We start from the raw sequence: 286,090 nt of genomic DNA, 5'->3' as shown, positions 1-286,090 counted from the left end.
TCAGAAGCTCAAAAACATTTACTCATTATTATTGTGTGGATGTTGAAAACAAGTGCTTTGACTGCACAGGGACAGATGACCACACGCGGCAGCTGATCCGGTGGAGAGCCCGGAACAGCAATCTGTTCACCGGACAGCGGAACGCTGCAAGGGTTTCGAGTAACTTATACCATTTGCATGTGTAGATTTCATGGATAGGTGCTGTCGAGAGCTACGACAGGCTATATGGGCTCACAATCTATACTATTTTGCCTTAACAGTCAATGTCAGTGCTATGTCGTGTGATGATCTAACTCGAAGATAATCTTAAAGGTGATTTTATCCTGGTATTAACCCATTACAATTACACTACACTTCTCATTAGAGCATGTGCAAAAGAGATGGGGGTGGAGGGGATAGTCCCCGTCCTCGCCCTGAAGAAGAGGTGGGAGAATTTGAAGCAGAAGTACAAAGTATGTAACTCATACAACTTGCACATTACATGATCAAGACTGACATGCCATTTATTTGACCATTCATGCATGTGTGTGTGTGTGTGTTATAGTCGATTAAATTCATGGTTGGCTTTTGGTAAGTTGTATCGTTATTTTAAACTGATGGTTTCATTTCCCAATTTAGCCTTTTAGCTTGTGTAAAACTGAGGTTAGACTACTTAATAAATGACTGACTTCTTTCTCTTTTATCTAGTCGGGGCAAAATGGCAGAACAGTGAGTACCTCTGTCTTTGTTAAACCAGTTTACAATATCCCAACTTTATAAAGAAATCATTTTAAGTTGGAAGTTTCAGCACTTCTTCATACTGTTAATGCTTTTTTTTTTTATTCTACAGACCGATCATCACCAAGGTAAAATACTTCACGTCTTACCACACATCACACCACATTTTTGCGGCTGGAGAGATAAGAGAGAATAAACAGAACAAACAAATTAACTTTGTTCTCTAGATGCTTATTATCCCCACCAGTGGTGAGGACAGCTAGCTTTGTGCACCTTTACTATCCAAACCAACCCTCTTTGTTCTCCTTTCCTTCAATCCTTAAAAAAAAAGGAATAGGAAGACACGCTTTGTATTGAAAGGACATTTTCAGTGTCCAATGTTTTGTTCTCTTTGTTCTACTAGATGTTTAATATCCCAACCAGTGGTAAAGTCAAAAAAACGTTCTTTGTAACATCAGCTTTATTCTTGGGCTCATTTCATGCTTATGCTATACCTCCCAGAGCCCTCAAGACAATCTTGAGCTGGTCTTCATGGTGTATTGTTTTACACATTTCATTTTTCTTAGCTTTTGTTTGTTTGTTTTCTGCCAGGTGTTTAATGATCCCATCCATGGTAGCATAGAGTTACACCCACTCCTCATCAAGATCATTGACACACCTCAGTTCCAGAGACTTCGATTCATAAAGCAGCTTGGAGGTGTCTACTTTGTTTACCCTGGAGCGTCTCACAACCGCTTTGAACACTCGATCGGGTAACTCAGCAAGTTTTCAGATTTCAGCCCACAGGTGACCTCAGTCCAAATAAGGAGAAGACTCATGGTTTTCACATAAGCACCTTGTAAAACCAATAAAGGCAGAAAACAGTGCCTGTCTTAGTATGGATCGAATAAAAAATATGAATAAAAATATATATAATAAATTGTGATAACTGCGTTATAATTTTAAAAAATGTTTTCTGTGGTCTAAAAAGGGTGGGATACTTAGCAGGAAAACTTGCTGAGGCTCTCAGGTCAAGGCAGCCGGATCTCAAAATCGATGACAGAGACGTCCTTTGTGTTCAGATTGCTGGCCTCTGTCATGACCTGGGTGAGTAATGCATCCCTTTTCAATATTACATATAATAGTTTATAAATTATGTTATTGGGTATGAAAAGAGTAAAATGAAAGTGAAATGATCCAGAAATAACCCTTCCATCTTTCAAAAAAGCAAGGGCTTCTGCATTAATAAATAAAAAATACGAGGGTGGGGTGAGGTGGTGGTAGCTCGGTCTGAAAAGGGACTCTGATAAAAACTGGAGGGTCTGAATCTTTAAAAATAATATTTAGACTCAGAAAACTTTAACCCAGAGGGCGTTTCGGTACCACAGTCCACCCAGACCATGCATACATTTACAAACACATAACAGTCTTTCTTGTAAGCAATATTCTCAAGTTTAGATTCAGGAGTAATCCGTTCAAACTCAACAAGACATACTGACTGTATAATCTGTACACTATCAGTGGATTACGCCTGTATTTATCTATCCATTTCAAGGTCATGGACCCTTTTCCCATCTGTATGATGGACTGTTCCTCCCCAAAGCACTGGAAAAAAAGAGGAAATTAAAGAAATGGAAGGTAAGAAGTTTTTATTTCTGTTGTAATATGACAAATGAAATACAGAGGAACCGCAAAACTGAAGCACATGTACCTTTCCCACTGGCTTGTTCTTTTGAAACAAAATCCAGGATGTTCTTTTTTATTTGCCTTCTCAGGTAGAATGTGATTATGCACATTTCCAAGGATGTTGATCTATTTATTTAATAACAATGAACGGTGTAGTTTGTGTTGCTAAATGACCCTCATTATTCTCTTTGGTAATATTATGTCAACTTTTTATCTGACATGTTACCGCTTTTCAGAAGCTCTATGAGATTTTACTAAATGTTTATTTTTTAACCATTAATCCTGGTGATTCAGAGATTTAGATACAACAAACAAAGATAATAATTGAATTCATGGTTCATGAGAGGTAATTCTTTATGACAGGGACCTCTTTTAAAAGCAGAAGGGATTTCTAGATCTGTTTATGTCTCTTTGTCACTCAATAAGAGAAGATAACCTTTATTTATCCTACAACGGGCAGCAAAGAGCAAGGATAGCCAAAAAAGAGTACACAGTGCACCATTCAATAACATTAGATCAAAAGACTGCGATTGTTGTGTTTACATCCAAACAAACCGGGCTAAAGGGGAAACGCCCCTTTGTTTCAGAACAACTTTTCCAAACTATCCAGGTGTGAAAAAACAAGCATGATTACCTTCCCAAAAACTCTTATGCTTAACAGTTTGACATCGGGTTGAGTTCAGCTAGCTAAATAACCCTGATAAAGACTGTTAGGATGTTGTATACAGTATATTGGCTGACATTAAGTGGCTCGTCAAATTCTGAAGAGCTTTAGGAACTCTGACATTGTAAGTTGTTTTACATACATACGTTTGAGATATACTCTTCAAATGTGGGGGAAATTAAAGTATGTGGGATTATTGTATTTATGTATTAAATCTTGTGTTGACACATTTATGAGTCTGTGTGTCTCGCAGCATGAAAAGGGCTCTTGTGACATGCTAGACCGCCTGCTGAAAGAGAATAATCTTGAACCAGTGATGAAGAAGTATGGACTGAAACCTGAAGAAGACATAACATTCATCAAGGAGATGATTGCTGGACCTCTACAGGAATCTAAAGACCAGAAGGCAAGTTCACCTCATTATGTTATTCAGAAGTCGGATAAGATACTGTATGAATATAAGATAAGAGAAGATAAAACTTTATTCATCCCACAACGGGCAGCAAAGAGCAAAGATAGCCAAAAAGAGCACACAGTGCACCATTCAATAAAAAAATAGATCAAAAAAGTTGAGGAGCCAAAATAGTGTGATTGCTGTGTTCACATATGTCTGAACAAATCGGGCTATGGTTTCAGAACAACTTTTCCAAACAACCCAGGTGTGAAAAAACATTTGGAGGGAAAACTGAGCTGCATGATCACCTTCCCAAAAACTCTTGTGCTTAACAGTTTGACTCTGGGTTGAGTTCAGCTAGCTAAATAACCCTGATAAAGACTGTTAGGATGTTGTATACAGTATATGTCCACAGAAAATTGGCTGACATTAAGTCACTTGTCAAATTCTGAGGAACTTTAGGAACTCTGACATTTAAAGTGTTTCTTACATACACACGTTTTGAGATCTTCTCTGCAAATGTTGGTTGTGCTATTTGTGTTGTTCCTTGTCTTCTTGCAATATTTTTCATGATTTGATGAAAGCGAAGCATGGATTGAACCCTTAACATGCAAAAAACATTAAGGTGATGATTGCTGAAGACCAGAAGGCAAGTTCTCATCTGTGCATAAATCAGTCTGTGTCCTACAGCAATGTCACTAATGTCACTATTTTGTAACATCTCCTTAGTATAAAGGCGGACAAGAAGAGTGACAAAAAGTTTTTCTTCTGCCTAGAACTCAGATCTTAAAATTTAACCGTTGTTTTGTTTGTCATGCTTTTCCATGTACATAGTTTATTGTGTTCATATTTTAGCTTTATCTCTGTTTTGTGGAATGGTCCTACATATGTTTTCTATGCAGTGTAAATTTATTGACAACAACATACGTGTCAATAAAACTGGTCCTGATTCGCTTTGTGTCGTCATCCCTGCAGTTGGATTTCAAAGGGCGCCCAGAAGAAAAGTCCTTCCTCTACGAAATTGTGTCCAACAAAAGAAACGGCGTTGATGTGGACAAGTTTGACTACTTGGCCAGGTCAGGTTTTAATGAAGTGCTGTAAAATAATTCTTAACCCTGAACAATGCATTATTCTCATGATTTATTTTAAAATGATACAGCACTCAACAGTAAATTCAGTTTCCCTCTATACACCTATTTTCTTCACATTGCCTTAATCTGTCTCTACGGTAATGGAAATATTTCCCCCGTGAGAATACAAACAAAGACTAAAACCCCAATCATCTTTGTGAGGTTTTATTCCTACAAGAAGCTGTAGGAAGAAGAAACTGTACAGAGTGTATCATGGTGACCACACTGCAGAGTAGCTCAAATGACATATAGAATGAAGTCTCCTTTTATACATGTCAAAGAGGAAACAACAACATTGACAAGCTCCTGTTGTAGGAGATAAGCAGTTTAACACAATCAACCTGAACAGAGGAATGTTTAGTCCATGTAGAGTCATCCTTGTAGAAATCAAAGGTTATCCAAACACATGATGCTTAATCTAAACCAGCATTTCATGAGATGTCACACAGTTCACATTAGAATTACTCTAACACATCTGCTAAATATATTTTTCCCCATTACTCTACTCAGGGACTCTTCCTACCTGGGAATCAAGAACAACTTTGACTTTCATCGCTTCCTGCAGTTTGCCAGAGTGTGTGAGGTTGATGGCAGGAAAACTATCTGCACCAGAGACATAGTATGACAAACTTGAGCTTGTAAACAGATAATTGAAAGCAAACTGATAATGTTGTTATTTATGACTAAACTACAGTCCTAACCTCAACAGGAGGAGGACAATATGTACGACTTGTTCTACATAAGACACCGTCTCCACAAAAGAGCCTATCAGCACAGAGTAAACAAAGTCATTGAACATATGTAAGTGTCTACCTTCAGATCTTAGTACTCCAAATATAAGATTTCCATTATTTGATCTGCGTCATGATTCACTATCTCATCAGTAATAATATGTTTGATATGAACATACAGGATTGCAGAGGCTTTTTTGAAAGCAGACGGTCACATTGAGATTGAAGGATCAGGAGGGAGGATGTTCACTCTCTCTACAGCCTTTAAGAACATGGAGGCCTACACAAAGCTCACAGGTGTGTAGATTTAAATGTGTGCTGTTAGCTCATGTTTAACATTGAAGCAAATTCAGACTTCAGAAATATCAAGACATTGTTTTAAATAATGCACTACACCCAACAATCTGAAAAGGAAATTGATGTAGGCACTTTTTAATTATGCACATGTAAATGAACCAGATCATGTTAAATAATTTGTAATGACTTATAAATTAATATGCCAAGTCTTACAATTTATTGAGTGTGTTTGAATTAAATTCACTAATGTTTTTGTGTGTATAATTATTAATCGTTTGCTTGTTGCTCTGTTACTCTTTTAGACAACGTGTTTGAGCAAATACTGAAGTCTTCCCGTCCTTCCCGAGTTACAAGAGGCAAGAGAGATTCTGCAAAACATTGTCTCTCAAAAGATCTACAAGTTTGTTGGTGAGAGAAAGCCAAAGACCATCAAGGATTGGAAAGTAAGTCTGTGTTCTTGTGTTTCATTACATTTATTACACATGATCTCATGCACCATTATCATACAATTATAATATCGTTGTCATACAAATCTAAAACCCTCACTGAACTAATGCTGCATGATATTGGGGAAACTGCGTTTTCTTTTCATGTTCATACTATTACAATTTTTATTATTATTTGGGTCTTCAAGTTTATTTTCTTTTACAAATAAGAACCCCTTATACATTCAAAGCTACATTTAATTTGCATCAAGAGCCCTGTGACATTAACTTCTAAGCAAAGAACAGTTCATCTTCATACACTGCATGTGATCCCTTCTCTCTCTCTCCCTCTACACTTTATGTGCTCATGGACTAACACACGTCCTGGGATATTACCATGGCACTTACACACATAGCAAAATTAATGCTTAGATCATACCATGCAGCCCTACAGTCAAACGCATTTACACTAAGTTGGTGCAGTTTTTTGAGTGAATGTGAATTGAATTCCAAGTTGCTTACATTGTCAACTTAAAATGCAAAAAATCTTGAATCTATATCCTTTTCCACAATTTTTTTTCTGATTCCTTGTCAAGAGCCAGATTACTGGCTGGAAAGAAGTATTGGCTCAACCCCTCCCTGACGAGGAAGAAAACAACCTGAAACCAGAGGACGTTGAAATCCTGGTGAGTTTTCTTTTACTTTCTTTCATCTGACCTTTTTTGTAAAATCTTCAGTTTTGCTGATTCTTTGATTTGTAAGATGTTGCAGAGTTTGTTATGGCACACATTTTACTCTCGACCTTCTTTTTAGGTCATTAACATGGACTACGGCATGAAAGACGAGAACCCTGTTGGACATATGCATTTCTACAGCAAAAAGGAGCCTGACGTGGCAAAGCCAATGTCCCCAGAAAATGTCAGAACTAATTATTGATTAAAACATTTTTTTCACAATCATTCAATAGTTCTTCTGTCTATTATTTGTAAGGCAGCTTATGTCACCATAACTCTCAAATTAAAGCTGCTGTCAATCTTTACAGGCATCCAGGATTCGCACAATGATCTTTTCTGAGCAGCTGATCAGGGTCTTCTGTAAGAAGATTGATGAACAGAGTGTGGAGGCTGCCAGACAGCAGTTTGAACAGTGGTACAATGATTTTCCAATCCTTTGATAATAGTTGAATATTAAGATGTTAAAGGATACAATATCAACTAACTTGCTGTTGATTGAACATAAAACCAGTTGATTTGGCTAAAGTAAATAGAAAACAGTCCACACTGAGTACAGTTTATTTAATATGGTTGAACATGTGATCTACAATCTGCTGAGTGTGGAAAACATTAGCTGTGCTAGCATCCTCAGCCTTCGGTCTTCCTTTCAGGTTAACGTATGCTTACCTGTGCTGGTGAAGCTCTACTCTAATAGATTTGATACTTTAACTTAACAAAATACTGCCAAAGTGAGCAACACTCCAACATGTTATTGGTCCTTTGTCCTGGTTTGCATCCAGGTTAGACAGCAAGTCTAGACAGTCAGTCAGGTTTCTGTACTGAAACAATTTTACTGACCTGTATTGGAACCGTGCAGGACTCTGGTTTGGGGCCCTCAGGTTAAGAGAGGTAAGCAACAGCAGCATGGGAGTGAAACCAAAAGATTAACCAACCCTCTGGTTTCTTCAACTTTCACTCAGGAGCAAAAATCAGCTTTTAAATTTGAAAATTTGAAAGTAAAAATGATTGACAATTATTGTGATAATTATGTCCACTGATATGACATTTTGATAACATTTTTAGTTTTTTTTAGCCCAGGCCTATAAGCTACGGGTCTTATTGTGAATAACGCGTATCCTTCATTAAAAGAAAAACGGACATGTTAAAAAAAAAATCCCTCTTCATACAGTGTGTGCTGATTGAGACATGAGATAATCAGACCAATTTGGTTTTTTGAATCGGGCTGTAAACATGTTTATTTCTGCTGTAAAAATTGGCTTTTCTGAATGGGTGTGTATGTGACGTATTAATATATGCAGTTAGTGGTTTTATTACATTGAAAGGCTGTTTTGATATATGAGCATTAGAATGGAACAATGAACAGGGAGGGAATGATTGCATAGTGAAACAAAACTTCAGGATTCTTTTTTTTTTTTGCATATATATGATTTTGATCTTTTTTTGATGCTAAATTAGCATTGGTGTCTTCAAACTTTTGTATTTTCCTACCAACGGACAAAAACTTTGAAATAATGTATTTTATTACTTGAGATTTACAAAAACTGAAAGTTCTCACCAGCGAGATGTTGGATCTGCATGATGAGTGCATTGTTTTGATTTAAAATAAGTTGAATGTTGGATTGTTTGTTAAATAGAATAATTTCTTCTTCAGTTTATCTCTCACTAGGTTTACTCTGCACTGCTTTCTTTAAAACAGATGTACTTTTGTGTCTGTATTAACATGCAGGTTAAGGATGGAGCCAAATCTGGTTGGACCTGAGGGTAATTAGAGCGATCCTCCTGAAGTTGACACCAAGGAAATTACCAAACAACATAAATAACACTGAATAATATTTGCATTCAGACCTAGCACTCATGTTTTTTCTCGCTTTTATCATATACATGCTGTATCATTCTTTTAAATTGATTGTTTAAAAATCAGTTCCAACAACATACAACATGTTTTTATTCTGAGGACAAAGATAAATCATAATATATGATACCACTCTGTACAATTACGGGGCCTGCAGTCAATATGAAACAGTATCATTGGCCCATTTAATTCACTGTGTTACGGTTCTATCGACTCACACAGAAAACCCATTCAAAATTTGATACAGAAAAAATTGGATACTTTTTTTTAACATTAAGGAAAATATATATCAGTTATAAATCCATATCTCAAAGATCACTGGATCTGGATCGCTTCTGGATTTGAATTTCTGATCTCTAAACTGATACATAGACACACATGACACTGGATACTTACACAGCTAGCAGCTGTATGGCTGTTGAATACCATTTAGGTAAAGAAAGCCATTATTGAAATCCAACAATCATTGTCTCAAACTGAATATATAAACTGCATGTTTCTGAATTGATTCAGCTTTTGTTCACATTTATGCTTCTAAGTAGGTTGTGAATTATTTTTGGTCGGGGAACGATGTAAAGCACTCCCAACATGTGTAATGGAGTGAATATTTCACTTGTGGTTTTATTTAGGGATTTATAATACTCAGTGGTGTTTTAGTTTTGATGTTAATCGTTTGAAGATTGAGGACATGAGATTAGATTATTTGTCTTTGAGTGGTGTTTAATGAGAGATGATCATGAGTGATGTTTTGGTTACTGGTATTATCTTATATTATAATACTTTGTATCTGCAGCAATTATTATCACAATACAATTTTAACCTGTTTTAAAATGAGTCTTATTTTGGGCATGTTTTATAATGTGCTCTTCTTTTGAGTTTATGATTCTTACTTTAAAAACTGGAACTTGTGAAAACCTTTATTTGCATCTAAAAACTTGAAATTCGAATTAAACAATACATTTTTAAATGTATCCATCAACTACCTTTCTTCAATGGATGATGAATGTGTTTAAATGTATAACACACTTTAAGTGAAGCTATAATTGTTTGACGATTGGTTCTTACATAATGCATCTATGAGAACCTTTCAAGTGTATTCCTGTTGTGATGGGTTCATATCTGATAAAATCTGCATGTATTCAAAATAAACATCAGAGAAAATCCTGAGTTCAACATTGTGTAATCTATCAAACCATATGCATCTATATATATATGTATATATATACACTGTATATATCACCTGTGGTACAAATCTAATTGCAGTTCAAAGTCCTTTACAAAGGAGCGGAAAAATGACTGACAAAAGGTAGTTTGTAAAATATAACAGCAATAAGAAATAAAATCAGCACAATGATTAATAAATATAAATACTAAAAACCTAAAATCAAACACTAAAATGTAAATTTAAAAGTAGAGATGAATAATATTGATTAAAATATAGTAAATTAAAAGCCTTAAAATGATTAAGTCATATAGAAAAGCCAGACTGAATAAATGAGTTTTTTAAATTGTTTTTAAAAATCTCAATATTCTCTGATCCTCTGAAGTCTGTTCCAAAGTCTCAGAGCAGCAAAACGCAGAATCACAAAAGGTTTTTGTTCTGCTCTGTGGAACAACTAAAAGAAGAACCATAGAAGAACAAGAAGACCTGAGGGGTCGTCCTGGTTCATAAACTAAAATCAACTCTGAAAAGTTAATCTGGTGGGAGGCCAAGTGCTTTAGACAATAATAAAATCAATATGAAGACAAAGAGGCAGCCAGTGTCAAGACTTTCAAAGATAGTGTAAGATGGAGATGAGATTTATTTTTGTGAAGTATTATTTTATAGATCTTTATTTTGATTAGGTTGAGATAATATACATTATTTGATTTAATGCTAATTTCATTTATATTTACAATTTGCACTGTACAAGAGTATCTGTTTGATATGATGCACTATGCCTTTAAGGTTACCCATGGTTACGGTTTGAGGAGTGATATTGCTTTAGGACAAGTAAGGTGTCACTGTTGTTGTTGTTCAGTCTGGATATGTCATGCTCTGTTACAGACGGACATTAAACGTATGAGACGCACAGCAGAAGTTGTTCCCGTGCTTTTACTTACCCACACCCGAATATACAGTAGAAATATATATATAAAAATATATTGTCTTGCAGCCTTTTCTTCTTCATGAGTGGAGAATTAAAACAAAGTGTGAATAGTAATTTGCCTATGTTTGATTAAAGAGTGGAAGGTACCGCACATCAATTTGCAATTTGGGACCTTCTCTATTTTGAAGATCATTTTTGATGAACTTAACTTTCGCCCTATTTTATAAGCTCTCCATAAACATTTAGAAGCTGTTTTTAACTTTCTAAAATAAAGTGCCAAGACGTTATTAAGATTTCAGTGTATTAGTATTAGTCAACAAATATAAATTCTTCTGTAAAGATGTTAACACTCATTCATTACTTCATCATAACTGCCAACTACTTGATATTGTTTTAATCTGTCCTTTAGAAGTTTTTTGACTGCCCTCACATGCTTCACAGGTTGAGTTTATATATTATTTCACCACACATTAAGTGTTGTATGCAGAAGGTGTAATTCTAAATCCCAAATGTTCATGCTGTGAGAGACTGATAATACTGTTAATGTGTTGTTATTTTGTGTGTGGGTGTGTAGGGCGAGGTAGGTAAATAAATTATGCAAAGCTGAATACTCTGCCTGTTTTTCTTTCTGCTGGTAGAACAGGGAGCAGCAGGAGATGAGCCATAGAAAAAAATCACAGCTTTTAAAAGAGATATGTCATATGATGAAACAATGACAAATCATGATTGTTCATACAATTTTAACACAAATGTTCACATTTATACAAGTGTTGTAAAGGATGCAGGAGATATCATTCTAAATCCCTAATGTTCATATTGTGAGAAACTGATAATTTGTGTGTGTGTGTGTGTGTGTGTGTGTGTGTGTGTGTGTGTGTGTGTGTGTGTGTGTGTGTGTGTGTGTGTGTGTGTGTGTGTGTGTGTGTGTGTGTGTGTGTGTGTGTGCGGGGTAGGTAAATAAATTATGCAAAGAGCAGAATACTTTGCATGTTTGTTCTGCCGGTACAAAAAGAAGCAGCAGGAGATGAGCGAGAAACTGTTGGAATCACTAGATTCCAATAGTTTATTGGAATTAATCACATTATTACTTGCATGTTTGAAATTCCATTATTTCGCATTCTCCATTTATTTCAGAATCAGAAATACTTTAATAATCCTGGAGGGGAGGGGGGGGGGGAGTGATAATGTGTTATAAAACGCATTGAGAGGTGTCTTGCTCAAAGGCACCTCGACAGTGCTCAGGAAGTGAATTGGCGCCTCTCCAGCTACCAGACCAATCTCCAGACTTGAACCGACAACCCTCCGGTTCCCAACACAAGTCCCTGCAGACTGAGCTACTGCCACCCCATAGAGCTTTTAGTCCAAGAAATAAACAACTTAAAACACAACCTGATCCAGGTATTTATAGATTTCAGAATCTTGAAAGTATACTAAGTACTGATGTTGTAGTGAGGACCACACTAACCGAGACCAAGACATATGTGAGACCAGAGTGATATGAGACTGAGACAAGACCGAGACATTTAGGGATCGAGACCAAGTCAAGACCAAGACCATAAATATCACTTTTAAAATCATCATGTGTGCAGCGGGCGTGTCACTCACCACTCATCAGTAACACCAGGAAGGTTGCGGTGGTAACCAAGAGATAAAAATCAAACTACAAATGAATTGAAGTCATTTGTTCTTTTAGAAAGGAGCATCGGAGGTGGTCTTGACTGGTCTTAATCTAAAATCAGGAGTCCGCCCAGTCTGAGACAGAGACAAGACAGAGTAAAAATACTTTCAAGACGAGACCTTCAAACAGTGGTCTCGAGACCGGCCTTGATTTCGATTACTACAACACTAGTGTGTACATTTGAAAAAAAGAAAGAAAAATATCCTAAAATAACCAGTAAATACTCTGTTCATTGCATTGGAAAAGAAACTTAATTTTGAAGTAAGCATATTAAATTAAGGATTAACAATTGTACTGGAGGTTAAAATATGAATGTTGGTATCATAGAGGCTGATAAAAGCTATGTATTCCTCCCTTTGGTTAAATTATAAGTCCACCGAAGAATATCCTACAATTTGGCCCTCTGACAGTGAGAATTAAATATATGTGGCCCTTGCTGTGACCAAAGTTGCCCTTTCCTGGTCTAGATCAACACCAATGGGTTACACCATCCAATTTGCATCCCAATATCTGACTTCTTTGCCACACCTGTTTAAGCCACAACCACAACTTTATAAAAGCCTGCGCTCAGGTCTGTTACTTCCTCTTCCATCCAAACCAAGCCTGACCTGCTATAGAGAACAACAAAAACCTCCATGTGAGTGTAAAATGGATCTTTCACCCTACTTCATTCTTATTTTGTTGATATATTATGAATTATTTCCAATAAAACACATGTATTAATGATAGTTTAAAAAACAATTTTAGAAACTTACTTAATTATTCTGATTGGTTTGACATTATTTATCAAGATCTGTAATATTCCTATTTGTCATCAGCTAAAATCATTCACAACATCTACAAAGAGGATCAACTTTTGAAACAGTATCAGATCCTGTGTACGAACATGTGAACTCCATTTTGCGTTCCTTTGTCCTTACGTTAGGTTAATTTGCTTTATGTTGATTTGTGTTTTTTTTACGACTGATTTGTGAATTTGTGAATATGTCAAAATAAGTAGCCTAAAAAAGTACCAGATATTACAGTTTTAGTACATCATTGACTTTTTAAAAAATCAATAGTGATACTAACATGAGATTACAATTTGTCATTAAGTTTGATCTGTGTTGCTGCACGGAGAATCAGTTTGACTTTGACATCCTTCTTTCAGTTTAAAACAAAACTTAAGCCTCAGCAGAAATTAGATGATAAAAATGGATATTTATAAGCCCTATAAAGATACCTGACCTGGGAATAAAGTCATATCTTTGTGATGAAATTAAGAAAACCAACTATTTATAGAAGTAAGATAACAAAGTGAGATATGTTAACATAGATATTATCTTTAAACAACTTTCTATGTCTGCAATCAGAAGTAATCTCAGAAGAAAAAGTAGGAGATGTCACATTGATAAAAACACATCTGCAATGTGCTCATTCTGGATGTTACTGGAGGTCATATATTATAGTCTCATCTTTTATTTTTGGATAGAATGATGACAGACAGATGTTCACCTCCTTTACATGCTTCTGGATACATCATGAGGCTGAACATCTTTGTCATCATAGAATGAGAAAATCTTTTACAGTCTGGGGGTTTCTTACGTTTCCTTTCTGAAAGTTATGACAAAAGCAACACAAAAAAGATTAGTACCTGTTTAAAATTTCTCCTTCAGAGCATTCTTCAAATGGTCAGGGCACACTTTACCATAGAGAGTTCAGCAACATTCCCATCTTGTGGCCATTTGATGTAATTGCAGTCCTCAAATACAGTACACTATAAATCTCTGTCTAAAGAGCAGGTTAAACATGCAACATTCCTCTAAATGTTTCTTCAGAAGTAACTTCTAATACTGATTTATTTCTAACATCCTGTCATTTCTTCACTTCTTTATACGTTTAGATTTGTTAATTTGACTTAAGAAATTCTGATGCACTTTCAGTTTTGTTTTCTGAAATGTTTGGTATATCAATAAAAGAAGAGGATCATTATGAGGGTAAAGACCAATGACATGGGTGTGGTGGAGATATAAATGTCAGATGTTTTAAAACCCTGAGCGTCATAAAAAAAAAGCCTTAAGCAGCTATGGCTATATAAATGACATTTGACACTTGTCAGATCAGCATCAGAAACATTAGCTTGATGTAAATGCAACGTCTTACGGCTTCAAAACATTAAAAACTATATAGATAGATTTGATCTTTAAGTCACAGGTAGCTGAGGAAATGAGTTGGTACAAAAAGAAGGACGATTGGAGGAAAATTTAGAGGTCGGTTTTCTAGTTACAGTCGACTAAATTCATGGTTTGTTTTCTGGTTTGGTAAGTTGTATCCATGGTTATTTTAAACTCATGGTTTAACTTGACAATGTTGCATTTTAGCTTGTGTAAAACTGAGGTTACTTAATAAATGACTGAAGACTAACTTCTTGCTCTTTTATCTAGAACAAGTCGGGGCAAAATGGGAAATAAGTGAGTACCTCTGTCTTTGTTAAACCAGTTTAAAATATCTCAACTTTATAAAGAAATCATTTTAAGTTGGAAGTTTCAGCACTTGTTCATACTGTTAATGCTTTTTTTTCTAAATTTTACAGACTGATCACCAAGGTAAAATACTTCACGTCTTACCACACATCACACCACATTTTTGCGGCTGGAGAGATAAGAGAGAATAAACAGAACAAACAATGACGACTTGTAGAATAAACCGCACACAAACACACCTCCACAAAGTTAAGCCTGTGTACATGTGTTATCCATTATCAGTCTAAATTAAAAATCGAATTAACTGGGAGGACTTTGTTCTCTAGATGCTTATTATCCACACCAGTGGTGAGGACAGCTAGCTTTGTGCACCTTTACTATCCAAACCAACCCTCTTTGTTCTCCTTTCCTTTAATCCTAAAAAAAAGGAAGAGGAACACAGATTGTAGGCTATTGAAATAGGACATTTTCAGTGTCCAATGTTTTGTTCTCTTTGTTCTACTAGATGCTGAATATCCCCACCATTGGTGAGGACAGCTAGCTTTGTTCACCTTTTCTATCCAAATCAACCCTCTTTGTTCTCCTTTCCTTCAATACTTAAAAAAAAGGAATAGGAAGACACGCTTTGTATTGAAAGGACATTTTCAGTGTCCAATGTTTTGTTCTCTTTGTTCTACTAGATGTTTAATATCCCAACCAGTGGTAAAGTCAAAAAAACGTTCTTTGTAGCATCAGCTTTATTCTTGGGCTCATTTCATGCTTATCCTATACCTCCCAGAGCCCTCAGGCAATCTTGAGCTGGTCTTCATGGTGTTGTTTTGTTTTTGGCATTTCATTTTTCTTAGCTTTTGTTTGTTTGTTTTCTGCCAGGTGTTTAATGATCCCATCCATGGTAGCATAGAGTTACACCCACTCCTCATCAAGATCATTGACACACCTCAGTTCCAGAGACTTCGATTCATAAAGCAGCTTGGAGGTGTCTACTTTGTTTACCCTGGAGCGTCTCACAACCGCTTTGAACACTCAATCGGGTAAGTCAGCAAGTTTTCAGATTTCAGCCCACAGGTGACCTCAGTCCAAATAAGGAGAAGACTCATGGTTTTCACATAAGCACCTTGTAAAACCAATAAAGGCAGAAAACAGTGCCTGTCTTAGTATGGATCTTATAAAAGTATATATTTTCATTTTGGTAGCAGCATCCTATTGTGATAACTGCGTTATGACTTTAAAAAAAAAAGTTTTCTGTGGTCTAAAAAGGGTGGGATACTTAGCAGGAAAACTTGCTGAGGCTCTCAGGTCAAGGCAGCCGGATCTCAAAATCGATGACAGAGATGTCCTTTGTGTTCAGATTGCTGGCCTCTGTCATGACCTGGGTGAGTAATGCATCCCTTTTCAATATTACATATAATAGTTTATAAATTATGTTATTGGGTATGAAAAGAGTAAAATGAAAGTGAAATGATCCAGAAATAACCCTTCCATCTTTCAAAAAAGCAAGGGCTTCTGCATTAATAAATAAAAAATAGGAGGGTGGGGTGAGGTGGTGGTAGCTCGGTCTGTAAGGACTCTGATAAGAACTGGAGGGTCTGAATCTTTAAAAATAATATTTAGACAGATATTTTTTTTTTAACCCAGAGGGCGTTTCGGTACCACAGTCCACCCAGACCATGCATACATTTACAAACACATAACAGTCTTTCTTGTAAGCAATATTCTCAAGTTTAGATTCAGGAGTAATCCGTTCAAACTCAACAAGACATACTGACTGTATAATCTGTACACTATCAATGGATTACGCCTGTATTTATCTATCCATTTCAAGGTCATGGACCCTTTTCCCATCTGTATGATGGACTGTTCCTCCCCAAAGCACTGGAAAAAAAGAGGAAATTAAAGAAATGGAAGGTAAGAAGTTTTTATTTCTGTTATTTCTTTACTCATAGTTTTTCTTTCTTTTTCTTTTTATATCTATTTATATCTGCACCTTATTTTTATTTTTTATATGTAAATACATGCTGCTGTTTTTTATCCTGCACTACAACGAGCCAAATGCAACGAAATTTCATTCTTATCTGCACTGTAAAGTACAAGTTTGAATGACAATAAAGAAAGTCTAAGTCTAAGTAATATAACAAATGAAATACAGAGGAACGGCAAAACTGAAGCACATGTACCTTTCACACTGGCTTGTTCTTTTGAAACAAAATCCAGGATGTTGATTTTTGTTTGCTTTTTCAGGTGTAATGTGATTATGCACATTTCCAAGAATGTTGATCTATTTCTTTAATAGCAATGAACTTTGTAGCTTGTGTTGCTAAATGACCCATACCCTGTTCTGTTTGGTAATAATATGTCAACTTTTTATCTGACATGTTACCGCTGTTCAGAAGCTCCATGAGATTTTAATAATGTTTCTGTTTTAACCATTAATCCTAGTGATTCAGGGATTTAGATACAACAAACAAAGATAATAATTGAATTCATGGTTCATGAGAGGTACTTATTTATGACAGGGACCTCTTTTAAAAGCAGAAGGGATTTCTAGATCTATTTATGTCTCTTTGTCACTCAATAAGAGAAGATAACCTTTATTCATCCTACAACGGGCAGCAAAGAGCAAGGATAGCCAAAAAAGAGCACACAGTGCACCATTCAATAACTTTAGATCAAAAGAGTGCGATTGTTGTGTTTACACCCAAACAAACCGGGCTAAAGGGGAAACGCCCCTTTGTTTCAGAACAACTTTTCCAAACAACCCAGGTGTGAAAAAACGCTTGGTGAGAAAACTGAGCTGCATTATCACCTTCCCAAAAACTCTTATGCTTAACAGTTTGACATCGGGTTGAGTTCAGCTAGCTAAATAACCCTGATAAAGACTGTTAAGATGTTGTATACAGTATATTGGCTGACATTAAGTGGCTCATCAAATTCTGAAGCGCTTTAGGAACTCTGACATTGTAAGTTGTTTTACATACATACGTTTGAGATATACTCTTCAAATGTGGGGAAAATTAAAGTATGTGGGATTATTGTATTTATGTATTAAATCTTGTGTTGACACATTTATGAGTCTGTGTGTCTCGCAGCATGAAAGGGGCTCTCGTCTCATGCTAGACCACCTGGTGAAAGAGAATAATCTTAAACCAATGATGAAGTATGGACTGAAACCTGAAGAAGACATAACATTCATTAAGGAGATGATTGCTGGACCTCTACAGGAATCTAAAGAGCAGGAGGCAAGTTCACCTCATTATGTTTTTCAGAAGTCGGATAAGATACTGTATGAATATTAGATAAGAGAAGATAAAACTTTATTCATCCTACAACGGGCAGCAAAGAGCAAAGATAGCCAAAAAAGGAGCACACAGTGCACCATTCAATAAAAAAATAGATCAAAAAAGTTGAGCAGCTAAAAGAGTGTGATTGCTGTGTTCACATATTTATCAAACAAACCGGGCTATGGTTTCAGAACAACTTTTCCAAACTATCCAGGTGTGAAAAAATCCTTAGAGAGAAAACTGAGCTGCAGTATCACCTTCCCAAAAACTCTTATGCTTAACAGTTTGACTCTGGGTTGAGTTCAGCTAGCAAAATAACCCTGATGAAGACTGTTAGGATGTTGTATACAGTATATGTCCACAGAAGATTGGCTGACATTAAGTCACTCATCGAATTCTGAGGAACTCTGACATTTAAACGGTAAAAAAAGTTTTTCTTCTGCCGAGAACTCAGATCTTAAAATTGAACAGTTGTTTTGTTTGTCATGCTTTTTCATGTACATAGTTTATTGTGTTCATATTTTAGCTTTATCTCTGTTTTGTGGAATGGTCCTACATATTTTTTCTATGCAGTGTAAATTCATTGAACAACATACGTGTCAATAAAACTGGTCCTGATTCGCTTTGTGTCGTCATCCCTGCAGTTGCAGTTCAAAGGGCGCTCAAAAGAATGGTCCTTCCTCTATGAAATTGTGTCCAACAAAAAAAAACAGCGTTGATGTGGACAAGTTTGACTACTTGGCCAGGTCAGGTTTTAATGAAGTGCTGTAGAGCAATTCATTTTGTGATGAAGACCGCGACAGCACCTCTTTTCTTTTTACCGTGAACAATGCATTATTCTCCTGATTTATTTTAAATTATAGGCTACAAAACTCTCCAGTAAATTCAGTTTCCCTCTGTACACCTATTTTCTTCACCTTGCCTCAATCTGCCTCTACTCAGGGACTCTTCCTACCTGGGGATCAAGAACAACTTTGACTTTCGTCGCTTCCTGCAGTTTGCCAGGGTGTGTGAGGTTGAAGACAAAGACTGCAAAGAAGGAAAAAGGAAAACTATCTGCACCAGAGACAAGGTGCTGACACACTTGAGCTTGTAAACAGATAATTGAAAGCAAACTGATAATGTTGTTATTTATGACTAAACTACAGTCCTAACCTCAACAGAAGGAAGACCATATGTACCACTTGTTCTATACAAGACACTGTCTCCACAAAAGAGCCTGTCAGCATAGAGTAAGCCAAATCATACAAGAAATGTAAGTGTCTACCTTCAGAAGTTAGTACTCCAAATATAAGATTGGTCTCCTTCTGTTTTCGATTATTCAATCTGCATCATGATTCACTATCTCATCAGTAATAATATATTTGATATGAACATACAGGATTGCAGAGGCTTTTTTGAAAGCAGATGATCACATTCAGATTGAAGGATCAGGAGGGAGGATGTTCACTCTCTCTACAGCCTTTAAGAACATGGAGGCCTACACAAAGCTCACAGGTGTGTAGATTTAAATGTGTGCTGTTAGCTCATGTTCAACATTGAAGCCAATTCAGACTACAGGAGTATCAAGACATTGTTTAAATAATGCACTACACCCAACAATCTGAAAAGGAAATTGTGTGTAGGCACTTGGTCGGTTTTGATGTTTGGCCAAGGACAAGGTTATCTGGTAGTTTGAGGAGTTCACAAATCCAGTCTCAAACATCCTGAACAACTGGCTGTCCTGATCATTTGAACTTGTTTGATATTTAGGATGTTTATTTATGAAGTAACAGAAATATGACATATTTCAACACTTTTTGGAAACAAACTTTGTTAGATGCTGCTTTCTGTCAGATGGCTCTGTTCCTAGGTCATTTACAGTTATGCTACTTTATCCATTTTTTTTATCGTGCATTTGTTAAAGATAAATAAACCACATCCTGTTAATTTACTTGTGATTACTTATAAATTAACATGCCATGTCTTACAATTTATTGCGTGTGTTTAAATTAAATTCACTAATTTTTGTGTGTGTTATTATCATTTGTTTGCTTGTTACTCTGTTACTCTTTTAGACAACGTGTTTGAGGAAATACTGAAGTCTTCCTGCTCAGAGCTAGAAAAGGCAAGAGAGATTCTGCAAAACATCATCTCTCGAAAGAGCTACAAGTTTGTTGGTGAGACAAAGCCAAAGGACCCCATCCAGGATTGGGAAGTAAGTCTGTGTGTTCTTGTGTTTCATTACATTTATAACACATGATCTAATGCACTGTTATCACAAAGCTGGATAATGTGCTCATTTTCAGTTAATAGAATATGTACACATCACATTATTTACTGTCTCCAGCATTTTATCTTGCCCGTGTTGTTATTACATTTAACATGAACAGCAACACTATTGAACAGTTCTCTTTTTGAAATGGATAGCAGCTTGAAATGTCTTACAATACAAAATCCCTCTGTCAACTAATGCTGCATGATATTGGGGAAACTGCAATAACCTTTGAGGTTCATACAATTATAATTTGTATTATCATTTGGGCCTTCAATTCTATTTTCTTTTTCAAATAAAAACCCCTTATATGTTCAAAGTTACTTTTAATTTGCATCAAGAGCCCTGTGACAGTAAAGAACAGTTCATCGTCACACACTGCATGTGATCCCTTCAACTCTACATCTTATGTGCACATAGACTCTGCCTGCACAGAAGTCACTTCTCTTTGTGATCAGGAAGAGGATCAGACAGACTGATATTGTAGATCAGTCATGGAAAGAGAGAAACTGAAGGCTTTTTGCTTTTTCAAAAGCAAAAACAACAAAAAATGGCATGAAATGACGCATTTCAGGACATATGATTGATATTATATATTCTGTAATGTTATCATAGCACTTGTACACATACGCAAAAATGATGCTTAAATCATACCATGCAGCCCTACAGTCAAAAATATCTACACTAAGTTGGTGCAGTTTTTTGAGTGAATGTGAAATGAATTCCAAGTTGCTTACATTGTCAACTTAAAATGCAAAAAACCTTTTCTATCCTTTCGCACTCTTCTCAACGTTTCTGCTCCATTTTCAAGAGCCTGATTCCTAGCTGGAAAAAAGGACTGGCTGAGGGAGAAAGAAACCTGACACCAAAGGACTTTGAAATCCTGGTGAGTTTTTTTGACTTTCTTTCATTTCACCTTTTTGTAAAATCTTGGGTTTTGCAGATTTTTTGATTTGTAAGATGTTGCAAAATTTGTTACTGCAGACATACTTTTACTCTCAACCTTCATTTTAGGTCATTGAAATGGACTATGGCATGGACGACAAGGACCCTATCCAACATGTTCATTTCTACAGCAAATCTGAGCTTGACAAGGCAAAGCTAATGCCCGAAGAAAAGGTAAGAACTAAATATTGATTAAAACATTTTTTATCGCAATATTTCTTCTGTTTATTGGGCTCCATTGTTTACACCCGTGAACAGCTGGTTGCGCTGTGCCAGCCTCGGTTACATCCAGCCAAAAGACCGGATATCCCGGCAGAACTACGGAGGAAGAGAAGGGGATGCAGAGCCGGAGTGAAGTGCCGGGAAAAGAAAAGACGGTACAAACCATCCGTGCCGTCTTTAATTATGGGGAATGTAAGATCTCTCCCTAATAAGATGGAGGAGCTGACGGCGCTCACCCGGCTTCAGAGGGAGTACCGAGAGTGTAGCATCATGCAGTTCACGGAGACATGGCTGAATGAACTCACTCCGGACACGCTCGTGACTTTGGACGGCTTCCAACTCGTCAGAGCGGACCGGAGCGCGAGGGAGAGCGGTAAGAAGAAAGGCGGGGGAATAGCGATGTATGTGAATGAGCGGTGGTGTAACTCTGGGCACATCACCGTTAAAGAACAGCGCTGCACTAAGGATGTGGAGCTGCTGGCTGTAAGCATTCGGCCATATTACCTGCCGAGGGAGTTTTCACACGTCATCGCGGTGACTGTTTACATCCCCCCCCTCGGCAGACGCTGCTGCAGCCTGTGAACTCATCCACAGTGTAGTGTCTCAGCTACAGACATCACACCCCCAGTCTCTTACTCTCATCTCAGGAGACTTTAACCACGTTTCCCTGTCTGCCACTCTCCCTACTTTCACTCAGTATGTTGACTGCCATACTAGGGACAATAAAACTTTGGACTTACTGTATGCAAACACCAAGGCTGCATACAGATCATCACCCCTCCCCCCTCTGGGCCGCTCAGACCACAACCTGGTGAGACTGCAGCCCATTTACATACCTATGGTGAAAAAACAACCCCCCACAACCAGGTATGTGAAGAAGTGGTCTAAGGAGGCCACTGAGGCGCTGCAGGACTGCTTCGACACCACTGACTGGGAGGTGCTGTGCAGCCCACATGGGGAGGACATCGACGGTTTAACCCACTGCATCACAGATTACATAAACTTCTGTGTTGAGAACACTGTACCCACCAAAAAAATACAGTGTTTCTCCAACAACAAACCCTGGGTGACCCCTGAGCTGAAAACCCTGCTCAATTAAAAGAGAAGGGTTTTTAGATCTGGAGATAGAGAGGAGCTGAGGAGGGTGCAAAAGGATAGCTCAAGATTAAAATCAAGGAATTGAAAGCCAGCTATCGGGAAAAGATGGAGGAAGATTTACAACATAAAAATGCAAGAGAAGTCTGGAGGGGCCTGAATAACATCTCAGGTCACAGCAGAAGGCGTGGGAGGGGCCCTGAAGCAGGAGACAGGGAGTGGGCAAATGAACTGAATCTGTTCTTCAATAGATTTGATTCTGCTCCCAACCCCACCCCCACCCACCAGAGCGCAGACCAGCCCGCTTCTCCATCTGAGTACCCTGAGTACCCTGCCACCCCCCTCAACAGCCCTCTCCTTCTCCTCCTCCTCCTCAGACGACCCCCCAACAACCCCCTCCTCTTCTTCATCCTCCTCCTCCGACGGCCTCTCCATAACAGCTGATCAGGTGAGAAGCCAGCTGAGGAAGATCAAGGCGAGGAAGGCCACAGGTCCCGACGGCATCAGCTCCAGACTCCTGAAGGACTGTGCAGACCAGCTCTGTGAGGTCCTTCTGCACATCTTCAACCTGAGCCTGAGACTGGAGAGGGTACCGACTCTGTGGAAGACTTCCTGCGTGGTGCCAGTCCCAAAGACATCTCACCTCAGGGAGCCTAACCACTTCAGACCTGTGCCCTCACCTCTCACCTGATGAAGACCATGGAGAGGATCGTCCTCAACAACCTCCGCCCCCTGATGACTTCAAATCTGGATCCTCTGCAGTTCGCCTACCAGCCGAACATCGGGGCGGATGACGCCGTCATCTACCTGCTGCAGAGATCCTGGACTCACCTGTAGAACACCGGCAGCACTGTGAGGGTCATGTTCTTTGACTTCTCCAGTGCCTTCATCACCATCCAGCCTGCACTGCTCAGGGGGAAGCTAGAGAGGGCGGGAGTGGACTGTCACCTGGCTGCATGGACAACGGACTACCTCACCAACAGACCACAGTACGTGAGGCTTCAGGACTGTGAGTCTGACATGGTGGTCTGCAGTACAGGGGCCCCGCAGGGGACAGTTCTCTCCCCTTTTCTCTTCACCCTGTACACCTGACATCCATCATGGACAACCCCTCTCACCCCTTGCATGACACTGTGGGGGCCCTGAGCAGCTCCTTCAGCAGCAGACTGAGACACCCACCCTGCAAGACAGAGCGCTACCGCAGGTCGTTCATCCCATCTGCAGTCAGACTGTTTAATCAGACTCTTTAACAACATCACCACCTCATGCTACACACTGTGTGAGTGTTTTTTTAAGAGCAATCCCTTAATTACTGTGTAATTTTAAATTATTGTATATTTTATTTTATTTAAATGATGTAAATATGTTTGATTTGATTTTAACGTCTAGTTTCATTTTTAATAAGTATATTCCCGTCCCCTGTTTTCTGGAGCTGCTGTAATGCACAAATTTCCCCCACAGGGGATCAATAAAGTTTATCTTTCTCTTTATCTTTAAATTATTTGTAAGGCAGCTTATGTCACCACAACTCTCAAATTAAAGCTGCTGTCCTTCTTTACAGGGATCCAGGATTCACACAACGTGCTTTTCTGAGCAGCTGATCAGGGTCTTCTGTAAGGAGATTGATGACGAGAGTGTGGAGGCTGCCAAAAAGCACTTTAAACAGTGGTACTATGATTTTCTAATCCTTTGATAATAGTTGAATCTTAAGATGTTAAAGGATACAATACATATCGACTAACTTGCTGTTGATTGAACATAAAACATCAAATATAAATTCAGACCAGTTGACTTGGCTAAAGTAAATAGAAAACAGTCAACATTGAGTACAGTTTATTTAACATGGTTGAACATGTGATCTACAGTCTCAAACAGACTTTTTTTGAATGGGTGTGTATGTGGCTTCCAGTGTTTCTCTAGCCAGCTTCAGGTGGGGTCTCCCCAAGAAAATGTTAAGCACCAAACATTTCTTTTCCTGCATTCTCATCCTGATTTTGTCTCGTTTAAAGAAATGGAATAAAGATGTGCGCATGAGAGAGAGAGAGAGAGAGAGAGAGAGCGTAAAACCAGATATGCCTTGCTGATGGAAATAATTGATGGACCTCAGCCCCTTGTTTTGTCTCGCAGAATTTATGAAACCTTGCCAACAGTTTGCTAGTCCGTAGCCACGCTTTACAAGTCCATTGTACTGATTAGCAGACATCATTTGATTTTTTTTAACTGAGCCTTCATGGGCTCTGTGCAACACAACAAAACTCACTCTTTAAAGAGTTGATCTAGCATCTCAGTTATTACAACAGGTGAGCATGATGTGAAGGCCTGTTATCAAGATTCAGCAAAACCAAGAGAGAGCATCATCACATCGGCAGCAAGCAGCTTCACAAACATAATAAAACTAAGTCATGAGAAGCTTCAGTTTTGACATGTCAGGAGGGCTGGACCTCAGGTGCATTAACAGGAGGGAGGAACAAACAGCAGCCCTCTTTTTGTCTCTCTCTCTCTCTCGTGCGGACGGCAATTTTATGAATAATTAAAACATATAGTTTTAAAATATAGGCTACTTGGGCAGCTATACATGTACCTGGGTAGCCCGAGTATTGTCTGTGTGGGAAATACTGACGCGAGTGCAGCGTAAGTGCAGTTTGTGAAGGAAAAAGGAGCAAGAGAATCGGCATCACGCAGACATGACATCGCAACTATGTGAGAATCGAGACTGGGATTCTTTCTGACCTGAGGGATCTTTTTTTGTTTTGTTGTGCTTCAGTTTGCACATGTCTTGGCTCCAAAAGAAGTCACCGGCACAAAATGTTGGCCGGTATTTTGTCTTTGCTCTTTATACAACAGACCAAAACTCATTGTCCATATTAATATATGCAGTTTGTGGTTTTATGACATTGAAAGGCTGTTTTAATATATGAGCATTAGAATGGAGCAATGAGCAGGGAGGGAATGATTGCATTGAACTTCAGGATACTGTTGCCTTTTCTTTGCTTTTATATGATTTTGATCCCTTTTTTGATGCCAAATTAATGTTGGTGTCTTCAAACTTTTGTATTTTAGTACCAAAAGACAAAAACGTTGAAAATATTTTTTTTTACTTAAGATTTTAAAAAACTGAAAATCCTCACCAGTAAGATGATGGATCTGCATGATGAGTGCATTGTTTTGCTTTAAAATAAGTTGAATGAGAGATCGTTTGTTAAATAGAATCATTTCTGCCTCAAACATTAGCTGTGCTCAGCCTTCAGTCTTCCTTTCAGGTTAAGGTGCTGGTTAAGCTCTACTCTAATTCTGCAAAACATTGTCTCTGGAAATATCTACAAGTTTGTTGGTGAGAGAAAGCCAGCGGACCCCATCGAGGATTGGGAAGTAAGTCTGTGTTCTTGTGTTTCATTACATTTATAACACATGATCTAATCACCTTAACCTAGTTATTGAAAAGGTTGTTGCTGAACAACTGGTAGCCCATCTTAATATTGAAAATCTACTGCACCCTATGCAATTTGGGTTTCGAGCAAACCATTCCACTGAAACGGCATGTTGCTACTTCCTTGAAGTCATTAAAGGTAGCCTTGATAAAGGAGGGGTGGTGGGTGCTGTATTTCTTGACCTGCGCAAGGCTTTCGATACAGTTAATCATTCAGTACACATCTCCAAATTGTCTAAATTTAAACTCTCTGCTAACGTTGTTAATTGGATTCAGTCTTACCTACTTGGTCGCTCCCAGTGCGTACGGATAAATGATAAAATATCATCACTAAAAGCCTGCGTTATGGGAGTGCCACAAGGTTCCATCTTAGGACCGTTGTTGTTTAGTGCATACATCAATGATCTCCCATCTGTGTGTGATGATGTGGGGACCTTGATGTATGCAGACGACACGGTCCTATATGCATGTGGGAAAGACCCTGAACAAGTAGCTGCCAAACTGTCATTAGCAATGGAACAAGTCATAGAATGGTTACGTTATTCATACGTTACGTTAATACTGACAAAACTGTGGTCATGTATTTTGTAAATAAACACAAAAATATGTTTTTTCCAAATATTATTGTAGGTGGGCAAATGATAAAAAAGGTTGATGAGTTGGGTTGATACTTGATACTTGGGTGTTACACTAGACCACAACCTTACTTTTAAAAGTCATATTAAAAAGATGTGCCATAAAGTTAAATATAACATAGCCAACTTTAGACATATCAGGAACTCACTTACAGTCGAAGCGTCTAAAATGTATTTGAATGCTATGATTTTTTCTTACTTTCATTACTGTATATCATGTTGGTCCCAAGCAAACAAGACTGTCTTAAAACCCATAAGGTCACTTCATAAACAAGCCCTTAAAACTCTGGACAGGAAACCACAACAGTATCATCATTGTGATATTCTTGATAAATATAAAATTCTGAGCTTTGACCATTTAATTTTTTATACCGATGTCCGCTTAGTGTACAAAATAATCCATGATGCTGCTCCCCCACCATTGAAAAGCTTTGTGAAACTTCGCTCTGAGCTGATAAGCAGATCTTCAACGTCTGCCTCTAATGGAGATTGCAGTGTTCCTAAACGTGGCTCCGCTTTAGCACAATCAGTTTTTTCTTTTAAAGCCGTTAAGGAATGGAATAGTCTTCCAACTAGTCTTAAACTTTGCACAAACTTCTGCACTTTCACCCGGGAAGTCAAAAAATGGATTTTAAGGAACCAGCCTTGTCAGCATTAATGTGTCATCTCGACAACCTTTTAGATCTCTCAGGGAAACTATAATGTTTTAATATCTGTAAATTGTTCTATGTCTTTCTTCTCTCGTGTGCGTGCGTGTGTGCGTGCGTGCGTGCGAGTGTGTCTGGTTGATTTGTATTTTGCTGTTGCCATCATCTGCCCAGGGACAACAGATGGAACTTAGCTAGCTAGCTAAATCTGGTACAAAGCATCTCTTCTCTTCTGAGACTAATGTTTTTTTTTTTGTACACTAACCCTGATTCAAATAAACGGTTAAATAAATAATGCACTGTTATCACAAAGCTGGATAATGTGCTCATTTTTAGTTAATAGAATAAGTACACATCACATTATTTACTGTCTCCAGCATTTTATCTTGCGCGTAATATTACATTTAACATGAACAGCAGCACTATTGAACAGTTCTCTTTTTGAAATGTAATGTGAATTGGATAGCAGCTTGAAATGTCTTACAATACAAAATCCCTCAGTCAACTAATGCTGCATGATATTGGGGAAACTGCGTTTTCTTTTCATGTTCATACTATTACAATTTTTATTATTATTTGGGTCTTCAAGTTTATTTTCTTTTACAAATAAGAACCCCTTATACATTCAAAGCTACATTTAATTTGCATCAAGAGCCCTGTGACATTAACTTCTAAGCAAAGAACAGTTCATCTTCATACACTGCATGTGATCCCTTCACTCTCTCTCCCTCTACACTTTATGTGCTCATGGACTAACACACGTCCTGGGATATTACCATGGCACTTGTACACATAGCAAAATGAATGCTTAGATCATACCATGCAGCCCTACAGTCAAATGCATTTACACTAAGTTGGTGCAGTTTTTTGAGTGAATGTGAATTGAATTCCAAGTTGCTTACATTGTCAACTTAAAATGCAAAAAAACTTGAATCTATATCCTTTTCCACTGTTGTAATTTTTTTCTGATTCCTTGTCAAGAGCCGGATTTCTGGCTGGAAAGAAGGATTGGCTCAACCCCTCCCTGACGAGGAAGAAAGCAACCTGAAACCAGAGGACTTTGAAATCCTGGTGAGTTTTTTTTACTTTCTTTCGTCTCAGTTTTGCTGATTCTTTGATTTGTAAGATGTTGCAGAATTTGTTATGGCACACATTTTACTCTCGACCTTCTTTTTAGGTCATTAACATGGACTACGGCATGAAAGACGAAAACAACAAAAATGTCAGAACTAATTATTGATTAAAACAATTTTTTTATCGCAATCATTCAATATTTCTTCTGTTTATTATTTGTAAGGCAGCTTATGTCACCATAACTCTCAAATTAAAGCTGCTGCCATTCTTTACAGGCATCCAGGATTGGCACAACGTGCTTTTCTGAGCAGCTGATCAGGGTCTTCTGTAAGAAGACTGATAGAAAGAGTGTGAAGGCTGCAAAAAAGCACTTTGAACAGTGGTACAATGATTTTCCAATCCTTAGATAATAGTTGAATATTAAGATGTTAAAGGATACAATATGAACTAACTTGCTGTTGATTAAACATAAAACCAGTTGACTTGGCTGAAGTAAATAGAAAACAGTCCACATTGAGTACAGTTTATTTAATATGGTTGAACATGTGATCTACAATCTGCTGAGTGTGGAAAACATTAGCTGTGCTAGCATCCTCAGGCTTCGGTCTTCCTTTCAGGTTAACGTATGCTTACCTGTGCTGGTGAAGCTCTACTCTAATAGATTTGATACTTTAACTTAACAAAATACTGCCAAAGTGAGCAACACTCCAACATGTTATTGGTCCTTTGTCCTGGTTTGCATCCAGGTTAGACAGCAAGTCTAGACAGTCAGTCAGGTTTCTGTACTGAAACAATTTTACTGACCTGTATTGGAACCGTGCAGGACTCTGGTTTGGGGCCCTCAGGTTAAGAGAGGTAAGCAACAGCAGCATGGGAGTGAAACCAAAAGATTAACCAACCCTCTGGTTTCTTCAACTTTCACTCAGGAGCAAAAATCAGCTTTTAAATTTGAAAATTTGAAAGTAAAAATGATTGACAATTATTGTGATAATTATATCGACTGATATGACATTTTGATAACATTTTTTTAGCCCAAGCCTATAAGCTACGGGTCTTATTGTGAATAACGTGTATCCTTCATTAAAAGAAAAACGGACATGTTAAAAAAAAAATCCCTCTTCATACAGTGTGTGCTGATTGAGACATGAGATAATCAGACCAATTTGTTTTTTTGAATCGGGCTGTAAACATGTTTATTTCTGTTGTAAAAATTGGCTTTTTTGAATGGGTGTGTATGTGACATATTAATATATGCAGTTAGTGGTTTTATTACATTGAAAGGCTGTTTTGATATATGAGCATTAGAATGGAACAATGAGCAGGGAGGGAATGATTGCATAGTGAAACAGAGCTTCAGGATTCTTTTTTTTTGCATATATATGAGTTTGATCTTTTTTTGATGCTAAATTAGCATTGGTGTCGTCAAACTTTTGTATTTTCCTACCAACGGACAAAAACTTTGAAATAATGTATTTTATTACTTGAGATTTAAAAAAACTGAAAGTTCTCACCAGTGAGATGATGGATCTGCATGATGAGTACATCGTTTATCTTTAAAATAAGTTGAATGTTAGATCGTTTGTTAAATAGAATCATTTGTTCTTCAGTTTATCTCTCACTAGGTTTACTCTATACTGCTTTCTTTAAACAGATGTACTTTTGTGTCTTTATTAACATGCAGGAAGTTCGAGAAGAAGCCGCATCTGCTTGGACCTGAAAGTAATTAAAAGACCATGGAAATGACTCAACAACATGAATAACACAGAATTGTTTCTTATTCAGACTCAGGACTCTTTCTAGCTTTTATCATATACATGTTGTATTGTTGTTTTAAATTGTTGACTCCCTTCTGCATCTGCATAAGTTCCAACAACATACAACATGATTTTATTGAGGACAAAGATAAATCATAATATATAATAATATAAACTGATACATAGACACACATGACACTGGATACATTACTTACACAGCTAGCAGCTGTATGGCTGTTGAATACCATTTAGGTAAAGAAAGCCATTATTGAAATCCAACAATTATTGTCTCAAACTGAATATATAAACTGCATGTTTCTGAATTGATTCAGCTTTTGGTCACATTTATGCTTCTTTGTAGGTTGTGAATTATTTTTGGTCGGGGAAAGATGTAAAGCACTCCCAACATGTGTAATGGAGTGAATATTTCACTTGTGGTTTTATTTAGGGATTTATAATACTCAGTGGTGTTTTAGTTTTGATGTTAATCATTTGAAGATTGAGGACATGAGATTAGATTATTTGTCTTTGAGTGGTGTTTAATGAGAGATGATCATGAGTGATGTTTTGTTGACTGGTATTATCTTATATTACTTTGTATCTGCAGCATTTATTATCACAATACAATTTTAATCTGTTTTAAAATGAGTCTTATTTTGGGCATGTTTTATAATGTGCTCTTCTTTTGAGTTTATGATTCTTACTTTAAAAACTGGAACTTGTGAAAACCTTTATTTGCATCTAAAAACTTGAAATTCGAAGTGAAAAATATCTTTTAAACGTATCCATCAACTACCTTTCTTCAATGGATGATGAATGTGTTTAAATGTATGACACACTTTAAGTTAAGCTATAATTGTTTGACGATTGGTTCTTACATAAAGCATCTATGAGAACCTTTCAAGTGTATTCCTGTTGTGATGGGTTCATATCTGATAAAATCTGCATGTATTCAAAATAAACATCAGAGAAAATCCTGAGTTCAACATTGTGTAATCTATCAAACCATATGCATCTATATATATATGTATATATATACACTGTATATATCACCTGTGGTACAAATCTAATTGCAGTTCAAAGTCCTTTACAAAGTAGCGGAAAAATGACTGACAACAGGTAGTTTGTAAAATATAACAGCAATAAGAAATGAAATCAGCACAATGATTGATAAATATAAATACTAAAAACCTAAAATCAAACACTAAAATGTAAATTTAAAAGTAGAGATGAATAATATTGATTAAAATATAGTAAATTAAAAGCCTTAAAATGATTAAGTCATATAGAAAAGCCAGACTGAATAAATGAGTTTTTTAAATTGTTTTTAAAAATCTCAATATTCTCTGATCCTCTGAAGTCTGTTCCAAAGTCTCAGAGCAGCTAAACGCAGAATCACAAAAGGTTTTTGTTCTGCTCTGTGGAACAACTGAAAGAAGAACCATAGAAGAACAAGAAGACCTGAGGGGTCGTCCTGGTTCATAAACTAAAATCAACTCTGAAAAGTTAATCTGGTGGGAGGCCAAGTGCTTTAGACAATAATAAAATCAATATGAAGACAAAGAGGCAGCCAGTGTCAAGACTTTCAACGATAGATAAAATAGTTTAATGGGAGTTGTGTGTGTAATTGGCAAAGTCCTTAACATTCATTCATTCAATCAAATTCATTTAATCTGTTCTTTAGATGTATGTTTACTGCCCTCACATGCTTCACAGGTTGAGTTAATGTCGACATTGCCTATTTAAACACATCATGTTAAGTTTATTTGTAGGACACAGTAATCATCAACTTACATCATTTGCTCATTTGCATCAACAGAAACAGTGTGTGGAGTTTGGATCACATGCTTTCTATCTGACTTAAGCAGAGTTCAGTTGAGATTATGGAATGTTATGAGAAAAAAAATAGGCTAATTAATGAATAAAAAACAAATAAAATGAAAAAAATGTAGCATCATTTATGGAGGTTCACATTGGTAACTCCTCATGCACAGAAAAAAATAGATGGCTAAATCTAGATCCAATGTGTTACACTGACCTGCTAAAGAGAACAACAGAAACCTTGATGTGAGTGTAAAATGGACTTTTCACCTTACTTCATTCTTATTTTGTTGATATATTATGAATTATTTCCAATACAACACATGTATTAATGATAGTTTAAAAAACAATTTTAAAAACTTAATTGAAATTATTCTGATTGGATTGACAATATTTATCAAGATCTGTAATATTTCCTATTTGTCATCAGCTAAAATCATTCACAACATCTACAAAGAGGATCAACTTTTGAAACAGCATCAGATCCTGTGTACAAACATGTGAACTCAGAGTTTGCGTTCCTTTGTCCTTATGTTAGGTTCATTTGCTTTATGTTGATTTGTGTTTTTTTTTGACTACTGATTTGTGATTTTGTGAATATGGCAAAATAAGTAGCCTAAAAAAGTACCAGATATTACAGTTTTAGTACATCATCACTTTGACTTCATCAAATCAATAGTTATACTAACATGAGCTGACATTTGTCATTTAAGTTTGATCTGTGTTGCTGCACAGAGAATCAGTTTGACTTTGACATCCTTCTTTCAGTTTAAAACAAAACTAAAGCCTCAGCAGAAATTAGATGATAAAAATTGATATTTATAAGCCCTATAAAGATACCTGACCTGGGAATAAAGTCATATCTTTGTGATGAAATTAAGAAAACCAACTCTTTATGGAAGTAAGATAACAAAGTGAGATATGTTAACATAGATATTATCTTCAAACAACTTTCTATGTCTGCAATCAGAAGTAATCTCACAAGAAAAGGTAGGAGATGACTCCTGGCATTGATAGACACACATCTGTAATGTGCTCATTCTGGATGTTACTGGAGGTCATATATTATAGTCTCATCTTTTATTTTTGGATAGAAGACAAATTCATACCAAAAAACATCCACTAAATATAAAACTACTGCAGATGTTCACCTCCTTTACATGCTGGACCTTTTCGTCTTCATAGAATAAAATAATATTTTACAGTCTGAGGGTTTCTTATGTTTCCTTTCAGTGTACAAAAAAAAAGATCAGTACCTGTTTAAACTTTCTCCAGCAGAGCATTCATTTCATCAAATGGTGAGAGCACACCAAACCATGGAGAGTTGAGCAACACTGCCATCTTGTGGCCATTTGATTTATTTGCAGTTCTCACATAGAGTATAGGTGTAAATCTATCTACAGAGCAGTAACACATGCAACATTTTTCACACTACCTCTTGTTGCTCCTTAAAGGCTTCATATGCAATTTTTTGATCCAGAAGATGTCGCCCTTGATCACCAGCATGAAACCAAAACAACTTGTGCTGCATTGTTGTGTTAGCATGCTAATGCTAGCAATCTTTATCATGCTCATATCTTCACACTGCATGTAAATTTACCTGAAATGACCGTGATCTAGAAACGCTTACGTGACATTCAATTAAGCAGTGAGTACAGAATGTTATTCTCTTTTCTCTAGTCCCTCAATTAAACAACTTTTATACGCGAGGGGATGAGCTGGCCAGCCGTCCCGGCGATGTAAACAAACTGAAGATAGGACTTGGAAAACTCGGAAAGCATCACAGACAGTGGGACTCCGGTGTTACACCCATTGTAGACAGTCATGACTCACAGAGTTATTTTCAGAGGATATCCTTGATTTCTATTGCATTTGAGTGTGAAAAATTGCATATTAAGCCTTTAATAAGCTGGTTTACAACTACTGTTGGCTAACAAACACAGGTTTAGTCAATAAGAAGTGATGACACTCTGATCATGCATGTACTTTTTAATCTCTTTAGTTGGTTTCACATTTATTTTTGTGGGGATTGTAAAAAATCTACTATTTTAAAAGTGTTTCATGCAGGATTATTTGATGTTTCATATAGTTTATAGTTTTTTTCTTTGGTATTCTCAAGTTGAGTGATGGATTCAGGTTGGATTACAAACAAAATGTTCTTAAAATTTGTATAACATTTTTCCAACTTTTAAAAAAATTTCTCACTTGAATTGCTAAATCATACAGTGACTAACAGATGAAGTAGAAATGAAGTTATTATAAAAATAGAACGATTGCATGTGCATTAAATTATCTACAACATGAAATATTTAATAAAAGCAACTATGAGGAAATTCCAATTTCTGTCAGAAATTTAAAATTCAGATTGCATTCATGGATTTATATTTTAGGTGTGCACTAAGAAAAGTGTACTCCTATGCACTTGAATGTGTGTGCTAATGTGGGCTCCATGCATAGCTTGTATGCATGCATGCATATCTTTGTGTTTTGGTCTTAGTATTGTGAAGCCACGACTTAACTTTTATGTTCATCATTTTCTTTATTGCAACTGCTGGTTTCAGAGTGAAGGTTTCATCTGTTTATGACAGATGTCAGTGAATGAACTTTCTTCATTCCAACATTAGGAGGATTGTTGTTCTGTAACAATGGAGATGTGAGGCTGATCATTAGAAATGTAATTATGGGGAAACTTTGATCACATAAGAGCTAGGAGTGTTCTTTACTGCTGCTCTTTGTTTTTAAAGGACAGGTGTGTCCAATGTTTCTTTTATTGTGTTCTGTCAGGTGTCTAATGATTCCAATAGTTTCAGGTTGAACTTGTTTACCTTCAGCTTTCTGCTTCGAATGCTCCTCACCAATGTTTAGAGCTGCTAAGAGCACATTTTACAACAAACATTAAGTAAAAAAACAAAACACCTAACCACTGAGAGAATGGGCAGCCTGGAGAGATACATTAAAATAAACTAGTGATATAAGTTTAAAGGTATACTTCACCCATTTGCATTAAGCTTTGTATCATTAGAAACCTGGTAGTATTTTTGAATGGTTGTGCATCCCGCCCTCATTTTCCCCTGAGAGTCTGAGAAGGAGCTTCCAGTGACGCAAAATGACGATTTTTGCGTCACTGGAAGCTGTTGCGGTTAGCGGGGTTAAACTACAACGCTAGTTCCTCATATTTTCAACCACTGAAGCTGCAGACCAATCACAGATCAGTGGGTGGGAACTCGCTCCCAGAATCGAAACTTAACGTCCGCCATATTGCTTGGAAGCTATGCTAACAGGCTCTATGAAGAAAGCTGATAATGGCGAAAAAATATAAATATAGCGGCGAGACGGCTGCTGCTGACAGGCCGATCTTGTGTCGAGGCTGCTGCGCCCGCCGGACGCTGGCCGCCGGGCGCTGGCCGCCGGCCGGAGCTTCCAGTGACGCAAAATGACGATTTTTGCGTCACTGGAAGCTGTTGCGGTTAGCGGGGTGAAACTACAACGCTAGTTCCTCATATTTTCGACCACTGAAGCTACAGACCAATCACAGATCAGTGGAACTCACTCCCAGAATTTAAAACCTAGTGTCGGTGCTCTCACTGTTTGCCTATGGACACAGACATACAGACCGTTTTCACATACGCACTCCGGATAATATCTAGATAATCACAGCAGGACTTCTCCGGAGATTCTCCTGACCTAGCCGTTCACATATGCTCCTCACAGCGGGGAACTATCCCTGTCAGAGGGGAGGGGGCTTGGGGGATTTCCTGAGGCAAGACGTGACGTAAATAAACAACGCGGAAGTAGCGGCCATAGCAACACAGTCCGCTACACGATGTTATAATGAGAATATTTGCCTTTATATCAATGCTATGTGTAATCCAATGGAATGACAACATTCACAAAAGAGAGGAGAACAACATACTGACGAACAGAAAACATAATGCAGCTGTTTAATCACATGCACAGAGATCGTAGTGGTCGCGGGCAGACACTTTAGCCGGTCAGTCACTGTATATAAACGTCATTCTCTTCACCTCGAGTTGAAATCTCCAGAGTATATGCGGCCACGTTCAGATATCAGCTCACTCGGATTTTCTGCAGATAAAGTACTAGGGGTCTGGCCGGATTAACTCCAGGTAAAGTCCGGGCGAAAAATGCGGCTGTTTGCGTTCACACACTAAAGAACCTCCGGGTAGCCAAATCTCCGGAGTTTTTGAGGAGATTTCCGTATGTGTGAAAAGGGTTATAGAGTCTGTTTTCTGCCAGGAATTTCCAAGATCAATTCTGAAAGAAATTTCGGAATCAGTTGAGGAAATGGCCTTATGTGTTGAAGTAAATATGTCTGTAAATGTTTTTATTACTATATTTCTACTGCTATACTGTATATTTTGGAGAAACTGTATCGATCGAATTTTCCTCTGGGATTAATAAAGTATTTCTGATTCTAAACTAGAGGACCTTAGTGGGAATGGCCTGCAGTGCTGTGCATTCTGGGATTTGGTGTCTTTCATCAACATGAGCCAGAAAGACACTTTCTGCCTTTTCACGACCAAGAAGACACCAATTTCAAAATGTATTTTACATTTCTACTACATATATGACCCAATGTCAATACAGATTCATGTTTCAACGGGTGAAGTATCCCTTTAAGAGAAAAATAAAACTTTTATTAATGTTTGAGGCACCGTAGAGTCCTATCGTTTCAGACTTTCAGCAGGTAAGGAGTCACAATAAAACTTTTCTTAAAGATGTTTTTGGGCCTTTTTGCCTTTATTAGATAGTTCAGCTGAAGAGAGACCGGAAATGTTAAAAGGAAAAAAAGAATAGGTATTGTATTGAAATTGGACATTTAAAGTGAAGTCAATTAAGACTGAAATCACATCTCCTCTTCAACAAACCAGACGATTTAATTTTGTGTGTACAAATGTCATTTCAGTCAGCACCACTTTGTCAAAAGAATACTTTGACGAAATTATTTATATTTGGCAGTATGTCTCTGTGAGGGATCTCCCTGCCCTTCCACGCGCTTACATGGAAAGCATTAGGCAGGAACAGCACACATTCCTCCCTGCTTGCATACAAGCTATAAGGAAGGGAGATAAGCAGCAAACCCCCCAGAGCAAGCATCAATGACAAGCATGACACTGATTAAGTCACAATAGCAGAAAAGGGAGGAGGTGGGGAGGAGGAGGGTTGCAAATGCACTTGCAAATGCTGCTCGCAGAGGGAGCAGCAAAAGGAGGCAGGCTAGAGCAGTTTAAATAAGGCGGCATATGTACTATTTGGCCGATAGGATGCTTCGAAGCAAATCAGCTGGCCATCAGCTGATGCGACTTGCGTGAGATCAGCTGTTACTGAAACTCTGGCATGATAACAGATCGTGACTCTGTGGCCTGCCTGAACTAACGCTACGCTCCATTTCTGGGAGAGAGGGTCAATATTTTCAGTATTTATCCTTTATCAAGACTCTAAATGTTTCTTCAAAAGTAACTTCTAATACTGATTTATTTCTTAAATCCTGTCATTCTAAACTTTTATCTTAAGTATAATAATATTGTGTTGCAGATCACAGCAGGGGTTTTATGCCAACATGAGTAGAGAATTAACAAAGTGTTAATAGTAATTTGCCTATGTAACTATGTTTGATTAAAGAGTGGAAGGTACCACACATCTATTTGCATTTTCTATTCCAGATTTTCTCAAGATCTGTTTCAATTTGAGCTTTCAGATAAAAGAGTTCAGATAAATATCATATCATGAAACAATGACAAATCGTTGTTAACAGCACCATTTTCTCCTTTTTGTTCAAAACCCAATCCACAGAACTTGAGGAAAGATGTTTATGAAAGACCAAAAGTTTCTCAATATATTTACTACAGAGAGTCCATAAACACAGAGCTGTATTTTCAGATCAGACTGTTTTCATTATCCTTCATGAACTTAAATAGAAAATACATCTGAAAGAAGAAAACACTCAGCAGGAGAGGATCAGATAAGACTTCATGAAAAACACTTTATTACTGTTGTAATTAATGTCACTTAACTTCAGAGTAAGTTCACATTTTATTCAGGGCTGTCAAACGATTATTTTTTTTTTAAATTGTGATTAATCACTAGATTCCAATAGTTTATTGGAATTAATCACATTATTACTTGCATGTTTGGAATTCCATTATTTCGCATTCTCCATTTATTTCAGAATCAGAAATACTTTAATAATCCTGGAGGGGGGGGGGGGTGTGATAATGTGTTATAAAACGCCTTGAGAGGTGTCTTGCTCAAAGGCACCTCGACAGTGCTCAGGAAGTGAATTGGCGCCTCTCCAGCTACCAGACCAATCTCCAGACTTGAACCGACAACCCTCTGGTTCCCAACACAAGTCCCTGCAGACTGAGCTACTGCCACCCCATAGAGCTTTTAGTCCAAGAAATAAACAACTTAAAACACAACCTGATCCAGGTATTTATAGATTTCAGAATCTTTGCCGTTTTAAGGGACTGCTTATCATTCTCAACACTTGTTGAGTCATTCTGTTGTCATTTACAATCAGAGAAACAAAACATGTTTTGTTGACAAAATACTGAGCAGAAAAAATCATTTAGAGGTGCTTGTCCTTTACTTAAGTGTTCATCTTTATGCTTTACATAAGAGTGGAAGATTGTGCTTTTTATCTCCCCAAAATGTATTTGAAAACTACATTTTAAACTTTCCTTTTTCACCTAAAAAACAGGAGTCAATGAATAAAGTGCGGTGTACATTCAATTCTTACCTTAACGTTATCCCTCACAAAATAACAACTCATGTCGGCACATTCTCACATTTCTGATGTCACTGAGTTGTTAGATGTCTCAATATTTTTACCTTTCTAAATTGGCATGATGTGCTCAGTTATAATCATCTCAGGGCCTCTGAGATGTCTCTTATAACTCAGGTAACTAATCTGAGTATCTGACCACTGCTGAGGTCAAGATGCTGCTTACATTGGGAATGAATCCTATCAGTCCCATGGGGAGTATGTGGACAGTAAGTTTGAATAACTCTTTCTTTATTTGACCTTTTTGTGACATATTAAATGCTAAAGGTTGATTTTTAGTTTGAAAGTTGAGTCCTGAACAGTAAGCTGTATGATAATGCTGTCCTTCACGAGAAGCTCAGGAAGCTGCAGCTTTAAGCATTTAGGTTGTGTGTGGGCCTTCTATCAATCTCATCGACTTTTTCCCTACACAGCATGGACTCACACACCAAACGCTTTATACTAAAGGGAAAGTATTCCAAGTATCTGCAAGAATTACTCATGCAATCCAGGGAAAGAGTCTTGCAGGCCAAGAGGCTGTTCTCTCTGGTTCCTCACGTGTGGATGAAAGTATAGTTGAGTGAACAAAACCAGCTAGACTTAACTGGGATTTTAGGCTGTTTACTGGGGCTCAGGCGGTTGGGGAAGGGCAGGGACGTTATGATGGAGAAATCCTTTCATACCCTTGAATTTGTTTTCATTTTGTTTGTGCAAGTGTCAACGCCAAAATACTATAAAGCGCCTTTATTTTGATTCCTAGAATGAGGCTACATTCAAATTATAATCTAGAATTCAGGGGTGGGCCACATGCAGTTGAGATATAATTGACTGTTAGCGTTTTTGTAAAACTCTTATATGAAAGTATACTAAGTACTGATGTTGTAGTGAGGACCACACTAACCGAGACCAAGACATATGTGAGACCAGAGTGATATGAGACTGAGACAAGACCGAGACATTTAGGGATCGAGACCAAGTCAAGACCAAGACCATAAATATCACTTTTAAAATCATCATGTGTGCAGCGGGCGTGTCACTCACCACTCATCAGTAACACCAGGAAGGTTGCGGTGGTAACCAAGAGATAAAAATCAAACTACAAATGAATTGAAGTCATTTGTTCTTTTAGAAAGGAGCATCGGAGGTGGTCTTGACTGGTCTTAATCTAAAATCAGGAGTCCGCCCAGTCTGAGACAGAGACAAGACAGAGTAAAAATACTTTCAAGACGAGACCTTCAAACAGTGGTCTCGAGACCGGTCTTGATTTCGATTACTACAACACTAGTGTGTACATTTGAAAAAAAGAAAGAAAAATATCCTAAAATAACCAGTAAATACTCTGTTCATTGCATTGGAAAAGAAACTTAATTTTGAAGTAAGCATATTAAATTAAGGATTAACAATTGTACTGGAGGTTAAAATATGAATGTTGGTATCATAGAGGCTGATAAAAGCTATGTATTCCTTCCTTTGGTTGAATTATAAGTCCACCGAAGAATATCCTACAATTTGGCCCTCTGACAGTGAGAATTAAATATATGTGGCCCTTGCTGTGACCAAAGTTGCCCTTTCCTGGTCTAGATCAACACCAATGGGTTACACCATCCAATCTGCATCCCGATATCTGACTTCTTTGCCACACCTGTTTAAGCCACAACCACAACTTTATAAAAGCCTGCGCTCAGGTCTGTTACTTCATCTTCCATCCAAACCAAGCCTGACCTGCTATAGAGAACAACAAAAACCTCCATGTGAGTGTAAAATGGATCTTTCACCTTACTTCATTCTTATTTTGTTGATATATTATGAATTATTTCCAATACAACACATGTATTAATGATAGTTTTAAAAACAAAAATTAGGAACTTACTTGAAATTATTCTGATTGGTTTGACATTATTTATCAAGATCTGTAATATTCCTATTTGGCATCAGCTAAAATCATTCACAACATCTACAAAGAGGATCAACTTTTGAAACAGCATCAGATCCTGTGTACAAACATGTGAACTCAGAGTTTGCGTTCCTTTGTCTTTACGTTATGTTCATTTGCTTTATGTTGATTTGCGTTTTTTTGTGGTTTTGTACTGATTTGTGAATTTGTGAATATGGCAAAATCAGTAGCCTAAAAAAATACCAGATATTACAGTTTTAGTACATCATTGACTTTTAAAAAAATCAGTAGTTATACAAACATGAGATTACAATTTGTCATTTAAGTTTGATCTGTGTTGCTGCACGGAGAATCAGTTTGACATCCTTCTTTCAGTTTAAAAGAAAACTTAAACCTCGGCAGAAATTAGATGATAAAAATTGATATTTATAAGCCCTATAAAGATACCTGACTTGGGAATAAAGTCATATCATCCTGAACAACTTTCTATGTCTGCAATCAGAAGTAATCTCACAAGAAAAAGTAGATTAAGATTAACTTTATTGATCCCTGCAAGGGGAAATTTCTGTTTTTACACTCTGTTAACCATGCAACACACACATGCACAAACAGGATCCTATGGACAAGCACTAATGGAGAAATGTCAGAGTGACGGAGCTGCCCACAGCGGGCACTCCTGAGCTGATGGTGGGGAGAGGGTTTGGTGCCTTGCTCAAGGGCACCTTGGCAGTGCTTGGGAGGTGATCTGGCACCTCTCCAGCTACCAGACCAACTTCCATATTTGGTCCACACTGGGACTTGAACTGGCAACCCTCTGGTTCCCAACCCAAGCCCCTACAGACTGAGCTACTGGCACTAATAGACATACATCTGCAATGTGCTCATTTCTGGATGTTACTGGAGGTCAATATATACATATTATAGTCTCATCTTTTATTTTTGGATAGAATGATGACAGACAGATGTTCACCTCCTTTACATGCTTCTGGATACATCATGAGGCTGAACATTTTTGTCATCATAGAATGAGAAAATCTTTTACAGTCTGAGGGTTTCTTGTGTTTCCTTTCTGAAAGTTATGACAAAAGCAACACAAAAAAGATCAGTACCTGTTAAAACTTTCTCCAGCAGAGCATTTATTTCATCAAATGGTCAGGGCACACTTTACCATAGAGAGTTAAGTAACATTGCCATCTTGTGGCCATTTGATATATTTGCAGTCCTCAAATGGAGTACACTATAAATCTCTGTCTAAAGAGCAGGTTAAACATGCAACATTCACGCTACCTCTGAATTTTTCTTCAGAAGTAACTTCTAATACTGATTTATTTCTAACATCCTGTCATTTCTTCACTTCTTTATACGTTTAGATTTGTTAATTTGACTTAAGAAATTCTGATGCATTTTCAGTTTTGTTTTCTGAAATGTTTGGTATATCAATAAAAGAAGAGGATCATGAGGGTGAAGACCAATAACATGGGTGTGGTGGAGATATAAATGTCAGATGTTTTAAAACCCTGAGCGTCATAAAAAAAAGCCTTTAAATTTAAATGACATTTACCACTTGTCAGATCAGCATCAGAAACATTAACTTGATGTAAATGCAACATCTTACAGCTTCAAAATATTAAAAACTATATAGATAGATTTTTCAAAGTTACAGGGAGCTGAGGAAACAAGTTGGTACAAAAAGAAGGACTTGGACAATTGGAGGAAAATTTGGAGGTTGGTTTTCTAGTTATAGTCGATTAAATTCATGGTTGGCTTTTGGTAAGTTGTATCGTTATTTTAAACTGATGGTTTAATTTACCAATTTTGCCTTTTAGCTTGTGTAAAACTGAGGTTAGACTACTTAATAAATGACTGACTTCTTTCTCTTTTATCTAGTCGGGCAAAATGGCAGAACAGTGAGTACCTCTGTCTTTGTTAAACCAGTTTACAATATCCCAACTTTATAAAGAAATCATTTTAAGTTGGAAGTTTCAGCACTTCTTCATACTGTTAATGCTTTTTTTTTTAATTCTACAGACCGATCATCACCAAGGTAAAATACTTCACGTCTTACCACACATCACACCACATTTTTGCGGCTGGATAGATAAGAGAGAATAAACAGAACAAACAATGACGACTTGTTGATAAACCGCACACAAACACACCTCCACAAAGTTAAACCTGTGTCCTTGTATTATCCATTATCAGTCTAAATTAAAAATCTAATTAACTGGGAGGGCTTTGTTCTCTAGATGCTTATTATCCCCACCAGTGGTGAGGACAGCTAGCTTTGTGCACCTTTACTATCCAAACCAACTCTCTTTGTTCTCCTTTCCTTTAATCCTAAAAAAAAAAAAAGGAATAGGAAGACACGCTTTGTATTGAAAGGACATTTTCAGTGTCCAATGTTTTGTTCTCTTTGTTCTACTAGATGTTTAATATCCCAAACAGTGGTAAAGTCAAAAAAACATTCTTTGTAGCATCAGCTTTATTCTTGGGCTCATTTCATGCTTATGCAATACTTCCCAGAGCCCTCAGACAAACTTGAGCTGGTCTTCATGGTGTATTGTTTTATGCATTTCATTGTTCTTAGCTTTTGTTTGTTTGTTTTCTGCCAGGTGTTTAATGATCCCATCCATGGTAGCATAGAGTTACACCCACTCCTCATCAAAATCATTGACACACCTCAGTTCCAGAGACTTCGATTCATAAAGCAGCTTGGAGGTGTCTACTTTGTTTACCCTGGAGCGTCTCACAACCGCTTTGAACACTTGATCGGGTAAGTCAGCAAGTTTTCAGATTTCAGCCCACAGGTGACCTCAGTCCAAATAAGGAGAAGACTCATGGTTTTCACATAAGCACCTTGTAAAACCAATAAAGGCAGAAAACAGTGCCTGTCTTAGTATGGATCGAATAAAAAATATGAATAAAAATATATATAATAAATTGTGATAACTGCGTTATAATTTAAAAAAATGTTTTCTGTGGTCTAAAAAGGGTGGGATACTTAGCAGGAAAACTTGCTGAGGCTCTCAGGTCAAGGCAGCCGGAACTCAAAATCGATGACAGAGACGTCCTTTGTGTTCAGATTGCTGGCCTCTGTCATGACCTGGGTGAGTAATGCATCCCTTTTCAATATTACATGACTGGTGTATTAATTGTAATTATTTGGAATGTTAAGAGTAAAATGAAAGTGAAATGATCCAGAAATAACCCTTCCATCTTACAAAAAAGCAAGCGCTTCTGCATTAATAAATAAAAAATACGAGGGTGGGGTGAGGTAGTGGTGGTAGCTCAGTCTGTAGGGACTCTGATAAGAACTGGAGGGTCTGAATCTTTAAAAATACTTACACATAACAACCTTTTTTTGTAAGCAATACTCTCAAGTTTAGATTCAGGAGTAATCCATCCTCAACTCAAACAGATTTATTAAGACATACTGACTGTATAATCTGTACACTATCAGTGGATTACGCCTGTCTTTATCTATCCATTTCAAGGTCATGGACCCTTTTCCTATCTGTATGATGGAATGTTCCTCCCTAAAGCACTGGAAAAAAAGAAAGAAGAAATGAGAAAAAATGGGAAATTCAGAGAAATGGAGAAATTGGAGAAATTGGAGAAATGGAAGATCAGAAGTTAATATTTTTGTTGTAATGTGAAAAATTAAATACAGAGGAACTGCAAAACTGAAGCACATATACAATTTTACTGGCTTAGTTCTTTTTTTTTTTTTTTAAGGTTTATTTTTGGGCTTTTGATTGAGAGATGGGATAGTGGACAGAGTTGGAATTCAGGGATAGAGAGTGGGGAATGACATGTGGGAAAGGAGCCACAGGTGGGATTCAATCCTGGACCACCCGCTTGGAGGACAACAGCCTCCATACATGGAGCGCGCACACTAACCATTGCGCCACCAGCGCCCCTGGCTTTGTTCTTTTGAAACAAAATCCAGGATGTTCTTTTTTGTTTGCTTTCTCAGGTGTAATGGGATTATGCACATTTCCAAGAATGTTTAACTATTTCTGCAATAACAATGAACTTTGTAGCTTGTGTTGCTAAATGACCCATACCCTGTTCTCTTTGGTAATAATATGTCAACTTTTCATCCGACATGTTGCCGCTTTTCAGAAGCTTTATGAGATTTGATTTCATGTTTTTTTTATGAACATTAATCCTGGTGATTCAGAGATTTAGATACACCAAACAAAAATCCTAATTGAATTCATGGTTAATGAGAGGTAATTCTTTACGGAAGGGACCTCTTTTAAAAGCAGAAGGGATTTCTAGATCTGTTTATGTCTCTTTGTCACTCAATATCCCAAAAAATGTTAATCAGAAGTCAGATAAGATACTGTATGAATATAAGATAAGAGAAGATAACCTTTATTCATCCCACAATAAGCAGCAAAAGAGCAAGAATAGCCAAAAAAGAGCACACAGTGCACCATTCAATAATCAAAAAAGTGCGATTGCTGTGTTCACATCCAAACAAACCGGGCTAAAGGGGAAACGCCCCTTTGTTTCAGAACAACTTTTCCAAAAAATCCAGGTGTGAAAAAACCCTTATATTATATATATAAAAATTCCTTACCAAGAAATGTATTCACAAATGTGTTCATAAAGGTGTCTTATAACACATATAAAAATATTTAAATCCAACTCCAGTAGGAAAATCCTTGAGAGCTACTCAAAGTTGGGGTACATGTACCTGGAACCTTATTAGTTAAAATTTGAAAATTTGGATATACAACATTAAATAAACAGACGCTCAGGTGAAGTATGTGTGTATTTTCATTCGTAGGGAGCAACAGACACCTGCATTGTTTCACTTGTGTGAAAACTTACATTTAAAGAGTTTTTAACCATCTCTTTCATTTCAGCAAAAATCTTACTTTGCCACTATAATTGCTTTTAAAATTCAAATACATTTGTATGTTTTTTTCACAATAATGGGTAAAATATGCAATTTTATATCGTTCAACTTTTTTATTTGGTAATGGAAGGCATCTCGCAAACCACCTCTTAGTGTCTCATGAGCCACCAGGGGTCCCAATAACTACTTTAAGAACAGTATAGAGTCTGGAGAAGACTTCGACCTGGACCCCTCAGACATTTGAAAATGTGGTGCAGTATTTTTTTAAACTAGTATTCGAGATATTGAAATCTACGGAAGAGGATTAGGGCCACTGAAAAAAAGAATGTTGGTTCTGGTTTTTTGGGGGGAATTCTGACCTTTTTCTCAGAATTCTGAGTTTAAAGTCAGAATTAAAAAAAAAAAAAATCAGAACCAATTTTATTTTTTCAGTGGCCCTAATCTTCTTCCGTAGAGATCAACATATTTAACTACTTTAAATGTACAATAAAAATGGGTGTGGCCATGTTTCCACCAAGGATATGTTATAAGACACCTTTATGAACACACTTGTGAAGAAATTTCTTGGTGAGGAATTTATTCCCATGTTTTTGCAATATTCCCTTACTATTAGAGAGAAAACTGAGCTGCAGTATCACCTTCTCAGGCAAAAACTTTTGTGCTTAACAGTTTGACTCTGGGTTGGGTTCAGCTAGCAAAATAACCCAGATAAAGACTGTTAAGATATTGTATACAGTATATGTCCACAGAAAATTGGCTGACATTAAGTGGCTCGTCAAATTCTGAGGAACTTTAGGAACTCTGACATTTAACTTTTTTTTTTAATATACACAAGTTTTGAAATATACTCTTCAAATGTGGGGGAAATTAAAGTATGTGGGATTATTATATTTATGTTTTAAATCTTGTGTTGACACATTTATGAGTCTGTGTGTCTTGCAGCATGAAAAGGGCTCTTGTGACATGCTAGACCACCTGCTGAAACAGAAGTATCTTAAACCAGCGATCCCTGAAGAAGACATGGAAGTAGACAGAAGACTACAGGAATCTAAAGAGCAGGAGGCAAGTTCACCTCATTATGTTTTTCAGAAGTCGGATAAGATACTGTATGAATATAAGATAAGAGAAGATAATGCATCTCATGCTTAGTATTATATCTGGGTTAAGTTCAGCTAGTTTAATAACCCTGATAAAGCCTGTTAGGATGTTGTATACAGTATATGTCAACAGAAAATTGGCTGACATTAAGTCACTCGCCAAATTCTGAGGAACTTTAGGAACTCTGACATTTAAAGTGTTTCTTACATACACACGTTTTGAGATCTACTCTGCAAATGTTGGTTGTGCTATTTGTGTAGTTCCCTGTCTTCTTGCAATATTTACACACAGTTTTTGTCTCGTCTGTTATCTTCTCACATCTTTCATTTTCTGTCTTGGGGAAGCTAAAATGCTTCCACACCTCTGATTTAAAAGAGGGTGGTGCGTCCTCAATTTGAAAATCTTGCTCTACAGCTGCTGACACTCACGATATTATTGCGATTCATTTTTCAGAGTACTGATGTGAATCTTGACACCTTTGAATCAATTTATCACGATTTCACAATTAATCTTTACATCCCTAACTGTAAATATTACAGGAACAGAGTGAGCTTGAACAAGTGATGGAGAAATACAAAATGAACCCTGAAGATGTGAAAATCATTCAGGAGATGATTGCTGGAGACAAGGAGTCAAGTTCACCTCATTATGTTTTTCATAAGTCAGATAAGATACTGTATGAATTTAAGATAAAAGAAGATAAAACTTTATTCATCCCACAACAGGCAGCAAAGAGCAAGGATAGCCAAAAAAGAGCACATAGTGGACAATTCAATAAAAAATTCAAAATAGATTTAAAAAGTTGAGCTAAAATAGTGTGATTGCTGTGTTTACATATGTATGAACAAACCGGGCTATGGTTTCAGAACAACTTTTCCAAACTACCCAGGTGTGAAAAAACCCTTAGAGAGAAAACGGAGTTGCAGTATCACCTTCCAAAAAACTCTTGTGCTTCGTATTATATCTGGGTTAAGTTCAGCTAGTTTAATAACCCTGATAAAGCCTGTTAGGATGTTGTATACAGTATATGTCAACAGAAAATTGGCTGACTTTAAGTCACTCGTCAAATTCTGAGGAACTTTAGGAACTCTGACTTTTAAAGTGTTTCTTACATACACACGTTTTGAGATCTACTCTGCAAATGTTGGTTGTGCTATTTGTGTAGTTCCCTGTCTTCTTGCAATATTTACACACAGTTTTTGTCTTGTCTGTTATCTTCTCACATCTTTAATTTTCTGTCTTGGGGAAGCTAAAATGCTTCCACACCTCTGATTTAAAAGAGGGTTGTGCGTCCTCAATTTGAAAATCTTGCTCTACAGCTGCTGACGCTCACGATATTATTGCGATTCATTTTTCAGAGTACCGATGTGAATCTTGACACCTTTGAATCAATTTATCACGATTTCACAATTAATCTCTCTATCCCTAACTGTAAATATTACAGGAACAGAGGACGCTTGAAAAAGAGATGAAGAAGAAATACAAACTGAACCCTGAAGATGTGAAAAACATTCAGGAGATGATTGCTGTAGAAAAGGCAAGTTCGGAAAAAGAATACACATTCTGTATGGACATTACTAAATGGAAATGTTGTTAATATGTAAAAGCAATAAAGAAAGTTAAAAAAAAGAAAGAAAAGGCAAGTTCACACCATCTGTGCATAAATAGGTCTGTGTCCTCAACAGCAATGTCACTAATGTCACTATTTTGTAACATCTCCTCAGTATAAAGGCGGACAAGAAGAGTCCTTTTTTTTTAATCGTTAAAAAAAAAGTTTTTCATCTGCCTAGAACTCCATTTGAAATTGAACCTGCTGTTTATTTTGTCATGCTTTTGCTTGTACACAGTTTATTGTGTTCATATTTTAGCTTTATCTCTGTTTTGTGGAATGGTCCTACATATTTTTTCTATGCAGTGTAAATTCATTGACAACAACATACGTGTCAATAAAACTGGTCCTGATTCGCTTTGTGTCGTCATCCCTGCAGTGGCCGTACAAAGGGCGCCCAAAAGAAAATTCCTTCCTCTATGAAATTGTGTCCAACAAAAAAAACGGCGTTGATGTGGACAAGTTTGACTACTTGGCCAGGTCAGGTTTTAATGAAGTGCTGTAGAGCAATTCATTTTGTGATGAAGACCACTACAGCACTTCTTTTTTTTTTTACCTTGAACAATGCATTATTCTCCTGATTATTTTAAATTATAGGCTACAAAACTCTCCAGTAAATTCAGTTTCACTTTATACACCTATTTTATTCACCTTGCCTCAATCTGCCTCTACTCAGGGACTCTTCCTACCTGGGGATCAAGAACAACTTTGACTTTCGTCGCTTCCTGCAGTTTGCCAGAGTGTGTGAGGTTGATGGCAGGAAAACTATCTGCACCAGAGACAAGGTGCTGACACACTTGAGCTTGTAAACAGATAATTGAAAGCAAACTGATAATGTTGTTATTTATGACTAAACTGCAGTCCTAACCTCAACAGGAAGAAGACCATATGTACGACTTGTTCTATACAAGACACCATCTCCACAAAAGAGCCTGTCAGCATAGAGTAAGCCACATCATACAAGAAATGTAAGTGTCTACCTTCAGAAGTTATTACTCCAAATATAAGATTGGTCTCCTTCTGATTTCGATTATTCAATCTGCATCATGATTCACTATCTCATCAGTAATAATATATTTGATATGAACATACAGGATTGCAGAGGCTTTTTTGAAAGCAGACGATCACATTCAGATTGAAGGATCAGGAGGGAGGATGTTCACTCTCTCTACAGCCAATGAGGACATGGAGGCCTACACAAAGCTCACAGGTGTGTAGATTTAAATGTGTGCTGTTAGCTCATGTTCAACATTGAAGCCAATTCAGACTACAGGAGTATCAAGACATGGCTCTGTTGCTAGGTCATTTACAGTTATGCTACTTTATCCATTTTTTTTATCGTGCATTTGTTAAAGATAAATAAACCACATCCTGTTAATTTAGTTGTGATGACTTATAAATTAACATGCCATGTCTTACAATTTATTGAGTGTGTTTAAATTAAATTCACTAATTTTTGTGTGTGTTATTATCATTTGTTTGCTTGTTACTCTGTTACTCTTTTAGACAACGTGTTTGAGGAAATACTGAAGTCTTCCTGCTCAGAGCTAAAAAAGGCAAGAGAGATTCTGCAAAACATCATCTCTCGAAAGAGCTACAAGTTTGTTGATGAGAGAAAGCCAAAGGACCCCATCCAGGATTGGGAAGTAAGTCTGTGTTCTTGTGTTTCATTACATTTATAACACATGATCTAATGCACTGTTATCACAAAGCTGGATAATGTGCTCATTTTCAGTTCATAGAATAAGTACACATCACATTATTTACTGTCTCCAGCATTTTATCTTGCCCGTGTTGTTATTACATTTAACATGAACAGCAAAAACTATTGAACAGTTCTCTTTTTGAAATGGATAGCAGCTTGAAATGTCTTACAATACAAAATCCCTCTGTCAACTAATGCTGCATGATATTGGGGAAACTGCAATAACCTTTGAGGTTCATACAATTATAATTTGTATTATCATTTGGGCCTTCAATTCTATTTTCTTTTTCAAATAAAAACCCCTTATATGTTCAAAGTGACTTTAAATTTGCATCAAGAGCCCTGTGACAGTAAAGAACAGTTCATCGTCACACACTGCATGTGATCCCTTCAACTCTACATCTTATGTGCACATAGACTCTGCCTGCACAGAAGTCACTTCTCTTTGTGATCAGGAAGAGGATCAGACAGACTGATATTGTAGATCAGTCATGGAAAGAGAGAAACTGAAGGCTTTTTTGTTTTTTCAAAAGCAGAAACAACAAAAAATGGCATGAAATGATACATTTCAGGACATATGATTGATATTATATATTCTGTAATGTTATCATAGCACTTGTACACATACGCAAAAATGATGCTTAAATCATACCATGCAGCCCTACAGTCAAAAATATCTACACTAAGTCGGTGCAGTTTTTTGAGTGAATGTGAATTGAATTCCAAGTTTCTTACATTGTCAACTTTAAATGCAAAAAAACTTGAATCTATATCTTTTTCCACTGTTGTAATTTTTTTCTGATTCCTTGTCAAGAGCCGGATTACTGGCTGGAAAAAATTATTGGCTCAACCCCTCCCTGACGAGGAAGAAAACAACCTGAAACCAGAGGACTTTGAAATCCTGGTCAGTTTTTTGACTTTCTTTCATTTCACCTTTTTGTAAATTCTTCAGTTTTGCGGATTTTTTGATTTGTAAGATGTTGCAAAATCTGTTATTACACACATACTTTTACTCTCAACCTTCATTTTAGGTCATTGAAATGGACTATGGCATGGACGATAAAGACCCTATCAAACATGTTCATTTCTACAGCAAATCTGAGCTTGACGTGGCAAAGCCAATGCCCGAAGAAAAGGTAAGAACTAAATATTGATTAAAACATTTTTTTATCGCAATATTTCTTCTGTTTATTGGGTTAAATTATTTGTAAGGCAGCTTATGTCACCAAAACTCTCAAAGTAAAGCTGCTGTCCTTCTTTACAGGGATCCAGGATTCACACAACGTGCTTTTCTGAGCAGCTGATCAGGGTCTTCTGTAACAAGATTGATGACAAGAGTGTGGAGGCTGCCAAAAAGCACTTTAAACAGTGGTACTATGATTTTCTAATCCTTTGATAATAGTTGAATCTTAAGATGTTAAAGGATACAATACATATCAACTAATTTGCTGTTGATTGAACATAAAACATCAAATATAAATTCAGACCAGTTGACTTGGCTAAAGTAAATAGAAAACAGTCAACAGTTGTTTTGGATTTTGAAAATTTCAGAAAAATCAGAGAATCGAAAAAAAGACCAAGTACTTTGAGTTTTCTGTTGTGTCACTACACTGATTTCCACAAGTCTTATCCCCAGTACAGTTTATTTAACATGGTTGAACATGTGATCTACAATCTCAAACAGACTTTTTTTGAATGGGTGTGTATGTGGCTTCCAGTGTTTCTCTAGCCAGCTTCAGGTGGGGTCTCCCCAAGAAAATGTTAAGCACCAAACATTTCTTTTCCTGCATTCTCATCCTGATTTTGTCTCGTTTAAAGAAATGGAATAAAGATGTGCGCACGAGCGAGAGAGAGAGAGAGAGAGAGAGAGAGAGTAAAACCAGATATGCCTTGCTGATGGAAATGATTGATGGACCTCAGCCCCTTGTTTTGTCTCGCAGAATTTATGAAACCTTGCCAACAGTTTGCTAGTCCGTAGCCACGCTTTACAAGTCCATTGTACTGACTAGCAGACAGCATTTTTTTTTTTTTTAACTGAGCCTTCATGGGCTCTGTGCAACACAACAAAACTCCCTCTTTAAAAAGTTGATCTAGCATCTCAGTTATTACAACAGGTGAGCATGATGTGAAGGCCTGTTATCAAGATTCAGCAAAACCAAGAGAGAGCATCATCACATCGGCAGTAAGCAGCTTCACAAACATAATAAAACTAAGTCATGAGAAGCTTCAGTTTTGACATGTCAGGAGGGCTGGACCTCAGGTGCATTAACAGGAGGGAGGAACAAACAGCAGCCCTCTTTTTGTCTCTCTCTCTCTCATGCGGACGGCAATTTTATGAATAATTAAAACATATAGTTTTAAAATATAGGCTACTTGGGCAGCTATACATGTACCTGGGCAGCCCGAGTATTGTCTGTGTGGGAAATACTGACGCGAGTGCAGCGTAAGTGCAGTTTGTGAAGGAAAAAGGAGCAAGAGAATCGGCATCACGCAGACATGACATCGCAACTATGTGAGAATCGAGACTGGGATTCTTTCTGACCTGAGGGATCTTTTTTTGTTTTGTTGTGCTTCAGTTTGCACATGTCTTGGCTCCAAAAGAAGTCACCAGCACAAAATGTTGGCCGGTATTTTGTCTTTGCTCTTTATACAACAGACCAAAACTCATTGTCCATATTAATATATGCAGTTTGTGGTTTTATGACATTGAAAGGCTGTTTTAATATATGAGCATTAGAATGGAGCAATGAGCAGGGAGGGAATGATTGCATTGAACTTCAGGACACTGCTGCCTTTTCTTTGCTTTTATATGATTTTGATCCCTTTTTTGATGCCAAATTAATGTTGGAGTCTTCAAACTTTTGTATTTTAGTACCAAAAGACAAAAACTTTGAAAATATTTTTTTTTTACTTAAGATTTAAAAAAACTGAAAGTTCTCACCAGTGAGATGATGGATCTGCATGATGAGTGCATTGTTTTGCTTTAAAATAACTTGAATGAGAGATCGTTTGTTAAATAGAATCATTTCTGCCTCAATTTATCTCTCACTAGGTTTACTCTGCACTGCTTTCTTTAAAACAGATGTACTTGTGTGTCCTTATTAACATGCAGGCTGGAGAAGAATCCATATCTGGATGGATCTGAGGGTAATTAGAGCGATCTTCCTGCAGTTGACACCAAGGAAAGTACCAAACAACATGAATAACACTGAATTATTATTGTTTATCGTTTGCTTGTCACTCTCTTACTCTTAGAGGCAAGAAAGATTCTGCAAAAAATTGTCTCTGGAGAGATCTACAAGTTTGTTGGTGAGAGAAAGCCAGAGGAGACCATCAAGGATTGGAAAGTAAGTCTGTGTTCTTGTGTTTCATTACATTTATTACACATGATCTAATGCACTGTTATCACAAAGCTGGATAATGTGCTCATTTTCAGTTAATAGAATAAGTACACATCACATTATTTACTGTCTCCAGCATTTTATCTTGCCCGTAATATTACATTTAACATGAACAGCAGCACTATTGAACAGTTCTCTTTTTGAAATGTAATGTGAATTGGATAGCAGCTTGAAATGTCTTACAATACAAAATCCCTCAGTCAACTAATGCTGCATGATATTGGGGAAACTGCGTTTTCTTTTCATGTTCATACTATTACAATTTTTATTATTATTTGGGTCTTCAAGTTTATTTTCTTTTGCAAATAAGAACCCCTTATACATTCAAAGCTACATTTAATTTGCATCAAGAGCCCTGTGACAGTAACTTCTAAGCAAAAAACAGTTCATCTTCATACACTGCATGTGATCCCTTCACTCTCTCTCCCTCTACACTTTATGTGCTCATGGACTAACACACGTCCTGGGATATTACCATGGCACTTGTACACATAGCAAAATTAATGCTTAGATCATACCATGCAGCCCTACAGTCAAACGCATTTACACTAAGTTGGTGCAGTTTTTTGAGTGAATAAGAATTGAATTCCAAGTTTCTTACATTGTCAACTTAAAATGCAAAAAAACTTGAATCTATATCCTTTTCCACTGTTGTAATTTTTTTCTGATTCCTTGTCAAGAGCCGGATTTCTGGCTGGAAAGAAGGATTGGCTCAACCCCTCCCTGACGAGGAAGAAAACAACCTGAAACCAGAGGAATTTGAAATCCTGGTGAGTTTTTTTTACTTTCTTTCGTCTCACTTTTTTTGTAAAATCTTCAGTTTTGCTGATTCTTTGATTTGTAAGATGTTGCAGAATTTGTTATGGCACACATTTTACTCTCGACCTTCTTTTTAGGTCATTAACATGGACTACGGCATGAAAGACGAGAACAGCAAAAATGTCAGAACTAATTATTGATTACATTTTTTTTTTATCGCAATCATTAAATATTTCTTCTGTTTATTATTTGTAAGGCAGCTTATGTCACCATAACTCTCAAATTAAAGCTGCTGTCATTCTTTACAGGCATCCAGGATTGGCACAACGTGCTTTTCTGAGCAGCTGATCAGGGTCTTCTGTAAGAAGACTGATAGAAAGAGTGTGAAGGCTGCAAAAAAGCACTTTGAACAGTGGTACAATGATTTTCCAATCCTTAGATAATAGTTGAATATTAAGATGTTAAAGGATACAATATGAACTAACTTGCTGTTGACTGAACATAAAACCAGTTGACTTGGCTGAAGTAAATAGAAAACAGTCCACATTGAGTACAGTTTATTTAATATGGTTGAACATGTGATCTACAATCTGCTGAGTGTGGAAAACATTAGCTGTGCTAGCATCCTCAGCCTTCGGTCTTCCTTTCAGGTTAACATATGCTTACCTGTGCTGGTGAAGCTCTACTCTAATAGATTTGATACTTTAACTTAACAAAATACTGCCAAAGTCAGCAACACTCCAACATGTTATTGGTCCCTTGTCCTGGTTTGCATCCAGGTTAGACAGCAAGTCTAGACAGTCAGTCAGGTTTCTGTACTGAAACAATTTTACTGACCTGTATTGGAACCGTGCAGGACTCTGGTTTGGGGCCCTCAGGTTAAGAGAGGTAAGCAACAGCAGCATGGGAGTGAAACCAAAAGATTAACCAACCCTCTGGTTTCTTCAACTTTCACTCAGGAGCAAAAATCAGCTTTTAAATTTGAAAATTTGAAAGTAAAAATGATTGACAATTATTGTGATAATTATATCGACTGATATGACATTTTGATAACATTTTTTTAGCCCAGGCCTATAAGCTACGGGTCTTATTGTGAATAACGTGTATCCTTCATTAAAAGAAAAACAGACATGTTAAAAAAAAAATCCCTCTTCATACAGTGTGTGCTGATTGAGACATGAGATAATCAGACCAATTTGTTTTTTTGAATCGGGCTGTAAACATGTTTATTTTTGTTGTAAAAATTGGCTTTTTTGAATGGGTGTGTATGTGACATATTAATATATGCAGTTAGTGGTTTTATTACATTGAAAGGCTGTTTTAATATATGAGCATTAGAATGGAACAATGAGCAGGGAGGGAATGATTGCATAGTGAAACAGAGCTTCAGGATTCTTTTTTTTTTGCATATATATGATTTTGATCTTTTTTTGATGCTAAATTAGCATTGGTGTCGTCAAACTTTTGTATTTTCCTACCAACGGACAAAAACTTTGAAATAATGTATTTTATTACTTGAGATTTTAAAAAACTGAAAGTTCTCAGCAGTGAAATGATGGATCTGCATGATGAGTACATCGTTTATCTTTAAAATAAGTTGAATGTTAGATCGTTTGTTAAATAGAATCATTTCTTCTTCAGTTTATCTCTCACTAGGTTTACTCTATACTGCTTTCTTTAAACAGATGTACTTTTGTGTCTTTATTAACATGCAGGAAGTTCGAGAAGAAGCCGCATCTGCTTGGACCTGAGGGTAATTAAAAGACCATGGAAATGACTCAACAACATGAATAACACAGAATTATTTCTTATTCAGACTCAGGACTCTTTCTAGCTTTTATCATATACATGTTGTATTGTTGTTTTAAATTGTTGACTCCCTTCTGCATCTGCATAAGGTCCAACAACATACAACATGATTTTATTGAGGACAAAGATAAATCATAATATATAATAATATAAACTGATACATAGACACACATGACACTGGATACATTACTTACACAGCTAGCAGCTGTATGGCTGTTGAATACCACTTAGGTAAAGAAAGCCATTATTGAAATCCAACAATCATTGTCTCAAACTGAATATATAAACTGCATGTTTCTGAATTGATTCAGTTTTTGGTCACATTTATGCTTCTTTGTAGGTTGTGAATTATTTTTGGTCGGGGAAAGATGTAAAGCACTCCCAACATGTGTAATGGAGTGAATATTTCACTTGTGGTTTTATTTAGGGATTTATAATACTCAGTGGTGTTTTAGTTTTGATGTTAATCGTTTGAAGATTGAGGACATGAGATTAGATTATTTGTCTTTGAGTGGTGTTTAATGAGAGATGATCATGAGTGATGTTTTGGTGACTGGTATTATCTTATATTACTTTGTATCTGCAGCATTTATTATCACAATACAATTTTAATCTGTTTTAAAATGAGTCTTATTTTGGGCATGTTTTATAATGTGCTCTTCTTTTGAGTTTATGATTCTTACTTTAAAAACTGGAACTTGTGAAAACCTTTATTTGCATCTAAAAACTTGAAATTCGAATTGAAAAATATCTTTTAAACGTATCCATCAACTACCTTTCTTCAATGGATGATGAATGTGTTTAAATGTATGACACACTTTAAGTGAAGCTATAATTGTTTGACGATTGGTTCTTACATAAAGCATCTATGAGAACCTTTCAAGTGTATTCCTGTTGTGATGGGTTCATATCTGATAAAATCTGCATGTATTCAAAATAAACATCAGAGAAAATCCTGAGTTCAACATTGTGTAATCTATCAAACCATATGCATCTATATATATATATATGTATATATATACTGTATATATCACCTGTGGTACAAATCTAATTGCAGTTCAAAGTCCTTTACAAAGGAGCGGAAAAATGACTGACAAAAGGTAGTTTGTAAAATATAACAGCAATAAGAAATGAAATCAGCACAATGATTGATAAATATAAATACTAAAAACCTAAAATCAAACACTAAAATGTAAATTTAAAAGTAGAGATGAATAATATTGATTAAAATATAGTAAATTAAAAGCCTTAAAATGATTAAGTCATATAGAAAAGCCAGACTGAATAAATGAGTTTTTTAAATTGTTTTTAAAAATCTCAATATTCTCTGATCCTCTGAAGTCTGTTCCAAAGTCTCAGAGCAGCTAAACGCAGAATCACAAAAGGTTTTTGTTCTGCTCTGTGGAACAACTGAAAGAAGAACCAAAGAAGAACAAGAAGACCTGAGGGGTCGTCCTGGTTCATAAACTAAAATCAACTCTGAAAATTTAATCTGGTGGGAGGCCATGACATCAAGACTAACACTTTCATGCAAGTTAGATTCCGCTACTATCATTTATGACGAATTTAGATATTGGAAAACTAAATCACATTACCTGATGGACTCTACTTGAATCTTACGTGGAGCACTACTGCCCCCTAGTGGCAGGAGCGCTGTACCGACCTGAGTTTCAGGACGGAGGAAGTACGATAGTTATTGTGATTTTGTCATAGTTATAAATTTAGTATTTTAAGAAATGACTTTATACCCGTCATACTATATTAATGTGTTTTGTTTTGAATGTTATAATGCTGATTTCATTCCCATAGAGGCAGAAATCGTCTAACCGTCTTCAGGTTGGACGTAATGTCTATTTCATTGCATAATTGTCTGAAATGTTTAACGTCGGAAATAATTGATGTGGATTTCCTTGTTGTTGATATGTTTGACGATGAAGAAATTCGCCGTTGAGACTGACTTGCTTTCAAAGAGTATAATTTTATTTAAGCAAGAAACAGAATCACTGGTCACGTCTGACCAGGAGGATCAAGAAGCCAATAATGATCTCTCTCGAACACACAGAGACAATTGCTTATATGCATCCAAACATCCGCTTTTCGTCATAGGTCACAAAAACATCACGTTGCACAACCATATATTGCAATACTCCTATACAACACCTCATTGTAAACATTCCCCCTGAGGGGACTCCTAAATCTCCTTCAGATACTACCTCCTGATGCGCCCATTGTAAACTTATATTATCTCTGTCCTGGTTACATCAGACACTTCATAGTCCCCCCTAGCGAGACTATAGTCTCGCAAACGAGATAAATTATACAATTATGATGTTAATTAGCCTCATACGAATCACTTCTGTCCATGCTTAACCTTAGTAATATAGTAACATTTTTATTTGTGGAGTGTGAGAGCGAAAAACCCATCAGGCAGCTATCTTTCTTTATTATCCATCAAACAATCTAGACAGGAAAACTCTCTCACGGTCCCGCTGCCCCAGGCAACCACCTATAGTACTCCAAACCAATTAAAAAGAAAAGGGTTATGAAAACTTTATAGGATGATATATAAATGCACACATTTAAAACCTCAGAAATAAAATCTAAAAATTGTCCAAAGTCAGGCTGGTCGACCCATCGCACCTTCCAATGGACCTCTCCCTACCTAACACCACTTTCCCTAAGGATCGATAAAGAAAGAAAACACCTGAGGTCCCAATATATGCATCTTATACAGTTCCAGAAAAATATGTCTTGCTAAAAATATCTACTATTAAGTAAAACATACAAAAATATTTATCAACAATACAAGTTACATTGTAATAAACCTTCAATGATTTTTCAATCGAAACCCCTCATCATGATGTCTTCATTCAGGTTTCCGTTGTCCATTTCCATCCTCCATTTTCTTAAGTTTGGTTGTTTCAACTCCATTAATCTGGAAGGATCTCTGGACAATCAGCCACCCTCACATTGGTCTCCCAAATATCATCCTGGGAAGAAAAATCAACAGCCAGTATCTTTGTACATACAAAATATTAATTTTTGTATCATACTTTCACATTATTCTACTACATGATTAATATACATGATTAAAATATTCAATTCCCCCCTTTTATCAATTCACTTCCAGTTCAAAATAATAGTGAGTCAATGATGAATTCAGATATTCAAAAATTGATATTTCTCTCCAATCTCTATGACCTCCTCACCTTCACTTAGGTCATTACCACTCAGTAGCAGCATCTGAATGTTTTCTCCTGGCATCACAACTCCTACCCATCTCAATATCATAGCCTTAGCAAAGGTCAACAACAGCGTACAAAAACAAAACATCACACACAGTGATAGAAGGGTAGCCACCAAAATCTGAACCACTATAGCTCCTACTGGTCCTAATTGGTCTTGTAACCAGGTATTCGCAGACCATCCCGCTCTTTCTGATGGACCAAATGAATCCCTAATTAGTTTCAAAGCATCTATGACACTAGTCATATTGTCAGTGGCATCAGGAATCAAAGTGTAACAGGCTTCTCCAGTTAGATTCAAAGCTACACAGAGGCCACCTTGTTTGGCCAAAATGTAATCAAGAGCCATGTCATGTTTCAGCAACGTCAATCGATGACTGAGTATTTGACAAATATTCAAAACCTTTTATGGTCTCGTTTGCAAAACCTTGCAGGGTATATGTAATATTATCAATATGATCAGCTAAGTATGTAACACCATACCATGGAAACAATCCTATTCCCCATTTCTCTCCCAAACTTATCCTCCAATGATAAGACTCCAAGTTGTGAAATTGTTCCAAATCTCTTTTCTTTCTACTGCTAGAGATTTTCGTAGAGTTATCCTCATCAGACCCTTGTCCCTTCTGAATAACAAAAACATCATACGGAAGTTTCAACTGTGCCATATAACAACATCCAATCCAACCATAAGGTAAAAATAAGTATGCCTTATCGCCACAAATCCACCAGATATCTTTAAATGTTCCTATGGTAAAATTACCCGGTAAAGTTTGATTCTTTACAGAGTTTTACTCAGTCGGCGATGTGGTGCATGAAAGGTCACTGTATACATGTCATCAATAGCCCTTTGATCACGTCGTCCAAATTGCATCATATAGTTATCACATTCTGATATTCCCATAAACATACCATCTCCACCATGAGTACCATTTGAACAATAACAAGATTTAACCTTCACAGGTGTCACTTCCATAGGATCAGGGACTGCTGTCATAATATCTTCATACTGATCAAGGAGATTTATATATGATAAGTTTTTCAACCAAGCACAATTCCGTTGAGGTGTAAATAGATGCACCGACACGGCCATCCAATAATCCTTTGGTGCTTGTTGCTTAAATACCAACCACGATAGCGCATAATTTTGACATTTAGAAGTTAAAGGTTCTGGTGCTGGAACTCTCACGACACATGGACCACTCAAATTACTAGCCAATCTAACAGAGTGAGTCAACTGTTGATACCACAAATTTCTACTTGCCCACGGGTCTGCAATTTGCAACACCGAGGAATCAAACCCATAAGCTTTCCATTGGGTTTCACGCTTCTCTAATGCATGAAGATGTTTAGTCATGCCTTCTGATGTTCCGTCAGCATTTACAAAATCACCAATCAGATTCGACATAGTCATCTGAATTGTTTCAGCTGCCTTAACTAATGTAGATGTAGCAACAGATGTCAACATCATACCTACAGACTTTGTAGACACGTAAGAACTCATCATTGTTTCGTTGATAGTAGATCCCATCTTTACAGCCTCACTTGTAAAATTACTAGGAGTAACAGAAGTAGAAATTGTCATCATCGCTGTTGTAACATCCTTTTTTACCAAAGTCGCAGCTAGAGTAGTAACCAAAGTTGATACGTTAATACTACTAGTTATTCTCTGAGCTACAGTAGTAGACGTCATCTGTTCATCAGTCACCCTTAGAGTGACTAGTTGCTTTTGAACCTCTTTAGCCACCGTAACTACTTCAATAGGATCTAGGCCTTCTACCACAAGCATTATCTTACGAGTTCTATACCCTTTTACCCAATAATTGTGATATGGTACAAATTTAAACTCTGGATCCAAATAAGTGCATGTATATTCTCCCTGATCTTCCCCTGTTACATTGATTAGGACAAATGTGCAGTCGTCTACAACCCTAAACAACCTTATGTGATTATACAAAATATACTTTCTTTGATCACGAGGCACACTATTAATTTCAGGTCCTGTTAGCACTATTTCTTCACCACGAGCATTTTTCCAATTAGGGGGATTATTACCATCATTATTGCATTTTCCACATTTACATGGAAGGCGTGCTGAATTCCCTAACGTAGCTTTAATCACAATGTTTACAGGAATTTGAGTTGAAGAAATCATCTGAGGCTCAACTGTATTTAGACGCAATATCTCTGTGACGTCAGTAACCTTCAGTTTTGAAAAGGTGGATGTCTGCTTTATTTTCTCAATCAGCGGGAGAGTTGATATGGTAGTTGACAGTTTTTCTACTTCAACAACCAGGGGTTTTGCAATTCTAGTTTCATTTAGTACCACTAAAGTCACAATATTGTTTCTGTAACCTAACCCCGATTGGGCACTATGCTCTCCCATATTTACTAATTTTGGGTCATAATATGTACACTTATAGTCACCTTGATCTTCAATCTGAGATCTACGTAAATAAAGACTACAGTCTCCCTCAATCTTTGACCTTCTTCGATCATTAAGCAACACATACTTTTCTAGTGGTGATGTCCCCAATAAATCAATAACCTTACCATGGCTATCTTCCCACTTGACTCGGAATTTCCCTTTCCCCCCATTAAAGACGGCATGGATGGTTTGTACCGTCTTTTCTTATCCCGACACTTCACTCTGGTTGTGCATCCCCTTCTCTTCCTCCGTAGTTCTGCAGGGATGTCTGGTCTTTGTCTGGCACAGCGCAACCAGCTGTTCACGGGTGTAAACAATAGAGCCATGACTGAATGGGTCTCCCGAGGAAGTTTTAAAGAGTCCACAGAGAGAGAGAAAAACATCACCAATACTCCAAAAAGAAGAATATCCATGTTTGCTGTTTGGAGTTGGAGTTACTCGCGAAGTTACAGCAACAAAAAGTAAATATTAACAAAATAAAGTAAAAAACAATAACGAGGGGGGGTCGGAGCTGGGCGACCACCCAGAGCGGCGCCGGAAGACTAACTGAGACCTTTCACCTCTCCTCCCAAAGGCTTCTTCAGTTCCGAACTTTCTGCTGGACGGAGCTTGAGATTTAAGCCTCTGTGGATGAGTCACATCAGAGTGGTCGAGTCGTTCACCTAGAGTCCTTACCGCCCCAAGTCAGCTGCGGGTCGTTGGAGTCACATGTTCCAAGGTGGGGCTGGGGCTTCGGTTGTTTTGGGAGAGAATTCAAGACAGCCTTCTAGGTTAGTGAAAGATGGTGTCTCGGACCAGCACCTCGGTTAAGAGGTGGTTTTAACTGAAGACCAATCACAATGTTCACTGTGCAGAAACACGTTGCTTACAACAACATTCACAATGTCAAAGTATCACTTGTAGAAGAAGTGAATATTCAGCCTGTTGAGGCCCAGAACTTGATCAAAAGTGAGAAATTAGACTACTGTCCAAATCACTGAGTAAGCAATTTGAATTCCTGGCTCTTGATCTTGAGGTTTCAAAAAGGCTTCACATTACTGTTGCAGGCTGCTATAGAACACCTTCAGCAGTCAGTAACGCACTTCCCTCCTTTATGAACTTCATATCAAAAGTAAATACTAATGAAATTGTTCTAATTGGTGATTTTAATTGGAACTGGATGAGTCCAGAGTTTGATGATTTTAAGGCACAATGTGACTCATGGAATCTTTTTCAGATTGTTGGTAAACCAACTGGACCCTCTCTGAAATGTCCTGATAAGTCATCTTTGCAAACGGTATCAGTGAACACTGTGCTATTGCCAGAGTGAGAAACACCAAGCTCCCTAAATCCAAACCACGGATCATTATAAAAAGAAATATGAAGCGTTTTGTGGAACAGGGATTTTTTCATGATCACTTTGCCTTTGACTGGGAGAAAAGGAATCTTATTGATGATGTTGAGAGTGCATGGAAGTATTTTTGTGATGGTTTTATAGGTATTGTTGATAAACACACTCCTTTCAAAAATACAGGGTAAAAGGTCATGATACTGCATGGTTTACTCCTGACTTATCTGTGTTACTGAATGAGTGCAATGTAGCTTGGGCTAAAGCATGGGTTCTGGCCTGGACTTCGATTGTTTGTTTTATAGACGACTGCAGAATGCTTGTACATTGTGCATTTCCACAGTGAAACGTCCACTAATCTGAATAATCCCAGGTTGTTCTGGAAGACTATAAAGTCATTATCTGGAAATAGGAAAGGTGCAACACTTCCCCCTTGCATTGTCAAGGACTCTCAAAACATTGCTGACAAAAGCCACAATGCTTAATTTGTTCAATGAGCACTTTATCGCCTCTGGGTTGTTATGATTTGATCTTGTTTAGTTTTGTATTTCAGCGTTTAGGTTTCCATGTTTTAATTTCGCCTGTTTATCCTAGTGTTGCTTTTGTCTTAATGTTTCATAGTTCAGTCTTAAGTGTTTCCTGTTTTATTTTGTAACTTTGTATCCTAGTGTTTCTTTATGTTCTAGTGTGTTTTTGTTACTTTCTTGAGTTCTGTGTGTCTTCAGTGTTTCATGACTCAGTTTGTAGTCCTCAGTGTCTCTTGTATTTTATTCCTGCCTCTGTGTTTCCCAGTGTGATTGCCCTCATTATCTTCACCTGTGTTATTAGTCTCACCTGTTTTTGATTACCCCTATGTCCATTTAGTCTCTGTGTTTCTTCCCCTCTGTGTCAATTCCTTGTCAATTGTTTGTATTTATGTCAGATGTGGTATGTTAGTTGTCAGTCTCCCAGTCATTCCTCGTGGCTACCTTTATTACATTTCAACTTCTCAAGATAGTAAGTTTTAGTTTAAATAAATATTTTTCTTTCTTCATTCTGCACTTGGGTCCAGTTCCTGATTTTCTACACCTGTGACATGACTGTTTGAGACAGTTAACCATGTGCAGACTAAATCCCCTGTCCATTCTGCATATCATGAAACTGTTCCTCTTTTATTTGATTTTAGGCCAGTTAATGTTGCTGAGGTGCACAAAGCCCTCAGACTTTTAGAAATAAAGAAACCAGTAGGCCCAAAAAATTTAGAGCCTTATTTTTAAAGTTAGCTACTGATTTTATTGCATCACCATTAACTTATCTGTTTAATCTTTCTTTGGTCTCCATGGAAATTCCCGTTGATTGGAAATTTGCTTTTGTTCTGCCCCTGTTAAAAGGAGGAGACCCTCCCCTTTTAAACAACTAATGGCACTAAAGGCTGATTTCAAAACTTTCTGTCTTGGCTAAGACTCTGGAATGTCTTGTGAGTGACCAACGTAAAGAAGTTTTATTAACAAATAATATTTTATGTAAATATCAATCATGGTTTAGAAAAACACAGTACAACCACAGCGCCTTTAAAAGTAGTCAGCGATTTTGTGCAGCTCTTTTTATTGACTCCTCGAAGGCCTTTGATACGGTTGACTATGTAATTCTGAAAGATAGACTGCACACTATTGGACTGTCTGAACAATCTGTATGTTGGTTTGTGTTGGGGTTTTTATCTAGTCAAATTTGGTTATATTATTAATAATTAGATTTAATTAATTATTTAATAATATGAATAACAATGTTATTAAACTATGTATAATTGACTCGGGGGCACCACCCTGAAATCAGGGAAGAATAACCAAAATATCACTAAAATCAGTCTCAAATTAGTTACTGATTACTAATGTTATTCATAATTTATAACTGTATTTAATAAATTGAAGGAGTGGACTCCATACACAAAGCCCTCGCACACACAGCTTATATCCCAATGCAAATACACTAGTAACTACAAACAACTGCTCTCTTAAATTATAACAGAATTTATTTAAACAAAGCAACATCAATCCAAAATCAATTAACTTAATCAAACAAATAGCTATTACAAACTAATCTAAGCAAACAAACATTATCAAACAAAATTTGTGAATGAGATGTAAATGTGTGTGTGGATGGATTAGAGAGAGAGGAGGGAGAGAGACATTTTTATTTTTCAATCACTTATTCATGTATATACTGAAATATTATCCTCTCACCGAACTATGCACACTGCCTATGTAAACACTGTAAAAACTGAGCTGAGCTTTGGAAGTAAATAGAGACTGACAGATGTTGTTTGACAGTGTTGTATTCAGTTCTAAAGATTCTATAACATTACTAAACCATGATACTCGTAGCAACTGAAAACAGTTGATGTAAGTGCTGTAACATGCAAATTAATGGGAGTTGATGAAGGACCAGGGAGTGTAGTAGCTAACGTTACTCAAACAACCATGGAGGAATGTGATTGGGACTTGTGGTGCATCGTAAGGCCAACGACTTTCAAACAGTAGAACGAGAGTTTGATTCCCATCAGATTTGAGAAGAAAATTTCAATTTTCACACTGATTTGTAGCCTGCCAAACACTCACTATTCAACACCTTTTAAGCTAGGGGCTATATAGACTTGTTTCAGGATAGAATATGATTAAAAGCACAAAGTGTCAGGCTAAGTAGAGCTATAGCCGACTACAGACGTGTAGTCTTCAACATCAGTTCATTTTTATCTTATATTTTATTGTGTCAGCTTGAAACCATACAACCATGTAGTGTAGTTGAACAGGAATGTGGGGGGGGGAGGGCGGAAAGAGGAACGGGGCTTGTCCTCTCTATAAGACTACCCAGGAACGGCTGCTCGCGGATAGGTCCGCAGCGGCTAGGTGGATTCTGGACGGCGTGGAAGAGGTTGCTTGCAGTATCAACAAGGAAGCCATTGTGAGCGCATACCAAAAGGGTGTGGGGCAGGGATTGTCTGTTTCGCGGCTTGGGTCAATTCGGGGCCCTCCCTGCAGCCGACAATGCACCACTTCAGTGTTCCTTCTCACCTGCGGAGGTGTTGAGGGCGCTGAAGAAGATGAAAAGTGGCTCGCCCCTGGGCCCGATCGCATCCGCAAGACAGACCTGTTGAGGTGGGACCCGAAGGGGGTCAAACTGGCAGATCTGTTCAATGCGATCGTCCTCAGCGGCCGTCTTCCTGCCTGTCTAAGGGGTAGTCTGACTACCCTTATCCCTAAGTCCATGAGTAGCTCTTTACAGAGAGACATTAATCAATGGCGGCCCATCACCATCAGCTCCGTGATCCTAAGGACTCTGTCCAGCGTTCTGACTAGCCGGTTGACTGAAGTGTGCGCCCTGCACCCCCGCCAGAGGGGCTTCATACCAGCCCCTGGTTGTTCTGAGAACATTGTGGTAGTGGATGGCCTCATCAACCTGTGTAAGAAAGACGGCGGTTCCCTGGCATGTGTCTTCATTGACCTCTCAAAGGCCTTCGACTCGGTGAATCACTGCCACCTGGCGGAGGTGCTGGACAAGAGGGGGGTTGATGAGACGCTCAGGGAATTCATCAATGACTCCTATAAGCGCTGCTTCACTAGGATAAAGTCGGATTGTGGTCTCACAGGGAAGATCAGGTTGCGCAGGGGGACCCCATGTCTCCCTTGCTTTTCAACCTCGCAATCGACCCTCTTCTCCGCCTTCTGGAGGAGAAGGGGGCGGGAGTAACTGTAAAGGACTTGACGGTTTCATCCTTGGCCTTTGCTGACGACTTGGTCCTCCTGAGTGATTCCTGGGACGACATGTCCAGGAATCTGGCAATCCTCGGAAAGTTTTGTCAACTGTCGAGGCTCCGAGTCAACCCGGCAAAGAGCCATGGCTTCCTTATTGAGAAGAGAGGCAAGACTAAGATTTCTATCAACAACTGCCCACCCTGGTGCATTGCTGACACCCCCATCCACATGGTGGGGGTGGGGGAAACTGTGACTTATCTGGGGATCTTAAGTGTCTGTATGGTCAGAGAGAGCCAGTGGGGGCAGCTCTGGCCTCTCTAAATACAGACCTCACCCCGCCTCATGCACAGGAATATGAGGCCATTAGAGAGTGCCTGCTTGTGCTGTCCCCATTCCAACAGGCCACAGTGGAACTCTCTGAGGAGAAAAGAGTGTCTGCCTCCAAGGTTATACCGATTCTGAAAATGCTGCAGTAAACTATGAAGCACTGAACATGAACAATGACATGGCTGTCCGACAGGCTGAAAACCTGGTCAGATGCATCAGGGAAAGCTTGGCTAATGTGGAGTCCAAGAGCATAATGACTATGGCAACCATGCTGGACCCAAGGTTCAAAAGTCTTGGGTTCCTCAGCCAGTCAAAGGCCAGTGAGGCAGTTAGGCGAATGAAAATTGAGTGTGCCAGAATTATTAAAATGCCAGATGTTCCTCCATTGCCATCAGACACACCAGCACAACCTTCAACGTCAACCCAAGTTGCTGGGTCTGCAACAACCTCTGGTAATTTTATGTTTACTGCTCAGTTTCTGAATTGTTGTTGACATATAAGTCCTGGTATATTTGTATCATGTGAAGTATAATTACTGGCAATAATGTTTTTTTCTACATTTATTAGGTGGAAACCTGTGGTGCCTGCTGGACAGCAGTGTGGACCAAACCAGAAGAAGCTGCAATGTCACTGCTGATGCCACTATTGAGGTCCAGCACTACCTCAATGAAACTAACCTCCCAAGATCAGATGACATACTGCTGTATTGGAAAAGACAGAAGCACTTTTACTGCCCAATCAAACCCCCAAATGTTGTCCCTCTTTCTTTCAATCTTGCTTTTTTTCCTGGACTTGTAGTTAACATAGGTCCTCAAACTTGTTGAACAATAGATTTATATATATTATTGTTTCATAGGCTATATCTTGATAGGAAATCATAAAAAAAAAAAAAAAATCACCGAAAGATAATAGGATTATATTAACTAAGGTATGTTATAAAGTGATATCACGCAAATCCTTACTGGTTACCGCAGTAGTACAATTTGCTATAACATGTCAGTAATGCAATGGCAGGTGATGTGATCAATAATAATTTGGCTGCTCTAAATTGTTTTGACCAGTAGGTGTCACTAGTGTACATTGTGTTAAATGAGGCCTCGAGTAATGAATCTATTTGTTATACAATTGGCTGGAAAGCCTCATTGCGTCACAAAGCCACATTTCGCCATCATTAGTGGAGGCTTTATGAGCCATCATTAGTCATGAGGCTTCATCCTCTCATCTCTATTAAGTTGACCATGAAAAGTCTGCAAGTAGGTCTAAACACACAGACCAACCAGTGTGCTGTCCTCTTCCACCTTTTCTACCCCGTCACCTGCTGCCTCTGGCCAATCAGAGAGGCTCTCTGAATCAGTGTCACTCTGAGCCAGGTGAAACCAATTTCCGGCTGTATCCGAATTGACAAGTACCTACTCAATCTTTCAGTAGGCAGTAGACAGTACCTACTATCTGTGCTGTATACTGTTTAGTACCTACTATTCAGTAGGCGTGCACAGTAGACAGATATTTGTTCCTACTTCTTCTGATTCATTCAGTAAGGAAGTGGCGTCATTTACGTTTCCCGAACCGGCCGCATTCACCTGTTTTTTTTTGTTTAGCTTTATTCAAGAAGAGTAATGCACATATACAGTCAGGTAAACAAAACAATATCACAATGTAAATCAAGTAAAAGACAGATTAAATAACTAAATAACATACAGTAGCCTACATAAAGGAAAGATCAAATGAAAAACAGTAAAGTCAAAGTCAACTTTATTGTCAATTTCAAAATATGTCAGACATACAGTGGAATCGAAATTGCGTTTGTCTCCGTCCCGCGGTGCAATACAACCAAAATAAGGTAAAATAAGATAAGATAAAATGAAATGAGGTAAAAATAAGAAATAATATTTACAGTAATAAATTCTAAATTGTGCAAAAGGTACAAAATGATAAATAAAATAAAATTTAAAGAAAAAGTAAACTTGTGCAATGTGCAGTAAACTGAGTGTACTTTTGAATAGTTAACTTCAGAGTTATTAGTCCAGAGTTCTTGGTGGCAAACGGGAGGGGGTTTCAAAGTCCAGTGTTCGTGGGGGCAGAGGGGAGGGAAGGAAGAGAGGGGAGAGAGTTAAGCTTCCTGACTGCTTGGTGGAAGAAACTGTTTCCCAGTCTGGTGGAGCCGGCCCGCAGGTTGCGGTACCGTCTCCCCGATGGCAGGAAGCTGAAGAGGCTGTGTGAGGGGTGGGTGGGGTCACGCACAATGCTGGTTGCTTTGCGGGTGAGGCGGGTTCTGTAGAGGTCCAGAAGAGAGGGGAGTGGGACACCGATAATCCATTCAGAAGCCTTCACTGTGCTGCAGGGTCTTGCGGTTGGCAGCAGTGCAGCTCCCAAGCCACATAGTGATGCAGCTGGTCAGGATGCTCTCGATGGTGCCTCTGTAGAAGGAGCACATGATGGATGGGGGGCTCGTGCTCTCTTCAGCTTGCGGAGGAAGTAGAGGTGCTGCTGGGACTTATTGGCCAGTGATGTGGTGTTGGTTGTCCAGGAGAGATCCTCACTGATGTGAACCCCCAGGAACTTGGTGCTGCTCACTCTCTCCACAGCAGCACCGTCGATGGTCAGTCGGGGTTTAGGAGTGGGGACTCTCCGGAAGTCGACAACAACCTCCTTGGTCTCGACGTTCTCGACGTTCAGGAAGAAGTTGTTGTCGCTACACCACGTGCAGAGACAACGTTTAACTACGATTTAATTTCTGTAAGATACAGAATATAAAATAAACCAATAAAGACGCATTTAAATAGTGAAATCATTATTTAAATAGAGGGGGAAAGGTTTTATAATAATGCAGACATTTGTTTTATTTTCTGTTGTTAATTTAAAGTAGTGATTTCAGACGGGACTTTAACTCTAGATTAAAAATTGATTTAATTAATCCATGCTCGTTTGTTTTGATTTGGAGGTGGACGTGACGTGACGATTTACGTTTAATTTCGCACAGCATTGTGGGTGGTAAAATACAATTAATTTCCTGAAAGCATGCATACTGAATGACCACAAAAGTTCAGTATACTGAAACTCCCTACTGAATAGTACGTACTGCATACTGAACTGTGGCTATTCAGAAAGGGCCTCCCTCATCGTACTGCTCTCACGGGCCGTATCCGAATTGCCAAGTACCTACTCAATCTTTCAGTCGGCAGTAGGCAGTACGTACTATCCGTGCTGCATACTGTTAGTACCTACTATTCAGTATGCACACACAGTAGGCAGATATTTGTGCCTACTTTGTCTGATTCATTCAGTATGGAAGTGACGTCATTAGCCCGCCCCATGTTATTGACACTCCAACTCAGATGAGGGCACTAATGATCCCTCTGGCCAAGTCATGAATGGCCCCATGGCTGACAGAATAAAAGCCAGCTGTCAACATCTGAATTCTGAGTTGCATTCACCATGTGGACACCGCAGCGTGTTGCTATGGAGTTAGTGCTAGAGAGAAGAAGGCGGGCTCGGAGAAGACGCTTTTTTCTCCTCCTGGCCTTGATGGAAGAGGTGAGTTCATGTTATTTTACAGGTAGTAGTGAAAAGTCAGGTTGATTATTGAATTGGCGCTTTGGTCACTGTGTGAAGGTGCAATACAATGAGGTTACATAAGAATGAATATAAATAAAGTATCATGAAGCGAACCACATGTAAAACGTTGGAGCAGGGTAACGCTAGCTATATAGTCAGCTGATTAAGGTTCGTTATCTTATTATTTAACATAATGCAGTTAGTTATATAGTGTTTATCTTGTACTTGACCATACATGTAGCTACCGAAAACATTTCCATGTAATACACAACAAATGCACATCAAAACTGTGTGGCATCGGGAAAAACTGTTTCTAGTTATTAATAGTTTGCAATTGACAAAGAATGTAAAATAACGTCATGTGCAATTATTGTCTGAGTGAGTCCAGCCCATAGACTGTAAAAATAATGGACGGGACAAGGTCCCCGGTCTAGTGAAGCTTTTATTTTTAGAGCTCCCCCTACTGACTGGCTGCAGTATAGGTTATAAACCCCGCCTCCTCAATGATAACAGATGGGATGTGGGTCAAACTGTAAAGCTAAAATACTCATCACATAATTTTTTTCCAAACATAAACTCTGCTGTGATCATTAGTTATTATCACCCTACATTGTGTTCAAGTGCTCATTTTTCTGTGAAGTTTGTATTAAATAAGTTATTTGAGGTTGAAAAATGGGATTTTACGTCATATTTGACGATGATTGACAGCCGCCGATCTTCCGTAGCTCTCTTTGTGAATAACAAAAGTTACGTAGTGAAGGAAAGCCGAGACGCCATTGAATTTTTCCATTCAGTTTTTTCGTCTTTTTTGAGCTGGCAAAATGAGTTGTTCTGCAGTAAACTGTTCTAACCGACCTGTGGGAGCTAAGGGATCTTTGCAGTTCTTTCAGTAAGTAAAAAAGTGTGATTTATGTGTCATTGTTTGGTTAAAGTCATTATCTAGCTAGCTAACACATAAGCAGTCTAAGGTTAGCTGAAATGTTGTAACGCTAGGTTACTTATCCGGCATGTTTTATCTTTTTATTTTATTTTATTAAATGAGCAAAGCTAATAACTGACATGCTATGTTTCTTGATATTGTTATATCGTTATTGTGATTGAAATTGTATTTAAAACCAAGAATCGTAATATAAAATCTGCTCATACATGCGGTTCATTGACTGTACAGTTATTTTACAGCAAAAATAAATAAGTCTGGTAAGGTCTGAAAAGTATCTAGGGCAAAAACAAAGTCACATAATTGTAATCTGGCCTGCATCATTACTAATTTGTACATGTTTACAGTCTGAGTGATAAGTGGACTATACCGAGAGTAACAGGTTTTACTTTCACCGTGCAGGCTGAAATTCATAGGACTATATACGAGGGTAGAATATTTCTCTATGTATCCAGATAAAACTAAAGGTAAGATCTGATTTAATATAACTGTTACTGATTTAAGATCCAGATAAAACTAAAGGTAAGATGTGATTTAATATAACTGTTACTGATTTAAGATCCAGATAAAACTAAAGGTAAGATGTGATTTATTATAATTGTTACTGATTTAAGAGACTAACCGAAACGTGAACGCAAACATCAACAACCGGCGGTGGTGTAATGTAATATTAACCGAGCATCATGCTGCTTAAACTGATAAATATTCTGCATTGGCTTCCACACACGACCAATTCAACAGTCACAAGTTGATCATATTGTAAATTTAATGACACTCATTGAGAAATTGTTCTTAAAAATTGACAAAACCTGACAAACATTGAGGTGATTGTGACTGTGTCTGTATTTAACACCTTTGAAAGGAAGGTATTAATGCAGGAGACCAGTGTTACACACAACATGCTGCTGTCATGTTAGTTAGGAGGAGACAGAGGCACAATAAAAGAAGACATAAAGATCACGTTTTCCCCACGTATGTTAATATGTTTTAAATGTCATGCATTTATTTTTTATTTCGCTTCAATAATCATTAACGAAGAGAAACACCAGGATTAAACTATAGGTTATTGTTGCCTTTTTATAGCCAAAGAAAACTGAACATTCACAGCCTCTGTATTCAAAAGAATTTCAACATTGATATTTATGTTCTCCTATTTCCCTCTTTTCACCAACATTATATTTTAAACAGGGATTTCCTTTTCATCAGGTCATGCATCTCTCCCCCAGTTCGCCCCCTCCGGTGCGCTCCTCTCCATAATGCTCTTGTCTCCTCCCTCTAAAGCTGCTGCTACTCTGTAGTATAAAATACTATTTTATATTTTATAAGCATTTTGCCACCACACTGTACTTTTACTCAGTGTGTATTCATAATTATTTGTGAAGGTATCTGTTGAAAAGGTTTTCCTAAAGTCTAAAGCTTGAAGGGTACCCTTAGTCAATATTCAATTGAACTGACAACTTATTACTGAGGTAATATTGAAAATAATTATATTGTATGTGTGTTTGTTTTATATGGTTAAAATCATTGTGATTTAAATAAATTTGACATTTGAATTTAAAGAGAAGTCTTTGTGTCATACTTAATTTCATTAAGGTGTGTTTTGAGTTTAAAAAGAGGAATATTAAGTTAGACATCTAATTCTTAGTGGGATTTGCAATAAAAAGTTCATATTTCCTTATTAAGTGGAGGCACCGCCATTTATTAAAATCATAAGTTAAAAAAGGTTAAGCAATAAGTTACTTAATTTCTGTTACACAGGTAAGCACGGTCAGCCATAAAGTACCCAGGGCCCTGCCCATAGTACTATAACACCCCTTTAATATTTACTAAATCAAATAGCTACATGGGATGGGCGCTACAATAGGAATCACCGATAAGATTCCTAAGTGTCGCATCGACTCCCATCTTGTCCAAAACTTCAGCCAGGTGACCGTGACACACCGTATCAAAGGCTTTAGACTCTAGAGAGGTCGATGAAAACGCATGCTAAGGTCGCACCATCCTTTCTGCACAAGCGCCCTCAAGACCTCTGCAGGTGAGAAGGGACACTGAAGAGTAGTATAACCTTGAACAGCAATATTAACAAATATATAAGTTAATAATCTCAAAAACATTTTAATTAAAAATTTGATTGTTGTTTTCTTCTGTATTGTGGTATATTTAATTATTTCCATGTGCCAACATGTAGGTCTCAATGACATATTTTGTGTTTTAAATCTGTAACCTGCAGTTTTAAAAACTCATCTTAAGTGAAATAGATCTTTTTAATAATATGATGCAAGGATAGCATAATGATTAATGCCTGACCTGTTTTGTTACTGTTAAAATACAGTTCTCTGTACCAGTAGCTTATTTTTATTTATTTTGTAAAATAATACAGTGGCCTATATATACACATGTTTTGAGTTATAGTGATGTTGGCAAAATTAGTCCGGCCCTCTCGAAGTCTCATTTGAACCAATCAGGCCACCGACCCAATATGACTTTGACACCCCTGGTTGGAAATTACTAAACTGTTTTGTGCCTTAAGGGTTAATGCAGTGATGCAAGGTATGCCAACATATATAGTATATATAAAGTATACTCAATATATATATAAATAAATATATTTAGCATATTTTAATGCAGGTAGATCATTTTAAAAGTAGCTCACAAGCCAAAAAGTGTGGGCACCCCCAGCTTACAAGATGTTTGAAATCACATGCCCACTTGTGCAGCAGCTTCTTCACATGCTGATCCTTACACCAGCAGGTTAAGAGTCCTAATTAGTTATTGGATGCACCTGTGGAGGTAACCACACAAAGGAACTCAACATGTCTCACGTTCTACTAAAAAAAGTCAGAGATGGATTGAAATGTCTGCACAAATCATTAATGTCTGTTAGGCCCACCTATGAGTCAATAAAAATATTCTTCATGTCCTGTTTAAAGAACATTTCTCTGATACGGTGTTTTACACCTGAGGAGCTCAGTTTTACACCTGAGGAGCTCTCCAAAGGGCAAAGACACTTTGTGAATAACTTACTTACAAAGATCTAGTCCTAACTTTGAGGGGAAATTCTTAGAAAATATCCTGATTCTACAAATTTTCTTAGAATTTTGTCACTAGGAGCAACTCTTAGTACTTAGGAGGCTTTGTGAATACAGCCCCTGAACACTCACTATTAAACATCTTTTTAGCTATTTAAACTTGTTATAGGATAGAATATGATTCATATCACAAAGTGTCAGGCTAAGTAGAGCTACAATCAGACGTGTTGTCTTCAACATGAGTTCATTTTTATCTTGTATTTTATTGTGTCAACTTGAAACGATACAACCATGTTGTGTAGTCGAACAGGAATGAGCACGGTGAATAAAATCCCACACAATTCATGAACCAATAAATAACATGTCTCAATTGCACTTCATTTTATTGACCACTAGATGTCCTACTCGAGCACTGTGTCATTGACAGCCTTGAGTAATGACTCATTTTTTGAATCAAGTGTGGAGGCTTTATCAGCCATCATTTGTCATGTGGCTTCATCCTCCCATCTCTATTATGGAATATATGTGATATTCATGAGATAAAAAATAATATGTTTCTAACGTACAAAGAGAAATGGTCTGTGGATATGTGGTGCAAACCAAAACTAAGCACATACTGTCTCATAAAGGATTGCTGCAGCATAGAAGCCTATGCTAAATTTAATTTAACTAAAAGACAAAGAGCCCTCTGCGCTCAACTATGTTCAGGAACATTGCCTTTAGCTTTAGAGTTTTTGTTTTTTGTGTGAGTTGGGAAAAACTGAAAACGAGATTCACTTTTTGTTTTATTGCCCGATGTATGCTGACATCAGGGATGTTATTTTTAAAAGAATGTCTTCAAATTATGACGATTATGAAAAGTTTTAAAAAAGGAACCTTTGTTACAGCAGATTTTGTTTGTAAAGCCTGGGATAAAAGACAGAACACATTGTTTAAGACTGAACTTTGACAGGAGCTGGCAACTTCGTAATGTTATGATTCTTTGTGAACCACTGCAACTGAATTCTTTGGTGTCTTATAAGTCCATGTGGGTTGAGCACTTTGTGTGCATGACACGAAAATAAATTAACAATCAATCTATTAAATTAACCATGAGAAGTCTGCAAGTAGGCCTACACACACAGACCAACCAGTGTGCTGTCCTCTTCTACCTTTCCTACCCCGTCACCTGCTGCCTGTGGCCAATCAGAGAGGCTCTCTGAAGTGTCACTCTGAGCCAGGTGAAACCAATCTCCCTCACCGTACTGCTCTCATGGGCTGAATCAAGATATCATACCTAAACCCTAAACCAGGGGTCTCAAACTCAGACTGGCATGAGGCCACTGGGAGTACTGTCGACTTAAAGGAGGGCCACTACAAAGTTCAAGCACCACAAAAAGGACTTTATTTTTGCAAATGTACTTTTTGTTTCCGCAAAATTGTGTCTCCTAAAACCTGTGCTGAACCAAAAAATGCAGTTACTCAAAATACCAATCCTAATCCTGCATTTTATTTCTTGCCAGACACCTGGCAGCGCTTCTGCTCACACAGATGAGCCACATTTACCTTGATGGAGGTCACAGTTGAAACCCTGAGTACAGCTTCAAGGTGTGCATCACTAAGCCTGGACCTGTACTTGCATTTATTGAAGTTCATTGTCGAGAAAAGTTTCTCACACAGGTATGTGCTTCCAAAAAGGCACATTACACGACTGAACAATTTGGATAGCTCTGGGAAGGATGCAGGTAATTCTCTTAGAAACTGTCCAGTCAGGTCTGCCTTCCCCTGTACCTCTCTGAATTTATTTTTCAGTTCACTGTTAAACTGCAGGTCAACAAGTTCCATTTGCAACACACTTGGGACACTCTCAACATCAGCTGAAAAAGGGTCTGCAAATACCTGGAAAGTGACCCGGTGTTCCTTGAAGTCAACAAAACGCTGATCAAACTCCTGCAGAAGATTGTCAATAGCAGAGGCATATTCATCACCACTGAATGCTGTGCCCTGTTCCACAAGAGATCTGCATGCTGGGAAATGACTGAGGTTTTTGGCAGAGAGCTGAGTTTTCCACAATCTCAGGTTTGTGCAGAAGGCTTTCACACTTTCATATGCTGCTGTTATGAGCTGATCAGGACCCTGGAGCTTCAGGTTGAGGATGTTCAGCTGCTGTGTTATGTCCACTAGGAATGCAAGGTCCATAACCCATTTAGGATCATGCAAATCAGGAACATCCGTTCTGCCATTCTCCATAAATCTCCTCACCTCTGCTCTTAACTCAAAAAATCTCTTCAAGACGTTTCCCCTGCTGAGCCAGCACACATCAGTAAAGTAAAGGACGTCACTATATACTGACTCAATCTCCTCTAGAAAGGCCCGGAACTGGCGGTGCTGTAAACCCTTGGACCTGATGTAGTTTATACATTTCAGGACAACAGACATGACATGTTCATATTTCAGGCATTTGCTGCACAGTGCCTGTTGGTGTACAATGCAGTGCAGAACAACTGCTGGATCTACACTTTCCTCCTCTAATTTTCTCTGTACCAGCGCTACTAGACCATTTTTTTTGCCTGTCATGGACGGGGCTCCGTCAGTGGTGATGCCAACCAGTCTATTCCATGGCAAACCCGCGCGCTTAATCGCGTCAGAGAGCTGCTGAAAACTGTCCTTGGCTGTAGAGCGGCCGTGCATTACGCACAAACTCATCAACTCTTCAGTCACTTCGAATTGGTCATTGTTACCCCTGATGAAAATGGACAGCTGGGCAGTGTCCGTTTTATCCGTGCTTTCATCAAGCGCCACAGAGTATGCAGTGAAACGTTTTGCTCTGTCACATAACTGCTCATAAATGTCACTTGATAAACTGCTAATCCGCTCTGCCACAGTGTTTGCCAAAATATAAATATTGTTAAACAAACTCTTCTTTTCTGGACACAGAATGTCAGCAACTTGCAACATGCACTCCTTCAGAAACTGTCCTTCCGTGAATGGTTTCCCCGTTCTGGCAATTAATTCACTCAACACGTAACTTGCTTCAACAGCAGCATCAGCCTCCTCCTTGGATTTATGGAAAAGACTTTGCTGAGAAAGAAGTCCTCTCTGTAGCTGCGTGGCACGCTGTTTCCTCTCCTCTCCCTGGTACTTTTCATACTGCTCTCCGTGTTTAGTGCAGTAATGACGCTTGAGATTGTTCTCCTTTAAAACGACAATTCTTTCCTGACATATCAGGCAGGTTGCATGTCCACTAAACTCCACAAAAAAATACTGTAATGTCCATCGTTTTTGAAACTGTCTGTGTTCATTGTCAACTTTCCTTTTTGACGACATCTTGGTCATAAGCAGCCAAACAACAACACAAAACTTTTGCGCCAACTGCTCTCACTCCGTGAACCTCTCTGGGCATGTGCAGGTACCTTTGGCCTTTGACTTACAACCCTGTCAAAATTGAATTTTATTAATAATATAATTATTGAATTACGTTTTTTTAAATTTGAATTTCATAAGAAATTGTATTTTTAATTAGTATGAAGAAACGAAAAAATAAAATAAATACATTTAATTAAAAAAATATTTTGCGGGCCTGACTACATTATGTTTTTAACATGCGGGGCGGGCCGGGGATTGGGGGGAGGGGGGCCGTAAATGGCCCTCGGGCCGGCAGTTTGAGACCTCTGCCCTAAACTCTGAATCCTTACTGACTTTATCGACGTCACCTGGAAAGTGATTGAGTGCATGAGGCTGCGAGGGCTCTAATGGTTAAATACAAATGGGACAGCACTTTGCAACTTCTCTGTAACCATGACTACATGATGTCATGTAGCAAAAGCTTATTTTACATTTTTCACTTTACTCACTCACAGCCATGGCACTTATAAAAAGTTCTACTATAGGCCTATATGAATGTCTTCGTTGTGGGATAAATAAAGGTTTATCTTATATAAATATAACAGACTAATATGCTCTCTATCTTTCTTGTTTTTGTTTTGCCTAAAGACTCGCAGTAGAGTAGTAGTAAATATATTTATTTCGGTCCATGACCACAAAGCATAAAACATACACGAACAATAATAAAAATTTAAAAAACAATGGCCAAAAAGGTGTAGGATGAAGCCAAGGCTTATTATGCCTACACTCAAAATAATAATTCATTGGATTAACATGATTTTATCATGCCACCTATATTCCATCTAAACAAATCATGTTAAGTGAGCCAAACTTTATCATGTTATTTGAACACAATATACATGTGTGGGTTGAACATCATATTAATATTTGCACACAACTAATTTGCATCTTGTTGATTTTAAATGGTTGTTCTTAGTTATTTTGGTTAAATCAAATTGAATGTACTCTACATTGGTCAAACACCTAAGTCGAACAAAATTCAACCTTGTTGTATCAATACATACAGGGTTTGTCAGTTATACTAATGTCAGTGTTATTGAATTAACTAATGTCAATCTCGATGGTTTAATTAGTGTTGCGTTCATTCCTAGGACAAGAATGTATTGTATGTGACCAAATGTGCATAAAAATGACAACATTCAAATTCATTTGACATTTTATTTAACATTTGGCGTTAATAAACCTTTTGCCAGCATTACCCACAATGCAATTGTAGCAATTTGCTACTGAATAACATTTTTAGCAGATAACATACAGCTTCTTCTGGAGCCCCAAAAGTATATGTTTTCTTCACATAAGCAGAAATACCTTAGACATGTTAAAACATTTTAACGTAAAATTGGTGGGGTTTCCTCATGTAAGCTTAAAGTTTAGTATAAAATTTTTCCCCCAAATGCATCTAAAACATTTTCTCATCAAAACATTTAACACTACTAAACAGCATTATAAAATCTTTCAGTAAGTGCATGACTGTCATTTCAAGTTCTTACAGTCTTACTGCAGAAAGAAACCAGGAACAAACAGCTACACTAGACTGCTTACAAACACATTTCAACCTGAGACAACATTCTTGATCTCTGTCTGTTGAGCATACTGAATGCAAGTCCTTGTGAACATTTTCATGAATTCTAATTTTAAACTAAAGCAAAAAAAAAAAAAAATCTGCATTGTTGATGTCTACTTATAGTAGAGGAACTTGGGCCCCTAAAAGTTGAGAGACCCCTACCCGAGGTAGAACAAAGCACGACCATATTTTTTCATAACTTGAACATGTCTAGTTTATGAAACGGATTGTTGTATAAAAATATTTTACTGCAAAATAACTTTTTTTGGATGTTTTATGCATCTTACAAAAAAACGAAAATAGGTCAAATTAGGGCTTCTCCAAAAGGGACAGCTCTAGCCTTATCACATGTATCTCTGGGAATCAGAATCAGAATTTCACCACATTTGGACAGGATGTTCACAGATAGTTATTAGTTACAATTATGCAAAGTTTTTATCAATACCATTTTCAGTTTTTGAATTTTTCACACTTAAACACACATGTAGTTTAGGCGGAAATTGAAAATTGAAACAAAAATTCAAAAGGTATGTATATCAAAGTCTGTCATTTTTTAAGTAAGGACACCAAACATTAAAATATCTCATTTGTATCTTCTTTAGACTGTTATCTCAACATAAAAGCAAGTTATGTGACTTTTCACTTGACCCGATGCTGTCACCAGCCCCTAACAGGAAACTAGTGCAGCCAGGATTTCAGGGCGACCTGGTACAATGGGGCCTTATGGATGTTTATGTGGGAGGAGGTGGCCACAAACAATTGATTAAGACATAACAACAAGACACAATATAATTGTATTCTGTAATATATATATAATTAAACATTTTATAGTTATTCCTAATACATTTTGTATCTTACATATAATTTATATGATGACACTCAGAGTCAACCCGCTGCTTTCAACAATATTGTCACCTATGACATTGTTTCTATTTCATTCTAAAAAATTAAAGCATTGTCTTGCCATCAGTTGTGAAATATTAATGAACTAAAAAACAGTATTGATATATATAACCTTGAGTTCTTAGAAATTAAATATACTTCATATAGTCTATTTGTATATCGGCCATACAGCCTGTTGTAGTTTTTTAACGTATTTCAGTCACATAAAGATGGTGTGTAGTCACCATATCTCCTGCTTTTAAGATGAACCCTAGTTACTCCAGAGGATACACTGGATGAAGGGATAGTTTTTATAATACCCTAAGTATGATGAAGTGTTATAAAAAAACTACAATAGCTATTTTTGTTGAATGATTTCATGGCAACCAATGGAGCTGGGATACAAAACAATGATGGTGTAAATGTGTGTGAGGTAAATTAGGATAACAGTCATGCAAACATGTTTATAAAAAACTTCTTTATACACTTATTTTACCTCATTATATATAATGACATTTGATTTTAAATGCTCATTACAAAGGATGATTTCCACTTTTAGAAAAAATGACTGTGAACCTGAGAGCTTAACACCGTACAACTAAAATCCTTTGTGTCACATTAAGCATCCCCTGGGGACAGAGTTTGACCTCTTACATCACAGGAGCTTTAAGAAAACAATTGCTGCAGAAAATAACCATCAACAAAGTCAACCAACCAAACATCACAAACAAATAAAGACATCACAACCAAATCAAGACATCACAAATAATCAACACACCACAACTAAATCAAGATATCACAACCAAATCAAGACACCACAAATAATCAACACACCACAACTAAATCAAGACATTACAACCAAATCAAGACATCACAAATAATCAACACACCACAACTAAATCAAGATATCACAACCAAATCAAGACACCACAAATAATCAACACACCACAACTAAATCAAGACACCACAACCAAATCAAAACACCACAACCAAATCAAGACACCATAACCAAATCAAGACACCATAACCAAATCAATGTCAGGGTGTCTTGATTTGGTTGTGGTGTCTTGATTTGGTTGTGATGTCTTGATTTGGTTGTGTTGTCTTTGGTTGTGTTGTCTTTGGTTATGGTGTCTTGATTTGGTTATGGTGTCTTGATTTTGTTGTGTTGTCTTTGGTTATGGTGTCTTGATTTGGTTGTGATGTCTTGATTTGGTTGTGGTGTCTTGATTTGGTTGTGTTATCTTGATTTGGTTGTGTTGTCTTTGGTTGTGGTGTCTTGATTTGGTTGTGTTGTCTTGATTTGGTTGTGATGTCTTGATTTGGTTGTGATGTCTTGATTTGGTTGTGGTGTCTTGATTTAGTTATGTTGTCTTGATTTGGTAGTGTTGTCTTTGGTTGTGTTGTCTTTGGTTATGGTGTCTTGATTTGGTTATGGTGTCTTGATTTGGTTGTTTTTTATAAACATGTTTGCATGATTGTTATCCTAATTTACCTTACACACATTTACACCATCATTGTTTTGTATCCCAGCTCCATTGGTTGCCTGATAAATCATTCAACAAAAATAGCTATTGTAGCTTTTTTTAACACTTTATCATACTTAGGGTATTATAAAAACTATCCCTTCTTCCAGTGTATCCTCTGGAGTAACTAGCGTTCATCTTAAAAGCAGGAGATATGGTGACTACACACCATCTTTATATGACTGAAATACATTAAAAAACTACAACAGGCTGTATGGCCGATATACAAATAGACTATATGAAGTATATTTAATTTCTAAGAACTCAAGGTTATATATATCAATACTGTTTTTTAGTTCATTAATATTTCACAACTGATGGCAAGACAATGCTTTAATTTTTTTAGAATGAAATAGAAACAATGTCATAGGTGACAATATTGTTGAAAGCAGCGGGTTGACTCTGAGTGTCATCATATAAATCATATGTAAGATAGAAAATATGAGACAAAATGTATTAGGAATAACTATAAAATGTTTAATTATATATATATTACAGAATACAATTATATTGTGTCTTGTTGTTCAGTCTTAATCAATTGTTTGTGGCCACCTCCTCCCACATACACACCCATAGGGCCCCATTGTACCAGGTCGCCCTGAAATCCTGGCTGCACTAGTTTCCTGTTAGGGGCTGGTGACAGCATCGGGTCAAGTGAAAAGTCACATAACTTGCTTTTATGTTGAGATAACAGTCTAAAGAAGATACAAATGAGATATTTTAATGTTTGGTGTCCTTACTTAAAAAATGACAGACTTTGATATACATACCTTTTGAATTTTTGTTTCAATTTTCAATTTCTGCCTAAACTACATGTGTGTTTAAGTGTGAAAAATTCAAAAACTGAAAACGGTATTGATAAAAACTTTGCATAATTGTAACTAATCTGTGAACATCCTGTCCAAATGTGGTGAAATTCTGATTCTGATTCCCAGAGATACATGTGATAAGGCTAGAGCTGTCCCTTTTGGAGAAGCCCTAATTTGACCTATTTTCGTTTTTTTGTAAGATGCATAAAACATCCAAAAAAAGTTATTTTGCAGTAAAATATTTTTATACAACAATCCGTTTCATAAACTAGACATGTTCAAGTTATGAAAAAATATGGTCGTGCTTTGTTCTACCTCGGGTAGGGGTATCTCGAAAACTAAAGCCTTTTTTAGGGGTTTGTTCCTCTACTATTAAAGCAAATTTACTCCATGAGCTTATTTTTTAGGAATTGTGCCTTGGACGACAACCTCTGCCCATCCAGATTCAGAAGAATCTTCTGCATCACTTCAAAAGTGCATTTGAGGTCTGGCGGGTAGCTCAGGTTCAGACAGTATATTAGTCCAAATAACAAAGCACAGTCGATCCCAATGTTGCCCAAGTCATTGAGGATTTTCACACCTTCAATCAGGATACCGATGTCCTCTGGGTCATCTCCAGGCTCCGCACCCTCCTTCTGTATGACATACACTCCCAACACAGTCTGGTCCATGGAAGCGCTGACCTCGCTGTCTGTGTTCTGTGGGATATAATAAGTACATTTTGTTTTATGTTTGCTTGAATTTATGACTTATGACCCAGCTCTGCACAAAACAGATGATAAATATTGTCATGGTTGTTTAAAACTGAGAACACTAAATTTGATGTCTCTAGTTTTCAAACTCAAAGAAATTTCATAATTAGATAAAATAATAGGCAGAATTTGTATTAGGCCAAAAAGGTTTAAAATGTATGTTTTGCTGCCTAAAAGGTTCAATGTGTTATAACATGTATTTTGGCATCATCAAGTGATAAGATTTTATATGTAAACGCTCCCTTTAGGGAGAATTTACAGAAGCTACAGTGGCCTTCAAGGACAATAAGCTAGTTACTAAAGATGACATCATCCACCACTGCCCCAAGTCTTTCTACAATATAAGTGATGAGGTGAAGATGTATGTAGTTATTTATTCTATAGTAATTATTCTTATTCTAACAGGTGCATTTCCCCAGAACACCCACTATATATAAAAACACCCTGTAAGGCCGTTAACTTTGTCCCTTCTGTGCTACTGCAGAAACATGGCGCTGCTCCTCGCTCCTGTGTAGATATAAAATGCTCATTCTAAGGCCATAAAAGAAATAACTTATTTTCAAGAGATTATACCAATAAAAAAATACTTCTACTACTACTACTAACTATTAATTTCTTCTGTGAATTTATCATACCAAGCAAGTAAAGATTTGCTCTTTCCAACTGTTTTACAGCTACTTTGTCAAACATGGTGTACGTAACTCACCATATAATCCTTAACAAGTTTCTCTGGGTCTTCGTTCAAGTAGATGCACAATGACTTGAGGACACATGCACGTCTTGTATGAATTGTGTCGTCCTGAGGGAAAAAAGGGAACTCGTTTAGACAATATTCTTCATTGTTGGCAGCAGTTTGAAAAGGTAACTGTACAAATGTAAACTTTTATGCTTTTCATCACTCTCCCAATCATTCCTTTTCTCTCATGTTACGTGTCTGTAGCTTCCTTTCGTTGTGGTCAATTTATGACATTCTGTGTCTTTACTAACTTCTGGTAAACAGGAAACATGTAAAAAAGCACTATTAAAATTACAATACAAACTTTACACATGTGTAAATACTGTGTATGGGCATCATTTAGAGGCGCTAAAATAAAAAATCAGACACCAGTCTTGCAGATACAGCTGACAGTGTATTATGGCTGCTTGATTTTGGTACAAATCATGATTATTAAAGACATTGTTTGAGAACATCATGCATTTATTTAATTTTGAACACAGGTGTTTCTTTTAACACAATGAATTTGAACTTTAAATATAGGCCTAATTGAACTGAAGAACAAGAAAACTGCAAATAAGTGAAAAATATATTCAAAAAAGAATAAAATAAATGTCAAAATAAAAAATTAAACCGTTACTAATGGTGTTGATAGGGCACGTCTTTTGCTAACAGGAATGTGAGGGCATCCGTTATTTCTTTATGTAAAAACATTGCATAAGCAGAAATCAACTCTTTAATACAAACCTTGGAAATATCCACCATGACGTGTCTTATTCTTCTTCCAGGCGCTCCACCTTTGCACCGAAATATCTCCATCAGGCGCGGAGAGAACGGGTCGAAAGCAGCAAAGAATGTAGAAAGTAGAGGTACAGTTGATATGCGATGGAACTCCTTATCGATCTGGAAAACAATAAAGCGAACGTCACTAACCCTGTAAGAACATCACAAGTCAAGAAGAATGAGCAATGAACTATTAGTTGTTTAATCATTATCAGTAGAGAGAAAAATAACTGGTAATAATTAAACCTGAGCACACATAGGAGACGCACCTCTTTCGCATTGAACAGAGCTGGCCATCTGCTCTTGAAGTCTGCAACCAAAGGCTCTCCTGCAAGGATTTCTTGCCTCCTGTATGAGAAAGTCTTCTCCATTGTCAATGTCACAATATGGTCGTTGTTGTTCTTCTTATTTTCTGAAAGCAGTGCGACTCTTTCCTTCTCCAGACTCTCAGCGGTTTCTCCTTTTGGATGCTGAGGACAGTAATTAACTTCTGCCCTCCTGGGCTTTTTCACATTCAATGCTGCCAAACGCTTGTCTTGGTTCTTGTTCTTTAGTGAATTTATCATCACCTCAGGACAGCCAAGGCCCCTCAGTTTGGACCGGAAGTTGGCCATTTTGTATTTGAGGCTAATCTTCCACCCATAACAGCCATTGAAGGATCCTTGCTCCCTCAGACAAGGATGTTTTTTCACAAGTGCTTCTGCAACGTCAGTAAGATTATTGTCAGTTGGATAGGCTTTGAATTTAAGAATTTCTTCAGACAGTCGTTCCAGAATGTGAGATTTCAGCTTTGGTGGCGGGCTCAAATAAGTTCCAATCGCACTGCATTCAGCATTGGCCGTTTCAAGTTGCAGTTCAGACTCATAGTTGAAGGGAGGCACTATGAAAACACTTGGCCAACTGAACAGCCGTGCAGATGGCGATGACCCTGATGATGAAGCAGGCTCTGTATTATCCGTGTCATGAGGAATCAGTAAGGCTTTAGACTGGCAGAGGTTGAAGCATCGAGTCATCTTCTGTAGAATTTTGCAAGTAGACTGCCACAACATAGACCACCTTTAAATTCGCTTTGTCATCAATGTCAGAGATCTCTGACAGATTTATGAACTCATTTCCAAAATCAGCATCTTGATATTGAAGACGGAAATCTTGCTCTAATCCAAAACTCATCTTTATAGTCTTGTACAGTTCCTCCATGGAGCCTGGTTTACCTGCCGGCAGGATTAGCTTTCTGGCATCATCGTCACCCAGGATGACCCTCAGTCTCATAGGCTGGGTCATTGTGGAGACCTGAACACACACACACACACACACACAAACACACAAACAAACAAACAGGTTGAATATATCCCAATAAAAAAGAGGCACTTTTATGACAAACGGTGCCTTGTGATGTTTGTTTATTTGACAGGTACAATGCACAGGTCCTTGCGTGATGGTTACATGATTATGTTGATTGTGGGGGTAAATACTGACAAACGTTATTCTTATTTTCCGTGCAAGTTAGTGTGTCTCTTCAGAGAAACCAGACGCAGGCATCCCACTGAATAGGCAGCTAACGGGTAGTCATCAAGTAGCTCCCGATGCTCAATCAGAGCCACCTCTCTCACATGTGACATGTCCAGTTGAAAAGCTCTAAAGTGCTCTCTATACCAACTGGATAACTTTCTCACAATAAAATGTATCTTGGCTTGCAAAATACAAATCTGCAGAATTTCAGCTAACTCAGGAAGACCAAATAATTGCCCATGGACAAGAATCATTCCTTTGTTGTAATTCATTCCATTGTATGAAACACAGTTGGTAATGTTGACATCAGTCTCATTTGGTAATCTTAGCCTAATAGCAGCTGCAATGTCACTTTGCAAAACATATACTGGTACTGGTGAGACACTTGTTACCGCCAAAGGTGTCCTATGGTCAGGAGAGTGCAAATCAGAGGCAATCACAAGCTGATGTTTTCTCGCGAGTGTGAGAGGTATGTTTTTGAAACAGTTTGTATGGCGAGCAATCTGTTTGAAGACAGTATGTTTCGCCTCAAATCTCATCGTCCATGTATGGACAAGAGGGCCAAAAAGGTGAATCAGAACAACATAGTGCTCCAAAAAAGGATGTTTCGAGAGAAGCCTGTTGTTGGGAAAAAACTCTTGGTATCTCTGGCGATGTTCATCAATTTTACACTCGAGGAAAGATATTGACTCTTCAGAGTGGACAGGGGCTACAACAAGTTCCACTATGTCCTTGAGATCCAAAACAAAATGCCATGTAGGTTCATCCTCTGGAACAAGTGAACCAATGATAAGAGGCAACAGTCGAAGCAGAGCCCAATTCTCGTGTGCGTTTCCACCAATGCTCTTTTTTACTGAGAAAGTCTGTGGTATTGCATGAGGCCGATTTGTTTTATCTGCCCATTTATACTCGAAGGTTTGGATCAAACTGTTCAGTTTTTCTAAACTGAAATACTTTTTAGAAATGAAAAGAGAAAGACAATGAGCTAGCTCCACAGGTATTATGCCCTCAAACAGATCATGGGCAAGGTCTGGAGGGTAGCCTGCAGTAACATGAAAATGGGAGAGATTCTTACTTAACAAACATTCATGTTTAACACCATAGCATGCACTTGCTTTTTCCAGTGCACACTTCAAATGTGCATCATGAAGTTCCTGTGTTCTAAGCTCAAAGCGATTAGCTGTTAACGACTGAATTTCGGTTTTCTTAGCTGTACAGAATCTACAGATGTATTCACCAGAAAAACTTTCTACAAAACCAGCCAGGCCATGGGCTCCCAGGTTATCAGCTATTACGCAACTCACAGTGCCTTTGATGCACTCATTCAACTGACTGATGAACACATCATGTTCCTCCAGAATTACAAGATCTTTCAAAAGTGGATCCAAACTTCTTCGAAACCAAATTTCCTCAAATCGTCACTTTTACAAAGAACAGCTAAATAAATTGATGAGAGAGCAGAATGAGAGCCTGGCGGTAAATTGTCCAAGACCCAATATATCCCACAGAGTTTGTGCTTTTTGCGCAAGGTCCCAAGAGGATTACAAACCTCAAACTCGTCGATATAAAGTTTAATGGAAATTCTCAACTTAGCAACCGCTAGAAAGCTATTTATTTTATAATTTTCACCATCTCGAAAAGACCTGTAAACTCTCTGATCACAATGCAAAGCTTCTTTATGTTTTTTAGCTATGTGTTCATCAATCACTTTATCCAGTAATTTATTGTGACTCAGTACTTCCTGCAATAACTGTAATAATGGGACATATTGAAATGACCTCCTTTGTTTGACAGATAAAATATACTCAACAGCCTCTACAACTCTAAAATTTAGCTTGTAATATTGTTTTCTTTTATAGGATGTGGCAAGAGGTCCACACTTTTCAAAACTTTTAGTGACAGGGTTAGAGAGAGACACAGAATTGGCAAGTTCTTCAACAACTGCCTGACCAATATTGGGGTTATGGCTTTTGAAAATTTCTGTAATTGTACGCTTTGTGACAGGTACACTAGCTGAACTTAAAAAACGAAACTCCTCCAACAATTCATCTAATCCTTTTGCTGGAATATGAAATATATGTTCTAATTTTAACAATATTGTTGCTATTTTCCGCTCAATTACTTCTGGTATATTTTCAACTCCACTATCGTTTTCTGTCACTGTCTCAGCCTCAACCTCATCAAATGACACATCAGAACAGCCAGCTACAACAGCATCAGGGGCATCCGATCCTTGGACAGGGTTCACAAACTTAACTACACTGGTTTTAAAATCTTTTAATGTGTGTGGATGATGCTTTCTCTTTTTGTGTGTGTAAAATGTACTGTAAATATTTGTCTGGAAATAGCATCCAAGAAATACACAACCAACTGTCTCACAACTGTGCAGATGTGTCCCAATATGAATAAAAAAATCTCTCTCAGTAGAGAGGTCACTACATCCACATACCTCGCATTTAAATGTTACTGAATTTAAAGCAGTCTGTGTAGGTTGAGAGGAATGAGCTTTATAGACATGGGTGTGAAGTCCAGTCCACGTCCTGAATGTGCAAGGACAATTTACATATATGCATTGATAATGTTGGCTTCTCCCATAATGATGATGTAGTTTATAATGTTTAAGTAATTTGTACCTACTACTCTCTCTTGCCACACAATGTTTGCACTGCCACATACACGTCACTGAAAGAAAGAAGAGAAGAAGAAAAAAAAAAATTAGCAAATGATAATTTATGTACATTTTAGGGGTGGGCGATATTGACAAAAGAAAATTATCTCAATATCTTAAAGGATAATTGTCAATACATTGAGTCTTTCAAAATGTGTAAACAAAAACCCTCAATACTTATAAAAGTATTGTATTTTACTAGCTTATGGCCAATTCACACCGAGTGCGATATGGAAATGCGGAAATTCCGTGTGTGATTTTTTTCCGCAAGTTCACCTTACACACCAGGTACGGTGCAAATTTTTCGGCATGCGGCGTTCCATTTTCGTGCCGCGGAAAAACCTCAGCAGCTCCTGTGAGGCGATCGTGTCTATCCCTGTCTTGTCTATGGTCTGTCTGTGCCTGTGCCACACAGTAAGCACCGGCTGCTGGCCAAACAGCCGTAAGCCCCCCCCCCAACTAAAATAGCCAACTTTAGCTCAGCACTTGACTTAAATAAATCTTCCAAGCTAGAGAATTTTTCATGAGCCTGTACATTAGGAGTACTGTAGGGGTTATGTCCTTTGAAAGGCCAAACAAATTATAATGTTAATGCTTTAATATTGATGCAGGTGATGATGAGTTTGTATTAACAATGCAGTATCAAACATTGAAAACAGAAAACTGGAGGAAATCTGCTAAAAAGGAAGCTTCATACAAAATATGAACAAATATACCGGTATTTATCAGGCCTTGTACCCTCAGGAATTAAAGCAAATTCAGTTTGCAAAAATAATTTAACACTACATATAAGCTAAAACACTAATCCTCAATTTTAGATGTGTACACAATGCACATTTGGCACTGGATAATCAATATGATAAAAATATTAACTTACCATGTACTGCATGAGGTACATAAACATCTCAAGGCATGGGGACTGCTGAATTTCTGATGTATTTCTGGTTAATAAAAGAGAAACAGTTTTAAAATGTTAAAAACTCAAGCAATATTTAGGCATATGTTGTGAATAAACATTTCAGTATTTGTAGGTAGACACACAGACCGTTTAACTTAATGTAGAGGTGCATATATTTAATAAAACAAAAATGCAATATTATATTAACCTAAATACAGATAGTGAATCATTTTAAGAATGGCACGACTGACCAGTGAAAATCCAAGGAAACGAGCATATTCAACATGTTCTAATGTTGTTAGGTTAGAGACAGAACTATCTAATTGATTCAATTTGCTTCTTGTTGTTACCTTAACACAACTGCTGCGACACACCCGCTGTCCTCCATCTTAACTTATTTCAGTTAATGTATTTAGCCTGCTTAACTGAAATACACGCAGCTAGAGAAGCGCGGTAATCATCAGTCACCCATGAAGCCCCAGCTGAAAATAAAAGCGAGTCCGTTGATTTGAGCTGCAGCCTTGCGCTAAAGTTTGTGCTTCCTCTGACATTAAAACAACAATGCTCACGATACAGTCACGCTAGATGAACATTAACCGCTCAAAACACATTTGACTGTGGTGGCTGTGGCTGTGGCTACGTGCTGGCACTGTGGCTACGTCTATGTACTGAAACCCCCACTCCCCTCTCCACGCACAACGTGTCCCTCTAATTGCAGAACTACTTACAAACTTTGTGATATGTTAATCTATCGCCATTTGAATAGCACATGAAGTACACAAAAAACCAATAATGAGAAATACTGTAGCTACTCAGGGTGTAAATTATAGAAACCTAGCATGGCGGAGTTGAGCTACCTAGAGCTAACTGAGAAACCATTGATACAAATGATAAACTTTTCAACTGAGAAATGTGTCACAACTATAATTTATCACTCGCCAGGTTAAATTAAAACATTTATGTTTGTATATATATGAATTACTTACATGTAAGTAGGACGTCAAACATTCAGCCGCAGCGTGTGCTCGTCAGTGTCAGTCTGTCTCTGCACTCGGTCAAGGGCTTTGAGCATGCGCAGTAGCTGAAACAGTACAACAATAGTTGTTTTGATGAACCCACATCTCATTGGATTGATGTGTGTGTTTATAATTGATCTGAATTTCATTTAAATCATGTTTTATGAACAAGAATTAATCATTTAATAGAGCGAAACACAATTAATTCATGTAAACAAATTCCTAGTTTGCTAATCAAACACATGCCCTAGTTCATTTCTTTGAGTGTACTCTTTGAACATTTCATTAATACAGTATATCAAAACAAGAATATCTGCAAAAAACAAACAAACAAAGTAACCTGATTTCACAAAACAGAAAACAGTTGTAAGTTAACCAAATCAAAACAATAAAAGGAAAAAAATAAATAAATGATAAGCTTCCATAAATGATTAATTATAGTCAGATTATAGTTATAAACTATTATATGCTTTCTATATGTTTATGTTCCATATTTCATAGAGCAACAATATTACCATATGAATATACATTATACTCCAGGCTCCCTCTATACACAATGTTATACATTTACTAATGTAGATTTACACATTCAAACAATACATAGTAGAAGAAAAAAAAAAAGATAATAATAATTAAAGAAAAAAAATATATATATATGTATAGATCATGTACATAACTAGATTATATATATATTATAGAAACAGTATGAGTACTGCTGTTGGTGTCATTATCATAATGATGTTTTATATTTTTCTATTACCCTGAATTTGAACAGTTTTTTGAATTTTCTAATTGAGCTGCACATTTTTAATTCGTTGTCTAAGTTGTTCCATAGGTTAACCCCTTTAACAGATAAGCACCTACTTTTGGTGTTAGTTCTTGCCCTTGAATTTTTTAACATACATGTTCCCCTTTGCTTAAATTTACTTTCTCAAGCCCTGTACAGTTCCTGGATGCAGTATGGAAGTGCATTATTCTGTCCCTTGTACATTATAACAGCAGTGTTGAGGTCGGCTAGATCTTGTAGTTTTAAAGTGTGTAGTTTGATAGAGGATTTGTTGATTCATAGTAATTGGTGTGATTCACAATTATGATGGCTTCCTTTTGTAGTATGAAAATTGGGTTTACGTTTGTTTTATATGTGTTACCCCATACTTCCACGCAGTACATAATGTATGGAAGAATGAGGGAGCAGTACAATATATAAAGTGAGTTCTGATTCAAAATATTTTTCATACAAAAAATATACAAAATAGCAATGTGATTTCCTTTTGAGTTTATTATCTATTATGATGCCCAAAAATGTATTTTCATTTACACGTTCAATTTCAACATCATTGATCTTGAGTTTTGTCTGTTTATTAATTTTTCTATTGTCAAAGATAATACATTTTGTTTTGCTTAGGTTCAATGACAGTTTATTAATGTCAAACCACTTCTTTAGAATTGTTAATTCCTTTTCCACTGCATTCAGGAGCTGCTCAATATCTTTTCCAGAGCAGTACAAACAGGTGTCGTCGGCAAACAAAACACACTTTAGTACCTTCGAAACATCACATATATCATTAATGTAAATAATAAATAGTTTTGGGCCCAGCACAGAGCCTTGTGGGACCACATACATGACTTTTTGCAAATCAGAATCAACACTGTTCATATGTACAAACTGATTTCTGTCATCTAGGTAACTTTTAAGCCATTCATGAGCAATTCCTCTTACACCATATCTTTCCATTTTCTTCAAGAGTAAACCATGGTCAATCGTGTCAAAAGCCTTCTTTAAGTCAATAAAGACCCCCCTGTGTATTCCTTGTTGTCTATTGCAGTAGATATCCCTTCCACCCTCTCCATCACTGCCATCGAGGTGGACATATTGCATCTGAAACCATACTAGTGGTTGCTCAATAGATGGTGTTTCTCTATAAAATGATCTAGTCTTTCAACTAACAATTTTGTATTTTGTAAAAGTATTTTGGAGAACTGTGAGAGCAAAGATATTGGTCTATAGTTTGTTAATTGATGCCTGTCTCCACTCTTTAAGACTTGAATGACTTTTGTTGTTTTCATTGCATTGGGGAAAATGCCTGTGAGGAATGATTGGTTGCAAATATGTGTGAATGGTGTTACTGTGCAATCTATTATGTTTTTGACTAGCATCATATCTATATTAGCAAAATTGGTGGACTTTTTGTTTTTTCATTTATTTACAATATCAAGTATTTCATTTTCATTTACATTGCTGATAAATATTGAATTGGGATTCTGTCTAATATTTTTTGTTCATCCAGTCCTTACTTATCTCTCTGCTCTACAATCTCGTTTGCTGGGTTAGGTCCAACTTTTACAAATAAATTATTGAATTCATTTGCAATTTCCTTTGTTTTATTCATGATTATATTCTCTTTAATAAAGTAATTAGGACAGTCTACTTTGCCAGTGCCCTTTTTGATTATGCTATTTAATTATTTAATGTCCCTTGGATGTTACTCCTATGCTTTTCCAGTAGCCTGTGGTAATATTCCTTCTTATTTAATCTAATAATTCTTATTAATTCATTTTTATATGTCTTATATCTATTTTCTGCATCCTTTGTTCTAAGTTTTAAGAATAGCCTGTAAAGTAAATTTTTATTTTTACAGGCATTTTCTATGTCTTTAGTAATCCATGGCTTATCATGTCTATATTTGTTATTGGTTGCAGTCTTTCTTAGGGGACAGTGTTTCTCATATAACTTAAGTACAGTGGACAGAAAGGCCTCATAGGATTGGTTTGGGTCTTCAGTTGCATAAACCTCATTTCAGGTCTGTGTGGTTAGGTCCACCTTAAGGGCAGCGATGGCTTCTGGTGATCTACATCGACTCAGCTCATAGGTGTGATTCTTTTTTTTATTTTCCATCTTAAGAAGATGTTGGAAAATTGCAAAAACAGAAAGGTGATCGCTTATGTCATTTATGAGGAGTCCAGCTGTTACTTGACTTGTTATTGTACTTGTGAATATATTATTTATCAATGTGGCTGTGTCCTTTGTTATTCTACTTGGTTTTGTAATAACAGGAAATAGACTATTGCTATACATTGTGTTGATAAAATCAATTGTGAGGGTTAAGCAGATCAATATTAAAATCATCACATATAATATGGACCTTGTTGTTTAAGTTACCAAACATAGCATCTAATTTACAATTAAATGTATGTTGACAGGATCCAGGTGTTCTATACACACAGCTAATAATTATATTTTTGGATTTTTCTACTGTAATTTCAATAGTTAGGCATTCAAGAATATTATCTATGTTTTTTGTCATGCTTTTAAGCATGGTACATCTTACAGCTATGTCAACATAAAGTGCAACTCCTCCTCCTTTTTTATTTGTCCTGTTAGATGTAAAGAGCACATATCCCTCCATTTCCACATTTTGATCTTTCTCATTATCAAGCCAAGTCTCAGATACAGCAATTATGTTAAATGTGTTAAATTGGCACAGGTATTCCTTGATTTTGTTGAAGTTTTTGGAAAGACTTCTGCTGTTGAGATGTGTAATTGAGAAAGTACTATCCATTTTTACACTTTCAAATTGTTCATCAGTGTAGAACTCGCAATTGTTGTTTATGTTATTATAAAAGTTGTTTTCAGGATCAATTTCATTACAAATGTCATGCATTTTTTGCTCCGTGTAATCAAAGTTAGCAAAATTAAAATGTTCATGCTTGCTGTAAAGACTATATAATATATATATATATATAAATCTGTCATTTGTTTTTTAGTACAATCCACATACACCAAATACACATATCTACACAATAGTCCCTGCAGAATTTGGTCTAGGAACTGCCTAACTTTTCTAGCTGCTCAATGCTCCGGATGCACAGAACTTTAGCCTGTTCTGGTATGCCGTTCATTTTAACAAACACTGCAGTTGGAGGTCCAAGTGGCCTGAATTTTCCCTTGCTTCTTCAAGAACTTTGCTTGTCTTGCAATGTCTGCATTGATTTTGGTGAGATGCTCATTAATCTAGACATTTGTGCCCTTCAATCTGTGGCCCTGCCTGAGCAAGTCAATTTTGTGCTTTCTGTTGGGAAAGCGGACAATGACAACATGTTTGTCTTTTTGGTTCCTTGTTGGAATAATGTGGCATGCTTCAATATTGTGTCTACTTATAGAGATGTGTTTTTCATGAAGGAAGGCTGTTACCTGAGCCTCGGTTGAATCATCATGGCCAGCGCTGTCCTCCTCTCGCACATCCCCATTCAGGGCCCGGGCATAAGAGCATGGTTTGAGCATTAGTCCAGTTATAATGACATCATTTATACACGCATACTGCTCCAAATCTGATACACGTGTTTCCAAAGAGTTTATCTTGTTCTTTTGCTCCTAGTTTGCTATCTTAAGTTCCTTGATTTCGTTCATCAGATTTATTATAGTGCGCTGCTGTTTGTTTATGGTCGCCAATTCATCACCCATTATGTTCAAGGAAGATTTTAACTCCTCTATGTCCTTCTTAATTTATTTTGTGGCCATATTGTCGCAAGAGACTCAGTTGAAGCACTGACCTGCTGAAGCCTGTTTGTAGCTGTCTGCTGGTGATGGAAGGTGTAAGGTCTGGGCCTGGTGGAGCTGCTGCTGGTTAAGCCTGGGCCTGGCCTGGTGGAGCTGCCAGGTAAAAGTACTGTTACTTTGATAAAATTTTTCTTAAGTACAAGTAAAAGTACCAGTTAAAAAATGTACTCAAGTAAAAGTAAAAAGTAACTTGTTTAAAATGTACTTTAAGTAAAAGTTACTTAGTTACTTTTTTTAACAACGCATCTCTTGTGTGTTGTGAAAAAAGGATAAGAGGATATTAATCTCAAAGTTTTTTTAATTAAAGGCAAATCTTTACAAAGATTTATCTTTTCAGATAAACATTTTCTTTTCTACCTCATTGACAAAAACAAAATACACATAATGATGAATAAATAATCGAGGATTATATGTTCAAGTAATCAGCTGTTTTATGAAGGGAAATGTTTAAAGGCTTTATATACGATTTTTTGATCCAGCAGATGTCGCCCTTGAGCACCAGCATGAAACCAAAACAACTTGCGGTGCATTGTTGTGTTAGCATGCTAATGCTAGCGATCTTTATTATGCTTGTATCTTCACAATGCATGTAAATTTACTCAAAATGAGCGTGATCTAGAAACACAGTTAAGCAGTGAGTACAGTATGTTATTCTGCTTTTCTCTAGTCCCTCAATTAAACAACTTTTATACAAGTCAAGTCAAGTCAACTTTATTTATTTAGCACATTTATAACAGCCGAGGCGGACCAAAGTGCTGTACAGTAAATCAGGCAAAATACATTGCATCCAAAACATCATAAAAACACGTAAAAGCAAAAATTAAAAGTGAATTAAAACACAAAACAATAGTAAAAGTTCTAATAGACACTGCTGCAGGGATAAAACACTCAACCATAGGTAAAAGCCAAGGAAAAGAAATGGGTTTTTACCCGTGACTTAAACTGCTCAGTTGTGGCAGAAGATCTTATTTTAAATGGTCATCTGTTCCAAAGTGTCAGAGCTGCAACAGAAAAGGCTCGATCGCCCCTAGTTTTGAGCCTTGTTTTAGGTACGTCCAGGAGCAGCTGGTTGGAGGACCTTAGCGCTCTGGATGGAGCATGAACATGTAGTAGTTCACTTAGGTAATGAGGTGTTGAGCCATTTAATGATTTAAAAGCCAGAAGTAAAATTTTAAAATCAATCCTGTAGCGAACAGGAAGCCAGTGGAGAGAACAGAGCACAGGGGTTATGTGGTCCCTCTTTTTTGTGCCTGTTAGGAGGCGAGCAGCCGCATTTTGGACAAGCTGCAGGCGTTGGATGGATGACTCTTCCAAGCCCACATATAGTGAATTGCAGTAGTCCAGGCGAGATGTTATGAATGCATGTATTACTGTTTCTAAATCACTGGCAGGGAGGTATGATTTTATCTTGGCTATAAGTCTGAGCTGGTAAAAACTAGATCTCACAACAGTGGATATCTGTTTGCCAAATTTAAAAACATGATCAAAGTCCACACCAAGACTCTTTACAGATTTTTTCATATTAACAGCAAGAGGACCAAACGTTTCTACAGCACCAGGTTCTCCAAACACAATGACCTCTGTCTTATTGGGATTGAGTTTGAGGAAGTTTAGGGTCAACCAGGTTTCAATGTCTTTAAGGCAGTCAAGTAAGGGTTGTGGTGAACCCTTGCATTTCAAAGACATGTAGACCTATACATCGTCAGCAAAAAAGTGGAAAGATATATTGTATTTTGCAAAAATTGATCCCAGTGGTAGCATATATAATGAGAACAGGATTGGGCCTAACACGGATCCTTGTGGGACACCACACGTAAGTGGAGTTGTCTCTGATGAATAGTCCCCGAGGTCGACAGAGAAGGGCCTATCAGACAGGTATGACTGAAACCACTTGAGTGCTGTGTTTTTTATTCTAAACATTTTCTAAACATGATAAAAGAATTGTGTGGTCTATGGTGTCAAAAGCAGCTGATAAGTCTAAAAGTACTAAAATGGCAGAATCCCCAGAGTCGACAGTTAAAATCAAATCGTTAAAAATTCTTAAAAGAGCAGTTTCAGTGCTATGGCAGGGTTTAAAACCAGACTGGAACTTTTCATGCACGTCATGTGTAGCTAGAGAGGTTTGGAGCTGTGTCAGAACGGCCTTTTCTAGGATTTTTGACAGGAAAGGGAGTTTTGAAATGGGCCTAAAGTTAGAAAGAACAGAGGGATCGAGATTTGGATTTTTTAGCAGAGGTTGCACGGCAGCTTGTTTGAAGGCAGCAGGAACACAACCAGATACAAGACAGGTGTTTATCAATATATGAATTGAGGTGCCAACTGTACCAAATATTTTTTTAAGGAGACGAGAGGGGAGGCTATCTAAGGGGCAGTTAGTGGGCCGAAGATGGTGAACAATCTCAGATAGACAAGACATTGAAATGGGCTCTAGCTGGTCCAAAACAGCTAGGCACATAGGAGGAACAGATGGGTCAGGTTCAGTGGGTGTGATTAGGGAGGATCTAAGGACTGATATTTTTTCTACAAAAAAATTAATAAAAGCGTTACAGAGAGTAGAGGAGGGTGCAGCAGAATTATTGTCACATGGATTGTGAGAGAGAATTAATTACGCTAAACAATATCTGTGGTTTATGGCAGTTATTTGAAACCATATTTGAAATGAACACCGTTTTTGCAGTTTTAACAGCTTGTTGATAGCTCAAAAGGCAAGGCAAACATTTCGAAAGACATGCGAAGCTTGTCCTTTTTCCACCGTCTCTCAGCCTGCCGACAGGCCTGTCGGAGAGCGCGGATAGTGTCATTTAACCACGGTTCAGTGGCTGCTCTGTTACGTTTTGTCTTCAACGGAGCCACATAATCCAAAATGTTTGAGCAGGTTGAGTTAAAGAGAGTTATATGCTCCTCAGCACTTAAAGCTCGAGCAGGAGCATCCATGTTGTAAAGTGCAGAGTCTTTAAACACAGCAGAGAACTGTTCCCGAGTGTTACACATTATTGCACGGCAGCGGTGCGGGGGACAAGGTTTCTCTGTTGAGCACAGGGCTGTTACAGTGAACAAAACAGGCAAATGGTCCGATAAACAAGCATTACAGATTTCGTTTATGACAACACAAAGACCATAGGACAGCACAAGGTCTAATGTGTGCCCATTTTTGTGTGTGGGATCTGTCACCGACTGTGTGAAGTTAAAGGAGTTGAGTAAATTCATGAAGTCTTTACCCGTAGAGTTATTTTCACAGCACACATGTATATTAAAGTCCCCACAAATTAAAATAGAGTCATAATCCAGCACGATACCCGCTAGAAAGTCAGCAAACTGATGTATGAAATGTTTGTTGTATTTCGGTGGACGGCACACTACCGCGCAGAGCACGGGAGAGGGGAGGTTTAATTCAAAGAGCTGCAACTCAAAGCTTGTGTATGAGACCGGTCTATTCAAGCGACAATGAAAAGCAGATTTCATTACAGTAGCTAGCCCTCCACCTCGGCCAGAAGTACGAGGAGAGCTGAAAATTGTACAATCAGGAGGGAGAAGCTCTGAGACCTGTAGCCAGGTCTCCTTCAGGAACATACAATTTAGCTCACGGGATGTGAAAAAATCATTCAGCACAAACGTTTTGTTGGCTAGAGATCTAGCATTAATAAGAGCCATCTGAAGATTTAAATCCACACAGCCCCAGTTAGGAGCACGGCACAATGGGCGAAGATTGGCGAGGTATATGCACCGCCGATGGATCGGCTGAGACTCCTTCCTTCCAAGAGACTTGGATGTTGACTAGAGCTTGGCAATCATAAACCAGGAGAGCAGTTATATCCCGACAGCAAAAACATATAAATAACAGAGTAGCAAACATAAGGCAGAGGTTGTGAGGCGCTGCCAGACGGCTGGCCGAACATACTGGCGCCACCTTGGTCAGGTCACGTGAACGTGGCTGCAGACACAGAAAATCGAGAGGGGAGGAGTCAGCCGGCCGTCCCGGCGATCTAAACAAACTGAAGATAGGACTCGGAAAGCATCACAGACAGTGGGACTTGGGTGTTACACCCATTGTAGATATACTTGATTTCTATTACATTTAAATGTGAAAAATCACATATTAGGCCTTTAAAATATTTCAGAAAATACTAAAAGGATCTTTGTCTCAATCATAAACAGTGTAAAGAGTATTTTAGTGTTTTTAGTTTTATTATTCTGAGGCTGGTTAGTCTCAAATGCAGCATCAAAGGCTGACTTAGCTGCAACTAAACCTGAGATGAAAGAGAATCCATTTATTGTTTTAAAATGAGCCTTTATGAGTTTAAATATTAGATGTTTTAGTCACTATGTGTTTACCTATTAGCTACTGAAGCTTCTAAGTATTTATTTTCACACATCTGACAGCTTATAACACCCAACTTCCTCATACGTCTGCTTCAAAATAAAAGCACATCACAGAGATGGCAATTAGGGACTTTTATTGTGAAAAACTTTCCGAAACTAAATGTGTTTATCGCTCAGAGCTTTCGCGGAGCTGCAGCGGCGATTGTAGTCGCGAAAGCTGCAGTGAGAAAAAGCATCCTCAGCCACTTCTTTGCCCAAGATTAAGAACTACAGCCAACATATTTTAATCATCTGGACTCAAGACAATGAGACATCAGTTTATAAACACCTTCAGCAGGTAGACCCGCTCTGGTGGAGGAGCTTATCCGTGCTGCACTATACTGAAGTGGCACTGGGCCAAGAAAAGGGTCTCTCTCTCTCTCTCTCTCTCTCTGCCTCTCGTTGCTTTGGTGTGATGAAGGAAAATCATTTTTTTTACTCAGTAACGGATGTGATTTAAAATGTAGCGAATTACAATACTTAACAGAAAACCTACTGAAGTAAAAGTAAATGTACAGATTTTAAAAACGACTTAAAAAGTAGTAAGTACAGCAAAAAACTACTCAATTACAGTAAGGCGAGTAAATGTAATTCGTTAGTTTACACCTCTGGGAGCTGCTGCTGGTTAAGCCCGGGCCTGGCCTGATGGAGCTGGCTGCTGGTTAAGCCCGGGCCTGGCCTGGAGAAGCTGGCTGCTGGTTAAGCCTGGGCCTGGCCTGGTGAAGCTGGCTGCTGGGCTGTTGGTTAGCCTGGCCCTGGTCTGATGGAGCTGGCTGCTGGTTAAGCCTGGGCCTGGCCTGGTGAAGCTGGCTGCTTCTCCAGCTAAACTAAACTGGCTGTAGTCTTCTGATACTTTCCAAGTTCATCGCCAGCCTGCCACTGTGTGCACTGCTCATATGCTGCTCACTGTTTTAGTACTGTAAATAGAGCATGGTTTCACCTTCCTGCTTTTATATCGTCTCTACCTTTTTTCTGTTTTATGGCATTTGTTTACCTTTCAATTCTTGTGGGCTTCCCCGGGGAATCATATGTTTCACGTCACAATGCTATGAACTATGGGTAATTCCTTCATGTTAAGTCTGCAGATATTCCCACTTACAGACAGGGTGCATATGTGGCTTGTAGTCAGTGAGCGATCCCTCAAACACTTGAACACTCGACAGTGGGACAGCACTAAGTCCTCACAGACTTACTGGGAACGGGCACCAAAGTTGGTGAGTGTGAGGGTGGACATCGAGATTGGGCCACAGACAATGACACCAAAACAGGATTTATAAAGTTCAGGCAGACCAGTGGCCTCAGAGAGTCAAGAGGACACCTGAAAGACTCTCAGATGTGCAAATGATAGTAATGCTGGGTTGAAAGTTCAGTAAAATAATATACCATTGGATTAAGTTTATTTCCAAGAAAAGGAGGGATGTCATGTATTGGTTAGACAAGTCAGATAGTAAACAGGAAGTAAAACCGTATGGGAACATGACATTACAGCCAGAGTGCGATAAGTTGTAGGTTTGCGGTTCAGACAATAAAGCAAGTGAAAGTAGAAGCTTCATGATTCAATCTAATTCAGTATTAAGATAGGCACACTACAGGTACAGCCAACAGATTCCTTTCTATGTGGATACACTTCTAAAAGGCTAGAAAGGTGACTACCTAGACTTGTAAATGTCAGACATAGGGTTATTTCAGTCTGAGCTAACATTGTTACCTTTTTAAGCTCCCAACATATACTCTGTTCCCCTCCACATAAAGCTCTGCTGCTCTAAGACTATTATACATACTGCTACAGATATTGAGACCCAAAATAAGAACCACCCTAAGATGGTAGACAGATTGAAATATCCACAAAATCACCATGATGAAAGAATTCATGATCATATTTACACAGACAACAGGATGTGATGAAACGTCTTCATGTTTCTCCTCTCAGCTCACATTAACCTTCATGTGTCACCTGAAACAGGTCAACACATTTCAATCACAGCTTCTTTTATGTGCACAGGCTCTGATAGCAGCTCCTGTGACTGTAATGTTAGTAAACAGTGCCCTCTGCTGGCTACAGACACATAGTGATACAGTCATTCAAGCGGCACACTGGAGCCTGCTTATTCTGAAATGAGGATTACATCAAGACAAGCAGAGAATAAATATTTAACTTTAATTAAAGTTGGGCCCGTTGCTATGGTGATAAACACCATGCGGTATTTCCTGTTGATGGGACTTTTTACTTTCACTTTCTCCAGTTGTGAAGCAGTTTTGTTCTCCATGTTGAAGGCAGAGTCCTGTAAAATATTATAAGCCTCTGGTTGAAGGTAAGAGACACTTTTCATTGTTGTTAAGACTCTCTGTTTAATTTAAGCGTCAAAAGAGCTGTAAGCTAACAGTTAGCCACCAGTTTCATTAGCTGCTCTTATCATTTTTGTGGGACAATAAACGCCCTCACATTTCTAAATCACACCTGCAAAAAGATGCAAGCAGTGGCGGCTTAGGCCTTCCTGTGTTTAAGCACTATTACTGGGCTGCAAATGCAAGAGCTTTTACTTTTTGGCAACAGGGCTTCCCTGATTGTCACTGGTCTGCCATTTCCCCACTCTGGTTAAAAACTGAAGCCATGTCAGTTACAGGAATCTCTATTCCTGCGCTCCTCTTTTCTAGAGCACAGCCCTCCCAAGAGTTACTTGGTCATAATTTAATTCTCAGAAATTCCATGAAGATCTTGAATCAAATGAAGACATTTTTTGGTCTGCCAACTGTTTTAGTACAAACTCCTATAGCATATAAACATATATATATATAAACATTCTTAGTTAAAATAAATAATGAGACCATTAATGCGGTAGATTCACACCTACGATTCGAAAAACACATAGATTACACCTGCAAAAAAGCTAGATCTAATCTAAACTGCTTCAGAATCATTAGAAAATACCTCTCATTTAGTACAGCTCAGCTATATATGCATGCTATGATATTGTGACATCTATCATACTGCATCAGTTCTTGGTCTCAAGCCTCACAAACAACTTTAAAGCCAATCATATCCCTATATAACCAATCATTAAAAATCATGGACAAAACGATAAGATAGCACCATTGTCGTGTATTAGAGGTGCACAATATGTTTAGCTTTGAAAGCTTCATTAGCTACTGCAACCTCAAATTAATGTTTAAATGTCTGCATTGTCTGGCACCTTCTCTGTTTGATGAATTTGTAACGACACGTCAGGATTCAAGTTGAATCAACACCCGCGCTTCAGTAAGCGGTAACTGTTGCATTCCAATGCGAAAAACCTCATTTGGACAATCAGCCTTCTCTGTTATTGGAGCTCATTTATGGAATGGTCTACCCACTGAACTGAAAATGCTACACAGTTTAAATGTTTTTAACAAAGGTATGAAATCATGGCTGAAGGAGAAACAACACCTAAACGCACATGAGCTCATATATTTTTCTCTCTGTAACTGTATTTTATCCCTGTTGCATTCATAACTGCGATGTATTTATAACTGAACTGTTTTCTTTTTCTTACCCTTTTTATCTTTATCTCTGTTGTTTCTAAAAGCCTCCCGTGGACAGGTGTTGCAAATTTGCATTTTGCCATAAACACTAAGAACTTGTGCATGGTTAAATGTTACAGCACCAATTTTACTGTATGTCCATGTTAAATAAACAAACAAACAAATAAATAATAATTTGTTCAAGCCAGGATTAATGGACAGTGTTTTTCTGAACTGGAGGGAGAGGGGACTGTGCTGTATTGGAGATCTCTATATGGACAACAAATTTGCCTAATTTCTTCAGCTTCAAACTAAATTTAATCTCCCTCAATCACATTTCTACCGTAACCTTCAAGTCAGGTACTTTATACAGGAGTCAATCCCACAGTTTATAAACAAACCAAAGAGCCAAATATTTCATGATATCCTTATTTCAAATCCAAACTCTAAACATCTGGTCTCCCGCTTTGTATCTGTTTTTATGACACCAGTGAGTGCAAGTCATCTCAAGGAGGCCGAGGCTGAAGAACTGGGGTTTCCAGTGTCAGATAAACTGTGGGAGGAGGGCTTGTCTAGTATAAAGAACTGTTCTATAAACTCTAGGTATAGGTTAATTCAATTCAAAGTTATCCATAGACTGCATTATTCTTAAACTAGACTAAGTAACATTTTTGATTCAGTCTCCCCCTTGTGTGATCGGTGTGGTACTGCAGAAGGTTCACTATCACACTTGTTCTGGCATTGTCCAGTACTAAGTAAGTTCTGGAGTGAATATTTCATTGGTTTTCCAAAAATATGAAACAAATATTCAGCCAGACTTCAACTTGACAATTTTCGGCAGCTCTGGCGTGACAAGGCCCTTTCCCTCTCACCAAAAACATGCTCTCAATGCAGGCATGGTTGCAGCTAAAAAATGTATATTGCTAAACTGGAAGTCTACAACACCCCCATGTTTCAAAAGGTGGCTCCATGAAATGCTCCTTATTGCTAAGATGGAGCAGATTTGTTTTATCAAGCAGAACTCTGATGGTTATTTCATTAACGTGTGGAAAACCTTTCTGATGTTGTTGGATAAAACTCTATCTTGTATGTCTGTATTGTAAAAAAAAAAAGAAGCTATAAATAAAGTATTAAAAAAAAAAAAGTTTGATACCCGTCCGGCTATGTGTCGCTGTCCAGTGCTGAAGTGAAAATTTTCTATTTTCTCCAGGATGAAGAGGACCGAGGAAAGGTGAAGATGAGGCCGAAAGTGTGAGCCCTTAAGCCCAGATATTTGGCAGAATTTCTGAAGGATGCCCAGATTCCTGAAGATGCCTTCACAGGAATTGCTTAGGAGAACCAGGTCATTGGCAAAGGCCAAGGTTGACGCTGTCAAATCCTTCACTGTCACTCCCGCCCCCCTCTCCTCCAGCTGGCAAAGAAGAGGTTTGATTGCCAGGTTGAAAAGCAAGGGAGACATGGGGTCCCTCTGCTTCACTCCCTTGTGCAAACTGATCTTCCTGGTAGGACCGCTTTCCATTTTAATCCTAGTATAACACCGGTTGTAGGAATTGCTGTTAAAATTCCTAAGCGTCGGGACTTCCGGTTATGGCGGCGAGATGAGCAGTGGCATAATCTGTGAGCTCCCAGAAAGGTCTGACAAATTCCCCATTATAGAAAACTCTAAATATCTATTTAACTAAAACTCTTATGATGAAATATAAACTAAGGAAAGCTCAGTCCGCAACAAGTAAAAAGCAAAGAAAATGAAGAAATGGCAACAGGAGAGACCGAAGAAACTCTCGGCACAGGTGAAGCTATTAGGCAATTAGGGAGTCTCAAGAAATAAGAGAAATCTGGAGTAATGGGACAGAATTTAAAACATGCCTCTACGCGGATGATGTATTGATCACTCTTTCACAGACTGATTTGAGTTTGCCTAATTTATTGTCCTGTTTGAAAATATTTGGTAATTATTCAGGCTATAAATTAAATATACATAAAATCTCATATAATTATACACCTGCAATACAAATACGTAACCTTTCTAACTTTAATTGGGACAATGACATCATTAAATATCTGGGGATCAAAATACCTGTCATGATTCGGTTTTATTTAGTTTTGTATTTTCAGTGTTTGGTGTTTGTCTATGTTCTACTGGGTTTTGTTCATTCTTGAGTTCTCTGTGTCTTCAGTGTTTCATGTATTTGTTTTGTAGTTGTCCTCTGTGTTTCTTGTGTCCATTCCTTCCTCTGTGTGTTTCCCTCCATTGTGATTGCCCTCATTGTCTTCACCTGTGTTATTAGTCTCACCTGTGTTTGATTACTCCATGTCTATTTAGTCTCTATGTTTAGGGTTCCCTTCTGTGTCAGTTCATTGTATGTGTTTGTCGGTGTCAGTTGTCGGTGGCGGTTTACCCGTGGCGGTTTACCCGTGGCTTCTTGTTTTCTCCTGTTTGGATTTTTGGAACGTGAGTTTTTGTTTGCCTCTTTGTTTGATTAAATATATTTGTTGATTCTGCATCTAGGTCCTCCTCTTGGTTTTCCTGATCTGTGACAATACCAAAAGATCTATCCAATATTTATGATATGAACTACTTAAAAAGAAATAAAGGCGGATGGTCATTATTACCACTAGACCTATATAATCGCATAGACATAAGTAAAATGAACATTTTACTACTTTTTCTATTTCAATCAATACCCTTAGAAATACCCTCAAAACAATTTGTTGAGTGGTAAAGAATGATTTCAGGGTTTATATGGAATGGCTTAAAACCCAGGGTTAGACATTACAACTACCCAAAGTAAAAGGGGGTTTGTCTCTACCAGACATGGAGAACTACTACAAGGCAGCCCAACTGAGATATCTGATTTACTGGTGCAACCCGTGTTACAGTACTAAATGGAAAAACCTGGATCTAAGTGAATTGGATATACCCCTCCAGACATTACTTGGAGACAGGACTCTATACTCTCAACAAAAAAGCAACCTAAATATATGGATAAAAACGCCCTTAAACATTTGGTTTGGTGAATGCTATAAATTAAAACTGGAAAATCAAATTAAGGTTTTACGATGGGTGGCATATGATAAGGATTTTAAACCCGCCCAGATGGATGGGTGACACAAACAGTGGTCCTTCAAAGGCGTCACAACATACTGTCTCATCGCTGAGAAAGGGAGATTAGATAATTATAACTTGGAAAAGCACGATTTTTTCAGGTACCTTCAGGTCCAAACCCACTTTAAAGTAAGATAAAAAATAATTAAAGAAGGCAATACAGACTTAATTAGCATCATGATCAATGCATATGTGTGTATATATATATATATATATATGTGTGTGTATATAAACTTAACAGAAAACTAATTGCTAGACTATACTCGTGTTTACATTCATACAATAACTATTCTACACATTATATTAAAGCCAAATGGGAGAAAGAAGCTAAAATAACCATTTCGGAGGAGGATTAGTTGAATATATGTAAATCACAACTGAAAACTTCGAGTTCAGGTTATTGGAGGGAAATTATGTGGGAAAATGTTATTAGATTTTTCATCACCCCAAAAATACAACAGCATCAGAATGGTCAGCAAAGTTGTGGACAGTGCTGGAGGGAGTGTGAAGATCCACTAGCGGTTCTTTTTCCCTCATCTTCTGGGACTGACCTATTATCCATCCCTACTGGTGTGAAATGTTACAAATGATTAACTCAATAATTGGGATTCAGATTAAATATGATTTCTGTACAATATATCTTTGGAATTTGACATCCACAAACAATTCCAGGGATATGTATTTGGTTAAAATAATGTTGGCAGCCAGTAAAAAATCAGTAACTACAGAGGCCCCAACAAAAGATGATTGGATTGGAATTTTGACAGAAATATATAACATGGAAAAGCTGACTTTCTCCCTAATCTTTGTATGGCCAAATGTAATAACTACTGGAGGAAATGGACAACTCATTTCAATATGATGAACCCTCATCACAATGTTTGATTATAAAAATGCATATGTATGTTGGAGTACAACAGCCCCCTCTAGTGTATCTGAGGTCCCGACGGAAACTGAATTATTAAAAGACTATCCAACAGGAGTCTTGGGTGTTGTGTGCCTAATCCCATCAACAAATTACTTAGGGTATTGCTCTCAAAGCATGGGGTTAAGATGCAGGGGTGGGAGGGAGGGAGGGAGCATGTTCATGTGTATGTAAATATTTTATGTTTTTTTTTTTTTTAGCGTGTATCTTTTCTGTTAAGGGGTGGTCAAAAGTTGATAAATACAATGCCATATCTAGTGATGAGTAGAGATAGTACAATACATCTTGTGACTTGGAACATCAGAGGGATAAACCAGCCTATTAAAAGAAAATAAATACTGAATTTTACTAAAAGTAAAAATTGTCAAATACTATTTCTGCAGGAAACTCATACTCCAAAAAGAAGCTATGAAACTGAGAAGGGAATGGGTTGGCCAAGTTTCATCCAGCACATATAATACCAAAAGTAGAGGGGTGGTAACTCTTTTTCACAAAAAAACTGAACTTTATCATCACACAAAATACAAGTGACGCTTATGGGAGGTATGTCATTACTGTTGGTTTTCTTAACAACATCCAAATGGAATTTATTAATATTTATGCGCCCCCCCCCCCCCCCCCAATTCCGATGGTACTTTGTTCCACGAAATGAATAACCACATCTCAGCGCTGGGAGATATCCCTATCATGATGGGGGGGGGATTTTAACATTGTATTGGATAAAGTTATTGACAAATTGCCCTCTGCTCCTAGCAGGGGTAGAAATAATGTTGAAAAAGCTTTGACTACTCTGATGAAAGACCAAGCCTTAGTGGATATATGGAGATTAACACATCCGACAGAGAAAGATTACACTTCCTATTCAATACCCCATAATTCACATTCCAGATTAAACTATTTCTTGGTGAGCAAGCCTTGGGTGGACAATACTGTGACTTGCAGTATAGGGAGTCGGCATACTTGGATTTGGATTTGGAAAATCTTTATTGTCCCCGAGGGGCAATTTGGTTTGCAACAGGTCCATACAGTCAATACAGCCATAAAAAACAACACAATGACATAAATACATACATATAAAACACAAGTACCATGGATATCACCATGATGGGCGTGAGTGAGTTAAGGGATAAAGGACCAACAGTCCATAGTAAAAGTGTACAGGCAACAATGCCTACAGCTTATTTAAAAACCCAACAGCTGATGGAACAAACGACCTCAGGTATCTATTTGATTTTGACCTCCTTACATAAGTAAACCTCCGCCCTGTCGGCAGAAGTCTAAACTCTGCATACAGGGGTTGCTGAGGGTCTTCCAAGATGGCCTTTGCCTTTCGAGTGGCTCTTACTTGAAAAACATGGCCAAGATCATTCAAGTCAACTCCAACTACCTTTTGGCAAAGTTTAACAATATTTTCCAGCCTGTTTTTGTTAACAATGCTGAGGTTACCAAACCAGCAGATCATCACAAAAGTGACTCAATAAAAGATGAATAAAACATTTTCAGAAGAGATTTGTCAACATTAAAAATCCTTAGCTTTCTCAAGAAGAACAGTCTCTGATTGGCCTTTTTGCAGATGGCGTCAGTGTTCGCATCAAAGTTCAGTTTTTCATCAAGGATGGTACCCAGGTATTTATACTGAGTCACTGTTTCTACAGCTGTGCTGTTAATGAGCGTTGGTGCTTTGTAAGGTGGATTTTTGTGAAAGTCGATCAGCATCTCTTTTTTGTTTTACAGACACTGAGATGCAGGTTGGAGTCATTGCACCATTTTAAGAAATTGTCCAGAACAGGACCATGGCCCACCTCGTGTTCCTGCAGGAGGCTGACAATCACAGAATCATCAGCAAATTTAACTATGAACCTGGGCTGGAACTCACTCTGACAGTAATTTGTGTAAAACATGAATAACAGTGGTGACAAAACACATCCCTGTGGTGAACCTGTTGAACACATCAATGCTTCAGAGAAAGAGTCATTTACCCGTGTTCTTTCTGACCTCATTGTGAGGAAGTCGACAAGCCAACATATAGTGCCAAAGTCAAAGTCAGGTATTTTAGACAGCCTACGAGCAAGAATATGGGGCTGCATGCAATTAAAAGCTGATGAGAAATCCACAAAGCACAAACGAGCATGTGTATTCAGGCCCTCCAGGTGCCCAACAACAAGATCCAATAATGTTGCAGTCGCATCATCTACCCCCTTCCTTGCTTGATAAGCGAATTGGAGTGGGTCAATTATGCTTTTGGACATGTTCAGTAAGCTCCTTTTGACAATACTTTCCAGACCTTTCATGACTAAGGAGGTGAGCGCCACAGGGCGATAGTCATTCAACTTTTTGGGGTTTGTAACCTTGGCTATAGGTACTACAGTGGATTCCTTCTCATGCAGGAACTTTTTTCTGTGATAAAGAAAGCTGGAAGATGAATGTAAAAATGCCACTCACAAACAAGCCGTAGTTCTTAAGTAATCGGCCCGTGATGCAGTCAGGCCCGTGGCTTTTTCTGACACTTGTCTGTTCGAGTGTCTTCCAGACATCCATTTCGTCAATCTGTATTTGACTGCCCTCTGAAGTACCTCTGAACTCAGCCAGTTCATCAGTAAAATCATGTGAATCAAATCTCAGATAAAATGTGTTTAACTCTTCTGCCAAAACAGAATCAGGTTTATTGAGATTAAACACCTGTTTTTTTTTTTTTGTCCTGAATACCGAGCATGGATTTAATTCCCCTCCAGGCAGAGCGAGAGTTACCACTCCTTAGTTCGTCCTGTACTTTATCTTTAAATCGCATTTTGGCCAGCTTGATTTCTTTTTTCACAAACTTCTGAGCAACTCTGTATTAAGTGCTGTCTCCTTGTTGGAAAGCTAGCTTTTTCTGATTCAGAAGTCTCTTAAGGGATTTACTGACCCAGGGCTTATTGTTTGGGTACAGTGTCATTGTCTTCCTGGGAATAATCGTGTTTTCACAGAAGGTGATGTAGCTCGACATGGTGGAAGTCAATTCATCCAGGTCAGAACAAGAGTCCTTGAAGACCTCCCAGTCAGTACTGTAAAGACGGCCATTTAGTTCGCGAATAGCTCCCTCTGTCCACATAGGAACCTCTATGCGCTCAACTTTCCCTCTCTTGAGAGCCAGCTGACAGACCGGGGGCCAGAAAGACACAATTGTGATCTGAGGAGCCTAGTGGTGCTAATGCGTAGGATTTATAGGTTGTTTAATGGTGCCATAACACATATCAAGCACTTTACCATACCTTGTAGGGCATTTTACATACTGGTGATAATGAGCAAGAGGCTTCTTAAGCCAACAAGAATTAAAATCACCAAGAATAAAATGTGGAGCATCAGGGGAAATGCTTTGCAAACTATGCACAAGTTTGACAATCGTGGATGTTGCATTCACCATGCTGGCTCTTGGATGAATATATAAACCACTGTCATAAATACTTGTGTGATTTTTCGTGGCAGGTAGAAAGGGCGCAGAGAAATGGATAAGAGCTCAATGTCTGGGCTGCAAAGAGCTTCCCTAACTATGACAGTCTTACACCTGCGCTGATTTACATACAAACACACGCCCCCTCCATGTGATTTGCCAGTCAGCTGTGCGTCACAGTCCAGCCAAATAGGCTGGTGGAAGCCTTTGATTTCGTAGTCTCGGCTCAGATCGTGCTCTGTAAGCCAAGTTTCTGTCAGCACGATCACACAAGCATTTTTAAAGTCGGTTGTGCATTTCACACATGCTTGAAGCTCGTCAACTTTGTTCCTCAATGACTGTGTATTTCCGAGGATAATAGACGGCAGTGGCAAGCCACGCATCCCGAGTCTGCGTAGCCTCTGTTTCACTCCCCCTTTTCGGCCACGCTTCCTCACTCGCGCCGCTGTGTCCTGCCGGCTGGTCTGTGCAGCCGCTGTAGCTCTCCTCTTTTCCGGCATCGCCTTCTCCCCCGCTCCGCTGTCTGCTGCTCTGAGGCATCAGCTCTGCATTTAAAGATATACGACGGAATGACCACAGTCCAGTGGAACTTACCATCACACATTTTCAAAAATCCAGACAGCAGTTTAACTGGGTTTCATGGGGGTTCACTTCAAGACAAGGAGCTGTGCAAGTTTATTAATACTGAAATTGACAACTACCTTGAACATAACATGGGCTCAGTGTCCTCATCGAGTATATTGTGGGAGGCCTTAAAAGTCTACTTAAGAGGTCAGATAATGGGATTTCAAACCAGAAGGAAGAAACAAGAGACAGAGAAGAAACTCAAATTGGAAGCATTATTAAAGGAAGGTGAGACTGAAATGTACACAAATCCCATAACTGGAAATATTAGGAGGGTTACCAGTCTCAAATTTCAACTTAACTCCTTATATGCAAAGTCAGTGGAACGTGCGCTGTTCACGACACTGGCAAAATTTTATGAGGACGGTGAACTAGCTTCTAAACTCTTGGCATGCAGACTTAAAAAAGTAAAAACTAGGAACATAATTACAGCTGTAAAAGATAAATATGACAATGTCCTGACTAATGAGAAACAAATAAACAACACCTGTAAGGAATATTTTGAGTCATTATATCAATCAGAAATAACACCATCTGACCACGAACGTATTAACCACAAGATGGAGCTATTTGTTAATCATATACAAGTACCATCTATCAATGCTAAGGAAAAAAGTGTAATAGAGGGCAATATAACAGTAGAAGAAATAAATATAGCTATCCTCCAAATGGCTCCCGGCAAATCACCTTGGATGGACGGCCTCCCACAAGAATTTTACTCAAAGTTTCAACACAAACTAACAACCCTACTACTGGCACACTACAGTGAAGTTTTTCTAACTGGCGCTTTCTCCACTTTTTCAAATACAGCATCAATTATTCTTCTTCCCAAGAAAGACAAAGACCCCTTGATTTGCGGGAGCAAGCGTCCTTTGTCTATTCTAAATTGTGATATTAAGATATTGTCCAAAGTGTTGGCTAATAGGCTGGTCTCTCTCATAAAGGCACAAAATGCCCAAAAATAAAATCTTTAAAAAAAACCTCTAAAGCCCCTAAATGCTGTTTATCACGCCCTCAGATTCATCACTGGTGAGAGATTTGGCACTCATCCCTGTGACCTGTATGACCTTGTTTTACTGTGCTTGTAATCTCTACGGCATTGGAAAGGATTACAAAAAGCATGTAAGAAGTACAATGAACTATATAGAGATTAAGTCAAATACCAAACTAACATCTCTGAAATTAAATATAAGGGAGGCCAATTCTTCAGGTTCTTTGTGTGAAGGATGATGAAGTTAAAAAATAAGACTGAGATGATAAGATGATAAGATGAGTTTGAACATTGGAGCTCATCTCAAGGTACAAATCAAATCAAGAGAAGCAGAAGTGGAGATGGAGGGAGCCAAACTCTGCAATCAATGTCTCTCTGAGAAATACGTGAGAATTCCATTTGTACTGTTGTTATAAAAAATTAAGACTAAACCATCAACTGACCGTCATGACAATCATCGATAAGACAACAGTGAAGAAGACCACTGACTGCAAAATTATTATAACTCCATTCACCTACATTTGTATCTTGAATCTGGTTTATTTACTGAATAAATGAAATTGACACAACAGACCACGTATTGTTATTATCCAATTTGCTAAATTATGGAATTAGGGGAAATACACATGAATGGTTGAAAGTGATTTGGAAAATAAAAGCAGTTTGTACAGTTTGCTGGTTTTGACTAAAAAATTATGCATGGAGTCCCACAGGGGTTGGTGTTGGGCCGAACATGTATACTACAAGTTTCTGACACACACATGTATACACACTGCCATTTTGATGACAATCACTGCCTTGGTCAGGCTATTAGTAATTGATTTTGTCCCCCTAGTTCTTGACGAGTAGGATGGTCCAATCTATAGCACCTGGGCCTGTTGCTTGCAGTGCATAAAACCCCAAACCCAGGGTGGATCTTCCCTCTCTCTCTTGCCACAAATTCACATTCATTCCATGTTTGTTTGTGCTATATGGTTGTTGGTGCGTTGTGCTTATAAATATTTGTTACCTCAAGTTAAGCTGTTCTTTTTCATATTTGTCATGGCCCTGGAGCCAGGTTTTGACAGACAATGCTGCAGTGCTTCATTTTCAACACCTGAGGTTGCCGCTTGGGCGAGACGTGATGTAAAAACGATTCAGCAGAGTCCTCTACATGATGCTATATTGAGAATATCTCAATGCTACACAGAGCCTGCCCTAACCATTCTGGTGCCCTAGGCAAGATTTCAGACGTTGCCCCTTAAATTATAGCCAGTTTGACCACCAAAGACAACATTCATCCAATTTATCCACTTAAAGAAAACTGGGATACAGCTTTATATTTACCATAATTTCTTTATTTTAAAATAAAAAATACTTCTAAACAAACATGAAAAAAATGGAAATAACGCTTGTATTTCTAATAAATAACTATAAATAACTAGTGTAACAGAACAAATAATATCAAACAGTGCAGGGAGCAGAAGTGGTCACAGACGGCCCAGGGATGGCAGGGGATGGTTTTACATTTTTATGATTGCATCTGGAGAGAGAAGATGAGCATTTGTTAAACAATCTGCATTTTATAATATAGTGTGAACACAAAATAGTATTTTCTCTTCAGAGCAGTACAGAAACCTCAGCATAGTTTTTCAGGTGAGCCCAAACATTTTCCTAACCAGACCTACAGCATGCACACATATCTGTTCAGTGAGGACTTCTTGCACAAAATGCATTCATGCTCTCAGACATCAATACTCTAAAGGCAAGAGCTTAAAACTACTAATGACAACATTTTCTTAAAATGAATAATCTTTACCTTATGTACAGAGAAAATAACTGATGTTAACTTGAACTGTTGATTAGGATTTAGGAAACACGGACATAACTATCATCCATCCATAACAAGCTAGCTTAACTTCAACAGATAAATCATTGATCCGTGCAGCACGTTACCTCTGTGTCTCATTCATATTTTTCCTCCTCTTCATTATCGTCCCTGGGCTCCCGAGAGCTTTGTTTTTTTACATCACGGTCATTTATAATTGTGATATTAATCGGTACACTCATTGACTACGTTTACATGCACACCATATTCCTATTAAGGTCCATATTCTGTTTAAGACAGTATTCTGAAAAAGGTGTTTACATGCTCCGCAGAGTGCTGAGCTACTGGAATATTCCCGTTTACATGTTAATCAGCATATTCTGAATAAACCGTAGTAGAAGCGTCATGACAAGACGTCATGAAGGGGGGTTCTTTTCGCACGTAGGCCTACTGTATTGGCATTTCCACCAAATAGTCCAAGATACTTGCTTTTGCGCTGTACTGTGTTATATTTGTATCACTGCACCATCAAAGTGTGACTGGAACACTCCTTCTCATTCACCTCCTCAACCGTGGCCGACGAGAACGTGAGGAAATGGTAAACAGAGCTCTACGTGTTATATCATGGATACCAACCAGAGCCTGTTACTGTGTCATGTTTCATTAGTGTTGTCAGATACCAGGTGTTGTATGCATGCCATGACATGACATGATTGTTATAATTTCCCTCAGGGATTAATAAAGGATATCAAAAAATTATTATGTCCAGATTTATGATACTATTATGAAAAATAATCAATATATATAATCAAGAGCTCAAATAAAGTTCCTGTTCATATTCTTATCTCATTTTAGAGACCTGTGCATATAGAAGGGAAGGACATGGATTTCTTAATACTCGGAGATCCTGCATACCCACTGATGCCCTGGCTCATGAAGGGCTACCCACAGTCTCCCAGACTCACACCAGAAGAGGAGTCGTTCAGCGTCTATCTGAGCTTCGCCAGAACAGCAGTGGAGATAGCCACTGGAGAAAGCGCAGCAATTTCCATTTCTCCTTTACACCATTCATGATCGCTACTTGTTGTGCACTGCACAACTTTTGTGAGAAAGAAAAGGAACAGGTCCATCCCGGATGGATAGAAGAAGCAACAGCACTCAAGAGGCAGTTTCCTCAGCCTGTGCCACATGCCAATACTACCTGCAATACTGATGCCACATCTGTCAGACGAGCACTGACCACTTACATGGCTGCACGCTTCCCCCTCTGTAGGCGTTGTCAGGAGATTTGCAATCTTCAGAAAACTGTCACTTTTAAATTGACAGAGGGAAATAAAGACAAGAGGATACACAGCCATTCTCATAGGGAAAGGAGGTGTGGAGTTGAAGAAAATATTTAAACCATTTTTTGTTTTTTTTCCTGAAAGGGCCAGTTGTGTTTTTTTTAAATACTGTGAATATGTGTATGTTGCCCTCCAATGGAAGTGTTGTGAAATTTGGAAAATAAAATCCTGTTACACAATTGAGGTTTTGGAATATATGTATAAGCACCAGCAAGATACAGTAGGTGCACTCACAGTTAGGGGTTACCTACTTTTTAAATGTACACTTTGAAAGAAAGACAAAATATGAGTCACTGGTTAATGGCACAGCTTTATTTTAAACAGCTGACTCGTACTTCTAACTGGTGGCCTATTTCAACTACAAAGGCAAACATGAATTGTTAATATAAAATAGGCAACTCCCCTTTATCAGAAAGAAAGTGCAACTTGTAACAATGTACAAAAAGCTTGTTTACACACTTCTACACAGGCCAATACTTGTTTCAAATACAAATGAAATATAAACTGTCCTCTAATTGTCTGTTAAAATTCATCTTTAATAATCTTTCCATTTCTCATCATGACTCCTGACTCCTGATTGGCTGTTGTATAATTCTCCCTTAACATCAATCTGCCTAGTAACAACTCCTGATTGGCTCATCACCTCATTTAATACTTGAAAGCGTTTTGACTCCATGAGGTTGTTAACTTGTAGAGGGACAAGCTGAAGAGGGACAACACATTGGAGAGCTACTTCTGAAAGCTTAAAGAGTTGTCTTTAAAAGTCTTTTTGGACAGATTTACGTGGAAAGCAGTGAGTATTAATGATGAACAGTAGTGTTTGCATGAGTTTATTTTTTATTTAAATTCATTTTAAAAACTTAGTTTAAGTTGACTTTAAACATTGTTTGTATTGTTAAACAGGAAGTTGAGTTTATTTGTAGAGCACATTCACAACAGCCTCTGATGAACAAAGGCAGAATAAAGAGGTAAAAAAAAATGAAATCACAGACAAACATGATAACATTGAATACAATTAACAAAACATAACTCTTAATCAAATATTAGATTAGTTTGAGCTCATTTCACAGGCCAGGGGGGAGGAGGTGGGTCTGTACATCTGTTGAGGGGAGGCCATTGATTCCACAGACACCTGAAAAGGTGTGGACGTCAGGAGGTTGAGTAAAGGCAAGAGGATCTCTGAACCACTCTGCCCTTCAAGAAGAATGTATGCTATCAGGGGGTAAACAAAACATATGGGATCCTTTTCATACATTATCTATAAAGGACAGATGTGACCCATAATGATGATGATGTCACACCTTATAATGGCTGTAGTACCATCCTTACATTATCCCCAACCTAAATCCGGGGTCTCAAGACATCAGACCCCGGGCGACACAGGAGCAGCTAGCGTCTGGGTAGCATGTATCTATGGGGCGTGGAAAGTGCCATGGATCAGCTAACTGAGCAGACAAACGTGACAGCCGTCGCTAGCATTGTCGTGACCTAACAAGCGCCGTGACCAATGACATGTAGAACATACGCTCGCATGCCGTTACATCTAATATAAAGCACCGGAGAACATACGCTCGCACGCTGCTACGTCTGATATAAAGCACTGGAGAACATACGTTCTGTAGCATGTCCTGGACATGCATAAAGGGGTGAATAACTTTACTATAGCTAACAGATGCTCACCACCCATTATTTAACTAGTCTACTCTTTCCTAGAACTATGTGAGGGCTTGCTCCCTTCCAGCCACTAGTCTACGGTGATTGTCTTGTCCCAATGTACAAGACATCTTTTGGCCAGTCTGCTTTTAATAGAGGACTCAAACAATGGCTAATATCGAAACAACAGTGCTCACATGGATAGCTTCTGACTGGTTTATTGTTTGATCATGCTGCCTTTGCTCTACGGTTCTATTTTTTTATTCTCCCATTATTGTTTTCTCTGTTTATCGCTTTTCTCCCCATCTTAATTGTTTTCTTTTCAAAAGCCTCCTGTGGACAGGTGTTGAGAACTAGCATGCTTGCTAAAACACTTAAAAAATGCATCTGGTTTGTCCAATGTATCTGTGATGTCCATGCCAAATAAAGTCTATTATTATTACTCTTTCCTAGAACTAGAGCTATGTAAAATTACTCCGCTAACACCCTGTCGAGAAGAGAAGACTTATATAACCGCATAGTCCTAGGATTATCTGCCTGACATTGATTTCTAGGATAATTAGATTCAAGTATAATCCTTGATTCAGGACCCTAGATTAGCCCCCGGAAACTCGCACCCCCGGAGAGGGATTAACTGCAACTCTCCTCACTCTGATGCTAGGTGTGTATGAGGTGTGACGTAAAAGTCAGTAGAAGTGTGCCGTGGTCTGACTGCTCATGCTTACCTCCCGAGGTTCACGCGGGTTAGGAGAGACTCCGGTCTTTGTGGTGTGAATGATTTCAGTCAGAAAATGGTTTCAAAAACTTTCAGAAAATGTATTGAAAAAACTTCAAAAGATATTCCAAATGCAAATACAAAACAGTAAAAGTAAAAATATGAAAATGTAAAAAGCAAAATACAAAAACAAAAGTCTAAACCCGAGAGTGTAGACACTTGAGGTTTTAAAAGATCCCTAGAAAAAGTTTTTAAAAAAAAGAGCCCCGATCAGCTTTTCCACACTTAAAGTTTCCTCAAGTCAAATTTTCTCAATACGAGTAGTTAATATCATTAGGAAAATGCGGCTTGACTTAACCCTTTCAGGTGTGTGTTATCACTTGTAGAACAGAACATTGCCTCTAGTCATTGAAAGCTATAGAGTTTTAGAATTTCAAGAACACACAAAAAAACACCCTGGTAGGATTAATATTGTTTAGAAGAACAGACTTTAGAATATTTGTGACTTAAACTAGAATGCTTTTGATTCTATCAGAAAGCATCAATTGATCCTTTTAGTCTCTCTATATAACTACAACACTGGTGAAAGTGTTTTGTGGAGGGACTGAAAATATGTTCCCAAGCTGAAAATGAATAATGTCATGCAAAGAAACGTACTCCTTGTTTGTACAAATTTTCATGAATTCACACATTTTGGTAACTTTGTGAATGAACCATTTAAATCTGTATACCATCTAAGAGTAACTCTTCTCTCAGGTTCAAGATGTAACCATATATATGTAAGACATCTCATGGCAGCAGAGTTATATTTGGTTTGGAGCCAACTGTCTGTTGTAAGCAAAGAAGGTTTGCTAAGAAGTTTCTGTTACAACTGTCTGAGTTCGGCCGATTAAACCGCGTTATAATCCACAGTCTGTTTCACAATTTCACCACTGAATTTATACAGCAGCAACAACCCCCACCCAACACTCCTTTACTGGCATTAAGTTGCCAAATGACATCAGACTTAGTACACACTATGGAATCCGTAAACCATCACTGGTGAGAAATTCTAAGATGTTACCAACATACTTTTTTACCCCAACATAAAATAAAGCATTGATGGATAATCACCATCATATAATCTTAATAAAAATATAAAAAATGTGCAACAAAGAGACAGAAGTAGTTGTATTCATGTTCTGATGATTATGAGGCTAATTTCTTATTTTTATCTTTAGTTAGTGATGAATCTGTGTCCAGTCTGCAGCCGCCATATTTCCTGCATCAACAAACACCTCCAAGCAAGCCATCTGGTGACTAATGAGGATGAGTGCCGTATTTTAAAGAATATGGCCACCGGACGCATTAATGTCCGGACAGCCAAGTGTCCAGTCTTGGGCTGCAGCTTCCAAAGGAGCCGACTGGACCGCCACCTGAAGGCCCAACACTCAGAGCTGGACTCGGCAGAAAAAGAGGGGCTCTTCAGGGAGGTGAAGAGAAGGGTGGCCCTACAGCTTCTTGTTGAGCTGCGGGCCTCAAACCCCCAGCCCGGCATGGCCACCTCCTTAGACCAGGAGGAGGAGGTTTATGAAGCTCCTACCCACGACCCCCTGGTCGAGGAGGAGGAAGAGCTTTGCAGGAATGATGACTGCAAAAGGAGACAAAAAGAGGCCAAGGAGGTGATTGACAACCAGCAAAAAAAACTGGACAGCTGTTACGTCCAGATCGGGTGCCTCACTGACTGCGTTCAGTCCCTGAAGAAGAAGTTGGAAGCACTCAAACCAGGGCAGAGGTTTGGTCTCCCCCCGGCACCTCAGCAACAGCAGAAGCAGCAGTGGATCCCTGAGCTGCAGGAGGAGGAGGTGGTGGTGAGATTGCTTGTTTTGCTATATCCAGTGTGTCTACTTTTCTTAATGACTTTTTCTTAATTTCTGTGTCTTCTTATCTTTACAGGAAGTCGTGCACATGCCCCTCAGAATGGAGCCTAGTCCTGCTCGAAGGAAGGCTCAGGGGAAGGTCGCTGTGATAACTAAGAAGATGGCCTCTAAAGACTTTGCGCCCTGGAGCCAGGGATCAGGCCGGGGCAATGTCATGAGGCTCATCACCCTCCCTCTCTAATGTCACTATTTTGTAACATCTCCTTAGTATAAAGGCGGACAAGAAGAGTGACAAAAAGTTTTTCTTCTGCCTAGAACTCAGATCTTAAAATTTAACCGTTGTTTTGTTTGTCATGCTTTTCCATGTACATAGTTTATTGTGTTCATATTTTAGCTTTATCTCTGTTTTGTGGAATGGTCCTACATATGTTTTCTATGCAGTGTAAATTTATTGACAACAACATACGTGTCAATAAAACTGGTCCTGATTCGCTTTGTGTCGTCATCCCTGCAGTTGGATTTCAAAGGGCGCCCAGAAGAAAAGTCCTTCCTCTACGAAATTGTGTCCAACAAAAGAAACGGCGTTGATGTGGACAAGTTTGACTACTTGGCCAGGTCAGGTTTTAATGAAGTGCTGTAAAATAATTCTTAACCCTGAACAATGCATTATTCTCATGATTTATTTTAAAATGATACAGCACTCAACAGTAAATTCAGTTTCCCTCTATACACCTATTTTCTTCACATTGCCTTAATCTGTCTCTACGGTAATGGAAATATTTCCCCCGTGAGAATACGAACAAAGACTAAAACCCCAATCATCTTTGTGAGGTTTTATTCCTACAAGAAGCTGTAGGAAGAAGAAACTGTACAGAGTGTATCATGGTGACCACACTGCAGAGTAGCTCAAATGACATATAGAATGAAGTCTCCTTTTATACATGTCAAAGAGGAAACAACAACATTGACAAGCTCCTGTTGTAGGAGATAAGCAGTTTAACACAATCAACCTGAACAGAGGAATGTTTAGTCCATGTAGAGTCATCCTTGTAGAAATCAAAGGTTATCCAAACACATGATGCTTAATCTAAACCAGCATTTCATGAGATGTCACACAGTTCACATTAGAATTACTCTAACACATCTGCTAAATATATTTTTCCCCATTACTCTACTCAGGGACTCTTCCTACCTGGGAATCAAGAACAACTTTGACTTTCATCGCTTCCTGCAGTTTGCCAGAGTGTGTGAGGTTGATGGCAGGAAAACTATCTGCACCAGAGACATAGTATGACAAACTTGAGCTTGTAAACAGATAATTGAAAGCAAACTGATAATGTTGTTATTTATGACTAAACTACAGTCCTAACCTCAACAGGAGGAGGACAATATGTACGACTTGTTCTACATAAGACACCGTCTCCACAAAAGAGCCTATCAGCACAGAGTAAACAAAGTCATTGAACATATGTAAGTGTCTACCTTCAGATCTTAGTACTCCAAATATAAGATTTCCATTATTTGATCTGCGTCATGATTCACTATCTCATCAGTAATAATATGTTTGATATGAACATACAGGATTGCAGAGGCTTTTTTGAAAGCAGACGGTCACATTGAGATTGAAGGATCAGGAGGGAGGATGTTCACTCTCTCTACAGCCTTTAAGAACATGGAGGCCTACACAAAGCTCACAGGTGTGTAGATTTAAATGTGTGCTGTTAGCTCATGTTTAACATTGAAGCAAATTCAGACTTCAGAAATATGAAGACATTGTTTTAAATAATGCACTACACCCAACAATCTGAAAAGGAAATTGATGTAGGCACTTTTTAATTATGCACATGTAAATGAACCAGATCATGTTAAATAATTTGTAATGACTTATAAATTAATATGCCAAGTCTTACAATTTATTGAGTGTGTTTGAATTAAATTCACTAATTTTTTTGTGTGTATAATTATTAATCGTTTGCTTGTTGCTCTGTTACTCTTTTAGACAACGTGTTTGAGCAAATACTGAAGTCTTCCCGTCCTGAGTTACAAGAGGCAAGAGAGATTCTGCAAAACATTGTCTCTCGAAAGATCTACAAGTTTGTTGGTGAGAGAAAGCCAAAGACCATCAAGGATTGGAAAGTAAGTCTGTGTTCTTGTGTTTCATTACATTTATTACACATGATCTCATGCACCATTATCATACAATTATAATATCGTTGTCATACAAATCTAAAACCCTCACTGAACTAATGCTGCATGATATTGGGGAAACTGCGTTTTCTTTTCATGTTCATACTATTACAATTTTTATTATTATTTGGGTCTTCAAGTTTATTTTCTTTTACAAATAAGAACCCCTTATACATTCAAAGCTACATTTAATTTGCATCAAGAGCCCTGTGACATTAACTTCTAAGCAAAGAACAGTTCATCTTCATACACTGCATGTGATCCCTTCTCTCTCTCTCTCCCTCTACACTTTATGTGCTCATGGACTAACACACGTCCTGGGATATTACCATGGCACTTACACACATAGCAAAATGAATGCTTAGATCATACCATGCAGCCCTACAGTCAAACGCATTTACACTAAGTTGGTGCAGTTTTTTGAGTGAATGTGAATTGAATTCCAAGTTGCTTACATTGTCAACTTAAAATGCAAAAAATCTTGAATCTATATCCTTTTCCACAATTTTTTTTCTGATTCCTTGTCAAGAGCCAGATTACTGGCTGGAAAGAAGTATTGGCTCAACCCCTCCCTGACGAGGAAGAAAACAACCTGAAACCAGAGGACGTTGAAATCCTGGTGAGTTTTCTTTTACTTTCTTTCATCTGACCTTTTTTGTAAAATCTTCAGTTTTGCTGATTCTTTGATTTGTAAGATGTTGCAGAGTTTGTTATGGCACACATTTTAATCTCGACCTTCTTTTTAGGTCATTAACATGGACTACGGCATGAAAGACGAGAACCCTGTTGGACATATGCATTTCTACAGCAAAAAGGAGCCTGACGTGGCAAAGCCAATGTCCCCAGAAAATGTCAGAACTAATTATTGATTAAAACATTTTTTTTTCACAATCATTCAATAGTTCTTCTGTCTATTATTTGTAAGGCAGCTTATGTCACCATAACTCTCAAATTAAAGCTGCTGTCAATCTTTACAGGCATCCAGGATTCGCACAATGATCTTTTCTGAGCAGCTGATCAGGGTCTTCTGTAAGAAGATTGATGAACAGAGTGTGGAGGCTGCCAGACAGCAGTTTGAACAGTGGTACAATGATTTTCCAATCCTTTGATAATAGTTGAATATTAAGATGTTAAAGGATACAATATCAACTAACTTGCTGTTGATTGAACATAAAACCAGTTGACTTGGCTGAAGTAAATAGAAAACAGTCCACACTGAGTACAGTTTATTTAATATGGTTGAACATGTGATCTACAATCTGCTGAGTGTGGAAAACATTAGCTGTGCTAGCATCCTCAGCCTTCGGTCTTCCTTTCAGGTTAACGTATGCTTACCTGTGCTGGTGAAGCTCTACTCTAATAGATTTGATACTTTAACTTAACAAAATACTGCCAAAGTGAGCAACACTCCAACATGTTATTGGTCCTTTGTCCTGGTTTGCATCCAGGTTAGACAGCAAGTCTAGACAGTCAGTCAGGTTTCTGTACTGAAACAATTTTACTGACCTGTATTGGAACCGTGCAGGACTCTGGTTTGGGGCCCTCAGGTTAAGAGAGGTAAGCAACAGCAGCATGGGAGTGAAACCAAAAGATTAACCAACCCTCTGGTTTCTTCAACTTTCACTCAGGAGCAAAAATCAGCTTTTAAATTTGAAAATTTGAAAGTAAAAATGATTGACAATTATTGTGATAATTATGTCGACTGATATGACATTTTGATAACATTTTTAGTTTGTTTTAGCCCAGGCCTATAAGCTACGGGTCTTATTGTGAATAACGCGTATCCTTCATTAAAAGAAAAACGGACATGTTAAAAAAAAAATCCCTCTTCATACAGTGTGTGCTGATTGAGACATGAGATAATCAGACCAATTTGGTTTTTTGAATCGGGCTGTAAACATGTTTATTTCTGCTGTAAAAATTGGCTTTTCTGAATGGGTGTGTATGTGACGTATTAATATATGCAGTTAGTGGTTTTATTACATTGAAAGGCTGTTTTAATATATGAGCATTAGAATGGAACAATGAACAGGGAGGGAATGATTGCATAGTGAAACAAAACTTCAGGATTCTTTTTTTTTTTTGCATATATATGATTTTGATCATTTTTTGATGCTAAATTAGCATTGGTGTCTTCAAACTTTTGTATTTTCCTACCAACGGACAAAAACTTTGAAATAATGTATTTTATTACTTGAGATTTACAAAAACTGAAAGTTCTCACCAGCGAGATGTTGGATCTGCATGATGAGTGCATTGTTTTGATTTAAAATAAGTTGAATGTTGGATTGTTTGTTAAATAGAATCATTTCTTCTTCAGTTTATCTCTCACTAGGTTTACTCTGCACTGCTTTCTTTAAAACAGATGTACTTTTGTGTCTGTATTAACATGCAGGTTAAGGATGGAGCCAAATCTGGTTGGACCTGAGGGTAATTAGAGCGATCCTCCTGAAGTTGACACCAAGGAAATTACCAAACAACATGAATAACACTGAATAATATTTGCATTCAGACCTAGCACTCATGTTTTTTCTCGCTTTTATCATATACATGCTGTATCATTCTTTTAAATTGATTGTTTAAAAATCAGTTCCAACAACATACAACATGTTTTTATTCTGAGGACAAAGATAAATCATAATATATGATACCACTCTGTACAATTACGGGGCCTGCAGTCAATATGAAACAGTATCATTGGCCCATTGGCTGTGTTACGGTTCTATCGACTCACATAGAAAACCCATTCAAAATTTGATACAGAAAAAATTGGATACTTTTTTTTAACATTAAGGAAAATATATATCAGTTATAAAGCCATATCTCAAAGATCACTGGATCTGGATCGCTTCTGGATTTGAATTTCTGATCTCTAAACTGATACATAGACACACATGACACTGGATACTTACACAGCTAGCAGCTGTATGGCTGTTGAATACCATTTAGGTAAAGAAAGCCATTATTGAAATCCAACATTCATTGTCTCAAACTGAATATATAAACTGCATGTTTCTGAATTGATTCAGCTTTTGTTCACATTTATGCTTCTTTGTAGGTTGTGAATTATTTTTGGTCGGGGAACGATGTAAAGCACTCCCAACATGTGTAATGGAGTGAATATTTCACTTGTGGTTTTATTTAGGGATTTATAATACTCAGTGGTGTTTTAGTTTTGATGTTAATCATTTGAAGATTGAGGACATGAGATTAGATTATTTGTCTTTGAGTGGTGTTTAATGAGAGATGATCATGAGTGATGTTTTGGTTACTGGTATTATCTTATATTATAATACTTTGTATCTGCAGCAATTATTATCACAATACAATTTTAACCTGTTTCAAAATGAGTCTTATTTTGGGCATGTTTTATAATGTGCTCTTCTTTTGAGTTTATGATTCTTACTTTAAAAACTGGAACTTGTGAAAACCTTTATTTGCATCTAAAAACTTGAAATTCTAATTGAAAAATATCTTTTAAACGTATCCATCAACTACCTTTCTTCAATGGATGATGAATGTGTTTAAATGTATAACACACTTTAAGTGAAGCTATAATTGTTTGACGATTGGTTCTTACATAATGCATCTATGAGAACCTTTCAAGTGTATTCCTGTTGTGATGGGTTCATATCTGATAAAATCTGCATGTATTCAAAATAAACATCAGAGAAAATCCTGAGTTCAACATTGTGTAATCTATCAAACCATATGCATCTATATATATATGTATATATATACACTGTATATATCACCTGTGGTACAAATCTAATTGCAGTTCAAAGTCCTTTACAAAGGAGCGGAAAAATGACTGACAAAAGGTAGTTTGTAAAATATAACAGCAATAAGAAATAAAATCAGCACAATGATTAATAAATATAAATACTAAAAACCTAAAATCAAACACTAAAATGTAAATTTAAAAGTAGAGATGAATAATATTGATTAAAATATAATAAATTAAAAGCCTTAAAATGATTAAGTCATATAGAAAAGCCAGACTGAATAAATGAGTTTTTTAAATTGTTTTTAAAAATCTCAATATTCTCTGATCCTCTGAAGTCTGTTCCAAAGTCTCAGAGCAGCAAAACGCAGAATCACAAAAGGTTTTTGTTCTGCTCTGTGGAACAACTAAAAGAAGAACCAGAGAAGAACAAGAAGACCTGAGGGGTCGTCCTGGTTCATAAACTAAAATCATCTATGAAAAGTTAATCTGGTGGGAGGCCAAGTGCTTTAGACAATAATAAAATCAATATGAAGACAAACAGGCAGCCAGTGTCAAGACTTTCAAAGATAGTGTAAGATGGAGATGAGATTTATTTTTGTGAAGTATTATTTTATAGATCTTTATTTTGCTTAGGTTGAGATAATATACATTATTTGATTTAATGCTAATTTCATTAATATTTACAATTTGTACTGTACAAGAGTATCTGTTTGATATGATGCACTATGCCTTCAAGTAAGGTGTCACTGTTGTTGTTGTTCAGTCTGGATATGTCATGCTCTGTTACGGACGGACATTAAACGTCTGAGACGCACAGCAGAAGTTGTTCCCGTGCTTTTACTTACCCACACCCGAATATACAGTAGAAATATATATATAAAAATATATTGTCTTGCAGCCTTTTCTTCTTCATGAGTGGAGAATTAAAACAAAGTGTTAATAGTAATTTGCCTATGTGCCTATGTTTGATTAAAGAGTGGAAGGTACCGCACATCAATTTGCAATTTGGGACCTTCTCTATTTTGAAGATCATTTTTGATGAACTTAACTTTCGCCCTATTTTATAAGCTCTCCATAAACATTTAGAAGCTGTTTTTAACTTTCTAAAATAAAGTGCCAAGACGTTATTAAGATTTCAGTGTATTAGTATTAGTCAACAAATATAAATTCTTCTGTAAAGATGTTAACACTCATTCATTACTTCATCATAACTGCCAACTACTTGATATTGTTTTAATCTGTCCTTTAGAAGTTTTTTGACTGCCCTCACATGCTTCACAGGTTGAGTTAACGTCGACATTGCCTATTTCATCACATCATGTTAAGTTTATTTGTAGGACACAGTAATCAACTGTACATCATTTGCAATAACAGAAACTGTGTGTGGAGTATGGATCACATGCTTGTTTATATATTATTTCACCACACATTAAGTGTTGTATGCAGAAGGTGTAATTCTAAATCCCAAATGTTCATGCTGTGAGAGACTGATAATACTGTTAATGTGTTGTTATTTTGTGTGTGGGTGTGTAGGGCGAGGTAGGTAAATAAATTATGCAAAGCTGAATACTCTGCCTGTTTTTCTTTCTGCTGGTAGAACAGGGAGCAGCAGGAGATGAGCCATAGAAAAAAATCACAGCTTTTAAAAGAGATATGTCATATGATGAAACAATGACAAATCATGATTGTTCATATAATTTTAACACAAATGTTCACATTTATACAAGTGTTGTACAGGATGCAGGAGATATCATTCTAAATCCCTAATGTTCATATTGTGAGAAACTGATAATTTGTGTGTGTGTGTGTGTGTGTGTGTGTGTGTGTGTGTGTGTGTGTGTGTGTGTGTATGCGGGGTAGGTAAATAAATTATGCAAAGAGCAGAATACTTTGCATGTTTGTTCTGCCGGTACAAAAAGAAGCAGCAGGAGATGAGCGAGAAACTGTTGGAATCACTAGATTCCAATAGTTTATTGGAATTAATCACATTATTATTCGCATTCGCCATTTATATCAGAATCAGAAATACTTTAATAATCCTGGAAGGGGGGGGGGGGGGGGGGGGGGGGGGTGAGTGATAATGTGTTATAAAACGCCTTGAGAGGTGTCTTGCTCAAAGGCACCTCGACAGTGCTCAGGAAGTGAATTGGCGCCTCTCCAGCTACCAGACCAATCTCCAGACTTGAACCGACGACCCTCCGGTTCCCAACACAAGTCCCTGCAGACTGAGCTACTGCCACCCCATAGAGCTTTTAGTCCAAGAAATAAACAACTTAAAACACAACCTGATCCAGGTATTTATATATTTCAGAATCTTGAAAGTATACTAAGTACTGATGTTGTAGTGAGGACCACACTAACCGAGACCAAGACATATGTGAGACCAGAGTGATATGAGACTGAGACAAGACCGAGACATTTAGGGATCGAGACCAAGTCAAGACCAAGACCATAAATATCACTTTTAAAATCATCATGTGTGCAGCGGGCGTGTCACTCACCACTCATCAGTAACACCAGGAAGGTTGCGGTGGTAACCAAGAGATAAAAATCAAACTACAAATGAATTGAAGTCATTTGTTCTTTTAGAAAGGAGCATCGGAGGTGGTCTTGACTGGTCTTAATCTAAAATCAGTAGTCCGCCCAGTCTGAGACAGAGACAAGACAGAGTAAAAATACTTTCAAGACGAGACCTTCAAACAGTGGTCTCGAGACCGGTCTTGATTTCGATTACTACAACACTAGTGTGTACATTTGAAAAACAGAAAGAAAAATATCCTAAAATAACCAGTAAATACTCTGTTCATTGCATTGGAAAAGAAACTTAATTTTGAAGTAAACATATTAAATTAAGGATTAACAAATGTACTGGAGGTTAAAATATGAATGTTGGTATCATAGAGGCTGATAAAAGCTATGTATTCCTCCCTTTGGTTGAATTATAAGTCCACCGAAGAATATCCTACAATTTGGCCCTCTGACAGTGAGAATTAAATATATGTGGCCCTTGCTGTGACCAAAGTTGCCCTTTCCTGGTCTAGATCATCACCAATGGGTTACACCATCCAATTTGCATCCCGATATCTGACTTCTTTGCCACACCTGTTTAAGCCACAACCACAACTTTATAAAAGCCTGCGCTCAGGTCTGTTACTTCCTCTTCCATCCAAACCAAGCCTGACCTGCTATAGAGTACAACAAAAACTTCCATGTGAGTGTAAAATGGATCTTTCACCTTACTTCATTCTTATTTTGTTGATATATTATGAATTATTTCCAATAAAACACATGTATTAATGATAGTTTAAAAAACAATTTTAGAAACTTACTCAATTATTCTGATTGGTTTGACATTATTTATCAAGATCTGTAATATTTCCTATTTGTCATCAGCTAAAATCATTCACAACATCTACAAAGAGGATCAACTTTTGAAACAGCATCAGATCCTGTGTACGAACATGTGAACTCCAGTTTGCGTTCCTTTGTCCTTACGTTAGGTTCATTTGCTTTATGTTGATTTGTGTTTTTTTTACAACTGATTTGTGAATTTGTGAATATGTCAAAATAAGTAGCCTAAAAAAGTACCAGATATTACAGTTTTAGTACATCATTGACTTTCAAAAAAATCAATAGTTATACTAACATGAGATTACAATTTGTCATTTAAGTTTGATCTGTGTTGCTGCACGGAGAATCAGTTTGACTTTGACATCCTTCTTTCAGTTTAAAACAAAACTTAAGCCTCAGCAGAAATTAGATGATAAAAATGGATATTTATAAGCCCTATAAAGATACCTGACCTGGGAATAAAGTCATATCTTTGTGATGAAATTAAGAAAACCAACTCTTTATGGAAGTAAGATAACAAAGTGAGATATGTTAACATAGATATTATCTTTAAACAACTTTCTATGTCTGCAATCAGAAGTAATCTCAGAAGAAAAAGTAGGAGATGTCACATTGATAAAAACACATCTGTAATGTGCTCATTCTGGATGTTACTGGAGGTCATATATTATAGTCTCATCTTTTATTTTTGGATAGAATGATGACAGACAGATGTTCACCTCCTTTACATGCTTCTGGATACATCATGAGGCTGAACATCTTTGTCATCATAGAATGAGAAAATATTTTACTGTCTGAGGGTTTCTTACGTTTCCTTTCTGAAAGTTATGACAAAAGCAACACAAAAAAGATTAGTACCTGTTTAAAATTTCTCCTTCAGAGCATTCTTCAAATGGTCAGGGCACACTTTACCATAGAGAGTTCAGCAACATTCCCATCTTGTGGCCATTTGATGTAATTGCAGTCCTCAAATAGAGTACACTATAAATCTCTGTCTAAAGAGCAGGTTAAACATGCAACATTCACGCTACCTCTAAATGTTTCTTCAGAAGTAACTTCTAATACTGATTTATTTCTAACATCCTGTCATTTCTTCACTTCTTTATACGTTTAGATTTGTTAATTTGACTTAAGAAATTCTGATGCACTTTCAGTTTTGTTTTCTGAAATGTTTGGTATATCAATAAAAGAAGAGGATCATTATGAGGGTAAAGACCAATGACATGGGTGTGGTGGAGATATAAATGTCAGATGTTTTAAAACCCTGAGCGTCATAAAAAAAAAGCCTTAAGCAGCTATGGCTATATAAATGACATTTGACACTTGTCAGATCAGCATCAGAAACATTAGCTTGATGTAAATGCAACGTCTTACGGCTTCAAAACATTAAAAACTATATAGATAGATTTGATCTTTAAGTCACAGGTAGCTGAGGAAATGAGTTGGTAAAAAAGAAGGACGATTGGAGGAAAATTTAGAGGTCGGTTTTCTAGTTACAGTCGACTAAATTCATGGTTTGTTTTCTGGTTTGGTAAGTTGTATCCATGGTTATTTTAAACTCATGGTTTAACTTGACAATGTTGTATTTTAGCTTGTGTAAAACTGAGGTTACTTAATAAATGACTGAAGACTAACTTCTTGCTCTTTTATCTAGAACAAGTCGGGGCAAAATGGGAAATAAGTGAGTACCTCTGTCTTTGTTAAACCAGTTTAAAATATCTCAACTTTATAAAGAAATAATTTTAAGTTGGAAGTTTCAGCACTTCTTCATACTGTTAATGCTTTTTTTTCTAAATTTTACAGACTGATCACCAAGGTAAAATACTTCACGTCTTACCACACATCACACCACATTTTTGCGGCTGGAGAGATAAGAGAGAATAAACAGAACAAACAATGACGACTTGTAGAATAAACCGCACACAAACACACCTCCACAAAGTTAAGCCTGTGTACATGTATTATCCATTATCAGTCTAAATTAAAAATCGAATTAACTGGGAGGACTTTGTTCTCTAGATGCTTATTATCCACACCAGTGGTGAGGACAGCTAGCTTTGTGCACCTTTACTATCCAAACCAACCCTCTTTGTTCTCCTTTCCTTTAATCCTAAAAAAAAGGAAGAGGAACACAGACTGTAGGCTATTGAAATAGGACATTTTCAGTGTCCAATGTTTTGTTCTCTTTGTTCTACTAGATGCTGAATATCCCCACCAGTGGTGAGGACAGCTAGCTTTGTTCACCTTTTCTATCCAAATCAACCCTCTTTGTTCTCCTTTCCTTCAATACTTAAAAAAAAGGAATAGGAAGACACGCTTTCTATTGAAAGGACATTTTCAGTGTCCAATGTTTTGTTCTCTTTGTTCTACTAGATGTTTAATATCCCAACCAGTGGTAAAGTCAAAAAAACGTTCTTTGTAGCATCAGCTTTATTCTTGGGCTCATTTCATGCTTATGCTATACCTCCCAGAGCCCTCAGGCAATCTTGAGCTGGTCTTCATGGTGTTGTTTTGTTTTTGGCATTTCATTGTTCTTAGCTTTTGTTTGTTTGTTTTCTGCCAGGTGTTTAATGATCCCATCCATGGTAGCATAGAGTTACACCCACTCCTCATCAAGATCATTGACACACCTCAGTTCCAGAGACTTCGATTCATAAAGCAGTTTGGAGGTGTCTACTTTGTTTACCCTGGAGCGTCTCACAACCGCTTTGAACACTCAATCGGGTAAGTCAGCAAGTTTTCAGATTTCAGCCCACAGGTGACCTCAGTCCAAATAAGGAGAAGACTCATGGTTTTCACATAAGCACCTTGTAAAACCAATAAAGGCAGAAAACAGTGCCTGTCTTAGTATGGATCTTATAAAAGTATATATTTTCATTTTGGTAGCAGCATCCTATTGTGATAACTGCGTAATGACTTTAAAAAAAAATGTTTTCTGTGGTCTAAAAAGGGTGGGATACTTAGCAGGAAAACTTGCTGAGGCTCTCAGGTCAAGGCAGCCGGATCTCAGCATCACTGACAGAGACGTCCTTTGTGTTCAGATTGCTGGCCTCTGTCATGACCTGGGTGAGTAATACATCCCTTTTCAATATTACATATAATAGTTTATAAATTATGTTATTGGGTATGAAAAGAGTAAAATGAAAGTGAAATGATCCAGAAATAACCCTTCCATCTTTCAAAAAAGCAAGGGCTTCTGCATTAATAAATAAAAAATACAAGGGTGGGGTGAGGTGGTGGTAGCTCGGTCTGTAAGGACTCTGATAAGAACTGGAGGGTCTGAATCTTTAAAAATAATATTTAGACTCAGAAATTTTTTTTTAACCCAGAGGGCGTTTCGGTACCACAGTCCACCCAGACCATGCATACATTTACAAACACATAACAGTCTTTCTTGTAAGCAATATTCTCAAGTTTAGATTCAGGAGTAATCCGTTCAAACTCAACAAGACATACTGACTGTATAATCTGTACACTATCAGTGGATTACGCCTGTATTTATCTATCCATTTCAAGGTCATGGACCCTTTTCCCATCTGTATGATGGACTGTTCCTCCCCAAAGCACTGGAAAAAAAGAGGAAATTAAAGAAATGGAAGGTAAGAAGTTTTTATTTCTGTTATTTCTTTACTCATAGTTTTTCTTTCTTTTTCTTTTTATATCTATTTATATCTGCACCTTATTTTTATTTTTTATATGTAAATACATGCTGCTGTTTTTTATCCTGCACTACAACGAGCCAAATGCAACGAAATTTCGTTCTTATCTGCACTGTAAAGTACAAGTTTGAATGACAATAAAGAAAGTCTAAGTCTAAGTAATATAACAAATGAAATACAGAGGAACGGCAAAACTGAAGCACATGTACCTTTCACACTGGCTTGTTCTTTTGAAACAAAATCCAGGATGTTGATTTTTGTTTGCTTTTTCAGGTGTAATGTGATTATGCACATTTCCAAGAATGTTGATCTATTTCTTTAATAACAATGAACTTTGTAGCTTGTGTTGCTAAATGACCCATACCCTGTTCTCTTTGGTAATAATATGTCAACTTTTTATCTGACATGTTACCGCTGTTCAGAAGCTCCATGAGATTTTAATAATGTTTCTGTTTTAACCATTAATCCTGGTGATTCAGGGATTTAGATACAACAAACAAAGATAATAATTGAATTCATGGTTCATGAGAGGTACTTATTTATGACAGGGACCTCTTTTAAAAGCAGAAGGGATTTCTAGATCTATTTATGTCTCTTTGTCACTCAATAAGAGAAGATAACCTTTATTCATCCTACAACGGGCAGCAAAGAGCAAGGATAGCCAAAAAAGAGCACACAGTGCACCATTCAATAACTTTAGATCAAAAGAGTGCGATTGTTGTGTTTACACCCAAACAAACCGGGCTAAAGGGGAAACGCCCCTTTGTTTCAGAACAACTTTTCCAAACAACCCAGGTGTGAAAAAACGCTTGGTGAGAAAACTGAGCTGCATTATCACCTTCCCAAAAACTCTTATGCTTAACAGTTTGACATCGGGTTGAGTTCAGCTAGCTAAATAACCCTGATAAAGACTGTTAAGATGTTGTATACAGTATATTGGCTGACATTAAGTGGCTCATCAAATTCTGAAGCGCTTTAGGAACTCTGACATTGTAAGTTGTTTTACATACATACGTTTGAGATATACTCTTCAAATGTGGGGAAAATTAAAGTATGTGGGATTATTGTATTTATGTATTAAATCTTGTGTTGACACATTTATGAGTCTGTGTGTCTCGCAGCATGAAAGGGGCTCTCGTCTCATGCTAGACCACCTGGTGAAAGAGAATAATCTTAAACCAATGATGAAGTATGGACTGAAACCTGAAGAAGACATAACATTCATTAAGGAGATGATTGCTGGACCTCTACAGGAATCTAAAGAGCAGGAGGCAAGTTCACCTCATTATGTTTTTCAGAAGTCGGATAAGATACTGTATGAATATTAGATAAGAGAAGATAAAACTTTATTCATCCTACAACGGGCAGCAAAGAGCAAAGATAGCCAAAAAAGGAGCACACAGTGCACCATTCAATAAAAAAATAGATCAAAAAAGTTGAGCAGCTAAAAGAGTGTGATTGCTGTGTTCACATATTTATCAAACAAACCGGGCTATGGTTTCAGAACAACTTTTCCAAACAACCCAGGTGTGAAAAAATCCTTAGAGAGAAAACTGAGCTGCAGTATCACCTTCCCAAAAACTCTTATGCTTAACAGTTTGACTCTGGGTTGAGTTCAGCTAGCAAAATAACCCTGATAAAGACTGTTAGGATGTTGTATACAGTATATGTCCACAGAAGATTGGCTGACATTAAGTCACTCATCGAATTCTGAGGAACTCTGACATTTAAAGTGTTTACACACGTTTTGAGATCTACTCTGCAAATGTTGGTTGTGCTATTTGTGTTGTTCCTTGTCTTCTTGCAATATTTTTCATGATTTGATGAAAGCGAAGCATGGATTGAACCCTTAACATGCAAAAAACATTAAGGTGATGATTGCTGAAGACCAGAAGGCAAGTTCTCATCTGTGCATAAATCATTCTGTGTCCTACAGCAATGCCACTAATGTCACTATTTTGTAACATTCAGTATAAAGGCGGACAAGAAGAGTCCTTTTTGTTTTAAACGGTAAAAAAAGTTTTTCTTCTGCCGAGAACTCAGATCTTAAAATTGAACAGTTGTTTTGTTTGTCATGCTTTTTCATGTACATAGTTTATTGTGTTCATATTTTAGCTTTATCTCTGTTTTGTGGAATGGTCCTACATATTTTTTCTATGCAGTGTAAATTCATTGAACAACATACGTGTCAATAAAACTGGTCCTGATTCGCTTTGTGTCGTCATCCCTGCAGTTGCAGTTCAAAGGGCGCCCAAAAGAAAATTCCTTCCTCTATGAAATTGTGTCCAACAAAAAAAACGGCGTTGATGTGTACAAGTTTGACTACTTGGCCAGGTCAGGTTTTAATGAAGTGCTGTAGAGCAATTCATTTTGTGATGAAGACCGCGACAGCACTTCTTTTTTTTTTTACCGTGAACAATGCATTATTCTCCTGATTATTTTAAATTATAGGCTACAAAACTCTCCAGTAAATTCAGTTTCCCTCTATACACCTATTTTCTTCACCTTGCCTCAATCTGCCTTTACTCAGGGACTCTTCCTACCTGGGGATCAAGAACAACTTTGACTTTCGTCGCTTCCTGCAGTTTGCCAGGGTGTGTGAGGTTGAAGACAAAGACTGCAAAGAAGGAAAAAGGAAAACTATCTGCACCAGAGACAAGGTGCTGACACACTTGAGCTTGTAAACAGATAATTGAAAGCAAACTGATAATGTTGTTATTTATGACTAAACTACAGTCCTAACCTCAACAGAAGGAAGACCATATGTACCACTTGTTCTATACAAGACACTGTCTCCACAAAAGAGCCTGTCAGCATAGAGTAAGCCAAATCATACAAGAAATGTAAGTGTCTACCTTCAGAAGTTAGTACTCCAAATATAAGATTGGTCTCCTTCTGTTTTCGATTATTCAATCTGCATCATGATTCACTATCTCATCAGTAATAATATATTTGATATGAACATACAGGATTGCAGAGGCTTTTTTGAAAGCAGACGATCACATTCAGATTGAAGGATCAGGAGGGAGGATGTTCACTCTCTCTACAGCCTTTAAGAACATGGAGGCCTACACAAAGCTCACAGGTGTGTAGATTTAAATGTGTGCTGTTAGCTCATGTTTAACATTGAAGCCAATTCAGACTACAGGAGTATCAAGACATTGTTTAAATAATGCACTACACCCAACAATCTGAAAAGGAAATTGTGTGTAGGCACTTGGTCGGTTTTGATGTTTGGCCAAGGACAAGGTTATCTGGTAGTTTGAGGAGTTCACAAATCCAGTCTCAAACATCCTGAACAACTGGCTGTCCTGATCATTTGAACTTGTTTGATATTTAGGATGTTTATTTATGAAGTAACAGAAATATGACATATTACAACACTTTTTGGAAACACACTTTGTTAGATGCTGCTTTCTGTCAGATGGCTCTGTTGCTAGGTCATTTACAGCTATGCTACTTTATCCATTTTTTTTATCGTGCATTTGTTAAAGATAAATAAACCACATCCTGTTAATTTACTTGTGATGACTTATAAATTAACATGCCATGTCTTACAATTTATTGCGTGTGTTTAAATTAAATTAACTAATTTTTGTGTGTGTTATTATCATTTGTTTGCTTGTTACTCTGTTACTCTTTTAGACAACGTGTTTGAGGAAATACTGAAGTCTTCCTGCTCAGAGCTAGAAAAGGCAAGAGAGATTCTGCAAAACATCGTCTCTCGAAAGAGCTACAAGTTTGTTGGTGAGACAAAGCCAAAGGACCCCATCCAGGATTGGGAAGTAAGTCTGTGTGTTCTTGTGTTTCATTACATTTATAACACATGATCTAATGCACTGTTATCACAAAGCTGGATAATGTGCTCATTTTCAGTTAATAGAATAAGTACACATCACATTATTTACTGTCTCCAGCATTTTATCTTGCCCGTGTTGTTATTACATTTAACATGAACAGCAACACTATTGAACAGTTCTCTTTTTGAAATGCAATGTGAATTGGATAGCAGCTTGAAATGTCTTACAATACAAAATCCCTCTGTCAACTAATGCTGCATGATATTGGGGAAACTGCGATAACCTTTGAGGTTCATACAATTACAATTTGTATTATCATTTGGGCCTTCAATTCTATTTTCTTTTTCAAATAAAAACCCCTTATATGTTCAAAGTGACTTTTAATTTGCATCAAGAGCCCTGTGACAGTAAAGAACAGTTCATCGTCACACACTGCATGTGATCCCTTTAACTCTACATCTTATGTGCACATAGACTCTGCCTGCACAGAAGTCACTTCTCTTTGTGATCAGGAAGAGGATCAGACAGACTGATATTGTAGATCAGTCATGGAAAGAGAGAAACTGAAGGCTTTTTGTTTTTTCAAAAGCAAAAAGAACAAAAAAATGGCAATACATTTCAGGACATATGATTGATATTATATATTCTGTAATGTTATCATAGCACTTGTACACATACGCAAAAATGATGCTTAAATCATACCATGCAGCCCTACAGTCAAAAATATCTACACTAAGTTGGTGCAGTTTTTTGAGTGAATGTGAAATGAATTCCAAGTTGCTTACATTGTCAACTTAAAATGCAAAAAACCTTTTCTATCCTTTCGCACTCTTCTCAACGTTTCTGCTCCATTTTCAAGAGCCTGATTCCTAGCTGGAAAAAAGGACTGGCTGAGGGAGAAAGAAACCTGACACCAAAGGACTTTGAAATCCTGGTGAATTTTTTTGACTTTCTTTCATTTCACCTTTTTGTAAAATCTTGGGTTTTGCAGATTTTTTGATTTGTAAGATGTTGCAAAATTTGTTACTGCAGACATACTTTTACTCTCAACCTTCATTTTAGGTCATTGAAATGGACTATGGCATGGACGACAAGGACCCTATCCAACATGTTCATTTCTACAGCAAATCTGAGCTTGACAAGGCAAAGCTAATGCCCGAAGAAAAGGTAAGAACTAAATATTGATTAAAACATTTTTTATCGCAATATTTCTTCTGTTTATTGGGCTCCATTGTTTACACCCGTGAACAGCTGGTTGCGCTGTGCCAGCCTCGGTTACATCCAGCCGAAAGACCGGACATCCCCGCAGAACTACGGAGGAAGAGAAGGGGATGCAGAGCCGGAGTGAAGTGCCGGGAAAAGAAAAGATGGTACAAACCATCCGTGCTGTCTTTAATTATGGGGAATGTAAGATCTCTCCCTAATAAGATGGAGGAGCTGACGGCGCTCACCCGGCTTCAGAGGGAGTACCGAGAGTGTAGCATCATGCAGTTCACGGAGACATGGCTGAATGAACTCACTCCGGACACGCTCGTAACTTTGGACGGCTTCCAACTCGTCAGAGCGGACCGGAGCGCGAGGGAGAGCGGTAAGAAGAAAGGCGGGGGAATAGGGGACTTCCTGCGTGGTGCCAGTCCCAAAGACATCTCACCTCAGGGAGCCTAACCACTTCAGACCTGTGCCCTCACCTCTCACCTGATGAAGACCATGGAGAGGATCGTCCTCAACAACCTCCGCCCCCTGATGACTTCAAATCTGGATCCTCTGCAGTTCGCCTACCAGCCGAACATCGGGGCGGATGACGCCGTCATCTACCTGCTGCAGAGATCCTGGACTCACCTGTAGAACACCGGCAGCACTGTGAGGGTCATGTTCTTTGACTTCTCCAGTGCCTTCATCACCATCCAGCCTGCACTGCTCAGGGGGAAGCTAGAGAGGGCGGGAGTGGACTGTCACCTGGCTGCATGGACAACGGACTACCTCACCAACAGACCACAGTACGTGAGGCTTCAGGACTGTGAGTCTGACATGGTGGTCTGCAGTACAGGGGCCCCGCAGGGGACAGTTCTCTCCCCTTTTCTCTTCACCCTGTACACCTCAGACTTCTGTTACAACTCTGGGAGCTGCCACCTGCAGAAGTTCTCCGATGACACAGCCATCGTGGGGTGTGTGTCTAAGGGGAGCGAACAGGAGTACAGGCAGGTCATCATGGACTTTGTCGACTGGAGTGAGCTCAACCACCTTCAGCTCAACGCCAGCAAGACAAAGGAGATGGTGATTGACTTCCGCAGGAAGTCACCCCAGACTGCACCGGTGTACATCCAGGGCTTGGACATCGAGAGGGTGGAGACGTAGAAATACCTGGGTGTTCACCTCAACAATAAACTGGACTGGTCACACAACACCGACGTCCTGTACAAGAAGGGCCAATGTCGACTTCACCTGCTGAGACGACTGAGGTCCTTTGGAGTGTGCAGGACTCTGCCACGGACTTTTTATGACACTGTGGTGGCGTCTGCACTTTTCTATGCAGTGGTCTGCTGGGGAGGAGGGAGCATGAAGAGAGACAGAAAGAGACTGAACAGACTGGTCAGGAGGGCCAGTTCTGTCTTGGACTGTCCTCTGCACTCTGTAGAGGAGGTGGGTGAGAGGAGGATGTTAGTGAAGCTGACATCCATCATGGACAACCCCTCTCACCCCTTGCATGACACTGTGGGGGCCCTGAGCAGCTCCTTCAGCAGCAGACTGAGACACCCACCCTGCAAGACAGAGCGCTACCGCAGGTCGTTCATCCCATCTGCAGTCAGACTGTTTAATCAGACTCTTTAACAACATCACCACCTCATGCTACACACTGTGTGTGTGTTTTTTTAAGAGCAATCCCTTAATTACTGTGTAATTTTACATTATTGTATTTTTTATTTTATTTAAATGATGTAAATATGTTTGATTTGATTTTAACTTCTAGTTTTATTTTTAATAAGTATATTCCCGTCCCCTGTTTTCTGGAGCTGCTGTAATGCACAAATTTCCCCCACAGGGGATCAATAAAGTTTATCTTTATCTTTATCTTTAAATTATTTGTAAGGCAGCTTATGTCACCACAACTCTCAAATTAAAGCTGCTGTCCTTCTTTACAGGGATCCAGGATTCACACAACGTGCTTTTCTGAGCAGCTGATCAGGGTCTTCTGTAAGGAGATTGATGACGAGAGTGTGGAGGCTGCCAAAAAGCACTTTAAACAGTGGTACTATGATTTTCTAATCCTTTGATAATAGTTGAATCTTAAGATGTTAAAGGATACAATACATATCGACTAACTTGCTGTTGATTGAACATAAAACATCAAATATAAATTCAGACCAGTTGACTTGGCTAAAGTAAATAGAAAACAGTCAACATTGAGTACAGTTTATTTAACATGGTTGAACATGTGATCTACAGTCTCAAACAGACTTTTTTTGAATGGGTGTGTATGTGGCTTCCAGTGTTTCTCTAGCCAGCTTCAGGTGGGGTCTCCCCAAGAAAATGTTAAGCACCAAACATTTATTTTCCTGCATTCTCATCCTGATTTTGTCTCGTTTAAAGAAATGGAATAAAGATGTGCGCATGAGAGAGAGAGAGAGAGAGAGAGAGAGTAAAACCAGATATGCCTTGCTGATGGAAATAATTGATGGACCTCAGCCCCTTGTTTTGTCTCGCAGAATTTATGAAACCTTGTCAACAGTTTGCTAGTCCGTAGCCACGCTTTACAAGTCCATTGTACTGATTAGCAGACAGCATTTGATTTTTTTTAACTGAGCCTTTATGGGCTCTGTGCAACACAACAAAACTCACTCTTTAAAAAGTTGATCTAGCATCTCAGTTATTACAACAGGTGAGCATGATGTGAAGGCCTGTTATCAAGATTCAGCAAAACCAAGAGAGAGCATCATCACATCGGCAGCAAGCAGCTTCACAAACATAATAAAACTAAGTCATGAGAAGCTTCTGTTTTGACATGTCAGGAGGGCTGGACCTCAGGTGCATTAACAGGAGGGAGGAACAAACAGCAGCCCTCTTTTTGTCTCTCTCTCTCTCGTGCGGACGGCAATTTTATGAATAATTAAAACATATAGTTTTAAAATATAGGCTACTTGGGCAGCTATACATGTACCTGGGCAGCCCGAGTATTGTCTGTGTGGGAAATACTGACGCGAGTGCAGCGTAAGTGCAGTTTGTGAAGGAAAAAGGAGCAAGAGAATCGGCATCACGCAGACATGACATCGCAACTATGTGAGAATCGAGACTGGGATTCTTTCTGACCTGAGGGATCTTTTTTTGTTTTGTTGTGCTTCAGTTTGCACATGTCTTGGCTCCAAAAGAAGTCACCAGCACAAAAATGTTGGCCGGTATTTTGTCTTTGCTCTTTATACAACAGACCAAAACTCATTGTCCATATTAATATATGCAGTTTGTGGTTTTATGACATTGAAAGGCTGTTTTAATATATGAGCATTAGAATGGAGCAATGAGCAGGGAGGGAATGATTGCATTGAACTTCAGGATACTGTTGCCTTTTCTTTGCTTTTATATGATTTTGATCCCTTTTTTGATGCCAAATTAATGTTGGTGTCTTCAAACTTTTGTATTTTAGTACCAAAAGACAAAAACGTTGAAAATATTTTTTTTTACTTAAGATTTTAAAAAACTGAAAATCCTCACCAGTAAGATGATGGATCTGCATGATGAGTGCATTGTTTTGCTTTAAAATAAGTTGAATGAGAGATCGTTTGTTAAATAGAATCATTTCTGCCTCAAACATTAGCTGTGCTCAGCCTTCAGTCTTCCTTTCAGGTTAAGGTGCTGGTTAAGCTCTACTCTAATTCTGCAAAACATTGTCTCTGGAAATATCTACAAGTTTGTTGGTGAGAGAAAGCCAGCGGACCCCATCGAGGATTGGGAAGTAAGTCTGTGTTCTTGTGTTTCATTACATTTATAACACATGATCTAATCACCTTAACCTAGTTATTGAAAAGGTTGTTGCTGAACAACTGGTAGCCCATCTTAATATTGAAAATCTACTGCACCCTATGCAATTTGGGTTTCGAGCAAACCATTCCACTGAAATGGCATGTTGCTACTTCCTTGAAGTCATTAAAGGTAGCCTTGATAAAGGAGGGGTGGTGGGTGCTGTATTTCTTGACCTGCGCAAGGCTTTCGATACAGTTAATCATTCAGTACACATCTCCAAATTGTCTAAATTTAAACTCTCTGCTAACGTTGTTAATTGGATTCAGTCTTACCTACTTGGTCGCTCCCAGTGCGTACGGATAAATGATAAAATATCATCACTAAAAGCCTGCGTTATGGGAGTGCCACAAGGTTCCATCTTAGGACCGTTGTTGTTTAGTGCATACATCAATGATCTCCCATCTGTGTGTGATGATGTGTGGACCTTGATGTATGCAGACGACACGGTCCTATATGCATGTGGGAAAGACCCTGAACAAGTAGCTGCCAAACTGTCATTAGCAATGGAACAAGTCATAGAATGGTTACGTTATTCATACGTTACGTTAATACTGACAAAACTGTGGTCATGTATTTTGTAAATAAACACAAAAATATGTTTTTTCCAAATATTATTGTAGGTGGGCAAATGATAAAAAAGGTTGATGAGTTGGGTTGATACTTGATACTTGGGTGTTACACTAGACCACAACCTTACTTTTAAAAGTCATATTAAAAAGATGTGCCATAAAGTTAAATATAACATAGCCAACTTTAGACATATCAGGAACTCACTTACAGTCGAAGCGTCTAAAATGTATTTGAATGCTATGATTTTTTCTTACTTTCATTACTGTATATCATGTTGGTCCCAAGCAAACAAGACTGTCTTAAAACCCATAAGGTCACTTCATAAACAAGCCCTTAAAACTCTGGACAGGAAACCACAACAGTATCATCATTGTGATATTCTTGATAAATATAAAATTCTGAGCTTTGACCATTTAATTTTTTATACCGATGTCCGCTTAGTGTACAAAATAATCCATGATGCTGCTCCCCCACCATTGAAAAGCTTTGTGAAACTTCGCTCTGAGCTGATAAGCAGATCTTCAACGTCTGCCTCTAATGGAGATTGCAGTGTTCCTAAACGTGGCTCCGCTTTAGCACGATCAGTTTTTTCTTTTAAAGCCGTTAAGGAATGGAATAGTCTTCCAACTAGTCTTAAACTTTGCACAAACTTCTGCACTTTCACCCGGGAAGTCAAAAAATGGATTTTAAGGAACCAGCCTTGTCAGCATTAATGTGTCATCTCGACAACCTTTTAGATCTCTCAGGGAAACTATAATGTTTTAATATCTGTAAATTGTTCTATGTCTTTCTTCTCTCGTGTGCGTGCGTGCGTGTGTGTCTGGTTGATTTGTATTTTGCTGTTGCCATCATCTGCCCAGGGACAACAGATGGAACTTAGCTAGCTAGCTAAATCTGGTACAAAGCATCTCTTCTCTTCTGAGACTAATGTTTTTTTTTGTACACTAACCCTGATTCAAATAAACGGTTAAATAAATAATGCACTGTTATCACAAAGCTGGATAATGTGCTCATTTTCAGTTAATAGAATAAGTACACATCACATTATTTACTGTCTCCAGCATTTTATCTTGCCCGTAATATTACATTTAACATGAACAGCAGCACTATTGAACAGTTCTCTTTTTGAAATGTAATGTGAATTGGATAGCAGCTTGAAATGTCTTACAATACAAAATCCCTCAGTCAACTAATGCTGCATGATATTGGGGAAACTGCGTTTTCTTTTCATGTTCATACTATTACAATTTTTATTATTATTTGGGTCTTCAAGTTTATTTTCTTTTACAAATAAGAACCCCTTATACATTCAAAGCTACATTTAATTTGCATCAAGAGCCCTGTGACATTAACTTCTAAGCAAAGAACAGTTCATCTTCATACACTGCATGTGATCCCTTCTCTCTCTCTCCCTCTACACTTTATGTGCTCATGGACTAACACACGTCCTGGGATATTACCATGGCACTTGTACACATAGCAAAATGAATGCTTAGATCATACCATGCAGCCCTACAGTCAAATGCATTTACACTAAGTTGGTGCAGTTTTTTGAGTGAATGTGAATTGAATTCCAAGTTGCTTACATTGTCAACTTAAAATGCAAAAAAACTTGAATCTATATCCTTTTCCACTGTTGTAATTTTTTTCTGATTCCTTGTCAAGAGCCGGATTTCTGGCTGGAAAGAAGGATTGGCTCAACCCCTCCCTGACGAGGAAGAAAACAACCTGAAACCAGAGGACTTTGAAATCCTGGTGAGTTTTTTTTACTTTCTTTCGTCTCACTTTTTTTGTAAAATCTTCAGTTTTGCTGATTCTTTGATTTGTAAGATGTTGCAGAGTTTGTTATGGCACACATTTTACTCTCGACCTTCTTTTTAGGTCATTAACATGGACTACGGCATGAAAGACGAGAACAGCAAAAATGTCAGAACTAATTATTGATTAAAACAATTTTTTTATCGCAATCATTCAATATTTCTTCTGTTTATTATTTGTAAGGCAGCTTATGTCACCATAACTCTCAAATTAAAGCTGCTGTCATTCTTTACAGGCATCCAGGATTGGCACAACGTGCTTTTCTGAGCAGCTGATCAGGGTCTTCTGTAAGAAGACTGATAGAAAGAGTGTGAAGGCTGCAAAAAAGCACTTTGAACAGTGGTACAATGATTTTCCAATCCTTAGATAATAGTTGAATATTAAGATGTTAAAGGATACAATATGAACTAACTTGCTGTTGATTAAACATAAAACCAGTTGACTTGGCTGAAGTAAATAGAAAACAGTCCACATTGAGTACAGTTTATTTAATATGGTTGAACATGTGATCTACAATCTGCTGAGTGTGGAAAACATTAGCTGTGCTAGCATCCTCAGCCTTCGGTCTTCCTTTCAGGTTAACGTATGCTTACCTGTGCTGGTGAAGCTCTACTCTAATAGATTTGATACTTTAACTTAACAAAATACTGCCAAAGTGAGCAACACTCCAACATGTTGCATCCAGGTTAGACAGCAAGTCTAGACAGTCAGTCAGGTTTCTGTACTGAAACAATTTTACTGACCTGTATTGGAACCGTGCAGGACTCTGGTTTGGGGCCCTCAGGTTAAGAGAGGTAAGCAACAGCAGCATGGGAGTGAAACCAAAAGATTAACCAACCCTCTGGTTTCTTCAACTTTCACTCAGGAGCAAAAATCAGCTTTTAAATTTGAAAATTTGAAAGTAAAAATGATTGACAATTATTGTGATAATTATATCGACTGATATGACATTTTGATAACATTTTTTTAGCCCAGGCCTATAAGCTACGGGTCTTATTGTGAATAACGTGTATCCTTCATTAAAAGAAAAACGGACATGTTAAAAAAAAAATCCCTCTTCATACAGTGTGTGCTGATTGAGACATGAGATAATCAGACCAATTTGGTTTTTTGAATCGGGCTGTAAACATGTTTATTTCTGTTGTAAAAATTGGCTTTTTTGAATGGGTGTGTATGTGACATATTAATATATGCAGTTTGTGGTTTTATTACATTGAAAGGCTGTTTTAATATATGAGCATTAGAATGGAACAATGAGCAGGGAGGGAATGATTGCGTAGTGAAACAGAGCTTCAGGATTCTTTTTTTTTGCATATATATGATTTTGATCTTTTTTTGATGCTAAATTAGCATTGGTGTCGTCAAACTTTTGTATTTTCCTACCAACGGACAAAAACTTTGAAATAATGTATTTTATTACTTGAGATTTAAAAAAACTGAAAGTTCTCAGCAGTGAGATGATGGATCTGCATGATGAGTACATCGTTTATCTTTAAAATAAGTTGAATGTTAGATCGTTTGTTAAATAGAATCATTTCTTCTTCAGTTTATCTCTCACTAGGTTTACTCTATACTGCTTTCTTTAAACAGATGTACTTTTGTGTCTTTATTAACATGCAGGAAGTTCGAGAAGAAGCCGCATCTGCTTGGACCTGAGGGTAATTAAAAGACCATGGAAATGACTCAACAACATGAATAACACAGAATTATTTCTTATTCAGACTCAGGACTCTTTCTAGCTTTTATCATATACATGTTGTATTGTTGTTTTAAATTGTTGACTCCCTTCTGCATCTGCATAAGTTCCAACAACATACAACATGATTTTATTGAGGACAAAGATAAATCATAATATATAATAATATAAACTGATACATAGACACACATGACACTGGATACATTACTTACACAGCTAGCAGCTGTATGGCTGTTGAATACCACTTAGGTAAAGAAAGCCATTATTGAAATCCAACAATCATTGTCTCAAACTGAATATATAAACTGCATGTTTCTGAATTGATTCAGCTTTTGGTCACATTTATGCTTCTTTGTAGGTTGTGAATTATTTTTGGTCGGGGAAAGATGTAAAGCACTCCCAACATGTGTAATGGAGTGAATATTTCACTTGTGGTTTTATTTAGGGATTTATAATACTCAGTGGTGTTTTAGTTTTGATGTTAATCGTTTGAAGATTGAGGACATGAGATTAGATTATTTGTCTTTGAGTGGTGTTTAATGAGAGATGATCATGAGTGATGTTTTGGTGACTGGTATTATCTTATATTACTTTGTATCTGCAGCATTTATTATCACAATACAATTTTAATCTGTTTTAAAATGAGTCTTATTTTGGGCATGTTTTATAATGTGCTCTTCTTTTGAGTTTATGATTCTTACTTTAAAAACTGGAACTTGTGAAAACCTTTATTTGCATCTAAAAACTTGAAATTCTAATTGAAAAATATCTTTTAAACGTATCCATCAACTACCTTTCTTCAATGGATGATGAATGTGTTTAAATGTATGACACACTTTAAGTGAAGCTATAATTGTTTGACGATTGGTTCTTACATAATGCATCTATGAGAACCTTTCAAGTGTATTCCTGTTGTGATGGGTTCATATCTGATAAAATCTGCATGTATTCAAAATAAACATCAGAGAAAATCCTGAGTTCAACATTGTGTAATCTATCAAACCATATGCATCTATATATATATGTATATATATACTGTATATATCACCTGTGGTACAAATCTAATTGCAGTTCAAAGTCCTTTACAAAGGAGCGGAAAAATGACTGACAAAAGGTAGTTTGTAAAATATAACAGCAATAAGAAATGAAATCAGCACAATGATTGATAAATATAAATACTAAAAACCTAAAATCAAAGACTAAAATGTAAATTTAAAAGTAGAGATGAATAATATTGATTAAAATATAGTAAATTAAAAGCCTTAAAATGATTAAGTCATATAGAAAAGCCAGACTGAATAAATGAGTTTTTTAAATTGTTTTTAAAAATCTCAATATTCTCTGATCCTCTGAAGTCTGTTCCAAAGTCTCAGAGCAGCTAAACGCAGAATCACAAAAGGTTTTTGTTCTGCTCTGTGGAACAACTAAAAGAAGAACCAGAGAAGAACAAGAAGACCTGAGGGGTCGTCCTGGTTCATAAACTAAAATCAACTCTGAAAAGTTAATCTGGTGGGAGGCCTGAATTGGATATATGTATCCATGACATCAAGACTAACACTTTCATGCAAGTTAGATTCCGCTACTATCATTTATGACGAATTTAGATATTGGAAAACTAAATCACATTACCTGATGGACTCTACTTGAATCTTACGTGGAGCACTACTGCCCCCTAGTGGCAGGAGCGCTGTACCGACCTGAGTTTCAGGACGGAGGAAGTACGATAGTTATTGTGATTTTGTCATAGTTATAAATTTAGTATTTTAAGAAATGACTTTATACCCGTCATACTATATTAATGTGTTTTGTTTTGAATGTTATAATGCTGATTTCATTCCCATAGAGGCAGAAATCGTCTAACCGTCTTCAGGTTGGACGTAATGTCTATTTCATTGCATAATTGTCTGAAATGTTTAACGTCGGAAATAATTGATGTGGATTTCCTTGTTGTTGATATGTTTGACGATGAAGAAATTCGCCGTTGAGACTGACTTGCTTTCAAAGAGTATAATTTTATTTAAGCAAGAAACAGAATCACTGGTCACGTCTGACCAGGAGGATCAAGAAGCCAATAATGATCTCTCTCGAACACACAGAGACAATTGCTTATATGCATCCAAACATCCGCTTTTCGTCATGGGTCACAAAAACATCACGTTGCACAACCATATATCGCAATACTCCTATACAACACCTCATTGTAAACATTCCCCCTGAGGGGACTCCTAAATCTCCTTCAGATACTACCTCCTGATGCGCCCATTGTAAACTTATATTATCTCTGTCCTGGTTACATCAGACACTTCATAGTCCCCCCTAGCGAGACTATAGTCTCGCAAACGAGATAAATTATACAATTATGATGTTAATTAGCCTCATACGAATCACTTCTGTCCATGCTTAACCTTAGTAATATGGTAACATTTTTATTTGTGGAGTGTGAGAGCGAAAAACCCATCAGGCAGCTATCTTTCTTTATTATCCATCAAACAATCTAGACAGGAAAACTCTCTCACGGTCCCGCTGCCCCAGGCAACCACCTATAGTACTCCAAACCAATTAAAAAGAAAAGGGTTATGAAAACTTTATAGGATGATATATAAATGCACACATTTAAAACCTCAGAAATAAAATCTAAAAATTGTCCAAAGTCAGGCTGGTCGACCCATCGCACCTTCCAATGGACCTCTCCCTACCTAACACCACTTTCCCTAAGGATCGATAAAGAAAGAAAACACCTGAGGTCCCAATATATGCATCTTATACAGTTCCAGAAAAATATGTCTTGCTAAAAATATCTACTATAGAGTAAAACATACAAAAATATTTATCAACAATACAAGTTACATTGTAATAAACCTTCAATGATTTTTCAATCGAAACCCCACATCATGATGTCTTCATTCAGGTTTCCGTTGTCCATTTCCATCCTCCATTTTCTTAAGTTTGGTTGTTTCAACTCCATTAATCTGGAAGGATCTCTGGACAATCAGCCACCCTCACATTGGTCTCCCAAATATCATCCTGGGAAGAAAAATCAACAGCCAGTATCTTTGTACATACAAAATATTAATTTTTGTATCATACTTTCACATTATTCTACTACATGATTAATATACATGATTAAAATATTCAATTCCCCCCTTTTATCAATTCACTTCCAGTTCAAAATAATAGTGAGTCAATGATGAATTCAGATATTCAAAAATGGATATTTCTCTCCAATCTCTATGACCTCCTCACCTTCACTTAGGTCATTACCACTCAGTAGCAGCATCTGAATGTTTTCTCCTGGCATCACAACTCCTACCCATCTCAATATCATAGCCTTAGCAAAGGTCAACAACAGCGTACAAAAACAAAACATCACACACAGTGATAGAAGGGTAGCCACCAAAATCTGAACCACTATAGCTCCTACTGGTCCTAATTGGTCTTGTAACCAGGTATTCGCAGACCATCCCGCTCTTTCTGATGGACCAAATGAATCCCTAATTAGTTTCAAAGCATCTATGACACTAGTCATATTGTCAGTGGCATCAGGAATCAAAGTGTAACAGGCTTCTCCAGTTAGATTCAAAGCTACACAGAGGCCACCTTGTTTGGCCAAAATGTAATCAAGAGCCATGTCATGTTTCAGCAACGTCAATTGATGACTGAGTATTTGACAAATATTCAAAACCTTTTATGGTCTCGTTTGCAAAACCTTGCAGGGTATATGTAATATTATCAATATGATCAGCTAAGTATGTAACACCATACCATGGAAACAATCCTATTCCCCATTTCTCTCCCAAACTTATCCTCCAATGATAAGACTCCAAGTTGTGAAATTGTGCCAAATCTCTTTTCTTTCTACTGCTAGAGATTTTCGTAGAGTTATCCTCATCAGACCCTTGTCCCTTCTGAATAACAAAAACATCATACGGAAGTTTCAACTGTGCCATATAACAACATCCAATCCAACCATAAGGTAAAAATAAGTATGCCTTATCGCCACAAATCCACCAGATATCTTTAAATGTTCCTATGGTAAAATTACCCGGTAAAGTTTGATTCTTTACACTTAGAGTTTTACTCAGTCGGCGATGTGGTGCATGAAAGGTCACTGTATACATGTCATCAATAGCCCTTTGATCACGTCGTCCAAATTGCATCATATAGTTATCACATTCTGATATTCCCATAAACATACCATCTCCACCATGAGTACCATTTGAACAAAAACAAGATTTAACCTTCACAGGTGTCACTTCCATAGGATCAGGGACTGCTGTCATAATATCTTCATACTGATCAAGGAGATTTATATATGATAAGTTTTTCAACCAAGCACAATTCCGTTGAGGTGTAAATAGATGCACCGACACGGCCATCCAATAATCCTTTGGTGCTTGTTGCTTAAATACCAACCACGATAGCGCATAATTTTGACATTTAGAAGTTAAAGGTTCTGGTGCTGGAACTCTCACGACACATGGACCACTCAAATTACTAGCCAATCTAACAGAGTGAGTCAACTGTTGATACCACAAATTTCTACTTGCCCATGGGTCTGCAATTTGCAACACCGAGGAATCAAACCCATAAGCTTTCCATTGGGTTTCACGCTTCTCTAATGCATGAAGATCTTTAGTCATGCCTTCTGATGTTCCGTCAGCATTTACAAAATCACCAATCAGATTCGACATAGTCATCTGAATTGTTTCAGCTGCCTTAACTAATGTAGATGTAGCAACAGATGTCAACATCATACCTACAGACTTTGAAGACACGTAAGAACTCATCATTGTTTCGTTGATAGTAGATCCCATCTTTACAGCCTCACTTGTAAAATTACTAGGAGTAACAGAAGTAGAAATTGTCATCATCGCTGTTGTAACATCCTTTTTTACCAAAGTCGCAGCTAGAGTAGTAACCAAAGTTGATACGTTAATACTACTAGTTATTCTCTGAGCTACAGTAGTAGACGTCATCTGTTCATCAGTCACCCTTAGAGTGACTAGTTGCTTTTGAACCTCTTTAGCCACCGTAACTACTTCAATAGGATCTAGGCCTTCTACCACAAGCATTATCTTACGAGTTCTATACCCTTTTACCCAATAATTGTGATATGGTACAAATTTAAACTCTGGATCCAAATAAGTGCATGTATATTCTCCCTGATCTTCCCCTGTTACATTGATTAGGACAAATGTACAGTCGTCTACAACCCTAAACAACCTTATGTGATTATACAAAATATACTTTCTTTGATCACGAGGCACACTATTAATTTCAGGTCCTGTTAGCACTATTTCTTCACCACGAGCATTTTTCCAATTAGGGGGATTATTACCATCATTATTGCATTTTCCACATTTACATGGAAGGCGTGCTGAATTCCCTAACGTAGCTTTAATCACAATGTTTACAGGAATTTGAGTTGAAGAAATCATCTGAGGCTCAGCTGTATTTAGACGCAATATCTCTGTGACGTCAGTAACCTTCAGTTTTGAAAAGGTGGATGTCTGCTTTATTTTCTCAATCAGCGGGAGAGTTGATATGGTAGTTGACAGTTTTTCTACTTCAACAACCAGGGGTTTTGCAATTCTAGTTTCATTTAGTACCACTAAAGTCACAATATTGTTTCTGTAACCTAACCCCGATTGGGCACTATGCTCTCCCATATTTACTAATTTTGGGTCATAATATGTACACTTATAGTCACCTTGATCTTCAATCTGAGATCTACGTAAATAAAGACTACAGTCTCCCTCAATCTTTGACCTTCTTCGATCATTAAGCAACACATACTTTTCTAGTGGTGATGTCCCCAATAAATCAATAACCTTACCATGGCTATCTTCCCACTTGACTCGGAATTTCCCTTTCCCCCCATTAAAGACGGCATGGATGGTTTGTACCGTCTTTTCTTATCCCGACACTTCACTCCGGTTCTGCATCCCCTTCTCTTCCTCCGTAGTTCTGCGGGGATGTCTGGTCTTTGTCTGGCACAGCGCAACCAGCTGTTCACGGGTGTAAACAATAGAGCCATGACTGAATGGGTCTCCCGAGGAAGTTTTAAAGAGTCCACAGAGAGAGAAAAACATCACCAATACTCCAAAAAGAAGAATATCCATGTTTGCTGTTTGGAGTTGGAGTTACTCGCGAAGTTACAGCAACAAAAAGTAAATATTAACAAAATAAAGTAAAAAACAATAACGAGGGGGGTCGGAGCTGCGTAACAGGCGACCACCCAGAGCGGCGCCGGAAGACTAACTGAGACCTTTCACCTCTCCTCCCAAAGGCTTCTTCAGTTCCGAACTTTCTGCTGGACAGAGCTTGAGATTTAAGCCTCTGTGGATGAGTCACATCAGAGTGGTCGAGTCGTTCACCTACATTCACCTAGAGTCGTTACCGCCCCAAGTCAACTGCGGGTCGTTGGAGTCACATGTTCCAAGGTGGGGCTGGGGCTTCGGTTGTTTTGGGAGAGAATTCAAGACAGCCTTCTAGGTTGGTGAAAGATGGTGTCTCGGACCAGCACCTCGGTTAAGAGGTGGTTTTAACTGAAGACCAATCACAATGTTCACTGTGCAGAAACACGTTGCTTACAACAACATTCACAATGTCAAAGTATCACTTGTAGAAGAAGTGAATATTCAGCCTGTTGAGGCCCAGAACTTGATCAAAAGTGAGAAATTAGACTACTGTCCAAATCACTGAGTAAGCAATTTGAATTCCTGGCTCTTGATCTTGAGGTTTCAAAAAGGCTTCACATTGCTGTTGCAGGCTGCTATAGAACACCTTCAGCAGTCAGTAACGCACTTCCCTCCTTTATGAACTTCATATCAAAAGTAAATACTAATGAAATTGTTCTAATTGGTGATTTTAATTGGAACTGGATGAGTCCAGAGTTTGATGATTTTAAGGCACAATGTGACTCATTGAATCTTCTTCAGATTGTTGGTAAACCAACTGGACCCTCTCTGAAATGTCCTGATAAGTCATCTTTGCAAACGGTATCAGTGAACACTGTGCTATTGCCAGAGTGAGAAACACCAAGCTCCCTAAATCCAAACCACGGATCATTATAAAAAGAAATATGAAGCGTTTTGTGGAACAGGGATTTTTTCATGATCACTTTGCCTTTGACTGGGAGAAAAGGAATCTTATTGATGATGTTGAGAGTGCATGGAAGTATTTTTGTGATGGTTTTATAGGTATTGTTGATAAACACACTCCTTTCAAAAATACAGGGTAAAAGGTCATGATACTGCATGGTTTACTCCTGACTTATCTGTGTTACTGAATGAGTGCAATGTAGCTTGGGCTAAAGCATGGGTTCTGGCCTGGACTTCGATTGTTTGTTTTATAGACGACTGCAGAATGCTTGTACATTGTGCATTTCCACAGTGAAACGTCCACTAATCTGAATAATCCCAGGTTGTTCTGGAAGACTATAAAGTCATTATCTGGAAATAGGAAAGGTGCAACACTTCCCCCTTGCATTGTCAAGGACTCTCAAAACATTGCTGACAAAAGCCACAATGCTTAATTTGTTCAATGAGCACTTTATCGCCTCTGGGTTGTTATGATTTGATCTTATTTAGTTTTGTATTTCAGCGTTTAGGTTTCCATGTTTTAATTTCGCCTGTTTATCCTAGTGTTGCTTTTGTCTTAATGTTTCATAGTTCAGTCTTAAGTGTTTCCTGTTTTATTTTGTAACTTTGTATCCTAGTGTTTCTTTATGTTCAGTGTGTTTTTGTTACTTTCTTGAGTTCTGTGTGTCTTCAGTGTTTCATGACTCAGTTTGTAGTTCTCCTCAGTGTCTCTTGTATTTTATTCCTGCCTCTGTGTTTCCCAGTGTGATTGCCCTCATTATCTTCACCTGTGTTATTAGTCTCACCTGTTTTTGATTACCCCTATGTCCATTTAGTCTCTGTGTTTCTTCCCCTCTGTGTCAATTCCTTGTCAATTGTTTGTATTTATGTCAGATGTGGTATGTTAGTTGTCAGTCTCCCAGTCATTCCTCGTGGCTACCTTTATTACATTTCAACTTTTCAAGATAGTAAGTTTTAGTTCAAATAAATATTTTTATTTCTTCATTCTGCACTTGGGTCCAGTTCCTGATTTTCTACACCTGTGACATGACTGTTTGAGACAGTTAACCATGTGCAGACTAAATCCCCTGTCCATTCTGCATATCATGAAACTGTTCCTCTTTTATTTGATTTTAGGCCAGTTAATGTTGCTGAGGTGCACAAAGCCCTCAGACTTTTAGAAATAAAGAAACCAGTAGGCCCAGAAAATTTAGAGCCTTATTTTTAAAGTTAGCTACTGATTTTATTGCATCACCATTAACTTATCTGTTTAATCTTTCTTTGGTCTCCATGGAAATTCCCGTTGATTGGAAATTTGCTTTTGTTCTCCCCCTGTTAAAAGGAGGAGACCCTCCCCTTTTAAACAACTAAAGGCTGATTTCAAAACTTTCTGTCTTGGCTAAGACTCTGGAATGTCTTGTGAGTGACCAACGTAAAGAATTTTTATTAACAAATAATATTTTATGTAAATATCAATCAAGGTTTAGAAAAACACAGTACAACCATAGCGCCTTTAAAAGTAGTCAGCGATTTTGTGCAGCTCTTTTTATTGACTCCTCGAAGGCCTTTGATACGGTTGACTATGTAATTCTGAAAGATAGACTGCACACTATTGGACTGTCTGAACAATCTGTATGTTGGTTTGTGTTGGGGTTTTTATCTAGTCAAATTTGGTTATATTATTAATAATTAGATTTAATTAATTATTTAATATGAATAACAATGTTATTAAACTATGTATAATTGACTCGGGGGCACCACCCTGAAATCAGGGAAGAATAACCAAAATATCACTAAAATCAGTCTCAAATTAGTTACTGATTACTAATGTTATTCATAATTTATAACTGTATTTAATAAATTGAAGGCGTGGACTCCATACACAAAGCCCTCGCACACACAGCTTATATCCCAATGCAAATACACTAGTAACTACAAACAACTGCTCTCTTCAATTATAACAGAATTTATTTAAACAAAGCAACATCAATCCAAAATCAATTAACTTAATCAAACAAATAGCTATTACAAACTAATCTAAGCAAACAAACATTATCAAACAAAATTTGTGAATGAGATGTAAATGTGTGTGTGGATGGATTAGAGAGAGAGGAGGGAGAGAGAAATTTTTATTTTTCAATCACTTATTCATGTATATACTGAAATATTATCCTCTCACCGAACTATGCACACTGCCTATGTAAACACTGTAAAAACTCTACCTCATATATACTAACCATCTGTTACATATTATCATGTTCATCTCAACATTTTTTTTGCACTACTCACAACTGCACTATTGTCTTTTTTAGCTTTGTATATATTATGTTTCATGTTTAACTTTGTACATTGAGAGCAAAGTTACTGAAGACAAATTCCGTGAGTGTGTAAGCATACATGGCCAATGAAGCTGATTCTGAAACCGCTTGAGTCCCAAAACTCTTATTTCTAAGTAAAAACTCCTAACCAGTTACACAAGCACACCCACTGCCCTGTTTCTCAAGCACACCCTCTTTACCCATGAATCCCAAGATCTGTAGTATAATCTGTATTTACACCAGTCTGTGTAGAGCACGTCTTGAATGTAGCAGCACCATTTAATTGTTTCATAACATAAAATATAAGTCAAGAATATAGGTTTACAATCAGACATGCCAAATAAGTCTTTAATAGTTATTGTCATTATTATTATTATTATTATTGTATCCACTTGAAACCATACAATCATCTAGTGCAGTCCTATTTTTCTAGTTCCATGATACAGTCAGACGTGTGTGTTTTGGTTCGGAACAATCATGTGATTTATAACGTATGAACCATTTTACTGCTTCATTCGGTATCTAAACTCTGTCACTGGTTAGGTTGTGTCGGCTCTTAGGGAGAGCTGACCTGAGCTGAGCTTTGGAAGTAAATAGAGACTGACAGATGTTGTTTGACAGTGTTGTATTCAGTTCTAAAGATTCTATAACATTACTAAACCATGATACTCGTAGCAACTGAAAACAGTTGATGTAAGTGCTGTAACATGCAAATTAATGGGAGTTGATGAAGGACCAGGGAGTGTAGTAGCTAACGTTACTCAAACAACCATGGAGGAATGTGATTGGGACTTGTGGTGCATCGTAAGGCCAACGACTTTCAAACAGTAGAACGAGAGTTTGATTCCCATCAGATTTGAGAAGAAAATTTCAATTTTCACACTGATTTGTAGCCTGCCAAACATTCACTATTCAACACCTTTTAAGCTAGGGGCTATATAGACTTGTTTCAGGATAGAATATGATTAAAAGCACAAAGTGTCAGGCTAAGTAGAGCTATAGCCGACTACAGACGTGTAGTCTTCAACATCAGTTCATTTTTATCTTATATTTTATTGTGTCAGCTTGAAACCATACAACCATGTAGTGTAGTTGAACAGGAATGTGGGGGGGGGGAGGGCGGAAAGAGGAACAGGGCTTGTCCTCTCTATAAGACTACCCAGGAACGGCTGCTCGCGGATAGGTCCGCAGCGGCTAGGTGGATTCTGGACGGCGTGGAAGAGGTTGCTTGCAGTATCAACAAGGAAGCCATTGTGAGCGCATACCAAAAGGGTGTGGGGCAGGGATTGTCTGTTTCGCGGCTTGGGTCAATTCGGGGCCCTCCCTGCAGCCGACAATGCACCACTTCAGTGTTCCTTCTCACCTGCGGAGGTGTTGAGGGCGCTGAAGAAGATGAAAAGTGGCTCGGCCCCCGGGCCCGATCGCATCCGCAAGACAGACCTGTTGAGGTGGGATCCGAAGGGGGTCAAACTGGCAGATCTGTTCAACGCGATCGTCCTTAGCGGCCGTCTTCCTGCCTGTCTAAGGGGTAGTCTGACTACCCTTATCCCTAAGTCCATGAGTAGCTCTTTACAGAGAGACATTAATCAATGGCGGCCCATCACCATCAGCTCCGTGATCCTAAGGACTCTGTCCAGCGTTCTGACTAGCCGGTTGACTGAAGTGTGCGCCCTGCACCCCCGCCAGAGGGGCTTCATACCAGCCCCTGGTTGTTCTGAGAACATTGTGGTAGTGGATGGCCTCATCAACCTGTGTAAGAAAGACGGCGGTTCCCTGGCATGTGTCTTCATTGACCTCTCAAAGGCCTTCAAATCGGTGAATAACGGCCACTTGGCGGAGGTGCTGGAAAAGAGGGGGGTCGATGAGACGCTCAGGGACTTCATCAATAACTCCTATAAGCGATGCTTTACTAGGTTGAAATCGAATGGTGGTCTCACAGGGAAGATCAGGTTGCGCAGGGGAGTTAAGCAGGGGGACCCCATGTCTCCCTTGCTTTTCAACCTCGCAATCGACCCTCTTCTTCGCCTTCTGGAGGAGAAGGGGGCGGGAGTAACTGTAAAGGATTTGACGGTTTCATCCTTGGCCTTTGCCGACGACTTGGTCCTCCTGAGTGATTCCTGGGACGGCATGTCCAGGAATCTGGCAATCCTTGGAAAGTTCTGCCAACTGTCAACCTCTTTGCCGGGTTGACTCTGTCAGCTCCGAGTCAACCTGGCAAAGAGCCATGGATTTCTTATTGAGAAGAGAGACAAAAGCAAGATTTCTATCAACAACTGCCCACCCTGGCACATTGCTGAAACCCCCATCCACATGGTGGGGGTGGGGGAAACTGTGACTTATCTGGGGATCCAGATAAATCCAATTAAAGGAGTTGCTAGGCCGGACTTACGGAGCAAAGTGCTGTTGATCCTGCGGAGGATTTCTGAGGCTAAACTGAAGCCGACGCAGCGGGTCGATCTCCTTAAAATATATGGTCTCCCCCGGGTGACATATATCGCAGACCTAGGAGATGTGAGCCGGGCCCATCTGGACGTCTGTGACAGGGACATTCGTACCAAGGTGAAGTCCTGGCTCCATCTGGAGCAGTCGACCGCGGACGGTTTGCTGTACTCAAGGGCTCGCGACGGGGGTCTAGGGCTGGTTCGGCTCGGAGCGTTAATTCCGGCCCTTGGGCTCCGTCGCTTGTCGCTAATGCTGACCTCCGCGGATGAGTACACGAGGGTGGTATCCGCTGCCACCCTCCCGCCCAAGCTGTTGGAGTTGGTGAGGCTGACGGTCGAGTCTTCTGCTGGGGTCGACGGCGGCTCGGAGAGCGGTTCGCCCACCGCGAATGCTCCCCCTGTGTCTCTCTCGGCATGGCGGCATGCTGAATTCGACAGATGGAGCAAACTATGTTCCCAAGGTGTCGGCGTCTCGGTCTTCCGGGACGACCGCATAAGCAACGTCTGGTTGTGCAATCAGGCCGAACGTCTCCGGTTTGAGTCTGAAACCATCACTGCCTTGAAGCTTCGGTCTAATGCGATGCCCACATTGGTGTCTGGCGCGAGGGGCCGGCCAACGGCTCAGAACCTCCTGAGCTGCCGTCTATGCAAATCACATCGAGAAACCATGCGGCACATTGTCAGTTCCTGCCCGGGGCTCCAAAAGAATAGAATGAGTAACCACAATAAAATCTGTGAACTCCTCGCTAACGAGGCAACCCGCCGAGGCTGGTCTGTAGACAGAGAGAGGAGGATGACCACCCCGGCCGGGACAGTCGGGGTCCCTGACCTCCTTATGAGGAAAGGACCCCAGGCCATTATCGCCGACGTAGCGATCGGCTTCGAGGGCTCAGAGGACACCCTCAGCGATCTTGCAAAATGCAAGTATCACAAATACAGGCCCTTTGCCAGTGTAGTTAGGGGTCTTTACCCATCTCTAAGACGGGTCCGTGTGCAGGGTTTCCCCATCGGAGCGCGGGGGAAATGGCACGGACCTAACGGTTCTCTACTGGGAGCCCTGGGCCTCAGTAAGTCGCAGAAGAATAGCTTCGCCAGGCTCTTGAGCAAAAGAGCCCTGCTCTTTACCATAGACTTTGTCCGACAGGCTGAAAACCTGGTCAGATGCATCAGGGAAAGCTTGGCTAATGTGGAGTCCAAGAGCATAATGACTATGGCAACCATGCTGGACCCAAGGTTCAAAAGTCTTGGGTTCCTCAGCCAGTCAAAGGCCAGTGAGGCAGTTAGGCGAATGAAAATTGAGTGTGCCAGAATTATTAAAATGCCAGATGTTCCTCCATTGCCATCAGACACACCAGCACAACCTTCAACGTCAACCCAAGTTGCTGGGTCTGCAACAACCTCTGGTAATTTTATGTTTACTGCTCAGTTTCTGAATTGTTGTTGACATATAAGTCCTGGTATATTTGTATCATGTGAAGTATAATTACTGGCAATAATGTTTTTTTCTACATTTATTAGGTGGAAACCTGTGGTGCCTGCTGGACAACAGTGTGGACCAAAGCAGAAGAAGCTGCAATGTCACTGCTGATGCCACTATTGAGGTCCAGCACTACCTCAATGAAACTAACCTCCCAAGATCAGATGACATACTGCTGTATTGGAAAAGACAAAAGTCTGTCTACCCCTACCTCTACCAGCTTGCACTACAATTCTTGTGCACACCAGCCTCCTCTGTATCATGTAAAAGGGTGTTCGCTAAGGCTGGGGAAATTGTTTCCAAAAAACCTATTCCTACAGCCTACAGAAGCACTTTTACTGCCCAATCAAACCCCCAAATGTTGTCCCTCTTTCTTTCAATCTTGCTTTTTTTCCTGGACTTGTAGTTAACATAGGTCCTCAAACTTGTTGAACAATAGATTTATATATATTATTGTTTCATAGGCTATATCTTGATAGGAAATCATAAAAAAAAAAAAAAAATCACCGAAAGATAATAGGATTATATTAACTAAGGTATGTTATAAAGTGATATCACGCAAATCCTTATTGGTTACCGCAGTAGTACAATTTGCTATAACATGTCAGTAATGCAATGGCATGTGATGTGATCAATAATAATTTGGCTGCTCTAAATTGTTTTGACCAGTAGGTGTCACTAGTGTACATTGTGTTAAATGAGGCCTCGAGTAATGAATCTATTTGTTATACAATTGGCTGGAAAGCCTCATTGCGTCACAAAGCCACATTTCGCCATCATTAGTGGAGGCTTTATGAGCCATCATTAGTCATGAGGCTTCATCCTCTCTATTAAGTTGACCATGAAAAGTCTGCAAGTAGGTCTAAACACACAGACCAACCAGTGTGCTGTCCTCTTCCACCTTTTCTACCCCGTCACCTGCTGCCTCTGGCCAATCAGAGAGGGTCTCTGAATCAGTGTCACTCTGAGCCAGGTGAAACCAATTTCCGGCTGTATCCGAATTGACAAGTACCTACTCAATCTTTCAGTAGGCAGTAGACAGTACCTACTATCTGTGCTGTATACTGTTTAGTACCTACTATTCAGTAGGCGTGCACAGTAGACAGATATTTGTTCCTACTTCTTCTGATTCATTCAGTAAGGAAGTGGCGTCATTTACGTTTCCCGAACCGGCCGCATTCACCTGTTTTTTTTTGTTTAGCTTTATTCAAGAAGAGTAATGCACATATACAGTCAGGTAAACAAAACAATATCACAATGTAAATCAAGTAAAAGACAGATTAAATAACTAAATAACATACAGTAGCCTACATAAAGGAAAGATCAAATGAAAAACAGTAAAGTCAAAGTCAACTTTATTGTCAATTTCAAAATATGCCAGACATACAGTGGAATCAAAATTGCGTTTGTCTCCGTCCCGCGGTGCAATACAACCAAAATAAGGTAAAATAAGATAAGGTAAAATAGATAAAATAAAATGAGGTAAAAATAAGAAATAATCTTTACAGTAATAAATTCTAAATTGTGCAAAAGGTACAAAATGATAAATAAAATAAAATTTAAAGAAAAAGTAAACTTGTGCAATGTGCAGTAAACTGAGTGTACTTTTGAATAGTTAGCTTCAGAGTTATTAGTCCAGAGTTCTTGGTGGCAAACGGGAGGGGGTTTCAAAGTCCAGTGTTCGTGGGGGCAGAGGGGAGGGAACGAAGAGAGGGGAGAGAGTTAAGCTTCCTGACTGCTTGGTGGAAGAAACTGTTTCCCAGTCTGGTGGAGCCGGCCCGCAGGTTGCGGTACCGTCTCCCCGATGGCAGGAGGCTGAAGAGGCTGTGTGAGGGGTGGGTGGGGTCACGCACAATGCTGGTTGCTTTGCGGGTGAGGCGGGTTCTGTAGAGGTCCAGAAGAGAGGGGAGTGGGACACCGATAATCCATTCAGAAGCCTTCACTGTGCTGCAGGGTCTTGCGGTTGGCAGCAGTGCAGCTCCCAAGCCACATAGTGATGCAGCTGGTCAGGATGCTCTCGATGGTCCCTCTGTAGAAGGAGCACATGATGGATGGGGGGCTCGTGCTCTCTTCAGCTTGCGGAGGAAGTAGAGGTGCTGCTGGGACTTATTGGCCAGTGATGTGGTGTTGGTTGTCCAGGAGAGATCCTCACTGATGTGAACCCCCAGGAACTTGGTGCTGCTCACTCTCTCCACAGCAGCACCGTCGATGGTCAGTCGGGGTTTAGGAGTGGGGAATCTCCGGAAGTCGACAACAACCTCCTTGGTCTCGACGTTCTCGACGTTCAGGAAGAAGTTGTTGTCGCTACACCACGTGCAGAGACAACGTTTAACTACGATTTAATTTCTGTAAGATACAGAATATAAAATAAACCAATAAAGACGCATTTAAATAGTGAAATCATTATTTAAATAGAGGGGGAAAGGTTTTATAATAATGCAGACATTTGTTTTATTTTCTGTTGTTAATTTAAAGTAGTGATTTCAGACGGGACTTTAACTCTAGATTAAAAATTGATTTAATTAATCCATGCTCGTTTGTTTTGATTTGGAGGTGGACGTGACGTGACGATTTACGTTTAATTTCGCACAGCATTGTGGGTGGTAAAATACAATTAATTTCCTGAAAGCACGCATCTGATCCATACTGCATAAAACCAGGAAGTTAGTATCCATACTGAAATGTTCAGTATACTGAGGTTGAGACAAAATATGCATACTGAATGACCACAAAAGTTCAGTATACTGAAACTCCCTACTGAATAGTACGTACTGCATACTGAACTGTGGCTATTCAGAAAGGGCCTCCCTCATCGTACTGCTCTCACGGGCCGTATCCGAATTGCCAAGTACCTACTCAATCTTTCAGTCGGCAGTAAGCAGTACGTACTATCCGTGCTGCATACTGTTAGTACCTACTATTCAGTATGCACACACAGTAGGCAGATATTTGTGCCTACTTTGTCTGATTCATTCAGTATGGAAGTGACGTCATTAGCCCGCCCCATGTTATTGACACTCCAACTCAGATGAGGGCACTAATGATCCCTCTGGCCAAGTCATGAATGGCCCCATGGCTGACAGAATAAAAGCCAGCTGTCAACATCTGAATTCTGAGTTGCATTCACCATGTGGACACCGCAGCGTGTTGCTATGGAGTTAGTGCTAGAGAGAAGAAGGCGGGCCAGGAGAAGAGCTCGGAGAAGACGCTTTTTTCTCCTCCTGGCCTTGATGGAAGAGGTGAGTTCATGTTATTTTACAGGTAGTAGTGAAAAGTCAGGTTGATTATTGAATTGGCGCTTTGGTCACTGTGTGAAGGTGCAATACAATGAGGTTACATAAGAATGAATATAAATAAAGTATCATGAAGCTAACCACATGTAAAACGTTGGAGCAGGGTAACGCTAGCTATATAGTCAGCTGATTAAGGTTCGTTATCTTATTATTTAACATAATGCAGTTAGTTATATAGTGTTTATCTTGTACTTGACCATACATGTAGCTACCGAAAACATTTCCATGTAATACACAACAAATGCACATCAAAACTGTGTGGCATCGGGAAAAACTGTTTCTAGTTATTAATAGTTTGCAATTGACAAAGAATGTAAAATAACGTCATGTGCAATTATTGTCTGAGTGAGTCCAGCCCATAGACTGTAAAAATAATGGACGGGACAAGGTCCCCGGTCTAGTGAAGCTTTTATTTTTAGAGCTCCCCCTACTGACTGGCTGCAGTATAGGTTATAAACCCCGCCTCCTCAATGATAACAGATGGGATGTGGGTCAAACTGTAAAGCTAAAATACTCATCACATAATTTTTTTCCAAACATAAACTCTGCTGTGATCATTAGTTATTATCACCCTACATTGTGTTCAAGTGCTCATTTTTCTGTGAAGTTTGTATTAAATAAGTTATTTGAGGTTGAAAAATGGGATTTTACGTCATATTTGACGATGATTGACAGCCGCCGATCTTCCGTAGCTCTCTTTGTGAATAACAAAAGTTACGTAGTGAAGGAAAGCCGAGACGCCATTGAATTTTTCCGTTCAGTTTTTTCGTCTTTTTTGAGCTGGCAAAATGAGTTGTTCTGCAGTAAACTGTTCTAACCGACCTGTGGGAGTTAAGGGATCTTTGCAGTTCTTTCAGTAAGTAAAAAAGTGTGATTTATGTGTCATTGTTTGGTTAAAGTCATTATCTAGCTAGCTAACACATAAGCAGTCTAAGGTTAGCTAAAATGTTGTAACGCTAGGTTACTTATCCGGCATGTTTTATCTTTTTATTTTATTTTATTAAATGAGCAAACCTAATAACTGACATGCTATGTTTCTTGATATTGTTATATCGTTATTGTGATTGAAATTGTATTTAAAACCAAGAATCGTAATATAAAATCTGCTCATAGATGCGGTTCATTGACTGTACAGTTATTTTACAGTAAAAATAAATAAGTCTGGTAAGGTCTGAAAAGTATCTAGGGCAAAAACAAAGTCACATAATTGTAATCTGGCCTGCATCATTACTAATTTGTACATGTTTACAGTCTGAGTGATAAGTGGACTATACCGAGAGGAACAGGTTTTACTTTCACCGTGCAGGCTGAAATTCATAGGACTATATACGAGGGTAGAATATTTCTCTATGTATCCAGATAAAACTAAAGGTAAGATCTGATTTAATATAACTGTTACTGATTTAAGAGACTAACTGAAACGTGAACGCAAACATCAACAACCGGCGGCGGTGTAATGTAATATTAACCGAGCATCATGCTGCTTAAACTGATAAATATTCTGCATTGTCTTCCACACACGACCAATTAAACAGTCACAAGTTGATCATATTGTACATTTAATGACACTCATTGAGAAATTGTTCTTAAAAATTGACAAAACCTGACAAACATTGCGGTGATTGTGACTGTGTCTGTATTTAACACCTTTGAAAAGAAGGTGTTAATGCAGGAGACCAGTGTTACACACAACATGCTGCTGTCATGTTAGTTAGGAGGAGACAGAGGCTCAATAAAAGAAGACATAAAGATCACGTTTTCCCCACGCATGTTAATATGTTTTAAATGTCATGCATTTATTTTTGATTTCGCTTCAATAATCGTTAATGAAGAGAAACACCAGGATTAAACTACAGGCTGTTGTTGTCTTTTTATAGCCATAGAAAACTGAACATTCACAGCCTCTGTATTCAAAATAATTTCAACATTGATATTTATGTTCTCCTATTTCCCTCTTTTCACCAACATTATATTTTAAACAGGGATTTCCTTTTCATCAGGTCGTGCATCTCTCCCCCAGCTCGCCCCCTGCGGTGCTCTCCTCTCCATAGTGCTCTCGTCTCCTCCCTCTAAAGCTGCTGCTACTCTGTAGGACGCTTTGATAGGGGCACCTCACCAATAAAATACTATTTTATATTTTATAAGCATTTTGCCACCACACTGCACTTTTACTCTCCAAAGGCATATGAGTATGTGCGTGACAACTTTAACAAAGCTTTAGCACACAGTCACACCATCCACACAGCTGATCCAGGATTTACTGTAGCATCTTCTACAGCACTAAAAGGTCATGTACAGGCAAACAGAGAGAAGGGAAAAGAAACAATCTGTGCTCTCAAATAACAAAGCAGTCTCAAATTTTTTTGAGGACTTACAGCTATTTTTTTTTACTTTGCATACAGTACATCCTCTGATAAATAAAGTGAAGTACTTTGATTGTATTTCTGTGGTGTTCCTGTAGGAGACCATGATGCAGCCAGACTGAAGCAGCAGCTTGTGAAGGTGGACGCCATCATCTTGTCTTTGCAGCGCTGATTCTGAAGAGAACGCCTTCACATAGGACTCAAAGGTAAAATGATCTCTAATATGATTGGACCGTGTTATTGTAACCGCTATCGGCATCAAAGTAATTTTAGTAACAATTTATATTCCTTCTTAAAATGTAAGGAAGACTAGCAGAAGATTTTAACAGCCTCTATGGTTCTGCAAGAAGTTCATGTTTAAATTGTTCTTCTTTCTGTCTTCAAGGAAATCAATGCCCAAAGGAAACAGCAGTCCAGAGTCTGATTCCAGCTCCGGTGAGGTTCTGCACACAAATTGGCTGTCTGATTATATGAGAATATTTAACATTAGTTTAATTTATCAGACTGACCCATGTGATGACAGTTTAAAATAATCTTCAATCAAAAGTGGCAGGAACACTTTTGTCTTCAAACATAAATTCATAAAGCTGATCATATTATTGAATTCATCATGTCTTATTATATATTTTGTTTTTTCTCTTTAATAGTTCTCCTGTCTTAAAAACAAACTTTAGAAGCTGAAGTTTAGCAGAACCTGAGGACAGATCTGATTTCAGGTCTGAGACATAAACATCACAGTAAAATTCATTATACTTACATACATTTAACTCTGTGATTGTTTTTCTTTATTACAGAAGATGCTCTCAGATTCAGATCCATCAGCAATCCCTGACAACATGGAGGACTCGTCCCCTGACAACATGGAGGACTCGTCCCCTGAGCGTTTCCTGTCCTCTCTCGATGGTCTTCTTCTCTTCAGTTATTAACTCTTGAAAACAGCAGCATAAAATGCCAGACTGTTTGACAAGTCTGTGATTGAATAAAATGAAATGGAATCTCATGCATATCTTGCTATGCTTATTGGCTTTAAATGTTTAATATTAAATAAGTTTGAAGGCCATTTATCTCAGACGGCTGTGACAAACTGAGCTCGTCTGTTAGCTTTGCTGTTGTCTTAGCTGTTGTTGGTCAAGAAGAAATTAATGTCAGTTCAAAGTCTTTTCAAATGTGAGCTATAAACTTAACTGCTAAATTATTTTACTGTGACCAACACTTTGTTGTACTCCAGTTAATCAGAAACTGTCATATCAGATTTAAAAAAGTTTATTTAAACATTTTATGAAAAGAAATCTTCAATAAACAACCCCTGGCTTCATTAACCATGTGGAAAATAAGTAAGGGAGACCATCAGGTCAAACTGCTGGGACATAGGAGAAAGTATAAAACATAATTTAACAAAGAAATCCAAACAAAAATCAAATAAAGTAAAGAGATCCTGGATGATTGTTTGACTGTTAAAATATGATGGAAAAGCAAATCCAACACAACCCTCCAGCATCTGGCCTTTCAAACACAGGGCAACATCATGTTAAGAAAAATAAATTAAATGTTGACCAGGATCTCTGTGTTTTATCTGAGGATGACTATGGTAGCCTTCTCACTGTTCACTGTCACAAAGCACCAGACTCTGTCCACCTTCTTCAGACGTCGATTAGCTCCTCTGGGTGATGGCAGAGAGGACTCTTCATCTGGGAGAGCTGCTGGTGTAAGGTCATTTCTACCACAGTGGATGAGCAGGGCATCTGTAACAGGTGTGCAGATGAAGGTTGAAATGAGTCATTTTTAGGTTCTGTTGATTGTAAAATGGAAAAGAAAACATCACCTTTCTATTTAACATTTAGCTGGCGTATGACTCACTGTTATTTTTATTTTTAGAAGACTGTATTGTTAACAATAGCTTGTTTTGACAATCCTCTCACAGGATATATAACTTTTAACAGATGATTTTAGCTTACATTTCACCTCTGTGGAAGATGTCAGACCAGTAAATACAGAAAATACAAAAAACAATTGATTTACTGTTCATTTAAATATATTAGAAAAGCAGACATGAATCACATTGCAGACTATCAGTTTCTAACAGAATACAACATATCTTACCGCCCTTCCCCCCCTGTTCCCACTCAACATTCTTAAAGCCAAAATACGCCGCTTAGGGGCGCTTCCATCTTGCGGTTTTGACGTCATTTGGAGCCAGAGTCTGCGCAGCAGGAGCCCTGGTAACACGCCCCGCCCACTTAGCGTACTGCCCTGATGACTTACGCAGCCCAGCTACGCCGAAAGCGCTCTGCCGGTCTACGATGAAGAAATGTGTAAGTACAACAAACCACCGTATTCAAAGTCTATTATTTAAACACACTGTGTTTTAAAAAATCCAGTTATTTTGATCATTATTGAAAATACGTGGGCTGCTGGGTCCTCTGTTTTTGCCGAAATCGTTCTATATTTTAGCTAGGTTAGCACCACAGACCGTAGGCTACGGGCGGAAAGAGGAACAGGGCTTGTCCTCTCTATAAGACTACCCAGGAACGGCTGCTCGCGGATAGGTCCGCAGCGGCTAGGTGGATTCTGGACGGCGTGGAAGAGGTTGCTTGCAGTATCAACAAGGAAGCCATTGTGAGCGCATACCAAAAGGTGTGGGGCAGGGATTGTCTGTTTCGCGGCTTGGGTCAATTCGGGGCCCTCCCTGCAGCCGACAACGCACCACTTCAGTGTTCCTTCTCACCTGCAGAGGTGTTGAGGGCGCTGAAGAAGATGAAAAGTGGCTCAGCCCCCGGGCCTGATCGCATCCGCAAGACAGACCTGTTGAGGTGGGACCCGAAGGGGGTCAAACTGGCAGATCTGTTCAATGCGATCGTTCTCAGCGGCCGTCTTCCTGCCTGTCTAAAGGGTAGCCGTACTACCCTTATCCCTAAGTCCACGGGTAGCTCTTTACAGAGAGACATAAACCAATGGCGGCCCATCACCATCGGCTCTGTGATCCTAAGGACTCTGTCCAGCGTTCTGACTAGCCGGTTGACTGAAGTGTGCACCCTGCACCCCCGCCAGAGGGGCTTCATACCAGCCCCTGGTTGTTCTGAGAACATTGTGGTAGTGGATGGCCTCATCAACCTGTGTAAGAAAGATGGCGGTTCACTGGCATGCATCTTCATTGACCTCTCAAAGGCCTTCGACTCGGTGAATCACTGCCACCTGGCGGAGGTGCTGGACAAGAGGGGGGTTGATGAGATGCTCAGGGAATTCATCAATGACTCCTATAAGCGCTGCTTCACTAGGATAAAGTCGGATTGTGGTCTCACAGGGAAGATCAGGTTGCGCAGGGGGGTTAAGCAGGGGGACCCCATGTCTCCCTTGCTTTTCAACCTCGCAATCGACCCTCATCTCCGCCTTCTGGAGGAGAAGGGGGCGGGAGTAACTGTAAAGGACTTGACGGTTTCATCCTTGGCCTTTGCTGACAACTTGGTCCTCCTGAGTGATTCCTGGGACGGCATGTCCAGCAATCTGGCAATCCTCGGAAAGTTTTGCCAACTGTCGGGGCTCCGAGTCGACCCGGCAAAGAGCCATGGATTCCTTATTGAGAAGAGAGGCAAGACAAAGATTTCTATCAACAACTGCCCACCCTGGTGCATTGCTGACACCCCCATCCACATGGTGGGGGTGGGGGAAACTGTGACTTATCTGGGGATCCAGATAAACCCAATTAAAGGAGTTGTTAGGCCGGACTTACGGAGCAAAGTGCTGTTGATCCTGCGGAGGATTTCCGAGGCTAAACTGAAGCCGACGCAGAGGGTCGACCTTCTTAAAATATATGGTCTCCCCCGGGTGACATATATCGCAGATCTAGGAGATGTGAGCCGGGCCCATCTAGACGTCTGTGACAGGGACATTCGTACCAAGGTGAAGGCCTGGCTCCATCTGGAGCAGTCGCCCGCGGACGGTCTGTTGTACTCAAGGGCTCGTGACGGGGGTCTAGGGCTGGTTCGGCTCGGAGCGTTAATTCCGGCCATTAGGCTCTGTCGCTTGTCGCTAATGCTGACCTCCGGGGATGAGTACACGAGGGTGGTATCCGCTGCCACCCTCCCGCCCAAGCTGCTGGAGTTGGTGAAGCTGACGGTCGAGTCTTCTGCTGGGGTTGACGGCGGCTCGGAGAATGATTCGCCCACCGCGAATGCTCCCCCTGTGTCTCCCTCAGCATGGCGGCATGCTGAATTCGACAGATGGAGCAAGCTAAGTTCCCAAGGTGTCGGCGTCTCGGTCTTCCGGGACGACTGCATAAGCAACGCCTGGTTGTGCAATCAGGCCGAATGCCTCCGGTTCGAATCTGAAACCATCACTGCCTTGAAGCTTCGGTCCAATGCGATGCCCACGTTGGTGTCTGGCGCGACGGGCAGGCCAACGGCTCAGAACCTCCTGAGCTGCCGTCTATGCAAGTCACATCGAGAAACCATGCGGCACATTGTCAGCTCCTGCCCGGGGCTCCAAAAGAATAGGATGAGTAACCACAACAAGATCTTTGAACTCCTCGCTAACGAGGCAACCCGCCGAGGCTGGTCTGTAGACAGAGAGAGGAGGATGACCACCCCGGCCGGGACAGTCGGCGTCCCCGACCTCCTTATGAGGATAGGACCCCAGGCCATTATTGCTGATGTAGCGATCGGCTTCGAGGGCTCAGAGGACACCCTCAGTGATCTTGTCAACTGCAAGTATCACAAATACAAGCCCTTTGCCAAGGTAGCTAGGGGTCTTCACCCATCCCTATAACGGGTTCGTGTGCAGGGTTTCCCCATCGGAGCGCGGGGGAAATGGCACGGACCCAATGGTTCTCTACTGGGAGCCCTGGGCCTCAGTAAGTCACAGAAGAATAGCTTCGCCAGGCTCTTAAGCAAAAGAGCCCTGCTCTTTACTATAGACTTGTTTAGAACCTTTTTCAAGATTGTCCTTTCCAAACATCCGTTCATGACTCGAAAGCCTAGTAGCCCCAGATCGAGCGAGGCTTGAGCGCGCTGGGGTCCCACATGTGCGGGTGCGGCAGCTGACAGTCCTGGTGGCTGGCAGTGTGAGTCCGCATTACGCGTGTGTTCTCCAGTGGCGCCCTGTCTTTCTCAGTCCCCCCCTTGGCTCGTGGCGGGGGGGGGGACAATGGACGGTGGGGGTTTTCGGGGGAAGCCCGTTGGACCTGTATGGCGGGCCCGGCCGCTGGTAGCCTATGGCTGGCAGCGAGTCCGGGTTACGAGTGCAGGGCTGGCTGGTGCCTTTGTTCCCCCCCACCGACGACGGCCGGTTTGAGCGTTAACTTCCTTGGCTAAGCCTCTCCCTAACCTTGGCCCTAACCCCCCCCCCCCCCCAGGGCCACAAGCCATGTACTGGGCTGTGGCTGAGTGAAACCCAGGACTGTTTCTGTGGGCATTTTCGGATGTGATCTCTGCTCTCGGACGTTCTCCACTAAGGCAGGGCTATCTAATAATAGACGGTCCCAACACATGGTGGCTTTTCACTGCGATTCCCAGACAGCAACGGGCAGTGATCGGGTTTCCAAGCTGAAGTGGAGTGACGCTGAGGATAAGTATCTGTCCAATTTCCTGGCAGTGACAGGAGAAACAGCAGCGGCCCTGGATGAAGCTGTCTCTCACCTGGTAGGTTGAAGTCGTTCCCAGGTTAAAGCCAGGTGTAGGAAGCTTAAAAAGTCTTCTGTGTTGGTTGCCTCGGTAAGCCCCCGCAACACTTTAAATGCCGAGCTTCTAGCCCTCGAAGCTCCTACACCTGCGGTCCCAGCGATTTCCGTGTTGTCTCCGGTTCTGGCGCAGGCGGGTCAGTCTGCTACCACCAGGCGGGGCTTCTTTTCAAACGATATCCGTACCATAAATAGTTATGTGTGGGCCATCCAAAGATTGCTCCGGCGGCACTGCTTCAGGACCCCTTACATGGCTGTTCAACGTCAAACGCTGAGAGCTAAGGGGGGGTGTCAAAGGGCATGGCACACTTGCAACAGACGAAGCGGACAGTGCTGGACCTGTCTGAAGTGGCTGGCTGGCCGCACGTGAGGCCGAGCCCAAATCAGACTTGCATAGCAAGCATTCCCTGGCCGCCCAGGCAACTACCGAGCAAATAGAGACAAAGGGAGGAAGAGCCTTAGAACGAGTCCAGGACCTTCCCCAATCCTTCTCTGTTGAAAGACACCGGGGCTACCACCTGTAACTCTCCAAGGGAAAATCTGTCTCCCTGGCAACACCACGCTGGCAGCTCCAGTTCGGACCTAACCGGGGTCACAAGACAGGGAGGGGAGTTCAGAACTGACCAGCGGCCTGGCCCGACAGGGGGGATGCAGGCTCCAGAAGAGTCACACAAACCCCCTGCCTATGGAAAAAAAAGAAAAATGTAATTGTGAGCTGTGTATACAGAGCACCTGGGTTCCAATATTAAAACATTCAAGAATAGTATGGAAAGATTGTTTACCAAGAAGGATCACAAAGTTGTGTTCATTTGTGGGGATTTTAATTTAGATCTGTTAAATCCCAACAAGCACAAACTGACTGAATTTATCGATGTATTGTTCAGTATGAGGTTTTTTTTTCCACTAAACCAAGCAGAATAACATCTCACTGTGCAACTCTAATAGATAACATATTCACAAACAGTGGGTTACGACTAAATGACATCAGTGACCATTTGATGGTTTTTGTAATGTTTGTTTGTGATGATGTTAAGTGTTAGGATGTTAATAGGATTAGATACAGGAAAATAAGAACAGAAGAATTTATAAACAAATTTAGAAATGCATTACTAACACAAAATTGGAAACAAGTGTTTAAAGAGGCTGATACCAACAAAGCATATGAAACATTCCTGATAACATTAAAATCATTATACGATGAACACTGTCCTTTGAAACAATACAACAAGAAGCAAAAATATATAGATAGGCCATGGATGACAAAAGGACTTCAGAATGCATGCAAAAAAAGAATACCTTGTATAAAGAATTCATAAAATTCAGAACTATAGAACCAGAAAGTAAATACAAAAACAAATTGATTAGTATTATAAGGAAACTACCCTCAGTATTTTAAAGACAATGATTCAACTGTAAGCAATATGAATGACGTGGTTAATGGGTTTAACTGTTTTTTTTTTTAAGTGTGGGACCAAAACTGGCAGAAGAAATCAATAATCCACAGTCAGAAGGAGAGAGGAAGGTTGTGGATTTGTTAGACAGCAACCCAAACTCAATATTTTTGAAAGCAGCTGATGAAAATGAGATTATTGACATTGTTAGCAAATGTAAGAATAAAAGGTCTACAGACTGGAATGACATTGATATGGCTTTAATCAAGGTAGCCTTTGGTGTAATTGTAAAACCCTTAACCTATATTTGTAATTTATCTTTTAAAACTGGTGTATTTCCATGTAAAATGAAAACTGCCAAAGTCATCCCACTATACAAAGCTGGAGACAGAAATCAATTTACTAATTACAGGCCTGTGTCTTTACTCTCTCAGTTCTCTTAAATATTAGAAAAACTGTATGTCAGTAGATTGGATAATTTTATTGAGAAGCACAAATTGTTGGTTGAGAGTCAGTATAGATTCAGGTCAAACAGATCTACATCCATGGCATTAATGGAGTTAATTGAAGACATTAGCAGTTCCATAAACAATAAGAAATTTGCAGTGGTGTATTTATAGATTTGGTGGTCACAGCAGAAATGAGTGAACTAAAAACATGGTTTGATTTGAATAAATTATCATTAAATTTAAACAAAACCAAACTTACGCTGTTTGGAAAAAGCAAAATCAATACACAAGTAAAAGTAATGATAAATAATGTTGAAATAGAAAGAGTGTATGTGATTCTTGATCACAAAATCAGCTGGAAACCTCATATAAAACATGTGAGAGCAAAAGTAGCACAGAGGATTGGAGTGATGGGGAAAGCAAGGCACGTTTTGAAAGGGAGAGCACTGTATATTCTGTATAGTTCACTTGTGTTACAATATTTAAATTACTGTGTGGAAGTATGGAGCAACCCCTACAAACAACCTTACAATCACTAAGCACACTACAAAAAAGAACCATTCATATAGTAAAAAATGTAGGATATTATGAACACACCAATATAGGGTTTTAAAATTACACACCTTAAAGTTTGGGGATCTGGTAGAATTTAAGACTGCACAAATAATGTATAAAGCAAAAAATAAACTGCTACCTGTAAACATACAGGGGGGTTATAACTTTAGAGGGAAACTAAACTTGAAACAGCATTATACTTGGACCAATTTAAAAAGTATGTGTATTTCCATTTTTGGGGTGGTTTTGTGGAATAGTCTTGACGAAACAATTAAACAAAGTATGAATATAATGCAATTTTAAAAAATGTACAAAAGACATATTTTTGAAAAGTACAGAAATGAGGAAGGAGAATGTAAATCTCACAGATGTTAATGGCGCCTGTTCATTTTGTACTTTGTTTTGTTTTGTTCTGTTTTTCTTAATAGCTCGATTGGAGTATTTTTTTTGGATTGTCCGTTTAGTTTATTTTATTGGATTTTACATTTGTTAATGATGAAGAATGGGGGTAGGACTTGACAAGCCTAGGCTCCTTCCTATCCCTTTTCGAACGGGTCAAATGTGTATTATATTGGAATTGGCTTTTTTATTTATTTTTTTATTCATTTTCATCTATTTTTAATCATTCGAAAGAAAGAAAGAAAGAATTATTTCCTGTCATGTTCACAAAACACTCCCCTGTGGTTTCTAACAATAAATAGAATCCAATGAATTTCTTATGAAGAATTAAAAGGATCAACATATCTGAGACACCCTGTAAAAAGCTGGGACAGGACAAGCCAACTTTAGTAATAATTATATAGATATATATCTATTTATATAGATATATATCTATATAATTATATTATACACACACATTATTACTGAAAATGCAATTACTAAAATTATTGCTGTACAATATGTAGCGTATCTACTTTTTAATATCTACTATATATAACTCGGGGCCTTGTTAAGTAAGAAAACTAATATTACTTGTACTAATTAATGAATCTATAAATCTGTCTCATATCATTGGGATGAATTCTCAAGTAGTAAAAACCATAAAATTACACAGACAAAGAACTGAAATTTTATATGAAAGTTTAATAAAGAAAAATGATGATCAGAAGAATATAAAGGAAGTGCAAAGGTAATATCAGTATAATTACGACAGTGATATAACTAATAATAAAATTGAATGGTTTAGATTGTCATGGAGAGATCCTTATGTCAAGTTTGGAGTTTAACTATATTGTTTAAGGGATTTAACGAAGTGGGATTTTGAGAAATAAAAATAAAAAGGGAACTTAATAAATTTGATGAAGTGGACTCTGAGGCTTTGATTCGGATACCACAAGCTTGACTCAACACCCCAATGCTCCCTTACTTATGCGTAGTGTTCAATTGAACTCCGCCAAATGGTACCAAGACTTCCCGTCGAGTTCTTTCGAATCAGGAATGCCGGTGGCCCACGATAACCACCGTAGCAGGTCCAGTCGGAGTTGACAATGAGATGGGTTTGAAGAAAAACACAGCGGTCCAAGCAGTTGTCCATGGGTCCTTCTCTCAGCGGCTCAAAGAGTCTTAATTGACGCTCATTGATGGTCACTTGTAGTCAAGGGTGAGAATAGAGACGATAATGTTCTGGGGGATGAATGAGCAATACTTCAAAAAGAAAAGAAATCGGCGCTCAATCTTAGGCTGTAAGAAAAAGCCTTAGAATGCATGCGTGAAGAATCAGGGTTGGTTTAAGTTGGATTGGAGCTCTGCAGGTCCTGCAAATCCGGACTTAAATTCAAAGAGTTTCGCGTCGGCAAAACATTAAGGAACAACATGGTTCGAGAAAAGAACTAACGAGAGACGTCTATAGAGGGAAGAAAGAGTTTCAGAATACAATTTGCAAGAAGAGAAAAAAAAAGAAAAAAAAGCCCTGAGCTCCTGAGAGACGAGCTACTTATCCTGAGGATGACTTTACGAAGGGGCTGGGCCTAATATCTAACCTGCCTCCGATGTTTAACTTTTATAATAATCCACTCCGAGTTCTTTACTTATTAATAGCATTAATAGGAACTTTGATCATATGAACACCACCATGTCAATATTTGTATGTAGGATTATTTCCAACGTTAAATATTTCAGACAATTATGCAATGAAATAGACATTACGTCCAACCTGAAGACGGTTAGACGATTTCTGCCTCTATGGGAATGAAATCAGCATTATACCATTCAACATTCAAAACAAAACACATTAATATAGTATGACGGGTATGTAGTCATTTCTTAAAATACTAAATTTATAACTATGACAAAATCACAATAACTATCGTACTTCCTCCGTCCTGAAACTCAGGTTGGTACAGCGCTCCTGCCACTAGGGGGCAGTAGTGCTCCACGCAAGATTCAAGTAGAGTCCATCAGGTAATGTGATTTAGTTTTCCAATATCTAAATTCATCATAAATGATAGTAACGGAATCTAACTTGCATGAAAGTGTTAGTCTTGACGTCATGGATACATATATCCAATTCAGGGATTTAACCAAAATTATTTTATAACAGAAATGGATTATGTTGGTTAAGGCAGTTTGTTCAATGGGTCTAAAAGCTATTAAGTCCGTTTGAGATAGTCCAGATCACATCAAAGGCCTCCCCTACCGTGTTGATTAACTCGGCAGACGGCTGTCTTCCTGGGATTGTTTATTCAGAGATTCGTTCGCAGTACCCAAGTGGTCTGGTTCGCCAATTTGGATTAAAGGCTTATTGTTTTTTTTATGACGTCCTGTTCTTTACATTCCGATGCAAAGTGTCTTTCACACTTAATCGCATGAATGGCTTTTGTTATCAGTAAACAGGAAGAGTGGGGGTTTTCATTCATGTCCTGTGAGTTTTGGGTTGATTTCAGGTTAATATGTTACAAATGTGTATGTGTTTGTATCAGATGGAAGGCGAAAGTAGCAGCAAAAGCAGGGAAGACAGAAGGATCAGAGAGAGAGAGAGAAGGCACAGGTGACCAGGTAATAAGGTCAAAGAGTTAAAATGTTGTTAAGCAGGCTAAAAACATATAGTTTTAGTTATTCATAGGTGTGATCGTGTGATTTTCCTCACAGAGAGAGACTGGCTGAGAGCAGCATTCCAGTCTGTGGAGAGGTTTCAGATGAGCAGGTAAAAATGGTAATGCTCTGAATTTAAAAAAAATCAATAGTGTACTTACCCTCAATGTTCTTTCTCACTCATTACTATTAGTTCTATTTGACAAAAAGTTATCTATGTAATTGGAGTTACTTAACAGACAGTTCTTGTTTTTATAATTTCTCTATAAGATGACCGAGCCACATGAGCTGAATACAGACAACAGGGACAGACAAGTCGATAATTCAGACATTACCACCTGTACCAAGCCTGCACAACCTCATCCCAAGTTTATTGTTGTGCAGAATCGAGCCAACTATGTTTTATCCTTTCAACCTTTCATTTAGCCCGACAAGGGTTAGCTTTAAGAGGTCATGCTCAGGGAATGGGAAACCTGTCCCAGCTTCTTAAAGACAAAGCAGAAGATGATCCAGCCTTTCAAAAATGGTTGGAGACACATAAGCAGGATTACACCAGTCCGCTCATACAGAATGAGATTCTCAGCCAAATGAGCAATGACATAAACAGAGGAATAGCTGATACCATTCGATGTCATCCAGTCACTCAGTTCGCTTTAGTTGTAGATGGAACACAAGATATCTCAGGCAAAGAACAAGAGTCATTGTGTCTCAGATATGTCTTAGACACAATGACTTAATTCCTCTTGAGGAATTCATCGGATTCTATTCTGTGACAGAAACCACAGGGGAGTGTCTTGCAAACATGGCATTAGACATACTTTGCAGGTTAAACTTGCCTCTGTCAGCATTACGTGGGCAGACGTATGATGCACTGCCAATATATCTGGCAAGTACTCAGGTGCACAGGCTCTGATCAGACAGAAAGAGCCCCTAGCTGCATATGTGCACTGTGGAGCACATCGTGTAAACTTGGTCACACAAAAGGCCTGCACAGCTTAAAAAATGGTGAAAGATGCACTTGACTGGGTTCATCAGTTGGGAACCTTATGTGGACTTTCTGGTAAATATAAAGAGATGTTTCATCAGATTGCTACATCTGATCATGGTACCTCCACGCCAAACTAGATGGACTGTGAGACAAAGTGCCATCCGGTCTGTGCTCACACAGTATGACTCTGTCCTCACGTCCCTGGGGGAGATGGCAGATAACAGTTCACCTAGTGCAGCTACTGCTAATGGTCTCCAACATCAATTCATTCAATTCATTAATTCATGGGTCTTGTGGTAGCAGAAGCTGTGGATGGAGAACTAGAATGTCTGAGCACTTCTCTCCAAAGAAAAACAAAGACCATCTCTGGTATGCACAGGGCTGTTGGTTGTGTCCAATCAACTCTGAGAAGCAAGAAATGATGATGCTTTTCAAAGCCTTTTTGAGAGGGCATCTCACATGGTGGAGTCTTTGGACTTAGAGCCCATTACAGTGCCACAAATCAGAAAACCACCCAAGCGCTTACATGGAGAAGCAGATGCGTACAGGGCCAAAACTCTAAAACATGGAACACTACAGAGTAGAGTATTATAAGGTGCTTGACATTGCTGACTCACGGCTAGCAGACAGATTTCAGCGGGATGGTCTACTGACCCTGCAGAAACTAGAAAACACCCTTCCCATCTATCTGGGAAAATAGATTCTGTGGTGAATGAATATCCAGAAATTAACACCCAGTTGCTTGCAGTTCAACTACCCATGTTCAGACTCAACTCCCCATGCAGTTGCAGCACAGATGCTGCAGAGATTATTACAGGTTTGCCAGTAGAAGTGTGTGGTTTATTCACTGAGGTCGAAACTCTGGTCAGGTTGCTCCTTGTTGTACCAGTCTCATCCTCTGAAGCAGAGAGGAGCTTTAGTGCTCTTAGAAGGTTGAAGACTTGGCTACGTTCAACCATGACACAAAAAAGGCAGAACCATGTCGTAGTTTGCCATATCCATCAATATAAATTGGACCTCTTAGACAGAAAGTAAGTCTGCAAACAGTTCATTTCTGTTTCAGAGATGTAAACACATTTTTGGTGATTTTATTTAGACAAAGAATAGAAAAGTTAGCAAGTTCAGAAAATGACAACAATTTGCTGCAATGTAAAGTTCAGTCAAGTATACAATCCTGTTTGATTGTAAGGTGTGTTGTGTTGGAAAGTTGTCTTATATGTTGCTTTGAATTTTATGGTTAAAACTTTTGATTGTTGTGAATGTGATTTATGTTATATTTTCACTATGCTTGTGATCTGTCTCTCTACTGAGCGGCTCATGCAGCCTGTATGTGTTTATGTTTATTTACTTGGGCAAATAAATGAAGTTTATGTTCGTAATATTATATTTATATATATGACTATGTCTATGTGCATGGCGCATCTGAGTACCGTGAGCTGAGCGCAGCGTCGCACATGCTGTCTGTGCTCTCTGCACAGATGTTAGAAAATGTTCCGCATGGGCAAAGTGCTCCAATTGGACGCACCAACATCTCAATGCACCCGATTTGAGGGAAGATCAGATAACAACAATTGATGTCACACTTTTTTGGGCTCTTTAACACTTTAAAGACCTACCAGGACATTAAAAGGAAATTTAGAAAGGTTTTTCGATCACCTAGCAACTGATGCTGATGTGCATGCTCTTCCACTGCTCTGTGCCCTACCCTACGGTGAACACAGGGCATACCACTTCCTTTCTGAAAGCCCATTTAAGCTGCTAAACACAACTAAGTGTCAAAGATTGACATGACACAGTACTGTGTTCCTATTAGAACTTGCATGCATGACCAAAAGGAGAATTTACACTGCTCATACCAAAAGTAGCTATCCCTTTACATATCTGGCTTTACTCTACTGCGGGCAGTCGTGTTCATCACTTGGAAATGTTCGATGGGCATTATTGATAATGAATTCTTTGAGTATACACCGGTTAGTATATGACTGAATGGAAGACTTTATTTCAAACCACCATAAGATAATAAATATGGATATTGATGCACAAACTGGACACAAAATACAGGGAAAAGCATAAAAACTGAGAAACATTGAGTGCTAGAAATCATAATTTTTTTGTTTCAAAATCAGATGACCCCAATTAACATACATTTAAGTATCACCATGTTTCCAGCAAACAAATCTGAGTGTATTTCACAACACATTACAGGAAAGGTCACCTGATAAATTTAGTAGTTGTCCAAAAGCACCAATATGCTGAAGCAATTTCTAATCAGATGTCTTCACAGCTGCCTCCACAACAAGTACAAAAAGAAACCATCCAACCAAAACTTAAGGAGATCTCCATGATTTTTTTGCTGATTTCTGTTTCAGGTGTGCATTCACAACTCCTAAATAAATACACTCGCAGACCTTGGAGTTATAAAGAGAAAGAAGCAGTTTGGCGCCAGCTAGGACAGAACACTATTCTACAAAGAGATCCTGGTAAAGACCTGTGTACCAAGGCTCTTGATGTGGAACCTGTGCTCAGAAGTTGAGACTGGAAGGATGTAAAAAACAAAGTGCATAATGTCATCGCTGTCAAGGTTCGAGAAAAACTAAGAGGAAGACCCAGAGCTAACAAAAAAATGATTTATTCAAAATAAAGATCAAAAGTCCACAACGAAACACATAAACAAGGAGCCATGAAGAAGCACAAGGAGACACTAATAAACTGACAACCAGCATACACTGACAACTGACAAACGACAATGAACTGACACAGAGGGCAAGAAACACAGAGACTAAATAGACAAGGGGTTATCAGACACAGGTGAAAACAATGAGGGTAATCAAGGCAGGGAGAAACACAAGACCAGAAACATTGAGAACAATACAAAATAAATCATGAAACACTGAAGACACACAAAACTCAAGATTCTGACAAAACACAGTAGAACACAGAGATACACGAGGATAATAAATGACAAAATAAAACAGAAAACACTGAAGACAAAACTAGGAAACCATCAACACTGGGATAAAACAGGAAACTCAAATCCAAAACCAAATCATGACAATCGCAGCTAGTAAAAGGAAACGGTTATAGTTCATGTTTTTTTTTCCTACATTCCTTTTTTGGGAACAATTGGAACTGATCTGATGTGTCGAACAGCTGCATGTCAGCATCGTCTATGTGTGGTGAACGCTGCTGGATGTAACTTTACACAGTAATGATCTTGCCCCTTCTTATATTCTCCCCCTGAAGGACTTTCCAAAAAAAAAGAGGGCAGAGAGGCTCTCTCCACCTGTTGAAGACTCAGAAGGTATGAACTTAACTTCAGAATCCTTCATATCGTATCGATATTAAAGATAAAGATAAAGATAAAGATAAACTTTATTGATTCCCCGTGGGGGAAATGTGTGCATTACAACAGCTCCAGAAAAGATCAAACATATTTACATAATTTAAATAAAAAAATACAATAATGTAAAAAAATACAATAATGTAAAAAAATACAATAATGTAAATGTAAAAATTACACAGTAACTTCTTCTTAAAAAACACACACAATGTGTAGCATGAGGTAGTGATGTTGTTAAAGAGTCCGATTAAACAGTTTGATTAAACAGTCTGATGGCCTCACCAACTCCAGCAGCTTGGGCGGGAGGGTGGCAGCGGATACCACCCTCGTGTACTCATCACCCGGAGGTCAGCATTAGTGACAAGCGACGAAGCCTAAGGGCCGGAATTAACGCTCCGAGCCGAACCAGCCCTAGACCCCCGTCACGAGCCCTTGAGTACAATAGACCCTCTGCGTCGGCTTCAGTTTAGCCTCGGAAATCCTCCGCAGGATCAACAGCCCTTTGCTCCGTAAGTCCGGCCTAACAACTCCTTTAATTGGGTCCCCAGATAAGTCACAGTTTCCCCCACCCCCACCATGTGGATGGGGGTGTCAGCAATGCACCAGTGTGGGCAGTTGTTGATAGAAATCTTTGTCTTGCCTCTCTTCTCAATAAGGAATCCATGGCTCTTTGCCGGGTCGACTCGGAGCCCCGACAGTTGGCAAAACTTTCCGAGGATTGCCAGATTGCTGGACATGGCGTCCCAGGAATCACTCAGGAGGACCAAGTCGTCAGCAAAGGCCAAGGATGAAACCGTCAAGTCCTTTACAGTTACTCCCGCCCCCTTCTCCCCCAGAAGGCGGAGAAGAGGGTCGATTGCGAGGTTGAAAAGCAAGGGAGACATGGGGTCCCCCTGCTTAACCCCCCTGCGCAACCTGATCTTCCCTGTGAGACCACAATCCGACTTTATCCTAGTGAAGCAGCGCTTATAGGAGTCATTGATGAATTCCCTGAGCGTCTCATCAACCCCCCTCTTGTCCAGCACCTCCACCAGGTGGCAGTGATTCACCGAGTCGAAGGCCTTTGAGAGGTCAATGAAGATGCATGCCAGTGAACCGCCGTCTTTCTTACACAGGTTGATGAGGCCATCCACTACCACAATGTTCTCAGAACAACCAGGGGCTGGTATGAAGCCCCTCTGGCGGGGGTGCAGGGTGCACACTTCAGTCAACCGGCTAGTCAGAACCCTGGACAGAGTCCTTAGGATCACGGAGCCAATGGTGATGGGCCGCCATTGGTTTATGTCTCTCTGTAAAGAGCTACCCGTGGACTTACGGATAAGGGTAGTACGGCTACCCCTTAGACAGGCAGGAAGACGGCCGCTGAGGACAATCGCGTTGAACAGATCTGCCAGTTTGACCCCCTTCGGGTCACACCTCTTTTCATCTCCTTCAGCGCCCTCAACACCTCCGCAGGTGAGAAGGAACACTGAAGTGGTGCGTTGTCGGCTGCAGGGAGGGCCCGAATTGACCCAAGCCGCGAAACAGACTATCCCTGCCCCACACCTTTTGGTATGCGCTCACAATGGCTTCCTTGTTGATACTGCAAGCAACCTCTTCCACGCCGTCCAGAATCCACCTAGCCGCTGCGGACCTATCCGCGAGCAGCCGTTCCTGGGTAGTCTTATAGAGAGGACAAGCCCTGTTCCTCTTTCCGCCCTCCCCCCTCCCCCCCCCCACATTCCTGTTCAACTACACTACACTACACTAAAATATAAGATAAAAATGAACTGATGTTGAAGACTACACGTCTGTAGTCGGCTATAGCTCTACTTAGCCTGACACTTTGTGCTTTTAATAATTTTCTATCCTGAAACAAGTCTATATAGCCCCTAGATTGAAAGGTGTTGAATAGTGAGTGTTTGGCAGGCTACAAATCAGTGTGAAAATTGAAATTTTCTTCTCAAATCTGATGGGAATCAAACTCTCATTCTACTGTTTCAAAGTTGTTGGCCTTATCCGGAGCAACTAGACAAGATGTGAACAAAAAATTTCGGCCTACTGGGCAACACGGGGTGACCTGTCGCACCCCGTAGGGTTCGGTCTAGGCAAGCCTCCCCACTGGTTAAGGTTGGGGCCAAGGTTAGGGAGAGGCTTAGCCAAGGAAGTTGACGCTCAAACCGGCCGTCGTCGGTGGGGGGGGAACAAAGGCACCAGCCAGCCCTGCACTCGTAACCCGGACTCGCTGCCAGCCATAGGCTACCAGCGGCCGGGCCCGGCATACAGGTCCAACGGGCTTCCCCCGAAAACCCCCACCGTCCATTGTCCCCCCCCGCCACAAGCCAACGGGGGGACTGAGAAAGACAGGGCGCCACTGGAGAACACACGCGTAATGCGGACTCACACTGCCAGCCACCAGGACTGTCAGCTGCCGCACCCCCACATGTGGGACTCCAGCGCGCTCAAGCCTCGCTCGATCTGGGGCTACTAGGCTTTCGAGTCATGAACGGATGTTTGGAAAGGACAATCTTGAAAAAGGTTCTAAACAAGTCTATAGTAAAGAGCAGGGCTCTTTTGCTTAAGAGCCTGGCAAAGCTATTCTTCTGTGACTTACTGAGGCCCAGGGCTCCCAGTAGAGAACCGTTAGGTCTGTGCCATTTCCCCCGCGCTCCGATGGGGAAACCCTGCACACGAACCCGTTATAGGGATGGGTAAAGACCCCTAGCTACCTTGGCAAAGGGCTTGTATTTGTGATACTTGCAGTTGGAAAGATCACTGAGGGTGTCCTCTGAACCCTCGAAGCTGATCGCTACATCAGCAATAATGGCCTGGGGTCCTTTCCTCATAAGGAGGTCGGGGACTCCGACTGTCCCGGCCTTTGTGGTCATCCTCCTCTCTCTGTCGACAGACCAGCCTCGGCGGGTTGCCTCGTTAGCGAGGAGTTCAAAGATCTTGTTGTGGTTACTCATCCTATTCTTTTGGAGCCCCGGGCAGGAGCTGACAATGTGCCGCATGGTTTCTCGATGTGATTTCCATAGACGGCAGCTCAGGAGGTTCTGAGCCGTTGGCCTGCCCCTCGCGCCAGACACCAACGTGGGCATTGGACCGAAACTTCAAGGCAGTGATGGTTTCAGACTCGAACCGGAGGCATTCGGCCTGATTGCACAACCAGGCGTTGCTCATGCAGTCGTCCCGGAAGACCGAGACGCCGACACCTTGGGAACTTAGCTTGCTCCATCTGTCGAATTAAGCATGCCGCCATGCTGAGGGAGACACAGGGGGAACATTCGCGGTGGGCTAATCACTCTCCGAGCCGCCGTCGACCCCAGCAGAAGACTCGACCGTCAGCCTCACCAACTCCAGCAGCTTGGGCGGGAAAGCCCAAGCCGCGAAACAGACTATCCCTGCACCACACCTTTTGGTATGCGCTCACAATGGCCTCCTTGTTGATACTGCAAGCAACCTCTTCCACGCCGTCCAGAATCCACCTAGCCGCTGCGGACCTATCCGCGAGCAGCCGTTCCTGGGTAGTCTTATAGAGAGGACAAGCCCTGTTCCTCTTTCCGCCCTTCAACCCCCCCCCCCACATTCCTGTTCAACTACACTACACTACACTAAAATATAAGATAAAAATGAACTGATGTTGAAGACTACACGTCTGTAGTCGGCTATCGCTCTACTTAGCCTGACACTTTGTGTTTTTAATCATATTCTATCCTGAAACAAGTCTATATAGCCCCTAGCTTAAAAGGTGTTGAATAGTGAGTGTTTGGCAGGCTACAAATCAGTGTGAAAATTGAAATTTTCTTCTCAAATCTGATGGGAATCAAACTCTCGTTCTACTGTTTGAAAGTCATTGGCCTTACGATGCACCACAAGTCCCAATCACATTCCTCCATGGTTGTTTGAGTAACGTTAGCTACTACACTCCCTGGTCCTTCATCAACTCCCATTAATTTGCATGTTACAGCACTTAAATCAACTGTTTTCAGTTGCTACGAGTATCATGGTTTAGTAATGTTATAGAATCTTTAGAACTGAATACAACACTGTCAAACAACATCTGTCAGTCTCTATTTACTTCCAAAGCTCAGCTCAGGTCAGCTCTCCCTAAGAGCCGACACAACCTAACCAGTGACAGAGTTTAGATACCGAATGAAGCAGTAAAATGGTTCATACGTTATAAATCACATGATTGTTCCGAACCAAAACACACACGTCTTACTGTATCATGGAACTAGAAAAATAGGACTGCACTAGATGATTGTATGGTTTCAAGTGGATACAATAATGATAATAATAATAATGACAATAACTATTAAAGACTTATTTGGCATGTCTGATTGTAAACCTATACTCTTGACTTATATTTTATGTTATGAAACAATTAAATGGTGCTGCTACATTCAAGACGTGCTCTACACAGACTGGTGTAAATACAGATTATATTACAGATCTTGGGATTCATGGGTAAAGAGGGTGTGCTTGAGAAACAGGGCAGTGGGTGTGCTTGTGTAACTGGTTAGGAGTTTTTACTTAGAAATAAGAGTTTTGGGACTCAAGCGGTTTCAGAATCAGTTTCATTGGCCATGTATGCTTACACACTCACGGAATTTGTCTTCAGTAACTTTGCTCTCAATGTACAAAGTTAAACATGAAACATAATATATACAAAGCTAAATAAGACAATAGTGCAGTTGTGAGTAGTGCAAAAAAAATGCTGAGATGAACATGATAATATGTAACAGATGGTTAGTATATTTGAGGTAGAGTTTTTACAGTGTTTGCATACGCAGTGTGCATAGTTCGGTGAGAGGATAATATTTCAGTATATACATGAATAAGTGATTGAAAAATAAAAATGTCTCTCTCCCTCCTCTCTCTCTAATCCATCCACACACACATTTACATCTCATTCACAAATTTTGTTTGATAATGTTTGTTTGCTTAGATTAGTTTGTAATAGCTATTTGTTTGATTAAGTTAATTGATTTTGGATTGATGTTGCTTTGTTTCAATAAATTCTGTTATAATTGAAGAGAGCAGTTGTTTGTAGTTACTAGTGTATTTGCATTGGGATATAAGCTGTGTGTGCGAGGGCTTTGTGTATGGAGTCCACGCCTTCAATTTATTAAATACAGTTATAAATTATGAATAACATTAGTAATTAGTAACTAATTTGAGACTGATTTTAGTGATGTTTTGGTTATTCTTCCCTGATTTCAGGGTGGTGCCCCCGAGTTAATTATACATAGTTTAATAACATTGTTATTCATATTATTAAATAATTAATTAAATCTAATTATTAATAATATAACCAAATTTGACTAGATAAAAACCCCAACACAAACCAACATACAGATTGTTCAAACAGTCCAATAGTGTGCAGTCTATCTTTCAGAATTACATAGTCAACCGTATCAAAGGCCTTCGAGGAGTCAATAAAAAGAGCTGCACAAAATCACTGACTACTTTTAAAGGCGCTGTGGTTGTACTGTGTTTTTCTAAACCTTGATTGATAGTTACATAAAATATTATTTGTTAATAAAAATTCTTTACGTTGGCCACTCACAAGACATTCCAGAGTCTTAGCCAAGACAGAAAGTTTTGAAATCAGCCTTTAGTTGTTTAAAAGGGGAGGGTCTCCTCCTTTTAACAGGGGGAGAACAAAAGCAAATTTCCAATCAACGGGAATTTCCATGGAGACCAAAGAAAGATTAAACAGATAAGTTAATGGTGATGCAATAAAATCAGTAGCTAACTTTAAAAATAAGGCTCTAAATTTTCTGGGCCTACTGGTTTCTTTATTTCTAAAAGTCTGAGGGCTTTGTGCACCTCAGCAACATTAACTGGCCTAAAATCAAATAAAAGAGGAACAGTTTCATGATATGCAGAATGGACAGGGGATTTAGTCTGCACATGGTTAACTGTCTCAAACAGTCATGTCACAGGTGTAGAAAATCAGGAACTGGACCCAAGTGCAGAATGAAGAAATAAAAATATTTATTTAAACTAAAACTTACTATCTTGAAAAGTTGAAATGTAATAAAGGTAGCCACGAGGAATGACTGGGAGACTGACAACTAACATACCACATCTGACATAAATACAAACAATTGACAAGGAATTGACACAGAGGGGAAGAAACACAGAGACTAAATGGACATAGGGGTAATCAAAAACAGGTGAGACTAATAACACAGGTGAAGATAATGAGGGCAATCACACTGGGAAACACAGAGGCAGGAATAAAATACAAGAGACACTGAGGAGAACTACAAACTGAGTCATGAAACACTGAAGACACACAGAACTCAAGAAAGTAACAAAAACACACTAGAACATAAAGAAACACTAGGATACAAAGTTACAAAATAAAACAGGAAACACTTAAGACTGAACTATGAAACATTAAGACAAAAGCAACACTAGGATAAACAGGCAAAATTAAAACATGGAAACCTAAACGCTGAAATACAAAACTAAATATGATCAAATCATAACAACCCAGAGGCGATAAAGTGCTCATTGAACAAATTAAGCATTGTGGCTTTTGTCAGCAATGTTTTGAGAGTCCTTGACAATGCAAGGGGGAAGTGTTGCACCTTTCCTATTTCCAGATAATGACTTTATAGTCTTCCAGAACAACCTGGGATTATTCAGATTAGTGGACGTTTCACTGTGGAAATGCACAATGTACAAGCATTCTGCAGTCGTCTATAAAACAAACAATCGAAGTCCAGGCCAGAACCCATGCTTTAGCCCAAGCTACATTGCACTCATTCAGTAACACAGATAAGTCAGGAGTAAACCATGCAGTATCACGACCTTTTACCCTGTATTTTTTAAAGGAGCGTGTTTATCAACAATACCTATAAAACCATCACAAAAATACTTCCATGCACTCTCAACATCATCAATAAGATTCCTTTTCTCCCAGTCAAAGGCAAAGTGATCATGAAAAAATACCTGTTCCACAAAACGCTTCATATTTCTTTTTATAATGATCCGTGGTTTGGATTTAGGGAGCTTGGTGTTTCTCACTCTGGCAATAGCACAGTGTTCACTGATACCGTTTGCAAAGATGACTTATCAGGACATTTCAGAGAGGGTCCAGTTGGTTTACCAACAATCTGAAAAAGATTCCATGAGTCACATTGTGCCTTAAAATCATCAAACTCTGGACTCATCCAGTTCCAATTAAAATTACCAATTAGAACAATTTCATTAGTATTTACTTTTGATATGAAGTTCATAAAGGAGGGAAGTGCGTTACTGACTGCTGAAGGTGTTCTATAGCAGCCTGCAACAGTAATGTGAAGCCTTTTTGAAACCTCAAGATCAAGAGCCAGGAATTCAAATTGCTTACTCTGTGATTTGGACAGTAGTCTAATTTCTCACTTTTGATCAAGTTCTGGGCCTCAACAGGCTGAATATTCACTTCTTCTACAAGTCATACTTTGACATTGTGAATGTTGTTTCCCCACATCCTCGGCATCATCTACCTGCTGCAGAGATCCTGGACTCACCTGGAGAACACCGGCAGCACTGTGAGGGTCATGTTCTTTGACTTCTCCAGTGCCTTCAACACCATCCAGCCTGCACTGCTCAGGGGGAAACTAGAGAGGGCGGGAGTGGACTGTCACCTGGCTGCATGGACAACGGACTACCTCACCAACAGACCACAGTACGTGGGGCTTCAGGACTGTGAGACTGACATGGTGGTCTGCAGTACAGGGGCCCCGCAGGGGACAGTTCTCTCCCCTTTTCTCTTCACCCTGTACACCTCGGACTTATGCTACAACTCTGGGAGCTGCCACCTGCAGAAGTTCTCCGATGACACAGCCATCGTGGGGTGTGTGTCTAAGGGGAGCGAACAGGAGTACAGGCAGGTCATCATGGACTTTGTCGACTGGAGTGAGCTCAACCACCTTCAGCTCAACGCCAGCAAGACAAAGGAGATGGTGATTGACTTCCGCAGGAAGTCACCACAGACTGCACCGGTGAACATCCAGGGCTTGGACATCAAGAGGGTGGAGACGTACAAATACCTGGGTGTTCACCTCAACAACAAACTGGACTGGTCACACAACACCGACGTCCTGTACAAGAAGGGCCAATGTTGACTTTACCTGCTGAGGCGACTGAGGCCCTTTGGAGTGTGCAGGACTCTGCTACAGACTTTTTATGACACTGTGGTGGCGTCTGCACTTTTCTATGCAGTGGTCTGCTGGGGAGGAGGGAGCACAGAGAGAGACAGGAAGAGACTGAACACACTGGTCAGGAGGGCCAGTTCTGTCTTGGACTGTCCTCTGGACTCTGTAGAGGAGGTGGGTGAGAGGAGGATGTTAGTGAAGCTGACATCCATCATGGACAACCCCTCTCACCCCCTGCATGACACTGTGGGGGCCCTGAGCAGCTCCTTCAGCAGCAGACTCAGACACCCACCCTGCAAGACAGAGCGCTACCGCAGGTCGTTCATCCCATCTGCCATCAGACTGTTTAATCAGACTGTTTAATCAGACTGTTTAATCGGACTCTTTAACAACATCACTACCTCATGCTACACATTGTGTGTTTTTTTTAAGAACAAGTTACTGTGTAATTTTTACATTTACATTATTGTATTTTTTTACATTATTGCATTTTTTTATTTAAATGATGTAAATATGTTTGATCTGTTTTTAACTTTTATAAGTATATTCCCGCCCCCTGTTTTCTGGAGTTGCTGTAGTGCACACATTTCCCCCACGGGGATCAATAAAGTTTATCTTTATCTTTATCTTTATCTTTAATATCGATACGATATTAAGGATTCTGAAGTTAAGTTCATACCTTCTGAGTCTTCAACAGGTGGAGAGAGCCTCTCTGCCCTCATGCAGCTGTTCGACACATCAGATCAGTTCCAATTGTTCCCAAAAAAGGAATGTAAGAAAAAAAAACATGAACTATAACCGTTTCCTTTTACTAGCTGCGATTGTCATGATTTGGTTTTGTATTTGAGTTTCCTGTTTTATCCCAGTGTTGATGGTTTCCTAGTTTTGTCTTCAGTGTTTTCTGTTTTATTTTGTCATTTATTATCCTCGTGTATCTCTGTGTTCTAGTGTGTTTTGTCAGAATCTTGAGTTTTGTGTGTCTTCAGTGTTTCATGATTTATTTTGTATTGTTCTCAATGTTTCTGGTCTTGTGTTTCTCCCTGCCTTGATTACCCTCATTGTTTTCACCTGTGTCTGATAACCCCTTGTCTATTTAGTCTCTGTGTTTCTTGCCCTCTGTGTCAGTTCATTGTCGTTTGTCGTTTGTCAGTTGTCAGTGTATGCTGGTTGTCAGTTTATTAGTGTCTCCTTGTGCTTCTTCATGGCTCCTTGTTTATGTGTTTTGTTGTGGACTTTTGATCTTTATTTTGAATAAATCATTTTTTTGTTAGATCTGGGTCTTCCTCTTAGTTTTTCTCAGCGATGACATTATGCACTTTTTTTACATCCTTCCAGTCTCAACTTCTGAGCACAGGTTCCACATCAAGAGCCTTGGTACACAGGTCTTTACCAGGATCTCTTTGTAGAATAGTGTTCTGTCCTAGCTGGCGCCAAACTGCTTCTTTCTCTTTAGAACTCCAAGGTCTGCGAGTGTATTTATTTAGGAGTTGTGAATGCACACCTGAAACAGAAATCAGCAAAAAGAGATCTCCTTAAGTTTTGGTTGGATGGTTTCTTTTTGTACTTGTTGTGGAGGCAGCTGTGAAGACATCTGATTAGAAATTGCTTCAGCATATTGGTGCTTTTGGACAACTACTAAATTTATCAGGTGACCTTTCCTGTAATGTGTTGTGAAATACACTCAGATTTGTTTGCTGGAAACATGGTGATACTTAAATGTATGTTGACTGGGGTCATCTGATTTTGAAACAAAAAAATTATGATTTCTAGCACTCAATGTTTCTCAGTTTTTATGCTTTTCCCTGTATTTTGTGTCCAGTTTGTGCATCAATATCCATATTTATTATCTTATTGTGGTTCGAAATAAAGTCTTCCATTCATTCATATACTAACCGGTGTATACTCAAAGAATTCATTATCAATAATGCCCATCGAACATTTCCAAGTGATGAACACGACTGCCCGCAGTAGAGTAAAGCCAGATATGTAAAGGGATAGCTACTTTTGGTATGAGCAGTGTAAATTCTCCTTTTGGTCATGCATGCAAGTTCTAATAGGAACACAGTACTGTGTCATGTCAATCTTTGACACTTAGTTGTGTTTAGCAGCTTAAATGGGCTTTCAGAAAGGAAGTGGTATGCCCTGTGTTCACCGTAGGGTAGGGCACAGAGCAGTGGAAGAGCATGCACATCAGCATCAGTTGCTAGGTGATCGAAAAACCTTTCTAAATTTCCTTTTAATGTCCTGGTAGGTCTTTAAAGTGTTAAAGAGCCCAAAAAAGTGTGACATCAATTGTTGTTATCTGATCTTCCCTCAAATCGGGTGCATTGAGATGTTGGTGCGTCCAATTGGAGCACTTTGCCCATGCGGAACATTTTCTAACATCCGTGCAGAGAGCACAGACAGCATGTGCGACGCTGCGCTCAGCTCACGGTACTCAGATGCGCCATGCACATAGACATAGTCATATATATAAATATAATATTACGAACATAAACTTCATTTATTTGCCCAAGTAAATAAACATAAACACATACAGGCTGCATGAGCCGCTCAGTAGAGAGACAGATCACAAGCATAGTGAAAATATAACATAAATCACATTCACAACAATCAAAAGTTTTAACCATAAAATTCAAAGCAACATATAAGACAACTTTCCAACACAACACACCTTACAATCAAACAGGATTGTATACTTGACTGAACTTTACATTGCAGCAAATTGTTGTCATTTTCTGAACTTGCTAACTTTTCTATTCTTTGTCTAAATAAAATCACCAAAAATGTGTTTACATCTCTGAAACAGAAATGAACTGTTTGCAGACTGACTTTCTTTCTAAGAGGTCCAACTTATATTGATGGATATGGCAAACTACGACATGGTTCTGCCTTTTTTGTGTCATGGTTGAACGTAGCCAAGTCTTCAACCTTCTAAGAGCACTAAAGCTCCTCTCTGCTTCAGAGGATGAGACTGGTACAACAAGGAGCAACCTGACCAGAGTTTCGACCTCAGTGAATAAACCACACACTTCTACTGGCAAACCTGTAATAATCTGTGCTACAACTGCATGGGGAGTTGAGTCTGAACATGGGTAGTTGAACTGCAAGCAACTGGGTGTTAATTTCTGGATATTCATTCAACACAGAATCTATTTTCCCAGTAGTTTTCCCACTACTCTGTAGTGTTCTATGTTTTAGAGTTTTGGCCCTGTACGCATCTGCTTCTCCATGTAAGCGCTTGGGTGGTTTTCTGATTTGTGGCACTGTAATGGGCTCTAAGTCCAAAGACTCCACCATGTGAGATGCCCTCTCAAAAAGGCTTTGAAAAGCATCATCATTTCTTGCTTCTCAGAGTTGATTGGACACAACCAACAGCCCTGTGCATACCAGAGATGGTCTTTGTTTTTCTTTGGAGAGAAGTGCTCAGACATTCTAGTTCTCCATCCACAGCTTCTGCTACCACAAGACCCATGAATTAATGAATTGAATGAATTGATGTTGGAGACCATTAGCAGTAGCTGCACTAGGTGAACTGTTATCTGCCATCTCCCCCAGGGACGTGAGGACAGAGTCATACTGTGTGAGCACAGACCGGATGGCACTTTGTCTCACAGTCCATCTAGTTTGGCGTGGAGGTACCATGATCAGATGTAGCAATCTGATGAAACATCTCTTTATATTTACCAGAAAGTCCACATAAGGTTCCCAACTGATGAACCCAGTCAAGTGCATCTTTCACCATTTTTTAAGCTGTGCAGGCCTTTTGTGTGACCAAGTTTACACGATGTGCTCCACAGTGCACATATGCAGCTAGGGGCTCTTTCTGTCTGATCAGAGCCTGTGCACCTGAGTACTTGCCAGATATATTGGCAGTGCATCATACGTCTGCCCACGTAATGCTGACAGAGGCAAGTTTAACCTGCAAAGTATGTCTAATGCCATGTTTGCAAGACACTCCCCTGTGGTTTCTGTCACAGAATAGAATCCGATGAATTCCTCAAGAGGAATTAAGTCATTGTGTCTAAGACATATCTGAGACACAATGACTCTTGTTCTTTGCCTGAGATATCTTGTGTTCCATCTACAACTAAAGCGAACTGAGTGACTGGATGACATCGAATGGTATCAGCTATTCCTCTGTTTATGTCATTGCTCATTTGGCTGAGAATCTCATTCTGTATGAGCGGACTGGTGTAATCCTGCTTATGTGTCTCCAACCATTTTTGAAAGGCTGGATCATCTTCTGCTTTGTCTTTAAGAAGCTGGGACAGGTTTCCCATTCCCTGAGCATGACCTCTTAAAGCTAACCCTTGTCGGGCTAAATGAAAGGTTGAAAGGATAAAACATAGTTGGCTCGATTCTGCACAACAATAAACTTGGGATGAGGTTGTGCAGGCTTGGTACAGGTGGTAATGTCTGAATTATCGACTTGTCTGTCCCTGTTGTCTGTATTCAGCTCATGTGGCTCGGTCATCTTATAGAGAAATTATAAAAACAAGAACTGTCTGTTAAGTAACTCCAATTACATAGATAACTTTTTGTTAAATAGAACTAATAGTAATGAGTGAGAAAGAACATTGAGGGTAAGTACACTATTGATTTTTTTTAAATTCAGAGCATTACCATTTTTACCTGCTCATCTGAAACCTCTCCACAGACTGGAATGCTGCTCTCAGCCAGTCTCTCTCTGTGAGGAAAATCACACGATCACACCTATGAATAACTAAAACTATATGTTTTTAGCCTGCTTAACAACATTTTAACTCTTTGACCTTATTACCTGGTCACCTGTGCCTTCTCTCTCTCTCTCTGATCCTTCTGTCTTCCCTGCTTTTGCTGCTACTTTCGCCTTCCATCTGATACAAACACATACACATTTGTAACATATTAACCTGAAATCAACCCAAAACTCACAGGACATGAATGAAAACCCCCACTCTTCCTGTTTACTGATAACAAAAGCCATTCATGCGATTAAGTGTGAAAGACACTTTGCATCGGAATGTAAAGAACAGGACGTCATAAAAAAAACAATAAGCCTTTAATCCAAATTGGCGAACCAGACCACTTGGGTACTGCGAACGAATCTCTGAATAAACAATCCCAGGAAGACAGCCGTCTGCCGAGTTAATCAACACGGTAGGGGAGGCCTTTGATGTGATCTGGACTATCTCAAACGGACTTAATAGCTTTTAGACCCATTGAACAAACTGCCTTAACCAACATAATCCATTTCTGTTATAAAATAATTTTGGTTAAATCCCTGAATTGGATATATGTATCCATGACGTCAAGACTAACACTTTCATGCAAGTTAGATTCCGTTACTATCATTTATGACGAATTTAGATATTGGAAAACTAAATCACATTACCTGATGGACTCTACTTGAATCTTGCGTGGAGCACTACTGCCCCCTAGTGGCAGGAGCGCTGTACCAACCTGAGTTTCAGGACGGAGGAAGTACGATAGTTATTGTGATTTTGTCATAGTTATAAATTTAGTATTTTAAGAAATGACTACATACCCGTCATACTATATTAATGTGTTTTGTTTTGAATGCTGAATGGTATAATGCTGATTTCATTCCCATAGAGGCAGAAATCGTCTAACCGTCTTCAGGTTGGACGTAATGTCTATTTCATTGCATAATTGTCTGAAATATTTAACGTTGGAAATAATCCTACATACAAATATTGACATGGTGGTGTTCATATGATCAAAGTTCCTATTAATGCTATTAATAAGTAAAGAACTCGGAGTGGATTATTATAAAAGTTAAACATCGGAGGCAGGTTAGATATTAGGCCCAGCCCCTTCGTAAAGTCATCCTCAGGATAAGTAGCTCGTCTCTCAGGAGCTCAGGGCTTTTTTTTCTTTTTTTTTCTCTTCTTGCAAATTGTATTCTGAAACTCTTTCTTCCCTCTATAGACGTCTCTCGTTAGTTCTTTTCTCGAACCATGTTGTTCCTTAATGTTTTGCCGACGCGAAACTCTTTGAATTTAAGTCCGGATTTGCAGGACCTGCAGAGCTCCAATCCAACTTAAACCAACCCTGATTCTTCACGCATGCATTCTAAGGCTTTTTCTTACAGCCTAAGATTGAGCGCCGATTTCTTTTCTTTTTGAAGTATTGCTCATTCATCCCCCAGAACATTATCGTCTCTATTCTCACCCTTGACTACAAGTGACCATCAATGAGCGTCAATTAAGACTCTTTGAGCCGCTGAGAGAAGGACCCATGGACAACTGCTTGGACCGCTGTGTTTTTCTTCAAACCCATCTCATTGTCAACTCCGACTGGACCTGCTACGGTGGTTATCGTGGGCCACCGGCATTCCTGATTCGAAAGAACTCGACGGGAAGTCTTGGTACCATTTGGCGGAGTTCAATTGAACACTACGCATAAGTAAGGGAGCATTGGGGTGTTGAGTCAAGCTTGTGGTATCCGAATCAAAGCCTCAGAGTCCACTTCATCAAATTTATTAAGTTCCCTTTTTATTTTTATTTCTCAAAATCCCACTTCGTTAAATCCCTTAAACAATATAGTTAAACTCCAAACTTGACATAAGGATCTCTCCATGACAATCTAAACCATTCAATTTTATTATTAGTTATATCACTGTCGTAATTATACTGATATTACCTTTGCACTTCCTTTATATTCTTCTGATCATCATTTTTCTTTATTAAACTTTCATATAAAATTTCAGTTCTTTGTCTGTGTAATTTTATGGTTTTTACTACTTGAGAATTCATCCCAATGATATGAGACAGATTTATAGATTCATTAATTAGTACAAGTAATATTAGTTTTCTTACTTAACAAGGCCCCGAGTTATATATAGTAGATATTAAAAAGTAGATACGCTACATATTGTACAGCAATAATTTTAGTAATTGCATTTTCAGTAATAATGTGTGTGTATAATATAATTATATAGATATATATCTATATAAATAGATATATATCTATATAATTATTACTAAAGTTGGCTTGTCCTGTCCCAGCTTTTTACAGGGTGTCTCAGATATGTTGATCCTTTTAATTCTTCATAAGAAATTCATTGGATTCTATTTATTGTTAGAAACCACAGGGGAGTGTTTTGTGAACATGACAGGAAATAATTTTTTCTTTCTTTCTTTCGAATGATTAAAAATAGATGAAAATGAATAAAAAAATAAATAAAAAAGCCAATTCCAATATAATACACATTTGACCCGTTCGAAAAGGGATAGGAAGGAGCCTAGGCTTGTCAAGTCCTACCCCCATTCTTCATCATTAACAAATGTAAAATCCAATAAAATAAACTAAACGGACAATCCAAAAAAAATACTCCAATCGAGCTATTAAGAAAAACAGAACAAAACAAAACAAAGTACAAAATGAACAGGCGCCATTAACATCTGTGAGATTTACATTCTCCTTCCTCATTTCTGTACTTTTCAAAAATATGTCTTTTGTACATTTTTTAAAATTGCATTATATTCATACTTTGTTTAATTGTTTCGTCAAGACTATTCCACAAAACCACCCCAAAAATGGAAATACACATACTTTTTAAATTGGTCCAAGTATAATGCTGTTTCAAGTTTAGTTTCCCTCTAAAGTTATAACCCCCCTGTATGTTTACAGGTAGCAGTTTATTTTTTGCTTTATACATTATTTGTGCAGTCTTAAATTCTACCAGATCCCCAAACTTTAAGGTGTGTAATTTTAAAACCCTATATTGGTGTGTTCATAATATCCTACATTTTTTACTATATGAATGGTTCTTTTTTGTAGTGTGCTTAGTGATTGTAAGGTTGTTTGTAGGGGTTGCTCCATACTTCCACACAGTAATTTAAATATTGTAACACAAGTGAACTATACAGAATATACAGTGCTCTCCCTTTCAAAACGTGCCTTGCTTTCCCCATCACTCCAATCCTCTGTGCTACTTTTGCTCTCACATGTTTTATATGAGGTTTCCAGCTGATTTTGTGATCAAGAATCACATACACTCTTTCTATTTCAACATTATTTATCATTACTTTTACTTGTGTATTGATTTTGCTTTTTCCAAACAGCGTAAGTTTGGTTTTGTTTAAATTTAATGATAATTTATTCAAATCAAACCATGTTTTTAGTTCACTCATTTCTGCTGTGACCACCAAATCTATAAATACACCACTGCAAATTTCTTATTGTTTATGGAACTGCTAATGTCTTCAATTAACTCCATTAATGCCATGGATGTAGATCTGTTTGACCTGAATCTATACTGACTCTCAACCAACAATTTGTGCTTCTCAATAAAATTATCCAATCTACTGACATACAGTTTTTCTAATATTTAAGAGAACTGAGAGAGTAAAGACACAGGCCTGTAATTAGTAAATTGATTTCTGTCTCCAGCTTTGTATAGTGGGATGACTTTGGCAGTTTTCATTTTACATGGAAATACACCAGTTTTAAAAGATAAATTACAAATATAGGTTAAGGGTTTTACAATTACACCAAAGGCTACCTTGATTAAAGCCATATCAATGTCATTCCAGTCTGTAGACCTTTTATTCTTACATTTGCTAACAATGTCAATAATCTCATTTTCATCAGCTGCTTTCAAAAATATTGAGTTTGGGTTGCTGTCTAACAAATCCACAACCTTCCTCTCTCCTTCTGACTGTGGATTATTGATTTCTTCTGCCAGTTTTGGTCCCACAAAAAAACAGTTAAACCCATTAACCACGTCATTCATATTGCTTACAGTTGAATCATTGTCTTTAAAATACTGAGGGTAGTTTCCTTATAATACTAATCAATTTGTTTTTGTATTTACTTTCTGGTTCTATAGTTCTGAATTTTATGAATTCTTTATACAAGGTATTCTTTTTTTGCATGCATTCTGAAGTCCTTTTGTCATCCATGGCCTATCTATATATTTTTGCTTCTTGTTGTATTGTTTCAAAGGACAGTGTTCATCGTATAATGATTTTAATGTTATCAGGAATGTTTCATATGCTTTGTTGGTATCAGCCTCTTTAAACACTTGTTTCCAATTTTGTGTTAGTAATGCATTTCTAAATTTGTTTATAAATTCTTCTGTTCTTATTTTCCTGTATCTAATCCTATTAACATCCTAACACTTAACATCATCACAAACAAACATTACAAAAACCATCAAATGGTCACTGATGTCATTTAGTCGTAACCCACTGTTTGTGAATATGTTATCTATTAGAGTTGCACAGTGAGATGTTATTCTGCTTGGTTTAGTGGAAAAAAAAACCTCATACTGAACAATACATCGATAAATTCAGTCAGTTTGTGCTTGTTGGGATTTAACAGATCTAAATTAAAATCCCCACAAATGAACACAACTTTGTGATCCTTCTTGGTAAACAATCTTTCCATACTATTCTTGAATGTTTTAATATTGGAACCCAGGTGCTCTGTATACACAGCTCACAATTACATTTTTCTTTTTTTTCCATAGGCAGGGGGTTTGTGTGACTCTTCTGGAGCCTGCATCCCCCCTGTCGGGCCAGGCCGCTGGTCAGTTCTGAACTCCCCTCCCTGTCTTGTGACCCCGGTTAGGTCCGAACTGGAGCTGCCAGCGTGGTGTTGCCAGGGAGACAGATTTTCCCTTGGAGAGTTACAGGTGGTAGCCCCGGTGTCTTTCAACAGAGAAGGATTGGGGAAGGTCCTGGACTCGTTCTAAGGCTCTTCCTCCCTTTGTCTCTATTTGCTCGGTAGTTGCCTGGGCGGCCAGGGAATGCTTGCTATGCAAGTCTGATTTGGGCTCGGCCTCACGTGCGGCCAGCCAGCCACTTCAGACAGGTCCAGCACTGTCCGCTTCGTCTGTTGCAAGTGTGCCATGCCCTTTGACACCCCCCCTTAGCTCTCAGCGTTTGACGTTGAACAGCCATGTAAGGGGTCCTGAAGCAGTGCCGCCGGAGCAATCTTTGGATGGCCCACACATAACTATTTATGGTACGGATATCGTTTGAAAAGAAGCCCCGCCTGGTGGTAGCAGACTGACCCGCCTGCGCCAGAACCGGAGACAACACGGAAATCGCTGGGACCGCAGGTGTAGGAGCTTCGAGGGCTAGAAGCTCGGCATTTAAAGTGTTGCGGGGGCTTACCGAGGCAACCAACACAGAAGACTTTTTAAGCTTCCTACACCTGGCTTTAACCTGGGAACGACTTCAACCTACCAGGTGAGAGACAGCTTCATCCAGGGCCGCTGCTGTTTCTCCTGTCACTGCCAGGAAATTGGACAGATACTTATCCTCAGCGTCACTCCACTTCAGCTTGGAAACCCGATCACTGCCCGTTGCTGTCTGGGAATCGCAGTGAAAAGCCACCATGTGTTGGGACCGTCTATTATTAGATAGCCCTGCCTTAGTGGAGAACGTCCGAGAGCAGAGATCACATCCGAAAATGCCCACAGAAACAGTCCTGGGTTTCACTCAGCCACAGCCCAGTACATGGCTTGTGGCCCTGGGGGGGGGGGGGGGGTTAGGGCCAAGGTTAGGGAGAGGCTTAGCCAAGGAAGTTAACGCTCAAACCGGCCGTCGTCGGTGGGGGGGAACAAAGGCACCAGCCAGCCCTGCACTCGTAACCCGGACTCGCTGCCAGCCATAGGCTACCAGCGGCCGGGCCCGCCATACAGGTCCAACGGGCTTCCCCCGAAAACCCCCACCGTCCATTGTCCCCCCCCCCGCCACGAGCCAAGGGGGGGACTGAGAAAGACAGGGCGCCACTGGAGAACACACGCGTAATGCGGACTCACACTGCCAGCCACCAGGACTGTCAGCTGCCGCACCCGCACATGTGGGACCCCAGCGCGCTCAAGCCTCGCTCGATCTGGGGCTACTAGGCTTTCGAGTCATGAACGGATGTTTGGAAAGGACAATCTTGAAAAAGGTTCTAAACAAGTCTATAGTAAAGAGCAGGGCTCTTTTGCTTAAGAGCCTGGCGAAGCTATTCTTCTGTGACTTACTGAGGCCCAGGGCTCCCAGTAGAGAACCATTGGGTCCGTGCCATTTCCCCCGCGCTCCGATGGGGAAACCCTGCACACGAACCCGTTATAGGGATGGGTGAAGACCCCTAGCTACCTTGGCAAAGGGCTTGTATTTGTGATACTTGCAGTTGACAAGATCACTGAGGGTGTCCTCTGAGCCCTCGAAGCCGATCGCTACATCAGCAATAATGGCCTGGGGTCCTATCCTCATAAGGAGGTCGGGGACGCCGACTGTCCCGGCCGGGGTGGTCATCCTCCTCTCTCTGTCTACAGACCAGCCTCGGCGGGTTGCCTCGTTAGCGAGGAGTTCAAAGATCTTGTTGTGGTTACTCATCCTATTCTTTTGGAGCCCCGGGCAGGAGCTGACAATGTGCCGCATGGTTTCTCGATGTGACTTGCATAGACGGCAGCTCAGGAGGTTCTGAGCCGTTGGCCTGCCCGTCGCGCCAGACACCAACGTGGGCATCGCATTGGACCGAAGCTTCAAGGCAGTGATGGTTTCAGATTCGAACCGGAGGCATTCGGCCTGATTGCACAACCAGGCGTTGCTTATGCAGTCGTCCCGGAAGACCGAGACGCCGACACCTTGGGAACTTAGCTTGCTCCATCTGTCGAATTCAGCATGCCGCCATGCTGAGGGAGACACAGGGGGAGCATTCGCGGTGGGCGAATCATTCTCCGAGCCGCCGTCAACCCCAGCAGAAGACTCGACCGTCAGCTTCACCAACTCCAGCAGCTTGGGCGGGAGGGTGGCAGCGGATACCACCCTCGTGTACTCATCCCCGGAGGTCAGCATTAGCGACAAGCGACAGAGCCTAATGGCCGGAATTAACGCTCCGAGCCGAACCAGCCCTAGACCCCCGTCACGAGCCCTTGAGTACAACAGACCGTCCGCGGGCGACTGCTCCAGATGGAGCCAGGCCTTCACCTTGGTACGAATGTCCCTGTCACAGACGTCTAGATGGGCCCGGCTCACATCTCCTAGATCTGCGATATATGTCACCCGGGGGAGACCATATATTTTAAGAAGGTCGACCCTCTGCGTCGGCTTCAGTTTAGCCTCGGAAATCCTCCGCAGGATCAACAGCACTTTGCTCCGTAAGTCCGGCCTAACAACTCCTTTAATTGGGTTTATCTGGATCCCCAGATAAGTCACAGTTTCCCCCACCCCCACCATGTGGATGGGGGTGTCAGCAATGCACCAGGGTGGGCAGTTGTTGATAGAAATCTTTGTCTTGCCTCTCTTCTCAATAAGGAATCCATGGCTCTTTGCCGGGTCGACTCGGAGCCCCGACAGTTGGCAAAACTTTCCGAGGATTGCCAGATTGCTGGACATGCCGTCCCAGGAATCACTCAGGAGGACCAAGTCGTCAGCAAAGGCCAAGGATGAAACCGTCAAGTCCTTCACAGTTACTCCCGCCCCCTTCTCCTCCAGAAGGCGGAGATGAGGGTCGATTGCGAGGTTGAAAAGCAAGGGAGACATGGGGTCCCCCTGCTTAACCCCCCTGCGCAACCTGATCTTCCCTGTGAGACCACAATCCGACTTTATCCTAGTGAAGCAGTGCTTATAGGAGTCATTGATGAATTCCCTGAGCGTCTCATCAACCCCCCTCTTGTCCAGCACCTCCGCCAGGTGGCAGTGATTCACCGAGTCGAAGGCCTTTGAGAGGTCAATGAAGATGCATGCCAGTGAACCGCCGTCTTTCTTACACAGGTTGATGAGGCCATCCACTACCACAATGTTCTCAGAACAACCAGGGGCTGGTATGAAGCCCCTCTGGCGGGGGTGCAGGGTGCACACTTCAGTCAACCGGCTAGTCAGAACGCTGGACAGAGTCGTTAGGATCACGGAGCCGATGGTGATGGGCCGCCATACTGAAATGTTCAGTATACTGATGTGGACCCAAAAAATGACCACTGAATGACCACGAGAGTTCAGTATACTGAATAGTACGTACTGCCTACTGAACTGTGACAATTCAGAAAGGGCCCAGTTTAGTATGCAGTACAAACTATTCAGTATGGAGCTTTCAGCATTTTTTGGGTCCGTGCAGTATACTGAACATTTCAATGAATTGTATACTAACTCCCACAATGCTGTGCGAGAAACGTAAATATAAAACGTCACTTCCTATGGGCACTTCACGTGCGCTTCCAAAGCAAAACAAATGGCCATGGATGCAGCTGGTTCGGGCAACGTGCCTTTCAAATGTGAAGTTGTTAAATTGTTTATATGCAATGTCACGTTTTGTATTATTCACTGAACCATAGTGCATATCACGACCCTGTAATGAGTTATCAGAAGCTCAAAAACATTTACTCATTATTATTGTGTGGATGTTGAAGTGCTTTGACTGCACAGTTACAGATGACCACACGCGGCAGCTGATCCGGTGGAGAGCCCGGAACAGCAATCTGTTCACCGGACAGCGGAACGCTGCAAGGGTTTTGAGTAACTTATACCACTTGCATGTGTAGATTTCATGGATAGGTGCTGTCGAGAGCTACGACAGGCTATATGGGCTCACAATCTATACTATTTTGCCTTAACAGTCAATGTCAGTGCTATGTCGTGTGATGATCTAACTCGAAGATAATCTTAAAGGTGATTTTATCCTGGTCTTAACCCATTACAATTACACTACACTTCTCATTAGAGCATGTGCAAAAGAGATGGGGGTGGAGGGGATAGTCCCCGTCCTCGCCCTGAAGAAGAGGTGGGAGAATTTGAAGCAGAAGTACAAAGTATGTAACTCATACAACTTGCACATTACATGATAAAGACTGACATGCCATTTATTTGACCATTCATGCGTGTGTGTGTGTGTGTGTGTGTGTGTGTGTGTGTGTGTGTGTGTGTGTTATAGTCGATTAAATTCATGGTTGGCTTTTGGTAAGTTGTATCGTTTTTTTAAACTGATGGTTTCATTTCCCAATTTTGCCTTTTAGCTTGTGTAAAACTGAGGTTAGACTACTTAATAAATGACTGACTTCTTTCTCTTTTATCTAGACGGGGCAAAATGGCAGAACAGTGAGTACCTCTGTCTTTGTTAAACCAGTTTACAATATCCCAACTTTATAAAGAAATCACTTTAAGTTGGAAGTTTCAGCACTTCTTCATACTGTTAATGCTTTTTTTTTTATTCTACAGACCGATCATCACCAAGGTAAAATACTTCACGTCTTACCACACATCACACCACATTTTTGCGGCTGGAGAGATAAGAGAGAATAAACAGAACAAACAAATTAACTTTGTTCTCTAGATGCTTATTATCCCCACCAGTGGTGAGGACAGCTAGCTTTGTGCACCTTTACTATCCAAACCAACCCTCTTTGTTCTCCTTTCCTTCAATACTTAAAAAAAAAGGAATAGGAAGACACGCTTTCTATTGAAAGGACATTTTCAGTGTCCAATGTTTTGTTCTCTTTGTTCTACTAGATGTTTAATATCCCAACCAGTGGTAAAGTCAAAAAAACGTTCTTTGTAACATCAGCTTTATTCTTGGGCTCATTTCATGCTTATGCTATACCTCCCAGAGCCCTCAAGACAATCTTGAGCTGGTCTTCATGGTGTATTGTTTTACACATTTCATTTTTCTTAGCTTGTGTTTGTTTGTTTTCTGCCAGGTGTTTAATGATCCCATCCATGGTAGCATAGAGTTACACCCACTCCTCATCAAGATCATTGACACACCTCAGTTCCAGAGACTTCGATTCATAAAGCAGCTTGGAGGTGTCTACTTTGTTTACCCTGGAGCGTCTCACAACCGCTTTGAACACTCGATCGGGTAAGTAAGCAAGTTTTCAGATTTCAGCCCACAGGTGACCTCAGTCCAAATAAGGAGAAGACTCATGGTTTTCACATAAGCACCTTGTAAAACCAATAAAGGCAGAAAACAGTGCCTGTCTTAGTATGGATCGAATAAAAAATATGAATAAAAATATATATAATAAATTGTGATAACTGCGTTATAATTTTAAAATATGTTTTCTGTGGTCTAAAAAGCGTGGGATACTTAGCAGGAAAACTTGCTGAGGCTCTCAGGTCAAGGCAGCCGGATCTCAAAATCGATGTCAGAGATGTCCTTTGTGTTCAGATTGCTGGCCTCTGTCATGACCTGGGTGAGTAATGCATCCCTTTTCAATATTACATATAATAGTTTATAAATTATGTTATTGGGTATGAAAAGAGTAAAATGAAAGTGAAATGATCCAGAAATAACCCTTCCATCTTTCAAAAAAGCAAGGGCTTCTGCATTAATAAATAAAAAATATGAGGGTGGGGTGAGGTGGTGGTAGCTCGGTCTGTAAAGGGACTCTGATAAGAACTGGAGGGTCTGAATCTTTAAAAATAATATTTAGACTCAGAAAACTTTAACCCAGAGGGCGTTTCGGTACCACAGTCCACCCAGACCATGCATACATTTACAAACACATAACAGTCTTTCTTGTAAGCAATATTCTCAAGTTTAGATTCAGGAGTAATCCGTTCAAACTCAACAAGACATACTGACTGTACACTATCAGTGGATTACGCCTGTATTTATCTATCCATTTCAAGGTCATGGACCCTGTTCCCATCTGTATGATGGACTGTTCCTCCCCAAAGCACTGGAAAAAAAGAGGAAATTAAAGAAATGGAAGGTAAGAAGTTTTTATTTCTGTTGTAATATGACAAATGAAATACAGAGGAACCGCAAAACTGAAGCACATGTACCTTTCCCACTGGCTTGTTCTTTTGAAACAAAATCCAGGATGTTCTTTTTTGTTTGCCTTCTCAGGTAGAATGTGATTATGCACATTTCCAAGGATGTTGATCTATTTATTTAATAACAATGAACGGTGTAGTTTGTGTTGCTAAATGACCCTCATTATTCAATTTGGTAATATTATGTCAACTTTTTATCTGACATGTTACCGCTTTTCAGAAGCTCTATGAGATTTTACTAAATGTTTATTTTTTAACTATTAATCCTGGTGATTCAGAGATTTAGATACAACAAACAAAGATAATAATTGAATTCATGGTTCAAGAGAGGTAATTCTTTATGACAGGGACCTCTTTTAAAAGCAGAAGGGATTTCTAGATCTGTTTACGTCTCTTTGTCACTCAATAAGAGAAGATAACCTTTATTTATCCTATAACGGGCAGCAAAGAGCAAGGATAGCCAAAAAAGAGTACACAGTGCACCATTCAATAACATTAGATCAAAAGAGTGCGATTGTTGTGTTTACATCCAAACAAACCGGGCTAAAGGGGAAACGCCCCTTTGTTTCAGAACAACTTTTCCAAACTATCCAGGTGTGAAAAAACAAGCATGATTACCTTCCCAAAAACTCTTATGCTTAACAGTTTGACATCGGGTTGAGTTCAGCTAGCTAAATAACCCTGATAAAGACTGTTAAGATGTTGTATACAGTATATTGGCTGACATTAAGTGGCTCGTCAAATTCTGAAGAGCTTTAGGAACTCTGACATTGTAAGTTGTTTTACATACATACGTTTGAGATATACTCTTCAAATGTGGGGGAAATTTAAGTATGTGGGATTATTGTATTTATGTATTAAATCTTGTGTTGACACATTTATGAGTCTGTGTGTTTCGCAGCATGAAAAGGGCTCTTGTGACATGCTAGACCACCTGTTGAAAGAGAATAATCTTGAACCAGTGATGAAGAAGTATGGACTGAAACCTGAAGAAGACATAACATTCATCAAGGAGATGATTGCTGGACCTCTACAGGAATCTAAAGACCAGAAGGCAAGTTCACCTCATTATGTTATTCAGAAGTCGGATAAGATACTGTATGAATATAAGATAAGAGAAGATAAAACTTTATTCATCCCACAACGGGCAGCAAAGAGCAAAGATAGCCAAAAAGAGCACACAGTGCACCATTCAATAAAAAAATAGATCAAAAAAGTTGAGGAGCCAAAATAGTGTGATTGCTGTGTTCACATATTTATCAAACAAACCGGGCTATGGTTTCAGAACAACTTTTCCAAACAACCCAGGTGTGAAAAAACATTTGGAGGGAAAACTGAGCTGCATGATCACCTTCCCAAAAACTCTTGTGCTTAACAGTTTGACTCTGGGTTGAGTTCAGCTAGCTAAATAACCCTGATAAAGACTGTTAGGATGTTGTATACAGTATATGTCAACAGAAAATTGGCTGACATTAAGTCACTTGTCAAATTCTGAGGAACTTTAGGAACTCTGACATTTAAAGTGTTTCTTACATTCACACGTTTTGAGATCTTCTCTGCAAATGTTGGTTGTGCTATTTGTGTTGTTCCTTGTCTTCTTGCAATATTTTTCATGATTTGATGAAAGCGAAGCATGGATTGAAACCTGAACATGCAAAAAACATTAAGGTGATGATTGCTGAAGACCAGAAGGCAAGTTCTCATCTGTGCATAAATCAGTCTGTGTCCTACAGCAATGTCACTAATGTCACTATTTTGTAACATCTCCTTAGTATAAAGGCGGACAAGAAGAGTGACAAAAAGTTTTTCTTCTGCCTAGAACTCAGATCTTAAAATTTAACCGTTGTTTTGTTTGTCATGCTTTTCCATGTACATAGTTTATTGTGTTCATATTTTAGCTTTATCTCTGTTTTGTGGAATGGTCCTACATATGTTTTCTATGCAGTGTAAATTTATTGACAACAACATACGTGTCAATAAAACTGGTCCTGATTCGCTTTGTGTCGTCATCCCTGCAGTTGGATTTCTAAGGGCGCCCAGAAGAAAAGTCCTTCCTCTACGAAATTGTGTCCAACAAAAGAAACGGCGTTGATGTGGACAAGTTTGACTACTTGGCCAGGTCAGGTTTTAATGAAGTGCTGTAAAATAATTCTTAACCCTGAACAATGCATTATTCTCATGATTTATTTTAAAATGATACAGCACTCAACAGTAAATTCAGTTTCCCTCTATACACCTATTTTCTTCACATTGCCTTAATCTGTCTCTACGGTAATGGAAATATTTCCCCCGTGAGAATACGAACAAAGACTAAAACCCCAATCATCTTTGTGAGGTTTTATTCCTACAAGAAGCTGTAGGAAAGAAGAAACTGTACAGAGTGTATCATGGTGACCACACTGCAGAGTAGCTCAAATGACATATAGAATGAAGTCTCCTTTTATACATGTCAAAGAGGAAACAACAACATTGACAAGCTCCTGTTGTAGGAGATAAGCAGTTTAACACAATCAACCTGAACAGAGGAATGTTTAGTCCATGTAGAGTCATCCTTGTAGAAATCAAAGGTTATCCAAACACATGATGCTTAATCTAAACCAGCATTTCATGAAATGTCACACAGTTCACATTAGAATTACTCTAACACATCTGCTAAATATATTTTTTCCCCATTACACTACTCAGGGACTCTTCCGACCTGGGAATCAAGAACAACTTTGACTTTCATCGCTTCCTGCAGTTTGCCAGAGTGTGTGAGGTTGATGGCAGGAAAACTATCTGCACCAGAGACATAGTATGACAAACTTGAGCTTGTAAACAGATAATTGAAAGCAAACTGATAATGTTGTTATTTATGACTAAACTACAGTCCTAACCTCAACAGGAGGAGGACAATATGTACGACTTGTTCTACATAAGACACCGTCTCCACAAAAGAGCCTATCAGCACAGAGTAAACAAAGTCATTGAACATATGTAAGTGTCTACCTTCAGATCTTAGTACTCCAATTATAAGATTTCCATTATTTGATCTGCGTCATGATTCACTATCTCATCAGTAATAATATGTTTGATATGAACATACAGGATTGCAGAGGCTTTTTTGAAAGCAGACGGTCACATTGAGATTGAAGGATCAGGAGGGAGGATGTTCACTCTCTCTACAGCCTTTAAGAACATGGAGGCCTACACAAAGCTCACAGGTGTGTAGATTTAAATGTGTGCTGTTAGCTCATGTTTTACATTGAAGCAAATTCAGACTTCAGAAATATCAAGACATTGTTTTAAATAATGCACTACACCCAACAATCTGAAAAGGAAATTGATGTAGGCACTTTTTAATTATGCACATGTAAATGAACCAGATCATGTTAAATAATTTGTATTGACTTATAAATTAATATGCCAAGTCTTACAATTTATTGAGTGTGTTTGAATTAAATTCACTAATTTTTTTGTGTGTAAAATTATTAATCGTTTGCTTGTTGCTCTGTTACTCTTTTAGACAACGTGTTTGAGCAAATACTGAAGTCTTCCCGTCCTGAGTTACAAGAGGCAAGAGAGATTCTGCAAAACATTGTCTCTCGAAAGATCTACAAGTTTGTTGGTGAGAGAAAGCCAAAGACCATCAAGGATTGGAAAGTAAGTCTGTGTTCTTGTGTTTCATTACATTTATTACACATGATCTCATGCACCGTTATCATACAATTATAATATCGTTGTCATACAAATCTAAAACCCTCACTGAACTAATGCTGCATGATATTGGGGAAACTGCGTTTTCTTTTCATGTTCATACTATTAAAATTTTTATTATTATTTGGGTCTTCAAGTTTATTTTCTTTTACAAATAAGAACCCCTTATACTTTCAAAGCTACATTTAATTTGCATCAAGAGCCCTGTGACATTAACTTCTAAGCAAAGAACAGTTCATCTTCATACACTGCATGTGATCCCTTCTCTCTCTCTCCCTCTACACTTTATGTGCTCATGGACTAACACACGTCCTGGGATATTACCATGGCACTTACACACATAGCAAAATTAATGCTTAGATCATACCATGCAGCCCTACAGTCAAACGCATTTACACTAAGTTGGTGCAGTTTTTTGAGTGAATGTGAATTGAATTCCAAGTTGCTTACATTGTCAACTTAAAATGCAAAAAATCTTGAATCTATATCCTTTTCCACAATTTTTTTTCTGATTCCTTGTCAAGAGCCAGATTACTGGCTGGAAAGAAGTATTGGCTCAACCCCTCCCTGACGAGGAAGAAAACAACCTGAAACCAGAGGACTTTGAAATCCTGGTGAGTTTTCTTTTACTTTCTTTCATCTGACCTTTTTTGTAAAATCTTCAGTTTTGCTGATTCTTTGATTTGTAAGATGTTGCAGAGTTTGTTATGGCACACATTTTACTCTTGACCTTCTTTTTAGGTCATTAACATGGACTACGGCATGAAAGACAAGAACCCTGTTGGACATATGCATTTCTACAGCAAAAAGGAGCCTGACGTGGCAAAGCCAATGTCCCCAGAAAATGTCAGAACTAATTATTGATTAAAACGTTTTTTTTTCACAATCATTCAATAGTTCTTCTGTCTATTATTTGTAAGGCAGCTTATGTCACCATAACTTTCAAATTAAAGCTGCTGTCAATCTTTACAGGCATCCAGGATTCGCACAATGATCTTTTCTGAGCAGCTGATCAGGGTCTTCTGTAAGAAGATTGATGAACAGAGTGTGGAGGCTGCCAAAAAGCACTTTAAACAGTGGTACAATGATTTTCCAATCCTTAGATAATAGTTGAATATTAAGATGTTAAAGGATACAATATCAACTAACTTGCTGTTGATTGAACATAAAACCAGTTGATTTGGCTAAAGTAAATAGAAAACAGTCCACACTGAGTACAGTTTATTTAATATGGTTGAACATGTGATCTACAATTTGCTGAGTGTGGAAAACATTAGCTGTGCTAGCATCCTCAGCCTTCGGTCTTCCTTTCAGGTTAACATATGCTTACCTGTGCTGGTGAAGCTCTACTCTAATTGATTTGATACTTTAACTTAACAAAATACTGCCAAAGTGAGCAACACTCCAACATGTTATTGGTCCTTTGTCCTGGTTTGCATCCAGGTTAGACAGCAAGTCTAGACAGTCAGTCAGGTTTCTGTACTGAAACAATTTTACTGACCTGTATTGGAACCGTGCAGGACTCTGGTTTGGGGCCCTCAGGTTAAGAGAGGTAAGCAACAGCAGCATGGGAGTGAAACCAAAAGATTAACCAACCCTCTGGTTTCTTCAACTTTCACTCAGGAGCAAAAATCAGCTTTTAAATTTGAAAATTTGAAAGTAAAAATGATTGACAATTATTGTGATAATTATGTCGACTGATATGACATTTTGATAACATTTTTAGTTTTTTTAGCCCAGGCCTATAAGCTACGGGTCTTATTGTGAATAACGCGTATCCTTCATTAAAAGAAAAACGGACATGTTAAAAAAAAAATCCCTCTTCATACAGTGTGTGCTGATTGAGACATGAGATAATCAGACCAATTTGGTTTTTTGAATCGGGCTGTAAACATGTTTATTTCTGCTGTAAAAATTGACTTTTCTGAATGGGTGTGTATGTGACATATTAATATATGCAGTTAGTGGTTTTATTACATTGAAAGGCTGTTTTAATATATGAGCATTATAATGGAACAATGAGCAGGGAGGGAATGATTGCATAGTGAAACAAAACTTCAGGATTCTTTTTTTTTTTGCATATATATGATTTTGATCTTTTTTTGATGCTAAATTAGCATTGGTGTCTTCAAACTTTTGTATTTTCCTACCAACGGACAAAAACTTTGAAATAATGTATTTTATTACTTGAGATTTACAAAAACTGAAAGTTCTCACCAGCGAGATGTTGGATCTGCATGATGAGTGCATTGTTTTGATTTAAAATAAGTTGATTGTTGGATTGTTAGTTAAATAGAATCATTTCTTCTTCAGTTTATCTCTCACTAGGTTTACTCTGCACTGCTTTCTTTAAAACAGATGTACTTTTGTGTCTGTATTAACATGCAGGTTAAGGATGGAGCCAAATCTGGTTGGACCTGAGGGTAATTAGAGCGATCCTCCTGAAGTTGACACCAAGGAACTTACCAAACAATTGAATAACACTGAATAATATTTGCATTCAGACCTAGCACTCATGTTTTTTCTCGCTTTTATCATATACATGCTGTATCATTCTTTTAAATTGATTGTTTAAAAATCAGTTCCAACAACACACAACATGTTTTTATTCTGAGGACAAAGATAAATCATAATATATGATACCACTCTGTACAATTACGGGGCCTGCAGTCAATATGAAACAGTATCATTGGCCCATTTAATTCACTGTGTTACGGTTCTATCGACTCACACAGAAAACCCATTCAAAATTTGATACAGAAAAAATTGGATACTTTTTTTTTAACAGTAAGGAAAATATATATCAGTTATAAAGCCATATCTCAAAGATCACTGGATCTGGATCGCTTCTGGATTTGAATTTCTGATCTCTAAACTGATACATAGACACACATGACACTGGATACTTACACAGCTAGCAGCTGTATGGCTGTTGAATACCATTTAGGTAAAGAAAGCCATTATTGAAATCCAACAATCATTGTCTCAAACTGAATATATAAACTGCATGTTTCTGAATTGATTCAGCTTTTGTTCACATTATGCTTTGTAGGTTGTGAATTCTTTTTGGTCGGGGAACGATGTAAAGCACTCCCAACATGTGTAATGGAGTGAATATTTCACTTGTGGTTTTATTTAGGGATTTAGAATACTCAGTGGTGTTTTAGTTTTGATGTTAATCGTTTGAAGATTGAGGACATGAGATTAGATTATTTGTCTTTGAGTGGTGTTTAATGAGAGATGATCATGAGTGATGTTTTGGTGACTGGTATTATCTTATATTACTTTGTATCTGCAGCATTTATTATCACAATACAATTTTAACCTGTTTTAAAATGAGTCTTATTTTGGGCATGTTTTATAATGTGCTCTTCTTTTGAGTTTATGATTCTTACTTTAAAAACTGGAACTTGTGAAAACCTTTATTTGCATCTAAAAACTTGAAATTCGAATTAAACAATACATTTTTAAATGTATCCATCAACTACCTTTCTTCAATGGATGATGAATGTTTTTAAATGTATGACACACTTTAAGTGAAGCTATAATTGTTTGACGATTGGTTCTTACATAATGCATCTATGAGAACCTTTCAAGTGTATTCCTGTTGTGATGGGTTCATATCTGATAAAATCTGCATGTATTCAAAATAAACATCAGAGATAATCCTGAGTTCAACGTTGTGTAATCTATCAAACCATATGCATCTATATATATATGTATATATATATATACACTGTATATATCACCTGTGGTACAAATCTAATTGCAGTTCAAAGTCCTTTACAAAGGAGCGGAAAAATGACTGACAAAAGGTAGTTTGTAAAATATAACAGCAATAAGAAATAAAATCAGCACAATGATTAATAAATATAAATACTAAAAACCTAAAATCAAACACTAAAATGTAAATTTAAAAGTAGAGATGAATAATATTGATTAAAATATAGTAAATTAAAAGCCTTAAAATGATTAAGTCATATAGAAAAGCCAGACTGAATAAATGAGTTTTTTAAATTGTTTTTAAAAATCTCAATATTCTCTGATCCTCTGAAGTCTGTTCCAAAGTCTCAGAGCAGCAAAACGCAGAATCACAAAAGGTTTTTGTTCTGCTCTGTGGAACAACTAAAAGAAGAACCAGAGAAGAACAAGAAGACCTGAGGGGTCGTCCTGGTTCATAAACTGAAATCATCTATGAAAAGTTAATCTGGTGGGAGGCCAAGTGCTTTAGACAATAATAAAATCAATATGAAGACAAAGAGGCAGCCAGTGTCAAGACTTTCAAAGATAGTGTAAGATGGAGATGAGATTTATTTTTGTGAAGTATTATTTTATAGATCTTTATTTTGATTAGGTTGAGATAATATACATTATTTGATTTAATGCTAATTTCATTTATATTTACAATTTGTACTGTACAAGAGTATCTGTTTGATATGATGCACTATGCCTTTAAGGTTACCCATGGTTACGGTTTGAGGAGTGATATTGCTTTAGGACAAGTAAGGTGTCACTGTTGTTGTTGTTCAGTCTGGATATGTCATGCTCTGTTACGGACGGACATTAAACGTATGAGACGCACAGCAGAAGTTGTTCCCGTGCTTTTACTTACCCACACCCGAATATACAGTAGAAATATATATATAAAAATATATTGTCTTGCAGCCTTTTCTTCTTCATGAGTGGAGAATTAAAACAAAGTGTTAATAGTAATTTGCCTATGTTTGATTAAAGAGTGGAAGGTACCGCACATCAATTTGCAATTTGGGACCTTCTCTATTTTGAAGATCATTTTTGATGAACTTAACTTTCGCCCTATTTTATAAGCTCTCCATAAACATTTAGAAGCTGTTTTTAACTTTCTAAAATAAAGTGCCAAGACGTTATTAAGATTTCAGTGTATTAGTATTAGTCAACAAATATAAATTCTCCTGTAAAGATGTTAACACTCATTCATTACTTCATCATAACTGCCAACTACTTGATATTGTTTTAATCTGTCCTTTAGAAGTTTTTTGACTGCCCTCACATGCTTCACAGGTTGAGTTTATATATTATTTCACCACACATTAAGTGTTGTATGCAGAAGGTGTAATTCTAAATCCCAAATGTTCATGCTGTGAGAGACTGATAATACTGTTAATGTGTTGTTATTTTGTGTGTGGGTGTGTAGGGCGAGGTAGGTAAATAAATTATGCAAAGCTGAATACTCTGCCTGTTTTTCTTTCTGCTGGTAGAACAGGGAGCAGCAGGAGATGAGCCATAGAAAAAAATCACAGCTTTTAAAAGAGATATGTCATATGATGAAACAATGACAAATCATGATTGTTCATACAATTTTAACACAAATGTTCACATTTATACAAGTGTTGTAAAGGATGCAGGAGAAATCATTCTAAATCCCTAATGTTCATATTGTGAGAAACTGATAATTGTGTGTGTGTGTGTGTGTGTGTGTGTGTGTGTGTGTGTGTGTGTGTGTGTGTGTGTGTGTGTGTGTGTGTGTGTGTGTGTGTGTGTGTGTGTGTGTGTGTGTGTGTGTGTGTGTGTGTGTGTGTGCGGGGTAGGTAAATAAATTATGCAAAGAGCAGAATACTTTGCATGTTTGTTCTGCCGGTACAAAAAGAAGCAGCAGGAGATGAGTGAGAAACTGTTGGAATCACTAGATTCCAATAGTTTATTGGAATTAATCACATTATTACTTGCATGTTTGAAATTCCATTATTTCGCATTCTCCATTTATTTCAGAATCAGAAATACTTTAATAATCCTGGAGGGGGGGGGGGGGGGAGTGATAATGTGTTATAAAACGCCTTGAGAGGTGTCTTGCTCAAAGGCACCTCGACAGTGCTCAGGAAGTGAATTGGCGCCTCTCCAGCTACCAGACCAATCTCCAGACTTGAACCGACGACCCTCCGGTTCCCAACACAAGTCCCTGCAGACTGAGCTACTGCCACCCCATAGAGCTTTTAGTCCAAGAAATAAACAACTTAAAACACAACCTGATCCAGGTATTTATAGATTTCAGAATCTTGAAAGTATACTAAGTACTGATGTTGTAGTGAGGACCACACTAACCGAGACCAAGACATATGTGAGACCAGAGTGATATGAGACTGAGACAAGACCGAGACATTTAGGGATCGAGACCAAGTCAAGACCAAGACCATAAATATCACTTTTAAAATCATCATGTGTGCAGCGGGCGTGTCACTCACCACTCATCAGTAACACCAGGAAGGTTGCGGTGGTAACCAAGAGATAAAAATCAAACTACAAATGAATTGAAGTCATTTGTTCTTTTAGAAAGGAGCATCGGAGGTGGTCTTGACTGGTCTTAATCTAAAATCAGGAGTCCGCCCAGTCTGAGACAGAGACAAGACAGAGTAAAAATACTTTCAAGACGAGACCTTCAAACAGTGGTCTCGAGACCGGCCTTGATTTCGATTACTACAACACTAGTGTGTACATTTGAAAAAAAGAAAGAAAAATATCCTAAAATAACCAGTAAATACTCTGTTCATTGCATTGGAAAAGAAACTTAATTTTGAAGTAAGCATATTAAATTAAGGATTAACAATTGTACTGGAGGTTAAAATATGAATGTTGGTATCATAGAGGCTGATAAAAGCTATGTATTCCTCCCTTTGGTTGAATTATAAGTCCACCGAAGAGTATCCTACAATTTGGCCCTCTGACAGTGAGAATTAAATATATGTGGCCCTTGCTGTGACCAAAGTTGCCCTTTCCTGGTCTAGATCAACACCAATGGGTTACACCATCCAATTTGCATCCCAATATCTGACTTCTTTGCCACACCTGTTTAAGCCACAACCACAACTTTATAAAAGCCTGCGCTCAGGTCTGTTACTTCCTCTTCCATCCAAACCAAGCCTGACCTGCTATAGAGAACAACAAAAACCTCCATGTGAGTGTAAAATGGATCTTTCACCTTACTTCATTCTTATTTTGTTGATATATTATGAATTATTTCCAATAAAACACATGTATTAATGATAGTTTAAAAAACAATTTTAGAAACTTACTTAATTATTCTGATTGGTTTGACATTATTTATCAAGATCTGTAATATTCCTATTTGTCATCAGCTAAAATCATTCACAACATCTACAAAGAGGATCAACTTTTGAAACAGTATCAGATCCTGTGTACGAACATGTGAACTCCAGTTTGCATTCCTTTGTCCTTACGTTAGGTTAATTTGCTTTATGTTGATTTGTGTTTTTTTTACGACTGATTTGTGAATTTGTGAATATGTCAAAATAAGTAGCCTAAAAAAGTACCAGATATTACAGTTTTAGTACATCATTGACTTTTAAAAAAATCAATAGTGATACTAACATGAGATTACAATTTGTCATTAAGTTTGATCTGTGTTGCTGCACGGAGAATCAGTTTGACTTTGACATCCTTCTTTCAGTTTAAAACAAAACTTAAGCCTCAGCAGAAATTAGATGATAAAAATGGATATTTATAAGCCCTATAAAGATACCTGACCTGGGAATAAAGTCATATCTTTGTGATGAAATTAAGAAAACCAACTATTTATAGAAGTAAGATAACAAAGTGAGATATGTTAACATAGATATTATCTTTAAACAACTTTCTATGTCTGCAATCAGAAGTAATCTCAGAAGAAAAAGTAGGAGATGTCACATTGATAAAAACACATCTGCAATGTGCTCATTCTGGATGTTACTGGAGGTCATATATTATAGTCTCATCTTTTATTTTTGGATAGAATGATGACAGACAGATGTTCACCTCCTTTACATGCTTCTGGATACATCATGAGGCTGAACATCTTTGTCATCATAGAATGAGAAAATCTTTTACAGTCTGGGGGTTTCTTACGTTTCCTTTCTGAAAGTTATGACAAAAGCAACACAAAAAAGATTAGTACCTGTTTAAAATTTCTCCTTCAGAGCATTCTTCAAATGGTCAGGGCACACTTTACCATAGAGAGTTCAGCAACATTCCCATCTTGTGGCCATTTGATGTAATTGCAGTCCTCAAATACAGTACACTATAAATCTCTGTCTAAAGAGCAGGTTAAACATGCAACATTCCTCTAAATGTTTCTTCAGAAGTAACTTCTAATACTGATTTATTTCTAACATCCTGTCATTTCTTCACTTCTTTATACGTTTAGATTTGTTAATTTGACTTAAGAAATTCTGATGCACTTTCAGTTTTGTTTTCTGAAATGTTTGGTATAGCAATAAAAGAAGAGGATCATTATGAGGGTAAAGACCAATGACATGGGTGTGGTGGAGATATAAATGTCAGATGTTTTAAAACCCTGAGCGTCATAAAAAAAAAGCCTTAAGCAGCTATGGCTATATAAATGACATTTGACACTTGTCAGATCAGCATCAGAAACATTAGCTTGATGTAAATGCAATGTCTTACGGCTTCAAAACATTAAAAACTATATAGATAGATTTGATCTTTAAGTCACAGGTAGCTGAGGAAATGAGTTGGTACAAAAAGAAGGACGATTGGAGGAAAATTTAGAGGTCGGTTTTCTAGTTACAGTCGACTAAATTCATGGTTTGTTTTCTGGTTTGGTAAGTTGTATCCATGGTTATTTTAAACTCATGGTTTAACTTGACAATGTTGCATTTTAGCTTGTGTAAAACTGAGGTTACTTAATAAATGACTGAAGACTAACTTCTTGCTCTTTTATCTAGAACAAGTCGGGGCAAAATGGGAAATAAGTGAGTACCTCTGTCTTTGTTAAACCAGTTTAAAATATCTCAACTTTATAAAGAAATCATTTTAAGTTGGAAGTTTCAGCACTTGTTCATACTGTTAATGCTTTTTTTTCTAAATTTTACAGACTGATCACCAAGGTAAAATACTTCACGTCTTACCACACATCACACCACATTTTTGCGGCTGGAGACATAAGAGAGAATAAACAGAACAAACAATGACGACTTGTAGAATAAACCGCACACAAACACACCTCCACAAAGTTAAGCCTGTGTACATGTATTATCCATTATCAGTCTAAATTAAAAATCGAATTAACTGGGAGGACTTTGTTCTCTAGATGCTTATTATCCACACCAGTGGTGAGGACAGCTAGCTTTGTGCACCTTTACTATCCAAACCAACCCTCTTTGTTCTCCTTTCCTTTAATCCTAAAAAAAAGGAAGAGGAACACAGACTGTAGGCTATTGAAATAGGACATTTTCAGTGTCCAATGTTTTGTTCTCTTTGTTCTACTAGATGCTGAATATCCCCACCAGTGGTGAGGACAGCTAGCTTTGTTCACCTTTTCTATCCAAATCAACCCTCTTTGTTCTCCTTTCCTTCAATACTTAAAAAAAAGGAATAGGAAGACACGCTTTGTATTGAAAGGACATTTTCAGTGTCCAATGTTTTGTTCTCTTTGTTCTACTAGATGTTTAATATCCCAACCAGTGGTAAAGTCAAAAAAACGTTCTTTGTAGCACCAGCTTTATTCTTGGGCTCATTTCATGCTTATCCTATACCTCCCAGAGCCCTCAGGCAATCTTGAGCTGGTCTTCATGGTGTTGTTTTGTTTTTGGCATTTCATTTTTCTTAGCTTTTGTTTGTTTGTTTTCTGCCAGGTGTTTAATGATCCCATCCATGGTAGCATAGAGTTACACCCACTCCTCATCAAGATCATTGACACACCTCAGTTCCAGAGACTTCGATTCATAAAGCAGCTTGGAGGTGTCTACTTTGTTTACCCTGGAGCGTCTCACAACCGCTTTGAACACTCAATCGGTTAAGTCAGCAAGTTTTCAGATTTCAGCCCACAGGTGACCTCAGTCCAAATAAGGAGAAGACTCATGGTTTTCACATAAGCACCTTGTAAAACCAATAAAGGCAGAAAACAGTGCCTGTCTTAGTATGGATCTTATAAAAGTATATATTTTCATTTTGGTAGCAGCATCCTATTGTGATAACTGCGTTATGACTTTAAAAAAAAAAGTTTTCTGTGGTCTAAAAAGGGTGGGATACTTAGCAGGAAAACTTGCTGAGGCTCTCAGGTCAAGGCAGCCGGATCTCAAAATCGATGACAGAGATGTCCTTTGTGTTCAGATTGCTGGCCTCTGTCATGACCTGGGTGAGTAATGCATCCCTTTTCAATATTACATATAATAGTTTATAAATTATGTTATTGGGTATGAAAAGAGTAAAATGAAAGTGAAATGATCCAGAAATAACCCTTCCATCTTTCAAAAAAGCAAGGGCTTCTGCATTAATAAATAAAAAATACGAGGGTGGGGTGAGGTGGTGGTAGCTCGGTCTGTAAGGACTCTGATAAGAACTGGAGGGTCTGAATCTTTAAAAATAATATTTAGACTCAGAAATTTTTTTTAACCCAGAGGGCGTTTCGTTACCACAGTCCACCCAGACCATGCATACATTTACAAACACATAACAGTCTTTCTTGTAAGCAATATTCTCAAGTTTAGATTCAGGAGTAATCCGTTCAAACTCAACAAGACATACTGACTGTATAATCTGTACACTATCAATGGATTACGCCTGTATTTATCTATCCATTTCAAGGTCATGGACCCTTTTCCCATCTGTATGATGGACTGTTCCTCCCCAAAGCACTGGAAAAAAAGAGGAAATTAAAGAAATGGAAGGTAAGAAGTTTTTATTTCTGTTATTTCTTTACTCATAGTTTTTCTTTCTTTTTCTTTTTATATCTATTTATATCTGCACCTTATTTTTATTTTTTATATGTAAATACATGCTGCTGTTTTTTATCCTGCACTACAACGAGCCAAATGCAACGAAATTTCATTCTTATCTGCACTGTAAAGTACAAGTTTGAATGACAATAAAGAAAGTCTAAGTCTAAGTAATATAACAAATGAAATACAGAGGAACGGCAAAACTGAAGCACATGTACCTTTCACACTGGCTTGTTCTTTTGAAACAAAATCCAGGATGTTGATTTTTGTTTGCTTTTTCAGGTGTAATGTGATTATGCACATTTCCAAGAATGTTGATCTATTTCTTTAATAGCAATGAACTTTGTAGCTTGTGTTGCTAAATGACCCATACCCTGTTCTGTTTGGTAATAATATGTCAACTTTTTAGCTGACATGTTACCGCTGTTCAGAAGCTCCATGAGATTTTAATAATGTTTCTGTTTTAACCATTAATCCTGGTGATTCAGGGATTTAGATACAACAAACAAAGATAATAATTGAATTCATGGTTCATGAGAGGTACTTATTTATGACAGGGACCTCTTTTAAAAGCAGAAGGGATTTCTAGATCTATTTATGTCTCTTTGTCACTCAATAAGAGAAGATAACCTTTATTCATCCTACAACGGGCAGCAAAGAGCAAGGATAGCCAAAAAAGAGCACACAGTGCACCATTCAATAACTTTAGATCAAAAGAGTGCGATTGTTGTGTTTACACCCAAACAAACCGGGCTAAAGGGGAAACGCCCCTTTGTTTCAGAACAACTTTTCCAAACAACCCAGGTGTGAAAAAACGCTTGGTGAGAAAACTGAGCTGCATTATCACCTTCCCAAAAACTCTTATGCTTAACAGTTTGACATCGGGTTGAGTTCAGCTAGCTAAATAACCCTGATAAAGACTGTTAAGATGTTGTATACAGTATATTGGCTGACATTAAGTGGCTCATCAAATTCTGAAGCGCTTTAGGAACTCTGACATTGTAAGTTGTTTTACATACATACGTTTGAGATATACTCTTCAAATGTGGGGAAAATTAAAGTATGTGGGATTATTGTATTTATGTATTAAATCTTGTGTTGACACATTTATGAGTCTGTGTGTCTCGCAGCATGAAAGGGGCTCTCGTCTCATGCTAGACCACCTGGTGAAAGAGAATAATCTTAAACCAATGATGAAGTATGGACTGAAACCTGAAGAAGACATAACATTCATTAAGGAGATGATTGCTGGACCTCTACAGGAATCTAAAGAGCAGGAGGCAAGTTCACCTCATTATGTTTTTCAGTACTGTATGAATATTAGATAAGAGAAGATAAAACTTCATTCATCCTACAACGGGCAGCAAAGAGCAAAGATAGCCAAAAAAGGAGCACACAGTGCACCATTCAATAAAAAAATAGATCAAAAAAGTTGAGCAGCTAAAAGAGTGTGATTGCTGTGTTCACATATTTATCAAACAAACCGGGCTATGGTTTCAGAACAACTTTTCCAAACTATCCAGGTGTGAAAAAATCCTTAGAGAGAAAACTGAGCTGCAGTATCACCTTCCCAAAAACTCTTATGCTTAACAGTTTGACTCTGGGTTGAGTTCAGCTAGCAAAATAACCCTGATAAAGACTGTTAGGATGTTGTATACAGTATATGTCCACAGAAGATTGGCTGACATTAAGTCACTCATCGAATTCTGAGGAACTCTGACATTTAAAGTGTTTACACACGTTTTGAGATCTACTCTGCAAATGTTGGTTGTGCTATTTGTGTAGTTCCTTGTCTTCTTGCAATATTTTTCATGATTTGATGAAAGCGAAGCATGGATTGAAACCTGAACATGTGAAAAACATTAAGGTGATGATTGCTGAAGACCAGAAGGCAAGTTCTCATCTGTGCATAAATCAGTCTGTGTCCTACAGCAATGCCACTAATGTCACTATTTTGTAACATTCAGTATAAAGGCGGACAAGAAGAGTCCTTTTTGTTTTAAACGGTAAAAAAAGTTTTTCTTCTGCCGAAAACTCAGATCTTAAAATTGAACAGTTGTTTTGTTTGTCATGCTTTTTCATGTACATAGTTTATTGTGTTCATATTTTAGCTTTATCTCTGTTTTGTGGAATGGTCCTACATATTTTTTCTATGCAGTGTAAATTCATTGAACAACATACGTGTCAATAAAACTGGTCCTGATTCGCTTTGTGTCGTCATCCCTGCAGTTGCAGTTCAAAGGGCGCTCAAAAGAATGGTCCTTCCTCTATGAAATTGTGTCCAACAAAAAAAACGGCGTTGGTGTGGACAAGTTTGACTACTTGGCCAGGTCAGGTTTTAATGAAGTGCTGTAGAGCAATTCATTTTGTGATGAAGACCGCGACAGCACTTCTTTTTTTTTTTACCGTGAACAATGCATTATTCTCCTGATTTATTTTAAATTATAGGCTACAAAACTCTCCAGTAAATTCAGTTTCCCTCTATACACCTATTTTCTTCACCTTGCCTCAATCTGCCTCTACTCAGGGACTCTTCCTACCTGGGGATCAAGAACAACTTTGACTTTCGTCGCTTCCTGCAGTTTGCCAGAGTGTGTGAGGTTGATGGCAGGAAAACTATCTGCACCAGAGACAAGGTGCTGACACACTTGAGCTTGTAAACATATAATTGAAAGCAAACTGATAATGTTGTTATTTATGACTAAACTACAGTCCTAACCTCAACAGAAGGAAGACCATATGTACCACTTGTTCTATACAAGACACTGTCTCCACAAAAGAGCCTGTCAGCATAGAGTAAGCCAAATCATACAAGAAATGTAAGTGTCTACCTTCAGAAGTTAGTACTCCAAATATAAGATTGGTCTCCTTCTGTTTTCGATTATTCAATCTGCATCATGATTCACTATCTCATCAGTAATAATATATTTGATATGAACATACAGGATTGCAGAGGCTTTTTTGAAAGCAGATGATCACATTCAGATTGAAGGATCAGGAGGGAGGATGTTCACTCTCTCTACAGCCTTTAAGAACATGGAGGCCTACACAAAGCTCACAGGTGTGTAGATTTAAATGTGTGCTGTTAGCTCATGTTCAACATTGAAGCCAATTCAGACTACAGGAGTATCAAGACATTGTTTAAATAATGCACTACACCCAACAATCTGAAAAGGAAATTGTGTGTAGGCACTTGGTCGGTTTTGATGTTTGGCCAAGGACAAGGTTATCTGGTAGTTTGAGGAGTTCACAAATCCAGTCTCAAACATCCTGAACAACTGGCTGTCCTGATCATTTGAACTTGTTTGATATTTAGGATGTTTATTTATGAAGTAACAGAAATATGACATATTTCAACACTTTTTGGAAACACACTTTGTTAGATGCTGCTTTCTGTCAGATGGCTCTGTTGCTAGGTCATTTACAGTTATGCTACTTTATCCATTTTTTTTATTGTGCATTTGTTAAAGATAAATAAACCACATCCTGTTAATTTACTTGTTATGACTTATAAATTAACATGCCATGTCTTACAATTTATTGCGTGTGTTTAAATTAAATTCACTAATTTTTGTGTGTGTTATTATCATTTGTTTGCTTGTTACTCTGTTACTCTTTTAGACAACGTGTTTGAGGAAATACTGAAGTCTTCCTGCTCAGAGCTAGAAAAGGCAAGAGAGATTCTGCAAAACATCATCTCTCGAAAGAGCTACAAGTTTGTTGGTGAGACAAAGCCAAAGGACCCCATCCAGGATTGGGAAGTAAGTCTGTGTGTTCTTGTGTTTCATTACATTTATAACACATGATCTAATGCACTGTTATCACAAAGCTGGATAATGTGCTCATTTTCAGTTAATAGAATATGTACACATCACATTATTTACTGTCTCCAGCATTTTATCTTGCCCGTGTTGTTATTACATTTAACATGAACAGCAACACTATTGAACAGTTCTCTTTTTGAAATGCAATGTGAATTGGATAGCAGCTTGAAATGTCTTACAATACAAAATCCCTCTGTCAACTAATGCTGCATGATATTGGGGAAACTGCGATAACCTTTGAGGTTCATACAATTACAATTTGTATTATCATTTGGGCCTTCAATTCTATTTTCTTTTTCAAATAAAAACCCCTTATATGTTCAAAGTGACTTTTAATTTGCATCAAGAGCCCTGTGACAGTAAAGAACAGTTCATCGTCACACACTGCATGTGATCCCTTTAACTCTACATCTTATGTGCACATAGACTCTGCCTGCACAGAAGTCACTTCTCTTTGTGATCAGGAAGAGGATCAGACAGACTGATATTGTAGATCAGTCATGGAAAGAGAGAAACTGAAGGCTTTTTGTTTTTTCAAAAGCAAAAACAACAAAAAATGGCATGAAATGACGCATTTCAGGACATATGATTGATATTATATATTCTGTAATGTTATCATAGCACTTGTACACATACGCAAAAATGATGCTTAAATCATACCATGCAGCCCTACAGTCAAAAATATCTACACTAAGTTGGTGCAGTTTTTTGAGTGAATGTGAAATGAATTCCAAGTTGCTTACATTGTCAACTTAAAATGCAAAAAACCTTTTCTATCCTTTCGCACTCTTCTCAACGTTTCTGCTCCATTTTCAAGAGCCTGATTCCTAGCTGGAAAAAAGGACTGGCTGAGGGAGAAAGAAACCTGACACCAAAGGACTTTGAAATCCTGGTGAGTTTTTTTGACTTTCTTTCATTTCACCTTTTTGTAAAATCTTGGGTTTTGCAGATTTTTTGATTTGTAAGATGTTGCAAAATTTGTTACTGCAGACATACTTTTACTCTCAACCTTCATTTTAGGTCATTGAAATGGACTATGGCATGGACGACAAGGACCCTATCCAACATGTTCATTTCTACAGCAAATCTGAGCTTGACAAGGCAAAGCTGATGCCCGAAGAAAAGGTAAGAACTAAATATTGATTAAAACATTTTTTATTGCAATATTTCTTCTGTTTATTGGGCTCCATTGTTTACACCCGTGAACAGCTGGTTGCGCTGTGCCAGCCTCGGTTACATCCAGCCGAAAGACCGGACATCCCCGCAGAACTACGGAGGAAGAGAAGGGGATGCAGAGCCGGAGTGAAGTGCCGGGAAAAGAAAAGACGGTACAAACCATCCGTGCCGTCTTTAATTATGGGGAATGTAAGATCTCTCCCTAATAAGATGGAGGAGCTGACGGCGCTCACCCGGCTTCAGAGGGAGTACCGAGAGTGTAGCATCATGCAGTTCACGGAGACATGGCTGAATGAACTCACTCCGGACACGCTCGTGACTTTGGACGGCTTCCAACTCGTCAGAGCGGACCGGAGCGCGAGGGAGAGCGGTAAGAAGAAAGGCGGGGGAATAGCGATGTATGTGAATGAGAGGTGGTGTAACTCTGGGCACATCACCGTTAAAGAACAGCGCTGCACTAAGGATGTGGAGCTGCTGGCTGTAAGCATTCGGCCATATTACCTGCCGAGGGAGTTTTCACACGTCATCGCGGTGACTGTTTACATCCCCCCCCTCGGCAGACGCTGCTGCAGCCTGTGAACTCATCCACAGTGTAGTGTCTCAGCTACAGACATCACACCCCCAGTCTCTTACTCTCATCTCAGGAGACTTTAACCACGTTTCCCTGTCTGCCACTCTCCCTACTTTCACTCAGTATGTTGACTGCCATACTAGGGACAATAAAACTTTGGACTTACTGTATGCAAACACCAAGGCTGCATACAGATCATCACCCCTCCCCCCTCTGGGCCGCTCAGACCACAACCTGGTGAGACTGCAGCCCATTTACATACCTATGGTGAAAAAACAACCCCCCACAACCAGGTATGTGAAGAAGTGGTCTAAGGAGGCCACTGAGGCGCTGCAGGACTGCTTCGACACCACTGACTGGGAGGTGCTGTGCAGCCCACATGGGGAGGACATCGACGGTTTAACCCACTGCATCACAGATTACATAAACTTCTGTGTTGAGAACACTGTACCCACCAAAAAAATACAGTGTTTCTCCAACAACAAACCCTGGGTGACCCCTGAGTTGAAAACCCTGCTCAATTAAAAGAGAAGGGTTTTTAGATCTGGAGATAGAGAGGAGCTGAGGAGGGTGCAAAAGGATAGCTCAAGATTAAAATCAAGGAATTGAAAGCCAGCTATCGGGAAAAGATGGAGGAAGATTTACAACATAAAAATGCAAGAGAAGTCTGGAGGGGCCTGAATAACATCTCAGGTCACAGCAGAAGGCGTGGGAGGGGCCCTGAAGCAGGAGACAGGGAGTGGGCAAATGAACTGAATCTGTTCTTCAATAGATTTGATTCTGCTCCCAACCCCACCCCCACCCACCAGAGCGCAGACCATCCCGCTTCTCCATCTGAGTACCCTGAGTACCCTGCCACCCCCCTCAACAGCCCTCTCCTTCTCCTCCTCCTCCTCAGACGACCCCCCAACAACCCCCTCCTCTTCTTCATCCTCCTCCTCCGACGGCCTCTCCATAACAGCTGATCAGGTGAGAAGCCAGCTGAGGAAGATCAAGGCGAGGAAGGCCACAGGTCCCGACGGCATCAGCTCCAGACTCCTGAAGGACTGTGCAGACCAGCTCTGTGAGGTCCTTCTGCACATCTTCAACCTGAGCCTGAGACTGGAGAGGGTACCGACTCTGTGGAAGACTTCCTGCGTGGTGCCAGTCCCAAAGACATCTCACCTCAGGGAGCCTAACCACTTCAGACCTGTGCCCTCACCTCTCACCTGATGAAGACCATGGAGAGGATCGTCCTCAACAACCTCCGCCCCCTGATGACTTCAAATCTGGATCCTCTGCAGTTCGCCTACCAGCCGAACATCGGGGCGGATGACGCCGTCATCTACCTGCTGCAGAGATCCTGGACTCACCTGTAGAACACCGGCAGCACTGTGAGGGTCATGTTCTTTGACTTCTCCAGTGCCTTCATCACCATCCACCCTGCACTGCTCAGGGGGAAGCTAGAGAGGGCGGGAGTGGACTGTCACCTGGCTGCATGGACAACGGACTACCTCACCAACAGACCACAGTACGTGAGGCTTCAGGACTGTGAGTCTGACATGGTGGTCTGCAGTACAGGGGCCCCGCAGGGGACAGTTCTCTCCCCTTTTCTCTTCACCCTGTACACCTGACATCCATCATGGACAACCCCTCTCACCCCTTGCATGACACTGTGGGGGCCCTGAGCAGCTCCTTCAGCAGCAGACTGAGACACCCACCCTGCAAGACAGAGCGCTACCGCAGGTCGTTCATCCCATCTGCAGTCAGACTGTTTAATCAGACTCTTTAACAACATCACCACCTCATGCTACACACTGTGTGTGTGTTTTTTTAAGAGCAATCCCTTAATTACTGTGTAATTTTAAATTATTGTATAATTTATTTTATTTAAATGATGTAAATATGTTTGATTTGATTTTAACGTCTAGTTTTATTTTTAATAAGTATATTCCCGTCCCCTGTTTTCTGGAGCTGCTGTAATGCACAAATTTCCCCCACAGGGTATCAATAAAGTTTATCTTTCTCTTTATCTTTAAATTATTTGTAAGGCAGCTTATGTCACCACAACTCTCAAATTAAAGCTGCTGTCCTTCTTTACAGGGATCCAGGATTCACACAACGTGCTTTTCTGAGCAGCTGATCAGGGTCTTCTGTAAGGAGATTGATGACGAGAGTGTGGAGGCTGCCAAAAAGCACTTTAAACAGTGGTACTATGATTTTCTAATCCTTTGATAATAGTTGAATCTTAAGATGTTAAAGGATACAATACATATCGACTAACTTGCTGTTGATTGAACATAAAACATCAAATATAAATTCAGACCAGTTGACTTGGCTAAAGTAAATAGAAAACAGTCAACATTGAGTACAGTTTATTTAACATGGTTGAACATGTGATCTACAGTCTCAAACAGACTTTTTTTGAATGGGTGTGTATGTGGCTTCCAGTGTTTCTCTAGCCAGCTTCAGGTGGGGTCTCCCCAAGAAAATGTTAAGCACCAAACATTTATTTTCCTGCATTCTCATCCTGATTTTGTCTCGTTTAAAGAAATGGAATAAAGATGTGCGCACGAGAGAGAGAGAGAGAGAGAGAGAGCGTAAAAGCAGATATGCCTTGCTGATGGAAATAATTGATGGACCTCAGCCCCTTGTTTTGTCTCGCAGAATTTATGAAACCTTGCCAACAGTTTGCTAGTCCGTAGCCACGCTTTACAAGTCCATTGTACTGATTAGCAGACATCATTTGATTTTTTTTAACTGAGCCTTCATGGGCTCTGTGCAACACAACAAAACTCACTCTTTAAAGAGTTGATCTAGCATCTCAGTTATTACAACAGGTGAGCATGATGTGAAGGCCTGTTATCAAGATTCAGCAAAACCAAGAGAGAGCATCATCACATCGGCAGCAAGCAGCTTCACAAACATAATAAAACTAAGTCATGAGAAGCTTCAGTTTTGACATGTCAGGAGGGCTGGACCTCAGGTGCATTAACAGGAGGGAGGAACAAACAGCAGCCCTCTTTTTGTCTCTCTCTCTCTCTCGTGCGGACGGCAATTTTATGAATAATTAAAACATATAGTTTTAAAATATAGGCTACTTGGGCAGCTATACATGTACCTGGGTAGCCCGAGTATTGTCTGTGTGGGAAATTCTGACGCGAGTGCAGCGTAAGTGCAGTTTGTGAAGGAAAAAGGAGCAAGAGAATCGGCATCACGCAGACATGACATCGCAACTATGTGAGAATCGAGACTGGGATTCTTTCTGACCTGAGGGATCTTTTTTTGTTTTGTTGTGCTTCAGTTTGCACATGTCTTGGCTCCAAAAGAAGTCACCAGCACAAAATGTTGGCCGGTATTTTGTCTTTGCTCTTTATACAACAGACCAAAACTCATTGTCCATATTAATATATGCAGTTTGTGGTTTTATGACATTGAAAGGCTGTTTTAATATATGAGCATTAGAATGGAGCAATGAGCAGGGAGGGAATGATTGCATTGAACTTCAGGATACTGTTGCCTTTTCTTTGCTTTTATATGATTTTGATCCCTTTTTTGATGCCAAATTAATGTTGGTGTCTTCAAACTTTTGTATTTTAGTACCAAAAGACAAAAACGTTGAAAATATTTTTTTTTACTTAAGATTTAAAAAAACTGAAAATCCTCACCAGTAAGATGATGGATCTGCATGATGAGTGCATTGTTTTGCTTTAAAATAAGTTGAATGAGAGATCGTTTGTTAAATAGAATCATTTCTGCCTCAAACATTAGCTGTGCTCAGCCTTCAGTCTTCCTTTCAGGTTAAGGTGCTGGTTAAGCTCTACTCTAATTCTGCAAAACATTGTCTCTGGAAATATCTACAAGTTTGTTGGTGAGAGAAAGCCAGCGGACCCCATCGAGGATTGGGAAGTAAGTCTGTGTTCTTGTGTTTCATTACATTTATAACACATGATCTAATCACCTTAACCTAGTTATTGAAAAGGTTGTTGCTGAACAACTGGTAGCCCATCTTAATATTGAAAATCTACTGCACCCTATGCAATTTGGGTTTCGAGCAAACCATTCCACTGAAACGGCATGTTGCTACTTCCTTGAAGTCATTAAAGGTAGCCTTGATAAAGGAGGGGTGGTGGGTGCTGTATTTCTTGACCTGCGCAAGGCTTTCGATACAGTTAATCATTCAGTACACATCTCCAAATTGTCTAAATTTAAACTCTCTGCTAACGTTGTTAATTGGATTCAGTCTTACCTACTTGGTCGCTCCCAGTGCGTACGGATAAATGATAAAATATCATCACTAAAAGCCTGCGTTATGGGAGTGCCACAAGGTTCCATCTTAGGACCGTTGTTGTTTAGTGCATACATCAATGATCTCCCATCTGTGTGTGATGATGTGGGGACCTTGATGTATGCAGACGACACGGTCCTATATGCATGTGGGAAAGACCCTGAACAAGTAGCTGCCAAACTGTCATTAGCAATGGAACAAGTCATAGAATGGTTACGTTATTCATACGTTACGTTAATACTGACAAAACTGTGGTCATGTATTTTGTAAATAAACACAAAAATATGTTTTTTCCAAATATTATTGTAGGTGGGCAAATGATAAAAAAGGTCGATGAGTTGGGTTGATACTTGATACTTGGGTGTTACACTAGACCACAACCTTACTTTTAAAAGTCATATTAAAAAGATGTGCCATAAAGTTAAATATAACATAGCCAACTTTAGACATATCAGGAACTCACTTACAGTCGAAGCGTCTAAAATGTATTTGAATGCTATGATTTTTTCTTACTTTCATTACTGTATATCATGTTGGTCCCAAGCAAACAAGACTGTCTTAAAACCCATAAGGTCACTTCATAAACAAGCCCTTAAAACTCTGGACAGGAAACCACAACAGTATCATCATTGTGATATTCTTGATAAATATAAAATTCTGAGCTTTGACCATTTAATTTTTTATACCGATGTCCGCTTAGTGTACAAAATAATCCATGATGCTGCTCCCCCACCATTGAAAAGCTTTGTGAAACTTCGCTCTGAGCTGATAAGCAGATCTTCAACGTCTGCCTCTAATGGAGATTGCAGTGTTCCTAAACGTGGCTCCGCTTTAGCACGATCAGTTTTTTCTTTTAAAGCCGTTAAGGAATGGAATAGTCTTCCAACTAGTCTTAAACTTTGCACAAACTTCTGCACTTTCACCCGGGAAGTCAAAAAATGGATTTTAAGGAACCAGCCTTGTCAGCATTAATGTGTCATCTCGACAACCTTTTAGATCTCTCAGGGAAACTATAATGTTTTAATATCTGTAAATTGTTCTATGTCTTTCTTCTCTCGTGTGCGTGCGTGTGTGCGTGCGTGCGTGCGTGTGTGTCTGGTTGATTTGTATTTTGCTGTTGCCATCATCTGCCCAGGGACAACAGATGGAACTTAGCTAGCTAGCTAAATCTGGTACAAAGCATCTCTTCTCTTCTGAGACTAATGTTTTTTTTTTTGTACACTAACCCTGATTCAAATAAACGGTTAAATAAATAATGCACTGTTATCACAAAGCTGGATAATGTGCTCATTTTTAGTTAATAGAATAAGTACACATCACATTATTTACTGTCTCCAGCATTTTCTCTTGCCCGTAATATTACATTTAACATGAACAGCAGCACTATTGAACAGTTCTCTTTTTGAAATGTAATGTGAATTGGATAGCAGCTTGAAATGTCTTACAATACAAAATCCCTCAGTCAACTAATGCTGCATGATATTGGGGAAACTGTGTTTTCTTTTCATGTTCATACTATTACAATTTTTATTATTATTTGGGTCTTCAAGTTTATTTTCTTTTACAAATAAGAACCCCTTATACATTCAAAGCTACATTTAATTTGCATCAAGAGCCCTGTGACATTAACTTCTAAGCAAAGAACAGTTCATCTTCATACACTGCATGTGATCCCTTCACTCTCTCTCCCTCTACACTTTATGTGCTCATGGACTAACACACGTCCTGGGATATTACCATGGCACTTGTACACATAGCAAAATGAATGCTTAGATCATACCATGCAGCCCTACAGTCAAACGCATTTACACTAAGTTGGTGCAGTTTTTTGAGTGAATGTGAATTGAATTCCAAGTTGCTTACATTGTCAACTTAAAATGCAAAAAAACTTGAATCTATATCCTTTTCCACTGTTGTAATTTTTTTCTGATTCCTTGTCAAGAGCCGGATTTCTGGCTGGAAAGAAGGATTGGCTCAACCCCTCCCTGACGAGGAAGAAAGCAACCTGAAACCAGAGGACTTTGAAATCCTGGTGAGTTTTTTTTACTTTCTTTCGTCTCACTTTTTTTTGTAAAATCTTCAGTTTTGCTGATTCTTTGATTTGTAAGATGTTGCAGAATTTGTTATGGCACACATTTTACTCTCGACCTTCTTTTTAGGTCATTAACAAGGACTACGGCATGAAAGACGAGAACAGCAAAAATGTCAGAACTAATTATTGATTAAAACAATTTTTTTATCGCAATCATTCAATATTTCTTCTGTTTATTATTTGTAAGGCAGCTTATGTCACCATAACTCTCAAATTAAAGCTGCTGTCATTCTTTACAGGCATCCAGGATTGGCACAACGTGCTTTTCTGAGCAGCTGATCAGGGTCTTCTGTAAGAAGACTGATAGAAAGAGTGTGAAGGCTGCAAAAAAGCACTTTGAACAGTGGTACAATGATTTTCCAATCCTTAGATAATAGTTGAATATTAAGATGTTAAAGGATACAATATGAACTAACTTGCTGTTGATTAAACATAAAACCAGTTGACTTGGCTGAAGTAAATAGAAAACAGTCCACATTGAGTACAGTTTATTTAATATGGTTGAACATGTGATCTACAATCTGCTGAGTGTGGAAAACATTAGCTGTGCTAGCATCCTCAGGCTTCGGTCTTCCTTTCAGGTTAACGTATGCTTACCTGTGCTGGTGAAGCTCTACTCTAATAGATTTGATACTTTAACTTAACAAAATACTGCCAAAGTGAGCAACACTCCAACATGTTATTGGTCCTTTGTCCTGGTTTGCATCCAGGTTAGACAGCAAGTCTAGACAGTCAGTCAGGTTTCTGTACTGAAACAATTTTACTGACCTGTATTGGAACCGTGCAGGACTCTGGTTTGGGGCCCTCAGGTTAAGAGAGGTAAGCAACAGCAGCATGGGAGTGAAACCAAAAGATTAACCAACCCTCTGGTTTCTTCAACTTTCACTCAGGAGCAAAAATCAGCTTTTAAATTTGAAAATTTGAAAGTAAAAATGATTGACAATTATTGTGATAATTATATCGACTGATATGACATTTTGATAACATTTTTTTAGCCCAAGCCTATAAGCTACGGGTCTTATTGTGAATAACGTGTATCCTTCATTAAAAGAAAAACGGACATGTTAAAAAAAAAATCCCTCTTCATACAGTGTGTGCTGATTGAGACATGAGATAATCAGACCAATTTGTTTTTTTGAATCGGGCTGTAAACATGTTTATTTCTGTTGTAAAAATTGGCATTTTTGAATGGGTGTGTATGTGACATATTAATATATGCAGTTAGTGGTTTTATTACATTGAAAGGCTGTTTTGATATATGAGCATTAGAATGGAACAATGAGCAGGGAGGGAATGATTGCATAGTGAAACAGAGCTTCAGGATTCTTTTTTTTTTTGCATATATATGAGTTTGATCTTTTTTTGATGCTAAATTAGCATTGGTGTCGTCAAACTTTTGTATTTTCCTACCAACGGACAAAAACTTTGAAATAATGTATTTTATTACTTGAGATTTAAAAAAACTGAAAGTTCTCACCAGTGAGATGATGGATCTGCATGATGAGTACATCGTTTATCTTTAAAATAAGTTGAATGTTAGATCGTTTGTTAAATAGAATCATTTCTTCTTCAGTTTATCTCTCACTAGGTTTACTCTATACTGCTTTCTTTAAACAGATGTACTTTTGTGTCTTTATTAACATGCAGGAAGTTCGAGAAGAAGCCGCATCTGCTTGGACCTGAAAGTAATTAAAAGACCATGGAAATGACTCAACAACATAAATAACACAGAATTGTTTCTTATTCAGACTCAGGACTCTTTCTAGCTTTTATCATATACATGTTGTATTGTTGTTTTAAATTGTTGACTCCCTTCTGCATCTGCATAAGTTCCAACAACATACAACATGATTTTATTGAGGACAAAGATAAATCATAATATATAATAATATAAACTGATACATAGACACACATGACACTGGATACATTACTTACACAGCTAGCAGCTGTATGGCTGTTGAATACCATTTAGGTAAAGAAAGCCATTATTGAAATCCAACAATCATTGTCTCAAACTGAATATATAAACTGCATGTTTCTGAATTGATTCAGCTTTTGGTCACATTTATGCTTCTTTGTAGGTTGTGAATTATTTTTGGTCGGGGAAAGATGTAAAGCACTCCCAACATGTGTAATGGAGTGAATATTTCACTTGTGGTTTTATTTAGGGATTTATAATACTCAGTGGTGTTTTAGTTTTGATGTTAATCATTTGAAGATTGAGGACATGAGATTAGATTATTTGTCTTTGAGTGGTGTTTAATGAGAGATGATCATGAGTGATGTTTTGTTGACTGGTATTATCTTATATTACTTTGTATCTGCAGCATTTATTATCACAATACAATTTTAATCTGTTTTAAAATGAGTCTTATTTTGGGCATGTTTTATAATGTGCTCTTCTTTTGAGTTTATGATTCTTACTTTAAAAACTGGAACTTGTGAAAACCTTTATTTGCATCTAAAAACTTGAAATTCGAATTGAAAAATATCTTTTAAACGTATCCATCAACTACCTTTCTTCAATGGATGATGAATGTGTTTAAATGTATGACACACTTTAAGTGAAGCTATAATTGTTTGACGATTGGTTCTTACATAAAGCATCTATGAGAACCTTTCAAGTGTATTCCTGTTGTGATGGGTTCATATCTGATAAAATCTGCATGTATTCAAAATAAACATCAGAGAAAATCCTGAGTTCAACATTGTGTAATCTATCAAACCATATGCATCTATATATATATGTATATATATACTGTATATATCACCTGTGGTACAAATCTAATTGCAGTTCAAAGTCCTTTACAAAGGAGCGGAAAAATGACTGACAACAGGTAGTTTGTAAAATATAACAGCAATAAGAAATGAAATCAGCACAATGATTGATAAATATAAATACTAAAAACCTAAAATCAAACACTAAAATGTAAATTTAAAAGTAGAGATGAATAATATTGATTAAAATATAGTAAATTAAAAGCCTTAAAATGATTAAGTCATATAGAAAAGCCAGACTGAATAAATGAGTTTTTTAAATTGTTTTTAAAAATCTCAATATTCTCTGATCCTCTGAAGTCTGTTCCAAAGTCTCAGAGCAGCTAAACGCAGAATCACAAAAGGTTTTTGTTCTGCTCTGTGGAACAACTGAAAGAAGAACCATAGAAGAACAAGAAGACCTGAGGGGTCGTCCTGGTTCATAAACTAAAATCAACTCTGAAAAGTTAATCTGGTGGGAGGCCAAGTGCTTTAGACAATAATAAAATCAATATGAAGACAAAGAGGCAGCCAGTGTCAAGACTTTCAACGATAGATAAAATAGTTTAATGGGAGTTGTGTGTGTAATTGGCAAAGTCCTTAACATTCATTCATTCAATCAAATTCATTTAATCTGTTCTTTAGATGTATGTTTACTGCCCTCACATGCTTCACAGGTTGAGTTAATGTCGACATTGCCTATTTAAACACATCATGTTAAGTTTATTTGTAGGACACAGTAATCATCAACTTACATCATTTGCTCATTTGCATCAACAGAAACAGTGTGTGGAGTTTGGATCACATGCTTTCTATCTGACTTAAGCAGAGTTCAGTTGAGATTATGGAATGTTATGAGAAAAAAAATAGGCTAATTAATGAATAAAAAACAAATAAAATGAAAAAAATGTAGCATCATTTATGGAGGTTCACATTTGGTAACTCCTCATGCACAGAAAAAAATAGATGGCTAAATCTAGATCCAATGTGTTACACTGACCTGCTAAAGAGAACAACGGAAACCTTGATGTGAGTGTAAAATGGACTTTTCACCTTACTTCATTCTTATTTTGTTGATATATTATGAATTATTTCCAATACAACACATGTATTAATGATAGTTTAAAAAACAATTTTAAAAACTTAATTGAAATTATTCTGATTGGATTGACAATATTTATCAAGATCTGTAATATTTCCTATTTGTCATCAGCTAAAATCATTCACAACATCTACAAAGAGGATCAACTTTTGAAACAGCATCAGATCCTGTGTACAAACATGTGAACTCAGAGTTTGCGTTCCTTTGTCCTTACGTTAGGTTCATTTGCTTTATGTTGATTTGGGTTTTTTTTTGACTACTGATTTGTGATTTTGTGAATATGGCAAAATAAGTAGCATAAAAAAGTACCAGATATTACAGTTTTAGTACATCATTGACTTCATCAAATCAATAGTTATACTAACATGAGCTGACATTTGTCATTTAAGTTTGATCTGTGTTGCTGCACAGAGAATCAGTTTGACTTTGACATCCTTCTTTCAGTTTAAAACAAAACTAAAGCCTCAGCAGAAATTAGATGATAAAAATTGATATTTATAAGCCCTATAAAGATACCTGACCTGGGAATAAAGTCATATCTTTGTGATGAAATTAAGAAAACCAACTCTTTATGGAAGTAAGATAACAAAGTGAGATATGTTAACATAGATATTATCTTCAAACAACTTTCTATGTCTGCAATCAGAAGTAATCTCACAAGAAAAGGTAGGAGATGACTCCTGGCATTGATAGACACACATCTGTAATGTGCTCATTCTGGATGTTACTGGAGGTCATATATTATAGTCTCATCTTTTATTTTTGGATAGAAGACAAATTCATACCAAAAAACATCCACTAAATATAAAACTACTGCAGATGTTCACCTCCTTTACATGCTGGACCTTTTCGTCTTCATAGAATAAAATAATATTTTACAGTCTGAGGGTTTCTTATGTTTCCTTTCAGTGTACAAAAAAAAAGATCAGTACCTGTTTAAACTTTCTCCAGCAGAGCATTCATTTCATCAAATGGTGAGAGCACACCAAACCATGGAGAGTTGAGCAACACTGCCATCTTGTGGCCATTTGATATATTTGCAGTTCTCACATAGAGTATAGGTGTAAATCTATCTACAGAGCAGTAACACATGCAACATTTTTCACACTACCTCTTGTTGCTCCTTAAAGGCTTCATATGCAATTTTTTGATCCAGAAGATGTCGCCCTTGATCACCAGCATGAAACCAAAACAACTTGTGCTGCATTGTTGTGTTAGCATGCTAATGCAAGCAATCTTTATCATGCTCATATCTTCACACTGCATGTAAATTTACCTGAAATGACCGTGATCTAGAAACGCTTACGTGACATTCAATTAAGCAGTGAGTACAGAATGTTATTCTCTTTTCTCTAGTCCCTCAATTAAACAACTTTTATACGCGAGGGGATGAGCTGGCCGGCCGTCCCGACGATGTAAACAAACTGAAGATAGGACTTGGAAAACTCAGAAAGCATCACAGACAGTGGGACTCCGGTGTTACACCCATTGTAGACAGTCATGACTCACAGAGTTATTTTCAGAGGATATCCTTGATTTCTATTGCATTTAAGTGTGAAAAATTGCATATTAAGCCTTTAATAAGCTGGTTTACAACTACTGTTGGCTAACAAACACAGGTTTAGTCAATAAGAAGTGATGACACTCTGAACATGCATGTACTTTTTAATCTCTTTAGTTGGTTTCACATTTATTTTTGTGGGGATTGTAAAAAATCTGCTATTTTAAAAGTGTTTCATGCAGGATTATTTGATGTTTCATATAGTTTATAGTTTTTTTCTTTGGTATTCTCAAGTTGAGTGATGGATTCAGGTTGGATTACAAACAAAATGTTCTTAAAATTTGTATAACATTTTTCCAACTTTTAAAAAAATTTCTCACTTGAATTGCTAAATCATACAGTGACTAACAGATGAAGTAGAAATGAAGTTATTATAAAAATAGAACGATTGCATGTGCATTAAATTATCTACAACATGAAATATTTAATAAAAGCAACTATGAGGAAATTCCAATTTCTGTCAGAAATTTAACATTCAGATTGCATTCATGGATTTATATTTTAGGTGTGCACTAAGAAAAGTGTACTCCTATGCATTTGAATGTGTGTGCTAATGTGGGCTCCATGCATAGCTTATATGCATGCATGCATATCTTTGTGTTTTGGTCTTAGTATTGTGAAGCCACGACTTAACTTTTATTTTCATCATTTTCTTTATTGCAACTGCTGGTTTCAGAGTGAAGGTTTCATCTGTTTATGACAGATGTCAGTGAATGAACTTTCTTCATTCCAACATTAGGAGGATTGTTGTTCTGTAACAATGGAGATGTGAGGCTGATCATTAGAAATGTAATTATGGGGAAACTTTGATCACATAAGAGCTAGGAGTGTTCTTTACTGCTGCTCTTTGTTTTTAAAGGACAGGTGTGTCCAATGTTTCTTTTATTGTGTTCTGTCAGGTGTCTAATGATTCCAATAGTTTCAGGTTGAACTTGTTTACCTTCAGTTTTCTGCTTCCAATGCTCCTCACCAATGTTTAGAGCTGCTAAGAGCACATTTTACAACAAACATTAAGTAAAAAAACAAAACACCTAACCACTGAGAGAATGGGCAGCCTGGAGAGATACATTAAAATAAACTAGTGATATAAGTTTAAAGGTATACTTCAACCATTTGCATTAAGCTTTGTATCATTAGAAACCTGGTAGTATTTTTGAATGGTTGTGCATCCCGCCCTCATTTTCCCCTGAGATGGGAAATCTTTGTATTTCTAAGTCTGAGAAGGAGCTTCCAGTGACGCAAAATGACGATTTTTGCGTCACTGGAAGCTGTTGCGGTTAGCGGGGTTAAACTACAACGCTAGTTCCTCATATTTTCAACCACTGAAGCTACAGACCAATCACAGATCAGTGGAACTCACTCCCAGAATTTAAAACCTAGTGTCGGTGCTCTCACTGTTTGCCTATGGACACAGACATACAGACCGTTTTCACATACGCACTCCGGATAATATCTAGATAATCACAGCAGGACTTCTCCGGAGATTCTCCTGACCTAGCCGTTCACATATGCTCCTCACAGCGGGGAACTATCCCTGTCAGAGGGGAGGGGGCTTGGGGGATTTCCTGAGGCAAGACGTGACGTAAATAAACAACGCGGAAGTAGCGGCCATAGCAACACAGTCCGCTACACGATGTTATAATGAGAATATTTGCCTTTATATCAATGCTATGTGTAATCCAATGGAATGACAACATTCACAAAAGAGAGGAGAACAACATACTGACGAACAGAAAACATAATGCAGCTGTTTAATCACATGCACAGAGATCGTAGTGGTCGCGGGCAGACACTTTAGCCGGTCAGTCACTGTATATAAACGTCATTCTCTTCACCTCGAGTTGAAATCTCCAGAGTATATGCGGCCACGTTCAGATATCAGCTCACTCGGATTTTCTGCAGATAAAGTACTAGGGGTCTGGCCGGATTAACTCCAGGTAAAGTCCGGGCGAAAAATGCGGCTGTTTGCGTTCACACACTAAAGAACCTCCGGGTAGCCAAATCTCCGGAGTTTTTGAGGAGATTTCCGTATGTGTGAAAAGGGTTATAGAGTCTGTTTTCTGCCAGGTATTTCCAAAATCAATTCTGAAAGAAATTTCGGAATCAGTTGAGGAAATGGCCTTATGTGTTGAAGTAAATATGTCTGTAAATGTTTTTATTACTATATTTCTACTGCTATACTGTATATTTTGGAGAAACTGTATCGATCGAATTTTCCTCTGGGATTAATAAAGTATTTCTGATTCTGAACTAGAGGACCTTAGTGGGAATGGCCTGCAGTGCTGTGCATTCTGGGATTTGGTGTCTTTCATCAACATGAGCCAGAAAGACACTTTCTGCCTTTTCACGACCAAGAAGACACCAATTTCAAAATTTATTTTACATTTCTACTACATATATGACCCAATGTCAATACAGATTCATGTTTCAACGGGTGAAGTATCCCTTTAAGAGAAAAATTAAACTTTTATTAATGTTTGAGGCACCGTAGAGTCCTATCGTTTCAGACTTTCAGCAGGTAAGGAGTCACAATAAAACTTTTCTTAAAGATGTTTTTGGGCCTTTTTGCCTTTATTAGATAGTTCAGCTGAAGAGAGACCGGAAATGTTAAAAGGAAAAAAAGAATAGGTATTGTATTGAAATTGGACATTTAAAGTGAAGTCAATTAAGACTGAAATCACATCTCCTCTTCAACAAACCAGACGATTTAATTTTGTGTGTACAAATGTCATTTCAGTCAGCACCACTTTGTCAAAAGAATACTTTGACGAAATTATTTATATTTGGCAGTATGTCTCTGTGAGGGATCTCCCTGCCCTTCCACGCGCTTACATGGAAAGCATTAGGCAGGAACAGCACACATTCCTCCCTGCTTGCATACAAGCTATAAGGAAGGGAGATAAGCAGCAAACCCCCCAGAGCAAGCATCAATGACAAGCATGACACTGATTAAGTCACAATAGCAGAAAAGGGAGGAGGTGGGGAGGAGGAGGGTTGCAAATGCACTTGCAAATGCTGCTTGCAGAGGGAGCAGCAAAAGGAGGCAGGCTAGAGCAGTTTAAATAAGGCGGCATATGTACTATTTGGCCGATAGGATGCTTCGAAGCAAATCAGCTGGCCATCAGCTGATGCGACTTGCGTGAGATCAGCTGTTACTGAAACTCTGGCATGATAACAGATCGTGACTCTGTGGCCTGCCTGAACTAACGCTACGCTCCATTTCTGGGAGAGAGGGTCAATATTTTCAGTATGTATCCTTTATCAAGACTCTAAATGTTTCTTCAAAAGTAACTTCTAATACTGATTTATTTCTTAAATCCTGTCATTCTAAACTTTTATCTTAAGTATAATAATATTGTGTTGCAGATCACAGCAGGGGTTTTATGCCAACATGAGTAGAGAATTAACAAAGTGTTAATAGTAATTTGCCTATGTAACTATGTTTGATTAAAGAGTGGAAGGTACCACACATCTATTTGCATTTTCTATTCCAGATTTTCTCAAGATCTGTTTCAATTTGAGCCAACGGTTTTTGGGATGTTCGCTTTCTTGAAAATCATTTTTGATGAACTTAACAGAATTTATTCTTCTGTTTAACGTTGCACTATTTTATAAGCTCTCTATAAACATTTAGAAGATGTTTTTAACTTTATTTAGATTTCAGTGTTTGCTACAGTATTAGTCAACAAATATAAATTCTTCTGTAAAGACGTAAACACTCATTTATTACTTCATCATAACTGCCAACTACTTGATATGGATTTTAATCTGTTCTTTAGAAGTTTTTTGACTGCCCTCACATGCTTCACAGGTTGAGTTAACGTTGACATTACGTATTTCATCACATCATGTCAAGTTTATTTGTAGGACACAGTAATCAACTGTACATCATGTGATCATTTATATCAACAGTAACAGTGTGTGGAGTTTGGATCACATGTTTGTAATGCTGCTGTTCACATTTATACACACTCATATTACTGTATGCAGGAGATGTTATTCTAGTGTTGTTGTTTGGTGTGTGTGTGTGTTTGTGTGTGTGTGTGTGTGTGTGTGTGTGTGTGTGTGTGTGTGTGTGTGTGTGTGTGTGTGTGTGTGTGTGTGTGTGTGTGTGTGTGTTTGTGTGTGTGTGTGTGGAGGGGGGGGGGCGGGGTAGGTAACAAAATTACCTGCAAAGCAGAATACTTTGCATTTTTTTCTGGTTGTAGAACAGGAAGCAGCAGGAGATGAGCGATTAAAACAAATCACATGTTGCAGCTTTCAGATAAAAGAGTTCAGATAAATATCATATCATGAAACAATGACAAATCATTGTTAACAGCACCATTTTCTCCTTTTTGTTCAAAACACAATCCACAGAACTTGAGGAAAGATGTTTATGAAAGACCAAAAGTTTCTCAATATATTTACTACAGAGAGTCCATAAACACAGAGCTGTATTTTCAGATCAGACTGTTTTCATTATCCTTCATGAACTTAAATAGAAAATACATCTGAAAGAAGAAAACACTCAGCAGGAGAGGGTCAGATAAGACTTCATGAAAAACACTTTATTACTGTTGTAATTAATGTCACTTAACTTCAGAGTAAGTTCACATTTTATTCAGGGCTGTCAAACGATTATTTTTTTTTTAAATTGTGATTAATCACTAGATTCCAATAGTTTATTGGAATTAATCACATTATTACTTGCATGTTTGAAATTCCATTATTTCGCATTCTCCATTTATTTCAGAATCAGAAATACTTTAATAATCCTGGAGGGGGGGGGGTGTGATAATGTGTTATAAAATGCCTTGAGAGGTGTCTTGCTCAAAGGCACCTCGACAGTGCTCAGGAAGTGAATTGGCGCCTCTCCAGCTACCAGACCAATCTCCAGACTTGAACCGACAACCCTCTGGTTCCCAACACAAGTCCCTGCAGACTGAGCTACTGCCACCCCATAGAGCTTTTAGTCCAAGAAATAAACAACTTAAAACACAACCTGATCCAGGTATTTATAGATTTCAGAATCTTTGCCGTTTTAAGGGACTGCTTATCATTCTCAACACTTGTTGAGTCATTCTGTTGTCATTTACAATCAGAGAAACAAAACATGTTTTGTTGACAAAATACTGAGCAGAAAAAATCATTTAGAGGTGCTTGTCCTTTACTTAAGTGTTCATCTTTATGCTTTACATAAGAGTGGAAGATTGTGCTTTTTATCTCCCCAAAATGTATTTAAAAACTACATTTTAAACTTTCCTTTTTCACCTAAAAAACAGGAGTCAATGAATAAAGTGCGGTGTACATTCAATTCTTACCTTAACGTTATCCCTCACAAAATAACAACTCATGTCGGCACATTCTCACATTTCTGATGTCACTGAGTTGTTAAATGTCTCAATATTTTTACCTTTCTAAATTGGCATGATGTGCTCAGTTATAATCATCTCAGGGCCTCTGAGATGTCTCTTATAACTCAGGTAACTAATCTGAGTATCTGACCACTGCTGAGGTCAAGATGCTGCTTACATTGGGAATGAATCCTATCAGTCCCATGGGGAGTATGTGGACAGTAAGTTTGAATAACTCTTTCTTTATTTGACCTTTTTGTGACATATTAAATGCTAAAGGTTGATTTTTAGTTTGAAAGTTGAGTCCTGAACAGTAAGCTGTATGATAATGCTGTCCTTCACGAGAAGCTCAGGAAGCTGCAGCTTTAAGCATTTAGGTTGTGTGTGGGCCTTCTATCAATCTCATCGACTTTTTCCCTACACAGCATGGACTCACACACCAAACGCTTTATACTAAAGGGAAAGTATTCCAAGTATCTGCAAGAATTACTAATGCAATCCAGGGAAAGAGTCTTGCAGGCCAAGAGGCTGTTCTCTCTGGTTCCTCACGTGTGGATGAAAGTATAGTTGAGTGAACAAAACCAGCTAGACTTAATTGGGATTTTAGGCTGTTTACTGGGGCTCAGGCGGTTGGGGAAGGGCAGGGACGTTATGATGGAGAAATCCTTTCATACCCTTGAATTTGTTTTCATTTTGTTTGTGCAAGTGTCAACGCCAAAATACTATAAAGCGCCTTTATTTTGATTCCTAGAATGAGGCTACATTCAAATTATAATCTAGAATTCAGGGGTGGGCCACATGCAGTTGAGATATAATTGACTGTTAGCGTTTTTGTAAAACTCTTATATGAAAGTATACTAAGTACTGATGTTGTAGTGAGGACCACACTAACCGAGACCAAGACATATGTGAGACCAGAGTGATATGAGACTGAGACAAGACCGAGACATTTAGGGATCGAGACCAAGTCAAGACCAAGACCATAAATATCACTTTTAAAATCATCATGTGTGCAGCGGGCGTGTCACTCACCACTCATCAGTAACACCAGGAAGGTTGCGGTGGTAACCAAGAGATAAAAATCAAACTACAAATGAATTGAAGTCATTTGTTCTTTTAAAAAGGAGCATCGGAGGTGGTCTTGACTGGTCTTAATCTAAAATCAGGAGTCCGCCCAGTCTGAGACAGAGACAAGACAGAGTAAAAATACTTTCAAGACGAGACCTTCAAACAGTGGTCTTGAGACCGGTCTTGATTTCGATTACTACAACACTAGTGTGTACATTTGAAAAAAAGAAAGAAAAATATCCTAAAATAACCAGTAAATACTCTGTTCATTGCATTGGAAAAGAAACTTAATTTTGAAGTAAGCATATTAAATTAAGGATTAACAATTGTACTGGAGGTTAAAATATGAATGTTGGTATCATAGAGGCTGATAAAAGCTATGTATTCCTTCCTTTGGTTGAATTATAAGTCCACCGAAGAATATCCTACAATTTGGCCCTCTGACAGTGAGAATTAAATATATGTGGCCCTTGCTGTGACCAAAGTTGCCCTTTCCTGGTCTAGATCAACACCAATGGGTTACACCATCCAATCTGCATCCTGATATCTGACTTCTTTGCCACACCTGTTTAAGCCACAACCACAACTTTATAAAAGCCTGCGCTCAGGTCTGTTACTTCATCTTCCATCCAAACCAAGCCTGACCTGCTAAAGAGAACAACAAAAACCTCCATGTGAGTGTAAAATGGATCTTTCACCTTACTTCATTCTTATTTTGTTGATATATTATGAATTATTTCCAATACAACACATGTATTAATGGTAGTTTTAAAAACAAAAATTAGGAACTTACTTGAAATTATTCTGATTGGTTTGACATTATTTATCAAGATCTGTAATATTCCTATTTGGCATCAGCTAAAATCATTCACAACATCTACAAAGAGGATCAACTTTTGAAACAGCATCAGATCCTGTGTACAAACATGTGAACTCAGAGTTTGCGTTCCTTTGTCCTTACGTTATGTTCATTTGCTTTATGTTGATTTGTGGTTTTGTACTGATTTGTGAATTTGTGAATATGGCAAAATCAGTAGCCTAAAAAAGTACCAGATATTACAGTTTTAGTACATCATTGACTTTAAAAAAAGTCAATAGTTATACAAACATGAGATTACAATTTGTCATTTAAGTTTGATCTGTGTTGCTGCACGGAGAATCAGTTTGACATCCTTCTTTCAGTTTAAAAGAAAACTTAAACCTCGGCAGAAATTAGATGATAAAAATTGATATTTATAAACCCTATAAAGATACCTGACCTGGGAATAAAGTCATATCATCCTGAACAACTTTCTATGTCTGCAATCAGAAGTAATCTCACAAGAAAAAGTAGATTAAGATTAACTTTATTGATCCCTGCAAGGGGAAATTTCCGTTTTTACACTCTGTTAACCATGCAACACACACATGCACAAACAGGATCCTACGGACAAGCACTAATGGAGAGATGTCAGAGTGACGGAGCTGCCCACAGCGGGCACTCCTGAGCTGATGGTGGGGAGAGGGTTTGGTGCCTTGCTCAAGGGCACCTTGGCAGTGCTTAGGAGGTGATCTGGCACCTCTCCAGCTACCAGACCAACTTCCATATTTGGTCCACACTGGGACTTGAACTGGCAACCCTCTGGTTCCCAACCCAAGCCCCTACAGACTGAGCTACTGGCACTAATAGACACACATCTGCAATGTGCTCATTTCTGGATGTTACTGGAGGTCAATATATACATATTATAGTCTCATCTTTTATTTTTGGATAGAATGATGACAGACAGATGTTCACCTCCTTTACATGCTTCTGGATACATCATGAGGCTGAACATTTTTGTCATCATAGAATGAGAAAATCTTTTACAGTCTGAGGGTTTCTTGTGTTTCCTTTCTGAAAGTTATGACAAAAGCAACACAAAAAAGATCAGTACCTGTTAAAACTTTCTCCAGCAGAGCATTTATTTCATCAAATGGTCAGGGCACACTTTACCATAGAGAGTTGAGTAACATTGCCATCTTGTGGCCATTTGATATATTTGCAGTCCTCAAATGGAGTACACTATAAATCTCAGGTTTTAAAGTTAGTTTAAAGAGCAGGTTAAACATGCAACATTCACGCTACCTCTGAATTTTTCTTCAGAAGTAACTTCTAATACTGATTTATTTCTAACATCCTGTCATTTCTTCACTTCTTTATATGTTTAGATTTGTTAATTTGACTTAAGAAATTCTGATGCATTTTCAGTTTTGTTTTCTGAAATGTTTGGTATATCAATAAAAGAAGAGGATCATGAGGGTGAAGACCAATAACATGGGTGTGGTGGAGATATAAATGTCAGATGTTTTAAAACCCTGAGCGTCATAAAAAAAAGCCTTTAAATTTAAATGACATTTACCACTTGTCAGATCAGCATCAGAAACATTAACTTGATGTAAATGCAACATCTTACAGCTTCAAAATATTAAAAACTATATAGATAGATTTTTCAAAGTTACAGGGAGCTGAGGAAACAAGTTGGTACAAAAAGAAGGACTTGGACAATTGGAGGAAAATTTGGAGGTTGGTTTTTTAGTTATAGTCGATTAAATTCATGGTTGGCTTTTGGTAAGTTGTATCGTTATTTTAAACTGATGGTTTAATTTATCAATTTTGCCTTTTAGCTTGTGTAAAACTGAGGTTAGACTACTTAATAAATGACTGACTTCTTTCTCTTTTATCTAGTCGGAGCAAAATGGCAAAACAGTGAGTACCTCTGTCTTTGTTAAACCAGTTTACAATATCCCAACTTTATAAAGAAATCATTTTAAGTTGGAAGTTTCAGCACTTCTTCATACTGTTAATGCTTTTTTTTTTATTCTACAGACCGATCATCACCAAGGTAAAATACTTCACGTCTTACCACACATCACACCACATTTTTGCGGCTGGAGAGATAAGAGAGAATAAACAGAACAAACAATGACGACTTGTTGAATAAACCGCACACAAACACACCTCCACAAAGTTAAACCTGTGTCCATGTATTATCCATTATCAGTCTAAATTAAAAATCTAATTAACTGGGAGGGCTTTGTTCTCTAGATGCTTATTATCCCCACCAGTGGTGAGGACAGCTAGCTTTGTGCACCTTTACTAACCAAACCAACCCTCTTTGTTCTCCTTTCCTTTAATCCTAAAAAAAAAAGGAATAGGAAGACACGCTTTGTATTGAAAGGACATTTTCAGTGTCCAATGTTTTGTTCTCTTTGTTCTACTAGATGTTTAATATCCCAACCAGTGGTAAAGTCAAAAAAACGTTCTTTGTAACATCAGCTTTATTCTTGGGCTCATTTCATGCTTATGCAATACTTCCCAGAGCCCTCAGACAAACTTGAGCTGGTCTCCATGGTGTATTGTTTTATGCATTTCATTGTTCTTAGCTTTTGTTTGTTTGTTTTCTGCCAGGTGTTTAATGATCCCATCCATGGTAGCATAGAGTTACACCCACTCCTCATCAAAATCATTGACACACCTCAGTTCCAGAGACTTCGATTCATAAAGCAGCTTGGAGGTGTCTACTTTGTTTACCCTGGAGCGTCTCACAACCGCTTTGAACACTCGATCGGGTAAGTCAGCAAGTTTTCAGATTTCAGGTGACCTCAGTCCAAATAAGGAGAAGACTCATGGTGGTTTTCACATAAACACCTTGTAAAACCAATAAAGGCAGAAAACAGTGCCTGTCTTAGTATGGATCTAATAAAAAATATGAATAAAAATATATATAATAAATTGTGATAACTGCGTTATAATTTTAAAAAATGTTTTCTGTGGTCTAAAAAGGGTGGGATACTTAGCAGGAAAACTTGCTGAGGCTCTCAGGTCAAGGCAGCCGGAACTCAAAATCGATGACAGAGACGTCCTTTGTGTTCAGATTGCTGGCCTCTGTCATGACCTGGGTGAGTAATGCATCCCTTTTCAATATTACATGACTGGTTTATTAATTGTAATTATTTGGAATGTTAAGAGTAAAATGAAAGTGAAATGATCCAGAAATTAGCCTTCCATCTTACAAAAAAGCAAGGGCTTCTGCATTAATAAATAAAAAATACGAGGGTGGGGTGAGGTAGTGGTGGTAGCTCAGTCTGTAGGGACTCTGATAAGAACTGGAGGGTCTGAATCTTTAAAAATACTTACACATAACAACCTTTTCTTGTAAGCAATATTCTCAAGTTTAGATTCAGGAGTAATCCGTTCAAACTCAACAAGACATACTGACTGTATAATCTGTACACTATCAGTGGATTACGCCTGTCTTTATCTATCCATTTCAAGGTCATGGACCCTTTTCCCATCTGTATGATGGACTGTTCCTCCCCAAAGCACTGGAAAAAAAGAAAGAAGAAATGAGAAAAAATGGGAAATTCAGAGAAATGGAGAAATTGGAGAAATTGGAGAAATGGAAGATCAGAAGTTAATATTTTTGTTGTAATGTGAAAAATTAAATACAGAGCAACTGCAAAACTGAAGCACATATACAATTTTACTGGCTTAGTTCTTTTTTTTTTTTTTTTTAAGGTTTATTTTTGGGCTTTTGATTGAGAGATGGGATAGTGGACAGAGTTGGAATTCAGGGATAGAGAGTGGGGAATGACATGTGGGAAAGGAGCCACAGGTGGGATTCAATCCTGGACCACCCGCTTGGAGGACAACAACCTCCATACATGGAGCACGCACACTAACCATTGCGCCACCAGCGCCCCTGGCTTTGTTCTTTTGAAACAAAATCCAGGATGTTCTTTTTTGTTTGCTTTCTCAGGTGTAATGGGATTATGCACATTTCCAAGAATGTTTAACTATTTCTGCAATAACAATGAACTTTGTAGCTTGTGTTGCTAAATGACCCATACCCTGTTCTCTTTGGTAATAATATGTCAACTTTTCATCCGACATGTTGCCGCTTTTCAGAAGCTTTATGAGATTTGATTTCATGTTTTTTTTATGAACATTAATCCTGGTGATTCAGAGATTTAGATACACCAAACAAAAATCCTAATTGAATTCATGGTTAATGAGAGGTAATTCTTTACGGAAGGGACCTCTTTTAAAAGCAGAAGGGATTTCTAGATCTGTTTATGTCTCTTTGTCACTCAATATCCCAAAAAATGTTAATCAGAAGTCAGATAAGATACTGTATGAATATAAGATAAGAGAAGATAACCTTTATTCATCCCACAATAAGCAGCAAAGAGCAAGAATAGCCAAAAAAGAGCACACAGTGCACCATTCAATAATCAAAAGAGTGCGATTGCTGTGTTCACATCCAAACAAACCGGGCTAAAGGGAAAACGCCCCTTTGTTTCAGAACAACTTTTCCAAACAATCCAGGTGTGAAAAAACCCTTATATTATATATATATATAAATTCCTTACCAAGAAATGTATTAACAAATGTGTTCATAAAGGTGTCTTATAACACATATAAAAATATTTAAATCCAACTCCAGTAGGAAAATCCTTGAGAGCTACTCAAAGTTGGGGTACATGTACCTGGAACCTTATTGGTTAAAATTTGAAAATTTGGATATACAACATTAAATAAACAGACGCTCAGGTGAAGTATGTGTGTATTTTCATTCGTAGGGAGCAGCAGACACCTGCATTGTTTCACTTGTGTGAAAACTTACATTTAAAGAGTTTTTAACCATCTCTTTCATTTCAGCAAAAATCTTACTTTGCCACTATAATTGCTTTTAAAATTCAAATACATTTGTATGTTTTTTTCACAATAATGGGTAAAATATGCAATTTTATATCGTTCAACTTTTTTATTTGGTAATGGAAGGCATCTTGCAAACCACCTCTTAGTGTCTCATGAGCCCCCAGGGGTCCCAATCACTACTTTAAGAACAGTATAGAGTCTGGAGAAGACTTCGACCTGGACCCCTCAGACATTTGAAAATGTGGTGCAGTATTTTTTTAAACTAGTATTCGAGATATTGAAATCTACGGAAGAGGATTAGGGCCACTGAAAAAAAGAATGTTGGTTCTGGTTTTTTTTGGGGAATTCTGACCTTTTTCTCAGAATTCTGAGTTTAAAGTCAGAATTAAAAAAAAAAAAAATCAGAACCAATTTTATTTTTTCAGTGGCGCTAATCTTCTTCCGTAGAGATCAACATATTTAGCTACTTTAAATGTACAATAAAAGTGGGTGTGGCCATGTTTCCACCAAGGATATGTTATAAGACACCTTTATGAACACACTTGTGAAGAAATTTCTTGGTGAGGAATTTATTCCCATGTTTTTGCAATATTCCCTTACTATTAGAGAGAAAACTGAGCTGCAGTATCACCTTCTCAGGCAAAAACTTTTGTGCTTAACAGTTTGACTCTGGGTTGGGTTCAGCTAGCAAAATAACCCAGATAAAGACTGTTAGGATGTTGTATACAGTATATGTCCACAGAAAATTGGCTGACATTAAGTGGCTCGTCAAATTCTGAGGAACTTTAGGAACTCTGACATTTAACTTTTTTTTTTAATATACACAAGTTTTGAAATATACTCTTCAAATGTGGGGGAAATTAAAGTATGTGGGATTATTATATTTATGTTTTAAATCTTGTGTTGACACATTTATGAGTCTGTGTGTCTTGCAGCATGAAAAGGGCTCTTGTGACATGCTAGACCACATGCTGAAACAGAAGTATCTTAAACCAGCGATCCCTGAAGAAGACATGGAAGTAGACAGAAGACTACAGGAATCTAAAGAGCAGAAGGCAAGTTCACCTCATTATGTTTTCCAGAAGTCGGATAAGATACTGTATGAATATAAGATAAGAGAAGATAATGCATCTAATGTTTAGTATTATATCTGGGTTGAGTTCAGCTAGCTAAATAACCCTGATAAAGCCTGTTAGGATGTTGTATACAGTATATGTCAACAGAAAATTGGCTGAAATTAAGTCACTCGCCAAATTCTGAGGAACTTTAGGAACTCTGACATTTAAAGTGTTTCTTACATACACATGTTTTGAGATCTACTCTGCAAATGTTGGTTGTGCTATTTGTGTAGTTCCCTGTCTTCTTGCAATATTTACACACATTTTTTGTCTCGTCTGTTATCTTCTCACATCTTTTATCTTCTCACAAATTAAAGTATGTGGGATGATTATATTTATGTTTTAAATCTTGTGTTGATACATTTATGACTGTGTGTATTGCAACATGAAAAGGGCTCTTGTGACGGTCTTAACCACCAGCTGAAACCGATTGATCTTGAACAAATGATGAAGGAGAAGTATGGACTTGAACCTGAAGATGTGAAAAACATTAAGGTGATGATTGCTGAACAGGAATCTAAAGATCAGAAGGCAAGTTCACCTCATTATGTTTTTCAGAAGTCGGATAAGATACTGTATGAATATAAGATAAGAGAAGATAATGCATCTCATGCTTAGTATTATATCTGGGTTAAGTTCAGCTAGTTTAATAACCCTGATAAAGCCTGTTAGGATGTTGTATACAGTATATGTCCACAGAAAATTGGCTGACTTTAAGTCACTCGTCAAATTCTGAGGAACTTTAGGAACTCTGACTTTTAAAGTGTTTCTTACATACACACGTTTTGAGATCTACTCTGCAAATGTTGGTTGTGCTATTTGTGTAGTTCCCTGTCTTCTTGCAATATTTACACACAGTTTTTGTCTCGTCTGTTATCTTCTCACATCTTTAATTTTCTGTCTTGGGGAAGCTAAAATGCTTCCACACCTCTGATTTAAAAGAGGGTGGTGCGTCCTCAATTTCAAAATCTTGCTCTACAGCTGCTGACGCTCACGATATTATTGCGATTCATTTTTCAGAGTACCGATGTGAATCTTGACACCTTTGAATCAATTTATCACGATTTTACAATTAATCTTTACATCCCTAACTGTAAATATTACAGGAACAGAGTAAGCTTGAACAAGTGATGATGAAGAAACACAACCTGAACTCTGTAGGTGTGAAAAACATTCAGGAGATCATTGCTGAAGGCAAGAAGGCAAGTTCACCTCATTATATTTTTCAGAAGTCGGATAAGATACTGTATGAATATAAGATAAGAGAAGATAAAACTTTATTCATCCCACAACAGGCAGCAAAGAGCAAGGATAGCCAAAAAAAAGCACACAGTGCACAATTCAATAAAAAATAGATCAAAAAAGTTGCGGAGCCAAAGGAGTGTGAATGCTGTCTTCACATGTCTGACATTAAGTCGCTCATCAAATTTTAAGGAACTTTAGGAACTCTGACATTTTTTTTTTTTTTTTACATACAGAAGTTTTGAGATATAATCTTCAAATGTGGGGGAAATTAAAGTATGTGGGATTATTGTATTTATGTTTTAAATCTTGTGTTGACACATTGTTAGGTTGACGTCCCTGTTAGTTGACGCCACTGTTAGGTGGGGGTTGTTTCTATAGTAGATGAACAATGATGAAATCATGAAACAGATTGTGGATCATCTTAGATTTATTCAGCCATGGTCAGACAACATAGAAACACAACACACATGGCTGACAAAGTGCGGACCATCGCTGACCCATGCTGACCAAGATCTCACAATCATTGGCAATCATTGACAAACATTGGCCATCATGGGCAAAGTGGCAAAGTCTTCATCTTCACAGTGTTGCTTATATTCTGCTAGAAGGTACATCCTACAAATTCCTGGCCGCTTCGTTACATCTCTAAAAGGCTAGAAAGAAGACATCACCTTGACTCTTAAATATCAGACATATACATTTCTTCAGTCTCAGAGTCACACTTCCTTTTCAGCTCACAACGGACACTTGGCTCCAATCCAAATATAACTCTGCTACTATGAGGTCTCTTACACATGTATTTCAGCTTCACAAACCTAAAAGAAGAATTACTCTGATATGGTTGACACAATTTAAAGATATATCCACAAAATGATCAAGATGAATGAATTCATGAAAATACGTACTAACACACATTTATGAGTCTGTGTGTCTTGCAGTATGAGACTCTCAAAGACTTGATGAGGCAGTATGGACTGACCCCTGAAGAAGACATAACATTCATTAAGGAGATGATTGCTGGACCTCTACAGGAATCTGAAGGCAAGAAGGCAAATTCACCTCATTATATTTTTCAGAAGTCGGAAAAGATACTGTATGAATATAAGATAAGAGAAGATAAAACTTTATTCATCCCACAAGGGGCAGCAAAGAGCAAGGATAGCCAAAAAAGAGCACACAGTGCACAATTCAATAAAAAATTCAAAATAGATTTAAAAAGTTGAGCTAAAATAGTGTGATTGCTGTGTTCACAAATGTATGAACAAACCGGGCTATGGTTTCAGAACAACTTTTCCAAACTACCCAGGTGTGAAAAAACCCTTAGAGAGAAAACGGAGTTGCAGTATCACCTTCCAAAAAACTCTTGTGCTTAGTATTATATCTGGGTTAAGTTCAGCTAGTTTAATAACCCTGATAAAGCCTGTTAGGATGTTGTATACAGTATATGTCCACAGAAAATTGGCTGACTTTAAGTCACTCGTCAAATTCTGAGGAACTTTAGGAACTCTGACTTTTAAAGTGTTTCTTACATACACACGTTTTGAGATCTACTCTGCAAATGTTGGTTGTGCTATTTGTGTAGTTCCCTGTCTTCTTGCAATATTTACACACAGTTTTTGTCTCGTCTGTTATCTTCTCACATCTTTAATTTTCTGTCTTGGGGAAGCTAAAATGCCTTCACACCTCTGATTTAAAAGAGGGTGGTGCGTCCTCAATTTCAAAATCTTGCTCTACAGCTGCTGACGCTCACGATATTATTGCGATTCATTTTTCAGAGTACCGATGTGAATCTTGACACCTTTGAATCGATTTATCACGATTTCACAATTAATCTCTCTATCCCTAACTGTAAATATTACAGGAACAGAGGACGCTTGAAAAAGAGATGAAGAAGAAATACAAACTGAACCCTGAAGATGTGAAAAACATTCTCTGTACGGACATTACTAAATGGAAATGTTGTTAATATGTAAAAGCAATAAAGAAAGTTAAAAAAAGAAAGAAAAGGCAAGTTCACACCATCTGTGCATAAATAGGTCTGTGTCCTCAACAGCAATGTCACTAATGTCACTATTTTGTAACATCTCCTCAGTATAAAGGCGGACAAGAAGAGTCCTTTTTTTTTAATCGTTAAAAAAAAAGTTTTTCATCTGCCTAGAACTCCATTTGAAATTGAACCTGCTGTTTATTTTGTCATGCTTTTGCTTGTACACAGTTTATTGTGTTCATATTTTAGCTTTATCTCTGTTTTGTGGAATGGTCCTACATATTTTTTCTATGCAGTGTAAATTCATTGACAACAACATACGTGTCAATAAAACTGGTCCTGATTCGCTTTGTGTCGTCATCCCTGCAGTGGCCGTACAAAAGGCGCCCAAAAGAAAATTCCTTCCTCTATGAAATTGTGTCCAACAAAAAAAACGGCGTTGATGTGGACAAGTTTGACTACTTGGCCAGGTCAGGTTCAAGTGCTGTAGAGCAATTCATTTTGTGATGAAGACCACTACAGCACTTCTTTTTTTTTTACCTTGAACAATGCATTATTCTCCTGATTATTTTAAATTATAGGCTACAAAACTCTCCAGTAAATTCAGTTTCACTTTATACACCTATTTTCTTCACCTTGCCTCAATCTGCCTCTACTCAGGGACTCTTCCTACCTGGGGATCAAGAACAACTTTGACTTTCATCGCTTCCTGCAGTTTGCCAGAGTGTGTGAGGTTGATGGCAGGAAAACTATCTGCACCAGAGACAAGGTGCTGACACACTTGAGCTTGTAAACAGATAATTGAAAGCAAACTGATAATGTTGTTATTTATGACTAAACTGCAGTCCTAACCTCAACAGGAGGAAGACCATATGTACGACTTGTTCTATACAAGACACCGTCTCCACAAAAGAGCCTGTCAGCACAGAGTAAGCCAAATCATACAAGAAATGTAAGTGTCTACCTTCAGAAGTTATTACTCCAAATATAAGATTGGTCTCCTTCTGATTTCCATTATTCAATCTGCATCATGATTCACTATCTCATTAGTAATAATATGTTTGACATGAACATACAGGATTGCAGAGGCTTTTTTGAAAGCAGACGGTCACATTCAGATTGAAGGATCAGGAGGGAGGATGTTCACTCTCTCTACAGCCAATGAGGACATGGAGGCCTACACAAAGCTCACAGGTGTGTAGATTTAAATGTGTGCTGTTAGCTCATGTTTAACATTGAAGCCAATTCAGACTACAGGAGTATCAAGACATGGCTCTGTTGCTAGGTCATTTACAGTTATGCTACTTTATCCATTTTTTTTATCGTACATTTGTTAAAGATAAATAAACCACATCCTGTTAATTTAGTTGTGATGACTTATAAATTAACATGCCATGTCTTACAATTTATTGAGTGTGTTTAAATTAAATTCACTAATTTTTGTGTGTGTTATTATCATTCGTTTGCTTGTTACTCTGTTACTCTTTTAGACAACGTGTTTGAGGAAATACTGAAGTCTTCCTGCTCAGAGCTAGAAAAGGCAAGAGAGATTCTGCAAAACATCGTCTCTCGAAAGAGCTACAAGTTTGTTGGTGAGACAAAGCCAAAGGACCCCATCCAGGATTGGGAAGTAAGTCTGTGTGTTCTTGTGTTTCATTACATTTATAACACATGATCTAATGCACTGTTATCACAAAGCTGGATAATGTGCTCATTTTCAGTTAATAGAATAAGTACACATCACATTATTTACTGTCTCCAGCATTTTATCTTGCCCGTGTTGTTATTACATTTAACATGAACAGCAACACTATTGAACAGTTCTCTTTTTGAAATGCAATGTGAATTGGATAGCAGCTTGAAATGTCTTACAATACAATACTCTGTCAACTAATGCTGCATGATATTGGGGAAACTGCGATAACCTTTGAGGTTCATACAATTACAATTTGTATTATCATTTGGGCCTTCAATTCTATTTTCTTTTTCAAATAAAAACCCCTTATATGTTCAAAGTGACTTTTAATTTGCATCAAGAGCCCTGTGACAGTAAAGAACAGTTCATCGTCACACACTGCATGTGATCCCTTCAACTCTACATCTTATGTGCACATAGACTCTGCCTGCACAGAAGTCACTTCTCTTTGTGATCAGGAAGAGGATCAGACAGACTGATATTGTAGATCAGTCATGGAAAGAGAGAAACTGAAGGCTTTTTGTTTTTTCAAAAGCAGAAACAACAAAAAATGGCATGAAATGATACATTTCAGGACATATGATTGATATTATATATTCTGTAATGTTATCATAGCACTTGTACACATAGCAAAAATGATGCTTAAATCATACCATGCAGCCCTACAGTCAAAAATATCTACACTAAGTCGGTGCAGTTTTTTGAGTGAATGTGAATTGAATTCCAAGTTTCTTACATTGTCAACTTTAAATGCAAAAAAACTTGAATCTATATCTTTTTCCACTGTTGTAATTTTTTTCTGATTCCTTGTCAAGAGCTGGATTACTGGCTGGAAAAAATTATTGGCTCAACCCCTCCCTGACGAGGAAGAAAACAACCTGAAACCAGAGGACTTTGAAATCCTGGTCAGTTTTTTGACTTTCTTTCATTTCACCTTTTTGTAAATTCTTCAGTTTTGCGGATTTTTTGATTTGTAAGATGTTGCAAAATCTGTTATTACACACATACTTTTACTCTCAACCTTCATTTTAGGTCATTGAAATGGACTATGGCATGGACGATAAAGACCCTATCAAACATGTTCATTTCTACAGCAAATCTGAGCTTGACGTGGCAAAGCCAATGCCCGAAGAAAAGGTAAGAACTAAATATTGATTAAAACATTTTTTTATCGCAATATTTCTTCTGTTTATTGGGTTAAATTATTTGTAAGGCAGCTTATGTCACCAAAACTCTCAAAGTAAAGCTGCTGTCCTTCTTTACAGGGATCCAGGATTCGCACAACGTGCTTTTCTGAGCAGCTGATCAGGGTCTTCTGTAACAAGATTGATGACAAGAGTGTGGAGGCTGCCAAAAAGCACTTTAAACAGTGGTACTATGATTTTCTAATCCTTTGATAATAGTTGAATCTTAAGATGTTAAAGGATACAATACATATCGACTAATTTGCTGTTGATTGAACATAAAACATCAAATATAAATTCAGACCAGTTGACTTGGCTAAAGTAAATAGAAAACAGTCAACAGTTGTTTTGGATTTTGAAAATTTCAAAAAAATCAGAGAATCGAAAAAAAGACCAAGTACTTTGAGTTTTCTGTTGTGTCACTACACTGATTTACACAAGTCTTATCCCCAGTACAGTTTATTTAACATGGTTGAACATGTGATCTACAGTCTCAAACAGACTTTTTTTGAATGGGTGTGTATGTGGCTTCCAGTGTTTCTCCAGCCAGCTTCAGGTGGGGTCTCCCCAAGAAAATGTTAAGCACCAAACATTTCTTTTCCTGCATTCTCATCCTGATTTTGTCTCGTTTAAAGAAATGGAATAAAAATGTGCGCACGAGCGAGAGAGAGAGAGTAAAAGCAGATATGCCTTGCTGATGGAAATGATTGATGGACCTCAGCCCCTTGTTTTGTCTCGCAGAATTTATGAAACCTTGCCAACAGTTTGCTAGTCCGTAGCCACGCTTTACAAGTCCATTGTACTGATTAGCAGACAGCATTTTTTTTTTTTTTAACTGAGCCTTCATGGGCTCTGTGCAACACAACAAAACTCCCTCTTTAAAAAGTTGATCTAGCATCTCAGTTATTACAACAGGTGAGCATGATGTGAAGGCCTGTTATCAAGATTCAGCAAAACCAAGAGAGAGCATCATCACATCGGCAGCAAGCAGCTTCACAAACATAATAAAACTAAGTCATGAGAAGCTTCTGTTTTGACATGTCAGGAGGGCTGGACCTCAGGTGCATTAACAGGAGGGAGGAACAAACAGCAGCCCTCTTTTTGTCTCTCTCTCTCATGCGGACTGCAATTTTATGAATAATTAAAACATATAGTTTTAAAATATAGGCTACTTGGGCAGCTATACATGTACCTGGGCAGCCCGAGTATTGTCTGTGTGGGAAATACTGACGCGAGTGCAGCATAAGTGCAGTTTGTGAAGGAAAAAGGAGCAAGAGAATCGGCATCACGCAGACATGACATCGCAACTATGTGAGAATCGAGACTGGGATTCTTTCTGACCTGAGCTTTTTGTTTTGTTGTGCTTCAGTTTGCACATGTCTTGGCTCCAAAAGAAGTCACCAGCACAAAATGTTGGTCGGTATTTTGTCTTTGCTCTTTATACAACAGACCAAAACTCATTGTCCATATTAATATATGCAGTTTGTGGTTTTATGACATTGAAAGGCTGTTTTAATATATGAGCATTAGAATGGAGCAATGAGCAGGGAGGGAATGATTGCATTGAACTTCAGGACACTGTTGCCTTTTCTTTGCTTTTATATGATTTTGATCCCTTTTTTGATGCCAAATTAATGTTGGAGTCTTCAAACTTTTGTATTTTAGTACCAAAAGACAAAAACTTTGAAAATATTTTTTTTTTACTTAAGATTTAAAAAAACTGAAAGTTCTCACCAGTGAGATGATGGATCTGCATGATGAGTGCATTGTTTTGCTTTAAAATAACTTGAATGAGAGATCGTTTGTTAAATAGAATCATTTCTGCCTCAATTTATCTCTCACTAGGTTTACTCTGCACTGCTTTCTTTAAAACAGATGTACTTGTGTGTCCTTATTAACATGCAGGCTGGAGAAGAATCCATATCTGGATGGATCTGAGGGTAATTAGAGCGATCTTCCTGCAGTTGACACCAAGGAAAGTACCAAACAACATGAATAACACTGAATTATTATTGTTTATCGTTTGCTTGTCACTCTCTTACTCTTAGAGGCAAGAAAGATTCTGCAAAAAATTGTCTCTGGAGAGATCTACAAGTTTGTTGGTGAGAGAAAGCCAGAGGAGACCATCAAGGATTGGAAAGTAAGTCTGTGTGTTCTTGTGTTTCATTACATTTATTACACATGATCTAATGCACTGTTATCACAAAGCTGGATAATGTGCTCATTTTCAGTTAATAGAATGAGTACACATCACATTATTTACTGTCTCCAGCATTTTATCTTGCCCGTAATATTACATTTAACATGAACAGCAGCACTATTGAACAGTTCTCTTTTTGAAATGTAATGTGAATTGGATAGCAGCTTGAAATGTCTTACAATACAAAATCCCTCAGTCAACTAATGCTGCATGATATTGGGGAAACTGCATTTTCTTTTCATGTTCATACTATTACAATTTTTATTATTATCTGGGTCTTCAAGTTTATTTTCTTTTACAAATAAGAACCCCTTATACATTCAAAGCTACATTTAATTTGCATCAAGAGCCCTGTGACATTAACTTCTAAGCAAAGAACAGTTCATCTTCATACACTGCATGTGATCCCTTCTCTCTCTCTCCCTCTACACTTTATGTGCTCATAGACTAACACACGTCCTGGGATATTACCATGGCACTTGTACACATAGCAAAATGAATGCTTAGATCATACCATGCAGCCCTACAGTCAAACGCATTTACACTAAATTGGTGCAGTTTTTTGAGTGAATAAGAATTGAATTCCAAGTTTCTTACATTGTCAACTTAAAATGCAAAAAATCTTGAATCTATATCCTTTTCCACAATTTTTTTCTGATTCCTTGTCAAGAGCCAGATTTCTGGCTGGAAAGAAGGATTGGCTCAACCCCTCCCTGACGAGGAAGAAAACAACCTGAAACCAGAGGACTTTGAAATCCTGGTGAGTTTTCTTTTACTTTCTTTCATCTGACCTTTTTTTGTAAAATCTTCAGTTTTGCTGATTCTTTGATTTGTAAGATGTTGCAGAGTTTGTTATGGCACACATTTTACTCTCGACCTTCTTTTTAGGTCATTAACAAGGACTACGGCATGAAAGACGAGAACAGGAAAAATGTCAGAACTAACTATTGATTAAAACAATTTTTTTATCACAATCATTCAATAATTCTTCTGTCTGTTATTTGTAAGGAGGTTTATGTCTCCATAACTCTCAAAGTAAAGCTGCTGTCATTCTTTACAGGAATCCAGGATTCGCACATTGATCTTTTCTGAGCAGCTGATCAGGGTCTTCTGTAAGGAGATTGATGACGAGAGTGTGGAGGCTGCCAAAAAGCACTTTAAACAGTGGTACAATGATTTTCTAATCCTTTGATAATAGTTGAATCTTAAGATGTTAAAGGATACAATACATATCAACTAACTTGCTGTTGATTGAACATAAAACCAGTTGACTTGGCTAAAGTAAATAGAAAACAGTCCACATTGAGTACAGTTTATTTAATATGGTTGAACATGTGACCTACAATCTGCTGAGTGTGGAAAACATTAGCTGTGCTAGCATCCTCAGCCTTCGGTCTTCCTTTCAGGTTAACGTATGCTTACCTGTGCTGGTGAAGCTCTACTCTAATAGATTTGATACTTTAACTTAACAAAATACTGCCAAGCTGGGCAACACTCCAACATGTTATTGGTCCTTTGTCCTGGTTTGCATCCAGGTTAGACAGCAAGTCTGGACAGTCAGTCAGATTTCTGTAGTGAAACAATTTTACTGACCTGTATTGGAACCGTGCAGGACTCTGGTTTGGGGCCCTCAGGTTAAGAGAGGTAAGCAACAGCAGCATGGGAGTGAAACCAAAAGATTAACCAACCCTCTGGTTTCTTCAAACTTTCACTCAGGAGCAAAAATCAGCTTTTAAATTTGAAAATTTGAAAGTAATAGTGATTGATAATTATTGTGATAATTATATCGACTGATATGACATTTTGATAACATTTTTAGTTTTTTTAGCCCAGGCCTATAAGCTACGGGTCTTAGTGTGAATAACGCGTATCCTTCATGAAAAGAAAAATGGACATGTTAAAAAAAAAATCCCTCTTCATACAATGTGTGCTGATTGAGACATGAGATAATCAGACCAATTTAGTTTTTTTAATCGAGCTGTAAACATGTTTATTTCTGCTGTAAAAATTGGCTTTTCTGGCTTTTCTTTTATTACATTGAAAGGCTGTTTTAATATATGAGCATTAGAATGGAACAATGAGCAGGGAGGGAATGATTGCATAGTGAAACAAAACTTCAGGATTCTTCTTTTGCATTTATATGATTTTGATCCTTTTTTGATGCCAAATTAGCATCGGTGTCTTCAAACTTTTGTATTTTCCTACCAACGGACAAAAACTTTGAAATAATGTATTTTATTACTTGAGATTTAAAAAAACTGAAAGTTCTCAGCAGTGAGATGATGGATCTGCATGATGAGTGCATTGTTTTGCTTTAAAATAAGTTGAATGAGAGATCGTTTGTCAAATAGAATCATTTCTGCCTCAGTTTATCTCTCACTAGGTTTACTCTGCACTGCTTTCTTTAAAACAGATGTACTTTTGTGTCCTTATTAACATGCAGGCTAGAGAAGAAGCCAAATCTGGTTGGACCTGAGGGTAATTAGAGCGATCCTCCTGAAGTTGACACCAAGGAACTTACCAAACAACATGAATAACACTGAATAATATTCACATTCAGACCTAGCACTTGTGTTTTTTCTCGCTTTTATCATATACATGCTGTATCATTCTTTTAAATTGATTGTTTAAAAATCAGTTCCAACAACACACAACATGTTTTTATTCTGAGGACAAAGATAAATCATAATATATGATACCACTCTGTACAATTACGGGGCCTGCAGTCAATATGAAACAGTATCATTGGCCCATTTAATTCACTGTGTTACGCTTCTATCGACTCACACAGAAAACCCATTCAAAATTTGATACAGAAAAAATTGGATACTTTTTTTTAACATTAAGGAAAATATATATCAGTTATAAAGCCATATCTCAAAGATCACTGGATCTGGATCGCTTCTGGATTTGAATTTCTGATCTCTAAACTGATACATAGACACACATGACACTGGATACTTACACAGCTAGCAGCTGTATGGCTGTTGAATACCATTTAGGTAAAGAAAGCCATTATTGAAATCCAACAATCATTGTCTCAAACTGAATATATAAACTGCATGTTTCTGAATTGATTCAGCTTTTGGTCACATTTATGCTTCTTTGTAGGTTGTGAATTCTTTTTGGTCGGGGAAAGATGTAAAGCACTCCCAACATGTGTAATGGAGTGAATATTTCACTTGTGGTTTTATTTAGGGATTTAGAATACTCAGTGGTGTTTTAGTTTTGATGTTAATCGTTTGAAGATTGAGGACATGAGATTAGATTATTTGTCTTTGAGTGGTGTTTAATGAGAGATGATCATGAGTGATGTTTTGGTTACTGGTATTATCTTATATTATATTACTTTGTATCTGCAGCATTCATTATCACAATACAATTTTAATCTGTTTTAAAATGAGTCTTATTTTGGGCATGTTTTATAATGTGCTCTTCTTTTGAGTTTATGATTCTTACTTTAAAAACTGGAACTTGTGAAAACCTTTATTTGCATCTAAAAACTTGAAATTCGAATTAAACAATACATTTTTAAACGTATCCATCAACTACCTTTCTTGGATGGATGATGAATGTGTTTAAATGTATGACAGACTTTAAGTGAAGCTATAATTGTTTGACGATTGGTTCTTACATAATGCATCTATGAGAACCTTTCAAGTGTATTCCTGTTGTGATGGGTTCATATCTGATAAAATCTGCATGTATTCAAAATAAACATCAGAGAAAATCCTGAGTTCAACATTGTGTAATCTATCAAACCATATGCATCTATATATATATATATGTATATATATACACTGTATATATCACCTGTGGTACAAATCTAATTGCAGTTCAAAGTCCTTTACAAAGGAGCGGAAAAATGACTGACAAAAGGTAGTTTGTAAAATATAACAGCAATAAGAAATGAAATCAGCACAATGATTGATAAATATAAATACTAAAAACCTAAAATCAAACACTAAAATGTAAATTTAAAAGTAGAGATGAATAATATTGATTAAAATATAGTAAATTAAAAGCCTTAAAATGATTAAGTCATATAGAAAAGCCAGACTGAATAAATGAGTTTTTTAAATTGTTTTTAAAAATCTCAATATTCTCTGATCCTCTGAAGTCTGTTCCAAAGTCTCAGAGCAGCTAAACGCAGAATCACAAAAGGTTTTTGTTCTGCTCTGTGGAACAACTAAAAGAAGAACCAGAGAAGAACAAGAAGACCTGAGGGGTCGTCCTGGTTCATAAACTAAAATCAACTCTGAAAAGTTAATCTGGTGGGAGGCCAAGTGCTTTAGACAATAATAAAATCAATATGAAGACAAAGAGGCAGCCAGTGTCAAGACTTTCAAAGATAGTGTAAGATGGAGATGAGATTTATTTTTGTGAAGTATTATTTTATAGATCTTTATTTTGCTTAGGTTGAGATAATATACATTATTTGATTTAATGCTAATTTCATTTATATTTACACTTTGTACTGTACAAGAGTATCTGTTTGATATGATGCACTATGCCTTTAAGGTTACCCATGGTTACGGTTTGAGGAGTGATATTGCTTTAGGACAAGTAAGGTGTCACTGTTGTTGTTGTTCAGTCTGGATATGTCATGCTCTGTTACGGACGGACATTAAACGTATGAGACGCACAGCAGAAGTTGTTCCCGTGCTTTTACTTACCCACACCCGAATATACAGTAGAAATATATATATAAAAATATATTGTCTTGCAGCCTTTTCTTCTTCATGAGTGGAGAATTAAAACAAAGTGTTAATAGTAATTTGCCTATGTGCCTATGTTTGATTAAAGAGTGGAAGGTACCGCACATCAATTTGCAATTTGGGACCTTCTCTATTTTGAAGATCATTTTTGATGAGCTTAACTTTCGCCCTATTTTATAAGCTCTCCATAAACATTTAGAAGCTGTTTTTAACTTTCTAAAATAAAGTGCCAAGACGTTATTAAGATTTCAGTGTATTAGTATTAGTCAACAAATATAAATTCTTCTGTAAAGATGTTAACACTCATTCATTACTTCATCATAACTGCCAACTACTTGATATTGTTTTTATTCTGTCCTTTAGAAGTTTTTTGACTGCCCTCACATGCTTCACAGGTTGAGTTAATGTCGACATTGCCTATTTCATCACATCATGTTAAGTTTATTTGTAGGACACAGTAATCAACTGTACATCATTTGCAATAACAGAAACTGTGTGTGGAGTATGGATCACATGCTTGTTTATATATTATTTCACCACACATTAAGTGTTGTATGCAGAAGGTGTAATTCTAAATCCCAAATGTTCATGCTGTGAGAGACTGATAATACTGTTAATGTGTTGTTATTTTGTGTGTGGGTGTGTAGGGCGAGGTAGGTAAATAAATTATGCAAAGCTGAATACTCTGCCTGTTTTTCTTTCTGCTGGTAGAACAGGGAGCAGCAGGAGATGAGCCATAGAAAAAAATCACAGCTTTTAAAAGAGATATGTCATATGATGAAACAATGACAAATCATGATTGTTCTTATAATTTTAACACAAATGTTCACATTTATACAAGTGTTGTACAGGATGCAGGAGATATCATTCTAAATCCCTAATGTTCATATTGTGAGAAACTGATAATTGTGTGTGTGTGTGTGTGTGTGTGTGTGTGTGTGTGTGTGTGTGTGTGTGTGTGTGTGTGTGTGTGTGTGTGTGTGTGTGTGTGCGGGGTAGGTAAATAAATTATGCAAAGAGCAGAATACTTTGCATGTTTGTTCTGCCGGTACAAAAAGAAGCAGCAGGAGATGAGCGAGAAACTGTTGGAATCACTAGATTCCAATAGGAATCACATTATTATTCACATTCGCCATTTATATCAGAATCAGAAATACTTTAATAATCCTGGAGGGGGGGGGGGGGGGGGGTGAGTGATAATGTGTCATGAAACGCCTTGAGAGGTGTCTTGTTTAAAGGCACCTCGACAGTGCTCAGGAAGTGAATTGGCGCCTCTCCAGCTACCAGACCAATCTCCAGACTTGAACCGACAACCCTCCGGTTCCCAGCACAAGTCCCTGCAGACTGAGCTACTGCCACCCCATAGAGCTTTTAGTCCAAGAAATAAACAACTTAAAACACAACCTGATCCAGGTATTTATATATTTCAGAATCTTGAAAGTATACTAAGTACTGATGTTGTAGTGAGGACCACACTAACCGAGACCAAGACATATGTGAGACCAGAGTGATATGAGACTGAGACAAGACCGAGACATTTAGGGATCGAGACCAAGTCAAGACCAAGACCATAAATATCACTTTTAAAATCATCATGTGTGCAGCGGGCGTGTCACTCACCACTCATCAGTAACACCAGGAAGGTTGCGGTGGTAACCAAGAGATAAAAATCAAACTACAAATGAATTGAAGTCATTTGTTCTTTTAGAAAGGAGCATCGGAGGTGGTCTTGACTGGTCTTAATCTAAAATCAGGAGTCCGCCCAGTCTGAGACAGAGACAAGACAGAGTAAAAATACTTTCAAGACGAGACCTTCAAACAGTGGTCTCGAGACCGGCCTTGATTTCGATTACTACAACACTAGTGTGTACATTTGAAAAAAAGAAAGAAAAATATCCTAAAATAACCAGTAAATACTCTGTTCATTGCATTGGAAAAGAAACTTAATTTTGAAGTAAGCATATTAAATTAAGGATTAACAATTGTACTGGAGGTTAAAATATGAATGTTGGTATCATAGAGGCTGATAAAAGCTATGTATTCCTCCCTTTGGTTGAATTATAAGTCCACCGAAGAGTATCCTACAATTTGGCCCTCTGACAGTGAGAATTAAATATATGTGGCCCTTGCTGTGACCAAAGTTGCCCTTTCCTGGTCTAGATCAACACCAATGGGTTACACCATCCAATTTGCATCCCAATATCTGACTTCTTTGCCACACCTGTTTAAGCCACAACCACAACTTTATAAAAGCCTGCGCTCAGGTCTGTTACTTCCTCTTCCATCCAAACCAAGCCTGACCTGCTATAGAGTACAACAAAAACCTCCATGTGAGTGTAAAATGGATCTTTCACCCTACTTCATTCTTATTTTGTTGATATATTATGAATTATTTCCAATAAAACACATGTATTAATGATAGTTTAAAAAACAATTTTAGAAACTTACTTAATTATTCTGATTGGTTTGACATTATTTATCAAGATCTGTAATATTTCCTATTTGTCATCAGCTAAAATCATTCACAACATCTACAAAGAGGATCAACTTTTGAAACAGCATCAGATCCTGTGTACGAACATGTGAACTCCAGTTTGCGTTCCTTTGTCCTTACGTTAGGTTAATTTGCTTTATGTTGATTTGTGTTTTTTTTACGACTGATTTGTGAATTTGTGAATATGGCAAAATAAGTAGCCTAAAAAAGTACCAGATATTACAGTTTTAGTACATCATTGACTTTTAAAAAAATCAATAGTTATACTAACATGAGATTACAATTTGTCATTTAAGTTTGATCTGTGTTGCTGCACGGAGAATCAGTTTGACTTTGACATCCTTCTTTCAGTTTAAAACAAAACTTAAACCTCAGCAGAAATTAGATGATAAAAATGGATATTTATAAGCCCTATAAAGATACCTGACCTGGGAATAAAGTCATATCTTTGTGATGAAATTAAGAAAACCAACTCTTTATGGAAGTAAGATAACAAAGTGAGATATGTTAACATAGATATTATCTTCAAACAACTTTATATGTCTGCAATCAGAAGTAATCTCAGAAGAAAAAGTAGGAGATGTCACATTGATAAAAACACATCTGTAATGTGCTCATTCTGGATGTTACTGGAGGTCATATATTATAGTCTCATCTTTTATTTTTGGATAGAATGATGACAGACAGATGTTCACCTCCTTTACATGCTTCTGGATACATCATGAGGCTGAACATCTTTGTCATCATAGAATGAGAAAATCTTTTACTGTCTGAGGGTTTCTTACGTTTCCTTTCTGAAAGTTATGACAAAAGCAACACAAAAAAGATTAGTACCTGTTTAAAATTTCTCCTTCAGAGCATTCTTCAAATGGTCAGGGCACACTTTACCATAGAGAGTTCAGCAACATTCCCATCTTGTGGCCATTTGATGTAATTGCAGTCCTCAAATAGAGTACACTATAAATCTCTGTCTAAAGAGCAGGTTAAACATGTAACATTCCTCTAAATGTTTCTTCAGAAGTAACTTCTAATACTGATTTATTTCTAACATCCTGTCATTTCTTCACTTCTTTATACGTTTAGATTTGTTAATTTGACTTAAGAAATTCTGATGCACTTTCAGTTTTGTTTTCTGAAATGTTTGGTATATCAATAAAAGAAGAGGATCATTATGAGGGTAAAGACCAATGACATGGGTGTGGTGGAGATATAAATGTCAGATGTTTTAAAACCCTGAGCGTCATAAAAAAAAAGCCTTAAGCAGCTATGGCTATATAAATGACATTTGACACTTGTCAGATCAGCATCAGAAACATTAGCTTGATGTAAATGCAACGTCTTACGGCTTCAAAACATTAAAAACTATATAGATAGATTTGATCTTTAAGTCACAGGTAGCTGAGGAAATGAGTTGGTACAAAAAGTAGGACGATTGGAGGAAAATTTAGAGGTCGGTTTTCTAGTTACAGTCGACTAAATTCATGGTTTGTTTTCTGGTTTGGTAAGTTGTATCCATGGTTATTTTAAACTCATGGTTTAACTTGACAATGTTGCATTTTAGCTTGTGTAAAACTGAGGTTACTTAATAAATGACTGAAGACTAACTTCTTGCTCTTTTATCTAGAACAAGTCGGGGCAAAATGGGAAATAAGTGAGTACCTCTGTCTTTGTTAAACCAGTTTAAAATATCTCAACTTTATAAAGAAATCATTTTAAGTTGGAAGTTTCAGCACTTGTTCATACTGTTAATGCTTTTTTTTTCTAAATTTTACAGACTGATCACCAAGGTAAAATACTTCACGTCTTACCACACATCACACCACATTTTTGCGGCTGGAGAGATAAGAGAGAATAAACAGAACAAACAATGACGACTTGTAGAATAAACCGCACACAAACACACCTCCACAAAGTTAAGCCTGTGTACATGTATTATCCATTATCAGTCTAAATTAAAAATCGAATTAACTGGGAGGACTTTGTTCTCTAGATGCTTATTATCCACACCAGTGGTGATGACAGCTAGCTTTGTGCACCTTTACTATCCAAACCAACCCTCTTTGTTCTCCTTTCCTTTAATCCTAAAAAAAAGGAAGAGGAACACAGACTGTAGGCTATTGAAATAGGACATTTTCAGTGTCCAATGTTTTGTTCTCTTTGTTCTACTAGATGCTGAATATCCCCACCAGTGGTGAGGACAGCTAGCTTTGTTCACCTTTTCTATCCAAACCAACCCTCTTTGTTCTCCTTTCCTTCAATACTTAAAAAAAAGGAATAGGAAGACACGCTTTGTATTGAAAGGACATTTTCAGTGTCCAATGTTTTGTTCTCTTTGTTCTACTAGATGTTTAATATCCCAACCAGTGGTAAAGTCAAAAAAACGTTCTTTGTAGCATCAGCTTTATTCTTGGGCTCATTTCATGCTTATCCTATACCTCCCAGAGCCCTCAGGCAATCTTGAGCTGGTCTTCATGGTGTTGTTTTGTTTTTGGCATTTCATTTTTCTTAGCTTTTGTTTGTTTGTTTTCTGCCAGGTGTTTAATGATCCCATCCATGGTAGCATAGAGTTACACCCACTCCTCATCAAGATCATTGACACACCTCAGTTCCAGAGACTTCGATTCATAAAGCAGCTTGGAGGTGTCTACTTTGTTTACCCTGGAGCGTCTCACAACCGCTTTGAACACTCAATCGGGTAAGTCAGCAAGTTTTCAGATTTCAGCCCACAGGTGACCTCAGTCCAAATAAGGAGAAGACTCATGGTTTTCACATAAGCACCTTGTAAAACCAGTAAAGGCAGAAAACAGTGCCTGTCTTAGTATGGATCTTATAAAAGTATATATTTTCATTTTGGTAGCAGCATCCTATTGTGATAACTGCGTAATGACTTTAAAAAAAAATGTTTTCTGTGGTCTAAAAAGGGTGGGATACTTAGCAGGAAAACTTGCTGAGGCTCTCAGGTCAAGGCAGCCGGATCTCAGCATCACTGACAGAGACGTCCTTTGTGTTCAGATTGCTGGCCTCTGTCATGACCTGGGTGAGTAATACATCCCTTTTCAATATTACATATAATAGTTTATAAATTATGTTATTGGGTATGAAAAGAGTAAAATGAAAGTGAAATGATCCAGAAATAACCCTTCCATCTTTCAAAAAAGCAAGGGCTTCTGCATTAATAAATAAAAAATAGGAGGGTGGGGTGAGGTGGTGGTAGCTCGGTCTGTAAGGACTCTGATAAGAACTGGAGGGTCTGAATCTTTAAAAATAATATTTAGACTCAGAATTTTTTTTTAACCCAGAGGGCGTTTCGGTACCACAGTCCACCCAGACCATGCATACATTTACAAACACATAACAGTCTTTCTTGTAAGCAATATTCTCAAGTTTAGATTCAGGAGTAATCCGTTCAAACTCAACAAGACATACTGACTGTATAATCTGTACACTATCAATGGATTACGCCTGTATTTATCTATCCATTTCAAGGTCATGGACCCTTTTCCCATCTGTATGATGGACTGTTCCTCCCCAAAGCACTGGAAAAAAAGAGGAAATTAAAGAAATGGAAGGTAAGAAGTTTTTATTTCTGTTATTTCTTTACTCATAGTTTTTCTTTCTTTTTCTTTTTATATCTATTTATATCTGCACCTTATTTTTATTTTTTATATGTAAATACACGCTGCTGTTTTTTATCCTGCACTACAACGAGCCAAATGCAACGAAATTTCGTTCTTATCTGCACTGTAAAGTACAAGTTTGAATGACAATAAAGAAAGTCTAAGTCTAAGTAATATAACAAATGAAATACAGAGGAACGGCAAAACTGAAGCACATGTACCTTTCACACTGGCTTGTTCTTTTGAAACAAAATCCAGGATGTTGATTTTTGTTTGCTTTTTCAGGTGTAATGTGATTATGCACATTTCCAAGAATGTTGATCTATTTCTTTAATAACAATGAACTTTGTAGCTTGTGTTGCTAAATGACCCATACCCTGTTCTCTTTGGTAATAATATGTCAACTTTTTATCTGACACGTTACCGCTGTTCAGAAGCTCCATGAGATTTTAATAATGTTTCTGTTTTAACCATTAATCCTGGTGATTCAGGGATTTAGATACAACAAACAAAGATAATAATTGAATTCATGGTTCATGAGAGGTACTTATTTATGACAGGGACCTCTTTTAAAAGCAGAAGGGATTTCTAGATCTATTTATGTCTCTTTGTCACTCAATAAGAGAAGATAACCTTTATTCATCCTACAACGGGCAGCAAAGAGCAAGGATAGCCAAAAAAGAGCACACAGTGCACCATTCAATAACTTTAGATCAAAAGAGTGCGATTGTTGTGTTTACACCCAAACAAACTGGGCTAAAGGGGAAACGCCCCTTTGTTTCAGAACAACTTTTCCAAACAACCCAGGTGTGAAAAAACGCTTGGTGAGAAAACTGAGCTGCATTATCACCTTCCCAAAAACTCTTATGCTTAACAGTTTGACATCGGGTTGAGTTCAGCTAGCTAAATAACCCTGATAAAGACTGTTAAGATGTTGTATACAGTATATTGGCTGACATTAAGTGGCTCATCAAATTCTGAAGCGCTTTAGGAACTCTGACATTGTAAGTTGTTTTACATACATACGTTTGAGATATACTCTTCAAATGTGGGGAAAATTAAAGTATGTGGGATTATTGTATTTATGTATTAAATCTTGTGTTGACACATTTATGAGTCTGTGTGTCTCGCAGCATGAAAGGGGCTCTCGTCTCATGCTAGACCACCTGGTGAAAGAGAATAATCTTAAACCAATGATGAAGTATGGACTGAAACCTGAAGAAGACATAACATTCATTAAGGAGATGATTGCTGGACCTCTACAGGAATCTAAAGAGCAGGAGGCAAGTTCACCTCATTATGTTTTTCAGTACTGTATGAATATTAGATAAGAGAAGATAAAACTTCATTCATCCTACAACGGGCAGCAAAGAGCAAAGATAGCCAAAAAAGGAGCACACAGTGCACCATTCAATAAAAAAATAGATCAAAAAAGTTGAGCAGCTAAAAGAGTGTGATTGCTGTGTTCACATATTTATCAAACAAACCGGGCTATGGTTTCAGAACAACTTTTCCAAACTATCCAGGTGTGAAAAAATCCTTAGAGAGAAAACTGAGCTGCAGTATCACCTTCCCAAAAACTCTTATGCTTAACAGTTTGACTCTGGGTTGAGTTCAGCTAGCAAAATAACCCTGATAAAGACTGTTAGGATGTTGTATACAGTATATGTCCACAGAAGATTGGCTGACATTAAGTCACTCATCGAATTCTGAGGAACTCTGACATTTAAAGTGTTTACACACGTTTTGAGATCTACTCTGCAAATGTTGGTTGTGCTATTTGTGTAGTTCCTTGTCTTCTTGCAATATTTTTCATGATTTGATGAAAGCGAAGCATGGATTGAAACCTGAACATGTGAAAAACATTAAGGTGATGATTGCTGAAGACCAGAAGGCAAGTTCTCATCTGTGCATAAATCAGTCTGTGTCCTACAGCAATGCCACTAATGTCACTATTTTGTAACATTCAGTATAAAGGCGGACAAGAAGAGTCCTTTTTGTTTTAAACGGTAAAAAAAGTTTTTCTTCTGCCGAGAACTCAGATCTTAAAATTGAACAGTTGTTTTGTTTGTCATGCTTTTTCATGTACATAGTTTATTGTGTTCATATTTTAGCTTTATCTCTGTTTTGTGGAATGGTCCTACATATTTTTTCTTTGCAGTGTAAATTCATTGAACAACATACGTGTCAATAAAACTGGTCCTGATTCGCTTTGTGTCGTCATCCCTGCAGTTGCAGTTCAAAGGGCGCTCAAAAGAATGGTCCTTCCTCTATGAAATTGTGTCCAACAAAAAAAACGGCGTTGGTGTGGACAAGTTTGACTACTTGGCCAGGTCAGGTTTTAATGAAGTGCTGTAGAGCAATTCATTTTGTGATGAAGACCGCGACAGCACTTCTTTTTTTTTTTTACCGTGAACAATGCATTATTCTCCTGATTTATTTTAAATTATAGGCTACAAAACTCTCCAGTAAATTCAGTTTCCCTCTATACACCTATTTTCTTCACCTTGCCTCAATCTGCCTCTACTCAGGGACTCTTCCTACCTGGGGATCAAGAACAACTTTGACTTTCGTCGCTTCCTGCAGTTTGCCAGAGTGTGTGAGGTTGATGGCAGGAAAACTATCTGCACCAGAGACAAGGTGCTGACACACTTGAGCTTGTAAACAGATAATTGAAAGCAAACTGATAATGTTGTTATTTATGACTAAACTACAGTCCTAACCTCAACAGAAGGAAGACCATATGTACCACTTGTTCTATACAAGACACCATCTCCACAAAAGAGCCTGTCAGCATAGAGTAAGCCAAATCATACAAGAAATGTAAGTGTCTACCTTCAGAAGTTAGTACTCCAAATATAAGATTGGTCTCCTTCTGTTTTCGATTATTCAATCTGCATCATGATTCACTATCTCATCAGTAATAATATATTTGATATGAACATACAGGATTGCAGAGGCTTTTTTGAAAGCAGACGATCACATTCAGATTGAAGGATCAGGAGGGAGGATGTTCACTCTCTCTACAGCCAATGAGGACATGGAGGCCTACACAAAGCTCACAGGTGTGTAGATTTAAATGTGTGCTGTTAGCTCATGTTCAACATTGAAGCCAATTCAGACTACAGGAGTATCAAGACATTGTTTAAATAATGCACTACACCCAACAATCTGAAAAGGAAATTGTGTGTAGGCACTTGGTCGGTTTTGATGTTTGGCCAAGGACAAGGTTATCTGGTAGTTTGAGGAGTTCACAAATCCAGTCTAAAACATCCTGAACAACTGGCTGTCCTGATCATTTGAACTTGTTTGATATTTAGGATGTTTATTTATGAAGTAACAGAAATATGACATATTTCAACACTTTTTGGAAACACACTTTGTTAGATGCTGCTTTCTGTCAGATGGCTCTGTTGCTAGGTCATTTACAGTTATGCTACTTTATCCATTTTTTTTATCGTGCATTTGTTAAAGATAAATAAACCACATCCTGTTAATTTACTTGTTATGACTTATAAATTAACATGCCATGTCTTACAATTTATTGCGTGTGTTTAAATTAAATTCACTAATTTTTGTGTGTGTTATTATCATTTGTTTGCTTGTTACTCTGTTACTCTTTTAGACAACGTGTTTGAGGAAATACTGAAGTCTTCCTGCTCAGAGCTAGAAAAGGCAAGAGAGATTCTGCAAAACATCATCTCTCGAAAGAGCTACAAGTTTGTTGGTGAGACAAAGCCAAAGGACCCCATCCAGGATTGGGAAGTAAGTCTGTGTGTTCTTGTGTTTCATTACATTTATAACACATGATCTAATGCACTGTTATCACAAAGCTGGATAATGTGCTCATTTTCAGTTAATAGAATAAGTACACATCACATTATTTACTGTCTCCAGCATTTTATCTTGCCCGTGTTGTTATTACATTTAACATGAACAGCAACACTATTGAACAGTTCTCTTTTTGAAATGCAATGTGAATTGGATAGCAGCTTGAAATGTCTTACAATACAAGATCCCTCTGTCAACTAATGCTGCATGATATTGGGGAAACTGCGATAACCTTTGAGGTTCATACAATTACAATTTGTATTATCATTTGGGCCTTCAATTCTATTTTCTTTTTCAAATAAAAACCCCTTATATGTTCAAAGTGACTTTTAATTTGCATCAAGAGCCCTGTGACAGTAAAGAACAGTTCATCGTCACACACTGCATGTGATCCCTTTAACTCTACATCTTATGTGCACATAGACTCTGCCTGCACAGAAGTCACTTCTCTTTGTGATCAGGAAGAGGATCAGACAGACTGATATTGTAGATCAGTCATGGAAAGAGAGAAACTGAAGGCTTTTTGTTTTTTCAAAAGCAAAAACAACAAAAAATGGCATGAAATGACGCATTTCAGGACATATGATTGATATTATATATTCTGTAATGTTATCATAGCACTTGTACACATACGCAAAAATGATGCTTAAATCATACCATGCAGCCCTACAGTCAAAAATATCTACACTAAGTTGGTGCAGTTTTTTGAGTGAATGTGAAATGAATTCCAAGTTGCTTACATTGTCAACTTAAAATGCAAAAAACCTTTTCTATCCTTTCGCACTCTTCTCAACGTTTCTGCTCCATTTTCAAGAGCCTGATTCCTAGCTGGAAAAAAGGACTGGCTGAGGGAGAAAGAAACCTGACACCAAAGGACTTTGAAATCCTGGTGAGTTTTTTTGACTTTCTTTCATTTCACCTTTTTGTAAAATCTTGGGTTTTGCAGATTTTTTGATTTGTAAGATGTTGCAAAATTTGTTACTGCAGACATACTTTTACTCTCAACCTTCATTTTAGGTCATTGAAATGGACTATGGCATGGACGACAAGGACCCTATCCAACATGTTCATTTCTACAGCAAATCTGAGCTTGACAAGGCAAAGCTGATGCCCGAAGAAAAGGTAAGAACTAAATATTGATTAAAACATTTTTTATTGCAATATTTGTTCTGTTTATTGGGCTCCATTGTTTACACCCGTGAACAGCTGGTTGCGCTGTGCCAGCCTCGGTTACATCCAGCCGAAAGACCGGACATCCCCGCAGAACTACGGAGGAAGAGAAGGGGATGCAGAGCCGGAGTGAAGTGCCGGGAAAAGAAAAGATGGTACAAACCATCCGTGCCGTCTTTAATTATGGGGAATGTAAGATCTCTCCCTAATAAGATGGAGGAGCTGACGGCGCTCACCCGGCTTCAGAGGGAGTACCGAGAGTGTAGCATCATGCAGTTCACGGAGACATGGCTGAATGAACTCACTCCGGACACGCTCGTAACTTTGGACGGCTTCCAACTCGTCAGAGCGGACCGGAGCGCGAGGGAGAGCGGTAAGAAGAAAGGCGGGGGAATAGCGATATATGTGAATGAGAGGTGGTGTAACTCTGGGCACATCACCGTTAAAGAACAGCGCTGCACTAAGGATGTGGAGCTGCTGGCTGTAAGCATTCGGCCATATTACCTGCCGAGGGAGTTTTCACACGTCATCGCGGTGACTGTTTACATCCCCCCCTCGGCAGACGCTGCTGCAGCCTGTGAACTCATCCACAGTGTAGTGTCTCAGCTACAGACATCACACCCCCAGTCTCTTACTCTCATCTCAGGAGACTTTAACCACGTTTCCCTGTCTGCCACTCTCCCTACTTTCACTCAGTATGTTGACTGCCATACTAGGGACAATAAAACTTTGGACTTACTGTATGCAAACACCAAGGCTGCATACAGATCATCACCCCTCCCCCCTCTGGGCCGCTCAGACCACAACCTGGTGAGACTGCAGCCCATTTACATACCTATGGTGAAAAAACAACCCCCCACAACCAGGTATGTGAAGAAGTGGTCTAAGGAGGCCACTGAGGCGCTGCAGGACTGCTTCGACACCACTGACTGGGAGGTGCTGTGCAGCCCACATGGGGAGGACATCGACGGTTTAACCCACTGCATCACAGATTACATAAACTTCTGTGTTGAGAACACAGTACCCACCAAAAAAATACAGTGTTTCTCCAACAACAAACCCTGGGTGACCCCTGAGTTGAAAACCCTGCTCAATTAAAAGAGAAGGGTTTTTAGATCTGGAGATAGAGAGGAGCTGAGGAGGGTGCAAAAGGATAGCTCAAGATTAAAATCAAGGAATTGAAAGCCAGCTATCGGGAAAAGATGGAGGAAGATTTACAACATAAAAATGCAAGAGAAGTCTGGAGGGGCCTGAATAACATCTCAGGTCACAGCAGAAGGCGTGGGAGGGGCCCTGAAGCAGGAGACAGGGAGTGGGCAAATGAACTGAATCTGTTCTTCAATAGATTTGATTCTGCTCCCAACCCCACCCCCACCCACCAGAGCGCAGACCAGCCCGCTTTTCCATCTGAGTACCCTGAGTACCCTGCCACCCCCCTCAACAGCCCTCTCCTTCTCCTCCTCCTCCTCAGACGACCCCCCAACAACCCCCTCCTCTTCTTCATCCTCCTCCTCCGACGGCCTCTCCATAACAGCTGATCAGGTGAGAAGCCAGCTGAGGAAGATCAAGGCGAGGAAGGCCACAGGTCCCGACGGCATCAGCTCCAGACTCCTGAAGGATTGTGCAGACCAGCTCTGTGAGGTCCTTCTGCACATCTTCAACCTGAGCCTGAGACTGGAGAGGGTACCGACTCTGTGGAAGACTTCCTGCGTGGTGCCAGTCCCAAAGACATCTCACCTCAGGGAGCCTAACCACTTCAGACCTGTGCCCTCACCTCTCACCTGATGAAGATCATGGAGAGGATCGTCCTCAACAACCTCCGCCCCCTGATGACTTCAAATCTGGATCCTCTGCAGTTCGCCTACCAGCCGAACATCGGGGCGGATGACGCCGTCATCTACCTGCTGCAGAGATCCTGGACTCACCTGTAGAACACCGGCAGCACTGTGAGGGTCATGTTCTTTGACTTCTCCAGTGCCTTCATCACCATCCAGCCTGCACTGCTCAGGGGGAAGCTAGAGAGGGCGGGAGTGGACTGTCACCTGGCTGCATGGACAACGGACTACCTCACCAACAGACCACAGTACGTGAGGCTTCAGGACTGTGAGTCTGACATGGTGGTCTGCAGTACAGGGGCCCCGCAGGGGACAGTTCTCTCCCCTTTTCTCTTCACCCTGTACACCTGACATCCATCATGGACAACCCCTCTCACCCCTTGCATGACACTGTGGGGGCCCTGAGCAGCTCCTTCAGCAGCAGACTGAGACACCCACCCTGCAAGACAGAGCGCTACCGCAGGTCGTTCATCCCATCTGCAGTCAGACTGTTTAATCAGACTCTTTAACAACATCACCACCTCATGCTACACACTGTGTGTGTGTTTTTTTAAGAGCAATCCCTTAATTACTGTGTAATTTTACATTATTGTATTTTTTATTTTATTTAAATGATGTAAATATGTTTGATTTGATTTTAACGTCTAGTTTTATTTTTAATAAGTATATTCCCGTCCCCTGTTTTCTGGAGCTGCTGTAATGCACAAATTTCCCCCACAGGGGATCAATAAAGTTTATCTTTATCTTTATCTTTAAATTATTTGTAAGGCAGCTTATGTCACCACAACTCTCAGATTAAAGCTGCTGTCCTTCTTTACAGGGATCCAGGATTCGCACAACGTGCTTTTCTGAGCAGCTGATCAGGGTCTTCTGTAAGGAGATTGATGACGAGAGTGTGGAGGCTGCCAAAAAGCACTTTAAACAGTGGTACTATGATTTTCTAATCCTTTGATAATAGTTGAATCTTAAGATGTTAAAGGATACAATACATATCGACTAACTTGCTGTTGATTGAACATAAAACATCAAATATAAATTCAGACCAGTTGACTTGGCTAAAGTAAATAGAAAACAGTCAACATTGAGTACAGTTTATTTAACATGGTTGAACATGTGATCTACAGTCTCAAACAGACTTTTTTTGAATGGGTGTGTATGTGGCTTCCAGTGTTTCTCCAGCCAGCTTCAGGTGGGGTCTCCCCAAGAAAATGTTAAGCACCAAACATTTATTTTCCTGCATTCTCATCCTGATTTTGTCTCGTTTAAAGTAATGGAATAAAGATGTGCGCACGAGAGAGAGAGAGAGAGAGAGAGAGTAAAAGCAGATATGCCTTGCTGATGGAAATAATTGATGGACCTCAGCCCCTTGTTTTGTCTCGCAGAATTTATGAAACCTTGTCAACAGTTTGCTAGTCCGTAGCCACGCTTTACAAGTCCATTGTACTGATTAGCAGACAGCATTTGATTTTTTTTAACTGAGCCTTTATGGGCTCTGTGCAACACAACAAAACTCACTCTTTAAAAAGTTGATCTAGCATCTCAGTTATTACAACAGGTGAGCATGATGTGAAGGCCTGTTATCAAGATTCAGCAAAACCAAGAGAGAGCATCATCACATCGGCAGCAAGCAGCTTCACAAACATAATAAAACTAAGTCATGAGAAGCTTCAGTTTTGACATTTCAGGAGGGCTGGACCTCAGGTGCATTAACAGGAGGGAGGAACAAACAGCAGCCCTCTTTTTGTCTCTCTCTCTCTCGTGCAGACGGCAATTTTATGAATAATTAAAACATATAGTTTTAAAATATAGGCTACTTGGGCAGCTATACATGTACCTGGGCAGCCCGAGTATTGTCTGTGTGGGAAATACTGACGCGAGTGCAGCGTAAGTGCAGTTTGTGAAGGAAAAAGGAGCAAGAGAATCGGCATCACGCAGACATGACATCGCAACTATGTGAGAATCGAGACTGGGATTCTTTCTGACCTGAGGGATCTTTTTTTGTTTTGTTGTGCTTCAGTTTGCACATGTCTTGGCTCCAAAAGAAGTCACCAGCACAAAAATGTTGGCCGGTATTTTGTCTTTGCTCTTTATACAACAGACCAAAACTCATTGTCCATATTAATATATGCAGTTTGTGGTTTTATGACATTGAAAGGCTGTTTTAATATATGAGCATTAGAATGGAGCAATGAGCAGGGAGGGAATGATTGCATTGAACTTCAGGATACTGTTGCCTTTTCTTTGCTTTTATATGATTTTGATCCCTTTTTTGATGCCAAATTAATGTTGGTGTCTTCAAACTTTTGTATTTTAGTACCAAAAGACAAAAACGTTGAAAATATTTTTTTTTACTTAAGATTTTAAAAAACTGAAAATCCTCACCAGTAAGATGATGGATCTGCATGATGAGTGCATTGTTTTGCTTTAAAATAAGTTGAATGAGAGATCGTTTGTTAAATAGAATCATTTCTGCCTCAAACATTAGCTGTGCTCAGCCTTCAGTCTTCCTTTCAGGTTAAGGTGCTGGTTAAGCTCTACTCTAATTCTGCAAAACATTGTCTCTGGAAATATCTACAAGTTTGTTGGTGAGAGAAAGCCAGCGGACCCCATCGAGGATTGGGAAGTAAGTCTGTGTTCTTGTGTTTCATTACATTTATAACACATGATCTAATCACCTTAACCTAGTTATTGAAAAGGTTGTTGCTGAACAACTGGTAGCCCATCTTAATATTGAAAATCTACTGCACCCTATGCAATTTGGGTTTCGAGCAAACCATTCCACTGAAACGGCATGTTGCTACTTCCTTGAAGTCATTAAAGGTAGCCTTGATAAAGGAGGGGTGGTGGGTGCTGTATCTCTTGACCTGCGCAAGGCTTTCGATACAGTTAATCATTCAGTACACATCTCCAAATTGTCTAAATTTAAACTCTCTGCTAATGTTGTTAATTGGATTCAGTCTTACCTATTTGGTCGCTCCCAGTGCGTACGGATAAATGATAAAATATCATCACTAAAAGCCTGCGTTATGGGAGTGCCACAAGGTTCCATCTTAGGACCGTTGTTGTTTAGTGCATACATCAATGATCTCCCATCTGTGTGTGATGATGTGGGGACCTTGATGTATGCAGACGACACGGTCCTATATGCATGTGGGAAAGACCCTGAACAAGTAGCTGCCAAACTGTCATTAGCAATGGAACAAGTCATAGAATGGTTACGTTATTCATACGTTACGTTAATACTGACAAAACTGTGGTCATGTATTTTGTAAATAAACACAAAAATATGTTTTTTCCAAATATTATTGTAGGTGGGCAAATGATAAAAAAGGTCGATGAGTTGGGTTGATACTTGATACTTGGGTGTTACACTAGACCACAACCTTACTTTTAAAAGTCATATTAAAAAGATGTGCCATAAAGTTAAATATAACATAGCCAACTTTAGACATATCAGGAACTCACTTACAGTCGAAGCGTCTAAAATGTATTTGAATGCTATGATTTTTTCTTACTTTCATTACTGTATATCATGTTGGTCCCAAGCAAACAAGACTGTCTTAAAACCCATAAGGTCACTTCATAAACAAGCCCTTAAAACTCTGGACAGGAAACCACAACAGTATCATCATTGTGATATTCTTGATAAATATAAAATTCTGAGCTTTGACCATTTCATTTTTTGTACCGATGTCCGCTTAGTGTACAAAATAATCCATGATGCTGCTCCCCCACCATTGAAAAGCTTTGTGAAACTTCGCTCTGAGCTGATAAGCAGATCTTCAACGTCTGCCTCTAATGGAGATTGCAGTGTTCCTAAACGTGGCTCCGCTTTAGCGCAATCAGTTTTTTCTTTTAAAGCCGTTAAGGAATGGAACAGTCTTCCAACTAGTCTTAAACTTTGCACAAACTTCTGCACTTTCACCCGGGAAGTCAAAAAATGGATTTTAAGGAACCAGCCTTGTCAGCATTAATGTGTCATCTCGACAACCTTTTAGATCTCTCAGGGAAACTATAATGTTTTAATATCTGTAAATTGTTCTATGTCTTTCTTCTCTCGTGTGCGTGCGTGTGTGCGTGCGTGCGTGTGTGTCTGGTTGATTTGTATTTTGCTGTTGCCATCATCTGCCCAGGGACAACAGATGGAACTTAGCTAGCTAGCTAAATCTGGTACAAAGCATCTCTTCTCTTCTGAGACTAATGTTTTTTTTTGTACACTAACCCTGATTCAAATAAACGGTTAAATAAATAATGCACTGTTATCACAAAGCTGGATAATGTGCTCATTTTTAGTTAATAGAATAAGTACACATCACATTATTTACTGTCTCCAGCATTTTATCTTGCCCGTAATATTACATTTAACATGAACAGCAGCACTATTGAACAGTTCTCTTTTTGAAATGTAATGTGAATTGGATAGCAGCTTGAAATGTCTTACAATACAAAATCCCTCAGTCAACTAATGCTGCATGATATTGGGGAAACTGCGTTTTCTTTTCATGTTCATACTATTACAATTTTTATTATTATTTGGGTCTTCAAGTTTATTTTCTTTTACAAATAAGAACCCCTTATACATTCAAAGCTACATGTAATTTGCATCAAGAGCCCTGTGACATTAACTTCTAAGCAAAGAACAGTTCATCTTCATACACTGCATGTGATCCCTTCTCTCTCTCTCCCTCTACACTTTATGTGCTCATGGACTAACACACGTCCTGGGATATTACCATGGCACTTGTACACATAGCAAAATGAATGCTTAGATCATACCATGCAGCCCTACAGTCAAATGCATTTACACTAAGTTGGTGCAGTTTTTTGAGTGAATGTGAATTGAATTCCAAGTTGCTTACATTGTCAACTTAAAATGCAAAAAAACTTGAATCTATATCCTTTTCCACTGTTGTAATTTTTTTCTGATTCCTTGTCAAGAGCCGGATTTCTGGCTGGAAAGAAGGATTGGCTCAACCCCTCCCTGACGAGGAAGAAAACAACCTGAAACCAGAGGACTTTGAAATCCTGGTGAGTTTTTTTTACTTTCTTTCGTCTCACTTTTTTTTGTAAAATCTTCAGTTTTGCTGATTCTTTGATTTGTAAGATGTTGCAGAATTTGTTATGGCACACATTTTACTCTCGACCTTCTTTTTAGGTCATTAACATGGACTACGGCATGAAAGACGAGAACAGCAAAAATGTCAGAACTAATTATTGATTAAAACAATTTTTTTATCGCAATCATTCAATATTTCTTCTGTTTATTATTTGTAAGGCAGCTTATGTCACCATAACTCTCAAATTAAAGCTGCTGTCATTCTTTACAGGCATCCAGGATTGGCACAACGTGCTTTTCTGAGCAGCTGATCAGGGTCTTCTGTAAGAAGACTGATAGAAAGAGTGTGAAGGCTGCAAAAAAGCACTTTGAACAGTGGTACAATGATTTTCCAATCCTTAGATAATAGTTGAATATTAAGATGTTAAAGGATACAATATCAACTAACTTGCTGTTGATTAAACATAAAACCAGTTGACTTGGCTAAAGTAAATAGAAAACAGTCCACATTGAGTACAGTTTATTTAATATGGTTGAACATGTGATCTACAATCTGCTGAGTGTGGAAAACATTAGCTGTGCTAGCATCCTCAGCCTTCGGTCTTCCTTTCAGGTTAACGTATGCTTACCTGTGCTGGTGAAGCTCTACTCTAATTGATTTGATACTTTAACTTAACAAAATACTGCCAAAGTGAGCAACACTCCAACATGTTATTGGTCCCTTGTCCTGGTTTGCATCCAGGTTAGACAGCAAGTCTAGACAGTCAGTCAGGTTTCTGTACTGAAACAATTTTACTGACCTGTATTGGAACCGTGCAGGACTCTGGTTTGGGGCCCTCAGGTTAAGAGAGGTAAGCAACACCAGCATGGGAGTGAAACCAAAAGATTAACCAACCCTCTGGTTTCTTCAACTTTCACTCAGGAGCAAAAATCAGCTTTTAAATTTGAAAATTTGAAAGTAAAAATGATTGATAATTATTGTGATAATTATATCGACTGATATGACATTTTGATAACATTTTTAGTTTGTTTTAGCCCAGGCCTATAAGCTACGGGTCTTATTGTGAATAACGTGTATCCTTCATTAAAAGAAAAACGGACATGTTAAAAAAAAAAATCCCTCTTCATACAGTGTGTGCTGATTGAGACATGAGATAATCAGACCAATTTGTTTTTTTGAATCGGGCTGTAAACATGTTTATTTCTGTTGTAAAAATTGGCTTTTCTGAATGGGTGTGTATGTGACATATTAATATATGCAGTTAGTGGTTTTATTACATTGAAAGGCTGTTTTGATATATGAGCATTAGAATGGAACAATGAGCAGGGAGGGAATGATTGCATAGTGAAACAGAGCTTCAGGATTCTTTTTTTTTTGCATATATATGATTTTGATCTTTTTTTGATGCTAAATTAGCATTGGTGTCGTCAAACTTTTGTATTTTCCTACCAACGGACAAAAACTTTGAAATAATGTATTTTATTACTTGAGATTTAAAAAAACTGAAAGTTCTCAGCAGTGAGATGATGGATCTGCATGATGAGTACATCGTTTATCTTTAAAATAAGTTGAATGTTAGATCGTTTGTTAAATAGAATCATTTCTTCTTCAGTTTATCTCTCACTAGGTTTACTCTATACTGCTTTCTTTAAACAGATGTACTTTTGTGTCTTTATTAACATGCAGGAAGTTCGAGAAGAAGCCGCATCTGCTTGGACCTGAGGGTAATTAAAAGACCATGGAAATGACTCAACAACATGAATAACACAGAATTGTTTCTTATTCAGACTCAGGACTCTTTCTAGCTTTTATCATATACATGTTGTATTGTTGTTTTAAATTGTTGACTCCCTTCTGCATCTGCATAAGTTCCAACAACATACAACATGATTTTATTGAGGACAAAGATAAATCATAATATATAATAATATAAACTGATACATAGACACACATGACACTGGATACATTACTTACACAGCTAGCAGCTGTATGGCTGTTGAATACCATTTAGGTAAAGAAAGCCATTATTGAAATCCAACAATTATTGTCTCAAACTGAATATATAAACTGCATGTTTCTGAATTGATTCAGCTTTTGGTCACATTTAAGCTTCTTTGTAGGTTGTGAATTATTTTTGGTCGGGGAAAGATGTAAAGCACTCCCAACATGTGTAATGGAGTGAATATTTCACTTGTGGTTTTATTTAGGGATTTATAATACTCAGTGGTGTTTTAGTTTTGATGTTAATCATTTGAAGATTGAGGACATGAGATTAGATTATTTGTCTTTGAGTGGTGTTTAATGAGAGATGATCATGAGTGATGTTTTGGTGACTGGTATTATCTTATATTACTTTGTATCTGCAGCATTTATTATCACAATACAATTTTAATCTGTTTTAAAATGAGTCTTATTTTGGGTTTATGATTCTTACTTTAAAAACTGGAACTTGTGAAAACCTTTATTTGCATCTAAAAACTTGAAATTCGAATTGAAAAATATCTTTTAAACGTATCCATCAACTACCTTTCTTCAATGGATGATGAATGTGTTTAAATGTATGACACACTTTAAGTGAAGCTATAATTGTTTGACGATTGGTTCTTACATAAAGCATCTATGAGAACCTTTCAAGTGTATTCCTGTTGTGATGGGTTCATATCTGATAAAATCTGCATGTATTCAAAATAAACATCAGAGAAAATCCTGAGTTCAACATTGTGTAATCTATCAAACCATATGCATCTATATATATATGTATATATATACTGTATATATCACCTGTGGTACAAATCTAATTGCAGTTCAAAGTCCTTTACAAAGGAGCGGAAAAATGACTGACAACAGGTAGTTTGTAAAATATAACAGCAATAAGAAATGAAATCAGCACAATGATTGATAAATATAAATACTAAAAACCTAAAATCAAACACTAAAATGTAAATTTAAAAGTAGAGATGAATAATATTGATTAAAATATAGTAAATTAAAAGCCTTAAAATGATTAAGTCATATAGAAAAGCCAGACTGAATAAATGAGTTTTTTAAATTGTTTTTAAAAATCTCAATATTCTCTGATCCTCTGAAGTCTGTTCCAAAGTCTCAGAGCAGCTAAACGCAGAATCACAAAAGGTTTTTGTTCTGCTCTGTGGAACAACTGAAAGAAGAACCATAGAAGAACAAGAAGACCTGAGGGGTCGTCCTGGTTCATAAACTAAAATCAACTCTGAAAAGTTAATCTGGTGGGAGGCCAAGTGCTTTAGACAATAATAAAATCAATATGAAGACAAAGAGGCAGCCAGTGTCAAGACTTTCAACGATAGATAAAATAGTTTAATGGGAGTTGTGTGTGTAATTGGCAAAGTCCTTAACATTCATTCATTCAATCAAATTCATTTAATCTGTTCTTTAGATGTATGTTTACTGCCCTCACATGCTTCACAGGTTGAGTTAATGTTGACATTGCCTATTTAAACACATCATGTTAAGTTTATTTGTAGGACACAGTAATCATCAACTTACATCATTTGCTCATTTGCATCAACAGAAACAGTGTGTGGAGTTTGGATCACATGCTTTCTATCTGACTTAAGCAGAGTTCAGTTGAGATTATGGAATGTTATGAGAAAAAAAATAGGCTAATTAATGAATAAAAAACAAATAAAATGAAAAAAATGTAGCATCATTTATGGAGGTTCACATTGGTAACTCCTCATGCACAGAAAAAAATAGATGGCTAAATCTAGATCCAATGTGTTACACTGACCTGCTAAAGAGAACAACGGAAACCTTGATGTGAGTGTAAAATGGACTTTTCACCTTACTTCATTCTTATTTTGTTGATATATTATGAATTATTTCCAATACAACACATGTATTAATGATAGTTTAAAAAACAATTTTAAAAACTTAATTGAAATTATTCTGATTGGATTGACAATATTTATCAAGATCTGTAATATTTCCTATTTGTCATCAGCTAAAATCATTCACAACATCTACAAAGAGGATCAACTTTTGAAACAGCATCAGATCCTGTGTACAAACATGTGAACTCAGAGTTTGCGTTCCTTTGTCCTTACGTTAGGTTCATTTGCTTTATGTTGATTTGTGTTTTTTTTTGACTACTGATTTGTGATTTTGTGAATATGGCAAAATAAGTAGCCTAAAAAAGTACCAGATATTACAGTTTTAGTACATCATTGACTTCATCAAATCAATAGTTATACTAACATGAGCTGACATTTGTCATTTAAGTTTGATCTGTGTTGCTGCACAGAAAATCAGTTTGACTTTGACATCCTTCTTTCAGTTTAAAACAAAACTAAAGCCTCAGCAGAAATTAGATGATAAAAATTGATATTTATAAGCCCTATAAAGATACCTGACCTGGGAATAAAGTCATATCTTTGTGATGAAATTAAGAAAACCAACTCTTTATGGAAGTAAGATAACAAAGTGAGATATGTTAACATAGATATTATCTTCAAACAACTTTCTATGTCTGCAATCAGAAGTAATCTCACAAGAAAAGGTAGGAGATGACTCCTGGCATTGATAGACACACATCTGTAATGTGCTCATTCTGGATGTTACTGGAGGTCATATATTATAGTCTCATCTTTTATTTTTGGATAGAAGACAAATTCATACCAAAAAACATCCACTAAATATAAAACTACTGCAGATGTTCACCTCCTTTACATGCTGGACCTTTTCGTCATCATAGAATAAAATAATATTTTACAGTCTGAGGGTTTCTTATGTTTCCTTTCAGTGTACAAAAAAAAAGATCAGTACCTGTTTAAACTTTCTCCAGCAGAGCATTCATTTCATCAAATGGTGAGAGCACACCAAACCATGGAGAGTTGAGCAACACTGCCATCTTGTGGCCATTTGATTTATTTGCAGTTCTCACATAGAGTATAGGTGTAAATCTATCTACAGAGCAGTAACACATGCAACATTTTTCACACTACCTCTTGTTGCTCCTTAAAGGCTTCATATGCAATTTTTTGATCCAGAAGATGTCGCCCTTGATCACCAGCATGAAACCAAAACAACTTGTGCTGCATTGTTGTGTTAGCATGCTAATGCTAGCAATCTTTATCATGCTCATATCTTCACACTGCATGTAAATTTACCTGAAATGACCGTGATCTAGAAACGCTTACGTGACATTCAATTAAGCAGTGAGTACAGAATGTTATTCTCTTTTCTCTAGTCCCTCAATTAAACAACTTTTATACGCGAGGGGATGAGCTGGCCGGCCGTCCCGGCGATGTAAACAAACTGAAGATAGGACTTGGAAAACTCGGAAAGCATCACAGACAGTGGGACTCCGGTGTTACACCCATTGTAGACAGTCATGACTCACAGAGTTATTTTCAGAGGATATCCTTGATTTCTATTGCATTTAAGTGTGAAAAATTGCATATTAAGCCTTTAATAAGCTGGTTTACAACTACTGTTGGCTAACAAACACAGGTTTAGTCAATAAGAAGTGATGACACTCTGAACATGCATGTACTTTTTAATCTCTTTAGTTGGTTTCACATTTATTTTTGTGGGGATTGTAAAAAATCTGCTATTTTAAAAGTGTTTCATGCAGGATTATTTGATGTTTCATATAGTTTATAGTTTTTTTCTTTGGTATTCTCAAGTTGAGTGATGGATTCAGGTTGGATTACAAACAAAATGTTCTTAAAATTTGTATAACATTTTTCCAACTTTTAAAAAAATTTCTCACTTGAATTGCTAAATCATACAGTGACTAACAGATGAAGTAGAAATGAAGTTATTATAAAAATAGAACGATTGCATGTGCATTAAATTATCTACAACATGAAATATTTAATAAAAGCAACTATGAGGAAATTCCAATTTCTGTCAGAAATTTAAAATTCAGATTGCATTCATGGATTTATATTTTAGGTGTGCACTAAGAAAAGTGTACTCCTATGCACTTGAATGTGTGTGCTAATGTGGGCTCCATGCATAGCTTGTATGCATGCATGCATATCTTTGTGTTTTGGTCTTAGTATTGTGAAGCCACGACTTAACTTTTATTTTCATCATTTTCTTTATTGCAACTGCTGGTTTCAGAGTGAAGGTTTCATCTGTTTATGACAGATGTCAGTGAATGAACTT

The 286,090-nt window shown here is 38.4% G+C and overlaps 8 protein-coding genes, 2 long non-coding RNA genes and 2 pseudogenes across 17 annotated transcripts; 11 read left to right on the top strand and 1 right to left on the bottom strand.

The window, feature by feature from the left end:
- The first annotated feature begins 688 nt into the window (after window positions 1–688).
- Window positions 689–18,897, top strand: LOC109978410 (deoxynucleoside triphosphate triphosphohydrolase SAMHD1-like; annotated as a pseudogene).
- LOC109976231 (deoxynucleoside triphosphate triphosphohydrolase SAMHD1-like) lies at window positions 822–9,776 on the top strand (annotated as a pseudogene).
- Window positions 18,898–19,002: 105 nt separating the features above from the next.
- LOC109976052 (deoxynucleoside triphosphate triphosphohydrolase SAMHD1-like) lies at window positions 19,003–31,156 on the top strand. Of its 4 annotated transcripts, XM_065952221.1 has the most exons (12): window positions 19,003–19,189; window positions 19,281–19,372; window positions 19,499–19,614; window positions 20,175–20,314; window positions 21,183–21,257; window positions 21,386–21,490; window positions 24,195–24,301; window positions 25,894–26,002; window positions 28,324–28,413; window positions 28,520–28,564; window positions 28,692–28,798; window positions 30,098–31,156. In XM_065952221.1, the coding sequence occupies exons 2-12, from the start codon at window positions 19,293–19,295 to the stop codon at window positions 30,141–30,143; spliced, it is 1,020 nt and encodes a 339-aa protein (XP_065808293.1). In that variant the 5' UTR covers window positions 19,003–19,189; window positions 19,281–19,292; the 3' UTR covers window positions 30,144–31,156. The 4 variants fall into 4 exon arrangements, 2 of the variants coding, with proteins under 2 accessions (XP_065808293.1, XP_065808296.1); XM_065952224.1 differs by lacking the exons at window positions 28,520–28,564; window positions 28,692–28,798 and having other exon boundaries at window positions 19,009–19,189; XR_010665565.1 differs by lacking the exons at window positions 28,324–28,413; window positions 28,520–28,564; window positions 28,692–28,798; window positions 30,098–31,156 and adding an exon at window positions 21,575–23,837 and having other exon boundaries at window positions 19,056–19,189; window positions 25,894–25,925.
- Window positions 31,157–42,565: 11,409 nt separating this feature from the next.
- LOC109977176 (deoxynucleoside triphosphate triphosphohydrolase SAMHD1-like) lies at window positions 42,566–210,664 on the top strand. The gene is made up of 21 exons (XM_065962599.1): window positions 42,566–42,576; window positions 42,698–42,713; window positions 43,282–43,442; window positions 43,661–43,776; window positions 44,164–44,220; window positions 46,300–46,313; window positions 46,482–46,528; window positions 47,185–47,287; window positions 48,626–48,726; window positions 48,923–49,031; window positions 49,123–49,214; window positions 49,341–49,456; window positions 49,753–49,892; window positions 137,454–137,528; window positions 137,657–137,761; window positions 139,735–139,841; window positions 141,431–141,539; window positions 143,843–143,932; window positions 208,384–208,488; window positions 208,615–208,721; window positions 210,031–210,664. Exons 1-21 carry the CDS (start codon window positions 42,566–42,568, stop codon window positions 210,071–210,073), a joined length of 1,824 nt encoding a protein of 607 aa, XP_065818671.1. The 3' UTR covers window positions 210,074–210,664.
- Window positions 50,763–54,511, top strand: LOC114918458 (uncharacterized). The gene is made up of 3 exons (XR_010665579.1): window positions 50,763–50,855; window positions 54,249–54,293; window positions 54,420–54,511. It is a non-coding gene; the product is annotated as an uncharacterized lncRNA (long non-coding RNA).
- LOC136178182 (uncharacterized) lies at window positions 86,123–90,069 on the bottom strand. The gene is made up of 3 exons (XR_010665577.1): window positions 89,966–90,069; window positions 89,058–89,102; window positions 86,123–86,201 (listed from the first exon to the last, which is right to left on the bottom strand). It is a non-coding gene; the product is annotated as an uncharacterized lncRNA (long non-coding RNA).
- LOC110005313 (deoxynucleoside triphosphate triphosphohydrolase SAMHD1-like) lies at window positions 120,231–124,564 on the top strand. Its single transcript, XM_065952233.1, has 9 exons — window positions 120,231–120,485; window positions 121,050–121,158; window positions 121,249–121,340; window positions 121,452–121,567; window positions 121,870–122,006; window positions 122,587–122,676; window positions 122,804–122,908; window positions 123,035–123,141; window positions 124,453–124,564. Exons 3-9 carry the CDS (start codon window positions 121,261–121,263, stop codon window positions 124,493–124,495), a joined length of 678 nt encoding a protein of 225 aa, XP_065808305.1. The 5' UTR covers window positions 120,231–120,485; window positions 121,050–121,158; window positions 121,249–121,260; the 3' UTR covers window positions 124,496–124,564.
- LOC109977340 (deoxynucleoside triphosphate triphosphohydrolase SAMHD1-like) lies at window positions 128,956–135,449 on the top strand. Its single transcript, XM_065952239.1, has 8 exons — window positions 128,956–128,995; window positions 130,790–130,816; window positions 130,939–130,951; window positions 131,699–131,859; window positions 132,086–132,201; window positions 132,652–132,734; window positions 133,916–134,065; window positions 135,028–135,449. The coding sequence occupies exons 2-8, from the start codon at window positions 130,806–130,808 to the stop codon at window positions 135,151–135,153; spliced, it is 660 nt and encodes a 219-aa protein (XP_065808311.1). The 5' UTR covers window positions 128,956–128,995; window positions 130,790–130,805; the 3' UTR covers window positions 135,154–135,449.
- A 3,852-nt stretch (window positions 210,665–214,516) lies between the features above and the next one.
- Window positions 214,517–232,987, top strand: LOC109978568 (deoxynucleoside triphosphate triphosphohydrolase SAMHD1-like). 5 transcript variants are annotated; one of them, XM_065952212.1, is made up of 17 exons: window positions 214,517–214,570; window positions 216,357–216,383; window positions 216,506–216,518; window positions 217,266–217,768; window positions 218,218–218,300; window positions 219,482–220,987; window positions 221,079–221,170; window positions 221,297–221,412; window positions 221,973–222,112; window positions 222,993–223,067; window positions 223,196–223,300; window positions 226,005–226,111; window positions 227,702–227,810; window positions 230,132–230,221; window positions 230,349–230,393; window positions 230,521–230,627; window positions 231,929–232,987. In XM_065952212.1, the coding sequence occupies exons 7-17, from the start codon at window positions 221,091–221,093 to the stop codon at window positions 231,972–231,974; spliced, it is 1,020 nt and encodes a 339-aa protein (XP_065808284.1). In that variant the 5' UTR covers window positions 214,517–214,570; window positions 216,357–216,383; window positions 216,506–216,518; window positions 217,266–217,768; window positions 218,218–218,300; window positions 219,482–220,987; window positions 221,079–221,090; the 3' UTR covers window positions 231,975–232,987. The 5 variants fall into 5 exon arrangements, 3 of the variants coding, with proteins under 3 accessions (XP_065808284.1, XP_065808278.1, XP_065808282.1); XR_010665562.1 differs by lacking the exons at window positions 230,132–230,221; window positions 230,349–230,393; window positions 230,521–230,627; window positions 231,929–232,987 and adding an exon at window positions 223,385–225,647 and having other exon boundaries at window positions 227,702–227,733; XR_010665560.1 differs by lacking the exons at window positions 227,702–227,810; window positions 230,132–230,221; window positions 230,349–230,393; window positions 230,521–230,627; window positions 231,929–232,987 and adding an exon at window positions 223,385–225,722.
- A 12,265-nt stretch (window positions 232,988–245,252) lies between these two features.
- On the top strand, window positions 245,253–282,656 carry LOC114920115 (deoxynucleoside triphosphate triphosphohydrolase SAMHD1-like). The gene is made up of 22 exons (XM_065962592.1): window positions 245,253–245,696; window positions 245,911–246,026; window positions 246,403–246,540; window positions 248,473–248,498; window positions 248,724–248,843; window positions 249,300–249,437; window positions 250,013–250,108; window positions 251,090–251,200; window positions 252,508–252,608; window positions 252,799–252,907; window positions 252,999–253,090; window positions 253,217–253,332; window positions 253,629–253,768; window positions 254,650–254,739; window positions 254,867–254,971; window positions 255,100–255,206; window positions 256,924–256,958; window positions 257,067–257,158; window positions 279,822–279,911; window positions 280,039–280,083; window positions 280,211–280,317; window positions 281,627–282,656. Exons 1-22 carry the CDS (start codon window positions 245,425–245,427, stop codon window positions 281,670–281,672), a joined length of 2,292 nt encoding a protein of 763 aa, XP_065818664.1. The 5' UTR covers window positions 245,253–245,424; the 3' UTR covers window positions 281,673–282,656.
- On the top strand, window positions 264,243–269,393 carry LOC109976901 (deoxynucleoside triphosphate triphosphohydrolase SAMHD1-like). Its single transcript, XM_065952253.1, has 7 exons — window positions 264,243–264,266; window positions 266,055–266,081; window positions 266,205–266,217; window positions 266,965–267,125; window positions 267,352–267,467; window positions 267,917–267,999; window positions 269,181–269,393. Exons 2-7 carry the CDS (start codon window positions 266,071–266,073, stop codon window positions 269,376–269,378), a joined length of 582 nt encoding a protein of 193 aa, XP_065808325.1. The 5' UTR covers window positions 264,243–264,266; window positions 266,055–266,070; the 3' UTR covers window positions 269,379–269,393.
- Window positions 270,521–275,690, top strand: LOC109978518 (uncharacterized). Its single transcript, XM_065952196.1, has 7 exons — window positions 270,521–270,687; window positions 270,779–270,870; window positions 270,997–271,112; window positions 271,673–271,812; window positions 272,693–272,767; window positions 272,896–273,000; window positions 273,085–275,690. The coding sequence occupies exons 2-7, from the start codon at window positions 270,791–270,793 to the stop codon at window positions 274,144–274,146; spliced, it is 1,578 nt and encodes a 525-aa protein (XP_065808268.1). The 5' UTR covers window positions 270,521–270,687; window positions 270,779–270,790; the 3' UTR covers window positions 274,147–275,690.
- Window positions 282,657–286,090: the final 3,434 nt, after the last annotated feature.

Source organism: Labrus bergylta, chromosome 2, assembly GCF_963930695.1.
Source record: "Labrus bergylta chromosome 2, fLabBer1.1, whole genome shotgun sequence".
Lineage (NCBI taxonomy): Eukaryota > Metazoa > Chordata > Actinopteri > Labriformes > Labridae > Labrus > Labrus bergylta.
The sequence above is the reverse complement of the archived record's forward strand: the minus strand, read 5'-3'. Positions and strand labels throughout refer to the sequence as shown.

Excerpts from the sequence above, each read along its gene's own strand:
- LOC109976052 (XM_065952221.1), top strand. The coding sequence starts at position 19,293 with ATGTACCACTTGTTCTATACAAGACACTGTCTCCACAAAAGAGCCTGT. Across the intron at positions 19,615-20,174 it reads GGCCTACACAAAGCTCACAG|ACAACGTGTTTGAGGAAATA; the intron begins GTGTGTAGATTT and ends TTACTCTTTTAG. Across the intron at positions 21,258-21,385 it reads CAAAGGACTTTGAAATCCTG|GTCATTGAAATGGACTATGG; the intron begins GTGAGTTTTTTT and ends CCTTCATTTTAG.
- LOC109977176 (XM_065962599.1), top strand. Across the intron at positions 48,727-48,922 it reads AAGTTTGACTACTTGGCCAG|GGACTCTTCCTACCTGGGGA; the intron begins GTCAGGTTTTAA and ends GCCTCTACTCAG. Across the intron at positions 141,540-143,842 it reads ACCCCATCGAGGATTGGGAA|AGCCGGATTTCTGGCTGGAA; the intron begins GTAAGTCTGTGT and ends TTCCTTGTCAAG.
- LOC110005313 (XM_065952233.1), top strand. The coding sequence starts at position 121,261 with ATGTACGACTTGTTCTACATAAGACACCGTCTCCACAAAAGAGCCTAT. Across the intron at positions 122,007-122,586 it reads AGACCATCAAGGATTGGAAA|AGCCAGATTACTGGCTGGAA; the intron begins GTAAGTCTGTGT and ends TTCCTTGTCAAG. Across the intron at positions 122,677-122,803 it reads CAGAGGACGTTGAAATCCTG|GTCATTAACATGGACTACGG; the intron begins GTGAGTTTTCTT and ends CCTTCTTTTTAG.
- LOC109977340 (XM_065952239.1), top strand. Across the intron at positions 131,860-132,085 it reads CGCTTTGAACACTCAATCGG|GGTGGGATACTTAGCAGGAA; the intron begins GTAAGTCAGCAA and ends TGGTCTAAAAAG. Across the intron at positions 134,066-135,027 it reads AGGAATCTAAAGAGCAGGAG|TTGCAGTTCAAAGGGCGCCC; the intron begins GCAAGTTCACCT and ends TCATCCCTGCAG.
- LOC109978568 (XM_065952206.1), top strand. The coding sequence starts at position 221,091 with ATGTACCACTTGTTCTATACAAGACACTGTCTCCACAAAAGAGCCTGT. Across the intron at positions 221,171-221,296 it reads AGCCAAATCATACAAGAAAT|GATTGCAGAGGCTTTTTTGA; the intron begins GTAAGTGTCTAC and ends ATGAACATACAG. Across the intron at positions 221,413-221,972 it reads GGCCTACACAAAGCTCACAG|ACAACGTGTTTGAGGAAATA; the intron begins GTGTGTAGATTT and ends TTACTCTTTTAG.
- LOC114920115 (XM_065962592.1), top strand. The coding sequence starts at position 245,425 with ATGCTTATGCAATACTTCCCAGAGCCCTCAGACAAACTTGAGCTGGTC. Across the intron at positions 246,541-248,472 it reads GGAGAAATGGAAGATCAGAA|CTAGCAAAATAACCCAGATA; the intron begins GTTAATATTTTT and ends GGTTGGGTTCAG. Across the intron at positions 280,318-281,626 it reads AAAAAGCACTTTGAACAGTG|GAAGTTCGAGAAGAAGCCGC; the intron begins GTACAATGATTT and ends ATTAACATGCAG.
- LOC109976901 (XM_065952253.1), top strand. Across the intron at positions 267,468-267,916 it reads TGGCCTCTGTCATGACCTGG|GTCATGGACCCTTTTCCCAT; the intron begins GTGAGTAATACA and ends ATCCATTTCAAG. Across the intron at positions 268,000-269,180 it reads GGAAATTAAAGAAATGGAAG|CATGAAAGGGGCTCTCGTCT; the intron begins GTAAGAAGTTTT and ends TGTGTCTCGCAG.
- LOC109978518 (XM_065952196.1), top strand. The coding sequence starts at position 270,791 with ATGTACCACTTGTTCTATACAAGACACCATCTCCACAAAAGAGCCTGT. Across the intron at positions 270,871-270,996 it reads AGCCAAATCATACAAGAAAT|GATTGCAGAGGCTTTTTTGA; the intron begins GTAAGTGTCTAC and ends ATGAACATACAG. Across the intron at positions 271,813-272,692 it reads ACCCCATCCAGGATTGGGAA|AGCCTGATTCCTAGCTGGAA; the intron begins GTAAGTCTGTGT and ends TCCATTTTCAAG.